The sequence below is a fragment of the Lissotriton vulgaris genome, chromosome 2_1 (assembly GCF_964263255.1).
Source record: "Lissotriton vulgaris chromosome 2_1, aLisVul1.2, whole genome shotgun sequence".
NCBI classification, from domain to species: Eukaryota; Metazoa; Chordata; class Amphibia; order Caudata; family Salamandridae; genus Lissotriton; species Lissotriton vulgaris.
In genome coordinates this window covers 1,026,121,864-1,026,410,221 of record NC_141687.1, presented here as the reverse complement: position 1 = coordinate 1,026,410,221, position 288,358 = coordinate 1,026,121,864, and the positions used below count along the sequence as shown (strand labels likewise).

General features: G+C 46.9%; 1 protein-coding gene across 4 annotated transcripts; it reads left to right on the top strand.

The window, feature by feature from the left end:
• The first annotated feature begins 55,350 nt into the window (after positions 1-55,350).
• On the top strand, positions 55,351-282,608 carry MARCHF7 (membrane associated ring-CH-type finger 7). 4 transcript variants are annotated; one of them, XM_086956641.1, is made up of 13 exons: positions 55,402-55,471; positions 61,453-61,599; positions 89,588-89,755; positions 98,132-98,278; positions 116,607-116,781; positions 153,800-153,961; positions 157,988-159,224; positions 181,097-181,266; positions 226,396-226,505; positions 234,391-234,504; positions 258,936-258,984; positions 280,330-280,378; positions 281,326-282,608. In XM_086956641.1, exons 3-12 carry the CDS (start codon positions 89,597-89,599, stop codon positions 280,332-280,334), a joined length of 2,328 nt encoding a protein of 775 aa, XP_086812767.1. In that variant the 5' UTR covers positions 55,402-55,471; positions 61,453-61,599; positions 89,588-89,596; the 3' UTR covers positions 280,335-280,378; positions 281,326-282,608. The 4 variants fall into 4 exon arrangements, with proteins under 4 accessions (XP_086812766.1, XP_086812767.1, XP_086812765.1 ...); XM_086956640.1 differs by lacking the exon at positions 61,453-61,599 and having other exon boundaries at positions 55,351-55,471; XM_086956639.1 differs by lacking the exon at positions 280,330-280,378.
• Positions 282,609-288,358: the final 5,750 nt, after the last annotated feature.

Genomic DNA, 288,358 nt, shown 5'->3' with positions numbered 1-288,358 from the left:
TAAAAAAAAGACAAAAAAATTTTAAGAAAGGAAAATGAACAAACAAATAATGATGAATTTATAAGAAATGCAAATGAAAAACAAAGAATGATGAAATAAAATATCAAAGAAATTTAATTTATTAGTCCTGAGGTTATTATTGTGTATGAACAAAGTAAATATATGCAAATCATGCTGATTATGAAAAGTATATAGGTCTTGAGGGAATTTCTTCAGTACTCATTACTTTTTCTCTCCTCTCTTCCCTGACATCAAAGTAACGTTAGAGGGGTCCCCTCCTTTATGTGTCTGTAGTCACAGTAAGGACAGTAGCCCATTGGCTACTACCTCGAGACCCCTAAGATGCCCCCTAAACATAGTATTTAGGGGGCAGCTCTGAACCCAAAATTCGGATTCGACTAGACAAGAAAAAGAAGGATCGAAGAGCTGTGCTGCAGAGAAGAGGATGACGACAACTGCTTTGGCCCCAGCCCTACTGGCCTGTCTCCTGCTTTGGAGCTCCTTGTGAGAAGTTGGCCTGATATGCAGTGCTCACTATTCTAGTGATCACTATGTATCAGTCCAAACAACCCTTATTGATGATTGGTTGTAAGTCAACCGATAGACCAGCTATCCTAGTAGCATGGACAAGAGCAGTCTTTAGGCTAAACTCTAGAGGGCGTGTTAAGACAGCTGTTATACCATCACATATACCCCTTGAACACCAAGTGAAAGGACACCACACAAGTTGTTATGAAAATAAAGTATATTTATTTAGAACACAACAGCCCTGGACTCTTTATGAGGACAGGGTGCTAAGCACAATACAAAACTCTTAGGAAAATACTCAAAATCGCACAAGTTACGCAAATGCCCGAGGGGCACGGAAAACCATATACTACAAAAGTGGAATGCGAAATTACTAGCAGGTAAGTACTACTCTAATAGACTTTAGGATCGCTAGGACTGGACTACTGAACCTTCAGATTACTAGCAGGAGGCCTAGGGGGATCGGGTGCAGAGTGTGCACGCTCACGCGGGATGCGGGACAAAGTCTATGGATGCTAGATTTCGTAAAGTTAGTGTTATCGGACGAATCCGACTAGGTAGAGCTGAAACGAAAAAGGATCTGGACCCTTGGATAGTGAGGCTATGCTGGAGCACCGAAATGCTGAGGTTACCTAGCCCAGGGGCTGCGGCTGCATAGGTCTGGAAAGACGTCGGGAATCCTCGTTGCAGTCTATGGAGCCTGAAAGAAGAAGTTGCTGGCAGGCGACCAGTGAAGAGATTCGATGGGATCCAAGCCTGGATCGGTGATGGAGGATACCTGTAAGCAGAGGGGACCAAGTTCTGAATCACTAGCCAGTGATTAGATGGGCACCAGGATGGCACCGGATGGAGTCACCACGACCAGGTGAGTGGGCGACGCTGGGCTCTGCAGTCTCACGGACCAGGAGGCGTTGTCGGCGACCAGGATGGAGGTGCGAGCTGTCCCACAAAGGTATCTGCTGTCGACGTTGCTGGACCCAGGATTGGGGCAACAAGTCTTGGCAAATGCAAGCCCACGCGGTGGACTTAAAATGGCGTCTGTAGTGGACCAGGAGGGTCCGGGGTGCTCCTCTGTTGGAGGGGAGCAAGGGCCAGTCTGGAGCAACCAGACTAGTGGTGTTGTCATCGTGGTGCGTCGTCAAGAGGGCCACAAGCCAGCAGGCAAGTAGCCGGACAACGCGGTGAGCAGCAAGGAGCAGAAGGGCCCCACGCCGATCTGGAGGATGCTGGGGGGCTGGTCTTTGGTGCTGGAGCTGCTCAGGGTTAGGGCTTCTCGAACCCCAAAGCACTCACTCGAAGATCCCTCAGCGGTCGTGCTGGATAAGCATCGTGCAGTTCTGAAGATGGCCGGTCCCTCGAGGTCTCGTCACACCCACGGATCTCAGCTGAGCTGACGATGTGGGTAGAGGTCAGAGGTGCCAGGGAAGCCGGGTCTCGTTGTGCTGGTCGGTCGGATTCCTGAGGAAGGACGTGCAGCAAACCGCAGTGTTCTTAGGTGGTGCCCGCAGATGCAGGGTGACTACTCCTTAGTCACAAGGGAGAAATCTTAGGAAGAAGTCTTGAGTTCCTTTCGTAGAAAGTAGTTTCAGGATTCAAAGATGATCTAATTTGGAAGGGGGCCCGCTCCTGTCTTTATACTAGGAAAAGGGACTGGCATGCGACTAGGTCCTGCCCATGGGTGGGACCAGGAAGGGGGGTGGTTACACCCCTCTCCCATGCCGGACTTTCCCCAGCTCAGGGCCTGGTGTGCCCCTGGAACTGGTTCTAGCCGGCCTATGCATAGTGAGCACCGGGGTGCCACTTGCAGTCACCTTCCTCTAAAGCCCTGCCTACCCAGGATACACAAAACCCTGTCTGGGATGGTGCTAGCACCGCCCCTGACAGGAAACCCTTTGTCCAAGCCTCCCTCGCTGGAAGGACTCCCAGCAGCAGGAGATCAGACTTGTGTCTGTGGTGGCAGCATCCATTCTGTGATGCTGAGGCTTGAGTTAACTTTAACCGGGGTTCACAGTTACATACATGTCGTGTCCCTCTAGAAGGGTGGAATGCTAACCCCGTCGCCAGAATTGGCAAGGGGTTAGTATTCCAATTCGTATGACACCTTACTCGACATGTTTTGATAAAGCGATACCAGAGGTGGCATATAACCGCGAGGATTATAATGCACTTAAGAGTATATGGTATGCGTTATCATGGAACAGCTATTAGGACTTGGTTCCGCAAGCTGCAAACGGGCTCAGCTCATGCCAGAGCACCATCTCACATGATTCCAAGCACTCTGCCTTCAGGATTGTCAAGGCATGCCATAGGAGTGACTGATAGGAATCTATGTGTCCATTTTAGGGTTAGATATAGGTATACTATGTCTAAAGCAAAGGGTGAGTACACCCCCTTGCCCCAGCTGTCATGCAGCCAGTTGTGTCAGATTTAGATGGCCAGCCAGGGGTGGCATAATACACGCTGCAGCCCCTGGTAGGCCCTGGGTACACCTATGCCCTGAGTTACAGGGTCTGATAAGGTGGCCCAGTACCAATTGGTAAATGCACCTAAGGTACACGTGTCAATTTAGTGAGAGAACAGCAAGGCTGTGGGTCTGATTAGCAGGCCCACAGCCAGAGAAGTCGTAAACCAGTGAAGCAAAAAGCAAAAATCTGGGGTGATCATAGGATTGCAGACCCTACTCTCCTACATGACCCCCCCAAACTTTGGGACAATAAACTCACCTTGACCAGGTGAGTCTTCTTGCTCTAAGTGGAAATACCTGGAGAGCCCATCTGCACTGCCATGATCAGTGCCAGGTCTATGCTCCACTGTAAAATCCATCCCCTGTAGGGAAATGGACCACCTAAGCAGTTTGGGGTTTTCACCCTTCATCTGATTTAGCCACAAGAGGGGCTTATGGTCGGTCTGAATCTTGAAATGAGTGCCAAACAAGTATGGCCTCAGTTTCTTCAGGGCCCAAACCACAGCAAAGGCCTCCCTCTCAATAGCTGACCAATTTTTCTCTCTGGGGGTCAGCCTTCTGCTTATAAAAGCAATGGGCTGGTCATGACAATCAAAATTCAGCTGAGATAGAACAGCTCCCACACCCAACTCAGAAGCATCTGTTTGGACAATGAATGGTTTGGAGTAGTCTGGACTCTTTAGGATAGGTGCTGTGCGCATGGCCTGCTTTAGGTCATCAAATGCTTTTTGACAGCCTGCTGTCCACTGAACTTTCTTTGGCATCTTTTTACTTGTCAGTTCATTAAGTGGAGTCACAATTGATCCATAATTTCTGACAAATTTCCTGTAATAACCAGTCAGGCCCAAGAAAGCTCGAACCTGAGTCTGGGTGGTTGGAGGAGCCCAATCTTTGATGGATTGTATCTTGCTCTCCAGTGGCTGAACCTGGCCTCCACCTACAAGGTGGCCCAGGTATACAACCTGTGTCTGCCCTATCAGGCACTTTGTGGCCTTGATAGTGAGACCTGCTGCTTGCAGTGCCTCTAACACTTTCCTCAGGTGGACCAGGTGATCCTCCCAGGTGGAACTAAAGACAGCTATATCATCAAGATATGCTGCACAGAAGTCATCCAGCCCAGTGAGAACTTGATTCACCAGCCTTTGGAAGGTGGCAGGTGCATTTTTCAAACCAAAGGGCATTACCACAAACTGATAATGCCCACCAGGGGTAGAAAATGCTGTCTTGGGCTTGGCATCCTCAGCTAACCTGATTTGCCAATACCCAGCTGTCAGGTCAAATGTACTTAAGTAGTTGGCAGAAGCCAATCCATCTATAAGCTCATCTGCCCTTGGTATTGGGTGGGCATCAGTCTCAGTGACTGCATTGAGGCCTCTGTAGTCTACGCAGAACCTCATCTCTTTCTTACCACCCTGGGTGTGAGGTTTAGGCACTAGAACTACTGGACTAGCCCAAGGGCTATCTGAGGGCTCAATGAATCCCAGCTCCAACATTTTCTGCACTTCTGTCTTAATGCAGTCTCTAACATGATCAGGCTGCCTGTAGATTTTACTCTTAACTGGCAGGCTGTCACCAGTGTCAACCTCATGGGTACACCAATTGGTTTGACTGGGTGTCAGAGAGAACATATGTCTGAAGGATTGAAGAACTTGTTTACAATCCTTCTGTTGATGGTCAGAGAGGCTGCCACAAAAGACAACACCAACTACTGATCCATCATCAGGATTCTGAGTGAGCAGGTCTGGGAGAAGGTCACTCTCTTCCTCCTGTCCCTCATCTGTGGCCATGAGCAAGCTCATGTCCTTCCTGTCAACATATGCTTTGAGCCTGTTCACATGGAGCACCCTGTGGGGGCTCCTGGGAGTTCCAAGGTCCACCAGGTAGGTGACCTCTCCCTTTTGCTCAATGATTGTGTGGGGCCCAGACCATTTGTCTTTGAGTGCTGCTGGGGCCACTGTCTCCAACACCCACACCTTCTGTCCAGGCTAGTACACAGTCAGGACAGCCTTTTGGTCATGCCAAGCTTTTTGGAGTTCTTGGCTTGCCTCAAGGTTTTTAGAAGCCTTTTCCATGTACTCAGCCATCCTGGAGCGGAGACCAAGTACATAGTCCACTATGTTGGTTGCAGGCTTTTTGAGAGGTCTCTCCCATCCTTCCTTCACCAAACACAGGGGTCCTCTTACAGGATGTCCATACAAAAGTTCAAAAGGGCTGTAGCCAACCCCCTTCTGTGGGACATTTCTGCAAGCAAACAAAAGGCAGGGTATCAGGACATCCCATCTACGCCTGAGCTTTTCAGGTAGTCCATGAATCATCCCTTTTAGGGTCCTGTTGAACCTTTCAACAAGCCCATTGCATTGTGGATGATAGGGTGTAGTGAACTTGTAGTTGACACCACATTCCTTCCACATAGCAGTCAAATATCCTGACATGAAGTTTGCACCTCTGTCAGAGACAACCTCCTTAGGGAAGCCCACTCTGGAGAACACTCCAACTAGGGCTCTTGCCACAACAGGTGCTGTAGTGGTCCTAAGGGGAATAGCTTCAGGATACCTGGTGGCATGGTCCACCACCACCAGTATAAACGTGTACTCTGATGCTGTCTGGGGTTCCATTGGACCAACAATGTCAATCCCCACTCTTTCAAAGGGCACCCCCATCACAGGCATTGGTATAAGGGGGGACTTGTTGTGCCACCTGACTTACCACAGGCTTGGCAAGTGACACAGGAGTGACAAAACTCCTTGCTATCTTCATTCATGTGAGGCCAGTGAAAGTGTGAGACAATTCTGTCCCAAGTCTTATTCTGGCCTAAGTGTCCTGCAAGGGGAATCTCATGGGCCAAGGTGAGAAGGAAACCTCTCAGAGACAAGGGGATGACCAGCCTCCTGGTTGCAAAAGGTTTGGGGTCTCTTGACTCAGAGTATAGGAGTCCATCTTCCCAGTATACCCTGTGGGCACCTGTGGCGTTCCCTGCAGCCTCAGCAGCAGCCTGCTGTTTGAGGGGTTCAAGAGAAGGGCAGGCTAACTGTGCCTTCCCCAGGTCTTCTCTGGAGGGTCCCCCTGAACCCAGAAACTCAACCTGATCAGGTTCAAGTTCTTTAGGCTCAGTTTCCCTCAGCTCTTTGAGGTCAGCCTCCTCTGAGACTTGATCCACAACCTGGGGCAAAGGGGAAGGCAATGCCTTAACCCTCCTGCTCTTCTTCTTGGAAGGTGTCTGGTCCATTGTTCCAGGATCCAGCACCTGTTCAGTGGAGCATCTTCTGGTCTGTGACCTAGTCACAGCAAGCACATGTGCTGGCAAGCCTAACATTTCCATGTGAGCCCTCTGCTCCACTTCTGACCATAGGGATGACTCCAAATCATTGCCCAACAAACATTCCACTGGGAGGTCTGAACTAACAACAACCTTCTTTTGGCCACTTACCCCTCCCCAGGAGAAATCAACAATTGCCATACTATGGTGGGTAGTGACATTGCTGGCATTGGTCACTAGGTACTCTGGTCCTAGCATGATCTGTCCAGGGTCCACAAAGTTAGGTGTCACCATTGTGACACTGGCACAAGTGTCCCTGTAGGCCTGAGACATCTTTCCATTGATAAAAGGTGTCTGTCTGTATTTGCCCAAAGTATTGGGACTGGCATCAGGGGATATATCCACATCCCCTGTACAGACAAGGACAGCCTGAGTGATTGTGCCAACTAAGTTGTCACACCCCTCAGAACCCAAGGTTAACCCAACTAATCCCTTGGGAGGAGCACTACCACTGCTGACTGTACTAGGGGGTGCAGGTGCCTTAGGGGCTGCAGTGGCAGGAGTTTGCCCTCCTTTCTTGGTGCACTCACTAAACCAGTGAGTTTTACTTTTACAGTATTGGCACCACCTTTTAGACTGGCCTTCTTGAGTCTTCTTCTTCTGGGAAGCCTGACCCCCACCCTCTTTGGTTTGTTGGGGGCCTGTCGAAGACTTCTGGTCATTTTGTTCACCTTTGGTATTATTACCCTTCTGGTCTGCTTTCTTCTGACCACCCTGGTTCTGGCCCTGGTTCTGCTTAACCCTTGTTCTGACCCATCTGTCTGCCTTCTTTCCCAATTCTTGGGGAGAGGTCAGATCTGAGTCAACAAGGTGCTGATGCAACAACTGGTTCTGACAATTGTTTAAAATCTGTTCCCTCATGATCAGATTGTACAATCCTGTATAATCAGTAACCTTACTGCCCAGCAACCAGCCCTCCAAAGCCTTAGTGGCACAATCCAAAAAATCAGACCAATCCTGAGACTGAGTTTTCTGGGTATCCCTGAACAGCAACCTGTACTGCTCAGTGGTTAAGCCAAACCCATCTATCAGTGTGTTTTTCAGGACTTGGTAATTGTTAGCATCCTCAGCTCTAGTAGTGAGGAGCTTATCTCTACCTTTGCCTTCAAAGGAGAGCCACGAGACAGCTGCCCACTGACTCTGGGGGACGCACTGGACAGTGCAGGCCCTCTCCACAGCAGTTATCCATTTGTGGATATCATCCCCTTGTTTAAAGGGGGACACTATCTTACTCAGGTGTCTAGTGTCTAAACTCCTGTCCTTTTCTCTAGGTAAAATGCTGCCACCAGTGGGATCTAGCCCACTTAACTTTTGCTCTCTAGCAAGGGCAAGTCTTTCTTTGGCCAGGGCAAGTTCTTCCCTTTCAATCCTCAGATTGACTTCCCTCATCTTTGCTTCATGCTCTCTCCTCTGATGGGGATGTCATCCCTCTGTGAGAAGAGGTCTGAGAGCCATTGGTTCGAATGGATCTGTTAGAACCTCTGGATAGAGACCTAACTCGTCCATTCCCAATGTTAAGCCTGCCTGAAAGTGGCCCTGGGGGTCCCCCAAGTCCATTCTCATGCCTGCTTAAGTTGGTCCTGGTTAGTCTACTGACTTCTACCTGACCCTTGTCTGCCTCATCCCCTGACAACTCCTGTTCCTCTTCGTCCAGATCACTTCCTGTTCCATTGAGGTTGAGGTCAGGGTCCCCAAGGGTTCCCTCTAAGGGGGGCATGTTCCCATCTGGATGAGAAGGGTCTGTGTTAGCAGTCCTCCTAGCATCATAAGTCTCTAAGAGACCAATCAGAAAGGGAATGGTAGGGTTAGAACCCTGTTTTAGCTTCCTGGATGTACAGATTTGTCTCATCTCCTGGAAGCTAAGAGCAGCATATCGTGAAGTGACCTGTGGAGGGTCTACTGACACAAGGGGGGGCTTCTGAGTTCCCTCCTTTGTCCGACATGCTTCTAGTGTGGTGTAAGTGATGCACCTACCTACACTATTTGTTTGCCTACTGATTCCTTGCTAAGAGTTGTAGTCAGGGTGTGCTAGGCCCTGTTGAACTACAACAGCTGGTTCAGTAGAACTCAGAGTATTCTAAGCTAAGTTATATGTACCTTAATACTTATGTGATCTTTCACAATGATATTCTTAGGATACGTGTGGTAAAACAACAGCAAGCTCAAATCCCAACCGCTGCTCACCAATGTGAGAAGTTGGCCTGATATGCAGTGCACACTATTCTAGTGATCACTGTGTATCAGTCCAAACAACCCTTATTGATGATTGGTTGTAAGTCAACTGATAGACCAGCTATCCTAGTAGCATGGACAAGAGCAGTCTTTAGGCTAAACTCTAGAGGGCGTGTTAAGCCAGCTGTTATACCATCACATATACCCCTTGAACACCAAGTGAAAGGACACCACACAAGTTGTTATGAAAATAAAGTATATTTATTTAGAACACAACAGCCCTGGACTCTTTATGAGGACAGGGTGCTAAGCACAATACAAAACTCTTAGGAAAATACTCAAAATCGCACAAGTTACGCAAATGCCCGAGGGACACGGAAAACCATATATTACAAAAGTGGAATGCGAAATTACTAGCCGGTAAGTACTACTCTAATAGACTTTAGGATCGCTAGGACTGGACTACTGAACCTTCAGATTACTAGCAGGAGGCCTAGGGGGATCGGGTGCAGAGTGTGCACGCTCACGCGGGATGCGGGACAAAGTCTATGGATGCTAGATTTCGTAAAGTTAGTGTTATCGGACGAATCCGACTAGGTAGAGCTGAAACGAAAAAGGATCTGGACCCTTGGATAGTGAGGCTATGCTGGAGCACCAAAATGCTGAGGTTACCTAGCCCAGGGGCTGCGGCTGCATAGGTCTGGAAAGACGTCGGGAATCCTCGTTGCAGTCTATGGAGCCTGAAAGAAGAAGTTGCTGGCAGGCGACCAGTGAAGAGATTCGATGGGATCCAAGCCTGGATCGGTGATGGAGGATACCTGTAAGCAGAGGGGACCAAGTTCTGAATCACTAGCCAGTGATTAGATGGGCACCAGGATGGCACCGGATGGAGTCACCTCGACCAGGTGAGTGGGCGACGCTGGGCTCTGCAGTCTCACGGACCAGGAGGCGTTGTCGGCGACCAGGATGGAGGTGCAAGCTGTCCCACAAAGGTATCTGCTGTCGACGTCGCTGGACCCAGGATTGGGGCAACAAGTCTTGGCAAATGCAAGCCCATGCGGTGGACTTAAAATGGCGTCTGTAGTGGACCAGGAGGGTCCCGGGTGCTCCTCTGTTGGAGGGGAGCAAGGGCCAGTCTGGAGCAACCAGACTAGCGGTGTTGTCATCGTGGTGCGTCGTCAAGAGGGCCACAAGCCAGCAGGCAAGTAGCCGGACAACGCGGTGAGCAGCAAGGAGCGGAAGGGCCCCACGCCGATCTGGAGGATGCTGGGGGGCTGGTCTTCGGTGCTGGAGCTGCTCAGGGTTAGGGCTTTTTGAACCCCAAAGCACTCACTCGAGGATCCCTCGGCGGTCATGCTGGATAAGCGTCATGCAGTTCTGAAGATGGCCGGTCCCTCGAGGTCTCGTCACACCCACGGATCTCAGCTGAGCTGACGATGTGGGTAGAGGTCAGAGGTGCCAGGGAAGCTGGGTCTCATCATGCTGGTCGGTCAGATTCCTGAGGAAGGACGTGCAGCAAACCGCAGTGTTCTTAGGTGGTGCCCGCAGATGCAGGATGACAACTCCTTAGTCACAAGGGAGAAATCTTAGGAAGAAGTCTTGAGTTCCTTTCGTAGAAAGTAGTTTCAGGATTCAAAGATGATCTAATTTGGAAGGGGGCCCGCTCCTGTCTTTATACTAGGAAAAGGGGCTGGCACGCGACTAGGTCCTGCCCATGGGTGGGACCAGGAAGGGGAGTGGTTACACCCCTCTCCCATGCCGGACTTTCCCCAGCTCAGGGGCTGGTGTGCCCCTGGAACTGGTTCTAGCCGGCCTATGCATAGTGAGCACCGGGGTGCCACTTGCAGTCACCTTCCTCTAAAGGCCTGACTACCCAGGATACACAAAACCCTGTCTGGGATGGTGCTAGCACTGCCCCTGACAGGAAACCCTTTGTCCAAGCCTCCCTCGCTGGAAGGACTCCCAGCAGCAGGAGGTCAGACTTGTGTCTGTGGTGGCAGCATCCATTTTGTGATGCTGAGGCTTGAGTTAACTTTAACCGGGGTTTACAGTTACATACATGTCGTGTCCCTCTAGAAGGGTGGAATGCTAACCCCGTCGCCAGAATTGGCGAGGGGTTAGTATTCCAATTCGTATGACACCTTACTCGACATGTTTTGATAAAGCGATACCAGAGTTGGCATATAACCGCGAGGATTATAATGCATTTAAGAGTATATGGTATGCGTTATCATGGAACAGCTATTAGGACTTGGTTCCGCAAGCTGCAAACGGGCTCAGCTCATGCCAGAGCACCATCTCACATGATTCCAAGCACTCTGCCTTCAGGATTGTCAAGGCCTGCCATAGGAGTGACTGATAGGAATCTATGTGTCCATTTTAGGGTTAGATATAGGTATAATATATCTAAAGCAAAGGGTGAGTACACCACCTTGCCCCAGCTGTCGTGCAGCCAGTTGTGTCAGATTTAGATGGCCAGCCAGGGGTGGCATTATACATGCTGCAGCCCCTGGTAGGCCCTGGGTACACCTATGCCCTGAGTTACAGGGTCTGATAAGGTGGCCCAGTACCAATTGGTAAATGTACCTAAGGTACACGTGTCAATTTAGTGAGAGAACAGCCTACAACCGTTCAAGTCAGAGGCCACCGAAGTCATCTGCGGCGTCCCCCAAGGATCCTCGCTCAGCCCCACCCTCTTCAACGTCTACATGAGCCCCCTTGCGGCCATCGCATGCCAACACAACCTCAACATCATCTCCTACGCCGACGACACCCAGCTGATCCTCTCCCTGACCAACGACCAAGACGCCGCCAGAGCCAACCTACACGAAGGGATGAAAGACGTAGCCGAGTGGATGACGACTAGCCGCCTGAAACTGAACTCAGACAAGACGGAAGTCCTCATCCTGGGCTCCTCGCCCTCCGCCTGGGACGACTCCTGGTGGCCCCCCGCCCTGGGCACCGCACCCAAACCGACTGACCACGAACGCAACCTGGGCTTCATCCTAGACTCCTCCCTCTCCATGACCAGACAAGTCAACGCCGTCACCTCGTCCTGCTTCAATATCCTGCGCATGCTACGTAAGATCTTCCGGTGGATCCCCACCGAGACCAGGAAGACGGTCACCCAGGCCCTCGTCACCAGCCGACTGGACTACGGCAACGCCCTCTACGCCGGAACCACCACCAAGCTCCAGAAAAGACTCCAGCGGATCCAGAACGCCTCAGCCAGACTCATCCTCGACATCCCCCAACGCAGCCACATCTCCGGACATCTGAGAGACCTGCACTGGCTCCCCGTCAACAAGAGAATCACCTTCCGTCTCCTCACCCACGCACACAAAGCCCTACACGATCAAGGCCCGAGTTACCTCAACAGCTGCATCAACTTCTACGCTCCCAAACGCCATCTCCGATTGACCAGTCAAGCCCTCGCCGCCGTCCCCCGCATCCGAAGAGCGACAACAGGAGGAAGGTCCTTCTCCTACCTGGCCGCCAAGACCTGGAACTCCCTCCCGACCGACCTGCGCCTGACCCAAGACCACCTCTCCTTCAGGAAGAAGCTCAAGACCTGGCTGTTCGAGCAGTAGCAGACCCCCCCCCCCGCCCACCTATGCGCCTTGATACCCTCCGGGTGAGTAGTGCGCGGTATAAATGTCTTGATTGATTGATTGTGGGTCTGATTAGCAGGCCCACAGCCAGAGAAGTCATAAACCAGTGAAGCAAAAAGCAAAAATCTGGGGTGATCATAGGATTGCAGACCCTACTCTCCTACACCCCTGCAGGCTGAAACTGGCGAGTCCTGCAGCCAGCAGCTTCCAAAACCCAGGAGACCTGCCCTGCCTTTCAAACAGACTCTGATCTCCTGTGGACACTGGATTTGTCCAACAGCAATCTAAACAAGGACTCCATGATTCAGCTGGCAACACGAGTCATCACCACTCTGCACCCAACACCCATGGCCCGAGTCCGAGTGGCCCACAACCACGGTCAGGTCCCCCTAAGATCCCGACCTAGGATCCAGCATTGGACGACCTCCTCCGGCCTCCTCCTTGATACTTGCAGCCTCATTCTGAAGGGTCTCCCTGACTGCGACCGGAACCGGTGAGCAGAACCCGACATGAAGGGCCCCCCTGCATCCGCAGCCCCGGAGCCATGGAGTGCCCAACCGATGGTATCCTGGTGTCCAGCAACTCTCCAATTTCACACTCGTTGTTTACCTTCCTCCAGTCTTTTGTCCCAGCCTGCAGTCTTTTCCCTCAACCGTCAATCTCCAAAGGCTCCCGACACCACCTAAGCACCCTGCACCTGGACGCCCCTGTGCCGTTGGTGGTGTGGACTTGGTGCTGACCTGAGACCCCCTTTGGCCTCACCTTAACCCCAGGAGCTTGCCTCACCAAAACCATGTGGCCATCAACCGAGGTGCCCCTTAGTCCCATTGGCTAACATTGGCACTCTGCACCAAACCACCCTAGTGCCGCTGGTGGTGCACGTCGAGTGCTGAACTGAACCTTGGGGAACCTTGGTTCTACCGCCCCAAATCTCAGTTACCAAAACTGTTTACTTACCTGTAAACTTGACACTGCTTTTTCCTCCACAGGATTACACTGTGGGCTTTCTCTGAAAATTGTTCTGTTAAACCTGTCTTGTACTGCAACAAAAGTAACTTAACAGACAGACTACTGGATGGCCACCTCCCCGAACTCGCCATCTCCCTCACATATAAAAAAATCATTAACAACTCCCTAGATCTTTTACAAACCCTGAAAACGAAGTGGGAGGCTGATGGGTTGGAAATAGACGAGGAAGAATGGAATAGTGCGCTAGCGTCCCCTAAGGAAGTGGCCATCTCGGCTCAACTCCGCCTGATCCAACTCAAGACTCTCCACCGGGTCTATATTTCAGGGACTAGACTGCAATTGATGGGCCACAATGTGGATGGGCTTTGTCGGAGGGGTTGTGGAGAGGCAGGGACATTCTTCTACATCATATGGGAGTGCCCAGTGCCCCAGGTCTATTGGCAACGGATACACCAGTGCATGCGGGAGGTGTGGGAGGTGGAGCTCTGGGTTAGGGCAAAAAGGTGTCTATTGAATATATGGGAGCCCACGGATCTGTCACCCCGTGGGAGGTTCTGGGCCACACTTGGCTTTGCTATTGCAAAAAGGAATATTGCTAGGCTGTGGGGGGCTGCAGGACCTCCTAAACTTGGTCTCTGGAAGACAGACATGGACTGGTGCATGCTCCAGGAGAAGACAGTTTATATAGCCAGTGGGTGTCCACAGAAATGGGTCGGTATCTGGTCCAATTGGAATGAGTATAGGGGTCACATTTGCGAACCCCCCCTGGTCACCCGGGCTGACGAACCACTTGCACTACTGAATGTACAATGATGAATTGTAAAGTAAAATGTCAAAGGTACCCAACCCCTTATTTCCACTTGATTTCCTAAGGTACGATTGTATGTCTTGCATGGTATGACTGTGATGTACACCACTGTTTCTTGAAAGTTAATAAAAAGATTTTATAAAAAAAAAAAAAAGTAATTTAACAGTCTCCAAATGAGTTAACCGGCTAACTACTCAACTACAATACCCAAAATGTGTGATTAGTTTGTTTGTTCAAAAGTAGAAAAGTAACTGAAAAGTAACAAAAAATGTATCTTAAGTAATTATCAGTATTCTGAAGAGCTTACAACCCATGTTCTTGACTGCAGAGTAATCTGTTTGTTCCTACACAACCAGTACACACTGTATCTTGAAATGTATCATTGTATTTAACGTATCACTTAACTGCTACTGAGTAACTCTTGGTTCTAGTAACTAAAAAAACAAAGTAACAACTTTTTATAGAAACCATTGGTCTGGATTCAGTCTTTAAGTAAGTGACATCATTTTTTGCATGAGTGTGTACAACAAATGCTTACCACTACCCTCTGATAAGCCTGACTGCTCAACCACACTACCACAAAAGAGAGTAAGGTATTATCTACTGTGAGGATGCGCAGTCCTTGGATGCCCAGATAGATCACTTTCCCCCTTATTTTACTCCCTCTTCCCTTCTATGTTTGCAGCCCGTCGCCGAGGACTACTGTACCTTTAAGTCCCTCTGCTTTCCAGATCATTTGACGGAGTCACATGACTTCCAGCGCTTCAAGACGGAAGACACCAGAAGAGGAGTTCGTTCATTCGGACACACCGAGACAGCGAGGCAGGAGGAGACTCTGGTAGAAACCTTCGTCGTGAGGCCCTGGAAGGAATCTGGACATCTTCAGGACGACGAGAAAGACACAGGACGCGGACAAGAACACCCGAATCTGGACGCGACCGAGGGAGGAATAGACAGGCAGCCAGACCCTACCTGGCAACGCGGAGCGTCCCGCCACGGTCCCGGAGGGTCGAGGCTATACAAGGTACGGGGGCGCCTTTTTTTTAACTGGGGGCGAGTAACTGAGGACCAAAAGGGAGGGGGTGTATAGGAAGGAAAACCCTGACATCGTAACTGGTCTCCCTTTCAAAAGACCTCACGTGCAGGAAAAGACACTGGTGACGGTAGTGGTGAGAAGCCTCCCTGCACCCCTTGCTTCCTGCGACGTTCCATAGAAGGCAAAACAACTTCCTTACTGTTTTCCTTTTCTTTTCTACTTTTTTCTCACGTTCCTGTCTGATAACGAGTTGCTGAGAGTCAAGCCAATCCTTGTACTGGATTACACCCGACATCCTGAATCCACCAGTAAAGAAAAACCAAGGACAGGACTACAACTTCCAGAATTCCTTGTGTTGCCTGAACTGTTAAATAAACCCAATTAACTTACACTACCCACTTGTCCTGGTCTGCTTCTCCACCGCGCCACATGTGCAGTCAGAAGTGGGATACATTTGCCTCTCAATTGAAAACTTAATCCAGCAGTTGATAAGAGGGCAGGAGAAGCTGGAATGGGCGGGTGAAAAACAGATGACCTCCGCCCAGGCAGACCGGGAACTTCTGAAGGACAGTTTAGTAAATGAAGCCGACCAAATGTTAAAGGTAGCAGATGATCGTCGGGAACTAACGACACCGCTACAAATACGTGCGGGTACTGGCCCTAACGTCTCCCTCCAAAAGTATGTTACAGGAGAAGATCCCGACGCATTTCTCCTTAATTTTGAAAGAGCAACAAGGGCCTCTGGCTGGCCCGAAGCCAAGTGGCCTTTTTTCTTAGCCCCTCTCCTCACCTGGGAAGCTCAAGCCGCTTACCAGATGGCCAACCCTAACGGCAACACTCCCTACCCCGAGATAAAAGAACTGATCTTAGACCACATGGGTATGGATGCAGAGGCATATAGGGTGAAGGGCACCACATCAGACAATCCTAAGACCCTGTACTTCAAGTTAAAAGCTGCAGCAGACAAGTGGCTAAGAACACAGTCCCACTCAAAAGATGAAATCATGGCGATCTATTTAGAACAGTTCTTGGAGGCTCTTCCATACCCTATTCAGAGGTGGCTTAAACAACATCACCATCTAAGCCCTGAACAAATGGTAGAAATGGCCACTACATTCTATAGGGCACAACCTAGGGCAGTGCTTTCCAAACTGTGCGTCGGGACACAGTAGTGTGTCGCCTTCCATTCTCTCTTGGGCCGAACAAATTCAGTGACGCAGACGCAGTGCAGCTGAGTACCCGGAGGGGGAAGGAGAAGTGAAAAGGAAGCGTGCAGCCTTGTTCATTTTGCGACGCAGTGACTAGGAACTGCCTCTGCACCCTATCCCAGGCGCTCAGTAGGTGAAATTTCCGAAATTGTTAAAACACTGTTGGCATCCCACTCTACTTTTCTACTCTTTTTCTTCACCCGCTCCCTCTCTCCCATCCTCTATTTTTCCCTGTTCTCATTCCGTTGTCTAAACAACTGCGCAAGTTCATGGAGTGATCGCCGCTGGCCCGAGGCAGTCATAACAGGGGCCATTAGGGCAGCGTGTGGTTCAGGAAGGCCCCGAACACCGGGCCTCAGTGGGGGGCAAGATTCAGTGTGTTAAGCCTGATGGGGCATACGGCCATCAAAGGCAGCCCCCCCCCCCCCCTGTGTGCGGCGATAGCTCCACACAGGACAGCAGACCTGACTGTGCTGGGGGTGGGGGGGCATGCCTTGAAAGTCCAGTGGTGTATAAATAACAATAGACGCATTTCAGTTTTAATGCAAAATGCACCCCCAGCCCCCATGGGTATTTAGCTGCTAATTGGCCAATATCATGTGTGGCATCTTCCAGGCAAATCTGGCTTTTTTACCAAGAGCACTTTGCACGCTGGTATTTTCAAGCCCTTGCCACTGCAATGCATTTACTTTGCTTTTGAAAAGCGCTGCAGATCATAGCTTTGCAGCCTCAGAGTGCTAATAGAACGATAGAAACTAGAAATTTTAGAATGCAAAGTCCCATGTTAATAAACTTCAACCCATATTTATGATGGTTTTGCATCGCCCTTGCGTCACACAAGGTAGCACAAGGGCGACACAATACCTAAAATGACATTTACCAAACAACACAAGGCCAACTTGCATGGCCCTGCGTGGCTTTGGAATTGTGGAGTAACCCAAGCAAGTGCAGTTCGCTGCTTTGCATTACCCTACCCTAGGAAGGTATTCCATGGGTGGATGCGTGGGTGTTCCTGCGCATCCACCCATGGATTTTGGCGCATTTCCAGATTTACCTTTAGTGGTAGACCTGGGAATATGTCAAAACGCTACACGTCCCAGGGGAGGTGTAACCAGGAGAAATATGTTTATTTCTCCTTCTTTTTTCCTCTTTCTACATAGAACCGCCTGCCCTGTATGGAAATAGGGAGATGTAGCTGCTGGAGTCCCTTCTGCGACATTAGAGAGTTGACAGCAAGTCTTTCAGGTCGGGTCATGTCTGCTACCCTCATAGGTTGTTCGGGCTCGCGCGCTGCACGCGCTCACGTTACCGTGTCCCTAAAAGAAGATTGCCAAAAAAAGTGTGTCACCAACATGAAAAGTTTGGAAAGCTATGGCCTAGGGCCTTACTGCGGGACACCGACAAAACCCCACAACAGATGGGTGGGATAGTGAAACCAGAGAAGAAACCCATAAAACCTTCCTTAGAGGTAGTGAAACCTAGACAATTCCAACTAGAACCACCTCCGCTTCGTAATCCACAGTGTTTTGAATGTGGCGAGTGGGGGCATAGTGCACGGAACTGTCCCAGGAAAAAGCCCCAAGAAGAGCCCATAGACATCGGATGCATCCCCCGTTCCATTCTATACTCTGCGGAACTGGGTCCCAGCTTCCACGTAAGTGTCCAAATAAAGGGGGTACAGGTGAAAGCACTACTTGACTCAGGGTGCAAACAGTCCGTAGTCCTCCAGTCAATTGTATCCCCACTCCAGGGTAGGACCAAAGAGACCGTGCCTATAAGGTGTGTGCATGGCAACATCAAGGTTTATCCTCTCATACAAATTCCTGTAACTCTACCCCGTGGGCAGACCATAGATGTCAGGCTTGGGGTTTTTCCTGCCCTGCCCGAACAGATGATCATAGGACAGGATAATCCCCCCTTTCTATTTATGCTAAAAGATAGGCTCCATGGGGCCAGCGCCTCATCATCCACACAACCGGCTCTCATAACCCAAGCTCCCTGGTTAATGGGAGCTTGGGTTAGGTTTAGGTATGCTCAGAAAAATGGGTTAGGGTTAGGTTTAGGTATGCTCAGAAAAATGATCCGACTCCCCAGCCAGCCTGGAATCAAGCCCAACAAACACCTCAGCCAACACCCCTTAATTAACCTTCCTTCCAAATAAAAATGACCTATTATATCGCATTGGGAAGCAAGGGGATGACCCCCAATTGTTAGTCACTCGCATTTGTTGGCTGGACATATGGGGGCCCAAAGAAACATCCAGATGCTGCTACAACATTTTTACTGGCCTGGAATTTTTTCGCAGGTCACCCGGTTCTGTCAGGAATGTGAGGTATGCCAGAGAAAAAACCCTTACAAGCCTCCAGCAGTTCCGTTACAGCCTCTCCCGGTTGTGGGTAACCCGTTTGAAAGGGTCGGTATGGACCTCATTGGCCACATCTATGCCTTGGTCGTAGTTGATTATGCCACAAGATATCCGGAAGCCTTCCCTTTGCGGACCCCCACAACCCGAAACATCTTTGAGAAGCTGCTTGAACTGTTCTCCCGGGTTGGTTTTCCTCGTGAGATACTCACTGATCAGGGGACTCCCTTTGTTTCTAAGTTAATGGCGCAAATCTGCAAGTCCCTGGATATCTAACACATTAAAACGTCTGTCTTATATCCCCAGATGGATGGTCTCTGTGAGCGTTACAACGCCACCTTAAAATTAGAATTAAAGTAAGGAGCCAGGTTCAAACCAGCCTAGGGTGTTCCCCGTTCCAACTCCTATATGGAAGAGAACCACAGAGTATTCTAGAAATCACCAAGGAGGTATGGGAACAGGAAAAAGAGGAAGAAACAAAATCTTTTCTTGATTACAAACAGGGGCTTCGCTTCCGATTACACAAGCTGCGGGAATTTGCTGATTCCAATTTAGAGAAAGCCCAAGTAAAGCAACAACTGGTATACAACAAGGGGAAGAAGTGGTGCCATCTCAATGTAGGAGATTGGGTGTCAGTTCTTCTACCTTCCGCCGTAGCAAAACCAAGAACAGGATGGCAGGGACTATGCAAAATCACAGAAAAGGTTGGGCTAACTTCCTATAGAAGTCAGATCAGGCCAAGAAAGACCTAACTCTACCATATAAACCTCCTTAAAAAGTGGTTAGGTCCCCCTCCCCAAGACGTAAATAATGTGGAAGAACTGTCCCAGAACGAGACCACCCTGGAACAACTAGTCATCAACCCAGACTTAGCCAAAGACCAGGGTAGAATACTCCACAATACTCTGATTCCCTTTGCAGATCTCTTTTCGAACATACCAGGGAGAACCACCCTTGCAGAACATGCCATCCAAACACAAGCAGGGAAAATAGCAGGGAAAATAGTGAAGCAAAAACCCCAGCAGCCAGAAGGCAAACAATAGAGCAAGAGGTGAAAAGCATGCTGGACCTTGGCGTCATAAAACCATCCAAAAGCGACTGGTCCTCCCCTATAGTCCTCGTGCCAAATCCGGATGGGTCAGTCCGCTTTTGTATTGACTTCTGCGCCGTTAACTCCATCTCAAAGTGTGACTCTCATCCCATCCCCAGGGTCGATGAGCTAATAGAAAAGCTAGGGGAGGCACAATTCATCACTACCCTTGATCTGACAAAGGGCTATTGGCAGGTGCCCCTCAAACCAGAAGACCAGGAGAAGACCGCCTTTGCTACACCCACGGGCTTATATGAATTCACTGTCTTATCCTTTGGGTTGCATGGGGCACCTGCCACGTTCCAGCAATTCATGAACAAGGTATTGCGACAACATTAGAACTATTCCTCAGCATACCTTGAAGACATAGTCATATTTAGCCCTGATTGGAAAATCTATCTCCAACATTGTACCCAGGTTCTAACATCCCTTCAAGACGCAGGGTTACATGTTAATGCAAAAAAGTCTAGGGCAGGATTTAGAAAAGTAAAATACTTGGTGTACCTTTTGGGCAATGGGGTTATCGAACCCCAATCCAAAAAAGTAAAAGCTATAGTAGAAGCCCCTTTTCCATCCACAAAAAAGGAAGTCAGGGCGTTCTTGGGGCTCCTTGGTTACTATAGAAGGTTTATACCCCAGTATTCGGAACTGGCTGCACCGCTTACTGACTTACTGCAAAAGAATGTTAAAACCAAGGATCTCCAACAACCCTGTCCAAAAGCAAGGAAAGCCTTTATGAATCTAAAAATTGCTATAACTCCTGCCCCTGTTCTACGCTCTCCCGATTTTTCAAAACCCTTCCTGTTACACACAGATGCTTCCGAACATGGGTTAGGGGCGGTGTTGTCTCAAATCTCACCTGAAGGCATAGAACATCCAATCCTTTTCATTAGCTGTAAGCTTTTTCCCCGTGAGCAAAGGTATCCCATAATTGAGAAGGAGTGCCTGGCCATTAAGTGGGCAATAGACAAACTGAGGTACTATTTGGAAGGCACCCACTTCCTCCTTTATACCGACCATGCCCCATTACTTTGGATGAGCCGCAACAAGGGGAATAATCCAGGAATACTACGATGGTTCCTTATCCTCCAACCTTTCTCCTTTGAGGTAATCCATCGGAAAGGTACGAACAATGGGAACGCTGATTTTCTTTCCCGGCTTCCCTTGTTTTCCGAACGTGAACAGACTGGGGTAGGGGTGTGTGAGGATGCGCAGTCCTTGGATGCCGTGATAGAACACTTTCCCCCTTATTCTTCTCCCTCTTTCCTTCTATGTTTGCAGCCCGTCGCCGAGGACTACTCTTCCTTTAAGTCCCTCGGCTTTTCGTCGCCGAGGACTAATGTTCCTTTAAGTCCCTCGGCTTTCCAGATCATGTGACGGAGTCACATGACTTCCAGCGCTTCAAGACGGAGGGCGCCGGAAGAGGAGTTTGTTTATTCGGACCCGATGTCATGAGAGCCGGATGCCGCTTTCCGTACGAGACTCCGTCACTAAAAACAGATCCTGCCTTAGTGTTACCCATGGGAGCTCTCCTGGCCCCCGGAACACTCGCCGCTGAGTGATTGACTCCTTCGTCGGACGATATTTCTGCAACTCGGGCTCTGCATCCTGAGCTTGCCATGATCTGGGTGTGTTTTTATCTTGATTATCATCTTGCACCTGGGAACCTGATTCTCCGTTTGCAATACAAGTCGGTGCCGGTTATATCTGGACAAAGTGAATTTTGCTCTCTCCTATTATTTTCCCAGATTTGTTGTTATGGTCGCTCTTTGATATCTGTGAAGGGAATCCCCATTTGGACTATCTGTAGATGCTGCTGCTGTCCCCCACTCTTCCTTAGTCTGCCCTGATGAAGGTGTGACCTATTTCCAGGCCCGGCACCGAAAAGCGCATCGGCGTTTGAAGTTTGTCCCAGATCCTCCGGATTGTGGTCACATACCAACTATAGACCCAACGGGACCATTGTCATCGTGCCATCAGTTGGCAGTCATACTGTGCTGAGTGAAGTGTGATCGATGATGCTTGATGAATGTCTGCCTGAGCGTGATTGATTGCGTGTATGAAGTGATGTGTGGGACACCTATATGTTTCTGTATATTTATGATGTATGTGCGAATGACTCTGTATATATTTTTTCTAACTGAAATTATGAAAAAATTAATAATAAAAATTAATACTTTTTTCTAAAACTGCTTGTGGTGTTATGACATAACCTATATGCTCTAGTCCGCTTCAGGTAACTAGGGATAATCTTGGGACGCAGGTATAGAGCCTTTATTATTGTGAAATCTAGGCAGTAGCTTTACTTGCTTGGTTGTTTGTATTCTAGTCCCCTGCGTGCCTGCCTAGCATCAGACTCCAGGGGTCCCCCTTTGATTGGTTGCCAGCTTCCTACAATAACCATTTCTTATATCACTCTATTTTTAGGTATCTCTTTGGGGTGACTGACAACTGATTAATCTCTGCCTCGCAGCGCTTCTGTTTGCAGTGTTATTTTGCACTTTGCTGTTCTTTCAAAACTTAGTTGCATCCGCCTGTAGCGTAGTCACTCTGTATGAATGTAGAGTTTTGAGTTGCGTACTATCCCAGTACCTCTTTATGCCGCCTTCCCAGCAGGTTCTCAGCCACCGAAGTGTAGACTTCTCAGTGAAGCTTTCATTAACTTCAAATGGTTTAAACAGAACTGGGGCTCCACTTTGACACCACATACGCTAGACTTCGATTCCACACTTTGACGGAGGCCCACGTTACACGCATGAGCAACTTGTTGGACCACTGCAAATTCTCTGGGAGAGCGATGCCGAACTTCGGGTACTTAACCCTTATCTCGTCAACAGTAGCGCTGTACTTGCCAGCCCGGGTACTCGCCAATGACCGCTCCACACATGGAGCTTAGTGTAACATGTTTTATTCTTTTGCGTGTAACCGCAAATTCAATATTCTAAACTGCATTCAGTTCAATATGCTCTAATGCTTACATCGTAGTTCGTCAGAGTCAATCAGGAACCACAAAGTTTCTGTCATTACAAACTCACACAACACTACACCCCTGACACCAGAACCTCAATTCTGATCTGACTTGCAACAAAGTACACCAGAAGAGACCTGAGTCTACAACAACAGGAGCTGCACAAACCAAAGGTGTGATACTTTGCGCCCGTGGCAACCTCCTGGAACTGCATGACTGCGAATCGTCCTGGACTAAATCTTGTTTCTCCCAGGCATACGGACCCATTTGAGAGCCAAAGTCAACACCAAACTCCAGCGGACTGGTGGCACTAGTCCCCTGCACACAGCAGGTAAAAATACACCAGAACCAAAGAATAGTTGGCCACCTGGGCCTCCGAGGGAGCGCCCAAAAGTAGTCCTGACCTCCACAAAGTTTCAGGTGGCTACCGTGCTCTCCCAGACCTCCAGATATTGACTTTCTGCTGACCTTACAATGCTTGTTAGTCGCTAGTCCGGCAACTAACCCTTTGCTCAACTCTGCACCTCGAGGGAACTCTGCAAAACCTTTACCAAACATATGCTGTAGCTTCATTGCCGACTTTTTGCATCTGGTTCCCCACCAGCACAGTGAAAGCAGTAAAACCAGCTTTCCCGCTGCTCCCGCTTCATTACCAAGGACAGCCAGGACAACAGTGCACCTGGGCTTCTCGAGCCAGGTATAATCAAACTGAGTTTTGTGACTTGGTCCTGGGACTCGCATCACATTTACCCTTCTTGTGTTCCATGCAATACGACCTGCAAGTGACCTATTCTCACTAGTGCTTTTTCCCATTGACCGCAATGATAAGGTTTTGCAGGACGGTATTGCACTGATTTAATATTGCTTCTATATTCTATATCTCAGGTTGCACTTATCTGATTTACTTCGTTTTAGTGTCTAAAATTATATAGGAATCTGCTTTATGTTTTAAAATTTCTCCGAGTTGTGAAAATTACTTTTCGTCCATGTTCGTACTCTGAAATTCTTAACACATGTTCATCTAGTAAAGCCTGACTACTCTAGCAGGTGCTGAGCTAAGGATTTATTACCGTGAATCCAAGGACCAGCTTTGGTATATTGAGCGAGTACTGCATGGTGAAGCCTAACAGCATCACTGCATAATACTCCACCTTCCTACAAGCCGCTTTTGTTTAAATTTGAAGTATTTGTGCGGATTTTTTATGGTGTGAGACTTCACACTGGCGAGGAGGATCTAAAGTACCTCACCATATCTCGACTGCTACCCACTCAGAGTTGTTGGAGCTGAAGATTTTGACACGTCAATGCTTGCAACGAAGTGGTAACTGACATGAAATCTCTAGGACATTTCAAGGTACTATTTACTGTCACCATTTTAATGTTCGCCTGAGGAGAATGGGGTCCCAAGGGGATCGCGGCAAGAGCAGCTGTGCCCTTGGGGAAGTTCGAGCGGTGGAACAGTCCACACAGCGCATGAGGGCTTAGGTAGGCGGGGGGAGGGTCTTAGCGCGAGCAAGGCAGGCGGCAGTGAGGAAACAAGCATTTACAATGCAATGGTTTCGCCTTTGGAAAAGTTAGAGCTATTGGCATTGCTCACACACAGAGCCCCACACACAAATACACACACACACACACACGCAGTCGGACACACACACACAGAGCCAGACATACACACACAGAGCCAGACACACACACACACAGCCAGACACACACACACACAGCCAGACACACACACACACAGCCAGACACACACACACACACAGAGCCAGACACACACACACAGAGCCAGACACACACACAGCCAGACGCCCACACACAGCCAGACGCCCACACAGAGCCAGACGCCCACACAGAGCCAGACGCCCACACAGAGCCAGACGCCCACACAGAGCCAGACGCCCACACAGAGCCAGACGCCCACACAGAGCCAGACTCCCACACACAGAGCCCCAGAGCATAATTCCAAGAGCCGCACGCAGTGAATTCCGGCACCACCCACGCCCCCTATCACCTTTCTGCAGCTCACGGGACGCCGCCCGCACCCGGCCTGCATCCGCCTCTGCCACCATTAACTGGGGCTAGGGCGCGCCGCACTCACTACCTCCGGGACTGGGTACACAGGGGCCCGCCTTCACTGCAGCGGCGGCAGTCACCAGCTCCAGACTCCCCCTGCTGGCAGGACCAGTGCACCTCACGTAGGCCCAGGCTCTTTATATGTTATTTATTCACTGCACAACGAGGCGCTCGTGTGGCCTCCAGAAGCAGTTCCTTAGCCCACTCCACACTTAGACCGCACGCCCGCAGGCTCTCGATCCCAGCTCCGACGGGGGGGGGGGACATGGGGTGAGGGGTTTGGGGGGGGGGTTACTGCTCACCTCAGCTTGTATCTTCACGCAATCTCGTACCCCTGATCCAGGCTAGTACTGGCACACCCTGTTGTGAGAGCGGCCTGCGCACATGCACGCTCGTAAGCCGGCTGCCTCTGTGTGGCCAGAGGTTGGGAAACATTTAAGAAATGCGCCCAGGGGCGAATTTCTTTGAAAAGAATGATTAATCTACCAATAGGCGCAGGCTTCACGGGCGCCAGAGAAAAGTGAAAAACAGCCAAATATTTGTGGCAGAGGCCGGCGGAGGACAAACGGGCGAGAGGTCGGACTCCCAAAGAAAAGATCCGTCTGGGGTTGAGTCAACAGGCATTTCAAGTAGATTTGGTAATAGTGTCCAGTTTTCTCTCTCCTGTAGCGGCAGTTGTGGTATGAAGGCTACCGTTCCCTGCCTATCTCTGGATGGCAGGCACCCCATGGACTGTGAAGGGCAGGGCATGTCGCCCTCGCCTACCCCCATCCGGGCTGTCCTTTGAAGCCACTGCTCTTGACGAAGGCTATGTTCAGCTTGACGCAGAGCAAGTTTCTTAAATTTTACGTCATCGGAGAACCAACGTTGTGCTTTCTTGAGGTCTGAGTGATTCAGAATAACAATGTGAATAGAAAAGAATAGGACACGTCTAGCTCTGATAGCACCTGTCAAGCTGCTATGAGAGAGAACATGCATACTAAAGCTGCACATTTAAGGACAGTGTAGTAACACTACTATACATGAGAGCTTGCAGTCCATCTAAAGAATCGAGTCTCTATTTTTCCTACCTATTACAATCTAGTGATGACATCACTAGTCAGCTGTGATAAGAACATGATGTGTCAGAAATGCTTGAAGCATTTACTGCTGTTCTGCCAAGTCTACATAATCCTGTTCTCTTAAATGTCAAAACTGCTGACTCCATTCCATTCAAAAAGCTGTATTCTATTTTTTACAATCATAAAAGCATATGCAACCAGCAATACATCAGGAATACAGTTTAAAACAGATGGCTGGCATGAATTCGTATAAAACCCAATAAAAAAGAGAAGATTACAGATCAATAAAACCAAAGGTTAAAAAGTTAAAACATTGGATTTATCGACATTATATATGTAAAATATAAAAATAATTAAATCAAATCAAGGACAAAGTGCAATTTGGCACGCCCTCAAGATCCAAGCCCAGTCTAGGACTCTCCCAGTGGCTCCTATTTGTTACTTAGCTTCTTCCATGGTGGATCCCCATACTCAGCCCCCAAGGATCTGGAAACCTCAATAGAAGCACCTACCTCTCACATTATGACCCACCAGTCACCGCTTCCCCTCTGGTACAAATAATGGCGGGTCAACCAGAAAACCAGTTGCCTCTCTTCTAGATTTAATGTAAACCACTATTTCACCCAGTTATATGGGCTTGAAGTGAGAGCCTACTTGAAAATACTTTTATAGAGTTTTCTTTTGCTTCTAAGCTGTTGCAAAAGCCAGTTAAGGAGACAAAGGAGAAAAAGTAAAACAAGTGAAATTGTCAACATTAGCAGCACTATTTAGACACTTTTGCAGAAGATGAACCTAGTTAATGCAATGTTTGTATATCACAATGTGCTACCAGGGTTGCCATATCACTCCTCATAGGCCAAACGCCATGCTTTTAGTCCAGGACTTTCACTTAACACATCACTGCATTCTTTAAGTTATCGGTTTGATTAGCTTCCATTGAACTAATTGTACAAAGACAACTGATTACAACAATTCATGAAAATAAAGTCCAGGCCTGAACACATGATTTGTAGTGGATATGGGGTCATCTGGTAACCTTAAATGTGCCATGTGTTAGTTCTAAAGAGATAAAGATACTGAATTTGTAATCCATCCAACCTTTTTTCTTGTATGTGCATTGTGTTCAGGGTCAGACTGGGACAGAGAAATAGGTCTGGAAACCAAAATAAGTGTCCCCCATTAGTAAATAAGTAACTCAAATAAATGGGCCTCATTCTGCCAATCGGGACACTTTTGAACTTAGAAAGGCCGAGCTGTATGTGTGTTTTCCAAGGTGTGGGAGACTGCAGGCAGTTGTGCTTGCTGCAGGCACTGTTTGTGATAATATCGGGAAATCAACAGTAAAAACCGAGCCACCACGCCATATAAACGGCATACGAACAGCCAACAAAAAACTGCCCCCCACACTGACCTGTCAGTCTAGCGCTTCTAGCACTGCCAGATAGCCCCGGAGTCCAGTCAGTCCTGTCCCGGGTGTGTGTGATGTGCCTCTGTAAATTAAATATAGATGGGCACACGCATGCTTTCTGCCTGTTGGTCTGTGCACTTCAGCACGTTTGAATGACCTGTGTTCGTAGGTGCCTGTGCATCTGCTGGACTGTGGTTCACGAGTGATGGTCTGTGTGTTGGCCCATGTGAATTTGAAAACACATTTCTGTCTGGTGAAGTGCATGTATGATTGCAGGTCTGTGGACAGGGTGTACGGCACAGACCGGCACAGCCCGTGCCTCACCAATCTTTCTAGCCTTCTGTCAGCCCATCTTCTCCCCAGTCCATCGGTCTGTCTGTGTGTGTGCCGGTAAGTGTGTTGTCTGTGACTGTGTGCATGTGTGCTGTTTATGTGAAGCTGTGCCTCTGTGTGTTGTCTGCATACATATCTGCATATATGCATGTTGAACTGTGTTTATGCGTCTGGATATGTGTTGATGTGTGCGCATGTGTGATTGTATGTTTGTCGGTCCATGTGAATGAATGTGTAAGCGTCCATGTCTGCGTCCTGGGTGGCTGTAGGTGTGCGATCTGCATCTAAAAGCACGCATCTTTGTTGTGTCTGTGAGTATAGAAGAATATACCAGGTGGGCCCTGCTGACTTTGTGTGGACGTCTGCGGTGGGGTACATCGGCCCCGGTTCCGCTGAAAGCAGGGAGCAGTTGTGTAAGCATCCTGTGTGTGCTGCTACTGTCTGAAAAGAAGTGTTCCCAGCGGGTGCCATAAGTGCCAGTAGACGGGAACTGCTGAGCAGGCACTTTTCGATGGTTTTGTGCAGACTGCCCTAATGAAAGCCAGAGCTGCGCCACTACAGGGACGCCCCGGGCTCGGAGAGGAGATGGAGCGCGCACGTGACGCACATACATGGAAAGAAGCTACAGACACTTTCATACCAGCCAACGCTGCCACCGTTTGAAGCAGGACCCGGAACTATCTGCTTTTAAAATATTTTTCCATATGGAGAGATCTCCGTGACACCCTTCCACACCCCACCAGTACAGAACTAAAATGTTTGTAAATACAAACTCACTGCACGAAGGCAAAGGCTTCTGGGCGCACCGAGCACCAGGACACACGCACTTATTCCAGCAGAGGCGGGCGTGCAGCTGGCCTCTCTGCGTAATTTAGAACATACAAGCGGCAATTAATAAACGATGTCATTGGTACAGGGTCCCTGTAATCCTAAATCCTTATGTATCGCAACTGGTTCTTTTGTAAAGCGCTCTGACACCTTCGGGTATAGTTCGCGCTATAGAATATCGAATTAAATAAATAAGTAAATAAATAAATAAACAACGTCTTTAGTTGGGCTCGTAATACATAACATCACATTTTATTTATTTATTTTTGCAGCGCTTATTACGGAGGGTCGACTTGTTTCTCTGAATTATCGTGAATGCCTCCCCCTCGTCCTTCGGCTCAGTCTACGGGGCTATAAGCATAAAACCGAACAAAGTGCGTTAAATGCTTACATTTACATTCTCACAGATGGAACCCACAGCCTGCCTTAAAGCAGCCACGGGCGTGAAACACACCCCTCTCTCTTACCTTGGTACGTCGGGAGCGCCTCGAAGACTGGCGTTAACTGCAGCAGGAGCTGCAAGAGGAAGCACAAGGCCGCCTTCCTAACAGTCAGGGTCCCTTGTTTACTAGTGTGCTTACCGCGTGGCTCATGCTGGGCGAGTCGGGCTTCCCTCCTCCGCTCTCGGCTGGCAGCAACTCAAGCATGCACCCCGATCCGCCGCCAATGCTGCTGGAGGAGCCCGGGAGGAGGCGCGGCTTCTCCCCCTCCCATGGAGTCCCGATGGCTGAGCCTGGCCGCCATACTTATTGTGGGCCGCCGTCTTCCTTCTTCCCCCGGGCAGCGGGGGGGGGGGGGGGGGGGGGGGGGGCACTTCCGGCCGGCCGCGCTAGGATTGGCCGGCCGGCCGGCTGAAGAAACCCTCGAGCAGGCCCTGGGTCCTAGTGCCTCCCACAGGGCTCGTGGCTCAAATAATGGTTACCTGTTGTCCTTCATGCGGCCCTGGGTCCTAGTGCCTCCCACAGGGCTCGTGGCTCATGCTGGGCGAGTCGGGCTTCCCTCCTCCGCTCTCGGGGGGAGGGCAGGAGAGGACGAGGGGGGCGGGAAAGGACGCGGACGTCAGGAGGAAGGCGGGAAACGTGGGGACGGCGGGAGGAGGGACACAAGGCAGGACAGCAGCAAGCACTCTCGGGGGGCGGGCGGGAGAGGACGAGGGGGGCGGGAAAGGACACGGACGTCGGGAGGGAGGCGGGAAACGTGGGGACGGCGGGAGGAGGGACACAAGGCAGGACAGCAGCAAGCACGGCCGGCCGGACCAGACTCGGGGGCGTTCCCGGCGTCGCGTGACGTCGCCAAAGCCAAAGAATCTCGGGAACGCCCCCGTGTCTGGTCCGGCATTGATGGACAGGCCCCTCGTCCAATGGCTAGGCTCCATTTATGGAGCTAGCAAATGGGACGGGGGGGCGTGTTCCAGAGTGCTTACTGTACTCAATAGATTTCTCTGGAGGAGGAGCCTAACGGCTCCTTTCTCCAGCGAAACCTAAAAACTGAGGTTGTGGTGAGGAGTTGGGAGGCTGTCGTTTTTGTGACAGAAGCCTTGCTTTTTACCCCTCATTTTCCAGAGATTTTTTGGGGGTTTTCTAGTGAGGAGATTGGGAGGCTGTTCTTTGCTGGTTGAAGCCTTACTTTTAACCCCTTCATTTACTGCTAGTTTTTGGTGGGGGGTTTTATGTGAGGGCTGGTAGGCTGTTGTTTTTTGGCACAAGCTTTGCCTTTAACCCCTCATTTTCTGTTAATTTTTATGGGTTTTCTTTCGGCTTTGCTTTGGAATGGCAGAGTCGGAGGCTGTGAAAGAGGAACTGCGCATTATTTATGATGCAGGTCATGAGGACCTATTGCAGCCTGGTGTTTCTACAGTTTTAGCGGCTGTGGGGAGACGCCCGAAGCGGATGGCAGCCCAAGGAGTTTCAGAAGCGGTGGCAGCTTGTTTACCTGCGAAGAGCCGGTCACAAGGGGCTGTGGGTCGTGCTGAGGTGGAACCATCGACGCTGCAACATAGAGGTCGCGCGGCGCGGCGCAGTGGAGCCAGCGGTATACAACCGTTTCAACGCATCTTTGACAACGCATACGTTTTCAACGCACACCATTACAACGCAGGATCCTTTACAACGAATGCCTTTACAACGCAAGACATTACATAGCAGATGCTATTACAACGCATGCCATTACAACGTAAGTATAGGTAAGCATATCATTTAATTTAAACAAAATAAATTAAATTAATTAATTTAAGTAATTTTATATATATAGTTTTGGGTTATGGGGTACAGGGGTATTATTAGGGTTCAGGGCTGGGTTTGGGTTATGGGGTACAGGGGTATTTCTAGGGTTCAGGGCTAGGTTTGGGTTATGGGGTACAGGGGTATTTTTAGGGTTCATGCGTTGTAAAGGGTTTCGTTGTAAAGGATCCTGCGTTGTAAGAAATGCATTGTAATGGTGTGCGTTGAAAAAGTATGCGTTGTAACGTCATACATCCGAGCCAGCAGGTCACAGGCTGCCAGATGTCACTCGCTTCCTGACAAGTTTTCAGGTCAGTTGAGGGCGGTATCTCCTCTCCGCATAGGTTGTGCTAGGAGGAGAGCACAGGGGAGGGGTGGTACTGCCTCCAGAAGCCTTACTTCAACAAGGGGGGGGGGTGGGGGGGGGGGATGGCTATGACATTGGGGTGAAGGAAAATTTGGTTTTGTCGGCACCTCCGTCGGTTTTTAGGGGAACACACATCAGTGGCAAGGTGCTCACAGACATTGCTAATTTTGACGGAATCTCTTCCATTAATATTGCGCCTCCTATGTCATTTGAGGGACGCTCTGTTGTTTTGGTTGATTATTCCAGTGACAGTGGTGATGACAGTGATGGAGGAAATGTTGGCAGTTGGTCAGCACAATAGCCCGAACAATATTCTTGCTCAGGTGCAGGTTTCTGCAGGGGAGGGAGCCGTTCCTGAGGTGTCTTTGGCTCCGGTGCCTAGGGGTCCGCCCGGGGAGTATGGCAACTCATACTTACAAGACAATATGAACACTTTAGCTGTTGATTTAACAGATTCAGCTTTTGAGGAGGTTCAGGTTTTGGATGGAGTTGCCTCACTGTCTCATAAAATATATCCTACGTCACGCGCTGAACCTCCTGGTTATTTTTCAGGATTGGAAGCTAATTTTCCAGAGTCGCATTCTCCTCCTTGTTTCTCACAGATTTCTTTTGACTCTGCATTAGGGCCAAGTCGAGGGCAATGGGTCTGGGTGGATCATGCCACTCTGTCATCTTCGGCAACGGGCTGTGTCATGCAGGTTCGAGATGGTGGTAAGTTGGTAGCGGCGTCTGGCACGAGCGGCTGGAAGTCTTCATCTCACAAGGCCCCGCAGATGGCGGCGGGCGTTCACAAGTACAAGAAGGCGAAGCAGGTTGCGGCTGTTGGTAAGGGTGTTGTTTCACAGAGCAGATCAAAGGCGGATTTTGCTGTGACCAATTGGGATTGTTATGATGGCGGGGTGGGTGATGGGGAAATGCCGAGTGGGAGTAATACTGATTTCTTCATACCTGATAAATATGCTGGTCAAGGTTTGGTGGATGAAAATATACAGGAAGGTTTTCTACTCGATGATGGGTTTTTTGTTTCAAGTGCTATGGGTCAAAAACATTTCAGAAAAGGGGGTGGTGATGGACAGAGTTTCTGAATTAAGCAGAATACTCCTACCCAGTCAACAGACCAGGGCTTGATCCATCACCGTTTTTTAGCTCACTGCACCATCCCAGCTCAGAACCTGGCTACATGCAAATTAGTCTGTCCCTATCCCAGTGCATCATGGGAACAGGGCAAACCAAACTACCAAGCCAATTCTTTCACTGGGAAGGAAACAAGCTTCCGGGGACCGGTTTCTGGCATTACAGCCGTCATCGGCCCGGCTTGCTTGAATCCTGATGGTGCAATGAGCAAGGGACTCACATCTGAGCATACCCTTCCACGCTTATGGTGGACAAAACGATTCAGAAAAGGGGGTGGTGATGGACAGAGTTTCTGAATTAAGCAGAATACTCCTACCCAGTCAACAGATCAGGGCTTGATCCATCACCGTTTTTTAGCTCACTGCACCATCCCAGCTCAGAACCTGGCTACATGCAAATTAGTCTGTCCCTGTCCCAGTGCATCATGGGAACAGGGCAAACCAAACTACCAAGCCAATTCTTTCACTGGGAAGGAAACAAGCTTCCGGGGACCGGTTTCTGGCATTACAGCCGTCATCGGCCCGGCTTGCTTGAATCCTGATGGTGCAATGAGCAAGGGACTCACATCTGAGCATACCCTTCCACGCTTATGGTGGACAAAACGATTCAGAAAAGGGGGTGGTGATGGACAGAGTTTCTGAATTAAGCAGAATACTAGTACCCAGTCAACAGATCAGGGCTTGATCCATCACCGTTTTTTAGCTCACTGCACCATCCCAGCTCAGAACCTGGCTACATGCAAATTAGTCTGTCCCTGTCCCAGTGCATCATGGGAACAGGGCAAACCAGACTACCAAGCCAATTCTCTCACTGGGAAGGAAACAAGCTTCCGGAGACCGGTTTCTGGCATTACAGCCGTCATCGGCCCGGCTTGCTTGAATCCTGATGGTGCAATGAGCAAGGGACTCACATCTGAGCATACCCTTCCACGCTTATGGTGGACAAAACGATTCAGAAAAGGGGGTGGTGATGGACAGAGTTTCTGAATTAAGCAGAATACTCCTACCCAGTCAACAGATCAGGGCTTGATCCATCGCCGATTTTTAGCTCACTGCACCATCCCAGCTCAGAACCTGGCTACATGCAAATTAGTCTGTCCCTGTCCCAGGGCATCATGGGAACAGGGCAAACCAAACTACCAAGCCAATTCTTTCACTGGGAAGGAAACAAGCTTCCGGGGACCGGTTTCTGGCATTACAGCCGTCATCGGCCCGGCTTGCTTGAATCCTGATGGTGCAATGAGCAAGGGACTCACATCTGAGCATACCCTTCCACGCTTATTGTGGACAAAACGATTCCGAAAAGGGGGTGGTGATGGACAGAGTTTCTGAATTAAGCAGAATACTCCTACCCAGTCAACAGATCAGGGCTTGATCCATCACCGTTTTTTAGCTCACTGCACCATCCCAGCTCAGAACCTGGCTACATGCAAATTAGTCTGTCCCTGTCCCAGTGCATCATGGGAACAGGGCAAACCAAACTACCAAGCCAATTCTTTCACTGGGAAGGAAACAAGCTTCCACCACCTTTTCTGAACCCCCCTTTTCTGTATCGTTTTTGGCCACTATAGGTGTGGCAGGGTATACTCAGACATGAGTCCCTTTCTCACTGCACCATCAGGATTCAAGCAAGCCGGGCCGAAGACGGCTGAAATGCCAGAAACCGGTCCCCGGTAGCTTGTCTCCTTTCTGGTGAAGAATTGGCTTGGTAGTTTAGTCTGCCCTGTTCCCATGATGCACTGGGCCAGGGACAGACTGATTTGCATATAGCCAGGTTCTGAGCTGGGATGGTGCAGTGAGATAAATAACGGTGATGGATCAAGCCCTGATCTTTGGACTGGGTAAGAGTGGTCTGCTTAATTCAGACACTCTGTTCATCACCACCCCCTTTTCTGAATGGGTCAAAAACAAGTGGTGTCAACAAAGGGGTCGGGGTCAACTGTTGTTGCTAGTATTTTTCAGAGGTCACGAGCGGACAAGACAGCGGAGCAGGAACGGCTTCGGGGGCAACAACGGCGAGAGGATCCTAAGGAGTTCGAGAAACGGGCTACTCAATGGACATCAGGTAGGCCTCAGTGGTGGTCTTCGTGGCCACAACCTTTGACAGTCAAACCCAGTGTACGTTCAGTGGGGGTGGGTGATGACTCAGTGAAGGTAGGTTCGCGATTTGGGGAGGGGGAGTCACTTGGTAAATCTGCAGAACAGGTGAGAGTGGGTTCATCAGGTGCTGTGGGATCAAATACGGCGACAAACACTGATAAACAGGTTAGCACGGATAAGCAGGTCTTGGATGGGTCTGAATCCTCATCTGGGCAAGTTTCAGGTACCGTTCGTTCCATACATAAAAAATTACCTTACAAGGGTTTGTCCATGCCCCTGGGTACACATTTGGCTAAGAAAACTAAGAAGAGGAATTGGGACCACACATGTGTTGATGTATTCAAGCTCCTTCATAGGGATATTCAAGCGAAGGAAGGGTCCAAGGAAGAAGAGTGGGAGCTTTCGAGGCGTCCTAGGGTCCCAAAAAATATTGAAAATTGGACTGCAGCATTTTTAATCTATGCAAGCGTCTATTGTGAAAAACATCAGGACAGGGCTGTGGCATTGTTTAAGTATATTGATATCATACGTTAGCCACACTTACAGTCCGGGGGGTTCGCATGGCTCAACTATGACGAGGGGTTTTGAGCTAGAGTAAGTCTTTTCCATGATAAACCTTGGGGGGATGTGGATCAGGAACTGTGGCTTCAGTGGATGTCCTCGTCGCAAACACCCGCGACAACACATACTGCAAGCAGGCTCCCAATTATTTATCGGCCCTTTCTGCCTCGCCCCGCCCAATTTGGGGCGGGTGTTGTGGGTAGAGGACGACTACCAGTTACAGGATCCTGTTGGAACTTTAATCAACGTTCCTGCATCAGGCAATTTTGCAGGTTTAAGCACGATTGTTCACAGTGCGGTGGAAACATGCCATCTTCCAGTCTTTTGCCAACCAAAGGTTTGGGGATCAAGGAAAATCACCAAGTGGTAGGGGAGCTTTTCCGCAGTTTATCTCAAAGGACACATACCCCAATTAAGTTATCGGTCATGACCATGACACAGTGGTTGGAAGGGTATCCTGATGCGAAATCTGCTTCAAAACTCTATTGGAGTTTCAAGGAGGGTTTTAAGATAGGTTACCAGGGTCCCTGTTATAATAGATGGTCTGACAATTTAAAATTGGCTAAGGAGTTGCCTCAAGTGGTGCAGAAGAAATTGGATTTAGAGATACAGGAAGGCAGGATAGCAGGCCCATTTAAGCACTGTCCTTTGAACAATTTGATTATATCTATGTTGGGCTTGGCTCCTAAAAAATTGGCAGGTGAATTTAGACTAATCCATCATTTATCGTGGCCGGAGGGCCAGTCTATTAATGATTTCATTTCCCCGTCAGATTCCAATGTGTCTTATACATCTGTGGACGATGCACTGAGGATGGTACGCATAGCTGGGAGTGGTGCGGAACTTGCTAAATGCGATGTCCAGTCAGCGTTTTGTTTACTGCCCATTCACCCATCGGACTTTGAGCTGTTAGGCATGTTTTTCAATGATTCTTTTTATATAGACAGAGTCCTCCCCATGGGTTGTTCGGTGACATGTGCACTTTTCGAAATGTTCAGTACTTTTCTTCAGTGGTGTTTTTTGGAAAAAAGTAGTCACAAACAGGTATGTGACTATTTAGATCATTTCTTGTTTATTGGCAAGGCCCAGTCACATCAGTGCCACAGATGCTTGAGCATTTTCCAGGAATTAGCTGAGGATTTCGGCGTTCCTTTGGCTCCGGGTAAAACTGAGGGTCCGGGTACCAAACTTACATTCTTAGGTATTGAAATTGTACAGAACTTATGATGGCATGGTTGCCAGCGGATAAGGGGAGTGAGATGAGGTCCTTTTTATTGGAGATCATTGACAAGGAAAAAATTCAGCTTAGGCAGTTCCAACGTCTTTTGGGATATTTGAATTTCGTTTGCCGTGTGGTGGGTGCTGGCAGGACCTTCTGTAGACGGTTGAGGATGGCGATGTCTGGAGCATTTCTTCCTCATCACAGGATTAGGCTCACCAAGCAGATTAAGGAGGATTTACTAATTTGGCTGCATTTTTTGAGGGACTTTAATGGAGTCTCTCTATATTTTGTTGAGGATGATACCATCTGGCATTTTCAAATTTTTTCATACGCCTCTGGAGTACACGGCTTTGGCATCTTTTGTGAGGAACGTTGGTGTGCGGACAAATGGCCTCCACATTGGCTACAACAGGGCCGAAGCATAGCTTTTCTTGATTTTTTCCCTCTAATTGTGGCTGTTTTAGTTTGGGGGGAGGATTTTAAGGACAGAAATGTTCTTTTTCATACTGACAATATGGCTGTTGTAGAGCTAATTAACAGGCAAAAGATGTGCGTGTATTACACCTGTTGCGTGTTTTTATGCTGCAAAGTCTTAAATTAAACATTGTTTTTTGTGCGAGACACATTCCAGTTGTTAATAATACAATTGCAGATGCTCTGTCTCGATTCAATTGGCAAAAATTTCGCAGTTTGGCGCCGGGGGCGGATGGCTGCAAAACTTCGATCCCGAAAGACATCTGGGCGCTAGGTGAATGAGAATCGTTGATCTGGTGGAAAACTCTATAGCCCCTTCTACTAGACACAGTTATCGTCAGGCCTGGTTGGAGTTTTTAAGTTATGTTAAATTACACAACATGGTTTGTTCTGCAGAGGGTATAAGAGAGGTTATGTTACGGTTTGTTTTGCATTTGGTTAATTTGGGGTTATCTCATACGACAATCTCAGGAAAATTGGCCGGCATTTCTTTTTATAGTCAGTTGTGGTGGGGACAGGAGTTTACGGGGGATGTTTTATTAAGGCATATGTTGAAGGGTTTGGGGAGGGAACGTTCTGTTTCTTCAGAGCTGCGTGAGTCAATCACTATTCACCTGTTACAACACATTTTAAGGCAGTAAACAGTGTGCTGTTATGATTTGTGGGATGTTTCTCGTTTTAGACTTTGTATGATTTGGCAGTTTTTTTGAGATTTTAGAGTTTCTGAGTTGTTAGGTTTGCGGGATCAGAAAGGCATGCAGGTAGAAGATATTCAAGTGCAAGGTGGGTCGGTTAGGATTCTCTTGAGGAAGTCAAAAACTGATCAGCTGAGTAAAGGCACTTGTATCCTTTTAAAGGGTAGCAGAGTGCAGGATTGTTGTCCAGTTCAGGAATGGGAGTCATTTTTTGTTTCCTTAGGCCTGCAACGTGGGGACATATTCATTCACAAGATTGAGAGCAAAATGACTACTGGACAACTTTTGGTAGTTTTATGTAAAACATTGGCATTGTTGGGTAAAAATCCTGCACTTTTTGGGACTCACTCTTTTCGGATAGGGGCAGCAACTGAAGCGTACAGATTGGGTTGGGGTTTGGATGACATTAAAAAGATTGGGAGATGGAAAGCGGATTGCTGTACACGTTATGTAAGGAAATGAGATGCTATTTACTATGTGGACTAATTTTGGTTTTTCCCAGCATAGGTCGTGTTCAAATTTCAGTGTCATCAAAGAGGCGGAAATGGATAGTGGGCCTTTTGTTTGTAAAATGGTCAGCCAGCTTCGCTCAACAGCAAATTTATGGCCGAGCTCTGGGTTTGCCTAGCAAGGGACATGAAGTTGTATTGCAGGGGAAAGGGGGGATGAAGTGGGATGATTTATTTCCTATGCTTTCTGAGCTGTCTTCTACTAGAAGTTTCACTGATTTATTAATACTTCATTTGGGGGAAAATGATCTGGTGGCATTGTCCGATTTATCCCTATTGAAGAAAATGAAATTGGACTTGGCGGTACTCAAGAATAATTGGGTAGGTACAACTTTGGTTTGGACTGGATTTATTTATAGGCACCATTGGAGGGGAGCTCGCAACCACACAGCGATGGAAAGAGCTCGCAGGAAACTCAATCGGGAAATGAAAATCTTTTGTTCTGCAATGGGTATAAAGCTTTTGGCTCATGATAACATCACAGATGCGGAATATCATCTTTTCAGGGAAGACGGGGTGCACTTGTCACAAATGGGCCAGGCATACTATTTAATGTAGTTGAAAGTGGTTGCTTGCTGCCGTTTGGACCCACGTTACTCCTACTGTCCTGCTGCTGGGTTGTAAATCACCGCTGCTCCTCGCCTCACCCGCTCCGCGGGTGCCGCTTCGCGGTTGAAGAAGGGAGAGGTGATCTGCGCGCTGCACCTGGGAGGCGCCTGGAAGCCCAATCTCGCCGGCGCTAAGCAGGGACTCAGTAGACCAGGAGTCCCTGCTTCCCCAGACCGGAGAGCGGACGCGCCCACCTTCTGACACGCCCCCGCCTGTTCAGGAGCAAAAGGCGGGCGTGTGCAGTAGCCGCTGGGACCCACCTGAAAGTGGTTGCTTGCTGCCGTTTGGACCCACGTTACTCCTACTGTCCTGCTGCTGGGTTGTAAATCACCGCTGCTCCTCGCCGCACCCGCTCCGCGGGTGCCGCTTCGCGGTTGAAGAAGGGAGAGGTGATCTGCGCGCTGCACCTGGGAGGCGCCTGGAAGCCCAATCTCGCCGGCGCTAAGCAGGGACTCAGTAGACCAGGAGTCCCTGCTTCCCCAGACCGGAGAGCGGACGCGCCCACCTTCTGACACGCCCCCGCCTGTTCAGGAGCAAAAGGCGGGCGTGTGCAGTAGCCGCTGGGACCCACCTGAAAGTGGTTGCTTGCTGCCGTTTGGACCCACGTTACTCCTACTGTCCTGCTGCTGGGTTGTAAATCACCGCTGCTCCTCGCCGCACCCGCTCCGCGGGTGCCGCTTCGCGGTTGAAGAAGGGAGAGGTGATCTGCGCGCTGCACCTGGGAGGCGCCTGGAAGCCCAATCTCGCCGGCGCTAAGCAGGGACTCAGTAGACCAGGAGTCCCTGCTTCCCCAGACCGGAGAGCGGACGCGCCCACCTTCTGACACGCCCCCGCCTGTTCAGGAGCAAAAGGCGGGCGTGTGCAGTAGCCGCTGGGACCCACCTGAAAGTGGTTGCTTGCTGCCGTTTGGACCCACGTTACTCCTACTGTCCTGCTGCTGGGTTGTAAATCGCCGCTTCGCGGTTGAAGAAGGGAGAGGTGATCTGCGCGCTGCACCTGGGAGGCGCCTGGAAGCCCAATCTCGCCGGCGCTAAGCAGGGACTCAGTAGACCAGGAGTCCCTGCTTCCCCAGACCGGAGAGCGGACGCGCCCACCTTCTGACACGCCCCCACCTGCAACGCCCTCTACTTAACAAACTGCCTGACGCTTAGCGGGACGCGAGCGGGACGCCGAGCGAAGCCCGAGCAAAGGGCGGGCAGTCTGTGGCAGTCAGGGGCTGTCCGAGGCTGGGCTGGGCCACCCCCCTTTTTCATCGACCTCCACGTCTTCTATCCCCCCGAGTCTATTTGCAGGCTTCGGATTCACCATGTCCACCAGATCTGGTAAAGCCTTGAGGGGTGGTGGAGCAAGTGCTATAGGGGGTTCCACGATGATTGGAACAATGGACAAATTCATCACCCGGGTGGCTAACGTCATTGAAAAGGAGATCGCAATGACGGAACGCCGCCTCTCACTTGACCTCCTTCCATCTAAGCGCTCCTCTTTGGGAACTGTGGCTCATGCTCTATCGCCGCCTATCCCCTCTGCCATCTTGCCCCAACCTGATGAACATCACATTGCAGTGCTAGAGGCTGGACTAGACAGGATAGAAAGCCTCATATCACTTCCCTCTCCAGGTAGTCGCTGCATCGAGGCTATTGCTTCTGACCCATCCTCACACACAACCAGCCCTCCTGACAACAGGTCTACTGCGGACCCCATTGTTCCCTCACCTCTCACATTACCTCTTCCCCAGACTCCATCTCCGCGGGTCCATAGGAAAAGGAAAAGGGGAATCAACACTCGGAGGGGGAATTATTCCATGCTCCACAAGCGTTCTAGGACAAAGCTCAATAGGGGTACTACACACCAAGGTACTGGGGAGCTGGAACCCCTTAGGATTTCAGGTCCCCCCCAGCATGCAGCCGAGCCCCCGACACCGTCCCTCCTGCCCCCAGCCACACCGGCTCTAGCAAACCAGGTTACTTCTCTCGAGTCTCTCGAGAATTTGTTAAAATCTCTGTTTAATCCGCTACTTGACCAAGTTAGGAGCCTGGGGGTTAGACTCGACAATTTTGAACAGGCCACTAGGGACAACTTTTTCTCTCTGAAAACCCTGCTGAAAGTGCAATCTAGACCTTCTGAATTCATCCCAGATAGGAATGTGGTTAAGGAGGTCCCAGTAGGTCAAACAACTAGAGCCCAGTCGTCATTGCCGGCTAAAACACCGGCCTCGGGGAAAGCCCTTACCCCTGTCCCTCTGGCCGGTGCGAAGCGGCCGACGACTGGTGAACTCACCCACGTAGCTCAGGTGCACGGCACTCCCCCCTCAGTAGCAACGGCACTTGTGCCGAACCCCGCCCAAAAGATCCCACAGAAGAAAGGGACCGGCCCAAGTGCCCACTCGGCAATTGCTGCGCCTGTTAAAACCAACGGAGCAGCACCCACCTCTAGGGCTACCAAACCAACCTCTCCACCCATAAATCCGCCTCTGTCTAAAATCCCCTCCTTGCCAAAAAATCCTCCCCTAGCGGCCCCCGAGCATATTCCGCCACGCAAGTGCCCTCCGGTAAATCTCCCACCAGAATGTCACCCTTATGTTGTTGTCCTCACCAAAGTCCCCCTCCTAAAAGAATCACAACAGGAAACACACCAGGCGCTGAAAAACAAAGTCATCCACTGGATGAAAACTAATAGACCTCTTCCAGTGGGTGTAGACGGCCTGATCCTTGGGGTGCGCAGGGTGAGTTGGATTGGCCACGGGAAAAAACTTTTTGAGGGCGATTGCGTGGTGGTTAATTTTCAAGATATAAGAGCTGCCCACGCAATATGCTCCCAAGGCCGTACGGCTGGAATGGGGGTCGATGCTGTTGACCTATCCTTCTTCTACCCAAGAACGATCCCGACCACTCCTCTATGCCCTGTCGGGCCCCCTACTCTAAACAACGCCCACGGCTTCCCCTCCCCGGGAGTCTTCGCACAGCGGCTCTACCCAGCGCCAGTGATGCAGAACTGGGGCTTCTGGGGCTGCTGACTCCTTGACGTTCCCGGGGATGATCCTGAGGTTCCAAGTCCTGCTGTTGAGCCCATCCCCTCCCCTAAAATCTGTTGCCCCTCGACTGCACTACAAAGCCAGGTTACCGCCAAGTATGTTTCAGAGCAAGGGGAAATCAGGGAACCTCCCGGCTTACTGGTTGGCCTTCCTGTTGTAGGGGCTGTGGAGACGTTGCCCCCCGTCGGGAACCGCAGCATTGCTGCTGTGACGGACCCCTTGTTTAGGGTTTTCAGCTGGAATGTGGCGGGCCTCGAGAGGAAGTTAGCACTCCCAGACTGGAACTCGCTGGTGGAGCAATACTCCATATGCCTGTTCCAGGAAACCTGGAGCGGGGTGCCCCTGCATAAGGCAGGTTACTCCACCCACTTTCTGCCAGCAGCCCCTAGTGCAACCGGCAGGGGCCGCCCTTCGGGTGGCCTCTTAATTTGGGTGGCTTCAGAACTCAACTGCAGGGTGGTGGAGCGGAATACTAAATGCCCGGATCTCCTGAACATAGTGTTAAAAAACTCCCAAGGCCGAGTTATTTTAAATATTTTTAACATTTACGCCCGAGGCACAAAGGGGGGCAGAGAATCTCCGGTAATATCTTGCTTAGAAGCCCAGCTCCGCTTATCACCTCATAGGTCCTGCACCCTGGTGGGGGGCGATCTTAACTGCACCTTCGAGCCCCTGGTCCTTGAAATCTTATCTGATCAAGAGGAACTCGATGCCAGGTGGGGGATCCCGTCCCTTGAACTGAATCCCATCAAAAAGTGGACAGAAGTGGCCCTCCAGATCAACTCGATAGCCATGGAGTTCGGCCTGAGGGCTGCCAATGGCAGGACCAGGTCTGACTGACAAAGCTGGGGCCCACACTTACAATAGGCCAGGGCACACGTCACGGATTGACTATTTCCTCCTTGACATACACCTGTGGAGCATGGTGGAGGCAATGGTGATTATACCATCTGTCGAGAGTGATCACAATCTTCTCTCTCTCACCATGTCTCACAGGTGGATATCCTGCCCTGTGACTAGAACTTCCTGTAACGCCCCCCCCGGACCTGTCAGTAGTCGCCAACTGTGGCCGGCGGCTAAAGTGGGCAAAGCTAGCACTCTCAGAGGAGAAAACCTCTGCCATCAGGCAGCTTCTTGCTTCAGCCCTAACCAACTTTGACCACCAGGTGGACGGGTTGTCGGAGGTGGCCTCGAGGTTCTGCACTATAATCCAGGCTATTAGTGATCTTTTCGTAGTGCCAGCTAACACGAATAGAAGGAAACCTAGCCCACGAGGCAGATTGGGCTGGTTCAATCAGAAGTGCAGGGAGGCGAAGTCACTTCTCATTGAAGCAGTAAAGTCCAAATTACCATCTAGGACTAGGGTGGCCAGGAGGCACTACGCACTCTGCAAAAAAAACGCCAAGATGGAGTGGGAGGATAACTTCTGGCAGGACCTTCTGACCGCCAGTCGAGGGAAAGACGCAAAATGCTTTTGGGATTTGGTGGGCATCAGGAACCGTCCTGACGATACTTCGAGGCCCTGTACCATCAACGCCCAAACTTGGTTCTCCCACTTCCAAAAACTCTACTCTGCCATTGAAGGCTCACTAAATGACCCCTTTGACCCCCCGCCCTCTAGTCTGGCCCAAGACCTGGAATCCTTTTCTGTTTTGGATGTTACAAAACAGATCAAAACCCTGGTCCCACTTAAAGCAGCTGGCCCGGATGGCCTCCCAGGCGATATCCTTCGAGCATACCCGGAAGAGTGGGGGGTAATAATTTCTGCACTCCTTAACGCAATTGTCGCGGGAGGCCCGGTGCCAGATTCCTGGAGAGGTGCTGAGGTGGTCCCCATTTACAAGAAGGGCAGTAGGGACTTACCTGGGAACTATAGGCCTATAAGCCTAATAGATTCGTCCCAGAAATTGGCGGGGAAAGTGATTTTGGGGAGGATCTCGCAATGGGTGGATGAAAACCACATCCTGTCCGACATGCAAGCCGGGTTCCGCTCAGGCACCGGAACCATTGAACAGGTATTTAGGCTCCTGTTACTACACTGGAAGGTGGTGGAGCTAGGCAAAGGCAGTCTCTATTTGGCCTTTATTGACCTAAAGACTGCCTTTGACCTGGTTCCCAGGGAGGAACTCTGGAGGGTGCTACACGATCTAGGGATGCCCCCGTATTTACTAAACCTCCTTATTAAACTGCACAAAAACACCTATGCCCAGGTTAGATGGGGGTTGAACGGGGAAAAGACCGATAAGATCAGGGTCGAGAGGGGAGTAAGGCAGGGCTGTGTTCTGGCCCCCACCCTATTTTCCCTCTATATCAATGGGGTGGTAGACCATCTACTCGGCGAACCAGCAGACGCTCCCACCTTGGGAGGCGTAAAAATTCCAACCTTGCTGTTCGCCGACGACACCCTCCTCATCTCTAAAACCCCCCAAGGTCTCCAGACATTACTAAATCGCTTCCAGGACTTTTGCACCTCCAGGGGCCTTGTCATCAATGTGGAAAAGACCAAGTACTTAGTTTTGCACCCGCCCCGCAAACTTGGCCGCCCCCCTATTTTGAATTCTATACCCTTAGAAAGAGTGGCAGAATTCGACTACTTGGGAATTCGACTCAACGACGCGATGAACTGGTCCGCCCACATCAACAAAATGGTATTGTCCCATAAAAGGGTGGGGGGGGCTCTCCTCAAAGAGTTTAACAACTCAACTAAACACTGTGTTGCCCCTCTACTTGATATATATAAAGCTCGTGCGGTCCCTGGGTCACTATATGGAGCTGAATTGTGGGGTCTGGACAAAGTGGATCTACTGTGCAAGGCGGAAAACAAATTCATTAAAGATCTCCTTGCCATACCATCGAGTAGTCCGACTATCCCAGTGCTCATGGATGCTGGCTGTAAAGCAATAGGGGACCAGGCTCGCCTTCGACCACTCTTGCTCTGGGCCCGTCTGTGGAGGGTACCGGAGCTAAAACCCTACGCTGACGGCCTTGCCGAGGTGATGCACTCCGACGGTTGGCACAGTATCAAATGGTTGAAGAACATCAAACACCTTCTAGGGGACCTAGGCCTGGACTCTTGTTGGCATAGTCACTCCCCCCCCCCGAAGGAGACCCTAAAAAAACTGTTCTGGGAGTGGGTCCGCGTGAAGCGCATCAGCAATCAGCAGCACTGCAAAACCACCGCAGCTTTTCTGCTGATAAAAGATGTCGTTGCCTACGAGCCATACATGGACCTAATAACAATTGCCATGGACCGGTCCCTGTACATCAAATTCCGGCTGGGGTTGTTACCCTTGGCTGACCTCTGTTCCAGGTGGAATAAATCCCAGCCCTCTTCACGATACTGTGCTCTCTGTCCCGATAAACCAGAGACTGTGCCACATTTTCTTTTTGAATGCCCAGATTACGGCCGACCAAGATCACGTTGGCTTGGACCTATCTGCAGAGAATTGGGCACTCGCCAGCACTCTGTCGCCCTTCGGATTCTTTTAACTAATACAGCTCCTCCGATTGTTTGTGCCGTTGCCAAGTTTTTAAAATGGGCCTGGTTGATTAGACTTAGAAGACTGTCCATATCAATTTAATCTTCTTTTAACTAATTTATGACGATCTAATGTGTTTTAATGTTTTCTACTTACTGTACAGTCATACTCTTTTCGACATGCTGTTTTAATCTTTTGTATCGCTTTTATGATATATGCATATCGAAATAAAGCAATCAACCTATTAGCAGACTTTTGGTGTGAGAATGTGTGGTGTTCATTTAATATCCACTAAGGTTTGTGGCAGGAAACAATTTTTGTTTATGGGGGGGGACCAGGAAAACTCTCTGGTTTTCCTGGGTGGCGTTTTTTCTTGGGGGTTGGATGGTCTGGAGTGGGCTTATCCTTCCCTCTGGGGTGGGGGAGGGGGGTTGGAAAGGTTGATTGGGATTGTGCATTTCATGGGGGTATTTTTGATGAGAAGTATTCTGAGGAATATTTGTTTGAATAGCAAAAGTTTCAAGAATAATGACAATGGGTTTTTGTTCCAATAATGTTTTTGTAGCAAGTTTTCTAGTTTATGTTGCCTGGCCTAATAAAGTGACCTTTTATGCTAAGTGCAAATTCTGGTGTAGTTGTGCCTATTGCGAGATGGGGTCCAAAGGGGATCGCGGCAAGAGCCGCTGTCCCCTTGGGGAAGTTTGCGCGGTGGATCAGTCCACACAGCGCATGAGGGCTTAGGTGGGCAGGGGGCGGGGCTTAGCGCGAGCAAGGCAGGCGGCAGTGAGGAAAAAACGGAGGTTGTGGTGAGGAGTTGGGAGGCTGTCATTTTTGTGACCCACCCACCCTCCCTATAAATAAATAAATAAATAATAATTAAAAAAACAAACTTTAGGTCAGGTAGCATTTTCCTGTTTTGCTGATTGTCATTGGGGGCGTTTTTTTTTGGGGGGGGGGGGGTTGGATGGTCTGGAGCGGGCTTATCCTTCCCTCTGGGGTGGGGGAGGGGCGTTGGTAAGGTTGATTGGGATTGTGCATTTCATTGGGGTATTTTTGATGAGAAGTATTGTGGGGAATATTTGGTTGAATAGCAAAAGTTTCAAGAATAATGACAATGGGGTTTTTGTTCCAATAATGTTTTTGTAGCAAGTTTTCTAATTTATGTTGCCTGGCCTAATAAAGTGACCTTTTATGCCAAGTGCAAATTCTGGTGTGGTTGTTCTTATTGCGCGAAGGATAGTTATTTTTTTTTAATTCATATACAACGTGGTAGTGTGATAAGAGGAAACCCGATTAGCCTATGCAGATGATTTTTGTGATAACAGTCACCGTTGGATGGGAAAGACACGGCTCGGAGGGCAAACGAGTTATATTTTTAAGCACAAGACTATCAGACAGTGAAGCCCTGGCTGTATTGTGCTCTGCGAGGTAGTTGGTGGAAAATCCTCGTTTAAATTGACAGGAGTGATGACTGATTACAGTTACACACTTGAATTTATTTGAGAACTCCTTATACAATATTCAGCTTTTTTTTTTTTTCTTAAAACTGCAATCCAGTGGATTTCTACGCATCGAGGAGAGGAACAGTTTAATTATTATTATGTGATTTAAGATTTCGTAGGATTTTCCTTCGTACAATGAAACTTTTAGTTGGATTGTAGGGAACAGGGACATCTAGTGGCTTTGAGCGGTTATATCCTTAATTTCATTCACATGTTCTAAAGAATGTTTACTATATACTGGAGCTACGGTGATTCATACATCATTTGAGAATCGTTCACAGTTTTAGGAAAGTTAAGATACTTTGGTGCCAGGTTTGTCACTTACAGTTGTACTGGTACTTGAAGCGGAGGGAACCGCTTACACTGATTATTCTAATAGTTTTAAGGACAGTGCACACTCCTCTCATCAGGAATCAAATGCATTGTACAGGGGTGGCATTTCTCCACATGATTCCTGATTTAATTGTGATATCACTGTCTCTTATCAAATGGTATTAAGGACAATATTGACACTGCTCTACAGGATTCTGCTACTTTTAATGCGACAGAACCACCGCACTGCTCAGCACTGGCACTTCTCAGCAAGATTCAAAAACGTTTAATAGGACATTACTGGGTACTCTCCGCAGGATTCTTATGCGTTCAGTGAGTCAGTACTAATAATTCTCTGCATATTTCAGTATTGTTTAAAGCAAGTGTGCTGACACAGCTAAGCAATCTTCGAGAACTTTTGAAAGCCTCATCTACAGGATGGCATTGTTTTCATGAGTTAGTGTTGCCATTTTTGCAGCCAAGGTGAAGGGATATCAGCAACTCTATAAAAGTGCAGAGAACGTAATGTGCCCTCTCAAAAAAATGTGGGCCTTAGAAACACAGGCTCCAATCCCACAGGGCTCATCCAGCCATTTCTCCTTCTCAGGCTGACAATATAAGTCCAGTCCAATATATTGCTTCTATCAGTGCTTTTTGGTAGATATATTGACATTTCTTATTGTTGTCTCTAGGGCAGATCTGCTTTCAGGGCTGTCAAAAATGTTGAGTTTTGTTTGCTGACAGCCTATTGCTGACAGTGATCCAGCGGCTCACCAGCAACAGGTACTCCAATACCATATACTCACTAACCTGGGCCCATAAACACACATACACACACACAGCCTGGCAATAACCGCTTGAGTCAAAGTTTATGATTTTCCTACCATTTCAAGATTAGTCCCCTCTTATTCTCAACTAATCTTCCACTGATCAAAAAGTTATTTCCCTGGTCGATGGACCATTAGTTGAACTCGTTGATGGTGAAATGACATAAAATAATCTTCTTACATTTATGAATAGACCACAGACTCTGGAAATATTTTAAAACTTTATCTAAATTAATTTCATGTGAACCACTTATAAAGTACAGTGCAGTCTCCGTCACTAATAGGAAAGAAGTTTCAATTAATCAATTCATCAAACGCATACTTTAATCTTGCAATGACTTATTCTCAGAAAGGAGAGGATAGAGAGAAAAGAACAGCTGCACATTCACGGAAATAATAGTTACCTAGGATGGTCCCCGTGAAAGTTCAGGCGACAAAGGCTTCAGGACAAAAATCAGGACAGGATAGATGACCTCTCTAACACCGATGATTGCATAGCACCCATCTCTGACACTCTCTTCCTCCTCGAGTTTCTCCAACGATCTTCTTCTAAATTAATATTAAGATAGATAGTTCTGCATTCGATTCTTCTTCAGCATTTCTCGTCACTCCGACAGCATCCCGTGCTCTGCAGTATTAAGCAAAACTCCGTCCCACTAACTAAGACTACCTCAATTATACTCTTCGATATTCATGTACCACCCATTAATGTTTCAATATTGGAAAAATACTAACTCTGATTGTACAGGCAGGGGGGAAGATCATCTCACTGTGCTTATTTTTCATCTTAATCTATCAGTCTATTGTTCATACATCCAACCCCTTAATTCTTTATTCAACATTTTTATTTCCAGCCGTATTCACATGTTATTAGAAACAAATGTTACATTTTTCATGCATGTCTATTCATTCATGAGTCTTCAATGCTAGTTCCCAGGGTATGTATCTTTTGTGTCCTTGGATGGTGTTCAAGAGTCTCGTCACTCTTCCGGCTCAATCTCACTAGGCATGCGCAGAGGTCAGGTGGTTAACAGACTCTGGACTCATAGGAAAGGTCCAAATACGTACTAATAAAATAGTCGAAGAGACAAATGTTAATTTAAAAAATGAACGGTTTTGCTGTATACCACCTATCTCTACTCTAACCCCATTCATTTATTAATGCTTTCCCCCATATTGGCATTAGTAAAATAGCTTGTGTTAGTTTCAGCAAAGCAGATTCCAAGCATGTGAGCTTTCAAGCCGCCATCTTAATAGCGTTTGCTCATGCGCAAGAAATCCCCTCCAAGCGACAGCTCGTCATACTACGTAGATGCAGTTGACACATGCGCAATAAAGATATTCCGTTAGCAGCCATTTTAGAATTTCGCTCAAGTTACTTATTAATAAACACGTAGGCAAGCTTCTCTGTCTTTTATGTTCAGTGTGGTGCGTATTAATTTTACACAATACGTAATTAATACACTATTAGAAGTTACATGAGAGGGTTGCTTCTGAGCAAGTCTCTTTTCTATGAGTCCATGCTCCATCAACAGTATATCGGAGAGACATACAGGAGAACCTATCGAAATTGACCGTTAAGAAACAGGATTTCAAAAAGACTGCAGCTTGCACAGGACTGTACGAGTGCAGCCGGGACAAACCAGAGAGTAGGCAGATCTGTAGGTTTAGGAATACACTGCTTTCGGAGGGGGTGTGGAAAAGAAGGGGCCTGTGTTGTTTTTCTTCCGTCACTGCAAGTGATTCTTGGTTCTCTCTGCTCATACCACTTCAGTGTTTTTTTCCTAAACAGTGTGATATTATTTGGATATTTTACTATGTTTACAAGAGGTCAAAATGCACCGAAATGGCACTAAACACAAATAAAACATTACCATTCTATCAGACATCTCTGTCAGGCTTCCAAATGTTGTAATGGCAACATTTGGAAGCCTGAGCCTTTCGCGAACAGACAGCAAACAAGTGACGCACTAATACAGGCCTCAAAACGTGCACTTACTTGCCATGTCATGGCCTAATCAATTCCTACAGTGGTCACACTTCCTTTTGAAAATATTTTAAATCTGTGAAGCATAAATGTAAGTCATGTATCGTTTGTGTGGCACGTTATGCCAATCCTGGCTTTCAGCTAGCAGTCCTTGGCTTTATAGGAGCTGGAAACCAATATACATTTTAGCAAGAGGACAATAACCAATCCCATAAAGTCCTACAAGAATAAAATCTAAACTGTGACTTAAGCTGCATCCCTCACCAGGCTTCAGTGTCCAAAGCCTGCTATCCTAGGTTTTCAAACTGCAAACATTTAGAAGCACTTGGGCATATAAAAAAACATAGACACACACACAGTTCCACAGACATTCATGTCCACCCTCTGACATAGAGACAAACATACACTAATACGAAGTTAGAGGCTGCTAAACATAAAACTTACCTGCTCCTCTACGGCAAAAGCATGCACACCTTTTGTCTCCAGACCAGGTCCACATGTCCCGACTCTTCCGGCTGCTAACTTTGGCTGAACAGCACAGCACAGCCAGACACACAAGCTTCTACCCAATTAGAAGCCGGAAAAGGGATGTAGGTACCAGGGTAGGCCTTTTTCATATTTACATGGTGTGTTGAAGCTATAGAAATGCATTGAAAAGTGAAAGAAAGGTATTGGAGAAAGTGTGTGATCAAATAGTACTACAAATGATGGATAGAGGTTCAGGTAACCCAAAGGAAGTGATGAAGATTGAAAGCCATGATGTAGAAGTGATGTTTGATTCTTGCTCCCACTTGACTATACTTTCACAACAAACATTTAAAGAAATATTTGGTGGAAGAAAAAGATTAAAGAAAATGGACATTCGACCTGGAGATTATGGAGGTCAGATAAAGATGAGAGGGTATTTTCAAAGCGAGGTAGAATTTAAAGCAAGGCTTGCTGTAAGTAACATGTATGTTTCCAGTAAAGGGGGTAACATTCTAGGCTGGCCTGTACAAAAAGATTTGATGTGAGAGTTTGGGGTGTCTCAAAACATATGTTCATAAAACAAAACTGGTAGCAGGAGCCATTCCAGCAGGTTCACAAGTTAGTAAGTTACCTACAACTGTACGTGATGAGGTGGAACAAGAACTAAACAAATTGGGTTTGTTGGACATCGTAGAATTTTTGTTTTTTGTTAGCACGAATTTGACCCGAAGATATCGGAGCGCTTTACATGAGCACCAGTTGCGTTACGGACAGACAAATTAATTTTTTGTAAGGCATGGAAAGATTAAGCTTAAGATAGAAGCTGGTGAAGCCACTGAGTGGCTGCGCCTATTGCAGTTGCTCGTAAGCCAGATGGTAAAGTTAATTTGTGCATCGATTTAAGAGCTTTAAACAAAGCTGTTATTGTGCTAAAGTTTGTTCACCCTAATAAAACAGAAATTATGCCAAAAATAACTGATACAAAAGTTTTTACTACTCTGAATTTAACATCTGCATATATCAAGTGCATCTTCATCCACAGTCGCAACAACTGCTTGCATCACACCCATGAGTGCATAGGGTTTCAAGTGTATGCCTTTGGTTTTGTGTTGGCTGCATCAGTTTTTTAGAGGGTTATGCCATCCGTGCTGGCCCACTTTGCTTGGTTTTTTTTTATTATCCTGATGATGTTCTAATATGTGGGAAAGGTCAGGAACAACATAACGAGAGAGTGAGAATTGTTCTTGAACAATTTCTACATTTCGGCTTAACTGTCAAGTACAGAATTGCAGGATATGTTGCAATGAGATCTATTACCTTGGTCATCGAAGCACACCATGAGGAGTCAATACAAAAAAAGAACTGGTGGACTCCATTTAAAAGTTAAATTCCCAAAGTACTAAGGATGAGTTAAGATCTTTGTTAGGGATGGTAGAGTACTAGAGTAAATGTGTTAACAACATGGCTACTAAAACGTATAATATATGAAGGTTATTGAAGAGTAAAGTGGTTTATGAATGGAATGAGGGTAAAAAAGAGTTGACAAACATCAAAAATTATTTTTAAAATGCACAAAAATTGAAAACTGTTAACCCTGGGCGCAGAGCTATAATAACCACTTATGCTAGTGCTAATTGACTTGGAGCAGTTTTGACTTAGGGTATGACTCAGGTGAACAGATGAATGCGTTAACCTCAAGATCATTATATAGACCTGAATTAAATCATTTGGCCACAGAAAAATAAGCACTAGCAGTTCATTGGACATTAAACACATTCAGAAACTTCATTTGGGGTGCATTTGTTATTGTCATAACTTTAAGTTTCTTTCTGCTTGCAAAGTTTGCTAAAGGAAGATGTGTAACATCTTCCTTTATTTTACCTCACCCTACTCATAGAAAGTTCCATTTAGAATGCTGAGGAGGAGCGAGAGATTTGAGAAGCTTCAACTGCCAGTGGACAGGTTGTCGTATCTCATGGCTGAGATGCTTTATAAATAAACTGCTTCTGTTCAAATTTGAAGTCTCTGCGGGTATCTTTTATGGTGTGAGACTTCAAACCCCCACCCAACATCCCTTCCTGTTTCTTTATAGTGGTTCTACCCATCTCGCACTTGGAGCACGGACAGCTTAAGTTTCTAATAATTGACGGTTGGGCATTTGTTGAGAAGTTAGATAGCAGTGACGGCTGGTGACATTTGAAAGTGGTGGGGCGTAGCGCGCGTGACCGAACAAACCGCCCCACACCCCCACCCGAAAAAATTGAAAATCGAGTGGGCATATGGTGCATTTTCAAGCAATAATAAACAACTTGTTAGGTTGCTGGTGCTAAGAACTGTGAGATGCAGGAGCGAGCTACAAACCTACGGAGTTACTTAAACAAAATGAGAAGTGCTCAAACTTTTAAAAGAACAGGTCAATGCATTGATAAATCGAGCTGGACAGACATTTTTGATATCCTACACAATCCGATCAAGCAAAAATATTTCTTTATAAAATAACTGACTAGTATCACAGAGCCACCCACACAGAGATAAAAAATGACATGAGTTTGACTTGCCGTCCAATTTTATGCATTACGTCTTAACACCTTGGCTGCTTGACTCATTCCCCTCCTGTGCTGGAGGTCAATATAAATGGGTGTGGTCATGACGAGCTCAGCTCGTCATGAGCACACAAGCACCGTGCCTCATGACGAGCTGAGCTCGTCATGAGCATCGAAGGGGTTAACCCTTGCATAAAGTAATTTACATATTTTTTATCCAGGTCATAATAAAACAAATGCACATAAATACATAATTTGCACAACCTTGCATGCCAACCCCTCCCTTCCTAATACTTTCAATTCCTACCACAGCACTGTAACCGGGAAGAAAGTACATATAAAAAACAATTGCATTTATTTCCACCCTATAGTCATTCATGATGTTGTATTCCATGCTTTAAAAGTGTGTTAATTCACTCATAACATACATTCACATAAAATGTGCCGTTCAACCCTTTTATCACTTCACTATTAATAATAATAATCCTGACCAATCAACTCCCACTAGGCTAACACAGAAAATGTAAACTTACCTGACCCCAGGGTCGCGCCTTTCCCGCCTCAGGACCCACCTCAGTTGAAGAAGGTGCCATTCAATAAAAGAAACAAAAGAAACAAACCTGTTCTGCGTGGTGCTCTCCCATGAAACAGAGCGTGCCATATTTTAAAGCTGCTCCGACAGGGCCTATCCAGGAACATAAATAACGTCTGCTCTGTCTTAGTGGTGCCAAAAATACAGCTCTTGAAATACTGGCTTGCTTCCACTTTTGACATTGTCCATGAATACCTTTAGGACTGCCGATTCTTTTTTATAAACATGCTGCAAGCAGACAGCAGCCACATGATGGGCCAGAGATACTCTTCAGATCGCAAACGCTTTTTTTTTTTAAAGGCTTTTTTTTTAAACACTGCACATCTACACTTGTCTTTCCAAGGACGCTCCTCTGGCTGTTTTCAAGTGCCTTTGCAGCGTGCCCGATGCGAACCATAAAGCGCTGTACTGCCTTCACCAGGTCGCCCCAGCCGAACCCAACCTGCTATAAACTGAGTGCTAAATGGCAAAATATTAACAGTATGACCGTCTGTAACATCATTAGCAAATACTATGTGTCAGCAGTAAAGTTAAACATAGAGCTAAACACTCGCAGCCGACATCTGCTGTGTACCCTGTCCTATGTCCCGGACAGTGAGGCCAGTGACTGAAGGTAGTAGCCCCCTACTCCGATCAGCAACAAGGCTGGCTCTCCTGACCACGCAACGAGCAGGCACCCGAGGTCCTGTTTGCGCCCTTCAGTTCCGTTCAGCCACGAGTCCGACGTCACTCTCTCAGCCATACTGATGCAGTGACGTGACACTGCTCCAGCAGCGCCAGGATTGGCTGTGGAGCAGCGTAACTCCCTGCCCCATTCGGAGACCAGGGCTGCGGCATGAGGCAACCCTCGGTCTCCCAAGGGGGAGGCTACTGCGCATGTTCGGGCTGGTCAGAAAAATGACCAGCCCGAAAGCAAACATGCGCGCCAGTAGAACTGCTGAACCAGTTACCCGATCAGATACAGCCCCACCCCCATTTTCCCCTATTGCGGCCGGTAAAGTTTCTGATGGCGGTGCGCATTGGTTCGTGGGGCAACGCCCGAACGCCCCAATGGACGCACCGCCGCTGTTAGATAGAGAGCAGATCAGGGGTCTCCAACCCTTTCTGTAATAAGAGCTACATATGTTCAATGAAAAGCCTAACAAGCTACTAATATTATTAGCGATATAAGTAGTTCACATCAGACAAGATTACATTAGTGACCACAAATTGCAAACATTACCAGCAGAGATCACTTCAGTGCATCAGGCACGATTGCTAGCAGGAAAGTAAAAATAGCCTGTCAATGTGGAATGCCTCTATATGTGTAATACATAACAGCCGTAGGTACAACGCCCCTGGCATCAAGTTAATATTATTAATAAATCTCCCCAACACTTTTTGATGTCTCAATCAAATATCAACTTTAAGTTTATTATGGAAATTCTACCACTCTTCACACATGAGCATAAGAGTTTTGAAAACAGATAATTTTTTGTCTAAAATACATGCTATATTAATTCATCAAGCACAAGCTTCTAATTTAGAAGAAGAGGCTGCACACGAGAGCCGTTTACAGGTAGCTGGACATCTACCAGTAGCTCACGAGTTACTCGTTGGAGAAACCTGGTGTAGAAGTACCAGTAAATATTTCCTCTCCGAACCAGTACTTTAGCAATGAGTCGTCTTTTTCACTTTAAATACAAGTTTTTCATCTCCAAAAATTATTTAAAAAACTAGTTAATAAAGGCAAATTCTAAAAGATTATATATCACTCCTAAAATACATCAAAATGGCTGAATTAAATAGCCTATAAGTGTGTATAAAAAGGTTAAGCAGAGAAGAGAGTGCATAACCTTAAACTTCACATGTCCTGTGGTACAATTACCTTTTCCAGATTCCAGACACACTTTTCATACTAGACTGCGCTACGGAACCAAAAGGATGTAACCGGTTGAAAGCCATCTTGTGTAGGTGAGCTAAACACACTTCTATCGCCGCTGATTGATCTGTTCCTCCACAACTGTTATTTAAACACGTCCTAAATATCTTCTTGTGTTTTCAAACTGTTCTGCGTGTTTACCTGTATGACTGATCAGAAGGCCATGTGCGGAATGGGGTGACAAAAATGTAGGGGAACATTTGACAAATGTTTTCTCAGCGAGCAGCTCCAGTTGCTGTAATTGCAGAAATGGGAAAAAATGCCTCCAAGAAGCATCGGGTTAATTGAAATGCAAAATGTATGTGTCACATTGGAACGTTTTTAATGTTCAATATTTAATTACATTAAACGTAATTATAAATCATGCCCTAATGTGCAGATCAAATTATTCCTAATGTATTTACTTATTTGAAAGAATATAGAATAAAAGTGGTGTTTCTATCAAAACGAGAGAGGCAGAAGCCGGGCTAGGTAAGCAAAAGATTGTGTAGTCCCTTTTCTGTTTTTTGCGTTTCCTGTTATCTATGACGGTTGCCCAGGGAGAGGCTCCGCCTGAGTAAAGTATCCTGCGCGTGGAAGGGTAGGGGCAACCTCACGTGACAATTACGTCTGCTTACCCCTCCCCCTACATAAAAGGCGGACGCCATTGTTTAGATGGTGGTGCGAAGTGATCTGGTGTTGGAAGGTGAGCAAGGTTTGTTTATCACCTGGGTTTGAGTTGGCCGATTTGAGGAGCAGTTCGTCGCTTCCTCTTTGTTGTGTTGAGCTGAGCAGAGCTCCGAACACTCTCCCCCTCAATACAGGTTTTGCGGGTAGCTCCGATCCTACCGCCACTAATTCCAAGGGTGGCAATTATATTTTAAAATAGGAGCTCCTTATAAGTGGATGCTATGTTGCCGGTGGATTTCTGTCTCATGGCGACGGCGGTTTATGTTTGCGATTTTACATGGATATCAGCTGGGGCGCGATACTGCCTCCGTGGCCTCTCAAATCGGTGACACCTCCTCCCTTCCTATTAATTACTCGACTTGTTCCTACTAAAATAAAGTGTCATGAAAAATAGATAAGCCCACTGTTAGGTATCCACTGACGACTTATGCACCGCCCAGTCCGAAGCGTCCTCACATTTGTTTTGTGCGAGATAATGTGACGTGGAAGATGAAACGTCTCCCTTGTGCCCTTTCCTTCGGTTATGTGGACACAACACTGTTGTCGCTTCCTATATTGTCTGCTGCTTTCGAACTGTTTCTCTGCTGTAAGTGTTCTGCGGTTCCTTCTCAGCTGCCGAAAGTTCTCCTACTCGCCAACACATTTGTAAATATTCAGGCAGGCGCACTCACCACATCCCTGCTAGGAAAGTGCAAATGTGTCAACAAGCCCAACACTAACTTCATCGTTGGCGCATTTAAACATTCGACTTTAATGTTTGTGATCAGTCGCCTTTCCTGGGACACAGCCTCGATCTTCTCTAACACGGAAGTGTCAAGACTTTACAATTTGTAGGAAATGGCGGAGTCTGCTGTCTGTCTTAAGTCAATCATTCTGCCAGAATTCTACTTTTTCTCTAGTTTGTTGATGCCAAGAACTTAATTACATCGTATGAGCCGATTAACCAATAAAGTTGCATTGTTTACAAACGTGTCCTTTTGGTTTTATTTCATATTGACACTTATTTCCCGTTTTAATGCGTCTCACCGACTTGTGCCATCTGAGCTGACGAACAGGTTTATTTGTAAATCCTTTGAAGTGGATTTCGTATATTCTGTGAAGTTGTGATATTCTCTAAAAGCAGTTTGTTATGCAGAGCGATTCTTTAGTTGTATGCTTTTGGTATCTTTTTCCACGTAGCTGTCAGGGCAACCGATGTGTTGGGTGTGGAAGATCCTGTGACTTCATATCAGTGCCTACTTTTTGTTTTCTGTGTGTCGGACAGACTTTAAGGGAAAATGTTTTTTAGTTTCTGGATGAACCCTTACCCCTAGTGATTGCGGGTTGCAAATGTTCTACAAGTCCCTTGATAACAATGCTACCCTGTCTATCCCCTAACCCATATAATTTATGTAAAGTCTATAATGTTCATGGAGACATGGATATTCGTGATTATTGGGTGTACCCCACTGATTTTAACTGCATAGGGATCTTCTAGATCGTCACAATAGGAACGGTCTCTGATTATTCTTTCTTATGTGAAGGAATAATCTGAAGGTACCTATCTTCAGAGAGAACTACATCCCAGAACAGTAGTATTCCCTCTTTAATTAGGGTTACGCCTTATAAATACTTTACTACCCCATTTCTCTTTGTTAACACAGAGGTTCTTTGCTTGTGTAGGTTTTTGCATTGTTTTATTCGGAAAACTGTACTTAGAAAGCTGTCATTTTGCTTGTAGCTTACTAACCCTGTGGAGCAACAATTTGTTAGAGGCCATGTGCATTGCACTGTATATTTCTTTGTGTCGACTGGATGTATACAACCAGTTCGAACAAGGGTGTGATCTCTCTTGCAGTTGAAAAATATATTGGAAAGTCTTGTGGATAACGTGGTCTTGGTGGAGCAAGACTTTGTTCAAAATGAGTGTTTCCTTACAAAGATGTCTGGTCACAGGCCTTGATGTTTTGTGAGGGAAATAGGTTTTAGAGGTGACTTTAGTTGTGTTTGAGAGCATCCAAAAATAATGATGTAACCGCGAAGTTGGTGTTGGCCAGAAAATGTATATACATTATTTTTGTAAGGTATCTTGATATTAAGGGAAAATTGGTTTGATGCAAGAGCACATTCCTGCAAAAGGTCAGTCCAGGTTTTGGGATTCAGTTGTGTAAGACCTAAGGCGTTACCAAGAAGATCTGAGTCACTAATCTGCAATCATATGGAAAGAGGTCAGTCCCTGGCATTTAGCAGCCTGAGTTGCGACTACATGTGTACAAGTTCTCTGTTCCATAATAATGAACCCGATTTCCTACAATTTGCAGTAGTTATATTACTTTTGAGAAAAAAGTAAAGCTGTTCTGTGAAACCAGATATAGAATAGGCATATTGAAGGCTGAAATGTGTAGGTGGAGACGTTCTGTAAAATAGAATAAGGCTGTCTGAAATTCGCTGGATAAATACACCTAGGGGGCTTGTTGAATTGTGATAAATAGGTGAAAACATGGCATGAGAGAAAAAGCGGGACACGATTTTCATTGTGTGTGAACAGAGGCAGGAGTACATTTTGGAAAATAGTTCATGTACAGTGATTTAAACACGACCAATCTAAAGAAAGGGGTTGTGTGGTTAACGAGATTATGAAAAAACAAATAAAGGACCTTTTATTAGTCACCCTTTGGGGACAGGTGGTGGATGCTTTTGTCATTTTTTGTTTTTCCTGCATGCTCAGATCTGCCGCTTTTGAGCCCTATACGCCTTTCAAGACAATTGACTTGGATACAATTTAGGACTATGCTCACCAAGACATCCTAACTGTTGAGATCCTGTATGTATTGGTACTTGGGATTAATACCAGATAGTTGAAAGGGCTTTTTGATTATTATTTTTAAAAGGGCACATCAAGTACTGGCTATTGGTTAGGCATATTCCACTGAGTAAAGTAATTAACCAAAATTCAGTTAACAAATCTCCAGAATTGGATATAGTGCTACACAAGGCTTCCTCAACAAGTACCTTGTGAGCTGCTGGAAGTGCCCCAGCTACCTGCAAGTAGCTCTTCTGTGTGCAGCGTCCGCAACTAAATTAGAAGCTTTAATCGGGTCCCAAAAGAGACCCCGCGCCAAGGTTGACAGTGGGCTGCACGGTGTGGGCGTGGCAGGACCTTGGACACAGAGCGGGATTGGAGATGTTGTTTGCCCCTCTATCCCACTCATCAGACACCCAGAACGACTGGTCACTACAGCAGTCTGGGTGGGTCAACGACCCTGGAATCCCCCGCTACAAACAATGGGCCAGGCGTTCCACAATGGGCTGTTTGCCACTGTTGATGAGGCGTTGGGTGAAGATCACACCGGCATGCTGGATAGACTAACTTATTACCATTTTAGAGCAGTGTTGTGCACACTGTATGAATCCTTTCCTGTTGCGCCACAAACATTTCTAGTACCTAGAGGAATTTCTAACGAATCCCTTTCCGCAGAAGCTCATCACTTGATTGTACTCAGAAATGCAGCGTACAGCGCCGATATGCGTCTCCCCTGCACAGCGCTAATGGGAGAGGATCCTGGTGGACCCTTGGAGGAGGATACGTGGCCCTACTGCTGTGCACAGATAAAAGCAATGTCACCTAATTAGAGACTGAGGCTCATCCACTTCAAGTTCATGCACAGACTGTATAGGACCCCTGTATGGCCGCATAGGGCAGGTCTGAGTGAGGATGTGAGGTGTGTGCGTTGCAGAGCCCCAGAGGCCTCTTTTCTGCACCTGGGCTGGGAGTGCCCGGTGGTGACTAAGTACTGGGAACATATATTCGATGTATTGGCCCTGCTAACATACTGTTATTGAATGCTCCCCTTTAGTGGCCGTGCTGTGGTATGTCCGCAGAATAGCCATTGAGCACAGCCATGCTGTTGCTTTTGGTGAAGGGAAGAGTGGCTATTTGCTGGGGCCGCAGGCGCAGTCCAACAGTAGCTTAGGGACGCAGCATTCTGCCATAACCAGCTGTCTGATTATTGTGAGTTCATGCCTGCACAGTCTCAACCTAAAAACATGGGCACCACTTCTGAGCTATCTATATTCCCTATCCCATTACTGTTAGCAATCGTGCCTGATGCACTGATGTGATCTCTGCCGGTAATTTTTGCATTTGGTGGCCACTAATGTAACCTTGTCTGATGTGGTAACTACAACATCTCTAATAGTAGCTTGGTAGGATTTTAACTGAACATAAGTAGCTCTAATTTCAGAAAAGATTGGAGCCCCCTGTGCTACACCATCTCGCATATAACACAATCTGGCTTCAGAAAACACAATTCTACTTTAACTGTTTAATTCTTGATAATATGGCAACAGCACATTTCTAAAATCCTCCCCATTTTACTACCAATGTGCAGGTTTAGAATCTTCACTTAACACACTTGACATGTTTGTAAAGGTTGGACGTGTGAATGTTCTTTAGAAATTCTACAGTCTACTATTATTGTATAATGGAACTTGGGCAAAGTTATGTTAGAAAAGGCAAGTTTTAAAACTCAAATTCCAACTTTTAGAGAAGTTAGACTGTGGTGCTTGTTGGTGGACTTAACCCATACCTCTTTAATATATTAATCTTGGATCTTCATCCAGAATTGAGCAAAGCTAACAGCGTTCATGCTAAAGTTTATTCTGGTTATCTTTCTTCTATGTACTATGCAAACGAAGAGTAGAATATTGCCTCAAATCAAGTTACAGGTCTACATAAAGTTTAAGACTATGCCGTTTGGTTTGAAAGCTAATACAACAGTGCCTGGATGGCAAACCTTTTAAGTACCTGGAGAATAAGAGGAATATGGCCTTAAATTAGTTACGTTTGTCCTGGAATGCTTTGCAGGAAGCAAGAAAGGTCACTGCAAAAACCACTATCCATGATCTAAATTAAACACTTGACTCTGCGTCCTTTTACTGCAGAACAATACTAAATTACCTCTACGTCCCTTGTCATGATACAATGAGGTTCGTCTAATTATTGAAACAGGAAATTCTAGCCCATAACCACACTGACCCTTGGTGTAATCCACTCAAGGGCCAGCATGCCTTCGGCACTTATGTTTGTTTCCTCCCAGGAATTGAACGTTGGATGAGGGTCACCGCTGCTGGTGCCTCCAACACTCTGGTTGGTGGCACTTCTGTAGCGCTAGTAGTTATTGATGTGCGACTCGGAGAGCAGCCTATGCATCGCGTGTACTTTTTGTCTAGGGCACCGAGCTAGGGCTGCTTCCCTCAAGTGTTTTGACTTATCTCTGCAAAAGTGAGATATTTCCGTCTTTGCGGATGGAGCTTTAGGCAAGAGGCCATTATGGCTTGCGTTTAGCTCCCATGCGCAGACCAGGGCTGCTTCCAGTTGTGGTCCTGCTTTAGCATTTTTCAGTCTGTGCTTGTGCGAGCGAGGCGTAGCAATGTGTGAGGCTTCTTTCTTTAAGGGCATGATATTTAAAGGTGTCTTGTGTTGAAGGGCACTAGTTCCTGTTGCGGTGTGGGTGTCTGCTGTTTATCAAGATGGGATAACATGCAGAAAAGAGACATGTTTCTTCTTCCTCTTCTAATGCATCTGGCTCATCTAGAGGATCTAGATCTCGTTCTCTATCCCCATAAAAGTCTAGGAAGAGATATTTGGAAGATGAGGATCATAAAGCTCATTTTGGAGACCTTGACTTCTTTGATAGAAAAAACGGGTGAGTTCAAAGACTTTGGACAAGGGCTTTTATTCTGATGGAGAATGTGGGCTTTGCATTAGAATAAACTCCCAGCTCATCTAAAGACACTTTCGAAACGATTCAATAAACTTTTCTGTGTGTATGTATGTGTGTGCGATTATTTATATATATATATATATATATATATATATATATATATCTATATATATATATATATCTCTCAATTCATGATTACGCCATTAATGTAATATTAAATGAATAGAAGGATCCCAACAAGATTATTTACCAAGGTTTATGGCTAAACTTTATCCTTTTGACAAAATAGAAGATCTCTGATTGACATTGCCTCTGTGGTAACCAGCTTGGTGGGGACTTTTTCTATTTCTGAGAAATATTCGAAAACATCCAGCCGATAAGAATGTTGATGGGACTCGGAAAAAAGTAGATTTTGAAGCTCGTGCGACTTTGAGAGCAGGTATGTATGGTGCATATACCTCCCTATCGTTATTATCTGACTTTATGACAATTTTTAAAGCCATGCAGGAAATTTAGGCTGTGTCCTAATTATTAGACGTAGCAGGGAGACAGGTTGAGCTCTTGTCAAACATTTCTTTTGATTCTGTTAAAGCTTCTGCTTAAGCCTGTGGGGCATCAGTGGCAGCTCGTAATTTGGTTCTAAAAGATTGAACATGGGTGTAGCTCAAAAAGCCACTGCATTAAGAATGCTGTTTGGAGGTAAAAGGTTGTTTAGTTCATCCCTGGAGGAGAAACGATATATACTTTTTAAGGGGGGAAAAAAGCATTCTTATTCTTTTAGAAGACAGCATTCTAAAGTGAGTGGTTCTTCTGGGGCCGTTTTATTTCTCAGGAAGAACTTCCCTTCGTCCACCATCTCGACGGCAGCCATATGATGGAAAGTAGTTGGAACCATTTCAGAAATATGCCAAGAAGCAGAATCAAAGTGGGAATAACAAAGACCAGAAATTCTGACAAGGCTGGGCCCAAGAGATAGTTGAGCCAGATTGGCCAGTTGGAAGAAGGATCCAGCATTTCCTGGATGCCTGGTCTCTGACACTAGCAGATGCATGGATTCTCACTGGTGTAAAGCAAGGGTACCAAATAGGTAATCACTGCACCTGAGGAAACTGGTACAATTCAAGCTCCTGTTCCCAAGTCTCCAGAAAGGAAGATTACCTTGTTGGAAGGGATTCATGCTCTGCAGGAAACCAGGCCCATTACCCCAGCACCACCACCTCCCAGGGATGAAGGGGGCACTCATTTGTTTTCATGGTTCCCAAAGGGTTTTGCCTAGTGATCAATATAACATTTCGGAACAAGTTCACCAGGAAAGACTTGTTCAAAATTGACTTTTCCATTCCCTTGGTGCAAAAAGATTATGTGGTGTCAATAGATGCAACATATGCTTATCTTCATGTGCCCCTGGCAAAAGTTCATCAGAAATATTTCGGGTTTTGTTTCCAGAACAGCCACTGGCAATTCAGGATCCTGCCTTTTTGTCTTTGTTCAGCCCCAAGAGAAATCACTAAGATAGTGACACCATTAGTGGCATTGCTGCTTTTGAAAGGGTTAGCGGTTTATCTGTACCTGGACAACTGGTTGATTCACTCCCAATCTCAAACTTTGGTCATACATGCATTGCAAGAGACCATTCATACCCTAAATTGCCATGTTTTTCTTAAGAATTATCTCAAGTTTCAATTGACTCCAGAAGGAGACCTGATACTCATAGGGGCAAGGTTCCCAACAGACCCAGATAAAGTTAATCTTCCGAAAGACAGGATGCTACGACTCCAGCGTTTGATTACTCTTTCACAGGATGAAGCACCATTAAGATCTAGATGCAGATTCAATGGTATATGGCTTCATGTGTGTTTTCAGTTCCTTGGGCACAATTACATCTCTGCTCTCTGTTATGGCTCCTGAACACATTTCGGCAGAAAGGCTGTCAGAATTTGAAGGCATTATTCCTCCACCTTGGAAGATGGAGAAGTTTCTTCTGTGGAGGTTGCAACTAGAGAATCTAATGTGTGGGCTTCAGATATATCCCTTACAACCAAATATTTCGACTACGGATGCAAGGAAGACAGTGTGGGGAGCAACCATGGAAGAACATTTAGTACATTTGAAATGGAATCAAGGAGAGACCAATTTGGCCACGAATTGGAGGGAGTGGTCAGCTGTTTTAAGCATTTTAAAGTTCAAACCTTTTTTGGAGGATGCAGCATCCTGGTAAGATCAGTCAATAGTTAATGTTGCATATATAAATGACCAGGGGAGCATCTATTCTCTTTCTCTCAACCAGGTGGCAGCAGTCTCACTTATTGGGCACAGAGTGGTAGAGAAAGATGGTCGCTATGCATTCCTTGAGGACCTTCTCAATAACCAACCAGTCGTCCTTGGCAGCATCTATGTGCCCAACATTGAATAGGGAAAATTCTGGGATGCCCTCTCGGTCAAACTTGCGTATTGCTCATCATTGCCATGGATATTGGTGGGGCAGTGGGAATATGTGTGTACTTGACCTTACTCTAGACCGGAAAGTCAGCCGTCCACCTACTCAGCTCTGACTTACTACCTCGGGTGTATATATTGGCGACTTCCGTCTCAGGGCCTTGGCCGGCGTAAAATCCCACGGTGCTTCTGTTGCACGCTCCTCTTAGCACCCATTGGCAAGATCGCCCTGATGGAAATGGTCATTCTGCCTGCCTACTGTATTACTTTGTGAACCTCCTGGACATACTACCTCATTCCTTCATAGAATTGGACACACTCCTCTGAAAAGTCATATGGGGAACTGGACTTCTGAGTTGGTGCCCTCTGTGAGTTGCCCTGGTTAAATTACCACTGCCAGTAGACCTGGGATGTCTTGGAGCCCCATTCTTTGAGGCATTTTTCATGGTGGCGTAACTTCATTGGTTGCCCCACTGGCCGCTGATTCGGCGAAACCAGCATGGATCCTCCGCCCATGCCACTACCAGCGCTGTGACGCTTGCTTCTACCATGGGTGCGAGCCACATCTCCCTGTCCTCTACAGGTATCTGTTTCGAGGATCTGCATGGTCCGGATATATCTCCTCTTCCAGAAGACTCCGGTCTTCATCACCAATCTGCCCCTCGCTGGCCTGCCCCACGGTTTGACTACTACACTGCAGGGGAATTAAGGGTCTGGACTAGTAATTTGCTTCTTGAAGTTGGTGCCCTCTTCTCAGTGGGCCACCTCCTTCCCTTTGATCGACTGGCCGAAGAGAGCATCTTCCTCCGCGTCAGTTTCTCCTTCACAGGCGGCTCACACACTTCCCAAACCCCCTGCGACCTCTCCGAAGGGGAACCCATGACACACCAGGTATTCCAGGCGGTGCCGACCATGGGACCCAGCTGCCACCCCATCAAAGCCATGTGCGAATTGAAGGCCACCCCACTCACCACACTTCGCCAAAAATAGGATGACTTTGGGTGAGCACTTCACGATAAAGAATGGGCTCTTAAAAAAGTCTCCCGCAAACCATAGTTCAAGAACATACAGTTTATCCTACACGGTCATAGTAAATCTACATAGGTCCTACTTAACCAATGCACAACTCCATAGTTACTTCCCAGGGACACAATTTGCTTGCCCTCTCTGCCAGACCTTAGAAGCCACACATATACATGTTGTGATCTTGTCCGGCCCTCCACACCTACTGGCAAACCATTCATGCTACCCAATTGGGAGGTTACAGAACTCCTGGACGTCTACACTTGGAAGGCAAGCTCCCTGGGCTTATTTAAACTCCAGAAACAGAACAAGATATGAATGCGCTTTGCAGCTTTGGTCATGCTCCTCACTAAATGCACAATTACTATTCATTGGCGTGTGCCAACGGGCCCCCTCAGAGGCATGGAAAGGGGCAATAAGCAAATGTGGCGTTGCATAGGAAGATTCTTTCAGATATGAGGGGGTTCATCCGATAAGCAGTTGACCCATATTTCTAAAATGGGCTGCCTTACTTATGTATTTCTGCCAAGCAACCGATAACAACCTGCCCAGCGTAGATGAATTGGCCCCACTGCACCCAGCTAGGTGCACCCTACTAGACTACTACCTTCGATCATTATGCCTGCCACACTCGAACCCCTAATCACTCCCACTCGTACCTAATATGTTTGGGCGTCACTTCATGGTCTGGCATGCCCGGAACTGCCCACACTGCTGCCACCACAGCAGCGAGATACACCCCCCCCCCCCTTTCCCCATATTAAAATCGGGCCCTATGTTCTGGGAAGACATTTGAATACATTTCACTAAAGCTAATCAAATGGGTACGCAAACTAGAGCATAATTGACCTCTAAATAAACACATTCCATAATTGTAACTAAAAAAAACTTCCATTTTGTCCACCAAGTTTAACATTAAACATTCAAATAGCATTGTTCAAACTTTATGGGGGCAAACTTATTTCATATCAAACCCAGTACAGTTCCTCATTTAAAGTGCTTGGTTCCAATGATAACTCAGTTTTACTTATGGGGAGCAGAAGATAAAAGGCTTAAAGTAAGGTCACCCTTTTGTTTAACACTATACATAGGCCTCAAGTGGAGGATTGTATCCAGAAAATAGAATTTGTACAGTACTAATTTTAATGGTTAGTGTCAACATTTGCAAATAAAATAGATTAAAAAAAAATGACTATTATGGTTTGTTCTTTTAAACAATCAATATACGCTAGGATCTCCCCATTTTTATTAGATTTAATCAGATATATTTGTGTCTTCATGGAAAATAGTGTTCTTGTGCATCTGTGACTTATTTTGTCCGCGATTAGCCTCTTTTGTTCTGTTTGTGGCATTATCTGTTTTTCTGTACTGTGATGGTTTGTGTGGGTCTATGTATGTCTTGTGGTCTGCATGAGCATATGTTCGTCACCTATGAGGTTGATGAGGCACATGTTGGTGTAGGATAAATATTTTAAATGTGCTTTGGAACCACTTTTATCTTAACTTAATCGGAGCAGGTTTCGGGATGAAGTTTATTTTATTGACTTATTCGGAGTATATTTACCAAGGTTTAACTATTTCTTCACTTATGTAGACTTTTGGAATGTTGGGGCAAGTGCTTAGGTGTAGGAAAGTGTTTTCAGGTGGGAGGATGAACGCTGCCCAATGAGTGGACGTGAAGTTTTAAACATTTGGGGTGAACACCAGGTGTGGTAGCCACTTCATTGACCCTGAAAACGGCTTTGATGTGGTAGCCCCCGGGTCCTTTTATCCGGAGAGGTCCCAGGTGACAAACTTTTTCAACCCACGGCTCCCTTAACCTATTGGCAACAGATCAGAAAGCGCTGACTGCATGGAGTCATTCTCCATCATATGGGTGTTGCAAATGCTCCATTACGTTGATAACGGGTAGGTTCTATTGTTTTGATCTAATAACATTGAATATTAAAAGTTAATTATAGAGTACTTTACACCTATATCTGGCGGAAGCAAACCTGTGGCTTCAATGATGTCTGCGCAGCCTATTCGGTTCTAAACATATTTTACGTTGAAGGGAAATTACTGACAGTTGAACATGCATTAACATTTTTCGCCCTTTGAATTTAGTCACTGTCTCCTATTATAGATTGCTTTATAGATTAGCAAGTTTTCAGATCAATGTAATCTGTGGAACCAAGAGGGAGGCCCGTCCCCATTTCAGCAGACGCTGCCATAGAGTTAAATGATAATGCTGGTCTCGTTTTCTTTTGTGAACTGAAAAGACTGGTGCGATTTGATGGGCCTCAGTGCTCATAAATGATCAAATATGGAGAAATGCTAAATTTTTATGTATTGGCTTTTGTGGGTGGATGTCTGGTGGTGTTGCATATGGTCATGGATGTCTCTCTATTCAAACACCAAACAAAAGCAACTCATTTGACTTTGTCTAAGCGAATTATAAGTTGGTTTGGTGGCGGTAGAGGAATTTTGGGCGTATCTGGGAATATTCAGCGCTGACTTCATCAGAAAGGTCTAAGGCATTGAAAAAATTGTAAATGGTTGTCGTGTCTTCATTTTTTTTTTTTTTTTTACAGAATTGCACAATAGTCTTCTTTGTATCACATGCATGCCAGTGTCTTTGTGTACCACCATTCCAAGTTGTGGTTGTAATATGCAGAAAAAAATATTGGAGTTTTGCAATTTTGAAAATCCCTATCCTTGTAACTTTATCTACGAATGAAGTTGTTTTCAAATATGGTTCTTGTTGAAAAGAGATCTGCCCAGTAGTTTGTTTCCCATGGTGATTTCTCATTGCTTGTTTACGAAGTGCAATGATTTATGTATTCTATTTTGGGATGGATATGTTTACGTTTATCTTAAGCATACACACTCAACGTCATAAACATAGATTAACATTGGACATCAGTCCGAAACCTGAAATTTACCCCAATTACCATTCCTTTGTAGCTGTTCTGTTCATTAGATACTGTACGTTGACAGGCATTCAAAGGCAAGCATTGCTTTCTCTGTTCGTATAGAGGGGTTAATATTCCCCCTCAGTCCTGATCCTACATCTTGGCTGCCTAATCAAGTTCCTGAAAGGGAAGTTCGACAGTCCTACTACAGTAACAAGTGCCTAATTGTCTGCGTGGCTTAATGTAATGTCTGGTGGTAGGTCCAGCTCAGAAAAGGAGCAGGGCAGGAGACCAACCCTAGTTAATTGGAATGCATCACCTCAAAGACATCTAGATCAGTTTTCGGCAAGTTGTTACAGTACACTTTTCTTGAAGATTAACTTTGAAATAGGTGTTCTCACATTCCAAAGCTGTATGTGGGCCATCTGTTATCCATTCCTGGCAATATCCCTCAAACGGGTATAAGGATCTATGGGTTTTGCAGTGTGAATCTTTCTGAATTCACTATGCTGTGCATATTCTGCTATCTGGTGGTTGGGTCCGGAATCGTAGTCTGTGTTTTTTTTTTTTTTTTGTTCGTAGCCCAGGTGGGCGTCGCGTCCCACCATTTGGTGTACCTTCGGTGACGTCTGCATGCTTCCGGCGGAAGCTCCCACCCTTGGGTGCCATCTTCAGATTCTTTTTTCTGCCGTTGGTTCTGGATCGTCGCGTGAAGCTCCAGAGGTTTTGGAGGAGGAAAGGAGAAAATACAGCAACCTTTCAACAGAAAAGACCTGAGAAGATTGGGAGAAGACCAGAGAGGAGACGACGAAGAAGGGGAAGAACGTCGAGATCTTAGTCCTTCGCAGAATGCACACACAGGGGGCCCCCTGAGCTCATGGATGTACAAGACACCCTTTAAATTCTGCAGAAACAGCCACCACAAGTTCGCGCAGAAGGACCAGCACTAGTCTGCAACCTCTGCCTTCCAATCGACCATGAGAGCAAAGACTGCAACGCCTGCTCAGTCTTCAAACCGAAGACACTCCGGGTTCGAGAGAAGCAGAGGATAGCTCACTACACGATGTAGGGTAAAGGCCAGGCCCGATGCTTTACGAACTGGGCCTCTCCACCGACACATCGCCGAAGCTCCAGATAACTTCACGGTCGCAGAGACCGATAAAAAAACGTCTGACAAGGTAGGAGAGTCTACGACCCCGAAAAACCTCGACAGGGCCTCAAGCCTGAGACAGACTCTCGGAAATCAGAGTCCAGAGCCTCGAAGGGGGCACTGAAAACTTAGACGACCGAAGCTGCATCCCCCGATAAAGGGCCCAGCGGATCCTTCGAGAAGGACTCCCGGGCGCAGAAGACCGGCGAAAAGCAAAGGTCGTCGAAGCAAGCCCCTGAAAAAGGGACTTCGACTTCGAAAGAGAAGGAGCCGAAAAAAGCTTCGACGTTGATGACGCCGTCGAAGAGCAGCCGAAACGCTCGACGACTAGCAGGCCGCACAGTTCGAGAGAAAGAAAAGAAGGCTCGAGGCCGAGACGGAGAACATCCTTCAGAGGAAGAAGGACTTCGATGAAAAGTTTGAGGATCCCCTCGAGGCCAGCGACTGCCGTCGCTGAGGTGCAGGAGCACGAGAAATTCGACGTCGAAGAGCCGCCGAAAACTCTGGAGCCCTCGGAACACGAAGAGGAAGAGGACCTCTATTACACAGAGGGTGAATATGGGGAGCAGCAGTCCAGCTATGGCTCAGGATCCTCGACGGCCCAAGACCTGGAATGGCAGGACATTGAGGCCGAAAACCCAGAGGAGCCTGTGGAGACATAACCCTCGAGGCCTTCGCCGCCGGATGACATTGGGGCATACAATGAGGTCGTCAGGAAGGCAGCAGCAGCTTATGGGGTTAAGCTGGAAGAGAAGCCTAAAGCAGACTTCCTGCTGGAAACATTGTTCCCCACGCAGACAAGAAGTCAGTTCTTGCCCATGCTGAAAAGTATCACGGACCAGGGCAAGGAAGCGTTCAAGGACCCGGCTACATGCAGATCAGTCACGCCGAGGACCGAGAAGAAATACAAATTCTCCTCCCAGGACCCTGCTTACATCAAGGGGTCCCTCACAGCAGATTCAATAATATCTGCAACAGCCAGAAGGGCCAACGTCCCAACAATATCTGGGCCACCACCTGACAAGGAAAGCAGGTGGATGGACCTGACTGGCAGAAAAATTGAGAGGAACGCCGCAATGCACTGGCGGATGGCTAACTCCGACCTCCTGAACAGTCACCAATGCCAGCATTGGGATGAGATCGGCCAATTGCTCAAGCACCTCCCAGAGCAATACCTTCAGAGGGCAACACACCTTGTGGAAGAAGGAAAAGCATTGCTAACTCGTGCCTGAAGACCGCCTTGGATGGGGCTGAAACATCCAGTAGACTGATGGCTATAGGCATCACGGAGAGAAGGCAAGCCTGGCTCAGGATCTCAGGCTTCAAAACTGAGGTTCAGAACCACATCATGAACACACCTTTCAATGGAGAAACACTGTTCGGAGCCCCAGTTGATGAGAAACTCACACAACTGAAGAGACAACAATGTCCATGGGGGCCCTGCAATTAAGGGGGATGAGAAGAGGCACTCCTACGCGGAGGCCGAACGGAAGGGGTGGAAACCAGCAAGGACAATCACACCAGGGTCAACAGAGTGACAACCAAGGTCACCAGGGCCAGCAGAAGCAAAACCTGAACTATCAGAACAGGGGCCAGTCCTTTTGAGGAAAAAGAAACTGACGGGGCCATAGGAGAGGCGGTGAACAACCCCCCCCTCTAAGTGACTTCACACGGAAAAAGGTGCTCACCCACTCAAACCCTCCGGGGGAGGAGCACGGGTAACAAAGAGGAGAGGGCTACATGGACAAGACACAAAAGAACATGTAACACCAGTAGGAGGCAGGCTGAGATTTTGTCTCCAGGATTGGAGAAAAATAACCAGATACTCCACATCATACAGTTGGGATACTGCATAGAGTTGGGAAAGAGACCACCAAACAAAGCCAAAGAAAAGAGCACTCTGGAAGAGAGCTGCAATTGCTCCAAGAGGAAGCTCAAGAACTCCTCCTCAAAGAGGCCATCAAACCGGTCCCATTCAAAGAACGGAACAGGGGAGTGTACTCAAACTACTTCCTGGTGCCGAAAGTGGACGAAAGCATAAGACCCATCCTGGATCTACGGTTCCTAAACAAGTATGTAAAGACTCAAAAATTCAAGATGACGTCCCTACAAGAGGTCATCCCACAGATAAAGGCCGGGGACTTATTGTCCACCGTAGACCTCAAAGATGCGTACCTGCACATCACCATGAACAGGCAGTACAAGCACATGTTAAGATTCACAGTAAACAAGGATCACTACCAATTCACAACCCTGGCATTCGGTTTAAGGTCCGCACCAAGAGTATTCACCAAATGTCTCGCAGCAGTGGCCGCACATCTGCGAAGAGAGGGGATACACCTGTAGCCCTACCTCGACGACTGGCTCATAAAGGCAAGCTCTTACAGGACATGCAAGGATCATGCAGAGCAGGTCACAAGAACGCTAACAAGCCTGGAATTCTCCTTACACTGGGGAAAATGCTAGATGGAACCAGAGCAAGCGAAGATCTTCCTGGGAGCTCAAATCAACACCGTCCAATGCAGGGTGTTACCCAGCGAAAAGAGGACACTCAGCCTACTGAGGGAGAAACGTCACTGCCAGAAGGGGCAAGCTCCGACTGTGAGGACAGTGAGCAAGATCTTGGGAATGATGGCGTCATACATACACATGATCCCAAGAGTGGCTGCAACAGCAATGGTCACAAGCTACATGAAGTTGGGAGGATCTAGTGGTTGTAACGCACAAGGTGCAGGAAGAAATGAAGTGGTAGACCAAAGAGAGAATAACAATAGGGAAGCCTCTAACGCCACCAGACCCAACCGTGACCATCACCACAGACTCATCTCAGAAGGGATGTTAAAGGTTTGGTAAATGTTTAATTTATTGTACAGTTAATAAAAACTCACAATATTAAAACTTACAAATATTAAGTTAATGACTTCTTTTAAAACCTAGGGATCCGTGGCTCCAGTGTTTAAGAGCTTAAAAGTCTCAGCTTGGGTTGCGTAAGGACAGTAGGGTTTACGTGGCCATGATTCTTCCAGGTTTCGAAGCGAGGATAACCAGGGGTGTTTACTTTGTTATTGTTTGGCTAATGTTTTCACTACACCCTCTGGATTTTTCATTTAGTCTTGTGGCCACTATGTCGAAGTATTTTGTTGTTCTGCAATTTAGCGGAGTTTCTTTGGGGTTAAAACAAAGCATCACGGCTTGCCTGCAACTCCTTATGCCCTTCTGGTTCCATAGGGTCCGAAGCAGAGAACACCTTATGTCCCGGAGGTTTGTGCAAATGCAGATAATGTGTATGAGGTCCTCCTTCCCAGAAAGGCAAAGGCGGCATTGATTTGCAGGGTTTTCCCTTTTTTCCATGGTGCAAGCTGCCGAGCTATAGGAATTTTGCCTAGGCGCATGTTAAGGAACTTGTTTTTTGTCTTGTGTGTGAGGCCCGTTGTTAAGTACTCTTGTGGTTTTAGTGCGCTGTAGCCTTTCAACACGACCCATCCGTGCGCTCTCTTGGCTAAGGTAGCTTTGTCCTCAATTGATGAAATCATCTTGGAGACTTTCAACACCACTTTTTTGAAGGTGCCAAGGTCAGTTGCCGACTCCCATAGGGCTGTTAGTCCTAAAGTCTTCAATGATTCCATTAAGTAGGTCCTTGCAGGCGAGTTATCTCTGCCGATCAGTTCTGTCTAGAGGTGGGCATTTAGGGATCCGTTATCTGCATCTCTGATTTTCTGCCAGTTTTTTATATATGCGCCTCTTCTATCCACCGCTTGTTTCTGCAGGCCGAATTCGAGGAGGATTTGTGCGGACGATGAGTTGGTGGGGAGATGGAATATTGCCCTGTATGCTCGGCTGATGGTTTTGTCTAGTGTTATTGCGTCTTTGCCTCGCATAGGCTCGCTGCCGTAGGAGAGCATGGGCTGTAAGCGAGCTTTTAGTACCTGTAGCAGAGGGCCCAGTGACCGGTCTGGGAGTGCTTTCTGCAAAGGCTTTATCGATAGGTGGAATGTCGTGCCCTTTCGACCTATGGCCTCTAGTTGATGTTTAAAGGAGCCATTACCGTCTATTATGAGGCCTAGATATTTGTAAGAGGCTACGTGAAGTAGTGTGGCTCACTGGTTAGAGGCGGCAGACCCGAGAGCAGAGGACGGCCCGGGACCAGGGTTCGATTCCCAGCGCGGCAGGTTTCTGGACCAGGGTCAGCGGACTCGATAATTCTCTCGCCTCGGTGCCCACTCTGATCAGCGATCACACTCGGCAACTCTGGGCATTAGCTTGCCTCATCTTCACTAATGGCCCCACCAGACCGCCGGGGATGCCTGGTCTCACCCTGGAGATACCCATTAAGGGACCATCTCTCAGGGAAGCCAGGAAGGGTTTTGCAGCGGTCGAAGCGCCTTGGGACCCTACGGGTAAGTAGTGCGCTATATAAATGCCAATACATACATACATACGTGGTCTAGCCTCTGTCCGTCCAGGAACCATGCGGGTTTCCGTTTTTTATGGTAATTCATTGTCATAACTTGTTTTGTTTAAATTAATTGTTAATGAATTAGTTTTTGAGAAATCATTGGTTTTATCGAGAAGGTGTTGAAGACCGACGGGAGACCGGCTAATGAGGACTAGGTCGTCTGCATAGAGGAGGTTTGAGAGCATGATATTGCCTAGTCTAGGAGCATGGGATTTTACTGTCTCCAGTTCGTCAGGAAGGTCTGCAAGAAAGAGATTGAACAACATGGGGTCTAGGATGCAGCCTTGTTTCAGACCTTTGCTGGTCTTGATTTGTCTCGAGAGGTGTGTTCCGGGTCCTAGTTTAATCCTGACCCAAGTGTCAGTATGTAGCATTATCAGCTGCTGTAAGAGTGGGCCTGGAATTCCCCATCTGTCCAACTTCCGCAAAAATTGTGCCGAACTATATGGTCGAACGCAGCGCTGTAGTCAATAAAGCAAATAAAGAGGGAACTCTTGGAAGCTTTTGCTGCGTCGGACAGAAGGGTTAGCGCCATGAAGTTTGTCAAGGTGCCCTGGCCGCTGCGGAATCCGTTTTGGGTCGCTGGGATGATGTTGTTTGCTGTTGCCCAAGATGTTAAATCCTCCAAGATGAGGCCCGCGTAGTGTTTTTCCTCTATCAATTAAGGCTATAAGACAGTAACTACTTGGGTCCTTCCTGGCACCCTTTTTGTAGATCGAGCTTATTATCAAGCCACTCCAGGATGTTGGTGTTTTTGCTGTTTCCCTTATTGCGTGAAATACTGGTGTCAGGATGTTGCTCCAGAAGGCTGGGTCTTGCTTATATAGTATTGGCGGGATCCTGTTAGGACCGGGGGCCCCCTCGAGTTTGCCCTTTAAGATTAGTTTTCTTAAGCTGTCTGGAATTTCCAGGAATTAATTTTCTTCTCCAATTACGGGTGGGTCGAATGTTGGTGATAGACCTTTAACTTCAATTGACGTTTGGTCCTGTGGGCTTGGTTCTCTTTGTGATTGTCAGAGCTCTGGCGCGCTCCATCTGACCTGTCTCCCCCTGTTGTTTTTATCGTTGCTGGGTCAGTTGTATTGAAGTGAGCTGATAAATATGTAGCCCAGTCGGATTCGGATATGTTGGAGTTGCTGCCTTTGTGACCTGGCTGTTGGAGGCTATGAATGATCTTCCAAAAAACGAAGCTATTCTATTTGGAGTTGTGAAGGATTTTTATCCAGAGATCCTCATTCAGTTGCCTTTTCCTTTCCCAGATCTTTTTTAGCAGTGCTTTTAGTATGTTTAGTTTCTTTTGAATGTCCTCGATGTTGAGGTATTTTCGGAGTCTTTTTATTTCTCGCTTTATATTTTTTTTTCTACAGTTGTTAATTTGCCATGTGTGAGCCTGGTGATGGTGTTACCTTTTTGAGTTTTTATCTCTGTAGCGTGTTTGGCTCCTAATTCCGTTACAAAGTCTACCCAGGCATCAAGTGGGTTATTGTTGAGCTGAATGTCTGGTGTATGATTGTTTTTGCACTGGTTGATAGTTTCTCAGGCTCAGTGGGCTTGCATCTTATTCTTCTGTAGTTGATTGTATGTTCTGTGACTATGTATCATCTTTCAAATGCATAGTTCACGCAGGTGAGTCCAAAGTTGGCTTCTAGTGGCAAATGATCGCTTTGGGCACTTTCTCCTATCTTGAACGAGTTTATTTTCTCGTACAGTGGAAGTGACACAAGCATGTAGTCTAGGTATGAAGAAGTGCTTGATGAGAAATATGTTGGTGCTGGAGGGATATCCTCTATGAAACGTCCGTTGAGCACTCTTAGGTTTAGTTAAAGTTCTTTTACTAACTGGGTTGAGGTTTTAGTGTGTTTGTTTCGGGAGGGGATGGATTGGCTTGGGATTTTCCAGATGGTGTCCATTTCCTTTGTTATATCGTCCTTAGTTTTTTCTCCAAAAAGGCTAAGGTTAAAGTCTCCTGCCACAAGCATGTTCTCCATATCCCCATCAACCATGAGCTTTGTCAATTCTTTGACAAGTTCCCTTGACCCAGATATCTTGGTCTTCGGATGTAAGTATATGTTTATGACTTTTAGCTGTTGAGTGACCTGGTTGTTTTTAACTGTGAGTGATATGGACTGTATTTCGTTTGGTGGGGTAATTTTTTACACTATTTGCTACCGTTGTGCCAATGGATGATATTGAGGCAAGTATTGCCAGTCCTCCCGAGCTTCGACCATATTGAGAGCCTCTGGTTGCCGGGTGGGCAAGGTTGTGTAACCTTGCAAAGGAATATCTTTTAATTCCCAAGTTTCTTGGAGGAGGATCAGGTCAAAACATTTTAAGTAGTTTAATGTGTCAGGGTCATCCAGTTTGTCTGAAAGGCCGTTGATATTCCAGCTGCATATTTTGATTTTAGTGAGGGGGGGGGGGGGCGCAGAGTCGGGGATTAAGGCTGGCGCTCTTTGTCATTTGGTATCGCCTCCAGGTATGGTGCGTGTTATTGTTAAGCTGCATGATGATGGTTGCTCAGAGATGGGGTTATGAGAAACCAATGAATATTTTTCCAATCCTAGAGAGAGCTAAGTGCTCCTTTCAGTATTGATTTTGCCAGTTTGGGGCGTTCTTGTTTGCTTTCTTCAAGGAGCATAGTGGGATAAGCTGGCCTTTTTCCTACTTCGAGCTTGATTCCCCACTGTGAAAATCTGGGAGATTCGTTCATGATTGAGTTTGCTACCTCACTTGTTGTCCATGTGGTCTTTGTTTCGTTTCCTTGTGGGTGGGGGGCTGGTTGGAATTCAAGTGTTAGTAGATCAGAAGTTTTTATGTTTTTTAATTTGTCTATTGAATTGATTAACTTTAAGATGTTGCCCCTGTTTAAAGTGTCCACTCTCCCTCTGGATATAAATTCTGGGATGAATAAGATTATATCCGAGTCTTTTTTCCCCGAGGGGTGTTGTTTGCTGGTGCGTTTGTTGATCAGTGTGGGTGTTCCCATGTGGCTGATGGATTTGGAAAGCTATTGATCTGCAATTGGAAATCAACCCCTCCGATTTCTCCTTCGTCTGACTGCTTTCTGTGTAGCCAACACTTGTTTTTCGGGGGATCTTTGTTGTTTCGCTAATAGTGGTCTCCGTTTTATCGCAGGTGCAGTTTTTTGAATTTTATTTTGATGTGACTTCTGTTTGGATTGGTTTGGGCTCTTCTGGCTTCCAGGATTGGTTGCGTTGTTACTGCTTGGCAGAGCCGTTGCTCTTTTTGCTCCAGTTCTGGTGGGTTTCTGGTTGCTGGGTTGTTTGTTTGACCGGCGGAGTTCTGCTCTGAGTAGAGGCTAGGGGCCTCTTTTAAGGGTATAAGGGTTCCTCCTTCCTACTGCTGTTGGCGTCTTTGTGCAGCGTAGGTTTATAGGTGATGGTGTGAAATTTGTGAGTTCCTTTTGGTGCTCACGGTCGCCTGGCAGCTCCTTGTTCCTCGGTGTGGTAAGAAGGCTGTTCTCTTCTCTGCTGTCCACTTATGCTTTTTTCTTATTCCGGCCCTTTTTTTTTTTGCTTTCGTCGGGCCCGGGCATTAGGTGGGCTCTCCAGTGGCTCGATTCGTCCTCTTGTGAGGGTGTTCTGGGGAGGTTCTTCAGGTAGAGTTGTGGTGGTTGTGGGCTGGCACCACTGCGTGATGGTTTTTTGTGGGTCTTTGCTGTTTCCTGTTACCCTTTTGTAGGGGAGGGCTATCGGACCTGGCCTCTGTTGATGGAAGTTTTGTTGTAATTGATTCTACACCCAGAGCCTCAGCCTGGCTCCTGAGGACTTAGAGTTCGCGCATCTAAAACTACCAGAGAGCACCCTGTGGGTGCTGCGAGAGGCAAGAAGGCCCAGCACACGCAAGTGCTATGGGGAGAAATGGAATTGATTCAATCGATGGTGCTGCAAGAAAAAACTCCATAGAAAGCTGACCAGGGAATCAACGGTGCTAAGATACCTCACGCACCTAATAAAAGCTCACCCTCGCTGAGGGTACACCTGGCAGCGATTGTGGCATACACAAGAGGAGAAACAGGGAGAAGCTTCTTTACATCTCAAATAGTAAAAAGATTCCTGAAGGGGCTTAGAGAATAGCGCCACCAAAAAGGATGCCGCTGCCGGCTTGGAACCTGAATGTGGTACTGACAGAGCTCATGAAAGCACCTTTCGAACCCATCCACAAGGCATCACGGCAATTGCTGACAATGAAAGCGGCCTGTCTGGTAGCAATCACTTCGCTACGCAGCGTGAGCGAACTACAGGCACTAACACTGCAGGAACCCTACATCCAGATACAGTGACAGGGTCGTGATGAGAACAGACCCGCACTTCATGCCAAAGGTGGTGTCAAGGTTCCACATGAATCGGAGTATTCAAATTCCTAGCTTCTTCCAGAACCCCACAACAAGCGCTGAGAGGGTGCTCCACACTCTAGACGCAAGAAGGGCAGTGATGCACTACATTGAAAGGACGAAGGAACACATGAAGACAAAACAGTTCTTCGTATCCTTGGGGCTTCAGGGCACACGTGCACTACGCACTATTGCGTGGATGTACAGATGAACAAGGAAGCAGAAGTAGGACAAAGAGTGCTTCAACATATATTCAACAACCAACGCTCCTCTTCCACCCAGCTGTCACCAAAGTAATGAAACCGCTACAAAATCTATGCACAGCATAGTGAATCCAGAAAGATTCACGCTGCAAAATGAATAGTTTCTTACCTGTCGGTGTAGTTTTGCAGCTTGAAGAGCTTTCTGGATTCACTAGCGAACCCACCCGCCTCTGCCAGAAAGATGAGGCTGGAGAAGAAGGTGGAAACACATGGAATAGAAAGCAAGTTGAAGCTTACAAGATACGTGATAAGAATTACATTGGAGAAAGGATTAACAAACATAGCCTTGGATTCACTACAAGGACACAAAAGAGAAAAAAAATAATCCGAAGATGGCGCCCAAGGGTGGGAGCATGCCAACGTCACCAAAGGTACACCAAATGGTGTGACGTAGACGCCCACCTGGGCTACGAAAAAAAAACCTACGATTCCGGACCCAACCACCAGATAGCTGAATATGCACAGCATAGTGAATCCAGAAAGATCTTCAAGCTGCAAAACTACACCGACAGGTAAAACTATTTGTTACTCTGGTTGTTTGGATAATATTGGGATTCTAATGTTAGATGATGCAGATGCGAGTATGCTTGGTTTAGAAGCGTTTCCAGTGTTTGTGGGTCTGTTTGCATTTCTGGATTGTGTGCCACAGATGTTTTGAATGTTGATTAGTGCAGCTTCTGTAAGAGGGGCTTTGACTTTTTAAATCTTTGGTGGCAGGCTCAAGCTTTTATATTCAGAAAGGGCTGCAGCATAAGGTCTTCAATAGCAAGCTAGCTCTCTTTTTTTGCAGGTTATGACTGGACTGCAGTCTACTTTTTGGTCCAGAGCGATAACTTTGTGAACTGCTTGTCACAATTTAAGTACAGAATAGGGCATAATCACATTAAATTCTGTCTTTTTGCAATATTGATAGTGTAGATCAACATGAATAAACATCATTCTGGAAAAGTCATAATATATAATTGTAGTCACTTTAAATCAGTGCTTTGTATATGGAAAAAAGGCAGATATTGCAGTCATCGAAGATTTTATGTGGTGCAATAAATATGATTAGCAAATAAAAGCATGGATCCAACACTATAACAATATAGCTGCAAATGACTGCTGAGTCCTAAAGGTAAATGGCCTTGTGCATTTACCAAACCCAATTAAACATTTTTACTTGTGATCTGATCAGGTCATTAACAGTAGGTGAGATAAATGAAGAATACTTAACCTTCACAAGAGTTATCAGGAATCTGGTAAGGAAGAGTTAGCCGACGACATATAGCTCATCCTTCTACACAGACTCAACCAGCAGTGCCAAAGCAAACTTTACTAACTGCATAAGCAACGTCGCTTCTTGTATGAAAAGCAGCTGTCTCTACTCAGACAAAATCAAAGTCCTAATCTTTGGCAACAACCACTCACCCTGGGACTCCTCTTTGTGGCCCTCCGAACCTTGCACCCCTCCCTCCCATGCAGACCTTGCCAAAAACCTCTGGACCATCCTAGAATCCAACCTCTCCATGATCAGACAGATCAATGCCATCTCCTCAGTATGCTTCCAGATCCTGCGAAGGGTATGAAGAATTTCAAGTGGATCCCACTTTACACCAGGTGAACAGTCACCCAGGCTCTTATCACCGGTAGATTTGATTAAAGAAACGCCCAGTACAACGGAATCACAGGCCATGTCCTACACAGACTACAAACTACCCAGAACGCTGCTGCCAGACTCATCCTTAATATCCTGCGAAATAATCCCATATCAACAATCTCCACTGGTACCCATTCCAGGAAGGAGGCAAGTTCAGGCTGCTCATCCATGCCTACTAAGTTATCGACCACTCTGGACCAGCTTACCTCATCCACTGACTCAACTTCTACCAACCCACCATACACCTTCGATCTGCATCCCAGGCAGGAGCACACCTCCCTCGCATCGAGAAGAACAGAAGAGGATGCTCCTTCTCATACCTCAGTCAAGACCTGTAACGACCATTTAAAACACCTCAGAACCTCCCTCTCGGACTTCTGAAGGAACCTCAAGACGAGGCTCTTCTTGCAAAAAAAGCATGATCTCCTCCTCCCTCCTCAGGCCAGCCCTACTCTGCTCCTGAATACCCTCACAGGTTATTAGCCGCACTCTACACGTTCACATAGGAGCTTCCAATCCATGACCAAGGATGTCTGCCAGACCCAACTAGTTGGTCTGCTGCATTTGAAACACTCATTTAGTACTCTTTAATTGCCGGTATAGCCCTGCTATGAAGGGCTATAAGGCTATTGGAACATTCTGCCACTAGAGGGAAGAATGTTCTAACAAATTAAACAAAGGGTTCTCGAAGCTCGAGGGGATATAAATCCCATCGAGCTTCGAGAAGCCTTTGTAGAACATTGGAATGTTGCTCTGCGGGCCTTTACCGGCCCGTAGAAGCCCAGATCAATCCATTGTCTGCAATGGAGCTCCCAACATTCCAATGTTCTAATATGTGAATAAGCTGGATAGTATTCCACTCTGCCTTTGACACACCTACCCAGGTCAGTATTCCATTTGTCTCATTTGAAAATGGGTTAATTCGTATTGTTCAGCAGGGCCCTCCTACAACCAAAAGAGATGTCTTCCCTGTCCCGTTTATCCTTAGATGATAAATAATTTGTGGGGGCTGCTCAGCATCAGCAATATTCCAAATGTTTTTATACTCCCTGGCTATTGTACCGAAGAAATTGCTCCCCCATGTAACCCAAGATTGTTCGTAATAGAGTGAAATTGAAGAAACTGACCCTTCTCAAACAGATCACCTTCTGTAAACACACGTTCTTAATCCCAATACACGAGGTGAACACTGTTGAAATATCTCTGGAACGTGGGAAGATCCTTTAAAGGGGCAGAAGAGACATATTGGACTTGCTTTCTGTTCTTGCTTTTAACCGCTTTCCATCAGAGGAACTCCATCTGTAGATCGAACTAGCAGGTAAACCGTTATCATACAGCTTATTAAATAATTTGCCATCCTGTATTGCTTCATGTAGTTAACCAGTCTGGTATTTTACGTGCAGCTAGTCATCGTGGCAACTAATGAATCTGGAATGTCAGATAATTCAAAATCTGGAGTTCCCATACTACCTCCATCAGCAGGGTGCTTTCATTTGGTCATTGCAACACGTCTCCTGCCTTGTACCCTTATCAACTCTCCAAAATGCTGTTTCATTCTCCAGCGATGACTGAAGGCAATGGCACATTCACAACATTGTAGAGCAGTGTGGTTAGCATCTCCACTTTGCAGTGGCCACACGGCCTATTGGGCCAACCGTAATTTCTTCCAGAAAGCAACTTTCAGTCTTTAAAGGCAGTTGTAGACTTAATATTCCATTGAAATACTTTATTCGAAACAAAATTTCATAAAAGTACATATACAGTATCCATAATAAATCCATAATAGACTGTACATAAAACAAATCATAAAACAATTCAGACAGTAGGTACGAGTTTTGACCTAATGAGCCAAGCATTCGCCACATATTTAGCCACCCCACAGACCATATACATTGAAGAAACATCCGTTAAAAAAATACGCATAGCTAATCTATGGTCCTTCACCCCTAGGTTCCTACAGACAGGTTTCAACCACCTTCCTCTAGGTTTTTTATATGCTACACATGCAAATAGGAAGTGGCCCAAGGATTCTTTTGGGCAGGAACAACCTGGGCATTTGTCCTCTGTTCCTCTATGTCCCTTCCAACATGCCTTGAATGAGTTAAGGGGTAGAATACCATATCGGAGTTTCAGAAACAATGTTCTATCACGAGGGACCTGGATAAAATCCAAAAAGGGCTCTAACTTCCTAAGGGGCTTGTGATCAAGGAAGGTACTAGTTAAATGACCCCAGTTTGGATTCCTGTGTTCTTTGGCAACAACCCAATCCCAATAAAGTTTTTTGACAATTGCTTTTGGGGATGGCAGTTGCGAGATCCAACTCTCCTCCAGACCTATTGATTTTACAAGTCTCTTTAAATTGTTGAGCCATTTAATTTTGTTTGCTACATTTAAACTAATAAGCTCATCCAGAACCTTAGCATAATTATAAAGTTCTGGGGTCCTTCTAAGACGAACCCAGAATAACAAGGGGCGAATGTGCACTAGATCCACAACCGATTTTTTACCCATGTCCAAAAAAAGAGGTTTCAAAGGGGACGATAAGGGTAGCGAGACCATATCTCTAATAAACTTATTCTCGGCCACCGCTAAAACTTTTGTATTTTCCGCCCCACAAAGTTCTGAGCCATAAACTGCCGCTGCCAAAGCTTTCCCTTCATAAATTGCCAGGGTGGGGGCTATGGGACGACTGAAAGATCGACGCTGGTTCTTAAGAATTACTCCTGCAACCCTTTTGAGATTTAAAACCATTTTGGCGATATGGGCTGACCAGCTCAGGTTATTGCAAAGTCTCACCCCGAGGTAATCAAATTCCTCTACCACCTCCAACGGGGTGTCATTCAGCCTGAGGTTTACCTTCCTAAGTTTCTTTTTATTAGATAACACCATCAGCTTTGTTTTTGAAGTGTTTATTGACAACCCCCTATCTATACAAAAACTGCAAAAACGATCGAGTAGTTTTTGCAAACCCATGGGGGATTTTGACACGAGCAAGGTATCGTCGGCAAAGAGGAGAGTGGGTGTTTTCTCTCCAGCAAGGACGGGGGCATCAGCCGGATCCTCCCTCAAATGGGCAACAACCCCATTAATAAAGAGGGAGAACAAGGTTGGGGCCATCACACATCCTTGCCTCACTCCCCTATTCACCGGGATCTTCTCTGTCAGTTGACCCTGGGATCCCCATCGAATCCTGGCATAATTCCCCTCATGGAGTTTAATAATAAATTGTAGGAGGTAACTGGGAAAACCCATATCGGATAAGACCGACCAGAGCTTATTCCGTGGAATTACATCAAATGCTGTCTTCAAGTCTATGAAAGCCAGGTATAGACTTCCCTTAGTAATTAACACTGACTTCCAACAGACTGCACAGAATCTAAATACCTGGTCTATTGCACCTATATTGCTTCTAAACCCGGCCTGGAAATGGGACAAAATACTCTTATCCACAAGCCATACTTCTGTACGGTTTATGATTACCCTTCCAACCACCTTCTGAATAGTATCTATCAGACTTATCGGCCTGTAATTGGAAGGGTCGTCCCTGTCGCCCTTTTTATAAATGGTTATTACCTCGGCACCTTTCCAGGAATCGGGAACAGGATGACCAGCATGTATCAAATTCATCAGATTGGATATGTATTTAGCCCACACATTCGATTCGTACTTTAACAAGTCCCCTGGAAGACCATCTTGGCCTGGGGCCTTCCCGGGCAATAATTTAGAGATAGCATCTAGTACTTCTCTCTGAGTAAATGGATCTATGTTATAATTAAAATTACCATGAGGCGTGCTTTCGGGGATATTAGCTGATAATAATGTCACGCTATCCACAATCTCCTCACAATATAGTTTAAAACTTAATATTGCTCACCTTAATGTCCTTATCCTTATGAAATACTCAGATTCTCAAATATCTGAAAGTTTGATACTCCCAAATTATGTGCATATGTGTAACTCTGTGAATGACTTGATGTGGCTAGGCACCCTCCACAGTAGTGTACTAACAGGAGTTGGACTAATTACTTTTAGTCCTGCCAATAGCTTCGTGTTATGTAGTATCTCAAAAATGGACTACAGCCCCCCCCCCCCCCCCCCTTCCTTGCATCCCTATGAGCAAGTCATCTACATGTAAGGAGACCGAATGCATCCCATCATTTAATGTATATTCCAGATTACATCTACCAGTTTTAAGACCTCCGCTCACTGCTCTGTAGCTTTTGCAAGTAGACTTAGCAATACACAAGGCTGGTAAACAAGGTCAGGGCCACACAGCTGTCCAAATCCCTGCAGCGGACTGTCCTTCCATAACTGAGCTTGGAGAAGGAAAACACATTTTTAGGTCTGGGGTAGACGGCAAATGCATGGTCTCGAAGAGGCGTGTAGTGTCCTTTATGTGGGCTTCAGCCCGCCCATAGACTTTCACTTTGCTTGTTCCATTTGATATATATTCTTAAATCCTTTGTCTATAGATGGGTCATGCCTTTCCTGTGTTTGCCCCTCCTCCCCACCATGGAGCAAGTACTTATAAACATCCACCAATCCCATTTTGGGAACTACTTTTTTTGGGGGGGCTTTGAGTACTCCATACAGCACTAGTGTTTTCAGATCACTCGCTGTCCTCCGTCTTTTTTTAAAATTGTATTTATTTTGTATGCAGTTTTATATAGCACGAATACCATGTAGTGTTAGAGCGCTTCACGTGAGTGCCAATTACTTTACATAAGGGCACGTTCGTTTTTGTAGGAACTGGTTGAATTCGTGATTTGGCCAAGATCCTAGGATGTTGAGCCAACGCCAGAAACTCGAACTCCGTTTCCCAGCTACATAGTCGGCAGCTCTGCCGTAACACCAGAAAGAAGGTGCCAAGCGGTCAGAGGCTGGGGTCGGGCTGCACGGGGCAGAGTGCGCTTGTGAGTTATTCTTGCCATTTGCTTGTGTTTTACCTTTGTTACAGGCTGGAATGTGTTTTTTTGGTTTAGGTTTAGTGCGTCGACCCTATCCACCAGGTATCCGCGCCTTTTAACGGACAGTTTATCCCGTCGTTTTGCCTTGTATCATCACACACTACTGTTTATAGTAGTTCTGTCCAGAATCTCTAATTGAAGACGTTTTAATTTGTTTCTTATTGTGTTGCAACCTCATATTCCCTCTTTCGACACGTGTTCTTTTGGTTTCTCCTGTACCACTGTGACTTTCAAATGACTTTCAATTGGCTGTCGGTAATATGTGGCTACCATGATTGGACTGAATTCGTTTTCAGGATGCACTCGGTTGCACGCTTGTTTGAAACTACGGCTGTTTAATCTGACGTTTGTGTTTTTAAAAAAAAAATACATATAATTGTTTACTTATTTCTGGTCAGACCAAACTTGATCGAAATTGCAGCTTCAACCTTTTTCTTGTATGTCTGTGGCCCACTAAACCACACAAATTAACCCAGTCTTTATATTGCTTTGGTTTTATTTAATTGTTTTTGTATGGCGTGTGCTGGGTATTTGGTCCCCCATGCCGCAAAATTCTAGGAGCACAGCTATGGAAAACCTCTGTAGAGGTTTGAGGCTAGTCTTTATGATGATATAAGTCATATTTTACAGGGAACTATGAAATATTGCCTTGTTTCACTGTTCACTTGGGAATACAGGGTTTTAGATCACTGCGTTTTGTAAAAGGAACATGCAATTTATTTTGTATGTGGGGTCCAGGGATCATTATTGTAATATTATAGATCACAGGTCTCGCACTGCTAAGAAACATGTGTGTCAGCACACTTACAAATTCTGTTTAGATACTACATACGTTTCTGCGTTTTACCTGGGGTTTCAAGACCCAGTAAGGCAAGAAGACCCCGTCGTTGGTTCACTTTTGGCATGTTCCCCACTAGTCTTGCTGCATGCTGTTGAAGCTGACAAAGCCACCATGAACTCCCTCTTCCGGGGTCACGCAGGCTGCATTAACCAGCCCTGGTTTACCCCTTCCAGGGCACTGTTACTAGGACACAGCTTTTCTTTCCGAAACAATGTTTTCAGTAAGGGTGGGTGGAATTTGCGTATTCGCGTTACGCAAAATCTCCGAAACGGTAAATCTCCGAACACGCAGAAATTCTGTGAACACACGGAATTGCTTGTTCGCTTTGCTTTTTTTACTGTTTGCAATCGCGGCTTGTGTGCTCGGGGAGAAATATCTCGAACATGCATTTGAGAACGCGAACAAGCATAACATTTTGCGATGTCGTGTAACGCAGAATTTTGGGCAATTTCGCGTTCTCCGCTAAACGCGAAATTGCCCAAATTCTGCGAACTGAGTTTACCTCCAAGGCCTAGTTTTCAGGCAGGTCTGTACCAGCGGTTCACTTTAACCTATGTGGACTAAAACTCCCAAAATCCTGTTGTAAAGTGAAAGTCAAGTATTTGTATCAGTGCCCCGGTGGCATTGGGCTATCCATCCCCCTCTTCCCAGTAGAGAGTGCAATTTGTTCAAAAGAATCTGAGTCCTACACTACACCCCCCTTCGGATTCTCATGTTCCAATGTAGTGCCTTGACTCATTTACAGTAACATAAGAAAGGCTAACCCAATAAACCCTTGGAGACTTGGGTAACAATGATATAGACCAATATAAAGTGCCAGCAAGGGATTTGATTTGAAAATCTTCACAATAATCTCTATAAAGCCAGTTGAATGGTTCTTACGAACAATCGGATAAATGAAAGTAACGTAAGGAGTTCATACATATGTAACTGTTATATTAGGAAAAAATCAGAACACTGTAATATCTTGTCAAAATGTATAAATGTATAAAATAGGGTCTAGACATACAATTGTCATTGAAATAAATGCAGGATAAAAAACAGGAGCAAGATAAAAATCAATCAAGCCTATATCTCATGAATCAATAACCAGTTCCTCATAAATCAAAGATTGACATATGTCACATTTAAACAAATAGTCAAAGCTTTCAAACAATTTTGAATCAAACTGGTATTCAAGTCGACGTTTCGGTCTTTTTTCAAGTTATTCTGGCAGACCATCTTCATGACAATATGTTACTGCTTTAGGAATGTAACCCTTTCTAAGGAAAGGTCAACAAGGCATCATTCCAAAAGTTGTATGTTGTAAACGATAATCAAAGATGTATTTTAATTACAGCTTTATGATCTTTACTGAGAACTTCAAATGTCCTCAATGGTGCGTAGGTAATCACACTTTTTGATGTTGTAAATGCAAACAATATTTGTTCAGTGATATCGGCAACACAGTCATGATCCACGTTGGCTTCGGTAGTGTCACTATTTGTTTAAATGTGACATATGTCAATCTTTGATTTGAGGAACTGGTTATTGACTCATTTACAGCGTTCCTGCTAGCCAATACATCCCACTTTTTAACACAGCCTTATTTTTGTAAGTACACGGGATTTTTCTCCCGACTAGCCTTTCTCTCGTTTTAATGAGCTTTTGCAGTTCTCAAGACCAGTCTTTGATGCACTGTATTGTTTACGTCTGATTTAGTCTTACTGCAGTGGAATTTATCGGTACCTAATTAGCTTTGTATCCATGTAAAAATGGTGAATACATGCAGTGAAATAAACAGTGCTACGCAAACAAATGATGGACGGAATGCTGAATGAATAATACATTCACCCCCAGTCAAGAGATCTGGGTTAAATCCATTGTTCTTCTGCTCACCATGCCACCCCAGTTTAGACCCAGCCTTATGCAAATCCGTCTTGACCCTGCACCTCATGGGAACATTCAAGACAGAACTGCCAAGCCAGGTCCTCCCTGGACCGGAAACAAGCATCCTGGGACTGGTTTTAGGGTATGTCACCCTTCAGCCAGGCTAGCTTGAATCCAGTGGCAGTGAGCAAGGGACCCACGACTAGGCGTACCCATCCAGGGCGAAAAGTGCTACGCAAACCAATGATGGACGGAATGCTGAATGGATCATACATTCACTACCCAGTCAAGAGATCTGGGTTAAATACATAATTCTTTCGCTCACTGATTTGCATATGGCTGGGTCCAAACTGGAATGGCATGGTGAGCAAAAAAAACGATGTATTAGGCCCAGATCTCTACTGGGGTGAATGTATGACCTTGTTCTGCTTTCTGTCCATTAATTGTTCTTTTTGCATTTGTCACCCCGAGTGGGACTGGTATGCCTACACGTGGGTCCCGTGCTCTCCATGCCAATGCAGTCAAGATATCCTGGCTGATAAGGGCTTAAAGCCTGAAACCGGTCCTAGGAGGCTTGTTTCCAGTCCAGGGAGGACCTGGCCTGGCAGTTCGGTCTGGACCCATTGGGCGCAGGGTCAAGACTGATTTGCATATGGCTGGGTCCAAACTGGAATGGCCTGGTGAGAAAAAAACCGATTGCTTTAGGTCAAGATTTCTGTACTGGGGTGAATGTATGACATTGTTCTGCATTCTGTCCAATGGTTCTTTGTAAAATGAACAAGCATTGGCAAAGCTAGCGTGTCTGGCTTGCACTTTACGAACAACTCTTCATAGCGGCGTTACGCAGGGAGCCCCCTTCAATAGGAGGGGAATGGATTTTGACAGCTAGCGGGCTATGCTAGTCTGCAGTGTAAAGCCCCTGTCAGAAATAAAGAAGGCACTTCTGCTGACAGATCTGTGCAGGCTGTGTATGCAGCATAGAGCTAATTTGACACACTACCAAAGACATAATATTAAGTCAATGGCACAGTGTAACCACCTACAAAATGAAGGGGCCCAGACTTGATCACAATATCACTTGCAACAGACTGATGATGCTAAAATGGTAATTATTCAGTGAGCCAGCAGAATGCTGAAGAATTGTCACTGGCAACATTTCCCGAGTGCTTACATGCAGGTTTTTCTCCTTGTCCTAATTAATCCTGATTTCCTCTCCCCTATTACTCTTCAGATGAAAGTGCTCCATTATTGCTTAATGCTCTTCTTTCTGCTTAGTTTTTACATCACGTATACTGGACAAATGCCTGTGAATTACCATCTTACCATGCCGTTATTTGCCCATATGTATGCCTTAGCTTGTGTTACTACACATTTCTGTATGTGAACGTGTCCTGTACAGAACACTTAAGTGAAAACAAAGGTGAATTTCGCAGTCTGTGATGAGTAATTTACTTTCCATATTTTTGAGGTAAATCGTTAATCACAGCCTATTTATTCTTGTCTCGATGCCACCTCCTGTTTACTTAGAGCAGCCTTGCAGGAGATGGCCGCGCTCCTTGCTATTCAGATTCTGTAACCACACTGAAATATTTATTGTGCTTTCCACTTGGGTATCAACCAAACCTTGCTACAATCCCTCGTCCGTGTGACAAGTCAAGTCAAACTATGCCACATGTATTATTGTTATGCAAATTCTATGAATTTTATACAAGATTATTCCAAATAAAAAAAATACAGTAATATCAGACAGTGTAGAGCTACGGATTCTCGTGTTATTCTTCTGTCTGACCATGAAACATGCCTTCATGTAGGTTCTTTCTTAAAGTATGCAGTTAGGGCACGTAGCACTTTACTACTTTGATAAATGCTTAACTATGTACATCTTGCGATGTAATTATTAGGAAATCTAAACCTGTCGATCCTGTAGCCTTCATGTGAAGGCACATGCACTTTTTCTTATTTTAATTGCTGTTACTTGCAATTGTAACTTTTTGATAACATCTAGTGTCTTAAACTGAATGTTGATTGTAATGTGTTACTTTTATGAAAGGAAAACCTTACGAATAAAGAGAATTGAATTTGGTAGTTTAACACCAGCACAAGTTTCCATTAGTGGAGGATCTGTGCTTTGTTTTCAGTTAAACATTCTATGGTGTGAAGTTTAATTTCCTCAAAACTTGTTAAACCCTTGTTTTTAGGTCCTACCCAATCACAATTTAAATCAAGTACTTCTATATGTTGAGTTAGTGTGCTTCGCAGCTGAAATTAGAATATTTGTGGGCACTACGTAAACTATTGCAGTGATAAGTTTAGGAACCATTTAACATTTTTCAGTGTGGCGTCCCCTTAACAGGCCATTTAACACAATCAATCACGTATCTTCTCACCGGAACCTTTGCTCCCCACACCACTGAAAATGACTGGTGCTTTTCTCTTTACTTATGAAGTAGGCAGTATTTGCATCTTTAATGGTTTTACTGATTATCTTTGTAAAGATTTGCATTAAACAGCTTAATGTGGAATTTTCTTTTATAGACCGCTAAGATGAAGTCCAGCCCTTCAAGGATCCCACGAAGGAGATCCGTTCAGCCTTCCAGCTCTTTGCCTTTAAATGGTAGCTCGTTGTATGGAGGTGCAGTAACTGGTTTGAGTGATGCATATCCCATGGGAGACGATTCAGCAAAGCTGGAATCGGAGTTTCAGGTAGCCTCATTTACAAAATAAATGTCAGTCTATTGAGTTGTTCACCTTTAGCCTGCAAATAACTTGGCATTTTAAAGATGGTTTGAATTCTTCAGCAGGTCACCGTTGGCAAGTTATTTAACTTTTTTGTTCTACGTTTTTTCATTTATTGAAATGTTTGCAATGAAGTGGAGAAAGGAACATGCTGGGTGGAGGCCAATTTAGGGGCGAACAATTGACTAATACCAGGGTTTCATTCTACATAAACACCGTGAAAATGTTCATATGAAACATCCGAAAATCTACAGGAAGCAGTAACATGCACTCCAAATATTGCTACAGACTAGTATCTTCCTGTAAAATACATCCTCAGTAAAATGCATGCAGTGTGACTTTGGGACAAATGAAGGCTGTAGACATTAACCCAGTGGAGTTGTTGATCCATCCCAGAAGGTACAAATTTGCGTGCTCCGTTGTGGGTGGTTTACCGAACCAACCCTTGTCTGTATTCCATGACTATGTAAGGTGACCGATTGGTAGAGTGGCTTTTGACAGGGAACCGGTGGATGTAGAGGATGATAATGGTGGAAGGGGTAGGGTTGCAGCAGGTGACTTGTCATTTTGGAACCTTTTTTAGTAAAGAGTTCCAGTGGCTAATGCCCCAATGAAGTGCACTATGTAGGGAGGGAGGAAACCATAATCTCTGTTCTGAAGGGGCGATGGTGGGGAAGGTTGAGGGGGGGTTAGAGTAGTGGGTTCTTAAATGACTCTGGCCTAATATGCTGAAGATGCTGATATGCACATATGTTCATTGAAACACCATTCGATACCATGCATGCCTTTAACATGCAGGCGTTTACAATGTGTAGACCTTCGCAGTGCGTTGTAATGCCTTGCACAGCTTTACCACAATTAGTAATTAACTGACTGCAACATATACTGGAAAAACCCAATTTTAAACTGGTATTTACATGCCCTGTATGATTAGAAGATCTTACTTTCCATGAATGTTTTTTTTACAGAAAGAAGCAAAGGTTAAAGTGGAAATGTTATATGTGAGCAAGCTAGTAAGATTTTAACTTTTGTTAAAAAAAACACTACTGGTTAAAAACCAGGAAAATTCAAACCTGCACCTCCATAGATTTCAGATGTCGGTATGTGACTTCCTCAGCGGTGCGTTACATTTATGTATTTTTTGTATTATTGTAAGGATGAACTGTCGATGTAGGTTTTTTTTTTTAGTGAATTTCTAGTATATTTTTAACGCATGCTAAAATCTTAGTACCATACTCTGCTTTAACTTTAACCTTTTTTTTCCCTCCGATATTTCTTTATCATATTTACCAACCTCCCTCACTGAGCACAGCCTTTGACAGTGCGCAGTAGGGGGATTAATGCAGGGCCTGACTTTGTGGCCAACTCCCCACAGTTGCACATCTCCCCAAGGACAGCCAACCCACGTTTTCTTTTATGCAGTACACTGGTACATCAAGGTACCGCAGGACAGTTCAAGATTTACTCTTAACATCTACATATACTGCAACACACCCAGGGGACCTCACGAGCTGTGCTGAGTCCCGCTATATCCTTGTCCTCCCTAGAGGCCTAGCTGGGTACCGTATGACACAACATAAAACTTTTGTTTTGTCCGGCCTCAAGGGGCAGGGGTTAGGAGGGGGACAATTCAAGAGGCAGAAGGGCCAGGAGATCAAGATATCACTTCCATGCCGCCTTTAACCTTGTTTTCTAAATCTGGACACAGGGATTGAGTACCCTATTCCTCAAATGGCAGCTGACACATTTCTGTTGATGCGGCCAGCAAATCAGATTGCTCTTTACTACAGGACGGTATCAGTACAGAAGGGACTGATTAAGGGGAGGAGAGTCTGCCCTCTTGACTGATCAGAATGCTCCAATTTGAGAAAACTTGCGATACCACTGAAGTAACAGTCGCAATATCCCTGTCATTTGAAACTTCAATCCCCCAACCTCTGAACAAACTTGTACCAAATTACAAAAAGCCTGATGTTCCAGTAAAGACCTAGCGTTTCCTCAAATTTGGTCTAATTCTGTTCAGCCATGTTTTTTATGTGTATCTTCCAAGAATTCCCATGGGAAAAACTTGTCTTACCACTCTTCTTTTTCTCTGTCCCTGCTTGATGGACTGCCCTGATCAGTAAGGAGCTGAGGTGGAGGAATTTTCGTTTGCTGTTGGTGGTGGTTTTGTAAAGATTTGAGTTATTAGTAAGAAACCATCCTGCATGTAGACTTTGATCTAACTACACAGCAACGACCGTGCTGGGGCAAAATGGGTTTTGGGCATGTACGGCATGAGGGTTGGGCTCAAGGCCTACCCGTAGGCCAAACCCTGCATCCAACTGCACGGAGATCAAAATGTTTCTGCTAATTAACCTTGCTAATTACCTCTCGTATCGCATCACTCATGACATGTTCTATGACTTCATTGATCCCATCACTGCAACATCTGAAATGACCTAGTGGATTACAACACTGTGCACCCCATAACAAACCCTTAAAGCGTGTACCCCTCCCATAACCCTTAAATTCCCCTCTATTAAATGGCATTGACATTTAAAAAAATAACATGCGCAGTAAAGTACCAAAAAAAGCCTATGTGGTAATGTCCTGTGGGATCAACAAAGCATTAACCCCTTCGCCGCGGAGCTAATTCCCCCGCAGCGCAGGGGAGGAGGGCCGCGCACGGCACCGCGGTGCTGATGACTAGCCCAGGCTCGTTATGGAATAAACACAACTGCCAGTACTGGACTAAAACTTGCAGAGTTTTCTGTTAACACATGTATGAATCAAACATACCGGTCCGTTTTTTATATAACGTCACTAGTTTATTAGTAAATTTATTTCACTAGTCTATCATTTTTCTTTTTTCTTTCTCAAGAACACTTTTTGTGCATATAGAAAATGAACAATAAAATGCAATTACAATGACATATATTCTCTATACATATTTACAATTAAATTCAACTCGTACACACCGTACTTTGAGTAGTCCATTCATCATACAGTCACACACACTCATGCATACTACAAAAACAGTAAAGTATGGCCCTTAGCCAAAAAAACAATTCTAAATTCAATTTGTGTTTTAATACACGCTGCTAAGTACCTATATTATATGGAATTGTACTGTAAGAACTTAATCCCTTAATGTCCTAACTCAGTCCTTATAATTTTATTATTGGCAGAGGGCCAACATAGGGTCGACGCGTTTCAAACCCCCTGATTGCGGGGTTCTCCTCAGGACCGTACAGTTCTACAAAAACAAAACTGAAAACAAATGCGCCAGATTAAGTCTCCTAATTCAAAAAAATGCCTTTTAGAATAACCATGTGGCCACCAGCCCACTAGTATCCCCCTACCTTATTTCAAAGGAACACAATGTCTTAATGTAATCATGTAGTGTAGTCACAAAATTCTAGACAGACAATTGTACAGACACGTATGTTATACATATACTAAATATGTATTTGACAATAAATCCGCTTGTCTCAAATGGGTCGAAAAAGTTGGGCCATTAACACTCACCCAATTCACGGTGTGGAAAACGGTAGCACTACATGGAAAAAGAACTAAGCATTAATGTAGGCCAAAGCAGCAACTGGAAATTGAAATATTGCTGAAACTGGCACTAACCTCAAAGGTGTAGACGAGGGGCTCGTGGTGCCTAAAATGAGAAAAAACAGACGTATGCCGAAAATAACTCCTTCAGTTCCACTTTAGTCAATCGTGGTACATGGCGATCATGATTGTGCCGGGTGAAATGACTTATCCGGCCTCTAACACGGCGCTTCCACGCCGGGTGGGACAGTCAATGGCGGTGCTTGTTTAGAAAGCGATTCTGTTAACAAAAACAAGCAAAGGCTTAGTAAAATGATTTTAAACGTTTGCGAAAGCAAACTGGGGCGAGCAGCAAGAATAGTTATTTCTGGGCTTACATATAAGGTCGGGTAACTCTCCGTACTGAAGTTCTGACTGTTTGCTAGGTGACGCCGGCCTCTGCGTGTAATACGTTCGGTATCAGTCACGTGACCTACTTTTCTTAAAGAAACAGCGTTTCGAAGATTTAGACTAACTTTATTGCATTACGAAAGACATGAACAACACGCTGTTGAGCATGAAGTGCATAAATCATTCAAGACCATCTCTTTCGCAATATTAGTCATGCAGCACGGTGCTCCCCGCGTGTGAGCGTTCCTTGGCTCATGACGAGCCCAGGCTCGTCACCAGCACCCGAGCACTGTGCTGCATGACGAGCCTGGGCTCGTCATCCGCACAGAAGGGGTTAATTGCGGCTACTTGTTACTTGTGGGATCTTCTGGTTTGGATAGCACTTGTGCCTGCGAAACAATGTGAACATGATGAGCTCAGGGTGGTTCTCTTCTATGTTTCCACATTATCATTCTGTGATTGGGGCTGTCTGAGAAATAAGCACTGGTAAAGCCAACTTTGCCAATGTGTTTTCAATGTGTATCCATGTTAATCAACGTGGCTGCTGTTCAGCATGGTTTAAAGTTAGCGTTGTGAAGTATGCATGGTGCGGTATTGCACTGCCATTAGACACCGCATTATCAATGGAAATTACTTTTGTATGTCTGTGCGAGTATAGTTTTACTGATCAAATGTATACAGAGCACAAATGATGCGTGGAAATCTGCATCACCTAGTGTATTGATTTGTTCCGATTGTATTAAAATGTTTTCACCTCACTTCAGAATTACAAAAATGTGCTCAATTTGTGCTTTTCTAATTCTTAAATATTTGTACAGTTCTTTTACTGGCATTTAAATTGTATGCTAGAAAAAATAGCATTTGGCAGCTGCTCCCAGTAATATTGTCCGTCCTATAAATCTTCCCGCTTTACAGTCAGAAAAAGAAAGGTAAACACCAATCTGAGAAGACGTAGCCTAGCATTTGACCTCTGCCTTAGCACAGCAAATGTGACCAGATAAAAACAAACTTTAAAGGCTTGTTTTATTGCTCATTCGCTTTTGAACTAGAGCACATTTACTTTGAATGGGCTTCAGCACCCCGCTCACCCCAATTCCATTTCCTTTGGCATGGGCGTGAAATTGAGGAAAATAATGCTAGCAGTAAAAAACGCCGACAAACCTAAACAAGCTTGTAGGCAGAACATTGCTCTTCACAGCACACTAGGTTAGTCGCAAAAAGAAGTACATCCGTCAAGCAGAAAGATAGGTGGCAGAAAATTTCTTCCATGGAATACCACACGAAAAAGGGTTCCCAGAAAGCGAGCATTCGTGGAGGCATTCAAGCAGCCAGTCTCAGAGGTAGTAAACAGACTACGCTCCACAGGAGGGACAAAACTGCTGGATCGTTTTAAAACCAATATTGCAAGAAAATGTGACTTAACAAGCTCAAAGCCAATGGTAAGCAGTGTGTGCAGTGCATTCCTAGGGAAGGTTTCCTCATGTCCTCATATGTCTCTGCAACCAGGCAGCAGCGCTGTCTGGTAGGCTTTGAACTAAAAATCACATGGAATGCAGTTTCTAGTTGCACATGCTTGCCTATGCAGTCGAAGATCAGGTGGCCACATCATAGCAGAAGCTAACTATTATCATAAGCCCAACAATTGAAATCTTAGATATTCTTAAATCAATCACTCATTCCCAGCACTTATTAGAAATAAGATGAAAAAGGTTAATGTAAAGGTGTCGCTCATCAAGTACATATCCTTCAGAGTATTGTCTCGCTAATGCATCTGGGCCTTGTCAAAATCTAAACACCTGGTTAACCATTATACTGGTTTTTAGACTCTAGTGACTTTAGGCTTCTGTTCTCAATCCAACTCCTGGGTCCCCATTGAATTTTACCACTGGAACAATGGGGGGCTTTATTGACTTTACCGGTTGTGATCCTAGTTATTTGGGTAGGGGGATTTTGGTTTGAAGTTGAGGAGTGGCAACTTTTTATAGTGGCTTTCGTTAGGATCCATTGCCCCCGCATATGCATCCCCTGCCAGGTCCCGAAGTATATGGGGGCTAAGGTTGAAGGGCAGAGCTCTCCTAGGGACCCAAGAGCTGATCTGACCTAAGCCCATTGACCTCTGTCACCTAGCCTTGCTCTTGGTGAGTAACCTGATCATTGCCTCTTACTGGTTAGTGTAGCTTCTTTTTCCTCCAAGTCGAAATGCAGCAGACCTGCTTTTTTTCAGAAACTAGGTGGGTCCTATCCTGAAGGTGTAATCTGCTGCCAGCAAGTCCTAGCCTTGGAAAATGTCAACTCTGGGTAGAGGTCTTGTCTGGACTAAATACAAATTGTTGGTGTGATAAGGCTATTATTTCCCATACTTTATTTGGCTCTGGCTTGCCTCCAATGTCAATTGAAGATGATGGCCGTGCACTGCGGACTTTATTTCTGTGATTTAGGGCGTATTTCGTGCTCCTTAGGAATACTCCCCGCTCAGGAGTATGAACAAGGTATGAGGACAGCACTAGATGTGCAAGTGTCTCCTAGGGCACTGGTGAGTTGGTGCTGGAATAACCAGCAAACGTGTGATCAATAAAGTTTTCAACAAAGTTTTGCTCTTTGACTCTTCATAAGTATTTTATTCATACTCGTAGAGATTGTTCAATATAAATGCATGATCATATTTATAAATTGTTCAAAATGGATCATGTCCAACTTATTTTTCAACAAACATTCCTTTCATCCGACTTATTTTTCAAAAAGCATTCCAATGCATTTCGGCCGTGGGGCCTTCATTGGGGAAATCTGTGAAACAAAGTATGTATCTATCACTCTTATGCATTTCACAAATGTATGTCAAAGTAACCAATACATTTTTGCGATGTACAAATATGTATCAATGAAGTATCAGTGGATGTTAACATTTTAACTTAACTGAAAATTAAATGAACGAATTGCTTCTCCATCAGATGGGAAACTGTTGGGTTTGATAGCTCTCCCTGTCTAATATTAACTGTTAGATCGTACCTTTAAAAAAACGCCCTAACGCGTGAATAGTTATGCTCAGTCTATGTGGGTTTGTAACATCGGGGTAATTATGGTCTAAATCCACATATTCTATTCACGCGTTAGGGCGTTTTTTTAAAGGTACGATCTAACAGTTAATATTAGACAGGGAGAGCTATCCAACCCAACAGTTTCCTATCTGATGGAGAAGCAATTCGTTCATTTAATTTTCAGTTTAGTTAAAATGTTAACATCCACTGATACTTCATTGATACATATTTGTACATCGCAAAAGTGTATTGGTTACTTTATTGACATACATTTGTGAAATGCATAAGAGTGATAGATACATACTTTGTTTCACAGATTTACCCGATGAAGGCCCCACGGCCGAAATGAATTGGAATGCTTTTTGAAAAATAAGTCGAATGGAAGGAATGTTTGTTGAAAAATAAGTTGGACATGATCCATTTTGAACAATTTATAAATATGATCATGCATTTATATTGAACAATCTCTACGAGTATGAATAAAATACTTGTGAAGAGTCAAAGAGCAAAACTTTGTTGAAAACTTTATTGATCACACGTTTGCTGGTTATTCCAGCACCAACTCACCAGTGCCCTAGGAGACACTTGCACATCTATTGCTAGTGCTGTCCTCATACCTTGCCTCCAATGTCCCCAGAAGTATGAACTTTATTTAAAATCCAAATGAGCCTCCATTCAGGGTGAATTGGACTTACCAGGCATTTCCAAATCCAAGGTGGCAGTTGGGATAAGAGCTGGTTCTCGCCTGTCAAGGTGTATTCTGTCTGCTGCTAGCACCAGTTACAGTGAACTTTCCTGAATTTGTAGGGTAGTGTAGAGTCTGGTAATTCGTTGCCTGGTCAGGGGTTAGTGTTACTGCACCTATGATAAGCTGTTACTGCTTATCTCGAGACTTTCCTCTCCTTACTAAAGGTGTGTATTCGTATTGGTAGCACCCATAACATGTAGAGCCCAGACCATACAGTGTACGCACACTAAGGCTCACCTCGTGGACGTAGGTCAATGAATGTACTGGAAGGTATGTAATGCAGGTAGTTTTAAAGTCAGACACTGCAGATTGGCAGATGGCAGCCATGCTAGAACTACCTGAAAGGGCTATTGTCTGATTGTGTCCATTTTCTGCATTTTTAAAGCGTACTTTAACTTTTCCCAGGATATTTGATGGTATATATTTCAAAATTGTTTAACAGCTTATCTAAAGTGATTGTCTAAGTTTGGCATGCATTGGTGCGTCAATATTTTCATGAATTAATTCACTCTTGTTGTGAATGACATGCAAGCAATGTTTATATGCAATACATATGATTTTGTTAACATGCATATGCTTCTATCTAACTTCTAGATATTTTTTTTTTAAACTAACACCATATTTTAGAGTTCCACTTCTTCTGGTGCTCCTCGTAGAGACTGGGTGTATGGTGAAATGGACATTTCTGATTCGCCCTGGAAGCGCGCTACACTTCCTGAGCATTCTGGATCCCTTCAACGTCCGTGGTCTGGAAACCTGATAGGAAATAGATTGGTAAGGTATTTTCCCTTGGCTTTATAGTTGTCCTAATGCTTTGCATGACACAAAGCGGTATTAAAAAATAAAGTATTCTTTGCATCTTTCAAGTATTTACATGCTTTAATTATTTTCCATAGCCAGGCTGAGTGTCTCGGTAACATGGATTCATTTTAATGGCACTTCCTGTTTAGTAGTACATTTCCCTTCTGTCAAATGACCTCATATCAGCCAATGAAGAGAATAACCTAGTCATCACAGTTTATCTTAATTATCCTTTGACCTTGATATCCTTGTCAGTCATTACATGCGGGGTGGATCCAACCTCATGACTGGGGCAAAAACCAGGAAGTTTAAGTAAATCAGCTATGAGTCCACCCACACTAGGGGGGAGGGCATAAAGCGTAGCATAACAATAATCCTCCCATAATTTACAACACTAAAAAGAGCGGTTCTAGGAAGAAAGGGCAGACGTTAATGACTGTGACGAGCACGTTAAGGTTTAAGGATGAAGATTACTGATAAGTAACAAGGACATTATGCTTACTTTCTTAACCCAATCGTTATGTCTGAGGTATAGCCAAGCTTTGCTGGCTAAAAATAATAAAGAAAACAAAATTATCAGTTATTGTACTGACTCCATAATCCTTTAAAACCCCAGAAGTCTGTGTGTTGCAGCTAAGTGACCTTTATCATTTCGAGAATGGCTCTTCCAGGGTCAGTCCGCTTTGGCTTGCTCGGACCATCAGGGTCTTTCAGGCACGTGAGATGCCTTTTCTTGAGTCTGTTGTGCCTCGTGCGCTTCTCACTTTAACCAGTCACTGCCCGAAACTTCCTGGCTGCGCTGCTTTATTGGGGGGAGGGGCCTTTCCGGCACACGAGATGCCTTTTCTTGATTCTGTTGGGCATCTCTCCCTCCACGAGGGCTCGTGCGCTTCTCAATTTAACAGGTCACCCTAGAAAACTTCTTGGCAGCATTGATTTGTGGAGGGAGGTGGTGTTGGTAAGGAGGCCCAGTCTCACCAAGCAGCTCCTCGGACCTGCGTTACACAAGCTGGGCTACTCCAAGCTGCTACTGCTTGTGCTCGAGTTTCCCCAGAGTCCTGCCCGCCTTTTAGTCCAGCAACTGCGTCTCAGCCTGCTGGTTTGTTCGCGCACCAGTGGCTGCTTCCTCCATCCGCTATACTCTTCATCCTCTCCTTCATTGTCTGGTTTTGGGAATGTGGTGGGCCCTATGCTGTTCACCTGTAGTGCTGCTAGCGTGTACATAATCAAAATGCCAGCCATGCTTGGCCCACTTGGCTCCCCCTAGAAAGTCCACATTTACCACTGTCAGTTCTTCAAAGACCGCCTTGGGAATATCCTACGTCTTCGCGTGTTCTCTACGTATATTCCACCTGATTGGTTCTAAGGTGAGTGATAACAGCTAGGAAGGAGTGGAGCACACAGACACATATGTAACCCATTCCCCTATTGCCTACTGTCTCTTATTGTTCGGTATCGGTTTTGAGGTAGGTAATCTGTCTTTGGGTTTAATGTTCTGGGGTTAGAACAAGGGTTCCCGCAGGGTCAGTGATGCTCTCTTGTCACACCCTCAGCAGCACTGGGGCGGCTGGGTGCAGAGCGAGGCCCAATGTTATCCAATTAGGGATAGGGGGCCTCCGGTTGGTGGCTGCTGGCAAGTAGGCCACTGGGTTGTAGGAGCAAGGCTCCTGGACTTTAGCTTATGGGAAAGCAAATTAGCACCAAAGATGCACAGCGGCACTAGGGCGGCCGGGTGCAGGGTGTTTTTTCGAGGTCCGATGCCATGTTTTCAATGGAGAACCTCCGGTTTGCTAAGCCACTGCAGGCAGGGAGACTTAGGACTTCTGAGTGCGACCACCACTTCGAGAGGTAAGTTGGGAAGTTAGGGATTGGTTAGGCACCGTTGGTTTGGGCACACAAGGCTGTGAGGTGTCTGGTTCAGGGGTGCCTTTTGGGATCAGATCTTACCAGCTCCGGGACGCGGTTAGGGGGCGTTTCTGGATTTAGACTGCATGCGTCTGCTGGCGGGTAAGGGGTTGCTGGATCAAGGTTCAGGATCACAGGGGGTGACCTCCTCGTGGTGTTTGCCTGCTTGGGCAGGTGCACAGTGGGGTGGATTTGCGGTTCCGGCTGCTGCCAGAGGTTGCAATAGAACAAATCCGGTGTTCACAGGAGAAGCAATCTTTGGAAGTGAAGGCAAGCAGGTCCTCTGGGGTTTTTGAGGTTGCTGGCTGCAGGACACACCGGGATTTCGCAGGAGCAGGTTCGAGGGAGAGACCGGCCGGTAGGGCTGTGGCCAAGTCAGTGGATGTCTTCCTCTTGTTAGCTGCTGCACGGCTGTTCGGTTCTTCTTGTTTCTTGTCTGGATCTGAAGAAGCAAGGTTCAGGTAAATACTAGATTTAGGGGCGTTACAGGTAGGTAAAAGGCAGGGAACAATGAGTCTCCTCCCTGGGGTGGGTACATCCCCCTATTATGTCACCCTCCAGTGGGAGGGGCATGTGTCTGTCTTTGGTTGGATGAGTCCCCCACCTCATCTTCAAGATGACATGGACTGAGAGTTGTGCTTCACCCTGCCTCCCCACCTGAGGGCATCTGACATCGAAACCACACCCTGCACCAGCCGCCCTAGTGCTGCTCAGGGTGTACCCTTGGTGCTAATTTGTTTCCCCATTTTCCCTGAGCTAAAGTCCAGGAGCTTTGCCAGCAGCCACAAACCGGAGGCCCCCATCCCCAAATGGATATATTGGACCTCAGCACTCTGCACCCGGCCACCCTAGTGCCGCTGAGGGTGTAACAAGAGTGCATCCTTGACCATGGGGGAACCCTTGTTCTAACCCCAGAACATCAACTCCAAAGACCGATTACTTACCTAAAAATCGACAACCATATTTTCCTCCATAGTAGAATGTTCGCTGTTTTTCTGTGGAAAAGTTTGTAAGTGTGCAGTTTTGAAACGTAAAGAAATTCTTTAAAATTTAACAAACACGGTTTTACTCACTTTTTTACAGGAGATGTCCCTGTGCTGCAGACAGCACTAAATAAAAGTAATCCAAAAGGAACACCTGCTATTTTTACTGAAAGTCCCATTCAAGTCTATGTACTGTATTTATAAGTGATTGCATTTCTCTGAAACAATACTGTAAGTCCAACCATAGTACATTTGCAATTGAACTGTTTTACAACCAGTATTTACTACTGTAAAGTATTTATTGCTTGCCTGTGCCAGGCTTGCTTGGTACTAGAAATAAAGTAACTGAAAGAAGATTTTTCAACAAAAACAATTGGTCTGAAGTTCAGTCTTTGACTGTGTGAATTCATTTGCTGACTGAGTGTATACAACAAATGCCTAACACGGTCCTCTGATACTGCCTTACTACTCAACCACACTACCACAAATAGAGAGTAATGTTCTATCTAACTTTACTTCTGCCCACCTTTGGGGTTCCACTGGACTCTGTGCACACTATACCGCACTTTGGTATAATATATACAGAGCCAGCGTCCTACACGTATAAAATGCCGAAATTTGGTTTAGAAATTCTGAGAAACAGTTTTTGGATTTGTGGGGAACTGCTGGCCACAACAGTCCTATCACCTAGTATTCGCACACTCCTGCTGATTTAAAATCAGTACCTCACTTGTAGGTCGACGTATCGCAACGGACAGGTAGGGCATTGTGAAATAATTTTTTTTCATTTTCAATCTTTATTTCGATCTATTTAGATCATAAAAGAGATGCAGACAATTTTAAAATCAATTTAGAATACCAAGTAAAACAGGATTTAAGAAGCATTACAATTAGCCTGTTAAAATCAATTACAGTACATTACATTTAAAAGTCATCAGTACATTTCATTTATCGCAAGTCTATACCTGACTTTATGTAGCGGGTACGGGCGTGCCACATCGCTGTTAAAAAATGTTGCCACCGCAAACACAATCTGGGGTGATAGTTCTGTCTTTAATATTCTGTAAGCTGGGAGGTAGTGCCTGAAACCTAGGTTTTTAAGAAGTGGAACAAGCCAATACTTCCTAGATCTTTGATAAGCATTACAGAAGAATGATATGCAAATCATTTTCCTGGTGGTGTGGGCATACCGGGCACTGTTCTGTAAGCGAAGGCTGGGCCCAACGGTTGGTGAAAGCCCTAAGAGGGAGTGTACCGTATCGCCACTGCATAAATAATTTTCTGGTCAGAATGGGACTAATGCCATCGAGGACCTGCTCTAGATGGTATGAATCTTTAGATTTAATGAACAGATTTGTAAGAGACCCCTCCCGTGTGCTCCCTATTGAGGCAAGTAGCTTTTGCTCATAAAAATCCCTCGAGAGGAGTTTGCGTGGGATCCTACAACATGCATTTCCCGGATCTATTCATAATTGTGGTCTTCCTAGGCTCTCGCATGTTTGTTTTATGTATCTCAGCCATGGGATATGTGTTGCATTTGGTAGGCGTAGGATCTCTTGGAACTCAGTCCTGTAATTCATAAGTTCTGGCATGCTCCAGATTCGGCGCCAAAAGGTTATTGGTTTTAGTCCCAGCTCTTCTGTAATTGGTCTGAGATCCAGGTCTAGTCTCAACGGGAGGAGCGGGGTACTTGGGGGTAAGGCTGCCAGCTGCCTAATGAATTTGTTTTCAGTGGTCAACAGGTCATGGGCAGGTGTATGACCCCACAGTTCCCCTCCATATGTAACTGCCCCTCTTGCCCGCATTTTATGGATTTGGAGAACAGAACCAAAAGGTTTGTAGGTCGACCTACTTGTCATCCTACAAATGCCACCCGTTAACTGGACCAATTTCATGTTGGCCTTGGTCAGATGCGTGTCCCAGGTCATGTTTTGGTTGATAGTTACCCCCAGGTATTCGAAAGTGAAAACCCTCTCTAGTCTCGGTGTGCCTATGGTAGGATTGGAAATATGGATGGTTGTGAAGTGCACTCCTTTTTAATCCGTTTTTATGATCGATAAGTTTTAATTCTGTGTTTAAGCAGTGGAGTGCTGGGAGGGAATGAGCGGCCAGTCTCCACGTTGATTAGATAGATGATGTACTAGTGACAGACGTCATTAGACCCTTTCCGCACTACCTTTGGCAGAGATCCGTCCGCCTGTTATAATCCTGGATAGAAATAATTAATCAAAAATTCCAAGTGGCTTTGATTCAGTTGATGATTTTCTTTTATTTATTCTTTTTTTCAAAGTTCATGCTTTTACATGTTTCAATGGAGAAGTTTTTTTACATGTCGTTTTCTCACAGATTATTCATTCTCTGATTTGATAAACGTACATGAATTACGCAGCAAAATAAAGGGTTGTCGTATCCCAATGCATTTCAGGATTGAATCCCTTCGTCAGGGGTACTGAAAAAATTAATAAAAATTACATGATTATACTATACATGTGATCAACACACAAGAGGTTTAGACAATTGATTCATAATGTATCTGTTGTACTGTCCCATATCTAATGAAGCATTGGTTTTTTGACATTGTGTTACAGAAGTTTTTTGCTTCAATTTACGTCGTGGTGTTTTGTAACCATCGGATATATAAGATTTGTACAGGAGAAAAAACAGAATTAATGTAATACTATGATTGGTGATGCTGACTCAATTTCAAAACTCACCATATAAAATGTGCTGCTTTGTAAAGTTTAGCGTGCTGATTCTGTAGGTGACAGAAAATTCAAAAAACCTTTGGACAATAAAAAATAATGCTTGGATTATAAATCAATCTTAAACTGGCACGTGTTTAAATGAACAATGCTATATCTTCATACCTTGTGAGAAACCCGCTTTGTTATCACTGTGTGTGATGAAAGAGGTAGAAGCATTTTCTGTTCGGGGTGATGCTTCTAAAAACGAAAAAATAGTGATGTGTATGATCGTCTACGCAGGACTGGAATGGTTACTCTGGTGGATTAAGTCAGTTTTTTACCTTAAAGTTCTCTATCAAGATTCGTAGGAATAAGGGGTGGTATTCTTCGTGAGCCCAGACTGTCGATTTACTAAATGCGTGAAAAAAAGATGCACACAAATGCGTTTTAGACAATGGTGCGTTAACTATGTGAACCCTACTATGGTGGTTTCTCTTGATCAATATGCTATTACCTATGCATTCATAGTGGTAAAAACCGGAATAATGGTGCACCGTCGTACTGGAGATGTATGCTAGAGGAGTTCAGAGAGGGTGTCACTGCAAAAATAACACAATTGTAACTATTCTGTTAGTGCTAATAACCAAAGATAAATTGAGAACACAAGTTTAAATTTACCGTTAAAGCATGGTACTGAATTCTGTGCTTTAAACTGGTCTTCGTGTTTAGAATCAGGAATGCCTCTGCTGAGACGGATTTAATGTCTGTTTGAAAACCGGAAATGCTCCGTTGAGGTTAATAATTCTAAAAAACGAACTATACAAAACTGAGAATGCTAGTGAATAAATACCTTGGGTGAGGGATTACCGGGTGCTCTGTGCGACATAGAATTCTGTAGAGATTCGGAATGGAGATTCTATACCTAAGATGACAATAGAAATGATATGTTCAATGAATAGTTACGAGAAACTGGAGATGGTCGGTTAGGCGCAATGACTGGATTACCTGAATAGCGGCGATTCTAGTCTGTACCGTCGGCGTCTAGGTGGTGATAACACGGAGCGAAATGCTTCGCTGTGTTTCCTACGTTAGTGGGAGTGGAGGTTGAAGTCGGACTGCGGAAATGGCTTAACGCTTAGCAAGGATGAACATAAAAGAGTTACTATTCGGACGAATACAGTGCAAACCGCTGAATAATGCGAAGAGTGGAATTTCTAATGCTGTGAAATTATTCAATGCCTGATTTAAATGAAAAAATTTAAAATGGTAAAACCGGGCTCTAGCGGAAAGCTAAGATAAATAAATCATGAGCAGTGAAGAAATACTGCGGTGTTTGATGGAAATACCTCTATGGAAGATAAGAATGGGTAGAATAGCCTGATAAGGCCGACTGACTAGAAGTGCCTGCTAATAAAATAATGCTTATGAAAAACGTAAATCCAGTGTGGATTAAAAATGCAAATTCCTTACATAGGGATCTGAAGATAAAAACATATCTCATGATGATGAGTTGTCTGGTTAGCTAGACTAGTTGAGGATTTAAGTTCAAGGACTTATACAACATCTATGGAGTTATGTATTGTGTATGTATAGTTGTCGCTTAGTGAGTGACTAATTCATGAATTAACAATTCAATAGTGATTTGTAGATTGGCAGGTTTTCTTTGGACATAATGAGTCTCTATATATACAAGATTTTGATAGTATGCTATTTACAAGAAACAAGACATGTCTATTTTGTCATTTAGACCGTTTGGTGTATGAGTTTGTAGAAAGTCTATCCACAAAATTTCTCTTTGCGAGAGCCAAGTTTCGTTGTTTCGGTCTGGTTTGATTTCTATTTGTTCCAGGACTTGAAATTTTAGTTGTTGAATAGTGTTTCATTTCCGTCCAATGGGTTACTAAACTGTATGTCAGACTCTTGTTCCGTATTCTGCTCTTGTGTTCTGTGATCCTGACTTTTATTTTTCTCTCAGTTTACCCTATATACAATTTTCCACAAGGGCATTTTATACAGTAAATCACATACATTGAGTTACAGTTTGCTAGTTGCCTGAGAGTAATTCTTTTACCAGTTTGAGGATGTTGTATGTATGGTCCTTCCATTACATTGTTACAATGAGTACAGTTATAACATTTCTTCATTCCTTTAGTTGTGCTTGTAGTACCTGTGTCCTTCCTAGTACGCGTCACTATATCATGTAGGTTGTGATGTCTAGTGTGAGCAAACAAAGGTTTGTTGGCAAAAATGCCATGAAAATCTTCCTCTTTTTGTAATAGTTCCCATCTTGAGTTAATAATTCTTTTAATCAAGTTGGTTTGTGTTGAATATTTGGTTGCAAATACTTGTCAATCCATTTTGGGTTTGGTTTTGGTTCGTAGCAATTGTTCTCTTTGGATTTCTGTGATTTTGTTTTCTGCTCCTTGTATCACTTCGTTGGGATATCCTTTAACTTCAAATCTCTTCCTTTGGTTGGTGATTTCCATTTCCAAAGTTTGTGCGGTGGATGCGATTCTTTTGCAACGTAAAAGTTGCGAATATGGTAAGTTCCGCAAAAGATTCCTTGGATGGAAACTGTTGTAGGACAAAGTGTTGTTTCTGTCTGTAGGTTTGTGATATACCAAAGTTTCTATTGTGGTGTTTTGCACTTGAACCAATACATCTAGGTATGGTATTTCATGTTTGTTGATTGTGAAAGTGAATTGTATTCTTGGGTTTCTTTGATTGAGCTCTGATTTTTTTCGATCCGTAAGGTTTCTGGTCCTTTCCATAGTAAGAAGATGTCATCTATAAACCGTTTATAGAAAATAGTATGAGTTTTCCAGATATTTTCAGTTAAGATGAAATCGTACTCCAATTTGGCCATGAAGGTATTGGCAAAGGACGGGGCTCCTGAAAAACCCATTGAGGTACCACTGATTTGTAAGTAGTACTCATTATTCCATCTGAAGTAAGAATGTTGTAGGCAAAATTGAAGAAGTTCAAGAATGAATACTTTGTTGGCTTTCAAGTTGGATAATTGTAACCGTGCCCATTCGCAAGCTTCCAGACCTTCGGCTAGAGGGATTGAGGTGTACAAAGATGTTACATCGATAGTACATAGTAGGATCTTGTTGCCTTCTATTGTCTCATTCAATAATTGGAGAAAATGACTTGTGTCTTTTATGTAAGATTTCCATCCTTGTACAAAGATCTGAAGAAATTCATCAATGTATACTCCCAAGGGTTCAAACAGTGACCCACAGCCACTGACTATGGGTCTCATTGGTGGATCCGTGGCATTTTTATGAATCTTAGGGAGCATATAAAGTTCAGGACAGCGAGGGTGTTAAACAGTCAGATATTTTTTGGTGTTATCGGTAATCCATTCCATTCCATTGCCAGTGCTCTGTTTAGGATTCCTTCCAATGTTCTGATGATTTCTTGCGTGGGATTCTGTGGGAGTTTTAGATAAGTTGTTTCGTCTTGAATATGGGTTTCTACTTTGGCATTGTAGAATGAAGTATCCGTAATGATTAAGGCTCCTCCTTTATCTGCTCTCTTGAATGTGATTGAGGGATCCTCAGCCAACTTTTTGAGTGTCAATTTCATGTTTGTTCAAATTTGTTCTCTGATGATGGTGCCAATTGATTTGTTATAGGTCCTGTTCAACTAAGATTTCAAACATGTCCAGAACTTTGTGTGAGATAGGTGCCATATATGTACTGGGTTCTTTGAATTCTTTGTATTCAGTTTTCACTCTTGGTTGGGTGAATTCTGGCATAGTTGGTACTATATTCTCAAAGAAGTGTCTTTATCTAAGTACTCTCATAAATTTGAAGAAAGCTATTTCTGTTTCTAATTTGGTGCTGTGGTAAGTTGGTACAAATCCTGTGCCTTTTTCTAAAACATTGAGTTGTTGTTTGTTGAGTTTTTTTGATAATATATTAATTGCTAGACTTTCGGGTTTTTGCTTCTCAAGTTCTGGCTGATTGTGTCCTTTTCCACGCCGGGTCTTGCGTTTCCTGATGCTTCCGGTGGTTTCCCTGTTAGAGGGCCCTTGTCTAAAAAAACTCTGCTGTTTAGATGTTGTGCTTGTTGAAGCTAGTTCAGTTTGAGTTATGTTTCCAGGGGTTGTTGTGACAAGTGGTTGACGGGTTGTAGACAAATCCTTATCTGAAACTACACTCTCCTGAGAGGATGATACGAATTTTGGTGGTGGTTTTCTCCTAGCATACATTTCTGCCCAAGTGTAAACTTCGATGAGTTTGTAATCTATCGTATCCCTTTTGTATTTGTCTAGTTTGTCATTCAGATCTTTTAAAGTGGCTGCTAGCTCATCCTGTTCCATTTGTTTTGAGATTTCTTGCTTTAGAACATCAATCTCTTCCTCTAACTCCTTAATAGTTTTTGATAATTCTTCTACCAAAAGTAATATTAGGTCCAGAGAGCATTTATTTAATATAGAGTACCATTTGTCCATAAAGTGTTTGTTGTATTGGAACTTATAGAGCATGGGTTTGATTGAAAGCCTTAATCCACGGGGAATCCTCTGTACTTTGTGATATTGTATTAAAGTTGATGCATGGAGTTTTTGGTTGAGTACTCTCCTTGAAGTAAATTCCAATAGTCTCAATGTTTGGGTTACTGATCCTCTTCGTGTGCTGAAAGATCGGATGTCTGTAATTAATGAATATATATCAGAAGCTTGTGCTGATGTATATGTTTTGGTTTCTGCCTTGTTATCCGTTATGTTTGAAATTGAATCAAAAGACATTTTTTCTTTGTTGTGGGTGCTGCTTCACCGTTGGCTTGTGGGTGATTACAAATATGGATGGTTGTGAAGTGCACTCCTTTTTAATCCGTTTTTATGATCGATAAGTTTTAATTCTGTGTTTAAGCAGTGGAGTGCTGGGAGGGAAGGAGCGGCCTGTCTCCACGTTGATTAGATAGATGATGTACTAGTGACAGACGTCATTAGACCCTTTCCGCACTACCTTTGGCAGAGATCCGTCAGCCTGTTATAATCCTGGATAGAAATAATTAATCAAAAATTCCAAGTGGCTTTGATTCAGTTGATGATTTTCTTTTATTCTTTTTTTCGAAGTTCATGCTTTTACATGTTTCAATGGAGAAGTTTTTTTACATGTTGTTTTTCTCACAGATTATTCATTCTCTGATTTGATAAACGTACATGAATTACGCAGCAAAATAAAGGGTTGTCGTATCCCAATGCATTTCGGGATTGAATCCCTTCGTCAGGGGTACTGAGAAAATTAATAAAAATTACTTGATTATACTATACATGTGATCAACAACACACGAGAGGTTTAGACAATTGATTCATAATGTATCTGTTGTACTGTCCCATATCTATTTTTTATTGTCAAAAGGTTTTTTGAATTTTCTGTCAACTACAGAATCAGCACGCTGAACTTTACAAAACAGCACATTTTATATGGTGAGTTTTGAAATTCAGTCCGCATCACCAATCATAGTACTAAATTAATTCAGTTTTTTCTCCTGTACAAATCTTATATATCCGATTGTTACAAAACAACACGACGTAAATTGAAGCAAAAAACTTTTTTATGTAACACAATGTCAAAAAACCAATGCTTCATTAGATATGGGACAGTACAACAGATACATTATGAATCAATTGTCTAAAACTCTCGTGTGTTGTTGATCACATGTATAGTATAGTCATGTAATTTTTATTAATTTTTTCAGTACCCCTGACGAAGGGATTCAATCCCGAAATGCATTGAGATACGACAACCCTTTATTTTGCTGTGTAATTCATGTACGTTTATCAAATCAGAGAATGAATAATCTGTGAGAAACATGTAAAAAAACGTCTCCATTGAAACATGTAAAAGCATGAACTTTGAAAAAAAGAATAAAGAAAATCATCAACTGAATCGAAGCCACTTGGAATTTTTGATTAATTATTTCTATCCAGGATTATAACAGGCGGACGGATCTCTGCCAAAGGTAGTGCGGAAAGGGTCTAATGACGTCTGTCACTAGCACATCATCTATGGTAGGATTGGGGCATGTTGAGGAGGGGGTGTTGAGAATCATATATTTAGTTTTCAAGGCGTTGATCTCAAGCCCCCGCTCCACACAAAGTTGAAAACCCATCCAGGACCCGTTGTATTCCCATGGGGGACTTGGACAACAGGGTGTCGTCCGCAAACATAATAGCGGGCCCCCTGCTGCCATTGAGCTTGGGAGCATCTGTCGCCCATCCTGGTCAAGGGGGCGATTACCCCGTTGACAACGAGGCAGAACAGGGTCGGAGCAAGCACACAACCCTGTTTTCCCCCTGTCAAAGGGGAGTCTTCCAGAAAGTGCCCCATTTTTACCGCACCTGACACGAGCAAAATTCCCCTGGTGTAATCTTATCAGAATGGTCAAGATGTCGGCCGGGATACCCATTCAGAAAAAGGGGTTGATGATGGACAGAGCATCTGAATTAAACAGAATACTCGTACCCAGTCAACAGATCAGGGCTTGATCCATCACCGTTATTTAGCTCACTGCACCATCCCAGCTCAGAACCTGGCTACATGCAAATTAGTCTGTCCCTGGCCCAGTGCATCATGGGAACAGGGCAGACCAAACTACCAAGCCAATTCTTTCACTGGAAAGGAAACCAGCTTCCGGGGACTGGTTTCTGGCATTACAGCCGTCTTCGGCCCGGCCTGCATGAATCCTGATGGTGCAGTGAGCAAGGGACTCATGTCTGAGCATACCCTTCCACGCTTAGGGTGGACAAAACGATTCAGAAAAAGGGGTTGGTGATGGACAGAGCATCTGAATTAAACAGAATACTCGTACCCAGTCAACAGATAAGGGCTTGATCCATCACCGTTTTTTAGCTCACTGCACCATCCCAGCTCAGAACCTGGCTACATGCAAATTAGTCTGTCCCTGGCCCAGTGCATCATGGGAACAGGGCAGACCAAACTACCAAGCCAATTCTCTCACTGGAAAGGAAACCAGCTTCCGGGGACTGGTTTCTGGCATTACAGCAGTCTTCGGCTCGGCTTGCTTGAATCCTGATGGTGCAGTGAGCAAGGGACTCATGTCTGAGCATACTCTTCCACGCTTAGAGTGGACAAAAGGATTCACCACCCCCTTTTCTGAATCGTTTTGTCCACCACATGCTCACTGCACCATCAGGATTCAAGCAAGCTGGGCCGAAGACGGCTGTAATGCCAGAAACCGGTCCCCGGAAGCTTGTTTCCTTTCCAGTAAAAGAATTGGCTTGGTAGTTTGGTCTGCCCTGTTCCCATGATGCACTGGGCCAGGGACAGACTAATTTGCATGTAGCCAGGTTCTGAGCTGGGATGGTGCAGTGAGCTAAAAACGGTGATGGATTAAGCCCTGAGCTGCTGACTGGGTAGTAGTATTCTGTTTAATTCAGATACTCTGTCCATCACCACCCCCTTTTCTGAATCGGCCGGGATACCCAGCTCCGCCAACACTGTCCATAATCTGGCTCTTGATACTAAATCGAAGGCGGCTCGAAAGTCCACAAATACCGTGTACCAACTGCCGCCCTCTATTACCGCGGTCTTCCAGAACAGAAGGTTCAGACGGCAGATCTGGTCCGTAGTTGAGACCCCCCTTCTGAATCCTGCCTGGTAGGGACTCAAAATAGCGAATTCGTCTATCCAATTTTGGAGGCGATCAAGTATCAACCTACCAAATATTTTCTGGGGTACATCGATGAGGCTGATGGGCCTGTAGTTGGCTGGGAGCAGAGGTGATCCCTTCTTAAATATGGGAACAATCTCTGCGCCCAGCCAAGGACAGGGAACCTCCATACCCCTCAGGACAGCGTTCAATATCATCACCAAGTAACGGGCCCATACATCAGGCTCCTGTTTAAATAAATCGCCTGGTAAACCGTCCAATCAGGCGCTTTGCCTGATGTCAGCCCTGCAATGGCTGCTCGTACCTCCATCTCTGTGAATGGGTCCCCTTCTGGTAGTACACTTATGGTAGGTAGGGATTTGATAGGGGCCCCGTCATCCACCCTGTAAAGGGACTGGAAATGATCTTGCCAGGCCTTGGCTGAGATATTCGGTTCGATAGCCGAGGCTAGCTCCTCGGACCCCGTATTGACAATACGCCAGAATTTACGAGAATCCCTAGAGGCTAGTGAAATAGTGAGGTTTTCCCATTTCTCCTGTTCCCATTCGCTCTTGGCGCGAGTAATCAAGCGCTTGTAGTCCCTTCTCCTGGCCTGTATCACAGATCTGTCTGTACCTTCCTTAATCGAGGTCAGCAGGTCTGATTTAGCCTTGCGGCATGCAACGTTATAACAAGTGGGGCGGTTGTAGCGACCACCCCCATTCTTCCCTGTCGAGAAAAGGACTTCAGCCACAGACTTGATAAGGTTGGCGCATGAGGACCTCAATTGCTTATGTGTGCCCTGAATGCTGGGATTCTCCATTATTGCATGCACCCTTTCTAATGTTGGGATGACCCGGGCATAAAGCCCTGAAACCTCCTCTGAGTTCGAGGCTAGCTTCTCCCACCTCCCTCTCAGTCTATTATTCGTCAGCACTAGCCCTGGGGCGGGGGCATTTGCCGCCGCCGCCCCACTATCGTCTAGGCCGGGAAGGGCGTATTCCAGTTCGAGCCCATTGTGGTCGCTGTCTAACCTAGGTGTCACCCGGAAGTCAATGTCAGTTGGACCAGAATATAATCCAGTCTGGACTCCCTGCCCACTCTGTTGTATGTGCATTTAGGGGGGATGTTGGAATTTATACATCCGTTACAGGCACGCACCGCGTGTTTCAGGGTTATAGCAGTAATTTGGACAGCTAGAGGAGTCCAAGCTCTAGGCGAGGGGGCTACCGTATGGGGTACAGACCACGCTGCATCCTCCTCCTGAGATAGTCCATCCAATAAACCTGAGAGGGGCTCAAAGTGGCAATTCAGATCCCCTCCTACCAGGAAGGGTGTGCCCTGGGGGATATCACTGAGGAAGACTGAGTTCCTCAATGGTGCGTGACTCTTGTGTAATGCTTACTGGCCTAGAGTAGACGTTTACCACAACGAGTCTACTCCAGTTCGTCCACTCCAACAAAACACCGAGAATATCCTCTGAAGCTGTGGGGAGTGATATGGCCTCACAACCCAGGTCGACAGCCACCCAGGTTGCGAGACCTCCTGAAGGACGCCCCTTGCCCCCCCACTTCGCAGGAAGGGAGAATGCCGCGAAACCTGAGCGGGAGACATCCTCTCGCCCAGGTTTCTTGGAACAAGCATATGTCTTTGCCCTCAATAAATGAACTCAAGTCCGGGCAATTCAATTTATTCCCCAGGCCAGCCACGTTCCAGGATAATATCTTTAGAGAGGGTGGTCTGAGATTCGGGATAGGAGGAGGGGGAGTGCCCGTGTCACATAGACTCATCGATGGTGTAACAGTATCAGCTCGGTCCCCTTGTACGACTATGGGTTCCCTCGGACTGGGTAAGGGCCCTGTAGTTGTTGAGGGAGCCTCCTCAATATTATCTTGCTCCTCACAGTGGACCTTCCCCAGGGTATTTGCAAAGCATTGAGTAGGGGGGGTAGTTTTTTCTTCCTTAGGGCCCCAAAATCGACCACTGGCCTCCCCCCTCCTGATCCAGCTGTGTCAATCCACCATGTCCAAGCTGCTATGCCTATTAAATGTTGGAAAATAGATGGGCTGCTGGAGTCTGGGACGATGGAAATCTCCTCTCTCTCCACCACCCCAGCCACCCCCCCTCCTAGGAATTGTTTCCCATCCCTCCTCCTCACGTGCATAGGTCAGTGGTGGGTAGAAGGATAGGGGTAGGGGCTGGATAGATGTCCCCTGGTCGGGGTGCGACCATCTGCATATGTGGGTAACGGTCCTGGGATCCCTGAAGTTAATTAGGACACAATCTCCGTTAATTGATTTCCTTGTGTTACCTAGCCATGGGACTCTCCTTACCATAAGGACCTCACTCGATATTCCATGGGGAAGAGGTCTATTTAAGGTAAGCCAGTTAACCACCTTATTTTTCAGAGCAGCGACAGGTTCTTTAAAAAACCGATTTTAGCTCTGGTACACCAGCTAGGATGACTGTATATGGGCTCTCCGGCGGCAAGTTCACAGGCCTAGGTTTTTTGGTATTGACATGTGGTCCCTGTGTGACTATAGCTTTCTTCTCGGGGTGACTAGAAATTGGATCGCAATCAGTCAGCTGAGGAGTTGCAGTATATGGTGTGGGCGGCTGCATTTGCGATGTATTGGGGGCTAAACTAGCTGCTTCCTTCACTAGGGGCGCTGGTGTTACCTTCTTATTCCTAAGCTCCCCCCCACCTCTAACTACATTGTTGTCTCTTTTGAAAGTGTCAGCTGGTTGCACCGTTGCTTTTTCTATAGTCACTAGCCTGGCTTCAATCTTTAATAGGCGTGCTTCTAGATGGCTTAATAATGTCCTCAGAAGGGTGCCAATGTTAGAAAGATTGAGATCGTCGTCGCCTATGGTTACACTGGGACAAGAAATTATCTGGTCTGATGCCTGTGGAGGTGGATTCACAGTAGGTAATACCGTGGTTTTACCCGGTGGTGTGCATCCCTTTTTGCCTAATCCTTGTCTGTTACCCTCCACTATGGGGTTGTGCTTTGCAACTTTAGCCTTACGCCCCAGAGGATTTTGTGCCCCTCTTTTCCTTTTTGGTATGGCTCCTTCCCTTTCCCCCTGTGTTGAACGGCTAGTTCTATCGTTGGTGTCTTCCATATTAGCCATAGTGACAATAGGTAGGTAGGTAGGGGGCTGTGCTTGAGTCCGGGGTAGGGTTAATAGACTTGGCTCTTAAGGGGCGCTAGTATCGTTATCATTATTGTATGAGGTAGAATTGGTTAAGTCAGACCAGACTAGCGTCCCACTGGCCCCATTTTCCCCATTATCAGACACTATGCGTTCCAATCTATTTTCCGGAGTCCTTGCGTGCGCTATGGGACCCATGGAGGATCTTTTTACCCATTCTATTTCTTGGGATATACACCTTTCAAGTATCGTGATTTCATCAATCAAAAGAGACCCTGCTTTAGCAAAATAAGCGTCCAAAGTACCTTTTGCCGGTCCTGCGGCCAACGTGCTCTTGCTCCTTGTCTCTCTAGTGGCCATAGTTTAAGGATTTAGACGAAAGTTTGAGATGAAAGCAAGAAGCAAGGGGGGTGGTCCGGTCCCGGTCGCGACCATTCTCGAACGGCCTCAAACGGCCCGGCCCGTGCTCCGTCCCGTGCTCCGTCCCGTGCCCCGTCCCGTGGGAAGAGGGCGTGCTGAAATAGGGGAAGCAGGGGGCGCGAAGAGACACCAGCTGCGCGGAGTTGTTGAATGCGCAATGCTCGCTGGGTCTCGTAGTTCCGACCCCTGCAAGCGGTGTGGTTCTGCCCCGCAAATCGGCGTTTGTCACTTTCCCCAGTGTCTGTGGCAAAGAGAATGTTGCTCTGTGTTCAGGGTCCCAATTGAAGGTCACATGCTGCAGGAAACGGCTTGCGAGTGGCACTGTGAAATCGATGCAATGTCAGTATGGTCTCCACTTGCTCAGTGTTCAGGCTATAGCTATCCTATGCAATCGGCACACCCACACTAGAGTGGTGCTTAGTTTTAAGGTTTCTTAATTTGAGAAATGCAACAATATATTAAGAAAATGTATGTATAAGACTTTTTCATTGTTTCCAGGGTGCAATGATACATTGTGGCAATTGCACCAATATATAGCCCTAAATGTGTTGGAAAAAATATTGGACGCATGCCCGAAAAGACAGTTCTGTTTGAACTATCGCTTTTTCATTTCATGAGGGATATTGGCTTTTGAGATTCCTACCTAAACACTGCTCCTTTGGATTCGCCATCGTAGCAATTGTAGTTTTGCTAAAATCTTCTGGTTGAGACTAACAAGTCTCCTCCCACCACGTCTTGTCCATTGCATGTGAGCACCCTTATAAAAAATCACTTCGAATCCTTGCGAGGCTATATTACCAATCATAATTGACATCTCAGTTGAATCCCTGTCGGAAACGCCTGCCATTTGGTGGTTTGCAGCGAAGGCGAGTGTCTCGGTATGGACCTTTTCATAGGGACTGTAAAGGCCCCAGTAATACTAAGCACATTTACTGCTTGTAATCCTATATGTGGGTGAAATTATGCTCTTGATTTCGTGTCTCCAGCGTTGCACGAAATCTAATTAATACTTTGGAGGATCATTTCAGATGCTGTTTATGAATGAGGGTTAAGGTGGAATCAATTCTTTATGGCCAATAAGAATGCCCCTTGATGTGTAGGTTACAGAATGCTCTTGTCTTTTTATACTGCTAACCACATAATTCCTGGTTTCCCCTTCACATCTATTAAAAGATACAAGTTATTGTACTTCATCTCCCCACCCAAGCTGTTGATCTCAATTATTTTTTTTCCACAACTATCCTTCCAACCTTGTCCATTGGATGCTGTGCAACTGGTAAGTGCTACTTCAAAATCGTGCTCCTGCTAGTGGGTGAAAAGATTCCTTCATTTTATTTTTAATTTTGTCTCCTTTCTGAAGCAGAAATTAATGGTTGTATTGCAGCACCAACGATTTCTTACTGGTTAGAAGTAATTGTGTACCTGCGTTGACTATTTGCATATTTTACTTAAGGTATAATTTTTGGCAACATATGTTTACTAAGTCCATCATTGGTGGTTCTGTGTATGCGTACTTCTTGTTTTTAGGTACCTGCTCCTGAACCATATCAACCTGCTGAATTGGAGAGAACTCATGAAGTGCATTCCAGGATACCTACCCAACAACAAGATAGGGATTCAAAGAGGCCGAAGCTGTCGTATTCCGGATACTCTTCATTATCTGGAATGCAAAGGAATAGCAGTGGATTGAATGCAATTTCAGGTACTCCTATGTTGACACTTCATAAACGTATTCTTAAAGTCTTATACTTGCAGTGTATCATTCATGATGGGGCCGGAGAATTGATGGCAATTTATGAAATATTTAGCAACGTTGTAAGCTGGTCTGGTAAGTTCATGTTAAATCAATTGTGGTAGACTGTTTAAGACCAGAAAGAGGGCAGGCCTTGTCTGTGGGGTGCAAACAGTCTGCTTTGTTTTCAATGGTCAGGTTTTGGTGGGGGGAGGTGAAAAGGTGGGGGGGTGTTAATGGCCCTTCTGCTGCACCTGGGATAGGCGCAAGCAGGAGAAGCGCTGGGTCTGCCGTGACTTTGGTGATTTCCCCGAATCCCTCAGCGTAAAATATGCTGTGGGGTGCCCCGGAAGGCTACTGGGACAGCCTAGAATGATAAATTCTGGCTCCTCTGGTCTTAAAGTGGGACTGCCTGCAGGGAGCTAGTAGTTATGGGCGCAGTGGGGCTCCCCTGCTGCCCCAAAGTAAAAGATGAGGTGTTCTGCCCTGGGAGGGCATGGGACACCCCAGAAAACTTTTCCTTTTTAAAATGCCAGCTCCTGGACAGCCCAGTGAAATGGGTCAGCTTGCAGGGAGCTGCAAGAGCCTCAATGGCCCTGTTGTTAACCTGTCACTCTAAGCCCTCCCCCGCATTCCCCAACAAAATACAAACCTCAGTTTGGGACTGGGACACCATAAAAAACTAAACCAAATGGAAAAAGAGAATGAGTGTTAAGAGCCGACCATTTATTTTTCATTGCTCTTCAAAGGAGCGTACCATAATGCATTAAGGCATTTTAAAAGAATATATTTTCCCACTTGGGGTGCCCTTATAGGAAGCAAGCGCACCACATTTAATAGAAAGAACAAGCATTGGCATAGCCAATACGTCTCTAGTGTGGGACCTTATAAGTATTTAGTTATGCAGCACAATATCCTTGGTACATCAACTGTTGCATAGCTAAACACTTACAAGGTCCCAAAGGCGTGCCCTATTGGATATGCCAATGATTGTTTTTCCTGGCAACCAACCAAAACCTAAGGAGGGGGAAACTAGACAGATGTAAGTATCAACCCGAACCTACAATTGAACCTTTCTAGTACTGGCCCAACCTCAAAAGGAGAGCAGGGGGAGGGGTGAAGAATCTGCAGAAGATAGATTATACACCATAAAAAGAGTAATCTGACACAGGGGATACTTCTTCCCTAGACACCTAATCTTAAGAAATTGTCTCAAAGCAGTACCCAACAGGTGGCACTAAAGTGCCAATCAGACAAGAATATCATGCAAAACTGGCCAGGCAAATGAGTTACTGCTCCTCTCCTGAGAAGCCTGACAGTTGTCCTTGGCAAATACATGCCCCGTAGTTCCCGAGTCAGCCTTGACGTGGTTAGCTGTTCGAATTGTCGTCTTTTTACCGAGCGAGCAGAACATCAAGACCGGTCAAGGGGCATCGCAGGAAGAGCTTTGAGACTGTGGCAAGTTTGTAAGGAATTAGGGTCGGTGTCCCGGGTGATTAGCTCCATTTGGGAACAAGTTGTCTACACGATTAACAGCAGGCTGCCAGAAAAGTATGAGAAAAGCATATGGAATCTGCATCCACACGGCTCTGAAGCTAAATGGAGCTAAAAATTACACACATTGATTAAAAAGCGCGTGTTGAAAATACATGCTTTGATCAGAAACATTAACATTTAATTTCCATTAGGAGAAAAGACTTTTCAATATTAGAAATTGTGATTTCTAGGGATATAGATTTAAATTAAACTTTTTATTGCCATTAAAGGAAAAATATTTTTAATCTGACTTTCTGGATGTTAAAGTTACGATCTTCTTAACACCTTAAATAAGAATCATATTTTTCTTGCATCTTTCAAATGGCACGTGATAGGGAAGAAAAGGCAAGAGTTTCGGGGTGGGTGGAGGAAACAGATAAACAGAGAGACTAGTGTGTGTGCTTTAGACATAAAATGCCACAGAGCAAAAAAAACTGGGAGAGGATACAGAGATGGAGAGAGAAAGGGCGAGATAAAGAGATGAGAACATGGAGAGAGGGGAAAACAAGAGGCGGAATGCGCGCAAGAGCGTAATCTCAGGGTGATGAGTTAAATTTCCGGAGTTTACAATTCTTCACCACACAGAGTAGATGTATCCTCCTTGCTGCACTGTTTCAAGTCTGTCATTTTACCCAGTGGTTGAAGTGGGGGGGGGGAAAAGTAGGGGAACTGTGGACGGAGAATCCGAGGGCGGGGAATAACCCACGGTTTGAATCAGTGGGCGGAGTCGGAGGTGTGGCTAGAATGTGCCAAACATCCCAACTTTTAATATTTGTTTGGCATTTCACCGACCAGTTACAGCTTATTGTGTAATGTAATTCAACCAATGGATACACTTGATTATTTAAGGTTTAATAGGAGTTATTGGCATTTAAATACATTCACAAAGTGGAATATATTTCCAATCACACAATTTCCCAAATACGCTTAAGTGGAATCACAAGCCATTTGTCTCCAAGCCATGCAGTTTCTCTCATTAACACTTCTCCTCCCTTCTTCCACAAGAGCTGTTCAAACATGAATAGCAAAAATATCCTAGTATGCAAATGTGTTCTATATAATTATGGCTCTGCCATATTTGTCACATAATACATCATCCACTGCATAATCTTGCAGTTTTAACTAATCATTTTTGAAGCTCAAACGGATAAAAAGTTAGTAAACGTGACTTGTGTTGCTGCAAAGTGGATGGCCCTTTGCAAAGGTTGACTGATGACCTTTCTCACTGCTGCATTTGTATATAATACTGATACTAATGAGGCAGATTCTTTGTAGAGACTTAACATTTATTTATTTATTCAAAGTTTTATATAGCGCGAACAAGATCTTAACAGATATCAGAGCGCTTCACGGGGGAGGGGGGGGAGTGGGCAAACAGGAGGGAGAGTAGACATAATAATTGGGTACAGTATAGTGAATGGTAGCATAATAGGATAACAGTCATGTGCTAATAAGATACAGGTAAACACTCAGACAGTAAAATAAGGCGGTGCAGAGTCTTTGATCTAACTAAAATAGAGATCATGAAATAGCAGAGAACACTCAAATAGACAAAAATATAAGACGGTGCTGAGTCTGAGCTAGCTACAATACAGTTCTAGAGATAACAATAAACATTCAAATAGACATTATGATAGGGCGGTGCAAAGACTCTGATCCAGCTGCCATAGAGATCAGTGGATACCAGTAAACCCTCAAAAGACAATACTATAGAACGGTGCATAGTCTTTGATCCAACTGCAAAAGAGGTCAGTAGGTCATGAACATAAAGTTATTGGAACATTAAGTATCCAACGTTACAAAATCGGTGCAAAGTCTCTGAGCAGCAACAGTAAGGATCAGGTGAACTTGGCCATAAGGATGGCTTTCACTTCTTTCTTGAAGAGTACAGTGGAGGAGATAATCCTCGTTTCAGGAGGGAGTGCATTCCAGATCCTGGGTGCCATTCCTGAGAAGGAGCGTTTGTAGGTTTTTTCCTTACGGAATCTGCGAGGTTTCAGGAGCAGACTTTTTGTACTTCTATTGGATCTCGAACCTCCTGATATAGTCCACTTTTGAGTGAGGTAGGTGGGAGCCTTGTGGTGTATGGCTGAGTGTCATAACTGCAATTTTCAATTGTATTCTGGCTTCGAGGGGAAGCCATTTCAGGGATTTCAGGTCAGGGGTTATGAGAGTGTTTCCTTGAGCCCGTAATGAGTCGTGCTGCAGCATTTAGGGAGGCTCTTAGGGGTGCTGTTGTTGCTTGAGGGAGACCGCTGAGGGCCACAATTCCATAGTCTATGCGGGGGATGACTAGTGCTTGTACAGCAGTTTGGAAGTCCTTGGCTGGGAGGAAGGGTTTGAGTTTCCTCAAAGTGTTTATTTGAAAGTTAGCTCCTTTCATTGCTTTGCTAATGTGCTGTTGCATATTGAGCTTTGCGTCAAGTGTGATGCCTAAGGATTTCGCAGAGTCCACGACGGTGGGTTGGACATTGAATGCTGTTAGGTGATTGAGCCATATTTGGGTGGTGGTAATTTTAGCAGGGGGTGATATCAGGAGGAACTCAGTTTTCAACGCATTTAGTTTGAGGTGATTGTCGGCCAACCAAGATTGGGTGTTCCTAAGTGTGCAGTTCAGAAGTTTGATATCTTCTGGGGATTGTACCTTTAGGTAAAGTTGAGTGTCATCGGCATACATGTGGAAGTGTACATTGGATGCCTGGAGCATGGTAGCGAGTGGTTCCATGATGAGATTGAACAGCGTGGGTGAGAGGGAAGATCCTTGTGGGACGCCTAAATCTACTGGCACTGGAGAGGACCGCACGTTGTTGATCTTGAACTTCTGGGATCGGTTGTGTAGGAAGGAAGTGAACCATTTGAGTACAGTCCCGGATAAGCCCATTCTGGTATTCAGGAGCTCTAATAGGTTCTCATGTTTGACCGTGTCGAATGCTGAGGAGAGGTCCAGGAGAATGAGGAGGCATGAGTCGTTGCGATCCAGGATTTGTAGGGCGTCATCAATTATGTGTGTCATGGCCGTTTCCGTGCTGTGTTTCGCTCGGAAGCCTGATTGAGGGTCAAGGAGTTCGAACTGGTCAATGTGTTTTGTTAGTTGGAGTTGCACACATTTTTCCAACATCTTGGCCAGAGTGGGGATATTGGTGATAGGGCGGTAGTTGTTTAAGTCAGCCGGATCAGCTGTAGGTTTCTTGAGTATGGGCGTGACTTGCCCCACTTTGAGGGAGTCTAGAATGAGACCTTGCTGAAGGGAGCTGTTAATGATTTTAGTCTAGAGTGGGAGAAGAACGGGGATGAAGTCTCTAACAGCATTGGCAGGTAGTAGGTCTGTGAGGTGATTAGAAGGCTTCATGGTGCCGAGCAGTTTGTGTATTGCTTCTTCAGAGTAGGTGTCGAAAGACGACCAGGAAGCGTTATTTTTAGGTTGGGTGTCGGGCATTTTGGTGATGCTCGGGTATCGACTTACATCATTATGGAGGTCACTCCTTATGTTGTCGGTCTTTAGCTTAAAGAAAGCAGAAAAGTCTTCACAGTGTGGGATGTTTGTTGTGACGTTTGATAGTAGGGGTTGCGTCTTGGTTTGAGTTTTGACTAGTTCGAACAGCTTTCTTGGTCCAGCTGAAGGCTGAAGAAATCAGATTTAGCGCGCTTTATTTTCCTAAAGTAGGCATTTCTCTTGCTCTTAAGTATTTTGCGATGCCGTGATGAGGGGACAGATCTCCATGTGCGTTCTGCCATACGCATAGCACGCCTGTCTTCGTTGAGTCTGCCATCATAACAAGGGTTCGAGATCTTGGTGGAAACTCTCTTTAGTTGCAGTTGGGCGGCTTCATTGATTATTGAATTCATAGAGTCGAGGTAGTGGTCAGTCAGTGATTGAACATCAAAGGTGCCCGGAGGGGGAAGGAGGCTATTGGTGAGGTGGGGAGGCAGGGAGTTGGGGTTAAGGTTCTTCATGTCCCTTTTCCAGATCTTAGATTTGGTGGGTTGAGCCGAGACAGGTTTAACCTTTTCATTGATGAAGGTGATAATGTGGTGGTCTGACCAATCACAAGGTTGGATTGCCCCCAATTGGGTGGAGTCTTCGTTGGCGATGATGAGATCAAGTATGGAGCCTTTGTCCTGTGTTGGGCTGTTGCATATTTGGGTGAGGTTAGACGCGCCAAGGAAAGATTTGAGACTATTCACCACTGCGTCTTTCTGATCGTTCCAGTGGAGATTGAAGTCACCCAGGTAGATTTGCGGGATCTGCCGGCCAGCGTTGGATGAGATCGTGTCCATGAGTTGTTGGGTGAAGATGAGGTTGTCCTTAGGCGGGTGATAGATGAGATGTAGAGCACATACTGGTTTGCCCTCGCTGGAGATATCAAGACAGATGAGTTCACAAGACGTGAGGGAGGGGGAAGTTAATTTAGCAACGGAGAGGTTGCTCCTGAAAATGCATGTGATGCCCCCGCCCGTCTTGCCGGTCCTGTCAAGTCTAATGATGTGGTAATTGGGGGGGACTAATATGTCCATGATAGGTGTGGAGGCTTCAGTTAACCAGGTTTCAGTCAAAATGGCTAGGTCAAGATCCATTGATGTGACGAGATCTGCAATGTTGGAGGAGTGCCTCTGGGCCGATCTGCAGTTGAGTAGGATGCATTTGAGTCTGGGGGTGAGAGGGGTGGTCGAGTGTTCTAGCGCGAGGGGTATTTTTCTGAGATTGTTGGGGATGGAGCATCTGCTGCTTAGATTTGGGTGCCTAATGGGATTTGAGAGAATTGTGGGTATGGGGAGTTGTGAGGGCGATGTGCGCTTTACCGGGCCAGGGCCAAATGAGCGGAGGAGGGTGTCTAAGTCATGAACCGTCAGGGAGTTATGAGCGCGACGGGGGCGGTGTATGTTGTTGGGGATAGTGGGCCAACGCGGAGAGTGTGAGCCCACCCGTTTCACCCCTGGAGCGGGCTGAGAGCGAGGGCCTGTGCGGAGGGTCTGGCCTTTGTTGGATACGGAGGTGTTGGTTGTAGGTCGGTGTTGTCTGGGGTGTGTGTGGAGAAGTTCTTTGATGGTGTGGAGCTCGTCTTTGACTTGTAGTAGCGTTGTTAAGATCAGGTCGAGCTGTGAGTTGGGGCTAGCGTTGGAGATGAGGGCCGTAGGCGGGTTGTTGAATAGGGAGCTGGAATGCGAGCTGGGGACAGGGGGGTGGGGTGTGCAAGTGTCAGTGGAGTGTTCTTCGGTAATAGGGAGTGGGGTGTTATTCGATGGGTGAGAGAGAGTGTGGGCGAGGGGTGTGGGAGAGGGAGGGGTCGGCTGGGACGTTAGAGCGGGGACGTCGTTGGGGGGGCGACGCCGGAGAGTTGTGGGATGAGTGAGGACTGAAGACAATAGAGGTGTCAGGAAGGTAGTGGGGGCTGAGTATGGGGAGGGAAAGAGGGGGGGATGTTGAGGAGCGAGGGGTGGTGAGCTCTGTGTCTGGTTGGGGGGGTGGGGAAGTGAGTAGTGAGAATGGGGGGCGGGGGATAGGGTGAGAGAGACAACTGCCACGTAGGAGGGGAGATATGCTCTGGTCCGTTGTGGGTACTGCGAGGCTCGTGGGAGGTGTGGAGCGGGTGGGTGGAAGGGAGGTTGGGGTATGTGTGATGTGGGAAGGGGGACGATCTTCGTCAATGAGTGCTGAGTGGAGTGGAGTGTGTGATGAGGGAAGGGGGACGATTATCGTCAGTGGGTGAGGGGTGTGGAGGTGTTACCTTGGGTGTTTGACTAACTATAGCACTGGGGGGATGGGTGGGGTGTGTCATTCCGCTGGAGGGATGGGCAGGGTGTGCTATATAGGAAGTGGGTAGGGGGTGTGTCCTTCCGCCGGTGAGATGGGCAGGGTGGGTTATGTTGGGGCATGGAGTTGGGGGGTGTGGTGCATCTTGGTGTGTGCGAGGTGGGGGACCGCATTTTGGTAATGTGATCTAGGAAAGTAGGGAAAAGGTGGTTGAGTCGGTCGAGATTTCTATCTGTGGCTTGGAATAGAATGATCCCATTGTTGTAGATGGTAATGGTGGCTCTGCCGGCGAAAACTTGGGATGGCGTGATAGAGAGCGTCAGGCTGTGAGCGGTTTTTCTGGTGGTGGAGCTAGTGAGAATGGAGAGAAGCGCTTTCCTCCACTGTGCTCTACGCAGAGTGTGGAAGATGATATCAGTGCTCGTGGCTCCATTGATCTGTGAGAAGTAGGTGTCCACACATGGTGTTTCAGGGTGAGCCTTCAGGAAGTTGTGTTTGTAACGTTTGGCGGTTTTTTTTTTTGGAGAGCCCTGGTGGGTAGTTAATTTTGTAAGTGTGCTCACCTGTGCGTTCCATGGTGGAGGAGGCGTAGGCCGACGAAAGAAAAGGGGGGTGGGTACGTGAGAGTTTGTGGGGTTTGTGAGGTTGAGGGACAATAGCCTAAGTGGTCTTAGGTATGGGCGGTGGGTGTGGATGACTAGTCTTAAGATGGCTGCCCCAGTGGAGGATTAGTCCAAGATGGCCACCGGGGATAGCATAATGGGTAGTAGTCCTTTCTCTGTTGTTGGTGATGTGCCTTAGAGGTACAGCTTCACTTTGTGCACTGGTAATGCTGATGAAATGCAGGCAAAAGATTTAGGTGTTAACATCAGGTTAATGCGCCAGAAATATGAGGTAGCGATCGTTGTAAAGTGAGTTTGGTGCCCATTAAGAAATGACCAGGTTACAGGAGGGAGTACAGTACTACAATAAGGACACTCGATCACCTGAGTTGTAAATACATGGATGTATAAAGTGCGCTGCCTATAAGAGATTAGTCTAAAGGAGACCAGTTCTTAGGGTAGGGTCACTTTAATGAGAAACTGCTCCCGTTTTATGCCCCCAGCCAATTTTGAACAGGGTAGATTTAACATATGTGATCTGGGATGAATTAACATATGTGATGTGGGGTGATAAAAAATACCTCTTTGAAGTTTCTGGGCTGGTCAAGATGTCTGCCACAAGAGAGTAGATAAGTCAGGGTTTTTTAGTCCTTTGTCTGTTGTTGTCTTTTTAGGTCTCGCCTGTCGATGCGCATGCGCATCGAGCTTGCGAGACTATGGGGGCTTAAACAGTCTTTAACTAACTTGCAAGGAATCGTGGCGATTCCTTGCAGTGCCCGTGAAATTCAAGCTCCATGCGCATTGAGCTTGAAAGCGCGTGCACATGCCCCCAGCCGCCTGCCTTGCATGTATTTTCGGCGCACTCCTCCCACACCCCCGCTCCGCCCCCTCCCCTGCCTGCCGTGTCGCATTTCGTCACTTCCCTCAGCCGCACTCCAGGCCCCTGCTGCTTTCACACCCTCTCCGCCCCCTCCCCTGCCCGCTGTGTCGCATTTCTCCTCCCCCCCACCCCTCCCCTTCTCTGCCTTCCCTCCGTCTTGTCTCTTTTGGCCCCCCTCCTCCTCCTACTCTCCTCCCCCCTACTCCTCCTACTCTCCTCCCCACTCTCTCTCTCCCAGCACAACCTTGCCGCTCAGGTTTGTGCCCCCAGACCGTTTACTTTTTAAAGTAAGTCGCAGATTAGAGCGTTACTTGTTTTTAAAGGAATTTGACGACTGGCTGGCCCTGTGGTGGAATGCTGGCAAGGAGAGATGTGCAATTCTTACCACCCATTCTGTTTTTTTGGCTGGTGGGACAATGAATGCTTCAACAAAGAGAAGTGTTTCTTCAATAATTTCATGTCTCTGCTTTCCTCTTCTCGTCTATCATGGAGTTTGCCCTGAAAATCGCCCCTGAGAAATTTTTTTCTGATCTTACCCGCCGTAAGTGTTGCTTTTACTGCCCCGTAATGTCGTGGATGAGAAAATCCTTTTGTTTAATAACGCAAACTCCTTTGGGCAATATTGCTTAATCCCGGGCTCAGCTTGCTTAGCAAGGCATCGCTGATCTAGCGGTCGGGGTCTGTCTCTTGAGAGCGTCCCCGCCGCTCCCCTAATGACATTACTTCTAGTAGGGTTTGTTTAAAGAAACCACGGAGCGGGCCCGATCTGCCGCCTAATCCCCTCTGAAAGATTCCACTCCGATGCCAACCTCGCATTGTTTAAACTGCTAATTGTTTCCCGCTCTGAAATTTTCAATACACAGCTGCCGCTCCCGACTGGGGCGCATTAACGCGCGCGATAACACAAGAAGTTAAGTTGCTTATCTGTATTTCGTGATAAGCTACTTAAATTTTACTGTAGTATATTCAAGGCTTCAACGGACGTTAATGACTGAGGGCTGTTCACTTTATCCGTCACGTAAATTGCATCTCACTTCATTTATTACTACAAGCTGCACGCGCAGGCACTGGGGAGGGGGGTGGTGGGGTGGTTCCCTGACAGTCAGCAGGAAGTAGTGGTATTTTATAAAAGCTTTCAATCCTGGCCTGCTCTGGCAAACTACTGCGCCTTCCTCGCTGTGCGCCTGCGACTTGCTACGTCATTGCAGGCTTTACTGTGGGTTTGGGGGTGGGGCAGAAGCCGGCGCGGTTCCACCACCACTGCATCCACCACCACCACCACCCCATCCACCACCACCACCGCATCCACCACCACATCCACCATCACCACATCCACCGCATCCACCACCACCACATCCACCATCAACACCACATCCACCACCACATCCACCAACACATCCACCATCACCTCCACATCCACCATGACATCCACCACCACCACATCCACCACCACCGCATCCACCACCACCACCACACCCACCACCACCACACCCACCACCACCACACCCACCACCACCACACCCACCACCACTACATCCACCACCACATCCACTACAACCACCACCCCATCCACCACCCCATCCACCACCCCATCCACCACCCCATCCACCACCCCATCCACCACCCCATCCACCACCCCATCCACCACCCCATCCACTACAACCACCACCCCATCCACTACAACCACCACCCCATCCACCACAACCACCACCACATCCACCATCACCACCGCATCCACCACCGCATCCACCACCGCATCCACCACCGCATCCACCACCGCATCCACCACCGCATCCACCACCGCATCCACCACCGCATCCACCACCGCATCCACCACCGCATCCACCACCGCATCCACCACCGCATCCACCACCGCATCCACCACCGCATCCACCACCGCATCCACCACCGCATCCACCACCGCATCCACCACCACCGCATCCACCACCACCGCATCCACCACCACCGCATCCACCACCACCGCATCCACCACCACCGCATCCACCACCACCGCATCCACCACCACCGCATCCACCACCACCGCATCCACCACCACCGCATCCACCACCACCGCATCCACCACCACCGCATCCACCACCACCGCATCCACCACCACCGCATCCACCACCACCGCACCCACCACCACCGCACCCACCACCACCGCACCCACCACCACATCCACCCCCACCACATCCACCCCCACCCCCACCCCACCCCCACCACATCCACCCCCACCACCACATCCACCCCCACCCCCACCACATCCACCCCCACCCCCACCACCACATCCACCCCCACCACCACCACCACATCCACCCCCACATCCACATCCACCCCCACCACATCCACATCCACATCCACCCACATCCACATCCACATCCACCCCCACCACATCCACATCCACATCCACCCCCACCACATCCACATCCACATCCACCCCCACCACATCCACATCCACATCCACCCCCACCACATCCACATCCACCCCCACCACATCCACATCCACATCCACCCCCACCACATCCACATCCACATCCACCCCCACCACATCCACATCCACCCCCACCACATCCACCCCCACCACATCCACCACATCATCCACCCCCACCACATCCACATCCACCCCCACCACATCCACATCCACCCCCACCACCACCACATCCACCACCACCACATCCACCACCACCACATCCACCCCCACCACATCCACCCCCACCACATCCACCACATCATCCACCACCACCACATCCACCCCCACCACATCCACCACATCATCCACCACCACCGCACCCACCACCGCACCCACCACCGCACCCACCACCGCACCCACCACCGCACCCACCACCACATCCACCACCACCACCACCACCCCCACCACCACCACATCCACCACCACATCCACATCCACCCCCACCACATCCACATCCACCCCCACCACATCCACATCCACCCCCACCACATCCACATCCACCCCCACCACATCCACATCCACCCCCACCACATCCACATCCACCCCCACCACATCCACATCCACCCCCACCACATCCACCACATCCACATCCACCCCCACCGCATCCACCCCCACCACATCCACCCCCACCACATCCACCCCCACCACATCCACCACATCATCCACCACCACCGCACCCACCACCGCACCCACCACCGCACCCACCACCGCACCCACCACCGCACCCACCACCACATCCACCACCACCACCACCACCCCCACCACCACCACATCCACCACCACATCCACATCCACCCCCACCACATCCACATCCACCCCCACCACATCCACATCCACCCCCACCACATCCACATCCACCCCCACCACATCCACATCCACCCCCACCACATCCACATCCACATCCACCCCCACCACATCCACATCCACATCCACCCCCACCACATCCACATCCACCCCCACCACATCCACCCCCACCACATCCACCACCACCGCATCCACCACCACCGCATCCACCACCACCGCATCCACCACCACCGCATCCACCACCACCGCATCCACCACCGCATCCACCACCACCGCATCCACCACCACCGCATCCACCACCACCGCATCCACCACCACCGCATCCACCACCACCGCATCCACCACCACCGCATCCACCACCACCGCATCCACCACCACCGCATCCACCACCACCGCATCCACCACCACCGCATCCACCACCACCGCATCCACCACCACCGCATCCACCACCACCGCATCCACCACCACCGCACCCACCACCACCGCACCCACCACCACCGCACCCACCACCACATCCACCCCCACCACATCCACCCCCACCCCCACCCCACCCCCACCACATCCACCCCCACCACCACATCCACCCCCACCCCCACCACATCCACCCCCACCCCCACCACCACATCCACCCCCACCACCACCACCACATCCACCCCCACATCCACATCCACCCCCACCACATCCACATCCACATCCACCCACATCCACATCCACATCCACCCCCACCACATCCACATCCACATCCACCCCCACCACATCCACATCCACATCCACCCCCACCACATCCACATCCACATCCACCCCCACCACATCCACATCCACCCCCACCACATCCACATCCACATCCACCCCCACCACATCCACATCCACATCCACCCCCACCACATCCACATCCACCCCCACCACATCCACCCCCACCACATCCACCACATCATCCACCCCCACCACATCCACATCCACCCCCACCACATCCACATCCACCCCCACCACCACCACATCCACCACCACCACATCCACCACCACCACATCCACCCCCACCACATCCACCCCCACCACATCCACCACATCATCCACCACCACCACATCCACCCCCACCACATCCACCACATCATCCACCACCACCGCACCCACCACCGCACCCACCACCGCACCCACCACCGCACCCACCACCGCACCCACCACCACATCCACCACCACCACCACCACCCCCACCACCACCACATCCACCACCACATCCACATCCACCCCCACCACATCCACATCCACCCCCACCACATCCACATCCACCCCCACCACATCCACATCCACCCCCACCACATCCACATCCACCCCCACCACATCCACATCCACCCCCACCACATCCACATCCACCCCCACCACATCCACCACATCCACATCCACCCCCACCGCATCCACCCCCACCACATCCACCCCCACCACATCCACCCCCACCACATCCACCACATCATCCACCACCACCGCACCCACCACCGCATCCACCCCCACCACCACCACCACCACATCCACCACATCCACCACATCCACCACCACCACATCCACCCCCACCCCCACCACCACCACATCTACCACCACATCCACCACCACCACCACATCCACCACCACCACCCCCACCACATCCACCCCCACCACATCCACCCCCACCGCATCCACCCCCACCGCATCCACCACCACCGCATCCACCACCACCGCATCCACCACCACCGCATCCACCACCACCGCATCCACCACCACCGCATCCACCACTACCGCATCCACCACCACCGCACCCACCACCACCGCACCCACCACCACCGCACCCACCACCACCGCACCCACCACCACATCCCCCCCACCCCCCCCACCCCCACCACATCCACCCCCACCCCCACCACATCCACCCCCACCCCCACCCCCACCACATCCACCCCCACCACCACATCCACCCCCACCACCACATCCACCACATCCACCCCCACCACCACATCCACCACATCCACCCCCACCACCACATCCACCCCCACCACATCCACATCCACCCCCACCACATCCACATCCACCCCCACCACATCCACATCCACCCCCACCACATCCACATCCACCCCCACCACATCCACATCCACCCCCACCACATCCACATCCACCCCCACCACATCCACATCCACCCCCACCACCACCACATCCACCCCCACCACATCCACCCCACCACATCCACCACATCATCCACCCCCACCACCACCACATCCACCCCCACCACATCCACCCCCACCACATCCACCCCCACCACATCCACCACATCATCCACCACCACCGCATCCACCACCACCGCATCCACCACCACCGCATCCACCACCACCGCATCCACCACCACCGCACCCACCACCACATCCACCCCCACCACCACATCCACCCCCACCCACCACATCCACCCCCACCCCACCACCACCACATCCACCCCCACCCCACCACCACCACATCCACCCCCACCCACCACATCCACCCCCACCCACCACATCCACCCCCACCCCACCACATCCACCCCCACCCCCACCACCACCACATCCACCACCACCACCACATCCACCCCCACACCACATCCACCCCACCACCACCACATCCACCCCACCACCACCACATCCACCCCACCACCACCACATCCACCCCCACCACCACCACATCCACCCCCACCACCACATCCACCCCCACCACCACCACATCCACCCCCACCACATCCACCACATCATCCACCACCACCGCATCCACCGCACCCACCACCACATCCACCACCTCACCCACCACCACATCCACCACCTCACCCATCACCACCACATCCACCCCCACCCCCACCACCACCACCACCACCACATCCACCACCACCACCACCACATCCACCCCCACCACCACCACATCCACCCCCACCACCACCACATCCACCCCCACCACCACCACATCCACCCCCACCACCACCACATCCAACCCCACCTCCACCACATCCACCACCACCACATCCACCACCACCACATCCACCACATCATCCACCACCACCGCATCCACCACCTCAACCACCGCACCCACCACCACATCCACCACCTCACCCATCACCACCACATCCACCCCCACCCCCACCACCACCACCACATCCACCCCCACCACCACCACCACCACCCCCACCACCACCACATCCACCCCCACCACCACCACATCCACCCCCACCACCACCACATCCAACCCCACCTCCACCACATCCACCCCCACCACATCCACCACCACCACATCCACCACCACCAGATCCACCACCACCACCATATCCCCCAGATCCACCACCACCACATCTAGATGTGTGTGGCTCTGTCTGTGTAGGTGCAAATGCAATGTTCTTGGATTGTCGTCACAATAAAATACACTGAACATAATCTTCACAAAAGTTATTTACAAACGTTTAAGCTATTGCCATTATAAATTACAATAACTTTTATTTAAGTAGTAATTATTTACAAAATTAAAAGCCATTGTTATTTGTAATATAAATACATCTAAGTCACGTAAATACAACACACATTGCATTACAATGCTATAGGTGTCACATTGGCAAAAGTTAAAAGTATTGACATTGTAACTGACAAAGCTATTAATTTTGATACTTTCAAAACCAACACATAAATAAAAAGTGTCATTTACAATACCAATATCTCAAACTTTCCTAATGCGAGACCTATTGCATTTCCAATGCTTGTTTTGGAGAGATCAGCTTCCTTTTCTGTTTAGGGCAGGACGGGTTAGTCCAGCTTCTATGTTGGTGCTTCCTGGTTGCTGCTTGGTAGGGAGGAGAGAGACTTATCTCCGTTTGTGCGACCCTTGATCTAGTTGGAATGCAGCTTTGCAGACATCTGGGGTGGTGGTGAATTTATTGCTCCTGCTATGGCCCCTGCCATTTTAGGCAGTGGAGACCATGTCGATAATGTCTGGCCGGTGAAAAATAGAAGTATTTGGGCAGCAGTAGTTCTTTAGACGCTTTGTACATATTCCTTGTGAGGAATCAGGCGGCCGTTCGTAACACTCCTGGAAAAGGCTGCAACTCTGCTCTTGTTAGATCCCGGTGGCAGCAGGGGGGCGTGGGGGTGACTAGTAGCACTGCTGTTCTCTCCTGAGACTCCGCGTCTTACAGCCTTCGCAAGCATGAACTCCATAATGGTATCCCAACGCTTTATCACCACATACTTTACATTCAATGCTTAATGCTCCACTGGGCGTTTCATCTAAGCTACCTGGAGCTGCCGGGAAGGTAATGGAGGAAGGACTTGATGTGGGTGAAATGGTGTCTGTAAAGTCTAATTGCAGATCCATTGGACCCCGGGCCATTTCCCAAACATTGGGATTCTGAAACACTGAATGCCCCAGAGCTGTCATCTTCTATTGATTGAGAAAGGTCTCCCAGATCCTGTAGGATCTCACCAGATAGAGGACTACCAAGATCATCCTCCTCCAAAGTATTTACGGGACAGAAGAGTCCGTCTGCATCTGCCATCTTGGCGGTGAGGGCTTGATACGGTCATTTGACTTAATTAACGCGTGCTGGACATTGAGAAGTCAGTACAGACTCACTTTCGAATCCCCTTGCTACAGACCTCAAGGCAGGCCTTCTTACAGGTCAGTGGCAATCTTGACCAAAAGTTCCTTCTCAGAGCGGGGTCGGGGCTGTCAGGCGTGCCCCGGCGGGGCTCCCATTGGGTCTGCAGGGGGCTCTCAGCTAGCTAAAGGGCGGCCGACCCGCGCGCCCTTGTTTGTCTCCGCTTCGTGTATAAGAAAATATAATGCATTATGTGCAGGCTTTTTTTTTTTAGTTGCATAATTTAGTCAACACTGCGACATCGTTTTGTCCCGCATTGCTGCATAATTCCAGTGGCTCCAGAGCAGGTAGCACATGTTAAAAGTGCTTGTGCATGACGCAGAGAGTGTGAAGTTTGCAAACTTAGTTTGGGGTGTGTGCAAATCCTGCATTGCCAATCCTTGGTGAGTTGCAGCTACTACTGCTGAAACAAGGCCAATGTAGGTACCAATGGGTGAGGCAGACTGGCCTCTTTGGCAGGGCCGGCTGTAGTGCTGGTGGCGCCCTGTGCAACAATGTTTGTTGGTGCCCCCAAAGGTAACCTACGCCCCGGACACCACACAGAGATGATCATTTATACGTGTGTAAATCATTGTATAGGAAATGTTACATAAGACAAAGGACTAAAAGGTGTAGAAGCCACATGACAACCATACTAGTAGGCAGTATAGTTTAATAGCTCACTGTTCGATGTTGGGATTTTAACTTCTAAACTGCAAGTAACAAAAGGATCTCTCTGACCCAAGCAGTAACCTACTAAGCTAGTTAACATTATGTGCACTTTGTGAACTGCATGGTACATGTTCTTAGCAGCAGGCACATTAACCCTCTGTGCCACCTTTCCAGGAGTCAACCCTTCCACTAGACAAAACTCCGATCTCTCTCTAGGAAGAACATTAATCACTGAAGTTACCATGACATTTTTATTGTTGCTGGAGGCCAATAAGGAGGCAGCAAGTTTATTTAAAACCATGATATACTTGCAAACACTACGCACCCACCCGAAATAGGTACCCAGTGCAGTCACACTGTTCGCACCGCCCTAACCTGCTCAAGGCTCATGTGACCTCAGTGACATTCACAGTGACTGGATCACTGTTGCTCTAGGGTGTGCTGCTTCGTAGGCCTGCCCGCAAGACTGGAGGTGAACTTCAGTATGGATTGTGGGGGACAGGCCTTCATGGTTAACCCATACATGCCACTGCAAAGGTCCACCTGCTGGTGCTAAGACACATGAGGTCTAGTGGGGCTTTTTAAGGTCTAGCATGGGAATGTGCTCCCTCAGGAGAGTGGTCTGGGGGACTGGTCATGAAGGCTGAACCCGGCTGCCTGGTTCCAAATTCGACATCTCTGGCCAGTGCCACATCCTCTCACCACTGAACACCATACTGCCCCACTGGGAAACTCACACTGCCTTCAGCTAAAACCCAATTGTGCCCCACTATAAACACCAGGATGCGACTTAATTCAAATGACGCATTTGATAAGAGTAATATACGGCCTGGAAAAAAAAAGTAAAGACTCATAAGAGTGCAAGATTAAGTAAGGGATCTGAAATCTAAGCAGAAACATGGTTACCTTAACTATCTCTCACTCACTATTTAGAAATCAGCGAGTGGTTTTACCTGAAAAGTTAAGGACATGACTACAGGGCCCTAAAGGGAACAGTTTAAATGTCAATTGCTTATATCCTTAATAAACGTAAACAGTATGGTTTAAAAAGACCACATCCATAAACAGAGGTACACATTTTGTTTTTCATTCCACCCTTCAACTAGGTATTGCAATGCATCCATGAATGGTGCACTTCCCCATGCCTGTTCAAAGAAAGACGAGAAAAGAAAAGTGGCGATTTACTGCAAAGTCTGTAAAGTGAGGCTGATGTGTTTGGTTGTGAATACAACCAATCTGGCCACTTTGCAACTCCTGTCTTGCTTGATTTAGTTATGTATTTATTTTTCATATTTATAACCTTTTATTTCTCTCCATCCCGAGGCTGCACTTTGGAATTGAACAATGTCAGAAAAGGGCATTTCCCACAAGTATTTTTCCTTTTTTTGGATCCATTTCACAGGGAAGCATCTAAATAAGAAGGAAAGAGGTTGTGAACTGCTTCTTCAAGTCACGGTTTTCAGTAAGTGAGGAGCAAGACCGAAAGAGAGGGAATAATAGGAAGGTGGGGGGTCAGCTGCCAGCACAGAAAAGAGGACATTCTGTGCCTTCTCTGGGCAGTAAGGAAGAGACAGTCCTTTTACTTCTCTACCCGTACACGATTGTCCACAAAAGCAACCATGCTCACAAATGTTGCCCCCCCCACCCCCCCTCAGAGGTATTCTCGAGCCTCATTGCGTTACAGAAAAGAGGAAAAAGGAGAGGCATAGCGAGCAGTGGAGAGAGGCGCTTGTGCGCGTAACAGGAAGCTCTAGGCCGCCACAAACAAAAGCGTGTGGTAGCATTTTCTGGAGCCACATGCTAAATGTCTCGCAGAGCAGCGCATGCGCTGGCTCAGCGAGACTTAAAAAAGGAACTCTGGTAGGTCATTAAATCCCTGACTCTAGAAGAAAATACTTTACTTTTTTTTTTAATAAATCCCTCCTAGCTGAAAATACATGGTGTTCAGCTGGAGTGAAGACACACCTTATGGTGGGTTTTATGGCTGCATTTTTGTAGGCTGGAAAAAAGTTAAAGAAACTCAGATTCTTTTTTTCTTTTCAACAATGAAACTTGATTCAATATTTTTAAATGACTATTGAACATCACACTGTGAAATTATTAAATACATTGACTTTTTTAATTATTGGTCATTTTCGACTCCAGATAATACATGTGATTTATATATGTGGATATCCTGATCCCTTCTTAAAGCCTTTCAGCCGACTTTTTATGTCTTGGTGTTCTGACCCTTTGACAGTCAGTAGGTGTGCCTTATTTAAAAGGACAGCCAGCCCTGTATCTGCTGCACACTGCCAAAGGCAGTGGACAACCTGGGGTTGGCTGTGTAAGGGGTGCAGACCCTGTGGCCAGAACCGAACTACTCACGGCCAAAGGCCAAACGGTGTTAAGTATGGTATTAAAACGATTATTTTGTAAAAAAAAAAAAAAAGAAATGTCACTGAAAGAAACCAAAGGTTAAAGTGATCAAGTAGGTTATGGTAATATTTTACTTTGCATTTGGAAAAAAAAAAATACCCTTGGAAATCTATTGGCAGAAAAGGTTAAAAGGACATTATAGCTGCGTAAAAATAGGTAAAAGTGTCAGTTAAAATGACTGAAATTTACCAGTTAATATAACTCTAGCTGTAAGGTAGCTATAACTTACGCCCTCACCTTGCATTGCTAATTACACCAAATATTACATCACTCATGACATGTTCTAAGACGTCTGCAACATTTGCAGTGAAATCATTGATGAGAGAACTGTGCATGCCGGGGGTGCGAGTTATACTTACCTCAGGGCACACGTTTTAATTACTTGAGAACCAACTGTTGGGTTTCAGTGGTTTTGTTTATTTAAAACTAGTTTTTAACTGACATTTTCACCTAACTATAACCACATTTTAACCTTTTTTTTTCCTGTGTGTATATATGTGAATATATGTGTATGTGTGTGTATATGTATATATATATATATATCTATCTATCAATGCTCCAAAGTGTGCCCACGCACAAGAACGCACTCTGGCAGCAATTAACTCCAAGTCTATATTTTCAAACCGCATATACATTGCAATGTCAAAGCCGTGTTCTGATGTATGTAATCGCCGACTCGTTTCGGGCATGGCGCCCTTCTTAGGCTGTACTCAACCTCGCAGCCTGCGAGCGCATTTGCATCCAATTATACGCCCTCCAATGGGCCACTCAAATGAGTGAGTCCCTTAAGCATCCTGGGACGTGTAGTGCACTTCACATTAATAGTTCCTGAATTTTAGAGTCTATGTACTACTTAGATTTTCTCTTGCCAGTAACTGTAAGAGCTAAATAGAGCAAGTCTAATATATAGGAAAGTCCCAGTTTTGCATGGTTCACCCCACTATTTTGCCAGATGTTGATGCTCTTTGTCTAAATGCGCCCTTGGCTCCTGCTAACCAGGTGCCCACGGCCTATGTTCTTCCCCTAAAGCTGTACTGTTGCATCACCAATTGGGCACCTCTCTGCCCACATGTATGTCCCTTGAAAAAGGTGCCATGGGCACTAACCAAGGAAGTCCTTTAAGGACTGCAGCACATATTGTGCCACCCTTAGAGGCCCTGTAAACTAGCTAACTAGGAGGCTCTCGTTTTGTTGTAGGGGATCTCTGTGTATAGTTATAATCATGTGAATAGTCCTGCCCATTTGCGTGGACCCCAGAGCTATCAAAATAGTCTCTTAAGTTGTCCTCTTCTACAATCCTGCATAAACACTTAAGAGAAAATCAAAGACAAATAATGCAGCCTGAAATTAACAAATGTACTCTGGCCAGTACTTCACCCTGAAGTGAAAAGGATAGCCAGTAACTCCGAAATTTAAGCATTTTGCTAAGTTTCACACATAGAGAAACTCCCCTTCACAAAAATCCTTTGTTGATGGACAGGAAGTTTTGGACAGACAAGCCCCATAGCCTGCCATCATGTGTCTGTAAATGGATACCGTGCCTTTAAGGAACCCTCCAGAGACCCTTGGTATCTCATGATGCACAGCCAAAGGCTAGTTACTTTCAGTTCTTTCTTCCGGCTCCTGCTAGCAGGACCCTGGAGCATTGAGCTCTACCTTTAGTGGTATATCTTCAATTTTTTTAGCTTTACCTTCCTTTTGCTGTCTATTTGGGGCAGTTTAGCCACTCTTTTCTTGTCAAAATGCCATCTTTATTTGACCAGTGCCTAGAATGTGTCAGGAGGCCAAATCGGACTCTCACAGGGTTTGTATACTCGGTCTTCCTTCAACTCATGTTCCTCACTCCTCACTCCTCTGTCATCTGCAAGTTATTCTCCAGAAGTAACCTGCGTGACTGGGAGAAGATTAGTCTTCAAGGCCTGGAGCAGAGAAGACAACAGGCTGCAGGTGGGCCATCTGAGCGTGGAGAGAGCCTTTCCTCTTCCACAGATCATGCGTCTGCCTCTGGGGGGGTTCCCCCAGTCGGAAGAAGGCTCAGAAACGACACAGGTCCCGGTCGACGTCTAAGGCGACTTAGTCGAGGCCAGGTATGACTACCATATGCTCCCCGTCGACCCAGGGCTCTGGGTCTAAATGATGTCTAAGATCAATGTCGAGGGGATGGACCTCGATACCTCAGACGACGTCGGACTTCAAGAAAGTCTGCATCCAGAAGAAAGTCTGCATCCAGAAGAAAGTCTGCGTCCAGAAGAAAGTCTACGTCGAGATCATCGGAGCTAGTTGTCGAGAGGCCTGTCACCCTCTGTGGTCAGGATCTCAACATCTGAGAGTTCAATGTCAAGTCTGCGTCGACTTTCACCGTCTAAGGGCACTGCTTCAAGAGCTTACTCCTTGAGGCCTGCCCGCAAGCGTAGGAGGGTGATTCATACTTCGGGCTTGGAGTACTCCAGGACCTATTCTCCAACAAGGTCACCGGAATCTGCTCCGCCTGTGGCTCATCGGTCGCCTCGACCTAGGATGCCAATTCCTCTTCCTCTTCCTCTTCCTCCACGCCGCCTCCACACCTGCCGACTGCTCCGGCTCCATCTCCACCACCACCGCCTCCGCCGCTTCCTCCGCCGCCGGTGGCTTCACCTGTGCCAGTGGTCCCGGTGTTGCCAAGAAGGCCAAGATCTTGATCCCGGATGAGACCTCTCTCGCAGCCGGAACTGGTCTTTTACCAGATCACGCCGTAGTCATCGTCCCGAGAGGTCACGTTCCAGATATACTAGGGACACTGAGTTCTCTAGTGCAGGAAGATATTTGCCGACTGTCTACCCCCCTCCGAGGGTGTCACCGGTTGATGACATTACCACGTTTCAGGAGGTTTTGGTAAGGGGAGCTGCGAAACTGGACATTGCACCGTCTGTGCCTGCCCCTTCCAAGTCTGTGATCTTTGAGACACAACAGAAGCAAATCTCTTGTTCTCTGCTTCCTCTGGTACCCGGTTTGGGGGAACCGGCGATTGAGTTGTTCCTGACGCCTGCTTCAGTGAAGTCGGCGCCCTCGAGACTTCATAAGAAATACAAGCCCCCTGACTCGAACCCTGCATTCCTCTGGGTGGACCATCACCCCCCCCCCCACCGGACTCAGTCATAGTGGTGGTGGCGAAGGAGCACGCTACGGCCCCTTCGACCACTGTTCCACCGGACAAGGAAAGCCGTAGACTTGATTCTGCGGGGAGAAAAGTCTGTAGCGCTGCAGCTACTTCAATGAAGGCAGCGTGCTCGACTGCTCTCTTGCGACGGTATGACCGCTCCTTGTGGAAGTCTAGAGACGAACGTGCAGATTTACAGGAGGTTCTCATTGAGGGTCTGATCGTCTCTAATCAGATCATCAGTGCGATTGCGGACACCTCTCTCCTGGCAGCCCATGGATATTGTCATGGTGAGACTCTGCGGCACCATTCATGGTTGCGCCTCACCTCCCTGAAACCGGAGGCCCAGCAACGGATCGCTAACCTGCCGTTCTCCGGTTCCTCCCTCTTTGGTTCCCATGCGGACAAAAATGTTTCGCATGAATGCGGAGGTTGAGACCCTCAATGCTGTGTGCATGGAGAAGCCTAAGGAACAGCGTAAGTTGCCACCCTTACCAACGGCGATACTCTTTCCAACGCGGACAAGGACATCAGGCTGGACAACAGCAGAAGCAGTTTCAGCGGCAGCCTTGTCGGAGAGGCAGGGGGAATCAGCAGTCCACATCGGGGAGCAAGGGCCCTGCTGTTTCAAAGCCCTTAGGGATTAGTTCCTCCTCTTCTGTTACCCACTCCTGTGGGGTGAATCATTCAAAATTACCTGGCAGAGTGGAAAAAAATAACTCTGGACGATTGGGTACTGAATATTGTTCGCAATGGATATTGTCTACGTTTCACCAGTCCTCCTCCATCGATTCCACCAGTTCGTTTACAGTACCTGTTGCGCGAACTTCAAGTGGAGGCCGATACCCTGTTAAGAAAAAGGGCGGTAGAACTAGTTCCTCCTCAAAGGGGAAAAGGTCTATACTCCACATTCTTTCTGGTGCGCAAAAAGGACACAAACTAATTCCGACCCATTCTCGATTTGAGGCAAGTGAACAGATTCGCTGAGAAAAGTTCCAGATGCTGTCCCTGCACCAGACTTACCCTCGGCTGCATCAAGGGGACTGGCTATGCGCCATAGATCTGCAAGACGTGTACTTTCATGTACCCATTGCAAGGAAGAATCGGAAGTTCCTGCAGTTCCTAGTTGGCACCAATCACTACCAATATATACAGTGCTTCCATTCGGCCTGAAGTCTGTGCCCAGGACTTTTTCAAAGTGCATGGCGGTGGTTGCAGCGCTCCGGAGGAAGAACAAGGTGTTTATCTATCCGTACCTGGATGACTGGCTGATTAAAGCCTCCACGTTTCAAGAAGCGCAGCTACATTTCAAAAGGATGGCCGTTCTGATGAACCAATTAGGCCTTCACATCAACGTGTCGAAGTCTGTACCGACTCCTGTTCAGTGTCTGCAGTACCAGATAGCCTTTATCGATACACTCCAGGCAAGCGCGTGTCCTTCAGGGTAGTGACGCTTATTGAGCCTTCGGAAGGCTCAGACTCTCATGTCCTTTCCTTCTGCGACGGTGAGGACCGGTGTTCTCTCTGCTGGGTTTGATGGCCTCTTGCATCTTTCTCACTCCACATGCGGCCTCTGCAGGAAGGTCTAGAGGATCCGTGGGACCAGAAACTAGGGAGCTGGGAGGACAGGATCCAGCTATCGCAACATGCTTCCCAGTCCCTGAAGTGGTGGTGTTCACAATCTCCTCTGAGGGATTCCGTTCCACAAAGAGATACCGACTCAAACCATTGTGACGGATGCGTCTCTCCACGACTGGGGAGCGCATTCCGAACACCTTCAAATACAAGGGACTATCACTTCAACTTTCTGGAACTCAGAGCAGTTCACTTGGTGCTGAAAGCCTTCCAACCCTCGTTCCACTCCAGTTCCCTGCTTGTGCAGACTGACAGCACAACAACACTGTATTACCTCCACATTCGGGGGGGGCTGAAGATCGCGCATACTGTTTTGGGAAGCGCAGACTATCTGGAACCGGCTGCTGGCCAGGGCCTGACTATCACAGCAACTCATCTGCCGGGTGTGCAGAATGCTCAGGCAGACGCGCTCAGCAGGCTCGTTCAAGAAAATCACGAATGGGTCTTAAACGACGAGTTGTTAAGAGGCATCTGCGCAAGGCGGGGCACTCCAGACATTGATCTGTTTGCCACCGCAGAAAACAGCAATTGCTGAGACTTCGTTTCCAGGTTTTACCAACCGGGGACACTGGGGAATGCACTGTGAATTTACTGGTCGAACAGCTTTCTCTACGCTTTTCCACCCATTCCCCTGATCCCGGCAGTGTTGATCAAACTGTCACAGTCCAGGGCCAGGATGATCCTCATTGCTCCGGAATGGCCTCGGCAGTGGTGGTTCACCGACCTCCACCGGTCTCTCCTGCCGCATCTTCGACTTCCGGTCGGCCGGACCTTCTCATGAAGTTCGGAGGGCAGATGGTGCATCCCAACCTCTCGTCGTTTAGTTTGGCAGCATGTCTCAGTATGGACATTTAAGTCTGCCTTAGAACTGCATGGAGATACTAAAGGAGGCAAAAAGACCATCTAGGACGACTTGCTATGCATACAAATATAAGAGATTCTGCATTTGGTGCACGTCGAAGGGTGCAGACCATACATCCTGCAAGGAGGTCATCCTCCCGTACTTACTGCATTTGGCTCAATCTGGTCTTAACTTTAATTTGATTAACATAATTCGGTTCACATAGCAGCTTTAACTGCGTATAGGAAATGACCTTCACAAACTTCCTTTTTCCAAATCTGTCATCAAAGATTTTCTGGAAGGTTTGAAGGTGTTTCCTCCCATTAGGCGTCCTTTGCCTCCGTGGGAGCTTAATGTGGTGCTGTCTAGACTAATGAAGGAGCCTTTTGAGCCTATTCATAAGGCTTCTCTACAGCATCTATCCTGGAAGGCTGCCTGCCTTGTTGCTATAACATCGGCTCACAGGGTGAGGGAGATCCAAGCTCTCTGTTGCAATGAGCCCTATACTGTTTTTCATGCATCCAAAGTTGTCATGAGAACTCACACAAAGTTTCTTCCTAAGGTGGTGTCTGATTTCCATGTGAATCAAACGATCACGTTGCCCACGTTTTTTCAACATCCTTCTCCGGCGGAGAGGTCCCTTCATTCCCTTGATGTGAGAAGGGTGTTGAAATTCTATGTAGCTAAAACTAAGGAGACTTGTCGATCGGACCAATTATTTGTTAATTATGGATGAGTCTGGACTGGTCTTGCCACCTCTAAACAGTCCATCTTTAGGTGGATTGTGTCCTGTATTCAACTGTGTTACCAGAAAGCTAACAAGACTCTAGGGGTAAGCCTAAGGCTCACACTACCAGAGGTGAAGCCGCTACAGTGGCTTTGCTGCATAATGTCCCCATTGCAGACATCTGTAGGGCTGCCACTTGGAAGTTGGTCCATACCTTTGCTAAACACTACTGCCTGGACTCTGAAGCCAGGGCAGATGCTCAGGTAGGGCAGGCTTCGCTGAGAAGTTTATTTGCACACTAGTGGTTCTGTCTGTTTCTTCCACCGCTGGGTTCGGTTGTTAGGATGGGCCTGCCATTCTATTCACATGATTATGACTGTACAAAGAGATCCCCTACTACAGAAAGGGTAGTTTCTTACCTGTGACTCTAGTTCTGTAGTAGTTCTGTTATAGTCATAAGCAACCGCCATCCTCCCTGGTGTATGAAACAATAATATTCTGAATGCTACAGGCCTGGCTTTATACATCTTCAAAATGAACTGAAAGTAACTAGCCTTTGGCTGTGCATCATGGGATAAGGAGGGTCTCTGGAGGGTTCCTTAAAGGCACGGTATCCATTTACAGACACATAATGGCAGCCTATGGGTCTTGTCTGTCCAACCCTTCCTCTCTATCATGACAAAGGATTTTTGTGAAGGAGAGTTTCTCTGTGTGAAACTTAGCAAAATATTTACATTTCAGTGTTATCTGGCTATCCTTTTCACTTTAGGATGAAGTACTGGCCAGAGTAGCCTTGTTAATTTCAGGCTGCATTATTTGTCTTTGATTTTCTCTTAAGTGTCTATGCAGGATTGCAGAAGAGGACAACTTAAGAGAATATTTCGAATGCTCCGGGGTCCACGCACATGGGCGTGACTAGTCGCATGATTATGACTATAACAGATACCCTTACTACAGAACTACAGAACTGGAGTTACAGGTAAGAAACTACTCCATCTAGGGGTCCAGAAACCTGCCCGCCAGGACACTAGTTGGGTATTTTTTCAGGGGGCATCTCTAAGATGCCCTCAGAGTGCATTTGCTTTTAAATCCCACACTTGCATACGTGTGGGTTTAATGTGCTGAAAAGTTTGATATCAAACTTCCCAGATTTCAGTAAAGCCATTCTGGTGCTGTGTAGTTCAGAATGACAGACTCCCAGACAATATACTCTTTATGGCTTTCCTGCACTTACAATGTCTAAGAATTGACTTGGTCACTGTAGGGGTACAGGGCTCATGCATCTGTACCCTCACCAGTGGTATAGTGCACCTACCTAGATGGGTGGCTTACCTATGCCTTCTGCAGTGGATTGTAGGCATGGCACACAGGGATGTGTGCCATTTTGACTTCACTTGCTCTGCACCAAAACATGCAGCCTGCCATGTCAGTGTGTTAAGGCACGGGCCTCTAAGGGTGGCACAATTAGTACTGCAGCCTTGTGAGGCCTTCCCTAGTCACAGTCCCCTTGGTACCTGTTAGACCTGGCACCATTGGCGTGGGTATCCCTTCCATTTTTTATGTTGCCTCATGTGTTTTTGCTGGTGTTAGATGCTTTGGGCACTGTGCCACTGCTGTCCAGTGCCTCAGTGCGGGTGCTCCCTATTGTAAATGAATGTATTAATTAGTGATCCCCTGATTAACTGTTTGGTTTACCTGTCGGACCCTAGTACAGTGCTTTAGTAAAGTGGGTTTTAACATTCCCTGTTTGCAAATACCACTTTTAGAAAGTAGGTATTTGCTTGCCTAACCTTTCAAGCCTGCCTCTGTAAGGTTGTGTATTCCTTTGTCTGGGATTTGTCAGTGACAGGGCTGGGGGATTCCAGGAGACAGGCTGGGGCAGCCCAGTGGTAAATGGAGATCTGCATCTAAATGGGAGGGAGGAGTTGCAACTGGGACCTGAATAGGGCTGGGCCTTCCCTCTACAATGACGGCCCCACTCCCTGTTGTGCGTCTGATGTCTCTGCCCTGCACACTGAAAGAAGAGAAGGAAGACTGTCAAAGTGCTCCCGGGCTTGCCTTCCACAATGCTGGCTCCACCTCCTGTGGGGCGTCTGATGTGCCTGCGCTGTGAAATGAAAGAAGTCTGGTAATCTGAGTTCTTCAGAACTGGTTTGGACTGGGCACAGGCCCCTTTCCCCTCAGAACAAAGGATTTTGGGGTATAAATAATGGGACCCTGATCCCAAGAAATTAGATCACTTCTGGACTTACAAGAGAACACCTCTGCTGAGGAGAGGAAACTGAGGAGAGACTATTCCCAAGCTGAAGTGCTGCTTGTGGGATTGGCCTGCAGTGTTTGCTTGACTGCCAAAGAGAGGAGAAAGAACTTTGTGTACTTTACTTTCAACTTGTGAAAAGTTCTCTAAGGGCTTGTAAGAGATCTTGCCCCCTGACCGAAGTCTCAGGACCAGTAGACTTCACCAGCCTTTGTGAATTGCTGCTGGAAACACTGTTCCAGTGGCTACAGAGGCAGGGAGCTGTGACCGACTCACGTCCGGCCTGGTGTTCTGTAGGCACCGCATCTACCAACGTCCGCCTCGAACAACGCAAGCTCGGAGCTCACCGGCTCCGTCTGGACGCTGTCACCGAGCCATTGCCTGCACCGTGACTGGTGGACACCGTGACGTGCAACGCCTTGCTACACCGACTCGTACTGGTCTGACCGACGCGGTCACTGCTGCTGAATTAGAGTCCTGGGAATGCACCGGAGTTGGGCACCGCCTCGCATGCTTTGCGACGCACCGACCGACTCACCTGTGTCCGGACAGATCACCAGCTCCTGAACTCTGGCTCTGTCGCCAAGCTGCAAGCACCGCATCGAAGCATAGTCTCTCCCTGCAACGCATGCCTTGGATCCACCGACTGTCAACGGGCCGCTGCCTGCACCGCATCGAGGGACAACGCGTTTTGCAACGCTTTCTTTTCTGCACCGCGACAAACACCGGAACCGGCTTGCACATCCGTGCTGGCCACCTAAAGTAAAATGTACAGTGACTGAGTCTGTCGACATTTGAGTGGGCCCGTACCGATGCGGTCCGCTGGATTTGTTAAGACTGTTATTTCAACAACGCTGTAGCCGGACTGTGCTACCCACTCGCATAGAACCTTGATTTAAGCCTTTTCAGCCAGAACTCTTGAATTCTAATAGTACTGTGGATTATTTTTGTCGTTATTGGTCTTGTGGTAACTCTATATAAAATATACTTATTTTTGGTATACAACCTTGGGTGTGTCCATTAGTAGTGTTGTCACTGGGTTACTGTATATGGTCACAAATGCTTAACTTGCAACGCCTCTGGGATAAAGCCTTGCTGATCGTGCCAAGCTACCAAGGGGGTGAGCAGGGGTCATTTTAGGAGTGTAATCCCCGTATCCTGACTGGAGGACAGGGTCCCTATTTGTCACAAGTACCTACCTGGGCCAACTAGAGACCCCCAATTCTAACATTACCCATGGTACCTTTTACAAGGGACATACATTTGACCAGAGTTGCCTATTAGAGTTGCAACAGTACAGTTGGGTACCTGGTTGGCAGGGACCCAGGCACACTTAGTCAAAGAGTATCAACCTCAGGCAAAAAGTGGGGGGCAACCATGCAAAAAGGGGCACTTTCCTACACCCCCACCCCCAAATGAAAGCAGATGAGACTATCATTTCCCTAGAGTCTTCTCTGGTCTATGTTCCACTGTAAAGTTCATTCCCTGTACGGAGATGGACCACCATACAGTTTTGGGGATTTTTACCTTTCATTTGCATTAGCCATTAGACAGGTCTGTGGTCAGTTTGAACTGTGAAATGAGTACCAAACTAGTATGGTCTCAACGTTTTCAGGGACCAAAGCACAGTAAAGGCCCCCCCCCCTTCAATGGCACTCCGAACGCTGCTCTCCGGGAGTCCTGCTTATAAAAGCTACAGGGTGGTCTTGGCTATCATCATTGGTCCGGGAAAGGACCGTTCCTGTCCCTAGATCAGGCATCAGTCTGCACAATGAACTGCTTGGAGTAGTCTGGAGCTTTGAGAATTGGTGCATTGCCTCTTTCAGGGAGACAAAAGCCTTTTGACAGCTAACTGTCCAGTTTCTTTTTGGGCATTTTCTTGGAGGCGAGTTTTGTGCGGGGTGTCACAATTGGCCATACCCTTTCACAAACAACCTGTAGTACCCATTCACAGCTGCTTGAGCATTTGTCTGGAGGGATGGGACCCCATAGCAATGTTTTTTTATGTGTGCTTAGAGACCGTAGCTCCCTAAATTGTTGATGGAGGTAAGGAGTGATGTCGAGCTCCTCAACCATATTCTGTCATTTGGCATGTTTTCATTAATAGTTGGGTTCTTGTTAAGAACTATGGTGCATTTTTATTTTTCAAAAACATTTTAAAGGGACTTAACCAAGGCCCTATGAAGATTTTTCTGAATATGAAATTATCAATTCAAAAATAGTTAATTCTAAAGACAATTTAGGAGTTCTGTCATGTGATCGGGGGTTGACCAAGTCAGTCCAACAAATGCGAAGTTGTAGACCCCACTACTGATCTACTAATGTAGGAAGCTGTCTCAGTTTATACTATAACAAAGTAAGGTATATTGTGCACAGTCCAGTGGATCCCTAAAGGCTTGGTAAACATAGATAATACCTTACTCTCTATTTGTGGTATACCTTACTCTATTTGTGGTAGTGTGGGTGAGCAGTAAGGCTTAATGAGAGGGTCATGCTAAGCATTGATTGTACACACTTGGGCAAGAAATTATTTCACACACTCAGACTGAACTCTGACCAATTGTTATGTATAAAAATATTTCTTTGTATTTTATATATTGAACCAGGCAGGATTTGGTGCAGGTAAGTAAAATAGTACTTTTCAATAATACAGTTTAACTCCTTGGACACTCATGACGAGCTCAGCTCGTCATGGTGTACACCACCATACACTCATGACGAGCTGAGCTCGTCATGAACAATGGTAATCCTGAGAAGCCAGCACAGCAGGAAAATAACGCTACCATCGATGTGGTTAATGCAGTTGGCTTGGTTATAGGTAAGTCAAATGTTCAGAAGTGGTTACTCTGCGGTGTACTCTTTCTGCTCAGTGTGCTATGCCTATGTATTACACTGGGACGTTTCCTAGATAAAAGGCAAGTAAAATAGTTTCTCAAAACACATTTCCGTTAAAAACACCCTCCAAACTTTGAGGTTTTTCATAGAGAAACAGTCAATGCAATCCTGAGGAGGAAAATAGGGTTATCGTTTTGCAAGTAAACTGTCTTGAGGGATGAGTTTCTGGGGTTAGAATAAGGATTCCCCCAGGGTCAAGAATGCACTCAAACAGCACCATCAGTGGCTCTAGGGCAGCTGAGTGCTGAGGCACAATGTTCTCCGATGGGGGATAAGGGGCCGCTGGTTGGTGGCTGCTCACAGACACGTCTCTTGGATGTGGGAGCAAACCTCCTAGGGTTTAGCTCTGGGCAAAAAAGGGGGGGGGGGGATTCAGAGTTAGCACACAAGGTGCACCCACAGCGGGGACCGGGTGCAGAGTGCTGATGTGTCGTCTGGTGCCCTGTTTTCAATGGGAGTTGCTGGTTTTGTATTTTGGCAGCCGGATCGGTCCAGGAAGACCTCTGGGAAGAACCAACAGCTGGGCAGGTAAGTTCAAGGGCTCTGGTACGTAGGTGCACCTCAGTTTGTTGTCTCCATGGAGCAGGGCGGGCAGATGCAGGGTTGCATTTTGAGGTTGGATTTCACCTTACTGGGTCACTCGCAATTGGGGGCTGGGGGGTGGATTGTCATTGCCGAGGCTGCAGGCGACACAACGTGGATTCCTGGAGGGGTCAACCCACAGTGGAGTCTGACTCTCTGGCACCAGTAGGCCACTCTAACTCGGGCTGTAGGCGTCTGGTGCTGTGGTGGTTCCAGGTGTCTGGTTTCTTTGTCCTCAGCAGGCTTGGAGGCTTTCTTTGATTCCTTTGAACAGAGCTGCTGTTCACAGGAGATCCGGTCTTTGTTGAAGGCAGTAAGTTCTTCAAGGGGTTCTGGCGGTCGTTGGCTCTAGGACAAGGAAACTTTTGGCGCAGGATCTCTGGAAACTGCAGACGTGCAGATAGGGCTGGGGCCAAGTCAGTTCTCTGCAGTTTCCTCTGCTAGGCGTCTTTTAGTCCTTCTTCGTAGGTTGCAATAATCTGCCTGCTTGGTTCAGGGCTGCCCCCTAAATACTGTATTTAGTGGGCGTTTTAGGGGTCTCATTCAGTAGCCAATGGGCTGATGACCAAAGGGTGACTACACCCTTGATGTGCCCACCCCATGTGGGGTAGTGGGCATAATCTCTAATCCTGATTGGAGAGTGCCTGCCATATGCAAGATGGTGGGCACTGAAGAGCGGGCTTCACCTCGCCTCCCCACCTGAGGGGTGGAGTTGGCAGAGGTAGGCACATCTTCTGGGCTGCTCTATTTTTATTTTATTTTTTTCCCGCCTTTCTTACAGCCAAAAAGGGGGAGAGACTGGAAGGGGGCCTGCTCATGGAAGGGTGGGAGGGTGGGGTGGGGCCATGTTACAAAGGCAGCAAGACCTTTGAAGCTCTCTGCCACAGTTGGATATTCCTGACCTGGGGAAAGTGTGAACACCTCATCCCAGGAAAGGCTGTGTTTCTGGGCAGGGTCCAGAAACATGTCGTATGGTGGCAGGCTGGTGTTTACCAGTGGGGAACACACCAGAGGCTGGGTGTTTTTCAGGGGGCATCTCTAAGATGCCCTCTGAGTGCATTTTATAATGCATCCCACACTGGCATCTTTGTGGGTTTATTATGCTGAGAAGTTAGCTACCAAACTTCCTAGAATTCAGTAAAGCCATTATGGTGCCGTGGAGTTCGTAGTGACACACTCGGACCATATACTCCTTTGAGGCTTTACTGCACTTACAATGTCTAAAAAAGGACTGGACACTAAAGGGGTAGAGCGATTCTCCAACTGTAACCTCACCAGTGGGTTGTAGGCCATGTTGACTCTTCATTTTTCTCTGCACCAAAACATGCAGCCAGCAATGGCAGTATGTAAGTTAAGGTGCAGTACGTCTAAGGGTGACCCAATATGTGCTGCAGCCCTTAGCGGCCTCCCCTGGTCACTGTGCCCTTGGTACCTTTCACAAGGGACTTGCATGTGGCCAGAGGTGCCAATTGGGGGTGCCAAGGTACAGTTTTGGTAAAGAACACAGGCCCTGGGAATCTGACCTGATGTGCCCTGGGTCCCTGCCAATCAAAGTGCATTAGAAGTCTGGCAAAAAGTAGGGATGGGGCTACTGCAACAGAAACGGTTGATACAGATCTGGTATCCTTGGATGAGGTGTTCCTTAATGAGGGACTTCCTAAGCAACTTATCAGTGATAATGGTGTGCAATTTGTCGGGCAAGGCAAAAGAGTACTTTGCTAAGGTGGGCATCGAACCTCAAACTAAATCATTATATAGTCCTTGCGGTAATCGAATGATGGAGCGTTTTAATAGCGTGATTAAAATGCTGTGCAATTATCTGTAAAGAATAAGGAAGATTGGGAAGTACAAGTAAGACTGTGTGGGCTTATAGGACAACCATGCATGATGATTTTGGAGCCTCACCTTTTGAAGTTATGCGAGGTAGGACAGCCAGAACTAAAGCAAACCCTGACTGGGTTTCCTGTTTTGTAAAAACTGATGTTGATTTGGATGACAGGAAGAAGGTAGAGAATGCTCACTGGAAATATAAGGAACAATCGGATGCAAGGATTAGCAGTAAATACATTAGAGTGGATGTTGGCATGATGGTTAAGGTGAGGAAGCTGGAAGGTAAGGAAGAGGGAAAGTCAATTTACTGAACCTTTGAAGGTGATAAAGGTTTTGTGTAATGCCCTAATGTTGAGTGATAGCAAGGTTTGGAATTTGAAGAGTTGTAGTAATGAACAGTGAAATGGTGAGGTGTGAGAAACCTGACAAACCTGCGACATGTGATGACTGGAATGTATGTAGAAGGGAAGAGAAAGCAGATGTGGAAGGAAAGGGTAGTGAGGAGTGCATTGGGGGAAGGTAGTTCAAATGTGCAAGGTACTGAAAAAGGAAAGGTGTTGAGTGAAATGCTAGATTTGGATGCAAGGGAAGGCAGTAGTGGTAAAAGGGATATGCAGAATGAGGGGACCACTGATGTTGGTGATAGATCGCTTTCACCAGTGAACCCCTTTGCTGTCAATCAAGCTCAGAAGAACCTGTTTACTCCTCTAGTGACACCATTTCTAGGTGATATCACACCAAAGTTTTACCAGCGAACCCGTTGCAATCTAATTATTCATACAGAAAAGTCTCTAAAGTGCTTCCAGTTTTACCTAACCATGCACTTACTCAGACAAGTGACCTCACTACAGAGTGGCTTCCATTTACCACCTGCTTATTCTGCCCCCGGGGATTCCAAACAAAACATACACATGTACGAACAAATTTGATTAATACATAAAATCAATATAATCCATAATCCATCAGTAATTATTACATAACTAACTACCTATCTTAACTAAATCCTAACCTTCCTCTGCTACCAAAAGAACTGATAGAGTGCAGGCTTACCTGTCCGTTTTACCATACTCACCTGGGCCCATAAATCATTATACACACTTTGGACAGATAAAGTCTACGCTTAATTAATATCTGTGTTTAACCATTCAGGACCTATACCATTTGACTTACCAAACCTAGTCTCCGGTACCTAGAATCCTAAAGGATCAAGGAGTTAGAATAATAGGTAGAAATATAACATTTGCACTGGTATAAAAACTACAGACTCGGGAAAGATTTACATTCTTTATCTATGAAAATTCTTAAATGTCAGTCTATATTAAATTGATTGAAACTTGGTCAATTAGCAAGAAATATTAAAGTAAGATGACATGAGAATTTTATGAAACTTTCAACAAGCATTGAAACATTGGAAGGGTAGAAAAGGGAAAAAGTACAGACCCACACAGATTTTATAGTTACCTAGAATGGTGTGAATACCAACCCTGGCCACGAGCTGAGATAAAGGACAGAATCCCAAAGTGCAGGTGCCAGCAGGAAAGAACGGGTGCAGACCAGAATCAGAACAGCTATGACCCAAATTGGATCAGGACTGGACCACCTCAGGCTGGCACCCACAGCTAAGGCACAACGCATGCGTCGCACCCTCACTGCGGCTAACAGTTGGACCCCGATTTGGTTAGCGGAAATCTTCTCCCTTAGACCCCCGATTGGGTTATCGAATCTTCTGACAGAGTGCTCCGCCAGCACCTCTGCTCTCGATCACCTATTGAGTGCATTGGGTCAGTGACAGGTCAGCTACTCGGACAAGTTAGACAAATTAACTAGCTAAGCCTACTCTAGTTATACCAATTTTCTGGGCAGTGTACCACCCCCCAATGTTGCAAGTGCAAGAATCCCCAATTTTGATTGGGCAGAAAGATGAGGTCATCACACCATACCAAAATAAAAAGTTTCTTTAGAATATTGAAATTAGCGTTCCCGCCCATTAATTTTATTTTCCGATGCACGTTTATTCCACCCAACAATGAATGTTCCAATAGTGAATACATTGTTATAATATTTTAACAATATCGTTCTCTTGGAAGTTCAGCAGGTCATCTTCCCAGGCGCATCTTCTGGTGAGCTAAGACTTGGCTTCCATTCAATGTCATGAGTCCAGAGTTCTTGTATTTTGTGCGCATGTGCAGTGTGGGTTTCACAATAGTTAGATACATCTCAGGCCCAAACACGAGCTAGTAGCAAAGTAGAAAAACTGTTTTAGAACAAAGAATAAATGAATGTTCTGTATACCACTTATTTCTACTCTATTCCCATTATTTTATTTTACTTCAGCGTTATTGCTTAAGCAAAACAAACATCTTAGCAAAAAAGCAGTGAAGCAAACTTCTTGTACGTTATGACACAGAGCAGTCATCTTAGTTCTAATGCGCAAAAGCAAAAGTTTCCCACCAAAAGCAGAGTATGTCATTTCACGTGAGTGTGACAGACGCATGCGCAATGGAAAATCCCGCGTAGCAGCGTCCATTTTAATGCAAACAAATTAGTTAATAAAAGCACATAGTCAAGATTCCCCTAGATGCTAGATATGTTGTGTGATGCAATATTAGACAAAACATGTTAGTACGTTATAAGTTATTTGAGAGGGTTGAGTACAAGCAAGTCTCTTTACGTGCACAAACCTTGCTCCATCATTGGCGAGGGTAAGCGGTTGAGAAGTAAACCTAAATGATTGTCTGATTATGATTGTGAAGATGTAAGTGATTACATTTTTTTTTTCTCTTTCATTCTTTTGTCATTTGTTAAAGGGAGGAAGATGTTATGTTTCGAATTCGTATTATTGTTGTGCCATGCTTAGTTATTGCAGTGCCTTATATACTTGTTGTCTTTTGAAGTGTTGTGCTTGCGCTTGCTTCCTAGTTACAGAGGGATTCTATTCTATTACGGTTGCTTGGAAGCAGGCTTAGCAAGAGGCAGTAGGAGGTTATTGGTGTTCCAGCAGAGATTAAACTATCCTGAAGTACCACTTTTTGGAGTTACATTTATTACACTAGTGATCACGATCTATGACTTCAAGAAGACTGGCCAAGTTGATTGTAATTGCAGCCTTAGATTTAAGCCAATCCAGATAAAGGATTGTTTAGACTGTGAAGCACTAGTTACTGGGGTGTCAGCAGTTCTCTTTATGATGTCATAAACATTTTACAGTTTCAGCATCTGGCATGAATATATGAGAAGCTATGAAGTGTGGTTTGTCTCATCAAGCCCTATTGACATTGAATAAGTATCCTTTTAGTTTATGTAGAATAATCATTGATGTTTAGTATGGGCTTAATGTTTTGTCTTCAGATTCCTCATGGAGGTACAGCCAAGTTCCCAGATCATCCTCAATACTTAATTCACCTGATTCTGAGCTAATGGGACTAAGGAGAGCACATGAAAGACCGACTCAACCTACCAGTGCGTTTGTGGATTATAGTTCAAGAAATGGTGACTTGACATCTTCAGCATGTATGTATATTGTTCACAATAACACTATCATGTGGTCTGTTGAATAATGTTTATTCCTACTTGGCGACAACTTGTAAACACCAAGTAATATTACTCCAATGCTGAGATATGTATAATGTAATTCTATGTTGCATGGCTATGGTTTACTGTGGGTGCCTGCTCTGGTGTGCCGGAATTGCCCTAGCAACCATTGTTACATAGTAGCCACTTTAAGGTTTTCTTCTAAATACCTCACACTCTCAGTGCTTTAGTTTTGCTCTACCATGTAGTGTTCTTCTTTAACTTTCAGGGTAGTTTATAGTTCATACCTTAGTCTTTGCTACATTTAAGATTTGAGACTGAATTACTCTTTAGAGCTGGTGTTGCATTTACCATACTGTAAAGTACAGAAGGCATTCTCTTTATGCAGATAGTTTTTCTGGCAAGACCTGTAACAAATTCCATGTGAATTCTACCTACTGCAGTTAAAATTGGGATTTTTCTTTAAAAATGTTCTAGAACTAGTTATTGGCGCTATTATTAAAAAAAAAAAAGCTCTACACAGGTGCCTCTCAAAACATTGATAAGTCTTTCAGTACTGAGCTGTCCACCATGCAGATGCAAATTAGCATATACCATGGTGTCAAGACTTTGTTCATATGTTCTTTTTCTTTTCTTTTACAGTTATAAGGGTTAAAGGCAAAGTACATTTGTGAGCAAAAAAAGTTGAAGTAACTGAGTATCAGTCTGAATGGACACAGGCTTTCAAAGTAGAACCTAACTTTTTAGTATGGCTTTCAGCTGATCTCTTCCTGTACCCAGTAATGCAGCCCAAAGTTTATTCTCTGCTCCAGAGAACAATGAGGTAATTGCTAATGTCAGCATGGAGACTAATCCATTATGAAGTTTGAGTGAAGTGGGTTAGGCAGTAAAGGTGAATGAACTACTGAGAGGTGTCCTTTACAATTCCTCTCTTGGAAGGTTGCTTTTCTTATCGCAATCCCTTCCTTAAGAAGATTTGGTGAACTCCAGGCACTAACTATACAAGGACCCTTCTTTCAGCTTCATAAAGACAAAGTAGTTCTTCAAACCAATCCCAAATTTCTACCTAAAGTGGCTTCTGCTTTTCACATCAATCAAGCAGTTGACTTACCTGTGTTATTTCCTCAACCTGATCCTGTAGTAGAACGAGCTCTAAACACGTTGGATGTTAGAAGAGCTCTTCTATATTATGTGGAAAGAATAAAAGATTTTCTTAAGACAAAAACAGCTCGTTTTTGCTTTTTTGCCACCACACAAAGCAATCGCATCTCTAAATCGGGCATTGCAAATGGATTGTCAAATGTATTCAAAAATGTTATGTAAAAGCGAAAAGAATCTTGACCGTACCCCTTAGGACGCATGCCACCTGCAAAATAGGCGCAACTATGGCCGTCTTAGGGAATATTCCCTTAGCTGATCTCTGTAAGGCAGCAACATGGTCTACACTGCACGCATTCACCAAACATTCTTGTGTAGAGGTTAGTGAGGCTGCAAGCTAATGTAGGCCAGGCAGTACTTTAAACACTTTTTCAAACAACTGCAACCGCAACAGGTTAGATACCGCTTTTGGGAGTTACTGCTGTATAGTCTATGTAAAGCATGTGATCTACAGCTCACATGCCTCGAACGGATAATGTTACTTACCCAGTAAGCAGCTGATATTTGCATGTAGAGTTGTAATTTCAAATGGACCCACCCACCTTCCCTGGCACCTATACCTGTTGCTTTTGTTCTTACTTGCATACATACACATGGACATCTCTGTTCTACCTTTACTAACTCTATTCTCACCCTCTGCGGGAAAACAATCTAACAATGGAGTCAATGCCCATGTGCACTATCAGCGAAAGGAGGAGTCGCCTACCTTGTGACTAGAAAGTCTTCTTCGAAGAAAAAACACTTGCAAACATCCGGACCCAACACTAGATGGCAGGAGTATGCAAAGCATGTGAATCTACAGCTCTACATGCCAAGAACAGATGCTTACTAGGCAAGTAACATTATCTTTCTACTTATATGCGGCATTCTGTAGCACACATAGGAGGAATATGCCTCTAAGAATTGTTTGTGTGCAGGAAGCTGCTCCTTCATGCACAAAAACAATCCTGCCTGTTACACGGACACCCTTGCCCCTTGGCGCAAGGGTGCCTGTGTTTGCACAAGGCTGCACATAGTGTGCCAGCGCTAGGGAACAGCAGAAATGCACCATATCTTTGTGAATATGGCGAATTTTTGCTCTCTGCATTTCACACAATGCAGTGCAGTAAGTTGCCTTACTGAGTTGTGTGAAATGCAAGTAAATCTGCCCCATAACCTAGTGCAGTAACCAGCTAAGCAGGCTATAATCATAAATACCATAAATGGGGCATGCAGAGCGATTTAAAGCTGCCAGTGACTGAAAACCCAAAAACGATATGTTCGAGGCATGTGGGCTGCTGAATTCATATCTTCGCATAGATCGCCGCCTAGTGTTGGGTCCAGATGTTTGCAACTTGTTGTCTTGGAAGTCTTCGAAGTATCACATGATAGGTGACTCCTCCTCCCCTGGACTACAGTGCGCATGGGCATCTTCTCCATCTTCAGTTTTTCGCCATTGTGGCAAAGATGGAGTATAGGAAAGTAAGAGATGACGATGTAAATGTATGTAAAGGATAACGCTGCAGCTGTGACAGGCACTGGGGAGGAGGGTGGGCGATATGAATGTCAGCAGCCCTACATGCCAAGAACAGAAGCATACTGGTAAGTAGCATTTTCCTTTGTGCGTCTGCTCACACCTACACCACACTGCTACATGCTGCAACCCATAACATGATAACCGCACCTTGGTGGTCATCACGCACAACATGAAAACACTTCCTACATTGGATCACAAAACAAAGAACACACCCACACCACCCTATATGGTGTAGCTTGCTGCCAATGTAGTTAAGCACTTCATTGCCACACATAGATGTAATGCTTTCTATACAAATGGCCACACAATATTAATCCCTTTAATCGCCAAGATTTGTTTTGATCCTGCCAAAATCTGTTTCCATATGTTGAAATGTGTACAGTTAATTTACAAGAATGGTATGTTTTTTGTTAAAATTAGAAAGAAAGTGACCTCCTACTGTATTTCGTTCTGCACTACTTGTACATAATGCCACTGGAATCCTATTACTCTGCTGTCATGGAACCATGTGATCCTGCTGCTTCTGCATTTTCATAATTAGGACTTTATCGCATTTGCCACAATCCCTCGTCTGCTGCATAGTTTGCAGATTAAAAAAACTAATTTTGTTTCTAGCTGAAACGGATCAAAATGTACTAAATGTTGCAACATGTGCCGCAATGCAAAGGAAGGTCTTTTTCAAAGGTTAAATAGCCACCTTTTGGTTATGCAGAGCTGGATTTGGATGTGGAACCGGTACTAATCTAGTGAAGCCTTTGCCCAGACCGTGCTAAAGTGTAAAGAATGACAAAATAAGGAAGTGATACTATGTAAAATGTGGCGCATTAAGGCGCAACACTTGTGCTTTCTTGCCTAAAAAATTTGTCAAAACTGCCACAGAATTTATGCTTCAGCTGCTGCCTAATTCCGGTGGTTCTTCCACTCCACCCCCTCCCCCACCCAGCACTGCTGCTGCATGTGCTTTAACTTTACTGTGCTGCTATCATGCTGGCTCTGGACTATATGAGAAATTGAACTTCCACTTCTAGGTGTGCTGTTATGTCATGTGTATGGAAGCTTGAAGCTCGGCTGTCTATTTTGTCCTGTTGCTGAGGCACTCTAGTACTGCTGCCTGTACCACAACACTTTTGTGTAATGAAGCTTCTCTGTTGCTGCATATGCTGGACCTTCAATGTGCAGATTTCACTGCGGAATGTTATGAATTACTTATTAGTCAAAACTATTGATTTTATCCATGCTTGTTGTTTGCAGTGATTTAGTATTTTGTAATAAAGCCTCTAAGATGTTGCGTTTAAAATGATTGCTGTTTTTTCTTTCCAAATTGTTTTAAGATCTTCAAGAGCCAGTTGCCAGCTCTCATCCCCAGGGTGCAAGACCAAAACAAAGTGTGTTGGGCCCTGTGCAGCTAAATTCATCCACAAACCACCAGTTGCCTTCTGAACACCCATCATCTTTGTTTACAAGAGACTCAAATCGAAGTTTTCGTAGGCAGTCTGCTCCAAGAGAAGGTATCTCTCCCCAGGGGAGTGCACATTCTAGCTTTACTCCTGTTATGAATAGTGATGGATTTCCTTCAAGCAGCACACCTTTCCCTTTAAGCTCTACTGGAAGGTTATCCCCTTCTCGGCAAACAAGATCTGTTGCTGATGCTCCTACAGACACAGATGGAAGACGTACCACAAGGCACATATTATCACGTTTAGCTTCTAGTATGTCTTCCACCCTTTTTTCACGAAGATCCAGCCAGGATTCCTTAAATGCAAGAGCACTTGACTCTGGGTATTCATATGTAGAGCCAGTAGTTCAAGGTTCTGTACCATCCAGTGCAACTCAATCTAGAGTGTCCAACCCTACTTCTACTTCTTCAGATGTTGGCTCTTCTGAATCATCTCAGGGATTTGGATTCCTTCGACGAAGAAGATGGTGCTTGCCTACTGGATCTCAAAACCAGAGTGCCAATTTAGATACTGATCGATACAGAGGAGAAGAGCCTGAAGCCAGGACCACAAGTTCTTGGCTATCCTCTTCTTTTAGAAACCGCTGCACACCTTTGTTTTGCAGGCGCAGGAGAGAAGGTAGAGCTGAAACTCCAAGAATGTCTACCTCTGAAACGTCAAGATTACATCCCCTTTTTGGGAGATCATCATCAAGAGAAGTTACTCCAGGAGAAGCAGCAGCACAGTGCCTCAACAGAGCTGCTTCTACTGGATCTCCAGATTTGCATACACTTTTTAGAAGGGAAGCTAGAGCAGCTGGACCTTCTGGAGAACCTACACGCCACTTAAATGGAGCTACTTCAGTTTTATCACCAGTACCTGAAATGCCTAGTACAAGCACTGCCACTTCCTTAGCCAGTGTTTCACAAAGGAGGAATGTTGGTCTCTCAGACATTTATCCTGATTCCTTATTCAGTTTTGCAGTTCCCCCTGGACTTAGTAGTTCCTCTCCAAATAATGTCATGATAACAGTGGATGTTTTCACCTCTGGGAGGACTCCAGGAGATGGTCACGACAATGGCAAATCCCAATCATCAAGGGATCCTGAGAAATTGAAGAAGATTAAGGAGAGGTAAAAGATGTTGTTTGTGAAAATGTTTCATATTTAAATTCAGTAGATGTGAAAACTAGCTAAAACAAACATTGCTTAACATGTTAATGTTACCGGATTTCTAGAGCGCATAGCTGCCCGTGAGCGTCCCAGCGCTGAACAAGTACTGATGGAAAGAGAGGGAGAGAAGCTCACGGGAACAGCCATGTCTTCAAGGATTTTCGGAATGTCAGAAGGTTAGGTTGGGCACGGAGGTCAGGAGGGAGGTAATTCCACATCTTGGACGCATTGTAAGAGAAGCGTCGGCCTCCTGATCGTGCCCTAAAGATCTTGGGTAGTTTAGTAAGGTTGGCATTAGATGATCGGAGGGGTCTGGAGGTGGTATAGGGAGTAACCAGATCTGAGTATGGGGGGGGGCTTTCCCATTCAGAATTTTGTGTGTGAGGCAGAGTGACTTGAACTGCTCTTTCCATGACTGGTAGCCAGTGCAGTGCTCGCATGGCTGGTTTGGCTGAGCAGCGGTTCCTGATGTTGGTCAGAATCCTGGCGGCGGCATTTTGGACTACCTGAAGTTTGGTAGTGACTTTTAGTGGTGCCCCCAGGTACAGTGCATTGCCGTAGTCCAACCTTGATTAGATGAGACCCTGTATCAAAAGTTTCCTTGACTGGAAAGGGAGTAGTGGTAGGATTTTTCGGGTGGATCGCAGGAGGCCAAGCAGACTCCGGCAGTTTTTCTTGCTTGCTTGGGTTCGATCCAAGAGGAGAACTTTGTCTGCTCTGATAGGGTCTAATTCGTGGATTGGTTTACGGAGTTCTAAGGCTTGTTTCAATTTGTCGATGTCTAGTTTGGCCCAGGGCCGCGTGGGTGCGACAGAGGGTTTGTTGGGGGGAGAGATGTTGGGTACATCCCATCTAAAAGGGATGAGTAGGTGGTCTGACCATGGCAGAGGGATCGGAGCGTTTGTTTTAAGATCATCGATGTTGCATATGATAGGGTCAAGTAAATGTCCGAGCCTATGCGTAGGTTGGTTGTTCTGGAGTTGTAGCTGAAGAGTCGCTAAATCTGCCAGTAGTTCTGTTGCAGTGTCGTCATCGTCCTTATCAAAATGAATGTTAAGGTCCCCTAGGATTATCATGTTCGACGAAGTGCTCGAAAGAGCAGTTGAAAATTCTAGTAGGGAGCTACAAAATTCGCCTAAGGGCCCTGGTGGGTGGTAAATGAGGACTCCTGAAAGGGAGTTGCAAGGGGACAGTTGGATGTTGAAATGTACATTTGCAGCCAGAATTAAAGACTGTTAATAAGTCACTGCTGATAAAGTAAGTTTAACCTATAAAGACAGCTTACCAACACTTTATTTTGTGAGTTCTAGGCACAAAATATTTTGCAGTGTCTTAAGCACTTTTCTATTATTACTTTCCCTTTAGCTATCTGTTTTCACTTCTTACAAAACCAGAAGTAGCATATTACATGACAATTTCCCAAAACAGAACTGCTTCTCCAAGATAGTTTGTTGCTGAACTAATCTAGACTTAATACATGCAAATTCTAAAACCCATTAATTTGTTTTTTTTGGTGTTTTTTTTAATGGCAAAGTACATTTTCAAGAAATGTACGAGGTATCTATTGATGGACGCAATAGGGAGGCTCAAAGTGGATGAGGTGCCGGGACAGGACAGATTTACAGCAGCCTTTTACTTGCAGTTTGCTTTACTGCTGTCCCTAGTGCTTGCCCAGTTGCATAACCCATTTAGCTAGACAGGAAAACTTCCGGAATCAGTGCGCACTGCGATAACTGCATTGCCAAAACCCGGGAAAGACCCTCAAAACTGTGCGTCCTACCGTCTCATCTCTTTGTTGAAATGTTGATGCAAAGATATTCACAGGGATTCTAGCATGCAGTTTGGGTAGTTTAATACCTGGGCTGATAGAGCCCGACCAGTCAGGCTTTATTCTGGGTCGCACATGTGGGGATCACACTAAATGGCTTTTCCACCTACTGGACAAAACACAGCGCTCACAAAAGCCAACCTTGTTCCTGTTGACTGATGCCGAAAAGGCATTTGATCTCGTCCATTGGCCGTTTGTGCGCACTGTGCTAGAGGCAGTGGGCCTAGGTCTGAGGTTCCAGTGGTGGATCTAGGCTGTTATGCAGAGCCAAAAACAATGGTCATGGTGAACACTCAATCATCGATTTTTTTTTTTTTTTTTTTTTTTTTTTTTCCCCCCATTTCTAGGGGAACCAGTCACAAATCCACTTCAGTCGCTGCCCCTGCTACTGAAAGAACCTGCAGCATTTGGTGAGGTCTAGGGTTTTAAGGTGGTGAGCTATCTGCGTTCAAGATAACCGTGTTGCCAAAAATGTTCTACCTCATGCAGGTGATGCCGTTGGTGCCCCAGTGCCCATTCTTAAAGTTACAAGATGCTCTTGAATCCTTCATCTGGGGTGGTAAATGGGCCAGGATGGTGAGATAGCGGACTTATCTTCCCATAGCCAAAGGGGGTTTGGGGGTGGGGTGGTAGGCATACCGAACCTAGCAAGATACTATCAGGCCGCGCAGTTGCGCTATATGATAGAATGGTACCGTCCATTGACTGATAAGCACTGGTGCTTCCTAAACCAGAAGGTGTCTGGTATCCACATTTGGAAAATTCCATGGCTCCCGCGCAAACACCGCCCACCAAATGTTTACATTTCGCCTGTTGTCAGGGCTACTATGGGGGTTTCGGATAAGGTATGCTCTTTTTAAACAACTCTCCACACAGATTTCCCCACTCACACCAATCATAGGAAATCCAGATTTCCCACAGGCCACGCAGGAGAAAGCCTTTAAACACTGGCAGGAGGCCAATTGTAAGTGAACCGGAGACTTGTACAATGTGAGGGGTCTGTTAAACTTTAAAGCAGTCCAGCAAGACTTTGGGCTCCCGGATTCAGAGTATTGGCGCTATGTGGCAGTTCGCCACTGGGTGACTCTTCCCGAAATCAGGCAGCATGCCAGTAGGAAGCTGACTGTGTTCGAGCGCTGGCTTTTGTCCAGAAAAGACTCCCGCCCCCCCCCCCCCCCCCCCCCCCCCCCATATTTCAATCCGACATGTAAACATTTTACGCTGCGCACGTACATCTGCCACCAGCGCATCGGGCAAGGAGCTTCTTTTGAAACTCACCCACTGCTGGTATTACACCCCAGCGCGACTGGCATAAAGGCAAAAAGGAGAGGCAACACATGCTGGCTGCATTGCGCCTAATCTGGTAGACTCACCCACCTGTTAAGGCATTGCCCAAAACTACACAAATATTGGAAGGAAGACCTGGCGGACATCGATCAGATGTTCGACACTGAAATACCTTGTTTTGCCAGTAATGTACTGCTAGGGCTGCCCAATACACAAACCTACCCATCACACTCTAACAAAGGAAAGGCTACCACCTTGGCACTGTGCGCGGCAAAACAAGTCTTGTTATCAAAATGGGGCTCTGATGTTCTCCCAAGTTCGATAAAAGATGGGGAACATGTATAAAACACCTCTCCGGAGTGTATCAGGAACTTAAGTTCCCAATGTTATTGCAGATCACGCCCGCTAGTTCTGTAGCCGATTCTGGAAAGGAGGAAAAGTGACCACCTATTGACGAGAAATGAGCGTTTACTGTTCTTCTTAGTTATTGTTTGTTGATGATGCTTCTCACAACTCCCCTCCACTGTACCTTTACCCCCACTTAATTTTTCCCTCCTAAATACTGCTACCTCGCCTACCAATGGATGTAGGAGATGGGAATTTTACACACCAAAAAAGCCAATAAAAAGTTTTAATCTGAAAAAATTATCAAAGGCAGAAGCCAAGGAAGATCCTTGTGAATTTTCTCTCATACTCTGTTAAGAATGTGATACTTACTGCCAACCTTAGAAATGGCCCGTTCTAGGTAATTACGCATTCTCTATCAGGTCGGATGTCTGCCGGGTAACAGATCGGAAGCAGTGGGAATTGGGGTAAAGAATGGAGGAGCTGCACAGGCTTGGGGCAAAAGCACAACTTATATTTCTGCAATGTCCTGCGTTATGTGGAATAACCACATATGTAACTACCTGTAGGAAAGTGCCACTTTTTGCATGGTTGACACCCCCCACCCCCTCCCACGCACACTTTTTGCCTCATGTTGATGTTCTTTGACGGAGTGTCCTGGGCTCCTGTAAACCAGGTACCCAGGGCCTATGTTCTTTCCCTAAAAGACCTAGCTGATTCTGCTTCCCTTAATGAAGAAAAAACCCTAGAGAAAGTAGAGATCCATAATCAACGTGGTCGCCTAAACACATTTCTTGGTGGGTTAGATTAGAACCATCAAAATGATGGTCTCCCCTTGGTTTTCTTGTTAACCGCATGCGCGCTAGCGGGTTTTCCCGCTGTGCACTGAAATTTGAAAATCGCGGGTAACGTGACCAAGCCAGCTCATCATCCGCGTAGCGCAGGTAACGCCCATGACAAGCTGGCTTTGTCATCCGCGTCGAAGGGGCTAGGTATGATACCCACTCGTCTCATCCCAGATTTCTTCCTTAAATTAGATAAAGCTGTTTCATACTTCCTCTGGGAAAACAAAAAAAAAACAGAATTGGCAAACGAAAGTCGTTGGTTGCAGTTTCCCCAATTGGATCTCCTGTCAAACAGTCTACCAGGGCTCACAGTGGCTTGAATTAATATGCTGAATTAACCTATTTGGCTAGACGTGGAGTCTTCCATCTGCCACCCCTTTCCACTCCTATCGACTCTGACTAGGTCATAGTTTTCCTATTCCCAGCCTCATACAATTTTTAGGTTTAAGTGTTTTTATTATTTTTATCCACACAACAGAGAGACAGAACATACATAGCAATCATGACATCAGATCGTTGCATACACAGCAATAAGTGTCCAAAAGGTATTTGACTGTAAAACCCTTCTTCAGCCATCCCTAAGGGATATGGTGTCATCGGATACAAACCGTCCCTCTCTCCAAACACCCCCCCAACATCTCCCCCCCCCCCCCTCCTCAAACCCCTCCCAAGTGCGTAGGCCTGCCCATCATCCTCCACCCTGGTCTCCTTCCTGCGAGAAAGAGTTAGTTCAACAGGCAATCAAGAGGTTGGTTCTTCAGGTGTCGTAAGCCTCAAAAGGCGGAGGTATCTGGGGCATGTGATCTCCCTGAATTCGGTGAGCAGCAGAGACCGGAATGGTTGCCAGAGGTCATCAAATTGCTCTATGTCCCCGCCACTGTAAGCAACAGTTTCTCCATCCCCAACACATGCCACATTCTGTGGAGCCAGCCCGTGATGATAGGAAGAGTGGTGGTGCGCCAGTGTAGTAAGATGTTTTGCACCGCTGACCCTAGTGCAATCTCCATTTGTCTGCCCCTACGAGACTTAAGGGGATATCTCAACCCATTTGGGAGGCCCAGCAAGATATAAGCTGGGAAGCGAGGCATTTCTGTATCAAAATGGGAGTCAACCGCCTCTATCACCTCTTTCCAATAAGACTCTAGGAGTGGACAGTCCCATAATGTGTCAGTGTGCCCAACTGTCCGCATCCTCTTCAGCAAGCGCTATCCCCATTCCGGTCCATCTCATGCATACGTTGTGGGGTGTAGTACCAATAGGTGGAGACTTTAGTCAATGTGTCGGTGAGCCCCATATGGTATGCGGAGTGCCGTGCTCTGTATGAGATCTGCTCCCACTCTTTGTGACTCAATTGTCTGCCCAATTCCCGCTCCCAGCGGTCTCTCCCCGGATGATATAGGTGTGAAGACGGTGGTTGCAGAAGTTTGTAAAGGTCCGTGATCAGTTTTGCATCCGACGGGCGAGTCAGAAGCCACTTCTCAAAAGGAAGGAGCCGTCTATCCGCCGTATCTCGCACCTGTGGGTGCAGCGTCCAGTGGCGTACTTGCATATAGCGAAGCCTCTCGGTCTCTTGAAAGGAATATTCCTGTCGGAAGCGTGGGAAGGGAATGACACCCTCTGAGTCGTATATATGACACAGGGCCCGGCATCCAGCCGTTCTATAATGAGTGAAGGCCTCTCTCAGTGCCCGGGGTGAAATCTGGATTATCTACTATCGGTGTAAGTGGCGAAGGAAACGTAGTGAGATTGTGAGTGGCGTTGTCGCATCCCACACCCGCAGGGGCACTCTGGTGACTGATGATGCATAAAGATTCGCGGGCCGGTGAGCCCGGCGTAAAAACGGCACCTCCTGCAAAGGCCAGCCTGCTACTGCTTGGTCTTGGAAGAGCCAGTGCTTATCTGACTCCCACCTGCTCCATTCTACCAGATAGCGCAACTGTGTTGCCTGAAAGTACTTGCGGAGGTCCGGAATCCCAAGTCCTCCCGCTTCAGGGGCTAGCATTGAAATTGATCTCTTCATTCTGGGTTTCCTGCCTTGCCAGATAAAACGCGCAATGTCCGCCTGTGTCGGCTGAATCCACCCAACGGGCGGTTGAAGCGGTAGCGAGCGGAAGAGATACAGTATTTGGGGTAGGACCGTCATTTTCACCGCAGCTATTCTTCCCAACCAGGAGATGGTGCTGCAATTCCATCGACCGAGCTCCTCACGGATCTTTCTGCCCAGGAAGGCGTAGTTTGCCGTCACCATGGCCGGCAGAGTAGGGGCCAACTCGATCCCCGGGTAAGGTAGCAGCTCCGAAGACCAGAGCATAGGGAACCTATTCTGTAGACACGTCCTTGTCAGGTGCCAGGGAAACATCCAGTGCCACAGATTTCCCCATGTTCATTTTAAAGCCTGCGACAGCAGCAAAGGCGTCTAATTCCTTGATGCTGGCCGGGAGGGCGGTCCGGGGTGTATCCAGTTGGGAGTTTATAGCAGTTAAGGACTAGGGAGCGAAATTTCTCTCCAATGCCCGCCTTCAGTAGGACCTGTTCTAAATACGGCCAGGGCACCCGGTCAAACGCCTTCTCGGCGTCCACAGCCTCATCATTCTTTCTCCGGGTATCCGGGATGCTTTCTCAATGAGGTGGACAATCCTTTTGGTGTTGTCCACCGTTTGCCTCCCAGGAACGAAGCCCGCCTGATCCGGGTCTATAAGTCCCGGGAAGTGTGGGGCCAGTCGGGCCGCGAGGATCCCAGTGTACAATTTAATGTTGACATTCAGGAGGGATATTGGCCGATAAGAACCGCATAGTGTTCTGTCTTTCCCTGGTTTGGGGATGACTGTAGGAGGCCCGCAGGAGATCGGGTGGGATGGCCCCTGGGGCCGCGAACAAATATAATAGGCGCGCGAGGAACAGGGGCTATCTGCGTACAGAATGTCCTATAGAATAGGGACGTATAACCGTCCGGACCCGGGGCCTTGCCATGCTTGAGTCTGGCGATAGGGATATTCATATAGAGGAGGTGATCTCTGCTATCTAAATGTGCCGCTTGCGAGGGGGCTAAGGACGAGAGGGCGACTGAGTCCAGATATGCCGCCATTGCAGGTTCATTCGGTGGATCTCCCGCATAGAGTAGCGTAAAACCTTCGAAAGGTTTCGGCTATTTGGGCATCCTCTGTGACCATCGACCTGGTGGGGTCTGAGACCTCCTTTATCATGTGTCGCTGACGTTGTACCCGCAGTCTGTTTGCCAGTAGGCGGCCACAACGATCTCCCCCTGTGTAGTAGGCATGGCGCAGACGTAATGCAGCGTTCGAGGCATGTGGGCTGCTGAATTCATATCTGTGCATAGATCGCCGCCTAGTGTTGGGTCCGGATGATTGCACATTGTTGTCCTGGAAGAGTCTTCGAAGTATCACGAGATAGGTGGCTCCTCCCCTGGACTACAGTGCGCATGGGCATCGCCTCCATCCCCAGATTGTTTTTTTCCGCCATTGGGTTCGGATGTGTGTCGGTTCCCTCTGTCGGAACCGATAGTTGTTAACTCTCTTAACTCGAGACCAAAAGGTCTTTAGGCTTGGCGCCGGTATCGTTTTCGTTCGGGTCTTACTGTTTATTCAGCTCCGAACTCTTGCTGCCCTTCCGCGTGCTCTCGGCGCGGACGGGCCTCCACGACGCTCCAGACATGGAACGGACTCCGTTTAAACGGTGCCCGGTGTGCAACTCGAAGTACTTGCACCTCGACGTGCACCCAGTGTGCAACACTTGTCTGTCGCCGGACCATGACGAGGCCAGGTGTATGGCCTGCTCCAAGTTCCGGTGTAAGAAGACCCTCAAGATTCGTCGCGCTGCGAGACTCCAGGCCCAGATGTCTGCGCCCCCGCCGGACGACATCTTTGAAGAAGGCGTTGGAGACGAAGATGTCCAACAGGTTTCGGACTCTAGCCCTGCGTCCGAGGAGTTTGACGAAGCCGGCGACGAGGTAGGGGACGACGATGGTGCCATTGCCACCGTGGGGGATAGCTCGGAGGAAGAGCATCCCCGGACTGACTCAGGGGTCGACCCCCTTCCTGCGGCCCAGGTCGAGGGATCGCCTTCGGGCCTTACCCAAGACCTCGTTCTTAGTCCAGCAGCCCCGCCTCCGGGCCCGGCCACGGACATTTTGGAGGTGCCATTCACGTTTCCAAAAACGAAAGTGAAGCCTTCGGGATCTGCAACTCCGGTTTCAAAAGTGAAAGCTGTACAGAAGGCTCTGGAGGCGTCAAAGTCTAAGAAATCCAAAATGGCCGATGTGGAGAGTCGCGCCAAGATGGCCGACCCGAGGGCTTCGGGGTCGATGCCGAAGGCGAAGTCGACCGACGCGGCTGCGTCGGCGCCGGAGATGGTCGTGGTCGATGACCCGAAGAAGAGTCAGGGCGATCCCAAGGCTCTGGCTTCGCCGGCTCTGGCCGTCGGGGCCAAGGACGGTGCAGCGTCGGCTCCGAAGAAGGGGCCTCTCGCCGACGCCACTCCCAAGACGGGGAAATAGCTCGAGCCGGTCAATCCCTCTCCAGCCCTATCGAAGAAGGTCGAGGAGTCCCTGCAACGGATTCGGAAGGTCGCTGTGCTTCCCGAACCGGAAGAGGGGGTGTCTAAGCCCGCACAGAAGCCGTCGAAGGCGCACACGCCTATCCGCTTCACCCTGCCGCCGAAGTCTACGCCGAAGGCTTTTGCTTCGAAGCATGGGGCAGGCGTGCCCTCGAAGGAGGTGTTGACGCCCAAAGTGTCTCCAGTGGTGTCTAAGCCTCGGCTCCAGCCGCTTGCGGAGGAAGAGCGTCGTGAGGTCATCGACGCCAATACCGGGAAACTGTCCCTCCTCAAGAGGAAAATCACCACGGAGCCGGTGTTGGAACATTTTCACATTCCTCTCAAAAACAAGAAGGACTCCGAGGGTACTTCAGCACCTATGGAGCCGGCGTCTCCAAGAGTCCTGCCGCGTTCACCAACTCCTTCTACCGCGGGTGATGGTGACGAGGAGGAGGTCGAGTACAACTATCCAGCGTACTCGGATCCGGAGGAAGAACATGAACCTTGGACTGCCGGAGGCGACCCTGAGGACCCGCAGTCTGGTCAAGAACCGCAGCTCTTTGCGGCGAAAACATCGCCGACGGAGGACTCTGCAGCCTTTAACGCTTTGATCGAGAGAGCTGCAGCTAACCATGATGTCGAGCTGCACTCCGATCCTGTGGATGTGGACTTTTTATTTGACACTTTCTCAGTGGCTGAAAAGTCAATCAAGACTCTGCCAATGCTCAAAGGAGTGCTCAAGCACGCGCAGGAGGTCTTCAAGGAGCCCACGCGGGCGCGTGTCATCAATCCACGCATTGATAAGAAATATAAGGCAGCGCCCTCGGATCCAACATATATCAAAGGACACTTGCCACTGGACTCTTTGGTGGTATCCAACGCTCGCAAGAGGGCGAACTCACAGACAACTGGTGACGCTCCTCCCCCAGACAAAGAGTCGAAAATATTTGAGGCCTCAGGGAAACGGATTGCTGCACAAGCAGCTAAAATTTGGCGCATCTCAAACACGCAGGCCCTACTTGCACGCTACGATAGGGCTCATTACGACACCCTAGAAGCACTGCTCCAGCACTTGCCTGACCAATACAAGGAGGCAGGGGAAATGTTAATTCAAGAGGGAAAGCTCATTACAAACGCTTCCATCAAATGTGCGCTAGATGTGGCTGATACGGCCTCCAGGGCAATCAACACCAGTGTATTGCTCAGAAGACATGCATGGCTTAGGATCTCAGTGTTTAAACCTGATATACAAACAACCATCCTGAACCAAACGGTTAATCCTGACCATTTGTTTGGACCCGAGGTTGATGCGACGCTTGAAAAGATGAAAAAAGATAGACACTGCTAAGTCTATGGGTGCCCTACAGTCTCAGCAGTTTCGGGGTGGTTCCTTTCGCCGCTCCAATACCAGAGGCACCTCAAGGGGTCAGGCATCGCAATCCACCCAGTACTAAAAAAGCAATACCCAATCCTCATACACCAACAAGGGTAGAGGTGGCTACAGAGGCAACAATGTCAAGGGCAGGGGACGTGGAAACAACAGCTCCAGGTCCACCGCCGCCAACAAGCAGTGACGTCTTGTCACTGCCCCCCGACCACACAACACTGGTTGGGGGGAGACTCCAGCAGTTCCTGCCCGTGTGGAGATCCATCACCACGGACAGGTGGGTCTAATCTCTAGTCCAGTACGGTTACTGTCTGGAACTTACTTCCACTCCACCAAACATTCCTCCAAGAAGCCGTCCTATGTCCGGCGAGCACTTGCACTTGTTGCAGCAGGAAGTTCAGGTCATGCTGCAAAAAGGAGCAATAGAGCTCGTCCCACTACAAGAAAGGGGAACAGGGGTTTACTCTCTGTACTTTCTAATCCCCAAAAAGGACGGATCCCTACGGCCCATCCTGGACCTCAGGCCCCTCAACTGGTACATTCTCTCGGAGCATTTCCATATGCTCACGTTGCAGCAGGTACTCCCTCTGCTTCAACAGGGGGACTTCCTGGCTACGTTGGATCTAAAAGATGCATACTTTCATATCCCCTTGCATCCTTCCCACAGGAAGTATCTCAGATTCACGATTCAAGACCAGCACTACCAGTTCAGGGTTCTGCCGTTCGGGGTCACCACAGCGCCAAGGGTCTTTACGAAGTGCCTGGCGACTGTGGCGGCGCATCTACTACGCCAGAACGTCCATGTCTACCCTTACCTGGACGACTGGCTCATTCAGGCAGAAACAGAGCAACAGTGCGCCGACCACGTGTCCCGCACCATTCATCTCCTGCACGATCTGGGATTTTCTCTGAACTACCCGAAATCCCATCTCCAGCCCGCCCATGTACGACAGTATCTGGGCGCGACAATAAACACTCTGGCAGCCACTGCGCAGCCAAATTCAGTGAGAATCGCCAGTATCCAAACGCTGATCCAACGATTCAGACCTCAGCACTCGCTTCCAGCGAAGGTGTTCATGCAGTTGATGGGTATGATGGCCTCCTGCATCTCCATCGTCCCGCACGCGAGACTACATATGCGTCCGCTTCAGGAGTGCCTAGCACGTCAGTGGACTCAGGCTCATGGGCAACTGACAGACCTAGTGTTGGTGAGCGGTCGGGCATACAACTCTCTGCATTGGTGGAACCCACAAAACCTTTGCAAGGGCAGACCATTCCAAGAGCCTGTGCCACAGATTATCCTGACGACGGACGCTTCTCTCCAGGGATGGGGAGCGCATGTACTCCACTACACGGTGCAGGGACTATGGACACTACAGCAAAGGAAGATGCACATCAATGTGTTGGAACTGATGGCAATCTTCATGGCCTTGAAGGCGTTCAAAGTACATCTGTGCAACAAAGTCGTGTTGATCCGGACGGACAACATGACAGCCATGTACTACATTCAGAAGCAGGGAGGCACACACTCTCCGCAGCTGTCTCATCTGGCTCAGAGCATGTGGAAGTGGGCCATTCAGAGGAACATCTTCCTCATGGCAGAGCATCTCCCGGGCAAGGACAACCAGATGGCGGACCTGCTCAGCAGGCACAGCCATCAGATGCACGAGTGGGAGATACATCCATCGGTACTCCAACCGTACTTCCAAAGGTGGGGTCATCCAGAGATAGACCTGTTCGCCACAAAGGAGAACGCAAAATGCCAAAGCTTCGCCGCCAGGTTCCCACACCCGCAATCACAGGGCAATGCGATGTGGATGAACTGGTGAGGCAGATTTGCGTACGCTTTTCCCCCAGCACCTCTGATACCGCTGGTGGCACGCAAGCTCAGGCAGCACTCGATGACTCTCATCCTGGTTGCTCCAACGTGGGCTCGCCAACCGTGGTACACCACGTTTCTGGAACTCTCCGTGGTACCGCATCAAAGGCTTCATCTCACTCCCAGCCTTCTGACGCAGAGCCATGGCGACATTCAGCACCCAGATCCGCAGCAGCTCAACCTGGCGATCTGGCTCCTGAAGTCCTAGAGTTTGGCTACCTCAATCTTCCTCCCGATTGCATGAACATCATTCGGGAGGCGAGAAAGCTCACTACTAGAGCTTGTTATGCGGCTAAATGGAAGAGGTTTGTCTTTTACTGTGTTAACCACGATATTGACCCGCTAGATGCTTCCATTCAAAACATCATTTGTTACCTGTTCCACCTGTATCAATGCAATTTGGCGTACTCTTCCATCCGCATTCATCTGTCTGCTATGGCAGCATACCTCCAGAATAGGCAACACCTGTCACTTTTTAAGGTCCCTGCTTTTTAAGGTCCCTGCTTCTGGAAGGACTCAAGAGAGTCATTCCGCCAAGGACCCCACCAGCTCCAGAATGGAACCTCAATGTGGTTCTTACAAGACGGATGGGTCCTCCCTTTGAGCCACTGCACTCTTGTGAGCTTCAGTTTCTGACTTGGAAGGTTGCTTTCTTAGTAGCAATTACATCGCTACGGAGGGGTTAGCGAGTTGCAGGCGCTCACCATCCAAGAACCTTTCTTCCAAGTACATGCTAACAGGGTTGTGCTCCGCACTAACCCTAAATTCTTACCCAAGGTTGTATCTCAATTCCATATGAACCAGACAATTGAGTTGCTGGTGTTTTTCCAAAACCCAGAGACGCTTGCGGAGCGGATGCTCCACACCCTTGACGTTAAGAGAGCCTTGATGTACAACGTGGACAGGACAAAAGATTTTCGCAAAACCAAGCAGCTTTTCGTTGCTTTTGCCACACACCACAAGGGAAACGCTATCTCCAAAGCTGGGATCGCTAGGTGGATCGTGAAATGCATTCAAATCTGTTACGCTAAAGCTAAACGCACTCTCACTATCCCACCAAGAGCCCACTCCACCAGGAAGTTGGAGGCCTCTATGGCTTTCCTAGGTAACATTGCCTTAGAAGATATTTGTAGAGCAGCCACATGGTCTACCACACATACTTTCACTAAACGTTACTGTGTAGACGTGCACTCCAAACAGCAGGCAGCTGTTGGTCAGGCTGTTCTCAAAACACTTTTTCAGACTGCTGCAGCTGGCACGGGCGGCCGCCGCTAATGGAGGGACTGCTATATATTCTATGCACAGATATGAATTCAGCAGCCCACATGCCTCGAACTGCAAATGCTACTTACCAGTATGCATCTGTTCTTGGCATGTAGGGCTGCTGACATTCATATCGCCCACCCTCCTCCCCGGCGCCTGTAGCAGCTGCAGTATTCATATATTTATATGCTCATAGCATGGTCATCACTCACATACTTCACTCCATCTCTGCCAATGGCTAAAAACAATCTGGGGATGGAGGCGATGCCCATGCGCACTGTAGTCCAGGGGAGGAGCCACCTATCTCGTGATACTTCGAAGACTCTTCCAGGACAACAATGTGCAATCATCCGGACCCAACACTAGGTGGCGATCTATGCACAGATATGAATGTCAGCAGCCCTACATGCCAAGAACAGATGCATACTGGTAAGTAGCATTTGCAGTATTCCGCGCGGTCCATATCTAGAGCCGTCAAGAGTTTCCGTGCTACCTTGAGCTGCCTCCACACCCGGGGGGCTCCGGTCCGGTGGTGTATGTGCTCGAGTTCGCGGACCCGTTGGGTGAGTTCTTCCGCCTTTCCCTATTTTCAGCCGATGCAATGGCTATGAACTCCCCTCTTAGCACTGCCTTCAGGGCAGACCACCGTGTCGCTAATGAGGTGTCGGGGTTGTCATAGTGGGCCAGATACTCCTGAATGGCCCCCGTTATGCTTTTGACCACCTCTTTTCTATGCAGTAATGTGTCCCTAAGGCGCCATACCCTGGGAGGGCAAATCAACGGCGGCAGGGCTAGAGTAGCGAGTACCGGGGCGTGGTCCGATATGGAGATTACTCCCATCTCGGCCGCCAACGCCCTCACCTGGGTCGTAACCAGAAGGTGGTGCAATCTTGACCATATTAAAATCTCCTCCGATGACGATCTGCCTGTCCAGTGAGGCAGTGATATCCACCAACGCTGACCACAAGAAGTGCTCCTGCTGGTCATTAGGGCTATACAGGGATCCGACTGTGAATGGTAGTCCCCCAATCTTAAATCTGTAAGCAAGCAGTCTGCCTTTGTGTTCTGCATGTTTGTGAAGAACCTCCCCCCTGAAATGTCTTGCTACTAGGATTGCCACTCCTGCGGTCTTGGTATTGTTGGAGTAGAAAAATTGTGTCGGGAACTTTGGAGAGCGAAGCCTATGGGAATCACTCGATAGTTAGTGGGTCTCCTGAAGGAGACAGATATCTGCTTGCGTATTCTCTAACAAAGATAGTACTGCTCTCCGTTTAACTGGGTTGTTGAGGCCCCGGACATTTAGGGTCACTATCTTAAGAGATGTGGGAGGCATGTGACATGTCAAAAGGTAGAGCATATAACTCCTGCCGGAGCAGGATAGAATGTACATGTGCAGTAACACAGCTAAGGCCTGCATAGTGCACTGGACTGACCCCCCCCCCCCCCCCCCCCCACCCCCCTTCCCCAACTTCCCTAACCTCAACCAGCCCCCCTCTCCCCACCCCTCTCCTCCCCGTGACCATCAACAAGTCCCAGAACATCAGCAACATTCCCCCACCTCCCTCCCCCCACTCCCCCACAACAGATTCCAAAGAATCATAGTCCCAATCCGGTCCCTCAAGGACTAGACTATGGCTGGATACTGAAGTGGACGTCCGGCCACTGCACTCCCGTCCGCCCCCCCCCCCGAACCCCCAAACCTGCGTTATAGAAAGGCTGCAACGATCTCCCTCCGGAGTCGTTCTAAGCAGTCAGTGCGACTTCATTTCATTTAATCTGTCTACCCCCAGTCGTCCCACGACCAATTTTACTGCCCGGAACTGGAAGAGAGCCAATTTGACGGAACTTCATTCCATACTGGCATCCACTGTCCCTTCGCCCTCCGCTTCGGTGACTCGCCAGGCTTCCCTTCTCGAACAATGGCTGTTGTCTGCATGTAATACTGTTGCCCCGCTGAAAACCATAAAAACTATGTGCCCCCATGACGCCCAGCGGTGGTTTACAGATCAACTTAAACTCAACAAATGAGTTCTTCGCCAGGCTGAGCGCCGCTGGCGACGTAACTATGATCTAACAACTTAAAATTGAATTTGTGGACAGTCTAAAAGCCTACAAAAAATCCATCCTTTTGGCCAAGACAACCTATTTATCCCATAAAATCATGGAGTATGCCTCCAAGGCAAAGGACATCTTCACCATAGTGAATGAGCTCTCTCCCAGACCGTGTTACCCCCCAACCCCAGCCTACACAGGCCCTGTGCGACTCGCTCAATATCTATTTTATTGACAAAATTATCACTATCAAAAAGAATATTCCCTTGCCCTCATCCCCCTCTCCTCTTCCTTCACCCCCAGAAATCCCCACTACCTGAACGTCTTTCCCCCAATTTCCCTCACTGAGTTTCATTGTTATTGCACAAAGTTAGTTACGGCTCCCCCAATGACTGCTGGCCCCCCTCCCCCCCTCCAAATTCTTAAAGAAATCTTTCTGGCCTGTCCTGACCCTCCACTGGCACTACTCAATAACTCGTTGGCCACTGGAGTGGTCCCGGACTCCTTTAAACAGGCAGTTGTGATACCGATCCTAAAAAAACAAACAATGCCGACCCTTTGGTTCTGAGTAACTATAGGCCCATCTCCCTTCTCCCCTATCTAGGAAAGATTTTGGAGACATACGTCACTCGCTGTCTGAGTGCCTTCATTGAGAGCTCGTCTTTTCTGGATGCCCAACAAGCCGGCTTCCACCCACTCCACTCTACTGAGGCGGTCATTGTGGCTGTTATGGACACCCTGAGAAAGGGCGCCAACAAGATCTCATAAGCACTTGTCCTATTGGACTTGTCGGCGGCCTTTGACACGGTCGACCATGCAATATTGATCGACCGTGTCAACAATGCCGGCATCCAGGGCGTAGCTCTCGATTGGGTCAGATCCTTCCTGGACAAGCGATCCCAGGCCGTACACTTGTCTACCTTCTCTGCTTCCTATTCCACCCTCTCCTGCGGAGTCCCACAGGGCTATCCCCTTTGTTATTTAACTTGTACATGCAGCCCCTAATAGCTTCCCTCCGCAAATCCACTGCCCAAATGTTTAACTACGCAGACGACTTGCAGTTAATCTTTCCCATTGATACTTCCCTATCCTCCCGTACCAGCTTCCAAACCACCATGCTGGACATATCGGAATGGATGTATCACAGCCAGCTCAAATTAAATCCCACTAAGACTGAGCTTGTGCTGGTGGGCGAGTCAGCCAACCCATGGAATGACAGCTTCTGTCTTGCCTTCACCACTAAGGCTTCCTCCTCGCCCCGTCAATTCCGTGAAAAGTCTTGGCGTAGTCATCTCGGGTGATCTATCCATGAGGCCCCAGATTAGTGCTGTGACATCATCCTGCTTCTTCCAGCTGCGTAGGATACGTAAAATTAGTAGATTCCTCACCAGAGACGCACTTATCCTTGTCATCATGGCTCTTATTATATCTAGAATTGACTACGCCGAATTCCTGCATACCATCTCCAAAGGTTGCAGCTGGTGCAAAATCAGGCAGCTCGCCTAGTATACCACCAGCACGTATCGCCGCTGTTGCGGAGCCTGCATTGGCTCCCGGTGGCTAAACGTTACACCTTCAAACTTGGCTGCACGATATTCAAAGCTCTCTCTGACCAAGCGCCTGTCTTCATCTCCTCTAGTCTGAAGCGATACGTACCCACGAGAGACCTCCGCTCCACTTCACACAACCTTTTACTTACTCCGAAAATCAAACTTCAACACAGTGGTCTTTGTTTTTCTTTTCTGGCCCCTAAATTCTGGAACTCCCTCCTGCCCTCTTTCCGACACTGCCCTACCTACGATTGCTTCCGTAGGACGCTAATGACGTTCCTCTTTCAGTCAGCATTCGAGTAACCCCTGTCCTTGCCCTCCGCATTTGTTATGAGCGCCATGAAACCGTCCGGTGACAGAGCGCGGTATAAATAATTTTAACATAACCTAATCTTCCCCCGGAGTCGTTCTAAGCAGTCAGTGCGACTTCATTTGTGGTTGAGTCTCTAGCTGCCTCTTGCATTGCTCTGTCCATTCCAGTTCGGATAGTAGTTGAATCTGGCCGGGCAGAAGCAGAAGACCTGTGATCCGCTGCAAGCCGTCCCTGGTGTTGCGTCTGCGATGCAGTGTGTGTGGCTCTTCGTCAGACGCGGTGATACCCAGTACCTCACACGTGTCTTGGAGAGATCGAAGTTGATGCAAGGTGCCGTTCCATTGGAAGATAAGTCTGAAAGGGTGCCCCCATGAGTACTGCGTCCCATGGCTTCGCCGAAAGTCAGTCGCTATTTTGAAAGACTTGCGTTCTTGCATTTTTGGAGCGTTATTGCAGATAAGTCCTGGAAGAGTGCGACTTGGTGTCCTCGAAAGTGCAACGACTGCTGTTTCCTAGCTTCACTGAGGATTCGCTCCTTAAGTGGGTAGTCCGGCAGGAAGGCCAGGATATCAGGTGGCGGTGCAGAAGTCCTTCGCGCAGGCCTACTCTATGCGCCCTGTCAATCCTGATGGGAAAGTCCCCCAGTATTTCCCTGAACATGCTTTGGAGATATAAGGCAGTGTCCTCTCCTTCTTCCTTGGATGGCACTCCCCGGACTCGGATATTGTTCCGGCGGGACCGGTTTTCGAGATCCTCATTGTGTGCCTGAAGGTCCAGTTGCTGTTCCCGCAAGCGGAGGGCTTCCTGCTGCAGTTGTATGATCTCATTATCTCTGGAGTGTCCGGCTTCTTCCACGGTAGCCACTCTCTTGCCCAGGCTGTCTACATCTCTCCATACTTCCCTGACTTCTCTGGCTACCTCCTGTTTCAATGTCTGGAAGTCATCACGTAGGGAACTGAAGAGAGATTCCAAAAGGGATCTGGTGACCGGTGGCTCCCTTCCCTCTGCTTCCAGCGAGCCTCTTGAGGGGCCTGTTGAATGTTGCCCTTTGTCAGTTTTCGGAGGCCCCCTGTTCATCATTTCGGGTAGAGTCCGTTCCCCTTTCCTGTTCCCTCTGTTGCCAGCCATTGCCAAGGTTGGCGGAGCGTGGGGAGTACCTAGAGTGTCCAGGCCGCAGCAGGGAGCGACGGCGTGCAAGCTAATGTCCAACCGGGGGGAACCACCTCCTCGGACTCTGTTATGCAGCCTTCCCTTCCTGGCCGACGTTGCAGACCGACCTTTCCTGCGGTAGTTCACCAGACCTCCCCAGGGGCAGTTTGTCGTTCCGGGAGACTGTGGTGGGGCAATCAGGACTTCGGAGTCTCCCGCATGCGTAGTCTGAGACCTCTGGTCGGCACACCGCTAGGTCTTTGCATATTGTGCTACCCTTAGAAGTCCTGCACCTTAACACACCCAAACCCACACCTTTGCAGCCCACTGCCTATGGTATAGGTAAGACACCCAAGTGGTACTGTTGCATGTGTACTGTACCCCTACAGTGTCTAAGTCCTTTCTTAGCCATTGTAAGTGCAGTAAAGCCATAAAGAGTAAATCGTCTGGGAGTTTGTCATTATGAACTCCACAGCACCATAATGGCTTAACTAAATTCTGAGAAGTTTGGTAGCAAACTTTTCAGCATAATAAACTCATGCTGATGCCTGTTTGGGATTTATTATACCATGCCGAATAAAGTACTTTCTGATTCTATTATACCATGCACTCTGAGGGCATCTTAGAGATGCCCCCTGAAAAACGACGGGCCTCTAGTGGGATCCCGGACTAGTAAAACACCAACCTGACACCACAAGATGTTTCTGGACCCCTGGGGTGGGAGCCTTGGCACCCTGGGCCCAGAAACAAAGCCTTTCTTGGGCGGCGATGGTCACACCTCCCCCAGGTCCGGAAGAGACTTCTGTGACAGGGGAGCTTTAAAGGCCTTGTCGCCTTCGTAACACGACCCCCAGCCTCTCCTGCTATCAGGAGCAGGCCCCCTTCTGGTCTCACCCCCTTTTTGGTGGGAGGACACGCAGGAAAAATTAGAACAGCTCAGGTGTGCCCACCTATGCCAACCCCCACCCGTCCACTCGGTGAGGCGAGGTGAAGCCCACTCTTCAGTGCCCAACATCTTGCAGGTGGCAGGCACTCTCCAATCCGTGTTGGGCATTGTGCCCAATCCCCCACGGGGGGTGAGCACACCAAGGGTGTAGTCACCCTAAGGTAAGTAGCCCATTGGCTACTGACCTAGAAACCCCTAAAACACCCCCGATATCTAGTATTTAGGGGGCAACCCTGAACCAAGACGGCAGATTCCCACAACCTACGAAGACTAAGGACAAAAGAAGTCTCCCAGCAGAGGAGACTGCAGAGAACTGACATTGCACAGGGGTCAGTAGGGCTGGAACAGTTTCCAGAGATCCTGTACGGAGTCAACTTATAGTGCAGCTAGCGACCTCCAGACCCCTGGGAAGACTGATTGCCTTCAACAAAGAACGGATCTCCTGTGAACAGCAGCCCTGTTCAAAAGAATCTCCAAAGAAAGACTGAGCCTTCCGAAGACAAAGCAACCAGACGCCTACGGCCCACCGGTCCCAGGTAGTTCCCCCAGCACTCAAGAGTCAGAGTCCACCGTGGGTTGACCCCTCCAGGACTCGTTACATCGCCTGCAGCCTCTGCATGGAGACCCCCAATAGCGAGTGACCTGAGAAGGTGAAATCCGATCTCAAAAGGCACCTATGCATCCAGCTGCCCTGTGCCTTGGAGAAGAGGACCTGAGGTGCACCTACGTCTCGAGCCCTCCAACTTCCCTGCCCAGCTGTTGGTTCCTCCCGGAATACTTCCTTGACCAAGCCTGCAGCCAAAATCGGCAACTCCCATTGAAAACCGGGCACCCAACACCGAATCAGCATTCTGCCGCTGTGGGTGCCCTTTGTGTGCTAACTTGGAGACCCCTTTGCCCTGAGCTAAACCCCAAGAGCTTTGCTCCCACATCAGTGATGTGCCTGTGAGCAGCCACCAACCGGATGCCCCCTGTCTCCCATTGGATCACATTGGGCCTCCTCCATCTGCACCCAGCATCCCTAGTGCCTCAGTGTTTTGTGAGTGCGTTCTTGACCCTGGGGGGACCATGGTTCTAACCCCAGAAACCCAACTCCCACAACCAAGTATTTACCTTTAAACCGATTACTTAATTTCCTCCCATATGATTGCATTGACTGCTTTTTGCTGAAGTGTGGAGTGGAAATTGTACTTCAGAACTTAAATTGTAGGTTTACAAAAACTGACTTTCCTACCTTTTTTATTTAGGAAATTTCCCAGTGAGATCTAGGCATATCACACTGAGCAGAAAAAGCAATCTGAAAAGTAATCACAGAGTAATTGCGAAGTATCTGAAAGTAATTTAAACTGTTTCTGAACATTTGACCTCCTTGTATCTATATTCAACTGCATTAAACTGTATTATCAGAAAAGTACTATTTTTACTTACCTGCAACAAGTCTGGCTAGGTTCTAAAAATAGAATACTACAAAAATATTTTTATACTAAAGAATCGGTCGGAGTTGTCTTTTGAGTGTGAGATTGTTTCTTGCCAGTGTGTACAATAAAAGCTTAACCCTACCCGCTGATAAAGGCTTACTGCTTGCCCACACTACCACAAATAGAGAGTAAGGTATTATCTACTTTTATCTCTGTAAGCCTTTGGGGATCCCCTGGACTCTGTGCACACTATCGTACTTTGGTATAGTACATACAGAGCCAGCTTAGTTTCCCTTTCCCCCCCTAGGAACTTAATTGGCAGATTCCCCATTTGACCTCCTGGACACAGATATTTCTCTCCTTGACCTTTCACTTACCATTGGTATTCAGTTAATGTTGATCAATTGTAAATCTAGTAACCATGTATCTTACCACACCTGGAGGGCCTGGGTGACCTAGCTAGGGAGCACACATTTAACCCAATGTAATAATAAAGATTACCTGGCAACCTCTCTGCACATCTGGAAAACGCTGGATCGCTTTATTCGCAACACTCTGCCCTAGAAGGACATTTGCCAACCCGTCAATAGGTACATTATAGTCTAAAATCTCCAAGCACTATATAAGCTTTCTACACCTCTAATGAAGTATCACATGTCCCCGCCCCCCCCCCTCCCCCCCCCACCCAATACAGGATGTTAGACACTCATAGAATGTGTATTTCTTGCATACAGACTTGTTTACATACACCAAGACTCCAATCTCTCCCACAACTCAAGATGACAAAGCTACTATAATCTATGGATAACAGGTTTTGATGTATTCTACTAATAATGATTATAGGTGCAACAACATTGATGTACAGAATATGCAAATTGTAAATGTTTTAATTTAATCTTTTCTTCTCCCTCGTTGCTTTCTGTACCATTTTCTCTTAATTAAAAATAAAAACAATCTTTTGGAACATGAGGCTGTTTTGTTGGAATTGTAACTATTGTAGCTTTAATGCTTTGCTTACAGCCTTCTTATGGAAGACTCTGAAGAGGAGGAAGGTGATATCTGTAGAATTTGTCAAATGGGAGCTTCAACATCAAGTAACCCTTTAATAGAGCCATGCAAATGTGCTGGAAGCCTCCAGTATGTACATCAGGATTGCATGAAGAAATGGTTGCAAGCAAAAATAAATTCTGGTAAAGATTTCTTAAACATTTTAACTATTTAATCCGATGTGTGAAATGTATGTGAAGTGATATCAATATTTGTGAACACTGCAATATCTCCACCTTGGTGCAGGTTCCATGAACACTCTTTATATAGAGATCATATTCCAAATGTCAAGTAACAGCCAGATTAGATCGAAGTGTTTTTGTCTTCACTCTTCTAAAAATATATATATATATTTTAAAACTGTATGACTTGGTAAAATAAACTAGGATCTAACTCCTAAAGGCATTTTGCAGCTGGAGGGTCATATATTGCCTGCAGTGACTGTTGCTAAGTTAGTAGAGCTGCTCTTTAATGCGAGAAGGCTTTACTGCAGGACCATTTCTAAAATAGTTTAGGTTAAAACTGCACACGTTTGTTTGAAATTAAGTCTGAATTAACTATTTTCAATTGGGTTTGTTCCACAAATGTTCAGGAATTTTGAGTGCATCATGAACAGAAGTGATTGCTGGACCTAATGCAGAATATGCTTTAATGACATATTCCACTAGTTCCAATTACATCCAGATTTTCAATAGGGATGTGTTTTCTGCTTGATATTTGTACCTGCAAATTCCTCATCACATAAATCTTTCAAGCACTAGACGGGAACTGGAAAACTTAGCATTAGCTCTCTTGCACCAACAATTGATGCTTCAAGTCCACTCAAACACCTCTCCGGATGTGAATTCACGGAGGCTTATATGGTGCCACCTGGTATTATGCTAGTTCTTTTTTCCGCCTCTTTTTTTCGGTCCTCTGTGCTGGGTTATACATTTTTCTTCCATTCTAATGTTTTGTGAGTCACTGTGCATCCTATTTCTGGCAGTTTAGGCTCCTTTCAGTTTTCTACCATTCAGCTGAGTGAGCTTGAGTTCTGAGCCATTCTTAACCTGGTTTGGTTTGGGCCTGTGTCTCTTCAGGCTCTGATGAATGGAGTTGTACCCCTTAAATGGACAATGCAGACCAGTGAAGGTAGTTGCATTAAGCTCTCATGGTAATATCAAGTGAACTTTTCCTAGTCTTGGTCACCATCTTGTGACCTCTTCACATCTGTTTCGTTTAGAGGTGTTCCTCCTACAAGACATTGCTCTCGACCTCCAGACAGGCAATGTGTTCAAGTTTACCCAACCACTCCAAACTAATCCTCTCCTTTGGGCTTTGCTCCTGCCTAGCAGGGCAGAGGTCCATTTTCCAGCTTTGTTGTCATGATGATCCTTGTATTGCTTGATTTGCTCCCAGCTTTTTCCACATTAGATGCTTACACCGCTTAATTGGTGGTGTTTATCCAGGCTTTGTTGGTTAGTGTCTGGCTCCCTCAACTCCTTCTGGTGTGACTTCGGACCCTGAGGAGTTACCAGGCTTGTTCAATGCCCTTCTGTTTGCAATTTGTATCCTGGCCTGCTTTGAACAGGTGTTCCCCTTTGTTTACTTTGCCCCGAATGCCTTGTCCATTTTTTTACAGTGCTGGCGCAGGGCCCGCAACCAGTATTCCAGGTGTCTGGTGTCAGTTAAAGAAGTGACCTTTAGAGCTGATCCTGGTGCTGTCTCCTTGGGTCTTGTGATTTCCGTTGTTTTCTGATGCCGTAGATATGGCATCGAGGAAGGTGTGTGAAGATGTAGATACCATTAGGAAAGTTATTTGTGCCTTCTCTTCTTTGGTGTCTGAGAGGCTCTATTGTGCCTTTTGCATTTATAATGCCTAGAATTAAAGTCCGTCAGACTATGTTGACTGCGCCCTAATTTTCTTTTGGAACACATTTCCTATTTTAATGAGACCGTGCAAAGCTGTGGAGGTGTTGGTGTTGCCACTATGCAGGTTAGAATTTAAATCGGTTTTATTTACAAAAATCCTTCAGTCTGGCCCTGACTCTTCGAAGTTTTTGCTGCCTTTTAATGAGGCACTGATGAAACCAGTCAGCATACTTGGATTAGACAAATCTCTGCTTTAGTGGCCATTATCTCCAGTTTACCGGATTGTCTTTAATCTAATCCAGTGTCCTAGACATTAGTGAAGCACGCCTGCTTCAATCACAAGGTTGACTCCCCTCCACCTATGTCTTCACCTGGTTTCATCGGACGTGGATTAGATGTGGGGGGGTGGGGGCAGGGGGGGGCGCAAAATTTTCTTGTTAAATAGTAATGCTGTCTATTGATCTGCTACTACCATGCTCTTCAAATTATGGCGGTCCTGCTCTTTCTAGGTAATGTGAACCGTTTAGGTGGATCATCATTGATTTGGAGTTGCTTAACAGCTTCTTGAGTCTAGCTGACTTGTTGGAGTTGTCTTTTGATGGCTCCCCTATTTTCAAAGCAGGAGCTGAGCAGGTCCTGAAAAAGTGCAGCTATGCGCACGTTCCTTCCAAATCTAGTTTCCTGGCTTAATTTGTGAGGAAATTATGTGGGCTGATTGGTCAACAGCTAGGCCATATAAGGTGACACACTTTTGTGGAACATGTACTAAGACTTCACTCTGGGTGCTAAAGTGGTGTTTTGTCTTTGGAATCTTTAAAACCACTTTAGGGGCTGTTTTGATTATTTTTTCCCTTTCTGCAATAATGTGCATGGTGTGTATTTTGAATAGAAAGGGTATCCATGGCGGTGATTTTGCTGACTTTCTTTCTCATGCATATATACACTGTGTACTAGTTTTGCTGAGCTTCTGCCTTAGTTCAGTTCTGCTTGGGTTGGCATAAGGTTCCATGGATCAGCTGGTTCCCATTCCAGGCTATTGCTGTCTTGTTAATATTCTTGTGAGTATTTTGGATGTTGCTAATAAATTGATCTCCTTGGTGTCCCGTTTGAGGGGCTTATGTTCTTTTTCTCTGGGTTGTTGTTCATTACTGATGCCGATCACCGTCCCACGATTCCTGTTAAGAATAATCAGGTACAATAAGCAGGAAGGTTGAAGATGTCTGTAGTAGATAGTCATTACTGAGCGTCTGGTGGCGGGTCAACCACAGACTGTTTATCTTTAGCGGGATGTGTCTGAAGATATGTGCAGTGCAGGCCTTAAAACTCCAGAGATCTAGAAGGGACAGATAGAAATTCTGTATACAGCATAAATTGTTCGTAACAGTAAATTAAATCCGCAATCCTGGTCTTAAAGTTGGGTGACCGTCCACGACCCCAACAACAGACAACCCTCCTTTTAGCAAATAGTGCCAGTGCCACATATCGCCTGTGTAAGGCATGTGCATCTTCAACATTATCGAGAAGGGCAATTAGTGGAAACAGCAGCAGGGTCTCCTCCACCATGAGGGAAAGTGCAGCCTGCACTTCTAGCCATTGAGCCATCACCAGACTACAATCCCATGCTAAATTTATAAAATCAGCGCCAGGCAGTCTGTCCGCACCTGGCACAGTGGTTGTCATAGTGAAGGTCAAACCTGTGTAGCCTGAAATAAGTGTAATATGCCTTCTGAAGGAACTTGCAATAGATAATTCTTAGTCTACTACTTGATATCTGGCCTGTCTGTGCCATTGTTCATCAGAGGCGATTCAGAAAAGGGGGTGGTGATGAACAGAGTGTCTGAATTAAGCAGACCACTCTTACCCAGTCCAGTGCATATAGCCAGGTTCTGAGCTGGGATGGTGCAGTGAGCTAAAAAACGGTGTTGGATCTAGCCCTGATCTCTTGACTGGGTGAGAGTATTCTGCTTAATTCAGAAACTCTGTCCATCACCACCCCTTGTTGTTAAATATTTTGTCCACCCTAAGCGTGGAAGGGTATACTCAGATGTGAGTCCCTTGCTCATTGCACCATCAGGATTCAAGCAAGCCGGGCCGACGACGGCTGAAATGCCAGAAACCGGTCCCCGGAAGCTTGTTTCCTTCCCAGTGTAAGAATTGGCTTGGTAGTTTGGTTTGCCCTGTTCCCATCATGCACTGGGACAGGAACAAACTAATTTGCATATAGCCAGGTTCTGAGCAGGGATGGTGCAGTGAGCTAAAAAACGGTGTTGGATCTAGCCCTGATCTCTTGACTGGGTGAGAGTATTCTGCTTAATTCAGAAACTCTGTCCATCACCACCCCTTGTTGTTAAATATTGTTCATCAGAGGTCGTTTCCCACGCCTAACCCAATCGACTAGCCCGCCTCGTTGGGGTGGGTGGTACAGGTGTTTAGTACTGGTGGCCTGAAGCATGTTGTGTAGTGTAACAAAGCTAGTTGGGTCAGCAGGGAAGTCTACAACAGCTGCTTTGGGATTGCATTGCAACCGAAGACATGTAAAGTTACGGAAGTAAGGCAGGAATACTGCCTGTGAAACCGGTTTGTGTGAGAAACTGCCCATCTCTTTATAAGTTACCCCAATGTGAGTAGCCCTCTCTGATTTTGAGATTCTGCCTTCCCAGACTCATGCGTAACAGACAACAGGGTGGTATTCAAGAGGCAGAGGGGAGTATATAAGGAATTTTTCCTCATTATGGCAAAGTCTCTGCCATGCCGTTGTGGTACAAGTGTCTGTAGAAGTGGCCATAGATGGGCCAGCTGAATGTTTGATGTTTGATGTTTGGGGGTTTTTATATAGCGCTCGCACACTCCAGGGAGCATCTTGGCGCTGTGACTTAATTGCTAATAGATTGTCAGGTGCTTTTGACTGAGCTTTAGGTGTCATTTAGACAAGGGTTTTGCACTTTGATTCGGACAATCCATAGATCCAAGTTTTTAGTAATTTTTTAAAGGTTTTTTCTGATGAGGTTACTCTGAGGTGAGCCGGAAGTATGTTCCAGGCTTTAGCGCCTAGGACTGCTTGTGTTTTTCCGCCTTTGGTGGCCCGTCTGAACTTAGGGATGGACATTAAGTTGGCCGTAGCTGACCTGAGTTCTCTGTTCGGATGGTATCTGTGAAATGTATTAGACCGATATTTTGGGCCACGCTTATGAAAGCCTCTGAATGTAATCAGGAGGATCTTGAATAGTATACGTTTCTGGATGGGGAGCCAGTGCAACATGTCCAAGGCGGCTGATGCTGATGACTTTCTGGGCCATCTCAACACCAGCCGGGCCGCCGCATTTTGAACCATCTGTAGTTTATGCAGGGTAGATTTCGCCACCCCTGCATACAGACTATTACAGTAGTAATTTCTCGATGTAATAAGAGCAATTGCTAATGTGCGACGGGCGGGCAAAGGCAGGTAATCAAAGAATTTGCGAAGGCTTTTGATGTTAAAACAAACGGCAGCAACTTCCTTAGTTTGTTGTTTGAAGGATAGCATGTCGTCGAATTTTATTCCTAGGTTTCGTGTTGCACTGATGGTGTTTGGGGGGGCTTCCGCATCCAAAGGCCAACAGGTGTGTGGGGAGAAGATATTGTTTTTTCCGAATGGAAGGATCTCTGTTTTGGCAGAGTTGCATTTCAAATGGTTATCATGCATCCATTTGAAAGTCGCAGTCCGACACTCTTTCAGGACCTGTTCGGCCCTATCTGTATCATCATCCAGAACTAGGACCAGTTGGGTGTCGTCTGCGTATGCAACTGTGCTTACATTATGGGAGGCAATTAGATTGATCAGGGGTGCCATATACAGATTGAATAGGGTAGGGCTCAGGCTAGAGCCCTGAGGCACCCCTGAACTGATCTCCTTCTCCTCTGAGTGGAATTGGCCCAATCTGATTATCTGTTTTCTGTGTAACAGAGTTTTTAAACCAGTTCAACACGGTGCCCCCTATGCCAGCTTCAACCAAGCGATGTAATAAGATGGCATGGGACACCGTGTCGAATGCTGCAGATAGAGGAGAATTAGGACTGCCTCCTTCCCCATATCTAGTGCATCTCTTATGGTTTCTGTTGACAAGTGCTGATTCAGTAGAGTGGTTAGCTCTAAAACCTGCCTGATTTGGATGTAGGATGTTATTTTCCTCTAAGAATGTTGAGAGTTGCTTGTTGACCAAGGTTTCAGCACATTTACATAGGGCGGGGAGTCTCAGATTGGTTAGGACAGAAGGATCATTTAGGGTCTTTTTTTGTAATGGTTTTACAATCGCCGTCCATGTGCTGGGGATTTCACCCGATTGGAGTGATGCATTAACAATGGCATTAATCATGGGATTCACCTTATCTTTAATTGCATGGACCAGTGCGGGGGGACAGGGGTCAAGTGGCGAGCCGGATTTCATTTTTGATATAGTTTGTGATGTCAGCCAGATCAATTGTGGTAAAAGTGTTCCATCTAGTTATCTCGGAATTATTTTCTAGGGCTATATTTTCATTATTTAAATGGATGACTGGAAAATTCCTCGTAATGTTGACAATTTTTTGTTCAAAATAGTCTGCAATCTCATTGCAGAAAGTCTGTGATGGAGTTATTTCCTGAGACAAAAACTTTGGATCTCGAAAGCTCTTAACCACCCGAAATATCTCCTTGTGACTGTTCTGAGATGCTTCTATCTTATTTGTAAAGTAATTTATTTTGGTGCGTTTGATTTGTGCATGATAGTTTCGTCTTGCTGTTTTAAAGCTGTCCTGGTCATCCTTATTGTAGTGCTTACGCCATTTGCGTTCTAGTTTGCGTACTGTACGTAATGAGTCTTTTAATTCATTGGTGTACCAAGGTGCTGAACTTTTTCCCTTGTTTAGGTTTAGATTTGTTGGCCCCTCCAGAGGTCATTTTCTCCCCTATCGATCTCATCCATTTTTCGTAACTAAGGTTGTCACTAGTCACATTGCCAGTTGTCAGTGGTTTGTTCTCTTTAGCCCACTTTGATAAGTCCGGGTGCTCAATGATTGTAGTCCAACAAGGAGTTGGTTTCTCATTTCTGGGTCCGTTAGATTTTGTATTGTTGGTTTCTTCCGTTGTGAGATGAAATGCTATAAAGTTATGGTCGGTCCAGGTCTGGGGCATCGGAGTGGATACTTTGATGGTATTAAGATTGGAACAGACACAATCTAATATGTGGCCCGCTATGTGTGGGGTCATTCGTAAGAATTGTAAGCCCTAGCACCTGCATAATGTCTTTAAAGCATAGTACATTTGGGTCAGTCATGTTGTCAAGATTTACATCTTCCAGTAATGTGAAGTTTGCTGCTTTGAGCGTCAGTGTGGTAATAACTTCCCCCATACTGTCCAGGAAATGTTTCATTTGGCCTGGTGGGCGATAAATTAATGCTTAATTAAAAGAATACAAACTAAGGAAGCAGAAGGGATGGGTGCCTTTATATCCTTATTCGACCGCTAGATGGGGGAGAAAAGGGGTGGCGCGATACTAGTGATTAGCATGATGATCTTTAGCACACAATAAATAGAGCTGCTTGTCGGACACCTCAAAGCTACCCTCCTGAAAGAGCTTCGTAAGAGTTTCCCACTTAACTCTTGGCTGCTTTCCCACCCCACCAGCCGTATCATCTGAGGTTTCAACATTTTAACCCCTTCCCTGCTCATGACGAGCTCAGCTCGTCATGAGGCACAGTTGAGCTGTGCTGATGAGCTGAGCTCGTCATGTATATAGGAGAATAGGAATTTCCAGCACAGGAGGGGAATTGCCTTAGCAGCCAAGGTGTTAAAAAGATTTGAAAGTGAGATGGGAATATTTATAAAGAGGTGTAGGAATTTGGGGAGGGACAACATTTTCTTCAAATCAATGCTCCCTGCACGGGACAGTGGGAGGTATATCTACTGTGTGATCTGTTCAGTTAGTGTAATTGCTGCCTTGTAATTGGTGCGCATCTTTCTTCCCGTCTCGAAATATCCCTATGCCCAAATATTTGAATTCCTCTGTGCACTGGAAAATCTTCGGTAAAGGGAATTGTGGCTTGCGTGAGAGGGAAGAGATGTGACTTCTCCCAATTAATGTGGATTCCTAATGGTCCTCCAAAGTGGACAGATTGTCTCAGTATGCCATTTAGGCTCAAATGGGGGTCTCCCAGATAAATCATAAAATCGTCTGCATATAGAGATGAAGAGATGGCGACTAGGCTATTGCAGCACATACGCATGGTGGTGCTGCCTCAGTTTGGATGCCCGGGCTTCAGCTGCCAGGGCAAGGAGGAGGGTTGAGGGCTGGTAGCCATGTTTAGTATATCTCGATCACAAAGGGGTCGGTGATCACTCATTGATGCACACCTTACTTTTAGGATTGTATTAGAGTAACTTGATCGAGAACACAAATGTGCTGGGCAAGCCTATCCTACCAGAGATAAACTGCAAGTAGTTCCGTTCGAGGGAATCTAAGGCCTTAGTAGCATACAAAAATATAGCCCTTGCAACTAATTCTGGACCAATAGCTTGCAGAACCGCAAATGGCATGCAAAAGATATGCGTGGTGAAGCGCCTGGGTATGAATCCCTACTGATCAGTCGGACTGAGTAAGGAGTCAATGGGCATTAGCCTGTTTGCAAATAGTTAGCCAGAAGTTTGATTTCAGTTGATCAAAGATGGGCTTGTATCTTTACTTGGGCTTACTAGTCTATAATAGTGCTATAATTAAAGCCTTGTGCATGGTCTCTAGAGCTGCCCCATCTGCCGTGCCTCATTGAAGACCGTGAGTAAAATTGGGGTCTGACTCTCTGCATGTGTGTTATGGAATTCAGCAGGGAGCCAGTCTGGTCCAGGGGCTTTACTTTTTTTTTTTTTTGTATCGCCTCTCTGATTTAATCAGTGGTGAAGTCCTGTTCCAGAAATGTCGGATGAACATTGTCCAGCCAGCCCTAGGTGAACTCCTACAGGTTCAGGGCCATTTCCACTAGATCTCGTTGCTGTCTGATGTAAAGCAAGCGGTAGAAGTCTGCAAAGGTTCTTAATATACAGGCAGTATCAACTTGCGTCTGGCAATGTTGATCCTGAAAACTGAGTATATCTTTAGCCGCCCATGGTAGTTTTATCACTGTAGCAAGGGCATTCCACGCCCTTTCGCCTTCTCTGTAGGCACGTGCAATGGCATATATGCCCCAATATCTACTTTCCCTAAGGGCTACTTCATGATATTCTGTCTGTGTAGACCTAATCTGTTGTGCTATGATAGGGTCAGAGCTTGCAGACTTCTGTGTTTCCAGCCGTTTGAGTGTCCTCTCTAACCTATCTAAACTATCATAAAAGGAGCGTTTGACACCCCTCTCCACTTACCAGATTATACTGTTCTGCTGCACGAATCCTAGATTTATCTAAAAAAGCTCATTGATTTCCGTCGGAAGATGTTCTTCAAATGGGGCATGCAACAGGATAAGTAAAAGCAGTGATAGCCCTTTGGGTAGGGCATAGGCACAATAAGGGTAAGCATTACGATGGAATGAGCTGAATAAGTTCAGGCGAGGTGCAGAACTTGTCTTTCATAAGTGATCAGGTGACGTGTGCCCTTCCCTCTTTCTCGTTCAAGTGAGTGGGGGTCTGAAAACTCCATTTCTCTTCCTTTTTTTGGATTTAGTTTTAGGTAGATTTTCTGTTGGCATCGCCCACTTCTATATACCTGAGCAGTTGATTCTGCACTATTGGGTACTAATGTGTAGGCATTTTGCTCTTTCTCCTAAGCTTGTCTCTGTTATGGTAGTGAGCATTCTTATACCAGTTAAAGAATCCTGTCCCCTTGAGCGGGATTGCACATTTCTGTATAACATGGAGTGGTATCTTGTATGCCGGGGCCCAAGGTTGGATGATCAGTCAAAAACCTCAAAGGACAGATTTGATTTTCTTTACAGACCTAACTCCATGGGGCTCAGAATGGGTATAGATTTGTGTGGTGAAGATTCCAGATAGAAGAAAGTTATTTGTCTTAGTTAATTCCTTCTGATGGATACTTTGTCTACCTACAGATTACTCACCGACCTGCCCACTTCCCAACTCAAAGTTGTTACTGTGCTGTCAGTGAGGTGCTGCTTTGGTTTTGTGCTTTGCTTTCCTTTAAATTTCACTTGTTTCTGCCTCTAAAGGCATAATGGTTCAAAAAGGAAGACCACTAATGTCTAAGCATTGGGTGGTGCCATATATGCATGCCTCTGTGATATCACATCAGGGGTGGTGTCTTTGAGATGTTTTGGTGCCAGTGCATCACCTGCCAGCATGGGAGAGCATTGCAAAGTTTTCTGGATTTAGCTGGTGCGTTTAGGAGATTCATGAGGTGAATGATCAGCCGGTAGACAGATTATCCACCAGAAAGATCATTACGTTCGAGGCATGTGGGCTGCTGAATTCATATCTGTGCATAGATCGCCGCCTAGTGTTGGGTCCGGATGATTGCACATTGTTCTCCTGGAAGAGTCTTCGACGTATCACGAGATAGGTGGCTCCTCCCCTGGACTACAGTGCGCATGGGCATCCCCTCCATCCTCAGATTGTTTTTTTCCGCCATTGGGTTCGGATGTTACTATCTTAGCTCAAGTTAGGAAAACTTTCTACAAAGCCAAAAGGCTTTCGACAGCGTCAGTATCGTTTCGTTCGGTATCGGTACCTTTGTTTCGAGAGGACATCGAGGAATCAGACGGTTTTCTTTCCACACTCGACCCGATCTTCGATCTCAAATGGAAAGAAGCCCATTCAAGCGGTGTCCACTTTGCAATGCAAAATACCCGCACATCGATGTCCACCCGGTGTGCAACAAGTGCCTGTCCCCGGATCACAACAAAGCCACCTGTATGGCCTGTGCCCGGTTCAGGTCGAAGAAAACTCTTCGGATTCGACGCACGGCTCGATTGGAGTTGAAGTCGGCGCCTGTTCCCGAAAACATCTTCGGGACCAAAGACTAAGAGTTCGTTGATCTGGAGGACCAGGAATACCGCTCAGATCCGGCTTCGGGCGGTACAAAAAGGGGGGTGGTGATGGACGGAGCATCTGAATTAATCAAACACACCCAGTCAAAAGATCTGGGTTTAATCCATCACCGTTCTTTAGCCCACTCTGCCACCCCAGTTCAGACATGGCTATATGCAAATCAGTCTGACCCTGTGCCTCATGGGAACAGTCCAGCCCGAACTGCCAAGCTATTCTTTAGCCCACTCTGCCACCCCAGTTCAGACATGGCTATATGCAAATCAGTCTGACCCTGTGCCTCATGGGAACAGTCCAGCCCGAACTGCCAAGCCATGTCTTCCTTGGACCGGAAACAAGCTTCCGAGGACCATTTCTGGCATTCCAGCCGTCTTCAGCCCGGCTTGCTTGAATCCAGTGGCAAAGTGAGCAAGGAACTCACGTCTGAGCATACCCTGCCACACTTATGGTGGCCAAAAGCGGTACAAAAAGGGGGGTGGTGATGGACGGCTTCGGGCCATGACTCAGAGCCGAAGACGAAGAGGTGCAAGACTAAGACGAAAATGTTGTCTGAGGTAGGAGATAACGTGGAGGCCTTTGTGGTCGTAGAAGATAGCTCAGGCGAGGAGCTAGGCCCAACCGGCTATACAGGGGCCGACTATGACGCACTCAATAAGGCTCAGGTCGAGGGATCGCCACTAGGACTTACCCAAAATCTACAGTCTCGTTCTACAGCCCCGCATAAAGGCCTGGCTTCGAACATTACTAAAGAGCCATCGGTTTCTAAACCGCCATCGGTCGATCCAAAGAAATCGAAACCGAAAGCATCATTGCCGAAACCGAAAGTGCAACTAACGCTGGTCGGCTCCAAGGCCTCAAACCCCTCGTAGACGAAGAAAAAGAAAATGGCCGTCTATGCCGGAAAGCTCAAGAAGGTCATCGAACCGACGGTTGGGGCACCGAAGACCAAGGTCAAGGCTGTTGAACCACCGAGCCAGACGCCGAAGGGAGTCGACTCACACAAGAGGCTCGAACCGAAAGACTGGATCGATCCTCGGTCGAGGCCTGCGGACAAGACAGAGTGGCTCCAAGGACCCTGTCGAGTCGACGCACCCCAGTCCATTCATAGCCAAGGAAGTGTCGGAGTCACTCCAACGCATCAAGGATAAGGCTACAGCGGTCGGGCCAAAGAAGGCCCCAACACCAAAGCTGGTCGGACACGTTCAGACCGCGTCAACACCAAACAAATTTGGGTTGCCACCCTCAGTGCGTCCGAAGATGTTCGAGCCGAAACAAGTTATCAGCACCGTTAAACAAGTATCGACGGAAATGGAGGATACAGAGGAGCCTGAATACCAGTTGCCGTGTCGATGAATTGCCTCCTGGTCGACTGTCCATATATAAAAGGAAAATACCAGAAACACCATGGAGTCATATAAGATTCCCTTGAAGAAGTGGGTTTCGACAACGTCACCAGCTCTTGTGGAACCCCTCCATCCCGAAGGACAGGAACCTCTCAATTTTTCCCCAACATACTCTGATGTGGATGCAAGGGATGATGAACATGAAGATGACCTTTATCATGTGGACACTGATCCCGATGATCAAACCCAACCATGGGCGGACCCAGCTGACTCAAGGGATCCGCAGACTGTCCCTGACACTCGTGTACAGTGTGAAAACTTCTCCTACTGAGGACACAACTGCCTTTAACACTCTTATTGAAAGGGCGGCCAGTAATCATGACTTCGAGCTACATGCTGACCCTGTGGAGGAAGACTTTCTGGTCGACACCTTTTCCACTTCAGAAAGGGCAGTCAAAACCCTGCCCATGCTAAAAGGGGTCCTTAAGCATGCTGGTGACATTTTTAAGGACACCACTAGAGCCAGGGTGTTAAACCAAAGGATTGAAAAGAAATATAGACCGGCACCTGCGGACCCTACTTATATAAGGGGACAGTTACCATTGGACTCATAAGTTTTTTCTAATGCACGTAAGAGAGCAAACTCCCAGACTACAGGTGATGCTCCTCCTCCTGACAAAGAGTCAAAAGTTATGGAAACTTCAGGAAAAAGGGTGGCTGCGCAAGTGGCTAACATCAGGCGCATTGCCAACACTCAGGCACTCTTAGCCAGATATGACCGGTCCCATTATGATACCCTTGAGACACTGTTGCAACACCTACCAGATCAGTACAAGGAGGGTGCAGAACTACTCATCCAGGAAGGGAAACTTATAACCAATGCTTCCATCAAGTACACGCTAGACGCACTAGCGTTATGCTAAGGAGACACGCCTGGTTGAGAATCTCTGGATTCAAACCTGAAATTCAAACCTCTATGCTCAATCAGCCAGTCAACCCGGACTTCTTATTTGGACCCGAGGTTGACTCCACCCTTGAAAAAATTAAAAAAGACATGGAGACTGCAAAGTCTATGGGGGCTCTGCAGTCACAGCAGTTTCGGGGTGGCTCCTTTCGTCGCTCCAATAATCAAGAGGCCAGTCCACACAACAGACACAATACAATAAGGGAAGTACACAATCCACCTACAATAAGAACAACCGGGGTGGATATCGTGGAAACAACATCAAGGGCAGAGGCAGAGGAAACAACGGTTCCAGATCCTCTGCCAATAACACAGTGACGCCCTGTCACTGCCCCCTGACCATATAACACCTGTCGGGGGGGAGACAACAACAGTTCCTGCCAGTCTGGAAGTCCATCACACAGACAGGTGGGTGAGAGACATTGTCCAGTACGGGTATTGTCTGGAATTAACATCCACTCCACCCTACATCCCACCAAAACACCATCCTATATCCGCAGAGCACTTACACTTATTGCAGCAGGAGGTCGTCAGCATGCTGCAAAAAGGGACCTGTAGAAGACCAAGGCTCAGGGGTGTACTCTCTGTACTTTTTAATACCCAAAAAGGACGTGTCTCTCAGACCTATACTGGACCTCCGGCTTCTAAACAGTTACATTCTGTCAGAGCATTTTCATATGCTCACCTTACAGCAGGTTCTGCCGTTACTCAGTCAGGGAGACTTCCTCGCAACACTAGATCTGAAAGATGCGTATTACCATATACCCATACACCCATCACACAGTATCTCAGGTTCACTATTCAAAATCAACATTATCAGTTCAAAGTCCTCCCTTTCGGAGTAACGACGGCGCCCAGGGTGTTCACAAAGTGCCTGGCGACAGTGACAGCACACCTAAGGAGACAGCACATACATGTTTACCCTTATCTGGACGACTGGCTTATTCAAGCAAAGACGGCCCAGCAGTGTGCCAGCCACATGTCCCACACCATTCATCTTCTTCACAGTCTGGGATTCTTGCTGAATTATCCGAAGTCACATCTTCAGCCTGCCCACGTGCGACAGTACCTGGGTGCGACAAACACTCTGGCAGCCAAAGCTCAGCCAAATTCAGCGAGAATAAACAGCATGCAATTGCTGATACAAAAATTCAGACCTCAACACTCGCTTCCGGCAAAAGTGTTCATGCAGTTGATAGGCATGATGGCCTCCTGCATCTTCATAGACCCGCACGCGAGACTACACATGCGTCCGCTTCAGGAGTGCTTAGCACGTCAGTGGAATCAGGCTCAAGGACAGTTAAAAGACCTAGTGTTGGTGAGCGGTCGGGCATTCAACTCTCTGCATTGGTGGAACCCACAAAACCTTTGCAAGGGCCGACTGTTCCAAGAGACTGTGCCACAGATTATACTGACAGCGGACGCGTCTCTCCAGGGATGGGGAGCGCATGTACTCCACTACACAGTGCAGGGACTATGGACAGCACAGCAGCAGAAGATGCACATCAACCTTCTGGAACTGATGGCAATCTTCATGGCGATGAAAGCTTTCAAGGTACACTTGTGCAACAAGGTCGTGTTCCGGACGGACAACATGACTGCCATGTACTACATTCAGAAGCAGGGGGGGAACACTCTCCACAGTGGTCTCATCTGGCTCAGAGCATGTGGAAGTGGGCCATTTAGAGGAAAATCTTCCTCATGGCGGAACACCTCCCGGGCAAGGACAACCAGATGTCGGATCTGCTCAGCAGACACAGCCACCAAATGCACGAGTGGGAGATACATCCATCAGTACTCTAACCGTACTTCCAGCAGTGGGGTCATCCACAGATAGACCTGTTCGCCACAAGGGAAAACGCAAAATGTCAAAGCTTCGCCAGCAGGTTCCCACAACCACAGTCGCAGGGCAATGCGATATGGATGAACTGGTCAGGCAAATTTGCGTACGCTTTTCCCCCAGCACCTTTAATACCGCTGGTGGCACGCAAACTGAGGCAACACTCGATGACACTCATCCTGGTTGCTCCAATGTGGGCACGCCAACCATGGTACACCACGTTTCTAGAACTATCTGTGGTACCGCATCAAAGGCTACACCTCACACCCAGGCTTTTGACACAGAGCCATGGCGACATTCAGCATCCAGATCCGCGACAGCTCAACCTGGCGATCTGGCTCCTGAAGTCCTAGAAATTGGCTACCTCAACTTGCCGCCAGAATGTATGAATATCATCAAGGAGGCAAGACTGCCCACAACCAGAGCATGCTATGCGGCTAAATGGAAGAGGTTTGTCATATATTGTAACAACAATGACATTAACCCACTGGATGCATCTATTCAAAACATTATCTGTTATTTGTTGCATTTATACAGATGTAATCTAGCGTACAGTTCCATTCGTATAAATTTATCCGCCATAGCAGCTTATCTTCAGAACAGGCAGCACCTCTCACTATTCAGAGTGCCTGCCATTAAAGCTTTTCTGGAGGGACTTAAGAGTGATCCCTCCCAGACACCCACCTTCACCAGTCTGGAACCTGAATGTGGTCCTCACCAGATTGATGGGACCACCTTTTGAACCTCTACACTCTTGTGAGATTCAATTTCTGACCTGGAAAGTTGCTTTCCTAGTAGCCATTACCTCACTGAGGAGAGTTAGTGAACTCCAGGCACTAACCATTCAAGAGCCATTCATACAGGTCCACGCAAATAGAGTTGTACTACGCACCAACCCTACATTTATGCCTAAGGTGATTTCGCAGTTCCACATGAACCAGACCATAGAACTGCCAGTTTTCTTTCCTAATCCAGAAAATGTTGCGGAGAGATCCCTACACACGTTAGATGTCAAAAGGGCTCTAATGTACTATATAGACAGAACAAAGGATTTCATAAAAACAAAACCGCTTTTTGTTGCTTTTTCTCAAACACAAAGGCAACCCCATTTCCAAAGCAGGAATAGCCAGGTGGATCGTTAAGTGTATACAGATTTGCTATGCTAAGGCTAAACGCACACTAACCATTCTACCAAGAGCACACTCCCCATGCAATTTAGGAGCGTCCATGGCTTTCCTAGGGAATATTCCTTTAGAAGATATATGTAAGGCAGCCACATGGTCCACCACACATACATTTACGAAACACTACTGCGTAGATGTGCATTCTAAACAGCAGGCAGCTGTAGGACAGGCTGTTCTCAAAACATTTTTTCAGACTGCTGCAGCTGGCACGGGCAGCCGCCGCTAACAGGAGGGACTGCTATGTAATCTATGCACAGATATGAATTCAGCAGCTCACATACCTCGAACCGAATATGCTGCTTACCAGTATGCATCTGTTCTTGGCATGTAGGGCTGCTGACATTCATATCGCCCACCCTCCTCCCCGGCGCCTGTAGCAGCTGTAGCATTCAGAATTACTATGTAGCATGGACATCACTCACTGTATTACACTCCATCTCTGCCACAATGGCGAAAAACAATCTGAGGATGGAGGGGATGCCCATGCGCACTGTAGTCCAGGGGAAGAGCCACCTATCTTGTGATACTTGGACTCTTCCAGGACAACAATGTGCAATCATCCGGACCCAACACTAGGCGGCGATCTATGCACAGATATGAATGTCAGCAGCCCTACATGCCAAGAACAGATGCATACTGGGAAGTAGCATATTCGTAATATAATGCAAAGCCTGGTTTCTGTTGAGGGCACTGGGGAAGCATAATGTTTTTCTTTTTAATTTTGACAACTACAAATACAAATGATACAGCCCTGTAGACCATTTCTCAAAACCCTAAGGAAATATCTTAAAGGCAGTTAAAACACTCCATTAAAGTCCAACCATCACCTGCCACATGATTTTTCCTGGGATCTACTGGCAGTGCAGCACCAAAATCAGCACTGGTAGCTGGTTGCGCTTGAGGTTGACAGGGGTGCCAGTCTCCTTTTCTCAAACTATTTAGAGAAGTGCATTTTCTTGTTTTTGAAGTGGTAATAAATGATCTAGCAGCTCTAATCGCCAAAGGTCTTGATAAGCCAATATTCATCGTTTTAGGCACAAGACCCATATTGCTGACAAACTCCCTTCGGTTTACAGCTGTCCTCCATATCACTCCTTTCGATACTTTTGTCTTTTCCTCTGAAATCTTGTAGGGTAGCCTTGTTTGATTGTTGTAATGTAAAACTGTTATGTGAATACCTCATGGTCGTTAGCATTCAGCATGGAGACAATATTTTCGCAGGTTGAGAGAACCGTGCAATTGCTACCCCTCCTAATCTTCAGAGGAACTTGCTCTTGCTCCTCTGTACCACTAGAGACTGTTCTTGAGCACCTTGAAATGCACGTCTACTGCTGCTTTTTACCTTGATAGGCGAATAAGGTGTTAAGCATCTACTTTACCATTACCTGGGATCAACCTGTTGCTAAAAGCAACCAGACAAATGCTCCCCGGGCCGCTCTGCCATAGTTGTCCTAAAATTCGTGAGGTGGAAGGCTTTAATTATCAATTGAAAGAGCAGAATAGGAGTTTCCGAAATTCTGCAGCCCTAAATAATGCTCAAAGAAGCTTTCCTGACCATAAAGCCTTACACCGATGGCACAGCCTCGTTGGGGTCCATGTTAATCAGAAGGTAAATAAGCCTTTTCACTGCCATGACATGGCACAATTAGCATTGCTCAGAACGCAAATGGTCCTGTCGGCCAATGTACTAATGATTCGGTGTCCATTTGTACTCCTGAATCTTTGGCCAACTTAATCTTTTCGCAGATGTTCACTAATAGGCTTTGCACATGTTAAAGATAATCCTATTTGCCCTCTGAGACACCCGTTTTTAGGGACTTAGTCTAAATTTACTGTCGGAATAGGGACCTATTCAGATGAGCAAACATGCCCCATGTTACTCGAAAGTTAACTTCCAGACCCACAGTAAAAGCATCCTCTTTCCTATCTGCATGCTCGATACACTGGCATGAAAACAACTATGATTTTGCCAGCTATATAAAATCAGTCTAAATACCACCAAACTCTTATGCATATAGAACAAGCATTTACAATGCAATAGGTCTTGCAATTGCGAGATTTTTAGCTATTGGCATTGTAAATGACAATGCCTTTTATTTATGTTTAAAAAACCTGCAATAAGAAAAGGCATTGCCATTTACAATACCAGTAGGTCAAAGTTTCCAAAATGCGAGACCTATTGCATTGCAAATGCTTGTTTTATATTGTTGTTGCAGTATTATATAGCGCAAAATCAATCCAAAACTATTGGAGCGCTTTGCATGAGCACCAGTTACATTACAAAAGGACGCTTTCATTTTTTTAGGAAAGGGGAGATTAAGGGATTTCTCAGTCGCAGGATGTTGAGCCGACGCTGAGAATAAAACCTGGTTTCCCATTTTAAAGTAGCCCGCTCCGGCCCGAAGCCACATCCTCTCCCCGAAGGTTGATATTGTTTGTATAGAAGTTATTACTACTGATTGCTTATTTTGTCTATGGTCTCTTTATACATTTTTTTTTCCATAATTTTCTTTTCACTTATTCATAACTCTTTTTATGTACGTCTTTGTATCGCCACTAATTTTTTAAACGTCCTTATTTAATAACTTTGCACTTTATCGAAAAACTCTATTATATTTTTGTGTTGGTATATTTAAATTATACCAACACATAAAAATATAATACTAGTTTTATTTGTCTTTTAGTTATTGCAGGCCACATTCCGTCGATGGTGCCCTATGTGCTTACCATGACTCAACACATTCAAGTGAGACATTACCCAAAGACGACATCAAAAAATTGACAGTCACGCTATAACTAGTACATAGCATTGCTGAATCCCTAAAACTGAATACAGACATATTTTTATACTTTGTACTCCTGTATATCAAATAGAAGATTTGAAGTGCGCAGATTTGTTTGACCAATATCTTTAAACTATACCAAGTAGAATTGTAACTTTTTTTTTTTTTTTTAACGGGCAAGATTTTGAAGCAAACTGGAAAAAATCCACGTAGGCACTGTGACAACAAAATACGTTTTACTGTAGATTATTTTAATTGATTTCAAGGAGAAGAGAAGTTTTTACTGTGGAAATTTCCCAGCGTTGCAGCCCATCTGGGATCCGCAGTGCATGCGAGCTCAGCCCTGCAAGCCTCTCATAGCTTGACTCCATAGTAATGTCACAGGATCAGAAATAGCAACGCTGCTTCCTCGGAGCAGTGCTGGTCTTGTTTCTCTTTCTTAGCACAACTTACTCATTCCTGAAGTCCTGATTGTGCCTTCGCTTCCTTGCCCTCTGTTTTTTGTTAATAAGACGCTTTATTTGCATTTGTGGTTTACTATGGTTGCGTGTTAAACCTGTACGTTTTAGTGAAACACCTCCTCGAACCTTGGCGGAAAATCTAGGTTGACTAGGTGGAGCGGTTCCCTTTGTGGGAGTCTCTGGGAGGCGAGCTCCCTGCGGTGAAGGTCCGGGGCAGGTCATTTGTAAAACATGCCAAAGCCTGGAGTCAAAGCTTCACACCAATTAGCGCCGTGCGTGGAATGCACCACACTCCGAGGCACAGCATAGTTCAGAGATTAATCTTCAGGGTGGCAACATCCCTTAACTTGTAAACAAGTGTGTCTCTATCTCCACCTCTCACGTTGTGCTCTCATCAGAGGTAGAGAGCAGACTGTATTATTGCCGACGAGTGTTATTGCCTGACAAGGTGTCTGAACAGAGAGATCGTAAAATGATTGATATTCAGCAAACCAAGCCTAGGGAGCAGTGTCAACCCTGAGATGCGGCGTCTCCTACAAATCCTTGTACTGCTTTGACATTTATAGGCTCAAACAAGAAGTAGTTACATAACCAGAAATACAAGCCCGCTAGTGATCTGTTTTCAATTATCGTGCCAGTGTCTGGGCACAATAATTGAAAACCGATGTGGCCTGTGCGGGTAACCGACCCAAATAGGCCGTGGGTGGAGCAAAGGCAGGACATGCACCCACATTTGCCCAATTGCGTGCTGTCTTTATTTGAAAGTCTATTAGCATGTAAGAAAAAACAAAACACACGCACGAGTGTGTAGTGAGCTTGGGCAGCTTTTTGAAGCCCCTTACTAAAAGTCCAGCAAGCAGGCTGGACCTAAAAATGACCCTGAAGCTTAGTGTATAAAGATACTAATATCTGCCATCGGCAGTCAAGCAGGAGATTTAGCAATGATTCATAGGATGTTAATGCTATTGTTAGGACAACGTTCATGTGATTGTCATGTGTTGTAGTTCTGGCTTTTTTTCTTGGGTCTGAAAAATATAGGCTTTTGGTTTGTTTGTGTATGCCTCAAGTAAAGGAGATGAAGGTTAATGCTTTCTTCTGATTGTTCCACCAGCAAATCCCACTGGGACTTTTTTCCAGTATCTCAGTTCATCACTTAATATGGATTATCTTGACAATGGCATACAGTTTTGTTTTTCCTTTACTGGTTCTTGTCAAGTCAAAGAATTTATATAGCGCACTACATACCCAGAGGGTCTCAAGGCGCTTAGGAAGGGGAGGAGGATTATTTATCAAATATCCACGTTTTAAGTTGCTTTCTGAATGCTAGGTGGTTCTGGGTAAGGCGAAGGTAAGTAGGGAGTGAGTTCCATGTTTTAGCAGCCAGGTATGAGAAGGATCTGCCTCCCATGGTGGTCTTGTTGATGCGAGGTACAGTGGCGAGGGCTTGGCTGGAAGAACGTAGTTGGCGGGAGGGGGTGTAGGACAGTCGTGAGTTGAGGCATTCTGGTCCGATGTCGTAGAGTGATTTGTGTGCGTGGGTTAGCAGTCGGAAAGTGATTCTCTTATTGACGGGTAGCCAGTGGAGGTCTTTCAGGTGACCAGAGATGTGTTCGTTGCGCGGGATGTCTAATATGATTCTGGCTGAGGCGTTTTGGATTTGTTGGAGTTTCTTCTGGAGTTTAGCGGTAGTACCTGCGTAGAGGGTGTTTCCGTAGTCCAGTCGGCTCGTTACCAGAGCATGGGTGACTGTTTTCCTGGTTTCGGTGGGGATCCAGCGAAATGTTTTTTTGAGCATGCGAAGAATGTTGAAGCATGATGAGGATACGGCGCTGACTTGTCTGTTCATTGAGAGTGAAGAATCCAGGATGACGCCTAGGTTCCGTGCGTGGTCTGTCGGGATGGGTGCTTTTCCAAGGGCTTCCGGCCACCAAGAGTCGTCCCATGCAGAGGGGGATGTACCTAATATGAGGACTTCTGTTTTATCTGAGTTCAGTTTCAGACGGCTGTGTTTCATCCATTCGGCAACTTCTTTCATTCCTTCGTGTAGGTTAGTTTTGGCGGTGCTGGGGTCATTGGTGAGAGAAAGGATTAGTTGAGTGTCATCCGCGTAAGAGATGATGTTGAGGTTGTGTTGGCGGGCGATGGTCGCGAGGGGGCTCATGTATACGTTGAAGAGGGTGGGGCTGAGTGAGGATCCTTGTGGTACGCCACAGATGACTTCAGTGGCCTCAGACTTGAATGGTGGAAGGCGGACTCTCTGGGTTCTTCCGGTGAGGAACGAGGTGATCCATTCAAGTGCTTTTCCTTGTATTCCGATGTTACTGAGGCGTTGTAAAAGGGTGCTGTGGCAGACTGTGTCGAAGGCTGCAGAGAGGTCGAGGAGGATGAGGGCGACTGTGTCTCCATTGTCCAGTAGAGTTCGAATGTCGTCTGTTGCTGCGATGAGGGCGGTCTCAGTGCTGTGTTTAGCTCGGAAGCCAGATTGTGAGGAGTCGAGGGATTTGTTGGCTTCGAGGAAAGCGGCGAGCTAGTTGTTGACCGCTTTCTCAATTTACTTTGGCCGGGAATGGAAGGAGCGAGATGGGGCGGTAATTTTTGAGTTCGGTGGGGTCCGCTGTGGGTTTTTTCAGAAGGGCGGATTGTAATGTGCACTCTGGGTGTTTGCAGATTTAAAATTGAAGGAGCGCTAGAGTGCATAGAAATAGGTTTCTTTAGTACCTGATTGATATTTATCTGCCACTGGCTATCTTTGATTCATGTGTAAATTGTGCTCTATGCTGCAAATTATGGAAACATCTGCTACTTCAGAGATTTCCCTCTTAAAGAACATGGGAAATAGTTTGAAGATATCTGTGTAATCCCACCTGTTTGCGCACAACTTTCTCGGGTCTGTTTTGATCAAGCAGTTTATCATGGGGTCTTCACACTAATAAGCACTCAGTGCACGTATTCCTAGGTGCAGAACACTTGACAGATATTTCTCTTAAAAGATATGTTCGAGGCATATGAGCTGCAGATCCTACATTTAGCATAAGATCTCCACCTGGTGTTGGGCTCGGATGATTGCAGGTTGTGGTCTTCTTGGAAGAAGTCTTTGTAGTCACGAGATAGGTGACTCCTCCCTTGGACAATACTGCGCATGGTCATCGACTCCATCTTCAGATAGTTTTTTTCCGCCGCTGGGTTCGGATGAAAATTTTCCGCTCCAGCTAGAAAAGACTTTTTTTCTGCATTTTCGAAGCGACAAACTTTTTTCGACATAGAATAGACTTTTCGACATCACCAGCTACATTCCGGTGCGTCGACATGGGCTGTTTGGCCCATCGGCGCCGTGCGGCCTACGCCTCATGGACAGAACTCGATTCAAGAGATGCCCGGTATGTCAAGCAAAATTCCCTCATAGCGACCATCACGAGGTTTGCAACCTCTCTTGCCAGAACACGACGAGTAGACCTGCACAGCCTGTGCCTCCTTCCGATCGAAGACCATCCGGGATCGGAGGGTCCGTCGACACGAGATGAGGAGGAAATCGGCACCAGCACCGGAGGCCTTCTTTGAGGAGGAGATCGTCGAAGAAGACTTCTCAGAGGACGAATATCCAATCGAAGATATCTCGGAGGACGAGGCTCCACTCGGCGCAGAGGACTCGTTTGATCTCCAGATTATATCGGGGGCAGAGGATTCGGACTATTCGATTCCATCTCGACAACCCGTCTGCCCCTGCACGACACACTACCCAAACAAAAGGCAACAGTCAGCACTCCGCCCACGGGGCCCAGTCGAGACCGAAATTTACCCTCTAACGCCCCACCTTCGGGCCCGGCTCCGAGGAAGGAGAATACGCCTTCGGTGCCTCGGCACCGAAAAAACACCATGTGCCAATTACACCTCCTCCGGCACCTAAACATCCTTCGACACCGAAGGACTCGTCGTTACCGAAAACAAAACACCTTTCGGGCCCAAAGACAAGGACACTTAGGCACCCGTACCTTCAGTGCCAAAGCCAAGACCTGTACCAGACCTGAAAGCTTCGACTCTGAAGCCTTCCGTTTCCAAAAACAAAGAGGGGAAGCCAGTTTCCGGTGCCACAGGCCCAGCAAAACCCGTCTCCACCCCAAAACCTCTATCGGTACCAAAGACCCCAGATAAGACTAAACAATCTTCGGCACCGAAAACCTTGCCAAGGGACTCCGTTACTCCTCCTAAGGCGAAGAACACTAGACCACCTCCATCGGCTCCGAAAAAATCGACGCCGAAGAAGATTATAGAAGAGAAAACTGTTTAGACCAGATCCTAGACAGAAAAAGGTCCCTATTAATCCAAAAACTGGACATGTGGAAGCAATTCCTTATAAAAAAAAGACAAGCAGACACACCACTTACACCTGTGGTTCCTGCCAAAAAGGACTGTGCAACTTCTCCAATGCACCCTTCAGCTCCTTCACCTTCTTCCTCTCCTATTACTCCATATGTGGAACCTATAACTTATCCAGTATTAGGGGTGTCTTTCATAGATTCACATGCCTGAATCATTCCCCGTCGTCGAGACGGGAGCCTCCGGTAAATAAAAAAGTAATGTCCATAGACATACATAGAGAGAAAGGGTCCAAGGGTCTCCCCTTAGTAGCCTTTCCTTGTCCTTATGTAAAAAGGACCAAACTGTCATAGTCAGCCAATCAGCTCCGACCTCCCTCTAGATCCTTCCTGGGAGGAGCCTCAGTCCCTCAGATTTTCTACTGCACGTTGTGCTAGGGAGTCTCCAGCCTGAGCTCTCCTCAGGATTACTCTAAAATCATCAAACTTTCTTTGAAAGTGCTCTCTGAAACCTAAAAACTCTTCAAGGACTTCTTCACCACACTATTCCTGAAGTAAGTGTGTATTTCTACTGCTTCTTCCATGTCTGACTCGAAGAAGAAAGCCCTGTTCAGGGCCTGCTCTTCCTGCAGCAAGAAAAGAATACATGTGGATGATCAGCACGACCTGTGCTTGTATTGCCTTTACCCGGACCATAATTCGGACAAATGCAAAATCTGTAGGTCTTTTCCAAAAAAGACCGTGAGAGACAGGGAAGGTCGCCTTCTGATTTGGTTGGACAGGCTTAAGAACAGAGACAATCTGGACTCCTCTGTGAGCAGCGTTTCCAGGACCTCTGCTGTCTCTAACAAGAGGCCAAGGGAAGCTTCCCCGGGCCCCTCAGACACTCCTCCTACGAAGACCCATAAAAAGTCTTCAGAGGCGAGATCTGCGTCATCTTCAGTGTCTGCTAAGGAGGATAAAACCTTTAAAAGGCCTGCTCCGTCCTCTAGACAAAGCCAGAGGACTACTTCAGTCACAACCACGGTGTCTACCACATCAGCGTCGTCACCCTCAGCGTCGACGACGGCGACTACGTCCTCCTCATCTTCAGGTAGACCTGTTTCTTCAATAATTCTCCTAAAATCGTCGTCGACGACAAAGACCATGTCGACAACGAAGACTACACCGTCGACGACGCCGTCACAAGTATCTGAAAGAAACACGTTAGTGTTAGATTCCTTACCTTAGAATATCCCCAGGCGTCAGTCTGGATCCGGAAACTTTTGCGTAGCAGTACCCCTGCGCGTCGGTAGGCGTCGTCTGCAGGCGTCCCCTGCGGCTCCGCGTCCGTCGTCGGCGTCGTGCGCCGTGATGACGTCGCTGGAGTACATAGACGCCGCCTCCGCGCGCTGACGTCAGTTCTTCTTTTTTCCGCGCCAGTGGACGCAGATCTGAAGAGCAGTACTCCGGTCTTTGACCAAGTTTTTCGATTGTTTTTTTCTCTATTGTGCCTGATAGGATGCCTGGATTTAAGAATTGCGATGACTGTGAGCGCACGATGTCGGTCACAGACCATCACCGCCTCTGTCTCCGGTGTCTGGGCCCCGACCACGACGTGGACTCCTGCGTCGACTGCCGGGCCCTTACCAACAAGGCTAGGCGGGAGCGGTCCCGCAAGCTACTGGAGCTCCGGGTGTCGGCCCCACGTCGGGACCGGGAGCGGTCCCGGTCCGGCCGGAGGTCGAGAGAGCGTTCGAGGGAGCGGTCGCGGAGCCGCGCCGGGCGCTCCGGAAGTCGACACCACTCGTCAGGCTCGTCAGGTAGGAAGCACAAGAAGTCGGGGCGTCGTCATCGTACCCCCGACTCCCGCGCGATGTGGCCGGGGGCTCGGGTGACCCCAACCCCGCGGCTCCGCGAGAGTCGCCGGCGCGGCCTGCCTCATACCCTCCGGTCCCTGGGCATGGTGCGACGCCTGAGGAGATCGAGGCGTTCCTCATGGCCATGAGGGCGCTCGCTTCTCCGACGGGGCCTACGGCGCCTTCGGGCCCAGTGCTACCGTCTGGGGGCCCTGGCGGTTCGGGTGTCCCTGCCTCGGCGCCGTCGGGTGCTCCGGCCCCGGCGCCGCCGACGGCTCCGACCCCGGCGCCGCAGGGGCCTTCGGGATCGGCGCCGGCTGGTCTTCCGGCCTCCCCGGCGCCGTTGCCATCGGGGTTACCCCCGACGCCGCCCTCGCGCGGCGCCGGTTCTCCGCTGCCGGTTCCGGCCGGCGGTGGGGTTCCGACGCCGGCTCCGGGCGGCGCCGTCACCTTACCTTCTCCGACGCCGGACGCGGCGCCGGACGGGCGTCGCTCGACGCCGGTCCCGGCGCCGATGGGGCCCATGAACCCCGAGGAGCCGGTCTTCATCATTGACTCCGAATACGGAGAGGATGAGGAGTACGGTGAAGGTTGGGAGGGGTCCGAGGACCCTCTGGCTCGCGAGTGCCAGTATGACCCGGACTGGACAGGTGACTTGGGGGATGCCAGTGGTTTGGACGACTCTCCTAACCCTGGTTTGATCTCTCCTCCTTCCGTGGCATCGGTGGAGGGAGCTGCCTATTCTGTGGTGCTGATGAGGGCTGCCAAGGCCTTAAACCTTGAGCTCCCCGTCGCGGCCGTGAGGCCTAACATCCTCACCGAGGTCTTCAAACCGCAGTCATGCCCACTGGAGCCACTGCTGCCGTTTAATGAAGCCTTGTCTGACGTTCTGTTGGGCACGTGGTCCAGGCCCGCTTCAGGTGCGCCTGTTGATCGGAACGTGGCCAGGCGCCACCGTCCTTGTCCGGACGACCCCAAGTACCTGTCTACCCACCCCACTCCTGAGAGTCTGGTGATCCAGGCCTCGACCTCCCAGTCCGCATTCCCGTCGGCCCCGCCCGACCGGGAATCCAAGAGGTATGACCAGTTTGGCAAAAAGGTCTTCTCGTCCATTAGTTTGGGCCTGCGGTCTTGCAACACCGCCTGCCTCTTGGGCCGCTACACCCACTCTGTGTGGGATACGGTCGCGGAGCTGCTGCCAGAATGCCCCATGGAGGTGCGGGCAAAGCTCGGTCAGGCTGTGGCTGAGGGCCGAGATGCAGCGAAATATTCAATTCGGTGTGGTCTTGATACGACCGACTCGCTGGGCAGAGCTATGTCTACGACGGTGGCGATTCGTCGCCACGCCTGGCTGAGATCCGCCAATTTTTCGGCTGATGTCCAGAATACCCTGATGGACATGCCGTTTGATGGCTGTCACCTGTTCGGTGACAAAGCGGACCACGCGCTGGAACGCTTCAAGGACTCCAGGGTCACGGCCAAGTCCTTGGGTCTCTCGACCCAGCGTCAGCAACCGGGTTCGTTTCGTCCCTTTCGTGGCCAAGGAAGGGGCGCCCCCACACGTGCTGCCAGCCACGCGCCGCAACAATCCTTCCAACGCGGTGGCGGCCGTGGAAACCGCCGTGGTGGCGGTCGGGGACAACGGCGGGGTCAGACCACACCTTCCCCCGCAGCATCTACCCCAAAATCCTCCTAGTCCGTGCTTTCGGCCCCATGTGACGCCAGTGGGTGGCAGGGTTCGCCATCACCACGCTCACTGGCGCACGATCACTTCGGACAGGTGGGTGCTGCAAATTGTCCGAAGGGGCTACTCCCTCCCCTTCGAGACCTCTCCTCCAGCCATGCCACCGCAGAACCACCGTGTGTCGGGGGACCACTTGACACTTCTGCAGGAGGAAGTTACGGCCCTCTTGGCCAAGGGGGCCATCGAGCGCGTTCCTGGGCCAGAAGTAGGGCGTGGTTGTTATTCCCACTACTTTCTGGTGCCCAAGAAGGACAAGGGGGGCCTACGTCCTATCTTGGATCTAAGGAACGTCAACGGCTTCCTCCGGAAGGAGAAGTTCAAGATGTTGACGTTAGCTCAGGTCTTGGCTGCTCTAGACCCGCAAGACTGGATGGTAGCGTTGGACTTGCAGGACGCCTATTTTCACATCCCCGTCCTGCCGGCCCACCGGCGTTACCTGCGGTTCACGGTAGGCCAGGAGCACTTTCAGTTTATCGTGCTCCCCTTCGGCCTTACCAGCGCCCCACGGGTGTTCACAAAGGTGATGGCGGTGGTCGCAGCCCATCTGCGCAGGTTAGGGGTTTCAGTCTTCCCCTACCTAGACGACTGGTTGTTGAAGGCGGGCTCGCCCCAGACAGTTGTCCGCCACCTTCAGATGACGGCAGACCTCTTGCACGACCTGGGGTTCTCCATCAACGTGCCGAAATCACACCTGTGTCCCTCTCAAAAGCTCCTTTTCATCGGAGCGGTTCTGGACTCGGCGCAGTTTCGGGTTTATCCTCGAACGGCGGGTTCGGGATATTCAGGCTTTGATTCCCATCTTTCAGCCGCTATCCCGAGTCTCGGTCAGGTTGACGCTGCGGCTGCTGGGACTGATGGCTTCCTGCATCCTTCTGGTGCATCACGCCAGGTGGCGGATGCGGGCTCTGCAGTGGGACCTGAAGTTTCAGTGGGCCCAGCATCAGGGCAACTTGTCCGACCACGTCTTGATCTCGGAGGGCACTGCGAGACAACTGCAGTGGTGGCTTACGGACCGCGATTGGGTCAGGGGCAAGTCCCTCTCCCTTCCCCAACCGGAGCACGTTGTCGTGACGGACGCGTCCCTCCAGGGCTGGGGTGGCCACTTGGGAGAGGCAGAGATCAGAGGCATCTGGTCTCCGGCGGAGTCCCGGCTCCATATCAATCTGTTGGAGCTGCGGGCGATTCGTCTGGCACTGAAGGCATTCCTCCCCTTTGTCAACGGGAGTGTAGTGCAGGTGTTCACCGACAACACCACCGCCATGTGGTACTGCAACAAACAGGGCGGAGTGGGGTCGTGGACCCTTTGCCAGGAGGCTCTGCGCCTCTGGCAATGGCTGGAACGTCAGGGCGTGACTCTGACGGTTCAACACCTGGCAGGTTCTCTGAACGCCAGGGCGGACGAACTCAGCCGTCGGTGCTCGATGGATCACGAATGGCGTCTGAACTCGGACGTGGCGCAAGGCCTCTTTCTGCAATGGGGAGAGCCTTGGTTAGATCTATTCGCCACAGAAGAGAACGCGCAATGTCATCAGTTCTGCGCGTTGGAGTTTCCAAGACGGCACTCGCACGGCGACGCCTTTCGGCGCGAGTGGAGTTGCGCTCTGTTATACGCCTTTCCGCCTATACCACTTCTGCCCAGAGTGCTGAAGAAGATCAGGCGCGACCGGGCCCAAGTTATCCTTGTGGCTCCGGACTGGGCTCGAAGGTACTGGTATCCCGAGCTACTCAGCATGTCAGTCGGTCCCCCGATCCGCCTGCCCCTTCAGGAGGACCTTCTGTCGCAGCAGCAGGGGACGGTCCTCCACCCGAACCTGTCCAGTCTCCACCTCCATGCTTGGAGATTGAGCGGCGGCAGTTGAGGCCATTTGACTTGCCTCCTGAAGTCTGTGATGTTATTCTGGCAGCCAGGCGTCCCTCCACTAAGTCGGTATACGCCTGTCGGTGGAACAGATTTGTGGCATGGTGCACAGCAAAGGCTGTGGACCCTCTTTCTGCCCCTCTTTCGGAGGTTCTTCTGTTTCTTCTTTCTCTTGCCCAGCAGGGCTCTGCTCTGGGCACTATCAAGGGCTACCTTTCTGCCCTTTCAGCCTTTTTGAGGCTTCCTGATCAGCCTTCTTTGTTCAAATCCCCGATTGTAACTCGATTCTTGAAAGGCATCACTCACATGTTTCCACCTGTTCCGTTTGTGATGCCTCAGTGGGATTTGAACCTGGTTCTAACTTTCCTGATGTGTGCTCCCTTTGAGCCCCTTCATTCTTGCCCTCTCCGTCTCCTGACTTTAAAGACGGCTTTCCTGGTTGCCATCACCTCTGCCAGGAGGGTGAGTGAGCTCCAGGCTCTTTCTGTCCAACCTCCTTTCCTGTCCATTCATCCTGACAAGGTGGTTCTGAGGACTAGACCTTCTTTCCTGCCCAAGGTTGTTTCGGCCTTTCACATCGGGCAGTCCATCACCCTCCCTTCCTTCTTCCCGCCTCCGCATCCTTCAAAGGATGAAGAGCGGCTCCATCGTCTGGACCCAAAACGTGCGCTTTCATTTTACATGGATCGCACACGCCAGTTCCGGGTGGATGACCAACTGTTTGTTGGCTACGTGGGTGCGAAGAAGGGACGGGCGGTTTGTAAACGAACCATCTCTCGATGGGTCGTCCTCTGCATCAAAGCGTGCTACTCTTTGGCTCGGAAGGAGCCTCCTGTTGGGCTGAGGGCCCATTCCACTCGGGCCACGGCGGCTACTACTGCCCTGGGCCGGGGAGTCCCCTTGCAGGACATTTGCCAAGCAGCTACGTGGGCCTCGCTGCACACCTTTGCGAGGCACTACTGCCTGGACAGTCAAGTCCCGAGGGATGGCTTCTTTGGCCGTTCTGTCCTCCAGGACTTTCTGGTGTAGTTTTGTATTGGTTCGCAGACCCACCACCGGGGTTGGTATTGCTGGGGTATGTATTCTAAGGTAAGGAATCTAACACTAACGTGTTTCTTTCAGATGAACAAGTTACTTACCTTCGGTAACGATATATCTGTAAGAAACATTAGTTAGTGTTAGATTCCTTACCGAACCCACCCATCCTCCCCGTTCTGCGAACTGATACCTAGGGTTAAGGTCATCCCTTTCAGGGCCCTAGTTTTTACATGGCACCAGTGTTGGTTCTCTCATGGCTCTGCGTCTCCTGGCGCGGAAAAGCTGTGTGCAAAGAACTGACGTCAGCGCGCGGAGGCGGCGTCTATGTACTCCAGCGACGTCATCACGGCGCACGACGCCGACGACGGACGCGGAGCCGCAGGGGACGCCTGCAGACGACGCCTACCGACGCGCAGGGGTACTGCTACGCAAAAGTTTCCGGATCCAGACTGACGCCTGGGGATATTCTAAGGTAAGGAATCTAACACTAACTAATGTTTCTTACAGATATATCGTTACCGAAGGTAAGTAACTTGTTCGACGAGCCCATCGTCGTCGAAACAGTTGACGACGAGAGTGTCGACGAGAGACTCGTCGACGAGGACATAGTCTACGAAGGCACCGTCGATGAAGACGACGACTTCGCAGTCGTCGACGACCAAGATCCCTTCGTCCACTCCACCGTCGACTAAGACATCGTCGACGACAGGCTCGTCGTCGAAAGCACCGTCGACTAAGACCCCGTCGACGAAGGACTCGTCGTCGACGACCCCGTCGACGAAGACCCCGTCGACGAAGGGCTCGACGACGACACCGAAGGCTCCGTCGGCGACGGACTCGACGACGACACCGTCGACGGACGACTCGTCATAGAAGGAACCATGGAAAAAATCGAAACTGCTGGAGGCACCAACCCTGATGCTGCCACCGTCAACGGTCCCCTCGACGACAAGCTCTGCCATGCAGTCTGGCAAACCATGCAAACCACTAATTACCCCGGAAACGACGTCTCCAAGCAAGGTGGAAAAGCAGCCACCTCAAGAAATTTTCCAAAGCGAAGAATCCGAAGAGGATGACCATCTGGATCCCGCTACGTCGGTCTCAGACCTTCACATAAAATGCCAAAGCACTGATGAGGAACAGGAAGAATTCACCTATCAGGAACACTCCGTCCATACCAGTGTCCGCACTGAAGTCACCCCCATTATATGCTTACCAGCGACCCTGGTTGATGACTTACGACCTTCTTGTGCAAGACTACAAGCAACGCTTCCCGGAGGCGGACAGAGGCGGTCAAGCGTCTAGAAGTCCCGCGCCAGAGGACAAGGGGAATCAGACACCTTCAGTCCAAGTACAGGTGTCCGCACCAAAACAAACTCAGCTTCACCATCAAACCCACCATGAGGTCCAGCCTCAAGTGGTGGTCTCTTCGGACGAAGAGGAGGAGGAGGAAGAACTGGAGGAAGGAGAGGTCCAGGAGGTTCACTCGGACCACTCAGACCAGGATGAAGAGGATGAATATATAGCATCATCCCCGGCTTCACCACAACCACGTCAAGCGGACTCACCCCCAGTGGACATTGCTGGCTTCCACAAGCTGGTGGAGAGAGCAGCGAAGAGATTCCACATGGTGGTGGAATCCACAGAAACTGACTGTTTCCTACACGACTTTAAGGAACAGACTCAGAAATCTGCAAAAGCTGTTCCGATCATAGCATTAACTTCTTTCCTTGTTCCCACAAAAATTCTAACTCCTGCTTCTGTGCCGGCGGTGGTCCCACGCCTAGATAAGAAATACAGAGCACCACTCACTGCGGCGGCTTGCCTTAACGGTCACCCCAAACCGGACTCGGTAGTGACGCAGGCGGCCCAGAAACACTCCCGCAACCCTTCCTCACCACTGTCCGCTCCCCCGGACAAAGAGGGCAGAAAACTTGACACGATTGGTAAATGTTTCACATCCACATCGGCCATGTCCATCAAGGTGGCAAACTCCATTGCCTTGCTGGGGCGTTACAATCGCCAGCTGTGGGAGGACATTGCCCCTTACGTGAAGGAGCTGCCTGACGAAGTCCAGGGTGAGGTGAAAGCTCTCCTAGTGGAAGGTCAATCTTCTGCAGCGGAACTCATAGACTGTGCTATCGACGCAGCCATGACAGGCTTCCGTCAACTTGCGGGAGCTGCTGTACTGAGACGCCAAGGATGGCTAAGAGCGACTTCATTCCGCCAAGAAGTACAGGCAAAGGTTCTGGACATGCCCTTCGACGGCCAGCACCTGTTTGGAGAAAAGATCGACGAGGCTCTACAGGCCATTAAGAAGGACACAGACACAGCAAGGGCACTGGGCTCTCTACAGTCTAGAAACCAGTCCTTTCGGGGCAGTAGGCCCAGAGGTCAGTCCTCCTATCGAGGCTCATATCAAAACAGGTCCTCGTTCTCATACAATCACAAAGGCCAGTACCAAAACAAACAACAACAAAGCCGACCATCTTCATTCGGAAGATCAACCTACAGAGGTAAAAATACCAAGAGGGGCGCTGGCGGCCGCCAGTGACCGACTACTCCAGCCAGTCCAAACACCCTCTCCATCCTTTCAAATTGGAGGAAAGCTGACCCACTTCCTTCACAATTGGCAGTACATCACCACAGACCGGTGGGTTCTTCAAATTATTCGATTCGGCCACTCTCTCGAATTCACCTCCATCCCACCCAATACCCCTCCACGCAGACGGACACACAAACATCCACGCCTGCTTCTGAAGGAGCTTTCGACAATGCTACAAAAAGGAGCAATCGAAAGGGTTCTGGCATCCTCAAAGGGGAAAGGATTTTACTCCCACTTCTTTCTTGTACAACAAAAAGAAAACAAGTGGAGGCCCATCCTGGATCTCCGAGCACTCAACACCTTCCTGCGGAGCCAATCGTTCAGGATGGTGACGATTCAAGAAATCCTGGGCATTCTAGAGAAAGGAGATTTCATGGTGTCACTGGATCTCCAGGATGCATACTACAACATCCCCATCCTCAGAAGTCACCGGAAATTCCTAAGATTCGAGGTGGCGGGCCGTCACTATCAGTTCAAAGTCCTGCCGTTCGGCCTCAAGTCCGCGCCGCGCATTTTCACGAAATGCCTTGCGCCAGTGGCAGCCTTCCTGCGTCAACTGGGCCACCAGGTCTTCCCCTACCTAGACGACTGGCTGGTGAAAGCACTCTCTCCTGGAGACGCAATCACGTCCTCCAACGCCTGCACCAATCTTTCAAAATCTGGGATTGACGCTCAATCTCAAAAAATCATGCATGGTCGCCGCAACAAAGATTACCTTCCTAGGGGCCATGTTGGACACAGGGTGCACAAAAGCCTTCCCATCGAAAGAGAGGACAGACAAGATCTTATCTCTGGCCACGGCTGTGGCAAAGACAACACCTGAAAGTTCGGACTTACACCTCCCTTCTGGGGATGATGTCTTCCTGCATACTCCTCATCCCGCACTGCAGGCTCAGAATGCGGCCCTTGCAGGAGGCACTCGCGAGCCAATAGACTCAAAGCACTGGCTCCTTCGAAGACATCCTTCGGGTCACACCGAAAATTTCCAAAGCTCTACAATGGTGGACACGTCGCCGAAATCTAACTATGGGCTTACCGTTTCTCCTTCCAGCATCACCGCTGGTGATAACAACAGACGCCTCCCTGGAGGGATGGGGCGCGGTGCTCCAGGACCTACAAATCCGCGGCCAATGGGACTCTCCAGAGCAATCACTCCATATAAACCTCTTGGAGCTAAGAGCCGTGTATCTGGCTCTCCAAGCCTTCTTGCCCCGCATCCAGAAAGCCCCAGTGCTCGTCAGGACAGACAACACCACGACGATGCACTATCTAAACAAACAAGGGGGAACGCGTTCGCTCTCGCTCTCACGCGAATCGCAGAGGATCTGGAACTGGCTAGTGCTGCACGAAATCCAACTCAAAGCGGAATATGTCCCGGGAAAGGACAATACCATTGCGGACGCCCTGAGCAGGCAAAAGTCCCTCTCACACGAGTGGGAACTATCAGACAGCGCCCTCACTCACATCTTTTCTCTTTGGGGAGTCCCAAACATCGACCTCTTTGCCACCAAGAGGAACGCAAAATGCCCAAGCTTCGCAAGTTGGCATCCCCAACCAGGATCACTAGGAAATGCATTTTCCATCGGATGGTACAGCGTCTTTGCATACGCCTTTCCTCCATTCCCGATGATCCCACGGCTCCTCAGGAAGATGAAGGTGGAACCATGCACCCTGATCCTGATTGCCCCGTCCTGGCCGAGGCAACACTGGTTCTCGGATCTGCTTCGACTCTCCATCAGATCACCGATTCGCCTGAACCAACACCCGGCCCTTCTGACGATGTCCAACGGGCAGGTGCAGCACCCGAACCTCCAATCGCTCAAATTATCAGCCTGGCTCCTGAGCACAGAGAGTTCGGTAGCCTGAATATCCCACAAGACTGCAGGGATGTACTAGCCAAAGCAAGGGCAGACAGTACGAACAAGACCTACTGTCTCAAATGGAAGAGGTTCTGCATATGGTGTTCAAACCAGGGCCTACGGCCCCTCGCCATCACACCTGAACAGATATTACCATACCTCCTGCATTTGGCCCAGTCGGGACTGGCACATGCGTCCATCAAAGTTCACCTGGCAGCAATCTCGAGGTTCACCAGAACGGTCACAGGACCTTCTTTGTGGTCTAGTCGACTAGTCAAGCAATTCCTCAAAGGGCTATACAGATCCTTTCCGAGGCCTCGGAAAGTACCTCCCACATGGCAGCTTAACCTGGTACTCGACCAGCTCATGCGTCACCCGTTTGAACCCATTCACAGGGCATCTCTTCAACACCTCTCATGGAAAACAGCGCTCTTGCTCGCTCTAACTTCGGCCAGAAGAGTTAGCGAGCTGCAAGCCTTGTCCATTCAGGAACCATATCTTCAATTCAGACATGATAGGGTGATACTGCGACCAAACCCTAAGTTCATTCCAAAAGTACCTTCGGACTTCCATCTCAACGAACCATTGGTCCTTAGGTCCTTCTTTGCCAACCCTTCCACAGCAGCGGAAAGGTCGCTGCATTCTTTGGACCTTATGAGGTGCCTCAAGTTCTACCTGGACAAGACTAAGGCTCTCAGGAAATCCTCACAGCTGTTCGTGGCATACAGCAGACCACGAATGGGTCTGCCCCTCACGAAGCAAAGCATCTCCAGATGGATCTCCTCGGCGATTTCATTCTGCCACGAAAAGGCCGGCCAGCCTTTGAATGACCGTGTTCTGGCTCACTCAACCAGAGCGATGTCTACGTCAGCGGCACTGTTTGCTGGAGTGCCGATCCTGGACATCTGCAGAGCGGCGACCTGGAAGTCACCGCATACTTTCTCCAGACACTACTGCCTGGATATCGAACTCCAGAAGGATGCGGCAGTGGGCCAGGCGGTGCTTCGCCACCTCTTTCAGTAAGGTGAGCCTTCCTACATCCCGCCTTCCAGGTATGCACATTATTGCTCTGATGATATGCTGTCTCTTTATTGTATGATATTATATGCATTATCTACTATGATGGCAGAGCAACTCTGTTTCACAAATGTGCTGCTATAATTGCTAGCTACTCTGATTCAGGCATGTGAATCTATGAAAGACACCCCTAATACTGGATAAGAAATGCGTTACTTACCTGTAACAGCAGTTATCCAGTATTGGTGTCTTTCATAGATTCACATGCAACCCTCCCGCCTCCCCTGGAAGGACTCACTTCCCTCTCGGACTATATTACGCCAAACCTAGCTGTGTGCGTACGAAAATCTGAGGGACTGAGGCTCCTCCCAGGAAGGTTCTAGAGGGAGGTCGGAGCTGATTGGCTGACTATGACAGTTTGGTCCTTTTTACATAAGGACAAGGAAAGGCTACTAAGGGGAGACCCTTGGACCCTTTCTCTTTATGTATGTCTATGGACATTACTTTTTTATTTACCGGAGGCTCCCGTCTCGACGACGGGGAATGATTCAGGCATGTGAATCTATGAAAGACACCAATACTGGATAACTGCTGTTACAGGTAAGTAACGCATTTCTTCTCCTATTCAATCTCCTGCATCATCACACCACACTGACGAGGAGTATGATTTAGGTGGGGGGATGATGTTCCAGAGCCACATACATACCCTTTAGATGAGGAAATCAATACAGAATATCCCAAGGATGATACATATAATTTTGCACCAAACAATGCACCAGACATCCCTGATCCTCAGTACTACCCAACAAAACCTTCACCTACAGAGGATAGTATGGAGTTTAATCATTTATTAAACAGAGCTGCACTTTACCATGGGGTTCCTATGCACTCTGATGCCATTGAGGAGCACTTCTTGTTAGACACTTTTGAACAGTCACAAAGGTCTACCCAAATATTACCAATGATCAAGGGAGTCATTAAACATGCTCCAGAGATTTTTAAATATCCAATACGGTGTAGGTTGCTAAATCCTAGAATAGAGAAAAAGTATAGGCCAGCACCAGCTGATCCAGTATACATTAGGGACATCTGCCATTAGACTCCTTGGTAGTGTCAAATGCACGCAAAAGGGCCAATTCTTAAACTTCCGGGGACACACCCCCGACTGACAAAGAGTCAAAGATTATTGATGCGTCAGGGAAACGAATTGCTGCACAAGCAACAAACATATGGCGCATAGCAAATACACAGGCTTTACTCTCACGCTACAACAAGGCTCATAACGATCAACTAGAAAAGTTAATGGAACATCTACCAGATCAACACAAAGATCTGGCAGCAGAATTTTTGCACGAAGGCAAATTAATATCTAATGCCTCAATTAAATACGCACTAGATGTAGCTGACACAGCATCCAGAGCAGTTAACACTAGTGTTATTCTGGGGCGTCACGCATGGTTACGCATTTCGGGTTATAAACCAGAAGTACAAACTACCATCCTGAACCAGCCCTTTAATCAGAACCAATTGTTCGGGCCGGAAGTAGATAATACATTATAAAAGATGAAGAAAGACACAGACACCGCTAAGTCTATGGGGGCATTACAATCCACCCAAAATAGAGGTTCTTTTCGCCGCTCCTCTTATAGAGGAGGCTCCAAGCAGACCGGCGCAGACACAACATCCTCTTTTAAAACGCACACAAACCTCCTCTAAATAAGGCTATTTTAGAGGAGGATACAGACACAATAGCAAGGGAAGAGGTAATAACAACAACTGCTCCTCTTCCACTCCTAAACAGTGACATCCCTCTGCCTCCCCTACAGCATTCCACTCCTGTTGTGGGCAGACTTTCACAGTTCCTACCTGTCTGGAACTCCATCACAACAGACAGGTGGGTAAGACAAATTATCCAACATGGCTACTGCCTAGAACTCACAGCAACCCCCCCCAAACATACCACCCAGGCAGCGTCCAATGTCTGCAGAACACATAACTCTGCTTCAACAGGAAGTTCTAGCACTTGTACACAAATATGCTATTCAAGTAGTTCCGTTAGAGGAGCAAGGAACAGGGGTTTACTCCCTGTATTTCATAATTCCAAAAAGGACGGGACATTAAGACCAATTCTCGACCTCCGGCCCCTCAACCACTACATACAATCTGATCATTTTCACATGATCACTTTACAACAGGTACTCCCATTACTACAACAGTGAGATTTTCTGTCCACACTAGACCTAGAGGACGCCTACTTTCATATTCCAATACATCCTGCACACAGGAAGTATTAAAGGTTTGTCTTACAAGGACAACTCTATCATTTCAAAGTCCTTCCATTCGGGGTCACAACAGCACCACAAGTGTTTACAAAGTGCCTAGCAATAGTGGCAGCACATCTCAGAAGACCATAAATACATGTCTTCCCCTACCTCGACGACTGGCTCATAAAAGCAAGATCGTTCAACCAGTGTGCACAACACACAAAACAAACAATTCAAACACTGCACAACTTAGGGTTTACGATAAACTACACCAAGTCGCACCTAGAGCCTTCGCATGTTCATCAATATCTAGGAGCTACTACAAAAACACATCGGTAGCTCTAGCGTACCCCAGTCAAGCCAGGATTCATAGTATTCAGAACTTGGCCTCCCCTTTTCACTGCCAGCACTCTCTACAAGCCAGAGTGTGCATGAAACTAATAGGCATGATGGCGTCTTGCATCTTTATAGTTTCTCACGCAAGACTGCAAATGCGCCCACTACAAGAATGTCTAGCACAACAGTGGAATCAGGCTCAAGGTCAGCTCACAGACCTGGTGTTGGTAGACAGCCGTACATATCGCTCTCTGCAATGGTGGAACACCAAAAACTTGACAAAGGGACAGCCGTTCCTAGATCCAGTTCCACAGATAGTGCTCATGACAGATGCATCCCTCACAGGATGGGGAGCACATCTCTTGCATTACATCACACAAGGTCAGTGGAACAATCAACAGAAACAGTTCCACATCAACCATTTAAAAATGCTAGCAGTTTTCCTAGCACTCAAAACTTTTCAAGTACAAATCCAAAACAAAGCTGTCCTAGTCCGGACGGACAATATGACAGCCATGTATTATATACAAAAACAGGGGGGACACACTCTCTGCAACTTTCCCAACTTGCACAGAACATTTGGAGGTGGGACATCCCTCAAAACATACATCTGACAGTAGAACACCTTCCAGGGATTCACAACCAGATAGCAGATCGGTTAAGTCGCCAGCCACAACAGATTCACGAATGGGAGGTGCACCCACAAGTTCAACCATTCTTCCAAATGTGGGGGCATCCACAAATAGACCTGTTTGCCACCCACGAGAACTCAAAATGCCCAACCTTTGCCGCCAGGTTCCCACACCCACGGTCGGAGGGGAATGCAATATGGATGAACTGGTCAGGCAGATTTGCGTACGCTTTTCCGCCTCTCCCACTCATTCCACTAGTAGTACGCAAGCTCTAGAACAGTCTCTCAAACTAATACTAGTGGCCCCCACCTGGGCACGTCAGCCGTGGTTCACCACGCTACTAGATCTCTCACTGGTTCCACATCAGAAATTACGGCTCATGCCATCCCTGTTAACACAGAACCATGGAGAAATAAGGCACCCAGAACCAAGCCAACTGAATTTGGCGATCTGGCTCCTGAAGTCCTAGAGTTTGGTTACTTAAACTTACCACCAGACTGTATGAATAGAATTAAAGAGGCTAGAAGACCCACTACCAGAGCATGCTATGCTGCTAAGTGGAAACGGGTTGCAATATACTGTAACAACAATCACATTGATCCTCTGGATGTTTCCATCCAAAATATCATTTGCCATCTTCTACATTTACAAAGGTCCAATTTGGCTTATTCTTCCATATGCCTGGATCTAGCAGCAATTGCAGCGTATTTACAAAATAGACAACATCTATCTCTATTTAGAGTACCTGCAATAAAAGCATTTATGGAAGGATTAAAGAGAATAATCCCACCTAAGTTACCATCTGCTCCAGTATGGAACCTAAATGTGATTCTTACAAGACTCATGGGACCCCCTTTTGAGCAGTTACATAAATGTGAACTGCAATTCCCAACATGGAAAACTGCTTTCCTTGTTGCCATCACCTCTCTCAGAAGAGTTAGTGAAATTCAAGCATTCACAATAGAACCATTTTTTCAAATACATCCTTACAAAGTGGTTCTTAGACCCAATCCTAAATTCCTACCAAAAGTGATTACTCCTTTTCACCTAAACCAATCAGTAGAGTTACCAGTGTTTTTTCAAAAACCGGACTCTGTTGCAGAAAGAGCTTTACACACCTTAGATGTTAGAAGAGCTTTACTATATTACACAGACGGGGCTAAATCCTTCAGAAAGACAAAGCAACTATTTGCATCTTTCTCTCCACCACACAAAGGCAATCCCATCTCTAAAGGAGGAATTGCTAGATGGATTGTGAAGTGTATTCAAATATGCTATCACAAAGCTAAACGTACACTAACAGTTCCTCCTAGAGCACACTCCACTCGCAAACTAGGAGCCTCTATGGCTTTCTTAGGAAACATACCATTAGAGGACATATGCAAGGCAGCAACATGGTCTACAATACACACCTTTACTAAACACTATTGTGTTGATGTGCAAGCCAAGCAGCAAGCTGAAGTAGGCCAAGCTGTTCTTAAAACACTATTTCAGGATGCTGCAACGGATACAAGCGACCACCGCTAGGGGAGACACTGCTGCACAATCGTTGCTAAATGTAGGATCTGCAGCTCATATGCCTCGAACAGAAAATGCTACTTACCAGTATGCATCTGTTCTTGGCATGTAGAGCTGCAGAGTCCTACATGCCCTCCCGCCTCCCCGCGACTTGTATCCGTTCCAGTACTCATCTTACTTAGATGCACAAGCATGGACATCCTTTCTCTTTACTTATACCAACTCCATAATTTCCCATCATGGCGAAAAACAATCTGAGGATGGAGTCGATGACCATGCGCAGTATTGTCCAAGGTAGGAGTCCCCTATCTCATGACTACAAAAGACTTCTTCCAAGAAGACAAACCTGCAATCATCCGAGCCCAACACCAGGTGCCGATCTATTGCTAAATGTAGGACTCTGCAGCTCTACATGCCGAGAACAGATGCATACTGGTAAGTAGCATTTTCCTTTTTTGTTCGAGGCATATGAGCTGCTGATCGTACCTTCGGGTCTAGCCAGCGCTATATAAAACTCTTTAAGTAAATAGTATATTCCTGCATGTTCTTAATTTCATAGCCAGTGGTTCAATATGAAGATTGAATAACAATGGAGAGGGCGCAACCCTGTCTGGAATCCCTACCAATTTTTAACTGTTTAGAAAGATTCCCATTACCACTACTCTGGCCATTTTGTTTTTATATAGAGCTTTAATTGGTAATACAAGCGTTTGTCCTAAATTAAAACGCTGAATCACCTCTAAGAAAAGGCCAGCTGACCCTATCAAAAGCTTTAGCAGCGTCACATGTCATCACCGTCTAGAGGTTGCCATATTCTGTTGCTAGATCTATTGTGCCCAATAACTTGGTCGCTATGTATCAATGGACCTACCAACCGATCTAACCTTTTAGTGAGAATCTGCATATATAGCTTATAGACGCTATTAAGAAGGGAAATCTGTCTGTACGACTCGCAGACCCTAGGGTTCTTGTTAGGTTTGAGAAGAATTATTATGGTGGCTAGGTCCTGAGTGGGGGGGGGTGAATCCTGATTTAGAATATTAACAGGGTTATAAAGCGTAAGCAAGATGGGCGCCAGCTCTTCTTTCAGTAAAGAGTAGATTTCATTGGGTAGGGCATCCGGCCCTGCGGCCTTACCCTTTTTTAAGCTATGTTATAAATTTCTTCTAATGTGATAGGAGCGTTTAATTCACCTCTAGTTTCTTTATTAGGAGAGGGAAGATCGAAATACCACAAAAATATTTCTATCTGTGCCTTACTCTGATCAATATCTTCTGTATATAGGTCCTGGAAGAATTGTACAAATGAGAGTTAAATTTCCCCATCCTCAGTGATGATATTCCCAGTGGCTTGGCATTTTAATTCTTCTGGCCTGATTAGCTTTGATCTTCCAGGCAAGAAGCTTTCCACAACCTTCTCCATATTCATAATTGGCATGTCTGCTGGCTTTCCAGTTTCGTGTCACCCTGACTTCCACATAATCAGCTAGGTTAGTTTTTGCCTTTATCAGCTCCGCTTCTAAGCGCGATTTAGTTGATATATTTGCAGTATACCCTATGTTGCTTTTTAATGGTTTAATCGATTCTTCTAAGGTTTTAATTTCCTCCCTAACCTTTTTATTTTGTAAATTACTTAGTTATTAAAAAGACTCTAAGATGAGCTTTCTATGTATCCCATACCATATTTAAGGGTGCAGAATCAAGATTAGAGGAAAATAATTCATACGTTTATTTTTTTCAGATTGTCAACTAGGGAAGATTTTGAGAGTAAAGTTCAATTCATAGTCCAGCGTCGCTCAGGTGCCTTGTCTTTGAACAAAGTCTCAAGTGCGACTGCTGAATTGTCGGATAAGTGTTCCGGGATATGAGAGACTCTTAGTGTTATTGCCGATGACGGGCTACCAAAAAAAGTCGATCCTAGATCGGCGATCGTGTTTTTTGTTATGAAAGGTAAATTCATCCCCCCTCATCCCAACCCCCGCCCTCTTTTTTGCGCCCATTAATTTCCATATATCAACCTGGCCTATATCCTGAATTAGGTGTTTGAAGAATTTTCTCATTTTGGGTAAATCTACTGATGCCCTTTTGGAGGTTGTATCCTGAGCTAGATCTATAAAAAAAATCTCCACCAATAATAGGTTCATTTAAGTCAACTAAGTGCAAAAATAAGTTGTATGAAGGTGTTGGGTCATCCCGGTTTGGACCATAATAGGCAACAAAGGCGAGACACACGCCATGAAGTTTTGCCTTAGCAATTGCCCATCTACCTAATGGATCTACATTGGTTTCACCTAAAATAATTTGGGAGGATATTTTAAATAAAATAACCACCATTTTTACTATAAAAGATTGTGTGGTGCATTTACCATGCTCTATCCATTGTTGAATTTTTAAAATATCCGACCATTCTTCTTTTAGAAGATGAAATTCCTGGATGAGAATAACCTCCAACTCACTCAACTTTAAATATTCTAGGATCCTTTTCCTTCCCAAAGCCACCCTGAGCCCATTGACATTCCACGTTCGTATCTTTAAAGGTTTAGTCAAATCTGGCCCAACCATACAGGAAGTTGATATGCCAAGAGAAACCTGGGTAACTCGGCCAATCACGAAAAAAAGCAGCCAATACACAACAAAAATGAAAAGAAAAACTAATATAAACAACGACTTCTTTATGGAATTTTCTCCCACATGCTTCCCCACCCAATGTAATTCTATTTTTTTTGTTTTCTTTTAAGGTTGCTTTTTTGCCAGTGACCTTCCCCCACTCTCCCTGGGGGAAGAACCCTCCCTACTAACTTGAGGTATACTATGAATATCTCGTATGAGCTCTCCTTTAGCATGGCGATCACAATCAGAAAACTATATCGATTGGGCCTTAATCTGCTCAAAGAAACGCCTCCTCTTCACAGAGTCTTTAAAGTTGTACATAATGTTATTTCTCATGGCCCTCAGATGCTGGAAATCTTATGTTTGCAGTGGGGCCCGGATCTTTTAGCTCCTGAATAAATCTGCTGAGCTCCCACTGCCTATCTTGAGTGGTACGGGAGATATCAGACCTTACGCTAAAAGACCAGTTTTTTTTATATGATCCAGCCTTCAATGCTCCAGAGAGGATCCTTTCTTTTAAAGAGTAAGTTTTAAAATTATCTAGAATCCTTCTTGCTGTTTTTCTGCTTGGGCGATTCACAAAAGGATCTCAGTGCACCCTTTGTATATCTTAAAGTATTTAAAATTCACTAGAATCCTTCTTGCTGTTTTTCTACCTTGGTGTGAGTCACTTACAGTCTTCTATGAAATGTTGAATGTCTGGTGACACAACTTTTGGATGTTTCTGGAAACATTTTAGGAAATGTTTTGATTGTGGTATTCAGCAAGACGATTAAACTATTCAACCAAACCTTTTGTTACATACATTATCTTGGTCTAGCACCGTATTGAAGGATTTTGTCACCCTCCTTATGCACTGAAAGCACTTTAGCCAATGTTTTACTGAAGTTCTTTATTTATATTCCTCCCACTTTAGTATTTTACTCTAGCGTCACTTGAACTAGACTTGCCAGCTGCTGACCATGTGTTTAGCGTCTTAAAGTCCAATTTTGGCTTAACCATCAAACTGTTTGGGGTTATTCGATTTCAGTGTACATTTCATATGAACACAACTTCACAAATGCAGGAGCCAAAAGTGAAGCCAGTCCATGTTCCCAAGGGCTGTCTTTTTGGAATGGAGGCCACACACCCTTGAGTATTTCCTCTTTGCCCATGTATGAACGAAAGTGGAAATTAAATAGATATAATAGCAGATTTCGGACCGACCTCTATTGTATTTTGTTGCTTAACTATTTGTTAGCTGCCATACTACAGTCTGTATGGACGTAAGGTTTTTTTTTAGTTTTAATTCATTCCTCAATATATTGATGCTCTTTGTGCTCCATTTCCTCCAACTTTACAATCTTTCTATCCATTATGGCTAAAGGCCATAGACAAATAAGTAGCTACTTTTAACTATCATTTAATTTTGCAAAAGCAAAATGAAGGTATAGTAAACCAAAAGAACAGTTTATAGAAAAGTAGAGCTGCTTCCAGTTGTTTAGTGTAAGAATGTGATCATTTGAATGTAGTTATTTCTGGTACTTCAGTCTTGCAGTTTCACTCTGTTAATATTAACTAGACTTGTATATCGCACAGCTGCCTCAGCAAAGAGGCGTCCCGGCGCTAACAGATTTATTGTAGGCTTAACAGGTGTTAGTGGAGTTGATCACTTGCAGCGGAGGTTTCGTCCTACAAGTTACATTTGCAGCAGTCACATTGTGGCAATGTATAGAACTTCGGTGCTTACAAAACCCTACTATGTAGAGTTCTAATGGCAGTGGCCCTTTTAGGCAGAGATTAACATTCTTGTAGAAATACCTGCTGAGACACTTGCTGGGCAAGAACACATGGCTGGGTGTGCCCCAATCCTGCTTGATGTTTTGTAGGGGAGTTAGGCAATCTGCTAAAAAGAAAAACAAAAAGGATGAGTACCCATTCAGATAAAAAAAACGTCATTTTGGAATAAAGTATATATGACCCTATGTGTTAGCTCACTGTATCTAAATTTTGTCATGTTGGTTTTAGAAGTGTTTACAAATCCACAATGTGTGCAACCTAGGTCTAGCAGCCTCTGTTTGAATGCTTAGTCTTCCATTGAAATTTTTGTGTGTGGTACTGGTAAGCCTAATCCAGTTTAACAGTGATAAAAGCTTGCAGTATGTGCACAAAGTTGTACATTTTAAACTATCCTTTTCCCATGCGTACCGAACAAACTGTTTTTGTATTTTCCAGGATCGAGGTTGGAAGCTGTAACTACTTGTGAGCTTTGTAAAGAGAAGCTTCGTCTTGATTTGGATGACTTTGATGTTCGTGAACTATACAGGGCACACCATAGTGAAAGGGTTAGTATGTTTCTTGAAATAGCTTGTGCAGCAAGTAATCCTGACAGAATATTTGTTTTACCTTTGCTTTCACTTTTAATCAGTTTACATTTTGTTTGGATATTTCGTGGCATTTCAGTTGAGTCCAAGAAAAGAGGAGTTCCATTCAACAATTGTTAAGCAATGGAGATAGAAAACATTATGCAGGATGAGCTTTTTCCAAGAAGTTGATTTGGTAACTCCACCAACCTTCACTCCAGTTACTAATATGAAAATGCCATTGTTTTCTAATATCCGCATCCCACTACCACAGTTCTGTCTTGACAGAAATGCCAATACCCTCAAACACTAAAATTGTGAAATTGCCTAGCCGCTGTCTAACTCTACCAACATAGCAGTTGGCTTCATAGAACTAGTCACTGGTAAATTAAAAATTTCACAGCATAGCCATTTTGCAGCGTGAATCTTTCTGGAGGATTCACTATGCTGTGCAATATTCCGCTATTCCGCGGTCTAGTGGTTGGGTCCGGAATCTTAGTCTTCTTTCTTTTCATTTTTTGATGCCCAGGTGGACGTCGACTTCCCACCTTTTGGTGTACTTCCTGTGACGTCAGCACGCTTCCTGTGGAAGCTCCCATCCTTGGGCACATCTTCAGATTCTTTTTTCCACCGTTGGATCGGAATAGTCACTGAGACTCCAGAGTTTTTTGGAAGAAAGGAGGAAAAAGACGACATTTTTACAGAAAAGTTTGGAGAAGATACCGAAGAACAAGATCACCAAGCTGGGACGACTAAGGAGAACTTCGAGATAAACGTCCAACGGAGAATGCGCGCACAGGGGGCCCCCTGAGCGCAGCAATGAACAAGACCCCGTTTTAATTCTGGCGTAACTGCCACCACAAATACGTGCAGAAGGACCAGCCACTCTGTCCTCAACGTCTGCCTGCCGGTCAACCACAAGAGCAAGGATTGCAATGCCTGCTCCGCCTTCTCCCCGAAAACACTCTGGGTTAGAGAGAGACTGAGGAGAGCCAACTACAACATGCAAGGCAAGGGCCAACATCTGTCACTCCGGGACCTAGGCCTCTCCAGCGACGAAGAGGACAACATCGCTGAGGGACCAGAGGACTACACGTCGTAGAGACCGATAAGAAAACGTCTAAAGAGGTAGGAGACGTCGACCCCTAAACCCTCAACAGTCTCGAAGGCTTGAACCAGACTCAGTAAGTCATCCAAGGGAGCACAGGCTCCGAAAAGTCCGGCGGCCGTAGCTGCATCCAAGGACAAGCAGCCCAGCGGATCCTTCGAAAAGGACTCCCAGGCGGCGAAGGCCCGCAAAAAGCCATGGTCGTCAAAGCACGTACCCGAAAAGGACTGCTCGACTTCGAAAGAGAAGGACTCGTAGATTGCTTCGACGTCGACGACTAAGCCTAAGAGATCGGCCAAAACGCTAGACGGCGAGCTGGAGAGATAGAAGAGAAGGCTCAAGGCCGAAATGGAGAACATCCTGCAAAGAAAGAGTTAGATGAGAAAATGAAAAGATTCACGATTCCGTCGAAGCCGACGATTGTCGTCGAACTAGAGGGGGGGAAGAGGAGTTTAACGCCGGAGAGCAGCCGAAAACACCCGAACCCCAGTAACATCCAGAGGAAGAGGGCCTCTACTACGAGGAAGAGGGCGACGATGAGAAGGGAACGGCATCCTCTATGACGCAGGACCTGGATGCTGAAAACCCGGGAGAGCCCGTGGAGGCGTATCCTTCGAGGCCTTCGCCGCCGGATGACATGGGGGCCTATAACCTGGTCATCAGGAACGTGGCAACAGCGCTTGGAGTCACGCTTGATGAGGAAAAACCAAAGTCTGACTTCCTCTTGGAAGCCCTGCTCTCCACTCAAAAAAGGAGCCAGTTTCTCCCCATGCTTCAGAGTGTCATGGACCAAGGGGGCGAGGCGTTCAAAGACCCTGTGACATGCAGGTCAATCACGCCTAGGACTGAAGTATAAGCCCTCCTCCAAGGACCCTCCCTACATATGGGAATCAGTCACAACGGACTCTATTACAGCAACAGCCAGGAAAAGGGCAAACGTCCCAACATCAGGCCCACCACCAGACCAAGAAAGCAGGAGGATGGACCTAACTGGGAGAAAGATAGAGAGGAACGCAGCGGTACACTGGCGCATGGCGAACTCAAATGCCCTACTGAACAGGCACCAGTACCTACACTGGGACGAGGTCGGACAACTGCTCAAACACCTCCCAGAGCAACGTCAGCGAAGAGCTTCACACCTGGTGGAGGAAGGAAAGAACATTGCAAATTCTTGCCTGAAAACAGCCTTGGATGGGGCTGACGCATCCAGCAGGCTGATGATGATAGGCATCAGAGAGAAGGAATGCCTGGCTCAGGATCTCAGGCTTCAAGCCAGAAGTACACAACATTCTGAGCACTCCCTTCAATGGAGAGACACTGTTTATGGCGCCGGTGGATGAAAAACTCTCCCAGCTCAAGAAAGAAAACGAAACTACAAGGTCCATGGGGGCCTTGCAATTCAGAGGGATGAGAAGGGGTACTCCGACATGGAGACCGAACGGAAGAGGGGAAACCAGTCTAAGGTCACACCAGAAATTCCAGCAAACCAACCAGGGCGACAGTCCAGCCCAGCAGGGACAGCAAAAACAAAATTGGCAGTAACAGCCTCCAGCCAGTCCTTTTGCGGGAGGGCGAATGGACGTGGACAGACGAGAAGAGGGGGCCAACAACCCACCTCATAGTGACTCCGCCAAACGAAGCGTGCCCACCCACGCAACTCCTCCGAGGGTGGGGCACCACAAGACCAAAAAGAGAGGGTTACACAAGCCAAACGTCACCGAACATATAACACCAGTAGGAGGCAGGCTAAAACATTTCTTCCTGGAGTGTTAGTAAATAACTACAGACAAATGGATACAAAACATCATACAGTTTGGATATTCATAGAGTTGGAAAAGAGACCGCCGAACAGAAAACCAAAAAGGGCGCACTCGGGGAAAGAGCGGGCGCTACTCCTAGAAGAAGCACAAGAACTCCTCCAAAAGGAGGCCATCGAACCTGTTCCATTCAGAGAAAGGAATAAGGGAGTGTACTCAAACTATTTCCTGGTACCAAAAGTGGACGAAACACTAAGACCCATCCTGGACCTAAGGTTCCTGAACAAGACTCAAATTCAAAATGACATCCCTTCAGGAGGTCATTCCTCAGATAAGGGACGGAGACTTCATGTCCACCATAGACCTCAAAGATGCCTACCTGCACATGCCCATGAACATTGCAGCACAAGCATCTACTAAGACTTACCATCAACAAAGAACACTACCAGTTCACAGCCCTGGCCTTCGGACTAAAATCCGCACCAAGTGTCTTCACCAAATGCCTCGCAGCCGTGGCGGGCACACCTGCAGATGGCAACTGATTCATGTATACCCTTACCTCGGCGACTGGCTCATAAAAGCTAGCTCCCACAAGACATGCAAAGAGCACGCACAGCGGGTCACAAAAATGCTAACGGATCTAGGATTCTCCATTCACTGGGAAAATCCTCAATGGAACCAGAATAAGTGAATATCTTCCTGGGGGCACAGATCAACACCATACAGAGCAAAGTGTTCCCCAGCGACAAGAGAACACTGGCCCTGCTGAAGGAGACACGTCAGTACCAAAAGGAGCGAGCTCTGACGGTGAGAACAGCAAGGAAGATCATGGGGATAATAGCGTCCTGCATGCACCTAGTCCCCAATATACGGCTACACATGATCATTCCAGGAATGGCTACAACAACAATGGTCACAAGCTACACGGCGTTGGGAAGATCTAGTGGTTGTAACGCACGCAGTGCAGGCGGAGATAACCTGGTGGAACAAGGAGAACATCACAAAAGGGAAGCCTTTAACACATCAACCCCAACGGTGACCATCACCACAGACTCCTCCCAGATGGGATGGGGAGCACATATGAGCAAGCTCAGGGTGAGGTGTCTGGATTCCAGCAGATGCGGTCAGACACATCAACTCCTGGAGCTGAAGACTGTGTTCCTCGCTCTGACGGCCTTCCAGAAAAGACTGTTCAACCAGAGGGTGTTGATACAGACAACACAACAATGTTCTACATCAACCAACAGGGAGGAACACTATCAGCCTCACTATCCAACCTAGCACAGGAGATGTGGAGATGGGCCATCCTGCTCAAAATAGACCTGATAGCCATACACCCACCAGGGAAGGAGAATGTGGAAGCGGACAGGCTCCGCAGACAGACGTCCGCATCCCACGAGTGGGAACTCAACGCACAGGAAACGCTATGGCTATTCAGGAGGTGGGGAACAGACGATAGACCTATTTGCAACACACCAGAATGCAACCTGTCTAAACTTCACATCCAGGCAACCAGGGGTACGATCCCAGGGGAATCCCCTATGGGTAAGCTGGATGAAAACAGCCTACGCTCCCCCTCCCCGATACCCTTGATACCCAGGTTACTCAAGTGCAGGACCAGCAACATGACACTGATCCTGGTGGCACCACAGTGGGCAAGGCAGACCTGGTACTCTCAAATAATGGAAATGGCACAGGGACCACCTCACAAGTTCGGGAAAAGGAAAGACTTGCACTCCATGCAAAACGGAGAGCCTTAACCTAGCGGCATGGCTTCTGAGGACAGAGTTTGCACATCTAAGACTTCCTGAGACCTACCACATGTAAATGCCATGTTGCAAAATGGAAAAGGTTCACATAATGGTGCAGCAAGAAGAAACTACACGATGACAATCAAATCAACAGTGCTAAGATATCTCCTGCACCTGCTTAAAACAAAACTAAGTGGATCCTTGCTATGAGTACACCTAGCATCGATAGTAGCCTACAAAAGAGGATAGACAGGAAAGCGCTTCTTTACAACACAAATAGTAAAGAGATTCCTGGAAGGGGCAAAATGGATCGCATCACCTAAAAAGATGCTGCCACTGGCAGGGAACCTTAATTTAGTCCTAACGGAGCTCATGAAAGCGCCCTTTGAACCCATCCATAAGGCCTCCCTACAAATGCTGACAATGAAGACAGCCTTTCTGGTGGCCATCACCTCGCTGCACAGAGTAAGCGAACTACAAGCGCTAACACTGCAAGAACCCTACATTCAGCTACACAGAGATAGGGTGGTAATGAGAACTGACCCACACTTTATGCCAAAGGTGGTGTCAAGGTTTCACATGAACCAAACAATACAGATACCAAGTTTCTTTCAGAAACCATCCACAAGCGCAGAGAGGGCACTGCACACTCTGGACGCTAGAAAAGCAGTGATGCATTACATGGAAAGAACCAAGGAGCACAGAAAAACAAAGCAGTTCTTTGTGTCCTTTACAAGCAGCTTCCTGGGTAGACCAGTAACGAAGGAAACCATCGCTCAATGGATCGCACAAACTATACAATTCTGCCACAAACAGGCAGGCCAAGAACTAGCAGAAGGGGCACAAGCCCACTCTACTAGGAAGAAGGGAGCAACAATAGCCTTCCTGGCCAACCAAGACATATGCCTGGTGGCAACATGGGCTTCAGTGCGCACGTTCACTAGGCACAACTGTGTGGATATACAAATGAACAAGGAAACACAAGTAGGACAGAAGGTGCTTCAACATATATTCAACAACCAACGCTCCTCTTTCACCCAGCCTCCACAAACTTAACAAACCGCTACAAAGTCTATGCACAGCATAGTGAATCCAGAAAGATTCATGCTGCAAAACGAATAGTTTCTTACCGGTCGGTGTAGTTTTGCAGCTTGAAGATTTTTCTGGATTCACTAGCGAACCCACCCTCTTCTGCCAGAAAGATGAGGCAGGAGAAGAAGGTGGTAATACAAGGACAATAAAGAAAGATACCTTAAGGGACAAAGTGGTAGAATCACTTACTTGAAGAAGAAATGGAAAACATTGCCAGAGGATTCACAAACGGAAAAAAAAAAAGAATCCGAAGATGGCGCCCAAGGGTGGGAGCTTCTGCAGGAAGCGTGCCGACGTCACAGGAAGTACACCAAAAGGTGGACGTCTATGCCCACCTGGGCTACAAAAAAAAGAAAAAAGACTACAATTCCGGACCCAACCACTAGACTGCAGAATAATGCACAGCATAGTGAATCCAGAAAGATCTTCAAGCTGCAAAACTACACCAACAGGTAAACTATTTGTTCCCTAGTTACCAACATAATCTGTAATCGCTCCGTAGTTACTACACCAATTATTCATAATAAAGCACCAGCTAGTAACTACAGCACAATTTAAATCTACTTCCTTCCCGAGTACACATTCTCCTTTCTTGCATTGAGCAGGAGTCAGACCTTTCCGTACCTACTGACATAACTTTTCATTACCTTAATTCAGGGGTACTCCTAGTACGGCCCGCATCAAAGGATGAGGGGCAATAAAAGAAGGAAGTCTAGTAGACTTGCCAATCTGAAAGGTAGTAGAAACGAGACCCAAATGCACAGAATCAGCTTTTCTAGATAGAATATAACATGGTGCCAGAAACTGACAGGGCCACCAACTAGAACCCAAGTAATTGTCACAAGAAAAACAAGCATTTACAATGCAATAGGTCTTGCATTCTCTAAACTTTGACCTATTGGCACTGTAAATGAAAATGCCTTTTAGTTATGTGCACTTTGTACTTCTTGTCATTGCTTGCAGGTTTTCAGAACACACAAATAAAAGGCATTGCCCCTTACAATGCCAATAGCTCAAAATCTCGCAACTGCAAGACCTATTGCATTGCAAATGCTTGTTTGTACTTTTTGGCTCCCTCAAGTGGCCAAGTGGTGCAACAAATATGTAAAAAAAAAAAAAAAAAAAATCAGACACTCTGTTTAAACCGGGTCAGCTGACTTTCATTCGGTAGGGTACTGTCGGGTGCAGTCTGTTTTAACCAATTTCTGGACAGTCTAACTGTACACAAGCAAAAATGCAGTGCTGGTTGTATGTTTGCACTGTAGCAAGATGACACTTGCCCATTACCTAATGCAGAGCGCATTCTTTACAAATTTTGAAACATGCTTTGTAAGTAGTCTCTGCTGTTAGAAATTTGGGCTAACGTGCACGATAGCATGATCTGGTTTGCTCTTTGTAGACCATGCTCTACACTAAGTAGTGGTGGTTTAATCTTTTTCCACTCCATAATGCATTTGCTTGGTTCGAAACCCATTCCATATCATAGTATAGAATACATGATGCTGTACCTTTTACATTGATGGGGTCAATAAATGTTAAGCCTGCTTGAATGCCCTCTCTAGCCAGTGCCTGATTGTGGATTCAAAGCCTTCGCCAAAGCAAACCATGTCTCCTTCACACTTCTTAATAAAACATAAATGTTTCCCATTTCATACATCATTACACTTTGTAGAGTGAGCAGGATTAACAGGGCGGTGCAGTAGGGTGGTACAGTTTTTATTTTTTTTAAATTTTAATCCCGGTGACGTAAATAAATAGGAATGCAATTTATTTGGGGTTTTCTTGCCTCTGTTGCAGGCTTTTAATGAACTCGACATTTCTAAGTTATAGCACTACTTTAGGTGTTTTTTCACTATACCATGTATGATTTTACAGCTAACCTCTAATGTTTGAGGTTTAGTTTTGCAACAGAATGCCGCACATCAGACTAATATTTTACTTAGCCACTGGGTTTCTGTTCTTGCAGTTTTCACATAGTGCTTTTAATCGGCCTTTTGCTCTAGAAGGCACAGGAGCATTTCCCTACTGCTACACTTCAGAAAGATTAAACCAGCAATTATATCCACTAGCAAGCATAAAATACTAGCTATTTGAATATCGTGACGCACAGACTCTTTTTAATACCATTCTTCTAATGAATTTAAATTTATTTTTTTTAGGCGGACTATGAGTTTCTCAGCTCTGGGCTCTACCTGGTTGTCTTATTGCATTTGTGTGAGCAGCGTTTCACTAACCTTTTGGGAACTACAAATGAAGCAAGCACACATGATCGAGTAAGTTGTTGCATGTTTTTGTACCAATGATGAAAACCCATTAAGTTACCTTAAGAGGTATAACGTGTGCCCTATACAAGTTCCTTACACAGTAAATGCTCAGGATTGTAAATCTGGTGCCTTGTTGATGGCGATCTGGTAACAAACATACGGACACAGAGGGTGGCCTTTAGAAATTTATTGGCTCACCCATTGAAGTTTGTAGAGCACTAAAAGTTGCGTCACACAGCTTCAAGATTTGTGTACTAAGTACCTTTGCTCAAATAGTTTTTAGAATCTTAAGGTTTCATCTAATTTAGAAAGCCAAGCCCTCTCGGCCTGGGTGATTAAGCTATTTTGTATGTATTAGTTTTTATAATGCTTTGTACCTCTGAAGAGGCTGAGTGAACCAATGTGCTTCATGTTCCTGATTTTCGAAGAAGAGGTTTCTTAATTGTTGCTAAAATGGTGTATTCAGTAAGATGCAAGAGCATTTTGACATTTTGTGCTTTGGGCATTTTAATTCTGATTCGCCTCCTTTTTCAGTGGATTCTAAGCTTTAGTTGAACAAAGTGGGCGCTGTTTGGATCGCATGATGGGCGATGGAGAGAGCTTTGAATGAGATTATTCTGTCTACAGGAAAGCAGTGCGAAGCCTTGAGTGGGAGTGATGTGGTCTTGTCAGATTAAGTTTAACACATTTGATGTAGCATGGCCGACTTCTCGTAGTAAGCTGATTAGGTGCGTTGAGGCAAATATTAAGGCAACCTATGCATTACTATACTAAAGCTTAAACCTCAGACCTCTGAGAGCTTGAAGTGAAGATAATATTTTGCATTGAGTTAAAATGAAGAATAAATAACATGGTTGATCTGTTTAGGAAAGAGGGTTGACTCCTTAATCATCCATTGATTCTTTACTTGTACAAGGGTATTATGGAATGGGCTGATACTTTGGCCTGGATGGTGGTGCTTGCATATATCTGCGTTATTCCCCGAGCAAGTATCTGTATTACCAGCTTAGCACACACTTAAGCCAATAAGTTTTCTCATTGAGCCGCTATCCTATGACAGTAATTTCTGAAACTTTCACCTTTTGAACCAAGGACAAAGCCTGTTATTTTTCTTAACATTATTAAAAATGTTTTGTGCAGATTGTGAATAAACCACTTGCTGTTTTGGTGCATCATATGTTACTATAGAATGCTTGAAAGAAAGTGGCTCTGTATATACTGGACCAAAGTAAGGTACAGTGTGCAGAGTCCACAGTCCCAGGGGTTTGGCAGAGGCTAAAGTTAGATATAACCTTACTCTCTAAAGTGGTAGCTTGGTCGAGCGGTAAGGCAGTATTGGAGGTCAGTGTAAAGCATTTGTTGTACACACTGTCAGCAAATGGTCTCACACACTCAAGAACTGAACTCTAGGCCAATTGTTTGTATAACAATGTACAGTTCTCATTTGAGATAAAAAAATGTACAGTTTTATTTACGAACCAAAAGTAGGTATCAAAATATGCCTTTTCAGAATGAGATACTTTAGTTAAATACTTTTCAAATAGGCAATAGTCTTTTGAATAAAATTGCTACAGTTGCAACGGCCTGCACAATTTCAAACCCAATCTAACATTAAGCTCAATGGGAATTTCTAGTTAAATGCAATTAGTTACTTTATGGAATACTTTTCTAACCACAGGACTGGATCCTAGATTCAGTCCTGGGACATCTCCTGTAAACAATTGAGTAAAAGCGTTTTGGTTACAGTTGTGATTTTTAAGGAATATTATTGTGTTTTGAAAGTTGACAAACTTTTTCACATAGAATCACCAATGTTCTCCTATGGGAGGAAATTCACTTAGCAGGTAAGTAATGTTATCAGTACTTTTTCTTACTCGGTGTTGGATCCTGGATCCAGCACTGGTGTATCTCCTGTAAACAATTGAAAGAATTAGTTTGTCATACAGGCTATTTTTAAGAAATATTTGTAGTTTTAGGTATTAGACACTTAGAAGTTTTTCTGGTGAAAACCAGACATTGGTTTTCTATGGAGGAAAACTGAGTTAACAGTAAATCACGGTTATAATTACTTTTCAGGTTCAGTGCTGGGCTGAAAGATACAGCACTGGGATCTCTCCTGATAACAGGTGAGTAAATCTGAATTCCTTCGGCTGATATTAGATTAATATTTTAAAGTTTCAAAACTCCACACTTGAAAGAATTTCAAAGTGAAACCAGTCAATGTTACCCTATGGAAGAAGTGTGCTTTTGAGTAAGTACTCGACTGGCAGAGTTAAGGTTCTGGGCATAGACTCGGGTGTTTCCCAGGGTGAAGTAGGTACAGTTGTTACACCCTCAGCGGCACAGGGGCAGCCGGGTGCAGAGAGAGTAGGCCCAATGTTATCCTATGGAAGATAGAGGGCCTTCGGTTGGTGGCTTCTAACAGGCAGGCCACGCGGCTGTGGGAGCTGAGCTCCTGGTCACTTACACAGGGCAAGTGGGGAAGTAGAGTAGGGTTGTTGCTGCACTTCCAGCGGCACTCGGGCGGCTGGGTGCAGAGTGCTTTTGGACCTTCGGGCGCTCAATGGGCGACTTGGAAATCGAACAAAGGCTGCAGGCTCGGGACGGAGATTCTTCAGGTGCTACCCCCCCCACTTAGAGAGGTAAGTTGGGATCTTGGAGGATAGACACCCAGGAACTGGGCACAGGGGGCCATAGGGCGCCGGGTGCAAGGGTGTCTTTGGATGTCAGGAAATCTTACCCTCCGCTGGTCGCGGTTGGAGAGGTCCCTTGTTGTGAGGCTGCAGGTGTCAGGATCGTCGAGGAGCGTCTTTGGGCACTGGATTCCGGGTCAGTCGCCCGGGGGACGTCCTCGGGGTCTTTGTTCACCCAGACACGGGTCGGGCTCAGCGGGTGCAGTGTGCTGGATTTGCGGCCCCTGGCAGGCACCAGGGGTTGTTGCTGTTTGAGCAGAACCACTGCTCATGGGAGTCCCAGTCTGTAGATGAGCCAGGCAGGCAGGTCCTCCGGGGTGTTCGAGGTTGCTTTCCGCAGGAGACGCTGGGGTTGAGCAGGTTCAAGGATCAACAGGCCTGTAGGTTTCTGGGGCCAAGTCAGTTGGTGTCGTCCTCTTGTTAGCAGCTGTACGGCAGCTCTTGTTTTCAAATCTGGATCTGAGGAAGGAAGGTTCTGGGAAATCTAGGGGCGTTGCAGGTAGGGCAAGGGCAGGGACCAATGGGTCCCTCTCCTCTGGTGTCTACACCTCCTAGCCTGCTCCTCTCGTGTGGGAGGGGGCAGGGGCCTAGCTCTGATTGGGCAGGGCTCCCCATCCTCAAGATGGTGATAGCCAGGAGTTGTGCTTCACCTCGCCTCTCCCACTTGAGGGGTGGAGTTGGCACAGGCTGGCACACCCCCTTTCCTCACCTAGGGTTTCCCACCTGTCTTCCTGCCAGAGTGGGGGTCCAAACCAGTGGGGGGCAGTTGCGGAGTACAGCAATTGGTCTGGGGAAGCTCACAAAAGGTAGCATGCCTTTGAAGCTTCCCCAGCCCATCCTGGGGGAGGAGGCTTGGCACCTCGTCCCAGGATGTGCATTGTTTCAGGCCTCCGAGAGTGTCAAACTCTCGACCCAGGGTTCCAGAAACATGTCTGGTGGTGGCAGACTCTGTAGCCACGCAGTCAGGACACTGGGAGTTGGTTAGGTTTCAGGGGGCATCTCTAAGATGCCCTCTAGTGCATTTGGCATTAAATCCCACACTGGCATAAGTGTGGGTTTAATGTGCTGGAAAGTTTGATATCAAACTTCTCAGTCTTCAGTGTAGCCATCATGGTGCTGTGGAGTTCGTAATGACAACCTCCCAGCACCATATACTCTTAATGGCATCACTGCATTTACACTGCCCAGGAATGGCCCTGGGTACTGTAGGGTCACAGGGCGCATGCACCTGTTCCCACACCACTGGCATAGTGCACCAAGCTAAAGGGGTGACTAATGTATGCCAGGGCAGTGTGTTTGTGGGCATGTCGACTCTTTGTTTAGTTCTGCACCAGGACACTCAGCCTGCAAAGGCAGTGTGTGTCAGGGTACAGGGCCCCTAAGGGTGGCACAATAAATGCTGCAGCCCTTAGGGGTCTTCTATGGTCACAATGCCCTGGGTACCTAGGGTACCATTTACTAGGGACTGACATCTGGCCAGAGATGCCAATTGGGTTTTAGTTTCAATACATTTTTAGGGAAGGAACACAGGCACTGGGCACCTGATTGTCAGGAGCCCAAGGCACACTCAATCAAAGCACATCAGCAATTCAGCAAAAAGTGGGGGCATACATTGCAAGAAAGATGGCACTTTCCCACAATGCTAAATCATGTTATGGCATAAAACACTACCATTTAACATTTGTGGCCAACTCCACTGCTATTCACATCACAGATCCTTCCTCCAGTTTACTTTCAACCAGACTTGTGGGTCATCTACGGATTGAATCAGCTTCCAGTATCACACAGACACGTCATTTCGGGCAGGGGGCGCAAGACCATTTTAGATTCCCAGAACAAATTGCTCTCTTCCCCTTTTCCTTGGCATTTTGGCCCAGCTTAGTAGCTGATAATACTTACATTTACAAACAGAACCTTCTGCAATTTTAGCCAAGAGATTGGATCCGATTATTTAAAAAGTTGGCCCATCTAAGAATTCCTTTTTCTTTCATAGGTACTGTAAGGGAGTCTTGTAAGCAGGGTGGTGTGCCAGGTGACTTCTAAATAGGCGCAAAGTGGCTATAGTACGGTATCTGCAATACAACTCTTATTTAATGCCAGATTTTGCATGCCCCCTGGAGAATCTTAAGTCTCACTTTGTTAAAGTACTTAGGGTCACCAAATTTGAAGAGTAAAAAAAACTGGATATATTTGGTGGGCCAAATGTAAGTGCACGAAAAAGTGGTGGGAGGTCAGGAATATCTTTCAAGAGTTGCATGAATATTTTTTGGTGGAAAGCTCTGGTATTGGAGGAGGTCTGGGCTTGCTACACCGCCATTTTCCTTTTCTTCCTAAATTTTTATCCGGCAGTTCTGGGTTTTTATACCCCCATATAAAGCTTGAAACCAATTCTTGTACTTTTTTTATCCACTCCTTCTTGAATTCTAAGGGGATGGTGTTAAATAAGAAGGTGTATTTGGGTAGAATAGACAATTTTAAAAGGTTAGATTTGCCTGATACGGGTAAGGAATCCCAAAGCTGAAGTTGATTCTTTACTTTAGAAGTGACTAGATCGAAGTTAACTTTTGCTAATTCCTCCAAATTGTGGACCGCTTGGATCCCTAAATATCTGATATTTTGTCTAATTTGATTTCCCTGGTAGTTGGTATTACATTGCATGATTTCGTTTTTTTGTTGATTGACCGCATAACCAGATATTATGCTGGAACTCTCTAGCGTTTCCCATATAGCTGATATCGACAGATCAAAGTGGACCGTAAAAATCAAGTCATCGGCATAAAGCCCAATTTTCTTCCCTTATCCTCACTTTCTCACCTCTCCCCACTACCTTTCTCCCTCCTTTCTCTCCTCTCCTAATGTATTGCTGATTGTTTGATGTAATGTGTAACTGTTCTTTTTCTGTTATATTGTTGAACCACATTGTTGCACTTCCTTTCGTCTCTCCTGTAGTCTCCTCCAGCATTCTTCCTCTATCTGTGTCTCCTTCTCTCCCCTCTCAATGTATTGAGACAACTATTTTGTCTGATTCCCGATGGAGCTACCTGGTTTGGCCATAGGGGAGATGGGCCGCGGATTCCCTCCTTGGTTAGCACCTATCCAGGCGGTCTTTAGGCAGACTTCTTTTTCGTCTCTCCTTATGGTCTCTTCCCTTATCCTCCCTTTCTCACCTCCCCTGCCCCCCCACTACTTCTCTCTCCTTTCTCTCCTCTCCTAATTGTATTGCCTATTCTTTTTTTTTTTATGTCTTGTGTAATTGTTGAACTTTTTCTGTTACATTGTTAAGTCTCATGTAAAGCGCTCTGATACCTTCGGGTCTAGCCAGCGCTATATAAAACTCTTTAAATAAACCAAGCTGCCAGTTAATATGGTTCAAAACCTGGTTGCTCTATCCTCTATCAGCAAATGTCGAGCTTCAACTAAGGAAAACAGTATTTTTACCTTGGTCTTGTAGGTTTACTTATACACAGACACTTGTTTTTTTACCCCAATAGATTTTTTTTTTTTCTTTAGCTCGCCAGTATAAACTTGAAATAGTATTCTGCTGTGGAGACTGTCTTCTCCTCCCACTGCAAAGGTACACATCTTCTCCACTTTAATTGTTGCCTTGGTTAAATTGATTCCAATTCCGGAGTGTAGGTAAGTAGCCCTTTTTTGACATGGTCACTCTCACTTCTTGCCTGGTAACTGATGTGAATTGAACTGGAAGAATACAGGGTTCCTGCCAACCAGGTCCCCAGTGCCAGAGTTCTGTACCACAACTGTACAATTGTTACCCCAATTGGCGAAACCTTTAGCACCCTCTGTAAGACTCTAGTAAATGGTACCCCTGGTGTTCGAGGCATGTGGGCTGCTGAATTAATATCTGTGCATAGATCGCCGCCTAGTGTTGGGTCCGGATGATCGCACATTGTTGTCCTGGAAGAGTCTTCGAAGTATCACGAGATAGTGTCTCCTCCCCTGGACTACAGTGCGCATGGGCATCGACTCCATCCTCAGATTGTTTTTTTCCGCCATTGGGTTCGGATGCATATTGGTTCACTCTAGTCGGAATCGATATAAAAGTTTCTTAAGGCCAAAAGGCCTTTAGTTTTTTCGTCAGTATTATCTTGCGATCGGTGCCCAGTTCTGTTCCAGCTCAGTTCCCGAGCCAGATATCCAGGAGAGCTGCGTGCTTTCCGGCGCTTAAGGCCCGGTCGACGCCAGAGGCCTAATCGACGACCCATCATGGAACGGAGCCCGTTCAAGAGATGTCCCGTGTGCAACTCCAAATATCCCCACATCGACGTCCACCCGGTGTGCAAGTGTCTGTCGCCGGATCATGATGAAGCCAGCTGCATGGCTTGTTCCCGTTTTCGATCCAAGACGCTTCTGCATCGGCGCGCTGCACGCAAGGAAGCCCAGCAGACTGCACTGGAGCCAGTGGACATCTTCGATGCCGGGGATGATGAAGGAGCAGACCGGGAGGTTCGAGAGAACCTGTCTAATCCTGCGTCTGAGGTCGACTCCAACTACGACGCTGATGTTGAGATGCTCGAAGTGGAAGACTTTGTCGACTAGGTAGGAGATAACGATGGGGCCTTTGGGGCCATGGAAGATAGCTCGAGCGAGGAGCTATGCCCACAAACTGACACTGGGGCCGAAACGCTTCATAAGGCTCAGGTCGAGGGATCGCCACTAGGCCTTACCCAAGATCTTCCATTAAGTTCTACGGCCCCGCCTCCGTGCTCGGCTTCAGACATGTCTAAGGAGCCGCAAACAGCGAAATCGAAACCGAAAGCTCCGGTATCGACGCAACCAAAAGCACTGGTGCCTACATCGAAACCGAAAGTGCGTATTGCTTTGGTCGGCTCGAAGGCCTCGGACCTGTCTGCACCGACTAAGCAGAAGAGCGTTATCAATCCGCAGAAAACGCTGAAGGGCGTCGAGACGAAGTCTAGCACGCTGAAGACCAAGGTCAAGGCAGTCGACCCAAACAAATCGGCGCCGAAGGCAGTCAACGCCGACAAAGGACTCGGTGATCCAAAGGTTCTCCAGCCTCTGCGTCGGCCGGACAAGGCCAAGAGCGGAACAACCCCCGAGTCAACGACTGGTGGTGCCTCGAAGGATTCCGTCGAGTCGACGCAGCTGTCCGCCTCCTCCTCGAAGCAGGTGGCAGACTCCCTGAAGCGCATCAAAGACAAAGATTCGGGGGTCGGGCCTAAGGATCCTCCACCTTCGAAGCCTGCCGATAAACCTCAGTAGACGTTGGCACCCATCCACTTCACGCTGCCACCGAAAGTGCTGCCGAAGGCTTTCGTCCCTAAAATGGCCGTCGACGTGCCCAAGAAGGTGTCCACGGTGCCGAAGCCCACACCTGTGGTCCCGGCCGCAAAGCATTGACCATCCTCGTTGGAAGAGCAACAGGAACAGTTTATCGATGCCGAGACAGGCAGACTTTCTCTTTATAAGAGAAAAATTCGCCTCGGAACAGCCAATGGAGTCCTACAAAATACCACTAAAAAAGAAGAGGGATTCTACTTCAACACCTGTTCTTGTAGAACCTGTATCTCCACGTGGCCATGATGTCTCACCCACTTATTCAGATGTGGACACTGGGGAAGGTGATAATGACGAATACAGCTATCATGTGGACACTGATCCAGATGATACAAATGAACCCTGGGCAGATGCTGCTGACCCAGGTGATCCACACACTGCCCCAGACACTCGTGTATGCTGTAAAAACGTCGCCTACTGAGGATTCAGCAGCGTTTAATGCCCTCATTGAAAGGGCGGCTAAAAATCATGACGTCCAGCTCCATGCTGACCCCATTGAAGTAGACTTTCTTTTCGACACCTTTTCCACCTCAGAGAGGACTGTCAAGACTCTGCCTATGTTGAAGGGTGTCTTGAAACATGCGGGGGAAATCTTTAAGGAGCCTACAAGAGCCAGGGTGATAAACCCCAGGATTGAAAAAAAGTACAAACCGGCGCAGGAGACCCTACTTACATTAAGGGACAGTTGCAGTTGGACGCTCTTGTTGTTTCTAATGCCCGCAAGAGGGCTAATTCACAAATAACGGGTGATGCTCCTCCCCCAGATAAAGAATCTAAGGTGTTCGAGGCATCAGGGAAAAGGGTGGCAGCTCAAGTGGCCAATATCTGGCGCATTTCAAACACTCAGGCACTCTTAGCCAGGTATGACAGGGCCCATTACGACACACTTGAGACCCTGTTACATCACCTACCAGATGAATATAAAGAGGCAGCGGAGATGCTCATCCAGGAAGGGAAACTCATTTCAAATGCTTCAATCAAATGTGCACTGGACGCAGCAGACACCGCGGCCAGAGCTGTCAACACTAGTGTCATGTTGAGGCGACATGCCTGGCTCAGAATCTCCGGGTTCAAGCCAGAGATACAGACCACCATTCCAAATCAGACGGTAAACCCTGATCATCTATTTGGCCCAGAGGTGGACACCACCTTGGAGAAAATCAAGAAAGACAATGACTGCGAAGTCTATGGGGGCTCTACAGTCGCAGCAGTTCAGGGTTGGTTCTTTTCGTCGCTCAAGCAATAGAGGTGTTTCCAGAGGCCAGCTGTCCCTAGACACACAGTACTATAAAACTGGCGCGCAAACCACATACACCAAACAAGGTAGAGGTGGATATCGTGGAAACAGTGCCAAGGGCAGAGGTCGTGGAAACAACAACTCCAGATCCTCCGCCACTAACAGTGACGCCATGTCACTGCCCCCCGACCACGCAACACCCGTCGGTGTGAGACTTCAACAGTTCTGCCGGTCTGGAAGTCCATCACCACAGACAGGTTGGTCACACAGCTTATCCAGTACGGTTATTGTCTGGAGTTAACATCCACTCCACCCAACATACCCCCAAGACGCCGCCCTATGTCTGCACTTATTGCAGCAGGAGGTACTCGTCATGCTGCAAAAAGGGGCAATCTAGCTCGTGCCTTGGAAGAAAGAGACACAGAAGTTTACTCACTGTACTTCTTGATACCAAAAAAGGACGGGTCCCTCAGACCCATACTGGACCTCAGACCCCTCAATCAGTACATTCTGTCGGAGCACTTTCACATGCTAACATTGCAGCAAGTCCTACCGTTGCTAAGTCAGGGAGATTTTCTCGCAACATTAGATCTGAAGGATGCGTATTTTCATATTCCGCTGCACCCGTCACACAGAAAATACCTCAGGTTCACCATCCAAAATCAACATTACCAGTTCAAGGTTCTGCCTTTCGGAGTCACCATGGCACCCAGGGTGTTTACAAAGTGCCTGGCGACAGTGGCGGCACACCTATGGAGACAGAACATTCACGTCTACCCTTATCTGGACGACTGGCTAATCCAGGCAAAGTCTGCCCAACAGTGTGCCGCCCACATGTCCCACACCATTCACTTCACGATCTGGGATTCTCACTCAATTACCCAAAGTCCCACCTGCAACCCGCCCACATACAGCAGTATCTGGGTGCGACGATAAACACTCTGGCAGCCAAATTCAGTGAGGGTCAGCAGCATTCAATCGCTGATGCAGAAATTCAGACCTCAACACTCTCTTCCAGCACTGGTGTTCATGCAGTTGATAGGCATGATGGCCTCCTGCATCTTCATAGTCCCGCACGCGAGACTACATATGCGTCCGCTTCAGGAGTGCTTAGCACGTCAGTGGAATCAGGCTCACGGACAGTTGAGAGACCTAGTGTTGGTAACCGGTCGTGCATACAACTCTCTGCATTGGTGGAATCCACGAAACCTTTGCAAGGGACGACCGTTCCATGAACCTGTGCCACAGATCATTCTGACGACGGACGCATCTCTCCAGGGTTGGGGAGCTCATGTACTCAACTACACTGTGCAGGGACTATGGACAGCACAGCAGAGGAAGATGCACATCAACGTTCAAGAACTGATGGCCATCTTCATGGCGATGAAAGCGTTAGAAGTACATCTGTGCAACAAGGTCGTGTTGATCCAGACGGACAACATGACGGCCATGTACAATATCCAGAAGCAGGGAGGTACACACTTTCCACATTTGTCTCATCTGGCTCAGAGCATGTGGAAGTAGGCCATTCAAAGGAATATCTTTCTCATGGCGGAACACCTCCCGGGCAAGGACAATCAGATGGCGGGCCTGCTCAGCAGGTACAGCCACCAAATGCAAGAGGGGAGATACATCCATCAGTACTCCACCCGTACTTCCAAAGGTGAGGTCATCCAGTGATAGACCTGTTCGCCACAAAGGAGAACGCCAAATGCCGAAGCTTTGCCGCCAGGTTTCCACACCGACAGTCGCAGGGCAATGCGATATGGATGAACTGGTCAGGCAAATTTGCGTATGCTTTTCCCCCAGCACCTCTAATACCGCTGGTGGCACGCAAGCTGAAGCAACACTCGATGACTCTCATCCTGGTTGCTCCAAAGTGGGCATGCCAACCATGGTACACCACGTTTCTGGAACTATCCGTGGTACCGCATCAAAGGCTGCGCCTCACACCCAAGCTTTTGACGCAGAGCCATGGCGACATTCAGCATCCAGATCCGCAACAGCTCAACCTGGCGATCTGGCTCCTAAGGTCTTAGAATTTGGCTACCTCAACTTACCTCCTGACTGTATGGACATAATCAGGGAGGCAAGGAAGCCCACCACCAGAGCATGCTATGCGGCGAAATGGAAGCGGTTTGTCATTTATTGTGCAGACCACAACATCAACCCGCTAGACGCCTCTATTCAAAACATCATTTATCTCTTACATCTATACAAATGTAATCTCGCCTATGCTTCCATTCGCATACATTTATCTGCAATGGCGTCTTCTCTCCAAAACAGGCAGCACCTCTCTTTTCAGAGCACCTGCCATCAAAGCCTTTCTGGAAGGACTCAAACGAGTCATTCCTCCACGGACCCCACCAGCTCCCGAATGGAACCTAAATGTGGTCCTCACGAGACTAATGGGTCCCCCTTTCGAGCCACTGCATTCCTGCGAGATTCAGTTCTTGACATGGAAAGTGGCTTTCCTAATAGCGATTACGTCGCTACGACGAGTTAGTGAACTCCAGGCACTAACTATCCAAGAGCCATTTATACAGATTCATTCCAACAGAGTGGTGCTTCGCACTAACCCTAAGTTCCTTACTAAGGGGGTTTCTCAGTTCCATGTCAACCAGACTATAGAACTACCTGTGTTCTTCCAAAATCCAGAGTCATTTGCGGAGAGAATGCTCCACACGCTTGACGTCAAAAGCCTTGATGTACTACATTGATAGGACCAAAGATTTTCGGAAGACAAAACAACTGTTTGTTGCCTTTTCGCCACAACACAAAGGCAACCCCATTTCCTAGGCTGGTATAGCCAGGTGGTTCGTTAAGTGTATTCAGATCTTCTATCAAAAAGCCAAGCGCACTCTAATGATTCCCCCGCGGGCCCACTCCACCCGGAAGCTGGGGGCCTCCATGGCTTTCCTTGGAAATATTCCTTCAGAAGACATATGTAGAGCAGCCACATGGTCTACCACACACATTTACAAAACACTACTGTGTGGATGTGCACTCCAAACAGCAGGCAGCTGTAGGGCAGACTGTTCTAAAAAAACTTTTCCAAACTGCTGCAGCTGGCACAGGCGGCCGCCGCTAATGGAGGGACTGCTATGCATTCCTTTGCACAGATATGAATTCTGCAGCCCACATGCCTTGAGCCGAATATGCTACTTACCAGTATGCATCTGTTCTTGGCATGTAGGGCTGCTGACATTCATATCGCCCGCCCTCCTCCCCGGCGCCTGTAGCGGCTGCAGCACTCACAAATACTTCTAGCATGGTCATCATTTACACAGTTTCACTCCATCTTTGCCACAATGGCTAAAAACAATCTGAGGATGGAGTCGATACCCATGCGCACTGTAGTCCAGGGGAGGAGCCACATATCTCGTGATACTTCGAAGACTTCCAGGACAACAATGTGCGATCATCCGGACCCAACACTAGGCGGCGATCTATGCACAGATATGAATGTCAGCAGCCCTACATGCCAAGAACAGATGCATACTGGTAAGTAGCATATTCGACTTACAGACTGAGGTACTCAAAAAGGGTCCCTAAGGGCAGCAGCACACATTGTGCCACCCGTTAGGACCCATCAACAAGCACATGCAAGGCTACTAGGGCAGGCTGTGTCTTGGTTCAGACAAGTGTGCCATGTCCTCTGAGACAGCATGTAATATTTATAAGTTACCCCTACAGCAAGCCTGACATCCCCGAGGCAGGGTGCTTTGTATTACACGTGTGGGCATACCTGCATGAGTAGATATGCCCCAGTGCTGGGCATTACTATTTCTTCCAGTGGAAGTGGACAGGGAAGCCATTTTGAACAACAAAAAGGTGTACAGAGTTCCCCCGGGAGAGCTTAAGAAATTTGGCTCAACCTGTAATTCTCTCTCATAATACCTAGACAAAGGATGAAGAAAGGGTCTCAAGTGTGCAGTGTCGACCCATATTCCAGAATGAAAAGGTACCTCACACAGGCTATCAACAGGACCACAACTGTAGCCCCAGTCGATAGTTGTTCAGCCTCATCATCGGTGCCTTGCTCCTTCGGCGGGCTGGCGGTGCAATGCCCGTCGGGCAGCGATGAAAGCTGCACTTTTAGTGGAGATCTTTAATTCTGGGCCAGCGGGTGTGTGCGTGTGAGGGGCCAGTGGGAGTGTAATAGTGAGCGTGGTGGTGAGTTTAAAAGAAGTCAGGGAAGTCCTGTTGGTGGACAATTTATTGGTCAGGCTTCCTGCTTCAGTAAAATGAAAAAGGGGTACTAGGGGGTGGCAAGTAATGGGACCAACCCGTATTCAACCCTTTGTGTGCAAGTAGTGGTCAACATGTTTCACGCCCTAAGGGCGATTCATCAGGACCTGGGTGCTCATAAATTACTTGGTTCCTTAAAAATTAATTAGGACACCAGTATACGACCTGAATTAGTGTCGTATCGTAATGGTTCCACAGAGGGGACTTTCTGGAACTGAAAAAGAGAAGAGAAACAACAGTATAAACACATGTCATGCCTCCTTGGCAGTCAATTGCTAGTGACTTATTTACTGTGTTTATTTGTGTGCATGCCATTTTGAAACAAGTTCTGGACACTCGCGATAATGAGTTCCCCAGCTACATGAGTGGACTGAAAATGGGGATGTTAGGTATCAAACCTCTCGTATTGGTAAACTCGCACTTACTCCAGTTCTGGATTTACCAATACATGCTCCCAAAGGGCACCATAGAGGTGCATACTGGAAAAACTACTAGCCTCTGGTGTGCTCCTGACTTGTTTCTGCCAGCCTGCCACCCAAGACCCTGTTCTAATCTCCTAGGAGGAGAGCCTTTGTTCTCAGGAAACCAAGAACAAAAGCATGTCTAGGAAGAGGGTCTAACGCCCCCTCCCAAAAGATGACAAGCTGATTAGCCTTCCTAGGCCGGCAAGCTTCAAACAGCTGCTGCCTTTAAAATGCAAATCTGGCTCCCTCTCACAGGAGAGAAAGCGAACCCCCTTGTCCAACTCCCCTTTGGCACCTGGACAGGCGGAAGGCAAAAGAGCTCAGCATACCACTCCATGACATGCCTGCCCAACAGCAAGCTGACTGCAGACAGGCCGTCTGAAAATCACTGCATCTACTGCCTCTTCTTTGGAGCTGTTGGAGAGGAGGTTATCAAGTCCATTGTGGTTTTCTTTCTCGTGGACTCCCCAACTTAGCCTGCAGTCTGTTGGCAGGCCAGTTCATTTAATTAAATTGGGCATCTGACGCTGTTTGGCCCCTGTGCCCCTGGCCGCCCTACAGCTGCAAGTGATGTTTTACTAGTACTGCTTTGGACTTTGCTCACCACGCACCTGAACTCCTGGAGAAGTGTCCCATAAGTCACTAAAGAACCGATTTAACTGCATAGGATTTCTCTCCCTTAGTACAGTTTGGGTTCTGCAACGTTAACCTAAGTGTTAAACTTTTAAACTGAAAAATAATCCTATTTAAATAACGTACTTGCGGAACGATTTTCTTCTGATGCTTAATCATACGTAAAGATACTTGCTATTTTAATAAATTGGCATGGAGCTCTTTTTTGAGCCGTATCGTTTATTGACCATTGCATGTATTTTCAGAGGTCTTGCACGCTTTTGTGTTAAGCCCAACACTACAACCCCCTCCACCCCCCTATTCGAGCACTTTGGGATTGCCATAGCAAGCCCCTATCCACTCATAAGGGAACCCCTGGACTACATGATCCAGCTCATTTTGATTTTGAATAAAGAGCCAGCTTCCTACACGGAATGCTTTGTGTTTAGTATTTGTTACTGATTTGATGCATGCAGTTTGCCTTTCACACTAAGTGATTTGCCATATTCCACATTTCTCCTTCTATAACACACCGCTAAGGAAACCAATCCATTGTCAGAATTTGCAAGGGGCGCTATTATACAAACAATCCTGTTGGTCACGTACAGATCAATTAAAAATTATTCACAGCCTCTTGTATACCTGTCTTGCACTATAGCTATCACAAAGATTTATTAATCTGCTTGTTCACAGATGTAGATGAGTAGTACAAGTAGATGAGTCCATAGAAAAATTGAAAAAAGATACAGAAGTTGCCAAATCTATTGGAGTGCTTAAAACACTTAACACTCAAGTCTCCTTTCGTCGCTCCTCTTAAAGAGCGGGTCCCAAAATCACCTCCACAGATGCCTCCACATCTTTCTAAAGGTCACAAACTCAATATTCTCCCTCTAGGATATTTTAGAGGTAGCTACAGGGGTGACCACTCCAAAGTTTGGGGCAAAGCTACACTGACCCGTAATGCCCCACACGGCAAACTGTGACTCACTTATTCCCACAACCATCCCACACCGGTCGGGGTCGATTGCATCAGTTTCTTGCCACTTAGCAGTCAATAACAGACAAGTGGGTGCTGGACATTATCCCTCTTTGGAGTCACCACTGCGCCCAGAATGTGTACCAAATGCTTAGTAGTGGTAGTAGCACTTTTACACGGACAAAAGATTCATGTCTTCCTGTATTTAGAAGACTGGCTTATAGAAGCCAATACACACTACCCATGTCGTAAACACACTCAAATTACCCATAAATCTTTTACATTAGCTGGGAATCCCCATCAATATTCAAAAATCCCATCTTCAACCTTCACAGCTAGGATATCTAGGGGCTATTAACACTCTGGTCTATCCTATCCAAATAAATCCTGGATTAAAAATTTCCAGACACCGCTACCACAAGTTCAAGCTAATCAATACCCAACTGTCCAAATGTTGTTGCATCTTGTGGGGATGATTGCATCATGCATTGCAATAGTGCCTCATGTAAGACTAAACATGCGTCCTCTACAGGAATGTTAAGCACTAGAGTGGACTCAATCACAGGGCCAATTACACAATCTAGTATTGGTAGACAGCTACACATCACACTCTGGAGTGGTGGACCACTCAAAACCTGTTAAAAGGATGGCCGTACATTGACATGCCAGAGGAATGGAAGTAAATGCCAGTGAGTAAAGTCTTCCAGACCTCTCACAAACTTGTCTTCGGACCTGGAACTGGTCGAAGCATAGCCCTGTTCCAGCCCAAACAGGACTTTCTGGTGCTCAGATTCTGTGACGCCTTATCTCATTGCCATGTTTGAGGTTTTCAGGCATCTCATGGTGCCCTCTGGAGTGCCTTCAGGCTCCATGGGACCTCTGTGGATGACTTTGAATTTCTGCTGACGGGCCCTCCAGTGCCATTAGCTCCCTTTATGATGCTCCAAACGGCACAGTTGGCTCAGTCAGCGGCAACTATGGTGCTGATCCTGTTTCAGATGAGGCCCTTGCTGCCTGATGTGCTGCAGATTCTCATCGCACCCCTGACTCTATGGGTGCTGTTGCCAGCTTTAGAGCTGGCGGAGATGCATAAACACAGAATAGAAGCCCAATGCCTGCTGGAAGGGAGACTGTTCCATTACCACCATACTCTTTGTGAGCTGTTTGGCTCGGAAATCTGATCAGGAAGACCTTTAAGAGCACCTACAAGAATTTCAGGGCCTTGCACAGACCAGTGGCATTGATGCATTTCCTGAGCTGGGGGTCTGCGACCCTTCTGGTCCTCTTCACCCTGTAGCCACATCATACCACTACTTTGCCCACGGCTAAATCTAAGACCAATGTTTTGACTGAATCCCTTCAGCCTTCTGCTCTCTCATCCATCTAACAAGGCTGTCCTAAGCACCATCCTGACTTTGTGTATTGAAGCATCACTCCTGCAGTTACCAGCTAAATCACCAGAATTTATAGACCTTCCCCGGATGATCATGATTATCGGAGCATCCTCCAGTAGAAAGCCTAGTGATTGGGGCCTCTTCTTCCAGGCTTGTGCCTTGAAGTTTTTCTACCACGCCAGCTAACCAGTCACAAAAGATTCAGACTTGGGCCTAAAGTCTTTGCAATGGAAGCCTGCCCTTGAAATTATTTCATGCCAAGTGCCTGCTTGAATGCTATAAGCACTCCATTTAAGACATAGTAACTATGCTGGGTCCTAATCGTCCTCCGGAAACGTTTCCAAGACTCACTTGGGATGGCTAAGCTGCATCTTTACAGGTGATTCAATCTGACCTAGACCGGGTCGGTTGCCAGGACAATGGGGATATCATTCACTGTCAGGAGACTTGTCTAGCTGAGAACCTCTGTTTTCACCAAGCTGTGCCCCTCCCCCCCCCCCCCCCCCCCCCCCCCACCTTGATGGACATTCACTTTGAAGCTGACAAACTGTCCGCCTTCAAAGTGATGTCCCCCACGGCATGCTCTCGGTATGCAACCCCAAAGGATGGGACTCCAGGGGTTTCAGTGGTTTTGTGGGCTTTCGGGGAGGCCTCCACTTCCTCCAACTCCAGGCAAACCTAGCTCAGCAGCAGGCTCAGAACTCTTCTATCCTGTGACAATACAGGAGCCTTGGAACACCACAGATAGTAACTACTCCTTCCCCAGTCTCCTCCACTGTGTCCACATTGCAACAGTTCCCCTGTCTGGCCATTTGAGGCTGGTTGGAGGCCAGGTGTCACTTTTCCTGCAGGCCTGGGAGGCAATAACGTTGCAAGTGGGTCATAGATTGTGGAATAGTGGTTCTAGCAGTCTTCACCCTGAATTCTGCCTCCCCATTCAGATGTTTTGGAGGAGCACTGTGTCCTACTGTTGCAAGAGGTGGCCGCTTTCCTTCAGAAGGGAGATTGACCAAGGATGCTGCTCGCAATACATTCTTGTTCCTAAGAAGGATAGCAGTCAGTCTGATCCTGTCTGATCCTGGACCTCATGGTCTTAAACTTCTTCCTGTGCAAGGAGAAGTTCTAGATGCGTTCTCAGGTTCTTGTGACACAAGTTTGGAGACTGATGGTGACATCAGACTTGTAGGATCCCTATTTTCATACACCCATACTGAAGTTCCATAGGAAGTTCCTGTGTTTTGGGGTGGGCATAACTAACTAATAAATGGTGAATTCTCTGTTTTGGCCTGACATTTGGACCACAAGCCTTCCCAGGTTGATTAGTGTAGACAGGTCATCTCTGGATTTCGAGGAATTCATATTTTTCCCTACCTGAAATAATGACTTAACTGAAGGCAAGTACTCCAATGATGGCAAGGTCACACGCGGGGAAAACTGCATCCTTGCTGCACTACCTAGGTTTTCCTATTCATGTACCCAAGTCTCACCTGGGGCTCTCACCCTGCCAGAAAGAAGTTGCTGCCACCCTTCAGGTTGAGGTCCGCTCCGAGTGTTCAGGAGGTGCATGGCAGTGGTGGCAGCTGCTCTGTGCTGCAAAGGCATCTTTGTGTACCTGTACTTGGACGACTGGCTGTTAAATGGTCTCTCGCCAACATCGTGAGGAGTAATTTCCTGCAATGCCTAGAGCTTTGTCACCGACTGGGCCTCCATGTGTACTTGGAAAAATAAACTCCACAACCTACTCAGAGAATCCATTACCTAGGTAGTCTGGCAAACTCGGAGGTTGGAAAAGTGTTTCCTTCGGAGGAGAGACCGTGTTCCATCATGCAGAAATGCAAGCTTGTTCTGGACAACAGAAGGCTGTTAGTTCGTCGGATTGCCTCCCTGTTGGGGTCGATGGCATCCTGCATCTTCCTGGGTACCAATGCCATTCTACGAATGTGTCCCCTTCAGCAGGATCTGGAGGACAAGTGGGATCAGCAGACAGCTCGCTGGGGTGACAAAATAGGTCTTTCAAACGCGGCAAGAGCTTCCATCTCTTGGTGGATGAGTAAGGAGAATATGCAAGTCGGGATACCTTTTCATCAAGCACCTCCCTCTCAAACGCTGATCAGACTCTTCCCTCCAGGGCTGGGGAGCCCACATGGGATCTCTCGAGACACAAGGTCTATTGTCACCAAAAGAGTGGTCCTATCACAACAACATGCTTGAGCTGAGAGCAGTTCACCTGGCCCTCAAGGCTTTCCTACCCTCGATTCCAGCAAGTTCAATCTTAGGACAGATGGACAATGCCACCACCACCATATACTACCTGAACAAACAGGGGGGGGGGAACTCGCTCACCCACACTGTTACTGGAAGCTCTAACTCTCTGGCATTGGCTCCTGGCACAGAACCTATCAATCACAGCAGTTTACCTGCCGTGAGAACAGAATGCACTGTCGTCACTTCGAAGACCAACAAGACTGGGTTCTCAACGACTAAGTCATCGAAGACCAATTCCAGGCTTGGGGTCATCCCACCATCGACCTCTTCGCGGACGACGAAAATACAAAATGCTGAGACTTCGCCTCAAGGTTCTACCGACCAGGGTTGAAAGGGAATGCCCTTTTGATAGACTGGTCAGGGGCATTTGTGTATGCCTTTCCATCCCTTCCTCTCATCCTGAAGGTGGTGACCAAGCTGCCTCATTCCCACACGAGGATGATACTTACTGCGATGGACTGGCCGAGACAAAGGTGGTACCCAGACCTTCTGCACCTGTCGGAATGCCCTCACAGGAGGCTGCTGTGCACACCAGACCTGCTGTCTAAGATGAACGGGAGGATTCATCACCTCAACCTTTCCTCACTGAACTTGGCAGCATGGCTCCTGAGGTCCTCCAGTATGGCCTTTTAGGACTGCCACAGGACTGCATGTCCATCTTAAAAGAATGAAGGCCGTCCACTAGGCACTCATATGTGTGCAAGTGGAAGCGATTCTATGTGGTGTGTTCAAAACAATTGTAACCCAACCAAAGGACAGGATGAGGTCATCCTTCCATACCTGCTTTGTCTGGCAAAAGCAGGCTTGAAGTTTCCTTCCATTAAGGTGCACTTAGCGGCTATCACTGCATATAGACGATCACCTTCTCAACATTCTTTCAATGACAGTTTGTTAAAGATTTTTTACAGGGTCTGAAGGTCTACCCTCCAGTCCGGCCTCCTTAACCACCCTGGGAGTTCAACCAGGTGCTATCCAAGTTGATGGGTCCGCCTTTCGAACTCATACACAAAGCAACCATACAATACCTTTCTTGGAACGCGGCTTTCTTGGTAGCAATCACGTCCGCTCGCAGAGTGAGCGAAATACAGGCCCTCTGCTCTAAGGATCGATATACAGTATTCATCTTAATAGGGTTGTATTGAGGACTCACCCCTCTTGCCTCCCTAAGGTGGTGTCAGGTTTTCATGTAAATTAGACCATATCTATGCCCACCTTTTTAGGTCTCGCGTGCGCAGTGCATGCACTGCTTCGCTAGCGAGACTCTATTGCTGCCGCTTTCTGTCCCGGTGGGAGACAGGAGGTGGCACGCGCGGACAGGAGATGTGCACTCCGTACATGTGCACATCTCCTGTCCCGTAGGCTGGCGTCGTGTGCTTTCAGTTTCCCTCCCCCCGTCGGCTCCACGGAGCCAGCTTTTTTCCCTTAAGTCTTGTCCTTAACTTTACAGGGGAAACACGGACTATTTATAAATTAATGTAATCCAGGTCAGTTTTTTTTAGTGTCAGTTTATATATCACGTGTTACTTAATCTTTCACTCCCTTAGTATTGGCTATTCCCAGGACTGTGTTTTTGTATTTTCTTAGCCATTACTCTTGAAACTAGTCTCCAGGTGTTTATAATGGCCGACAGCGCGCGTTCTGGTGTTTAGACCCAAGGCAGTGCTAGTTTCGTGCAGTGTCCCTCAGTTTGTCAAATTTCTTTATAGAGTGCAGACATCCATAAAGCACTGTCCAGGCGGGTTTTAGGTGCATGTCAGGTGTGCGGTGTCTGGATGCATTAACGAAGCCTCAGACTTTAAAGTACTGATAGTGGGCCACATTATGCACGTAGCAGTCACCAGACTGCCTGGGATGTGTTCGTGATGGGCCATCAAGCAAATCTTGCCATGCAGATGGACCAGAATCTAAGGCACCAGTAGATTTGAAAGCGAGCGTAGAATGGGATGGATACGCCCACTTTCCAATCATACGAAAGTGCAGAGAAATTAGTAACGCAAACTCAATTTAAATAGTTGAAGAGACCAGTTTGACAGTGCTGTAGCACTGCAGTTTTTAATCTTTTGGTTTCTGTGAATCCCCACCCAGATCACTTTTGGAAGTAAGGTGCCCCTAATCTTGCATTAAAAAAACAAGTAAACAAAAATAATCCAGCCTAGCCGTTCTGGGGTAAGGACAGACACAGAAAGCAACTTCTCGACCTTTTCCGTACACAGCAAGCACCTTACCCAGTTAGTTCCAAGTAACCTGAAAATACCTCCTGTGACATGCCTGGGCGGCCTTAACTCGCATTAGAGGATCAAGCTAGTCACAACTACCTCTTATTCGTTGTGGCCAAACCAGGGATTAATCTCCAGAAATTCATTACATTTTATTTTGTCAGCCCTAGAGTAAAATATTTGGCCTGCGAAATGTAGTCACTCCTATAGGTAATATGGGTGGATTAGAAATGGGTTGGAGGCCACAAAGTTTCATCTGCCGCTGTATTCAATACTTGTTTGAACTGCAGAGTTAGCCCTGGTTACTCTGCAGCTAAATCCGAGGAGCAAAGAAAAATAAAGCTGAGCTTAGTCGAGGCGCTACATTCCCGACACAAGCACGATGCGCCTTTCTCCCGAAAACATTCATAAACTATGAAAAGATCAGTCACCGTAAAAACATTGTTGTAGGAGAAGGGTATCTTTTTCCCTAATCCTGCCACTCCAGCTGAGAGGTCTTAGCACTCCCTGGACCTGAAAAGAGTTTTAAAATTCGATCTGGATAGGTCCAAGTCCACGAGAAAATCTGATCAACTATTTGTTAACTATGGGTCGATCAGAACGGTGTTTCCAGCTGCAAAGCGGTCCATCTCCAGATGGATAGTTTCATGTATCAAGCTAGCTTATCAGTTATCGTAGAGGCCCCTTGGGTATACTCCCAAGGGCATTCTACCAGTGGAAAAGCGGCTAAGACTGCTTTTCTTCATAACATGCCTATATCTGAAATCTGTAAGGCGGCGACTTGGAGGTCTGTTAATACATTTACAAGGCACTATTGTCTTGATTCAGATACCAGAACAGATACCAGAACAGACACCCAAGTAGGCCTGGCCTCCTTGAGGAATCTGTTAAACAGCTGATTGCGTCTGTTATTGTTTGTTGGTTCATTTTACTCATTTGCCGGCTTGCTATTCTATTCAGTGCTTATGACTATTGATGAGGATCCCCTGGAAGAGAAGTTACGTTACCTGTAATCCTAGTTCTCCTCCAGGGGTATCTCATCCAAGTCATAAGCAACCCACCCTCCTCCCCAAGCAAAGGAGATTTTCCTCCTGGTTAAGAAATATCTTTGTGCCCTACTTACCTATATATCACCCCTGAGGTATGATGGGAAGTCAGGGGTCATGGCTGTCTTAAAGACACGGTGCCAGTTTTTGTGTGAAAATGCTTTCATTTTCTATGCTATTGGTTTAAAATACAGCCTGTAGGCTAACAATGTCTTCTTTATTTGCAGTTTTCTTTTCACGAGTTTTACTCATTAAAAACGGAGTTCAAGTGCCTCTTGTGTTTTTTTTATATTTGGAAATACTATTTTTTATGTGTTATTACATTTTTTAGCTTCCCAGATGGGAGCTGCATTAGTATGAGAAAAATGTGTGTGTGTTCGTGTGTGTGTGTTCGTGTGTGTGTTCGCGCAATTTGTGCGCGTGTGTGCATGTGTGTGTGTGTTTCCGTGTGTGTGTATGCACGTGTGTGTGTGTGTGTGTGCATGCGCACGTGTGTGTTGGTGTGTGTTTGTGTTCGCTCCATATGTTTATATTATTTCCAGGGTCCCAACACATGGATGGGAATATTCAGTTCTTATGACTTTCAGGATACCCCTGGAAGAGAACTAGGAGTACAGGTAAGTAATTTATCATTTTCTTCTGTTGGGTGGCCTTTGTTTTTGCCACTTTTTGTTGGCATCTTAATGTGCCAGATCAAGTTGTCCTGCATTGTTGGGTGCTGCTGTTACTGCGTTTTTGTTGTTTTTTCTTATATGCTTTTCTGTGTTAGCTGATGTCCAAAGGTGTGCAGGTATTACCCCCCCCCCCCTTTTTTTAGCTCATGCCTTAATTTAGATATATTATTATTTTGGATGCTACAGATCTGTTGTTGAGTTGCCATTTCTTTCAGGATACGCTTCCAACCTGCCACTTACTAAATTTGGATAGACTAGCATGATTGCCTTGGTGGTGGACCCATTGACCATTCTTCGTCTGAGGCCCTCCTCCATGGGGCACTTCTTGGTGGTTTGATTCATGAAGCGAGTCGTCTGTAGGTAGAAGTATCCATCTGAATGAAGAAAGTTACTCTACTTCTGTAACTACCTTTCTATTGTATGCTCCTCTACCTTCTGATTCCTCACCAAACCTGGCCACCTCCCCACTCCCAGATTTCTGTACTGAAAATACGATATTGAATGGGTGGTGCCATGTGGCGCCATGATGTCCCATCCAGGGAGGCCTCACGAGCCATGGAGCTACCTGCCAGTGTGAGAGGGCTATTGCAGATTTTCCGGATTGAGTCGAGCAGAGATTCTTGAGGCGAGGCATCTACTGGTAGGTAAAGTATCCATCGAAAACAAAGCAAAGTCAATTTATTTTTCTTTTGCTTCCTGAATGCCGTCTATGGATGATGTATGCTGCAGTAGTTGAACCATTTACGGCTACTCTAGGTTTGAAAGATCACTTGAAAAGTGAATCCTTCAAACTGGCCTAAAGATTTGAATGAATGTTGACTTATTGGTCTGGCTTGTGGAGAGGCGTGGTTCCCTTGGGCTTACCTGGTCTACTAAGCACTTGTGTGCTATAAGGAGATCTAGATTATAAATCCACACTTTCCTCTTTAGGAAGAAAAAAGGGCCCAGGTTTCCAATTTGGTACAGTTTTAGCAGTCCCATAGCCACTTCCACTACAGTCCACCCAAATATTTTTTGTACTGTTACACTAGCAGTGGATATTGTGTCCCATTTTCCAGTCAATGCGAATGATTTTGGGAATCCAGTTGTGTACACTAGTGAGCTAAAGGTGAATAACCTAGTGAAAGCTGATGTTCCCAAAGGTTTAAGTATTAGTAAACTATTTGATCACACTTATGGTGTGCCACACTACTTTGTCATTAAGGCATAATGTAGGCAATGCATTGTTTTAATGTTTATTCTGCTAAGGTGTATACTTGGCATTAGTCCGACGTTCCTTTTTTTTTTTCTTTCTAGTTTACTAGCCTTGCAAGAACTCTTCAAGCACACTTGGCAGACCTTGAAAGTAAGTTCCTTTTTGTTTGTCGAAATTTTAGAATTTTGCGCAACTGTCTTAACATTCCAGTGACCATGTCTTCTATTTGTTTTGCTTCAATTAAAAGCACTACAAACTAGAAGGGAGGTTTGAGCCTTGAGCTTCTCATCATGTTGGTCCATTAAAGAGTATGCCTACTAAAATGATTGCAATGCTAAATTAAAATAATTTGCAAGTTTTCTGTTTCCTTGTTTAACTTTCAATACACTACACATGCTGTCTTTGATAATAGGCTGGTAAGTTGGCTGGCCAATTTTTCAGGTTTTCATCTAGATCTCATGGTCACAATGCTTGAATTTGCTTTGCAGCCATGCAATGTTTTTGGCTGTATTAACAGTTCGGAGATGAAAACATATATACAGGTGGTCAGAACTGACATGGTTATATAGGAATGTATGTGGTCGGATATAGATTAGGGTGTGAATGCTAAAGGATTATAACTTTTCAAACCCAATGTGACCAGATATGCATGTCTCCAACACATATCTCGTGAGTTTTCAGCGGCCCACTTTCAGAGAGTTCATTATGGCACTGCTTTTTAAGTTTTGGCTGTAATATTTTGCAGGGCAGTCACCAGAGTATACTAAGTGCATGGGATTAACATGGTGTGCTGTAGTACAGGTAGACTGTAAATCCTTGACATAGAGGTACATATGGCCTTGATTTCTTCAGATTTTAATCTAGTGGCATTTTTCGGTGCCCTTTGAAGATCTGAAGTAAGTTAAATTGTACAATGCTCTCCCCTAGTCCGGATGCTGCCGCATTACGTATTTCATGAACGGTGACCTACTGTATTCTGCACCTCCTACCTGATCTGTAAACCAGCAGGAAGGTTTTCAAGAGTTTAGGCTCTTAGATAAAAGCTGTGACCATGCTAGAAAATATATATTTTTAATCTAGCAAAAGAGGGATAGCAGGTGGTTTGTGAGCGCTGTGTTTTCCTTCCAGATTTCTTAAGCAGTGGTGTTGCATTACCAGTCAAGGACAGGTAATGAGACGGGTCATAGCGAGACCTGTCCCAAAGAAAACACATTAAATGGAAGCAATAACACAAAATTGATCAGGGTCTAAAATATGTACATATCATTGTTGAGTCTGTATTAGTCCCATGTATTTTTTTTAATTCTTCCCTTACATGCTACATATACATTATTCACATTAGCTTGGCCGTATTAAAATAGCTTATTAAGGGAGCACTGCACACCCCTTTGTTTGAGCCTGCAGCTCTGGTTAAATAAACGGGCATAAGCACTACCCCTGGAGGCAGATTTCATATTCGTACTACAAGCATTGCACTTTTGAAGGTTTACCCCTTGAGCTGGTGTTTGCAACCCCTGGTTGTTTATTTTAGAGCTACGATCTTTGTTTGGCCTGAGCAACCCTAACATTCTGAAATTTGTGTATTACGTCGACACCCAGAAGATTTCAGAGATTAGTTTGTATATCTAACAGTCAAAGCAAGGAAGAAGGTGCCTGTTTTTGCCCAATGAAGAAGCTCTTACTTACCCTATTCTATTCGGATAAACAGTTAGCCAGAATTTCTGCTTCTGTGGCATTTGATTTGAAAAACAATCCTTGGAAGTCGTATCCCCTGTCCTCTGATAAAAAAATAATACTGTGGATTTTAGAGAGCATATGGCAAGGTACCCATGAGGTTGCGGTTAGGGACTCTTAATCTCCTAAAAGCTGACCCATGTATTTCTTGTCCACAGTTAAACCCAGCCCTTAATTGCCAGGAGCCACTTTGAAACGCCCCATCATCCAAGATGGGCTATTACTACTAAGGCATCTGTAACCTTGATGACCTCTGCAGTAGTGTAGTTGACAGTCTACCACATAGTGAAGTTTACACCTAAGACACCTGTGGTAATGCTATAAATTCTCTCTGGTGATAAGTGGTCCTCTGGATTGCATAGTCCTCCAAGAATATTACATTAGAGCGGCTGCAGAATATGGACTCTTGAGTTACTTAGATTGATGCCTTTTCAGGGCTTGTCATATGACTGTTTTCTGATCACAATGATACTAGGTACCGCCTGAGACTACTGCTCATGCTGACTAGTTGCCCTGGGCGTCACAGCAACCTAAGCTGCACGTAACCATGGGATCACCAGGTGCAAGTCATTCCTACAGGTTTCCTTTATTTCCTGCAAACGTATGTTGCAAGACTTAGAGGATTGCAGCCATATACCTGGTTGTCATCTGAATATTGTGAAGATGCATCAAGTTCCTTCTGCACTGTTAACCTACAAAGCTTGTGGCTGTGGCAGAGACCATCAGGATTTGTGTATTTTTAACTTTTAACTCCACCACTACAGCCTCTGCCTCATGAAGTATGGGCTGTATATATTCCAGTGTAGTGGATAAGGATCCAGAAGAGGAAGGCAAACCGCTTAATGAGGAAAGAGTGCTGTGATCATGTAGCACTGGACGAAGACTTAACGGAGTCAGATTATGCCTCCCCTTCATACCACAGTACGATCAAACTGTGTTCAGGCTGTACGTAAATGGAGGAACCTGCCTTTAACTCTCTGTAGAAGCCGCCTCTTGCATAATTCTGGCTAGACCTGGTTGGCGCAACATTTGTTGAGGTATAGGCTTCTCATCAAGCAGTTTGAAATAGTTCTCCAGTATTGGGGTATCTTTCATAGATTCGCATGCCTGAATTATTCCAGTCGTTGGAGTGGGAGTCCCACGGTACATAAAAAAGCAATAATTATGCACATAATACCCATAACATAGGTAACCTAGAACCAGGAACTAAAGTAGCCATAAACTACAAGGAAAAAAGGTTCCACATCTATGACTTGTCTAAGTCAATATATACAGTCCAAACTGCAGCCAATCAGGTGACAGCACCCTCCAGAATGTTCTCCTCAGAGGCTGAGTCTCTCAGATTTTCTACCGCACGTCGTGTGAAGGGAGTCTACCTGAGCTCTGCTCAGTACTCTTCTTTTCTTCTGGAATTTCTTCTCTTCAGGATGTCATCTTCAAAGAAATCTCTTTAAACCTTGTGAATCTTGTGGGAAGCTCCGGCTGTTTTCTGAAGATCCCCCACAAGAAATGCATTTATTTGCTTTATTCTGATCACCAGGTGAGAGATTGCAAGATATGCAGGACCTTCCCTCAGAAACCCCTCAGTTAGAGAAGGGTATCTACTTCTGTGGCTACAGAAGATTAAAGTTCAAGAGAACCCCTTATCTGAGGTCGGAAATATTGCCTCTAGCTCATCTATGTCCTCTAGAAGGATGGCTGAGGAGGATCGTTCTTCTCCTGGGGTTAAGGTGACTAGAAACACAACCCTCCTAAGGGTTCTGATTTGCCTGCACCTCAAAAAAGGCTCCACTTTCAAAAAGTAAGTCTCTGCCTACTACACCCCCTAGAAAAACAGTGAAGTCTCTGGCATCAAAACGACTTCCTGAGAAGGATTTACGGCCGAGAAAAATCCAGTCATCGATGACTGCTCCTCCTTCGACAAATCACTGACGCGACTTTGACTGTTACCTTTTCGCCAAACCCAAAAACTATCATGTCTTAAGCTTCATCCCTGTCAACGCTAGTCTGTCTCTGTGAAGCCCATCTCGACAATGAAGGAAATTACATCTACTGATGACACCCCGCCGACGGCGAAGGCTAGAAAGATATCGTCGACGATTGTCTGGTCAACCGTCTCCTCGTCGTCTACGGTCACCTTGTCGTCTACGGTCACCTTGTCGTCTACGGTCGTCTACGGTCGCCTCGTCGTCTACGGTCGCCTCGTCGTCTACGGTCGCCTCGTCGTCTACGGTCGCCTCGTCGTCTAGGCGGACTGCCTCGTCGTCTAGGCGGACTGCCTCGTCGTCTAGGCGGACTGCCTCGTCGTCTAGGCGGACTGCCTCGTCGTCTAGGCGGACTGCCTCGTCGTCTAGGCGGACTGCCTCGTCGTCTAGGCGGACTGCCTCGTCGTCTAGGCGGACTGCCTCGTCGTCTAGGCGGACGGCTGCCCCCTCGTCGTCTAGGCGGACGGCTGCCCCCTCGTCGTCTAGGCGGACGGCTGCCCCCTCGTCGTCTAGGCGGATGGCTGCCCCCTTGTCGTCGTGGACTTACTTGACATCTTGCACAGAGTTGCAGGTTTGATATGCATCTACTGCCACGGCCTCCTCTGCACAGTCTACAACATCTTTTTTACTGCAGAGAGGTGGTTCTTCGTTGGAGGCCCTCTCTCCATTGCATCTCACCCCTACCAAAGTACCTTTTGAGATACCAGAGCAATTACTGGACTCTGGGGATGATGATGAGTCTGTAGAGGATGACAGATTTCACATTGGCAGGAGGCCTTCGGAATTGCTTATTAAATATCATGAAGATGACCAGGATTAAAATCTTTTCCCGGAGTCTGTAGCTCCTGACACGATACCTACAGCACAGATGCCTTTAGCTTTGCTAAACAATCTGCAATACATGTTGGGCGATTATTATCGCAGTTTTCCTCCATCTGAGTCGTCGGAGTCCATCCCATCGACACCTATGCCTCAAGCTTCTGTCTCTTCTTTAAGGTCTTCCAGACCACCTACTCCAGTACAGTCTTATCATTCCCATGATGCTAACGATACTGACGATGATAGAGAAGGAGGAGAAGTGGACAATGGATCTCTTCTTACGGAGTGGGACGACTACCAGATTCAAACATCGTCCCCTTCAACTCCAGCTCCCATTGACTCTCCTCAGTTGATATCGGAGGCTTTCATCTCCTTATGGAAAGAGCAACCCAAAGGTTCCTTCTACTGATGGAAACCAAGACGAATGAGTGCTTCCTCTATGATTTTAAGTATCAGCCAAGGAAACCGATGCAGACCATTCCCATTATTGAATTCATTTGGAAGGGAGGATTGAAGGTCATGACAGCGCCTGCTTCTATTCCTGCGGTCTTACCTCGACTAGACAAAAAATATAAGGCACCAGATAACTCACCTGCATGCATCATAGGCCAGCTGAAAGCTGACTGTTATTGCCCAAGCCGCAAAAAGAAGAGCTAGAAACCCCTCCTCTCCAATCACAGCTCCTCCAGACAGGGACAGCATAGACTGGATGCTGTTGGGAGGAAGGTTTCAACCATGGGGGCGACTACCGTCAGTGCTGCTAATTCACTGGCCATATTAGGGCGATCAGACAGACAGATGTGGTCGGACATCTCTCCCTACATCAACATGTTCCCGGAACCATCAAAGTCTGAGGCCTTCGAGATATTACAAGGAGAACGTATCTCTGCTGAGATAATAGATTGTGACGTGGATGTCGCATCCACAGGATTTAGGCAGCTAGCGGGTGCCACAGTACTGCGAAGGCAAGGCTGGCTGAAATAAACATCTTTTTGCCAGGAGGTTCAGGCAAAGATTATTGACATGTTGTTTGATGGGGATCACTATTTGGCCAGCATGTCGAAGAGGCCTTTCAGGCCATTAATAAAGACGCAGAGACAGCAAGATCTTTTGGTACTCTTCAATTTTGCAAGCCGCCCTTTCGGGGTGCTAAAGGACGTGGATCCTTTTCTAATAGAGGAGGCTACAACCAACCAAGGTCATACCAATCCTTTCAAGGCAATCTACGATATCCGTTCCAAAGACAAGTCATACGGACAGCGAAATACCTCCTATTCTCAAAATAAAAGAATGCCCTCCTACCATGGACGGGATTCGGCTAAAAAGTAATGAGAACCGTCACCACTTCTACCGCCCTCCCCTTTAAAAGTTTGATGAAGAATCTCCCAATTTTACTCTAACTGGTCAGCTATCACATCAGACAAATGGGTCCTGGACATCGTGGTCAGAGGCCATATTCTAGAGTTCATAAATATTACTCCAAACTCTCCTCCCAAGGGCCCACCTCCTGCTCCTCTCAAGGAGCTTTTTTCCCAAATAAATTGAATGATTCGAAAGGGAGCGATCGAAAGGGTCCCTCAATTACAAAGAGGAACAGGATTTTATTCAAGATTTGTCCTGATAAGGAAAAAGGCGGGAGAATTGTGCCCCATCCACTATCTTCGCTCCCTCAACAAATACCTGAAGAAATTATCCTTATGGATATTAACGCTTCTAAAAATCCTTCAGCTCCTCTCGGCGGGGGGGGGATCACATGGCCACCCTGTACCTCCAACACTCCTATTTTCATGTGCCAATCCTACCCAGACACAGAAAATTCTTGCGGTTCAGAGTGGTTGGCAGGGGCTTTCAGTTCAAAGTCCTTCCTTTCGGACTACGTTCAGCACCCTGTGTATTTACCAAGGTTCTGGCTCCAGTGGCCGCACACCTTCGTCTAGAAGGGATTCAAATCTTACCATACCTTGGATGACTGCCTTATCAAGGTGAATTATTTTCCAACCGCAATCGCACACATTCAAAGATGTCTGTCACTTATCCAATCTCTAGGTCTCTCCATCAACCTCGACAAGTCTCATCTTGTTCCATCACAAAGAAAGACCTTCTTGGAAGCCATGTTAGACACTCTGCTTACCCAGGCATTTAATCAAAAAGGTGCTTTTCAGTTCGGCTGTTTAATTCTTTTTTTTTTAGGGATGATCTCTTCTTGCATCCCTTTGATACCGAACTGCCGTCTCAGAATGAGGCTCCTGCAAGAGGAGCTCAACCACCAATGGTTGCAGATTTCGGGGTCGTTCGACATCATTCGCATCACACCTCGGATGCGAGAAGCCTTTCTCTGGTGGGCTGCAAAGAACATGAAAAAAGGGTGTGCATTCCTGGTAGAGGTCCCAAATTTCACCATCACCACAGATGCATCCCTCGAGGGATGGGGTGCACACCTTTAAGGGATGACGGTCAACGGAAAATGGAACGTCCAGCAAAGGACATGGCATATCAACCTTCTAGAATTACGAGGCATCTTTTTAGACCTAAAGTCATTTCGAACCATCATCCCTGGGGTCTTCAGTTCTAATTCGGACAGACATTACAAGTATGCACTACTTGAACAAACAAGGAGGAACAAAGTCTGCCCTACTCTCTCTTCAAGCCCAAGAAATCTGGGACTGGGCGATAAGACACATAATCAGCCTATCGGCGATCCATGTTCCAGGAGTCTCCAATGTCCTAGCGGGTTCCCTCAGCAGATCGACAGTATCCAATCACGAGTAGGAGTTACATCAACCAACGTTAAATCGGGTATTTCAGGAGTGGGGTCGTCAGGACCTAGACCTGTTTGCGACCAATCGGAACCGTAAATGTCCATTCTTTGCAAGTTGGCTTCCCAACAAGGGGTCACGCAAGAATGCGTTTTCGATGAATTGGTCGTAGATATATGCTTACGCCTTTCCTCCGATACCGTTGGTTCCCAGAGTTCTCCGGAAGATGAAGAGATAACCTTGTCGCCTAATTCTCATCGCTCCCAGATGGCCTCGCTAGTTCTGGTTTACCGAACTTCTCCTCTCAGAATGCGATCCCAATCCATTTCGACCAATACCGAACCGCCTATCCATCCAGAACTGACAGATCTCCCACCCGGACCCTGTCTCTGAGATTAGCAGCCTGGCGCCTGAACACCTTGAATTCGCACATCTGAACATTCCTACGAATTGTAAGGAAGTGTTAGCCAACGCTCGACCGCCTGCCACTGGTAAAACGTTCAGGCTTAAATGGAAGATATTTTGCATATGGTGCCAATATTCATCTAATTCATGCAAAACCGGAACAAATTTTGCCGTTCTTTTTACACTTGGCAAGATCAGGCCTGTCCCATTCTACTCTGAAAGTATTTTTGGCAGCTAGTTGAAGGTTTCAGCAAGACTGTTCCAATTCTCTCTACTCAGCTAGGATCATTCAACAGTTCTTCAAAGGATTGTTTCGAATGTTTCCTCCTATCCTGGCATAACGTGGTGCTTGCCCAACTCATGCGGCACCCCTTTGAGCCTAATCATAAAGTGGATTTGAAATTTCTATCGTGAAAAGTGTCTCTGCTATTGGCTTTAACATCAGCTAGGAGAGTCTGTGACATTCAAGCTTTTACTGTTAATCCACCTTTTCTTCAACTCACCTCGACTCAGTAATGCTAAGCACTAACTCCAGTTTTCTGCCTAAAGTACCTTCGGACTTCCATCTCTACGAGCCTATCATCTTAAAAACTTTCTTTCCTAATCCACAATCACATGCAGAAGGAACTTTGCATTCCCTTGACATTAGAAGATGTCTCAAGTTCGATTTACAACGCACTTCTACAATCCGTAAATGTGACCAGTTATTTGTGGCCTGCGGAAGGATGCGACGGGGACATTCAGTATCCAAGCAGACTATAGCTCATTGGATTTCTGCCGCAATTTGCCTCTGCCATCAGCAAGCAGGAAGACCATTGTAAAGCACTCCGAGAGCACCTGCTACAAGAGCAATCTCTTCTTCTACTGCTCTTTGCGGGTGTGCCTCTTCATCAAATTTGCAGAGCTTGCAACTTGGTCCAGCAGACACTTTTACCAAGCACTAGTGTTTGGAAGCTGCCACTGATGCAGATACATCAGTGGGACAAGTGGTTGTCCGTAATCTTTTTAAATAGGGTGAGCCTCTGTTCTTTCCTCCTCCGTACTGTTTTCTCACTCATTTCAGACATGATTATTATATTGTAGCATTGCCCTGTATACATATATACATGTTTTTATGCATAGTATAGCATTCTAGGTATGTTATTGCATAATGCCTTTTGTACATATGTTTGTTACAAATAGCGTCTTACGAGCATTATTGGCGTACTGCTTTCTACTCTGATTCAGGCATGTGAATCTATGAAAGATATCCCAATACTGGAGAACAATAGGTTTGAGGCATAGGAGCTGCAGAATCTACACTTTGCATTAGATCGCCACCTGGTGTTGGGATGATTGAATGTTGTTGTCGTCTGGGAAGAAGTCTTTGTAGTTACGAGATAGGTGACTCCTCCCTTGGACGATAGTGCGCATGGGCATCGGCTCCATCCTTAGATTGTTTTTTTCCGCCACTGGGTTCGGAAGAAACTTTTCCGCTCCGGTTCGAAATTTACTCTTCAAGTACTTTGCGTAGCATTTTATTCAAACTTCACCAAACAACTTTCGATACCAATAAACATAGACTCCTTCATCAGCTCGATTCCGGTCGTCGACGCGGGCCGTTGGGCCTACCCACGCCGTGAGGCCTACACCTCATGGAAAGGATTCCATTAAAAAAATGCCCCAGGTGTGGAGCAAAATTTCCACACGGTGACCATCACGAGGTCTGTAACCTGTGCTTATCCCCAGAACAAGACGAATCCAGCAGGACAGCCTGTGCATCCTTTCGATCGAAAAAGACCATTCGGGATCTGAGGGCCCCTCGACGCGACATGCAGAGATCAATGCCGGAACCAGTGGTTTTTCAGCGTGAATCTTTCTGGATTCACTATGCTGTGCATATTCCGCGGTCTTGTGGTTGGGTCCGGATTCGTAGTCTTTTCTTTGTTTTTTTTTTTTTTTTTTTTTTTTTCGTCGCCCAGGTGGGCGTCAGCGTCACCCCTCCTTGGGTGTATTTCCGGTGACTTCGGCATGCTTCCTGCGGAAGCGCCCACCCTTGGGCGCCATCTTCAGATTCTTTTTTTCCGCGGTTGGGCCTGGATCGTTCCCGTTGGGCTCCAGACATTTTTGGAGAAAGTACTAGGAAAAGATTGAAATTGGAGAAGATATCGAAAGAAGAAGACTACGAAAGACTTCGCCGAACACTGACCAGCGAAAGGAAGGAGAAATCATCGAGGGCTTCGATCGTCGACGTCCGCGCGGCCAGGGTGGCTTAAACACTCGATGATGGACAACACGCCGTTCAAGTTCTGCCCTAACTGCCACCACAAGTTCGCGCAGAAAGACCAACACCCGGTTTGCAACCTTTGCTTACCGGTAGACCACAGAAGCGAGGACTGCAACGCCTGCTCCGCCTTCGCCCCGAAGACCCTTCGTGTGAGGAAGAGCCAGAGGGTAGCGCACGACACCCTCCAAGGAAATGCCCAGACGCCATTGCTGTACGAGCTGGGGATGTCCTCGGAGGAAGAGGACAACACTGCCGCCGAAGACGACAGCTACACGGTCGTAGAGACTGATTACACAAAGACATCTGATAAGGTAGGAGACTCGTTGTTCCCCCAAGAGCACGAGAGACTCCGAGTCTCGAAAGAACGAGGGCAAGACCCTGAAAGCGCCGACGCAGACACCTGGCGTCCGCGGCTACCCACAGGCCCAGCGGATCCTCTGAGGAGTCCATGGCGCCGAGAGCTGCTGAGCAGCAGAAGTCGTCGAAGATCATCCCCGAAAAGGACCGATCGACGTCGAGGGAGAAAGACCCTAAAGCCTCGACGCCGTACAGGGACCCGAAAGCCAGTTCGACGTCCAAGTCCTCGACGCCGAAACTCTCACAGCCGAGCCAGGCGCCGAAGAGAGTGGCCGAACAATCCGGCGCGGACAACGCAGCCGAGATGGAAAAGAAAAAACGGCGACTAGAAGCCGAAATGGAAAACATCTTGCAGAGGAAAAAGGATTTCGACGCCAAGATGAGAGCCTTTGCGATTCCCCACAAGACCTAGCCACCCATGCAAGAACTGGTCGAGGAGAAAGACTAACACGTCGAGGAACATGGGCCTGGCGCCGAAATGGTTGTCGACCAGGAGGAGGACGAGAATCCCTACGAGGCTTACAGCGATGAGGAGGAAGAGCACAGCAGGTTGGACGCAGAGTCGGCCACCTCTGACCCGCAGGAGGAGGATTACCTGGATGTCGACACCGAGAGCCCGGAAGAGGCGGTCGACACATACTCCTCGAGGCCATCGCCGCCGGACGACATCGGGGCTTACAACTAGGTGATGAGGTCTGCGGCAGAGGCTTTCAAGCTCAAGCTCGACGAGGAGAAGCAGAAAGCGGACTTTCTCCTCGAGACATTACTCCCCACGCAAACAAGGAGCCAGTATTCTACCTATGATCGACAGCGTCTTGGCGCAGGGGATGGAGGCATTGAGGGAGCCCGCAACATGCAAGGCAGTCACTCCCAGAATGGAAAAGAAGTACAAACATTCATCAAAGGACCCAGTCTACATTCGAGGCGTGGTCTCAGCTGACTCCATCACGGCCACAGCAAGGAAGAGGGCTAACGTGGCCACTACTTCTGGACCACCTCCTGATAAGGAGAGCAAAAGGATGGACTTAGTGGGCAGAAGGATCGAACGGAATGCCACGACCCAATGGCGCATGGCTAATTCCAATGCCCTCATAAACAGGCACATGTACCAGATCATGGAGGAGCTAGGAAAACTGGTGAAAGACCTACCCCAGGAGGCCAGGCAGAAGGCCGAGAAACTGGTGGAAGACGGGAAGAATGCGGCAAATTGTTGCCTCAAGACGGCCCTGGATGGAGCAGACACCTCCAGCAGGCTCATGATGATGGGTGTCACGGAAAGAAGACTCGCATGGCTCAGAATCTTGGGCTTCATGCCTGAGGTGCAACACAGCATCTTGAACACTCCGTTCAACGGCGAGACGCTGTTCGGGACAACAGTTGACAACAAACTCAGTCAACTAAAGCAAGACAATGCAGTTCAGAGGCAACAAGAGGGGCACCCAGTCACGGAGGCCCGGCGGAAGAGGTGGAAACCAGCCAGGTACTTCACACCAGGCTTTCCAACAGACGCACCAGGCGGACTCGCAGGCGCAACCGAGTCAACAGAAGCAGTCCTGGCAGTACCAGTCAAGGGGCCAGTCCTTTCGAGGGAGAGGAAATGGACGAGGACAGCATAAAAGAGGGGGCCAGAAGCCCGCCTCTAAATGACTTCAGAGACATCCGTGTGCCCGCCCACAGAAAGTATCCCAGGGGGCAGCACGTACAAAAGGGTCAGGACACAATGGGCAACTACCACCACGTAACACCAGTGGGTGGAAGATTAAGATTCTACCTCCAGGAATGGAGAGAGATCACATCAGACAAATGGATACTAAACATCATCCAATTCGGGTACTGCTTAGAATTGGAAGGGAGGCCAACAAGCAGGAGGCCAAGGCGAAAGCCACTAGCAAACTAACAGCTACAGCGGCTTCGGGAAGAAGCAAGAGAGCTCCTACAGAAGGAGGCCATAGAAAGGGTTCCCTTCAAAGAAAGAAACAAGGGAATATACTCAACGTATTTCCTCGTGTCAAAGGTCGACGAGACAATGAGACCCATTCTGGACCTCAGGTTCCTGAACACATTCATAAGAACCCAAAAATTCAAAATGACCTCCCTGCAGGAGGTGCTACCGCAATTGCAGATTGGGGACTTCATGGTCAGGATAGACCTCAAGGACGCCTACCTGCACATACCAATGAACGTAAAGCACAAACATATGCTCAGGTTCACGGTCGGAGAAAGCCACTACCAGTTCACAACACTAGCCTTCGGTCTAAAATCAGCACCGAGGGTCTTCACAAAGTGCCTCGCGGCAGTCGCAGCGCACCTATGAAGGCAGGGAATACACGTAAATCCTTACCTGGACGATTGGTTAGTGAAAGCAAACTCGTACCAGAAATGCAAGAAAAACGCACATACAGTGACGAGCACGCTGATAAACCTGGGGTTCTCCATCCACTGGAAAAAATCGTCAATGGAGCCGTAACAAGTAAAGATCTTCCTGGGGGCACAGATCAACACCTTACAGGGCAGGGTGTTCCCCAGCGACAAGAGAGCAGGGGCCGTGGTGAGGGAAACTCTCCTCTACCGGAAGGGACAAGCTCGGACAGTGAGGACTGCGAGCAAGATCTTGGGGATGATGGCATCATGCATCCACCTGGTACCAAACGTACGACTTCACATGAGACCCATCCAAGAATGGCTCCAGGAACAATGGTCACAAGCTTCAGGAAGTTGGGAGGATCTAGTGGTTGTGACGCACGCAGTGCAGAAGGAAATGGCATGGTGGACCATGGAGAACATAGCAAAGGGAAAACCTCTTACACCCCCAACACCAACAGTGACCATCACCACAGACGCATCCCTGAAGGGATGGGGCGCTCACATGGAAGAGCTCAAAGTGAGGGGTCTGTGGACACCAACAGATGCGACAAAGCACATCAACTATCTGGAATTGAAAACAATCTTCCTTGCACTGAAAGCCTTCCAAACAAGACTGTACAAGCACAGGGTGTTGCTGCAGACAGACAACACCACAGCGATGTTCTACATCAACAAGCAGGGTGGAACACAGTCAACAATGCTTTTGACACTGGCGCAGGAGAGATGGAGATGGGCCATTCCCCTCAGGATAGACCTACTGGCCATACACCTACCGGGGAAGGAGAGCATTCAGGCAGACTGGCTCAGCAGACAGACATCGGCATCCCACGAGTGGGAGCTCAATGCTCAGGAGACGAAGTGGTTGTTCGAAAATGGGGAACGCCATCAGTGGGCCTGTTTGCAACACGCCCAAATGCCAAAGCTTTGCATCCAGACAACCCGAAGAGGGGTCCCTTGGGAATGCCCTATGGATAGATTGGTGCGGGACATTTGCTTATGCTTTTCCCCCCGATACCACTGATACACAGAGTACTGAGCAAGTGCAGAGCGAGCAACATGACCCTGATACTGGTCGCACCACAGTGGGCCAGACAGACCTGGTACTCGCAGATCATGGAGATGGCACAGAGTGCACCCCACAGATTCGGCAGAAGAAAAGACCTGCTCTCCATGCACAACGGAGAGGTACTGCACCCAGAGCCAGAGAACCTGAGCCTAGTGGCGTGGCTCCTGAGGACATAGAATTCGCACACTTGAGGCTGCCAGAGAGCACCCTCAGGGTCCTTCGGGAGGCACGAAGGCCCAGCACACGGAAGTGCTACGTGGCAAAGTGGAAGAGATTCACAATATGGTGCAGGAAGGAAAGACTTCACAATAAAATGAAGGACTCCACAGTGCTAAAATACCTCACACACTTACTGGAGAAAAAAACTCACCTCGTCCTCCTTAAGAGTCCACTTGGCAGAGATAGTCGCCTATACAAGGGGGGAGATGGGCAGGAGTTTCTTCACGTCACAGGTTGTGAAGAGATTCCTGGAAGGAGCGAAGAGGATCGCACCACCCAAGCGGGTGCCGCCACCGGCATGGAACTTGAACATAGTCCTGACGGAACTCATGAAGGAGCCCTTTGAAGCACTCCACAAGGCCTGACTAGAAATGCTGACCATGAAGACCGCTTTCTTGGTTGCAATAACGTCCTTACGCCGAGTGAGCGAGCTTCAAGCGCTAACGCTGCAGGAACCATACATACAAATACACAATAACAGGGTTGTGATGAGGACTGACCCACACTTCTTGCCAAAGGTGGTGTCCAAATTCCACATGAACCAGTCCATACAGATACCGAGTTTTTTCCAAAAACCAACAAATAGCGCAGAGCTAGCTCTACACACCCTAGACGCCAGAAGGGCGGTCATGCACTATATCGAGAGGACAAAAGGACACAGGAAGACAAAGCAGTTCTTCGTGTCATTCGCCAACAGTTTCATGGGAAAGGCTGTAACCAAGAACACTATTGCACGATGGATCGCGCAAACAATCCAACTCTGCCACAAACGGGCAGGGCAAGAACTAGTAGAGGGGCCACGTGCCCACTCCACTAGGAAAAAAGGTGCTACAATAGCCTTCCTGGCTAATACACCCATACAAGACATATGCCTGGCGGCAACATGGGCTTCGGTGCACACATTCACGAAGCACTACTGCGTGGATGTTCAGATGAACAGAGAAGCACAAGTCGGACAAAGGGTGCTCCAGCACATATTCAAAAACCAAAGCTCATCTTCCACCCAGCCGCCACAGAAATGAGAAACCGGTACAAAATCTATGCACAGTATAGTTAATCCCGAAAGATTCACGCTGCAAAACGAATAGTTTCTTACCTGTCGGTTTAGTTTTGCAGCTTGATGATCTTTCTGGATTCACTAGCGAATCCACCCACCTCCGCCAGAAAGATGAGGCTGGAGAGGAAAGAGGTGGTCAAAAAAAAGAAAAAGGACCAGAAATGACTTTATATACAAAGCGGTTAAAAGAAGTTTCAACTACATAGAACATTGCCATCACTTCGGAGACGAAAGAAACACGGAAAAAAAGAATCCGAAGATGGCGCCCAAGGGTGGGAGCTTCCGCAGGAAGCATGCCGACGTCACCGGAAATACACCCAAGGAGGGGTGACGCCGACGCCCACCTGGGCGACGAAAAAAACCCCAAAAAAACAAAGAAAAGACTACGAATCCGGACCCAACCACAAGACCGCGGAATATGCACAGCATAGTGAATCCAGAAAGATCATCCAGCTGCAAAACTACACCGACAGGTAAGAAACTATTCGATATCTTCGAAGGTCCATGTGTCCCGGAGAAAGATTCTGATGATCTCCAGATCGTATCCGAGGCAGATGACTCCGATGACTCCATAACTTCAGGTCAACGCATGAGTACCACTGCCCCTACCCAAACACCAAAATCAAAGGCAAAGGTCAACACTCATTCTGCGGGGCCCGGTCGAGACCAAAAAAACACTTCGAAAGCCCCGCCATCGAGCCCGGCTCCGAAGAAAATAATGAAGCCTTCCGGTAGCTCCATATCTATCAAACCGCATGTGCTGATACCACCTGCTCCCTCCGCACCGAAACAAAAAAAGTCCCGGTTCGTAAAGACACTCCGAAGCTGTCGACTCAGAGACAAAGCGGCTCCGAAAACAACGAAGCCTGTTTCCAATGCCCGGAAAACAGCTTTCACTCCGCGGCCGATACCCTCGATGCCGAAACAAAGCAAGCCTGCTTCCGATCCTTCCAATTCCACAGAACAGGCTTCGGCTCCAAAGACAATATCTCCGGTGCCAAAAGCTACACCAAAGGACTCCACATCGGCTCCTAAGGCTAAAGATGAGCAACAAACTGGGTTGGAACTGAAAACATCGGCGCCAAAGGCTGTGCCTCAAGAAAAGGAGCTTTTTCAACCAGATCCTTTACAAAAAAGGATCTACATTGATGCAGAAACAGGACATGTTTCCACTACACCACACAGGAAGAGTAAGTCAGATACAGCACCTACACCTCCAGTGCCTGTCAAGAAGGACTCTGCCACATCTCCTATGCACCCTTCTTCTCCTGTTCTTCCTTTAAACATTTCACCTCAAAATTCTCCGCCTCATTCTCCACAACATACACCTCATCAGGATGTTGATGAGGAGTATAGCGGGGGGAGGGAGAGACCCAGATTACCCTTTTCCCTACCCAACAGATTCACCAGACTGGGAGTATCCAAACCCACAGGATGTACCAGATATTCCTGACCCACATATCTAAACCTTCTCCTCCAGAAGGCAATATTGGGTTTGGACACTTGATTAATAGGGCTGCCATCTATCACAATGTCACCATGCATTCAGTTGAGGCAGAGGAAGATTTTAACTAGACACTTTTGAACACTCCCAAAAATCTGTGCAAATACTGCCAATGATTAAAGGAGTCATGAAACATGCGCCAGACGCGTTTTAAGATCCTGTAACAGCTAGAATTATAAACCCAAGGATAGAGAAAAAGTACAGAGCAGCTCCTGGAGATCCTGCCTACATTAAAGGACAGCTACCCTTAGACTCCCTAGTAGTTTCAAACGCTAGGAAAAGAGCAAATTCCCAAACATCAGGTGAAGCACCACCTCTTGATAAAGAATTAAAGATCATAGATGCTTCAGGATAAAGAATAGCTGCCCAAGCTAGCAATATATGGCGTATCGCTAACACAGGCCCTCCTCGCAAGATACGACAGGACTCACTATGATCAGCTAGATAAGCTCTTACATCTACCTGACCAATATAAGGCACAAGCAGATGACCTCATACAAGAGGGTAAGCTTTTATCCAATGCCTCTATTAAATGCGCACTAGATGTAGCAGACACTGCATCCAGAGCAATAAACACCAGTGTCCTCCTTAGAAGTCATGCGTGGCTACGCATTTCTGGATTTAAGCAAGAGGTGCAAACTACTATCTTAATTCAACCAACAATAATTGTTTGGTCCAGAGGTTGACACAGCCAAGTCTATGGGAGCTCTGCAGTCCACCCAAGCAAGAAGCTCCTTTCGTCGCTCCTTTTACAGAGGAGGCTCCAAACAAGCTTGAGCAGACAATTCAGCTTCCTTTAAAACAAATACACAAACTTCCTTTAATAAAGGATATTTTAGAGGAGGCTACAGAGGCAACAACAATGGAATAGGTCGAGGAAATGACAATAGTCGAACCTCTCCCAACACAAAACCGCGACTTCCTTCTGCTCCCCCAACAGCATTCCACTCCTGTAGGGGGCAGAGTAACACAGTTCCTACCTGTCTGGAATTCCATCACAATAGACAAGTGGGTAAGACAAATTATCCAGTAGGTTACTGCCTACAGCTTACAGCTACCCTTCCACATATACCACCCAGACAGCGTCCAATGTCCACAGAACATCTAACGCTGCTCAAACAAGAGGTTCTCTCATTGCTGCAAAAAGATGCAGTAGAACTAGTTCCGTTGCAACATCAAGGAACAGGCGTTTACTCACTCTATTTCCTAATACCCAAAAAGGACGGAACACTAAGACCTATCCTAGACCTGAGGCCTCTCAATCTGTATGTACACTCAGATCATTTTCACATGAATCACTTTACAACAAGTGCTCCCATTGTTTTAACACAGCGATTTCCTGACCTCAAGGATGCGTACTTCCACATTCCATACATCCTTCTCACAGGAAGTACCTCAGATTTGTACTACACGGACAAATATCTGTTCAAAGTTCTTCCATTCGGGGTCACAACTGCACCACGAGTGTTTACAAAGTGCCTAGCAGTAGTAGCAGCACATCTCAGACAACATATCCACGTCTTCCCATACTTTGAAGGACTTGGCTTTTATGAGCCAATCGTCTATCAGCGTGTCCAACACACATCTCAAACAGTTCAAACACTGCACAACTTGAGGTTTACAATCCACTACACCAAGTCACATCTCCAGCCCACTCATGTACATCAATACCTAGGGGCTACCATAAACACCAAAACTGCTCTAGCTTATCCCAGTCCAGCCAGGATATAGAGCATTCAAGCCTTAGTTACAAACTTTCAAAACCAACACTCTCTCCAAGCCAGTGTTCATGCAATTATTAGGTATGATGGCATCTTGCATTTTTATTGTACCATATGCAAGACTGCAAATGTGCCCATTGCAGGAATGTCTAGCACATCAGTGGAATTGGGCACAAGGACAATCAACAGACCTGGTGTTGGTGGACAGCCGCACACCTCGCTCTCTGCAGTGGTGGAAAACCAAAAACGTATCCACAGGGCGGCCGTTCCTGAGGCCAGTTCCACAGATAGTACTGACAACGGACGCTTCCCTGACAGGATGGGAAGCACATCTGCTCCACCACACAACTCCGGGAAGATGCACCGCTCAACAAAAGGTGCTTCACATCAATCACCAAGAGTTGCTGGCAATTTTCCTAGCACTAAAGTCCTTTCAAGTGCACATACGGAACAGAGCTGTCCTAATCCGGACGGACAACATGACAGCCATGTACTACATACAAAAACAAAGAGGCACACATTCCCTGAAGCTGTCCCAGCTTGCACAAAACATTTGGGGATGGGCCATTCCACAAAAGATATATCTGCTTGCAGAACACCTTCCTAGGAGTTCACAATCAGATAGCCCATCTGTTAAGTCGAGACACAACAGATTCACGAATGGGAACTACATCTGCAAGTTCTTCAACCATTCTTTCACAAGTGGGGTCATCCAGACATAGACCTGTTAGCCACACACAAATGCAAAATGCCCAACCTTCGCTGCCAGGTTTCCACACCTGTTGTCCAGGGGCAATGCGATATGGATGAACTGGTCAGGCAGATATGCGTATGCTTTTCCGCCAATCCCATTAATACCACTAGTGGTATCCAAGCTCAGACAACAGTCTCTCAAACTGATCCTGGTAGCTCCCGCATGGGCACGTCAACCGTGGTTCACCACACTGCTAGACCTTTCTGTAGTTCCACACCAAAAACTGTCTCTGACACCATCCATGCTAACGCAGAACCATGGAGACATCAGGCATCCAGATCCAAGTCAACTGAATCTGGCAATCTGGCTCCTGAAGTCTTAGTTTGGTTACCTTAACCGGCCACCAGACTGTATGAATATCAATAAAGAAGCCAGAAGACCTACTACTAGAGCTTGATATGCTGCTGAATGGAAAAGATTTGCCATTTACTGCACTAATAATCAAATTGATTCTTTGGATTCTTCCATCGAAAATATTATCTGTTACCTTCTCCATTTACAGAGATGTAACCTGGCATATTCATCTATACGATTACATCTTGCAGCCATTGCGGCATACATCTTGCAGCCATTGCGGCATACCTACAAAACGGACAATATATGTCGTTGTTTAGAGTACCAGCAATAAAAGCTTTTATGGATGGATTACAAATAATTATTACTCTTAGGTTACCACCCTCTCCAGTGTGGAACCTAAACATTGTTCTTACCAGGCTCATGGGACCCCGTTTTGAACCTTAACACAAATGTGAACTGCAATTATTCACATGGAAAACAGCTTTCCTCATTGCTATTACCTCTCCGAGTTAGTGAGATTCAAGCTTTGACTATACAAGAACCATTCTTACAATTACACCGTAACAAAGTGGTTCTAAGGACTAATCCTAAATTCCTTCCTAAAGTAATTACTCCTTTTCATCTAAACCAATCTGTAGTTACCAGTGTTTTTTCAAAACCCAGACTCTGTAGCCGAGAGCTCTACACATACAAGATGTCAAAAGAGCTCTTCTCTATTACATCGATAGGACCAAATCCTTTCGCAAAACAAAGCAACTATTTGTAGCTTTTTCTGCACCACATAAAGGCAACTCCATTTCTAAATCCGGAATTGCAAGGTGGATTGTTAAATGTATACAGTTATGCTATCACAAGGGTAAGCGCATAGTTCCTCCTAGAGCACACTCCACACGCAAACTAGGAGCCTTCTTGGCTTTCATAGGGAATATTCCCCTAGAAGACCTCTGCAAGGCAGCAACATGGTCTACAACACACACCTTCACTAAACACAATTGTGTTGATGTGCAAGCCAAGCAGCAAGCTGCAGTAGGCCAAGCTGTCCTCAAAACTCTTTCAAACTACTGCAACAGATACAGGGGACCACCGCTAGGGGAGACACTGCTGCACAATCGATGCAAAGTGAAGAATCTGCAGCTCATATGCCTCGAACAGAAAATGGAACTTACCAGTATGCATCTGTTCTTGACATGTAGAGCTGCAGACTTCTACAAGCCCTCCCGCCTCCCCGGGACCTGTATCTGTTCCAGTTTTATCTTAATTAGATATACACACACGGACATCCCTTCTTTCTCTCTACTAACTCCATCACTTGCCATCATGGCGAAAAACAATCTAAGGGTGGAGCCGATGCCCATGCGCACTATCGTCCAAGGGAGGAGTCCACTATCTCGTGACTACAAAGACTTCTTCCAAGACTACAACAACATGCAATCATACGAGCTCAACACCAGGTGGTGATCTAATGCAAAGTGTAGAAATCTGCAGCTCTACATGCCAAGAACAGATGCATACTGGTAAGTAGCATTTTCCTTACTTACCTGTAATCTGTGGTTCTCCATTATTGGTACCTTTCATAGATTCACATGCAACCCACCCACCTCCCCTCAGAGGCTGGTTTATGCTCTTATCACTTGGTTCACTCTTGTGTGAGAATCTGAGCCTCAGACCCTGAGGAGAACATTCTGGAGGGTGCTGTCGCCTTATTGGCTGCAGTTTGGACTGTATATAATGACTTGGACAAGTCCTAGATGTGGAAGCTTTTTTCCTTGTAGTTTATGGCTACTTTACTACCTGGTTCTAGGTTACCTATGTTATGGTTATGTGCATAATTATTGCTTTTTTATGTACCGTGGTACTCCCACTCAGACGACGGGGAATGATTCAGGCATGTGAATCTATGAACGGTAAGTAACTATTGTTCCACAATGAGCAGCGAAAGGATGAGTATTGAAGTAGGCAGGGTTACATGAGCAGGTTGATTGTGTGATAGTCCTCTGGTTCCAGTCTTTGAAGATATGTATGCACAATTTGCTACGTTTTTCTGCATTTTTACAAGATGGTACGTGCTACAAAGTCTTTAGACAAAGTATTATGTTTTATTTTTCATGTTGTATGCTGTTACATTTTCTGTGCTATAGTTAGAGAATTATCCTTTTCCCAAATTAATGGTACTCCATTGTATCGATCTCAGGATGAACGTTTCTGTTTGAACTGCTGGCCTTTGAACACTCGACCTGCAGGTGATACAGACTAACAAAACTGTCTATTTAATTTAAGCACTCAAAACAGGTTATTCACTACAGTGAACAATGCTTTGTCAAACTTTAGGTCCCAGTGCTGATGCCCCCTTTATAATTTCATGCAGAAGAATTGCATTTATAATTCTTTCTGAAATGCTTGACCATAGATACAACTGGTATCAAAGTATGTAATTTCCATATATTTATATTACATTACTTTCGGACTGTTAAGATGGTTTTGCAGCTCTGTTAAGATGGCTTCTCAGCTCACTATGCTTAAGGTTAATCAGTTTATTTATTCTAATTTTGTTTTTTAGAAAAGTTTTGTAGTATCTGTTAAACTGCATACAATAAAAATATGCAGAGCGTGAATTCCAGTGACAATATCGAACACAGTTGATCATTGAGGTACAGCAAACATCAGTGTCCGTCAGAGGATTGATATCCCTGGTCGTGGCGAGTAAGTAGCTCTCCCAGAAAGGATAAAGCCATCCACTATAGGCAACAATCCCTAATGTATCCTAGTTTTAAGTGCCCGCTCGTTCATTGGAGTAGTTTCTATAGTTCTGCCCTGGGTTCAGAATAGTTTAGCATTTTCTAGGGTACCCTGAATCCTCGCACACTTTTCTCAGTGTCTATACCAGTCCATATTAGCAAGCGCCCTGCCAAAATTCTGTTTTAGAGCATTGTTTATCATTTTTTTTGAGCCACTACTACAAATCTTCAAGTGTCTTTTATTGAGCTACATAGATTTTGTTTTGAGTACAGCTGGGACTTGTAAGAACTAAACTTAAGTTTGATCGAAAGCGCTGTAGATTGTGAAGCGCCAGTTTCTGTGCTTGAACATTTATTGACTTTAGGTTTTTTAGCTAGTTCTTGATGCGCTTGAAATGGCTTGTCACAATATTTCAAATAATTATATAAAAATATTTATTATTTTTTTCTAGCTTCTGAAGATGATTCTGAAGCAGATGGAGATTGCTGAACATGGAAGACAAAAGAGTTGATAAAGTTAAATTAAATTGAAAAGTAACATATTAAGTTACACCAGTGTTTGTTTTTTTCTTTTCTCTCTATATATATATATATATATACAGGTTTATAAAATGCAAAGTTCGATTATGTGTTTTCTAATCTAATTCACGCACTATAGAATGACTTTTAACGAGATGAGGAATACATTTTTTCTCTTTCTGCTATTGGTCTGGAGTGCATCTTCAGCAAGTTTTGGGAAACGTTCTGAATTATACCTTTTATCATTATGAAGAGTTTCTTATAGAACAGATGTTCAAGTTCAGAACTTCCAACACTAGCTGCTTCCAGTCTCCATACATGGGTGCCTTCTGGCCTCTAATTAGTCATTTGAAGCAGCCCTCCTGCCAGAGACTCGATGCACGAGAATGTGGGGTATCCTTGTTTAATGTTAGAGGGGTAAAGGTGCAGTGGGAGCGGTCACTCGTACCGTTGATGCCACAGACTACTGGAACATCATACGAGAATTGCTGCCCTAGTGTTCAGAATTCAGAGCTTCGCGATCTATAAAGTTCAATCAAACACGTTTAAAGACCCCTTGCTGTGTAAGATGTGAACTTTAAACACATTTTTTTCCACGAGTGAAGTACTTTTTATTTCTGGACAGCCGTATGGCCTTTTAAAATGGTGAGTGGTTTGCCTTGTTTATTAAGCAAATCTGTGTTTCATTACTTTGTTGCTCTAATCATTTATTAGGAAAAATCATTGGCCTTTGCAACAGTTTTTGCTCTTTTACAGGTATTCTAATTACTAGAGTGTGTTAGTTGGTTAAGAAAATATTAATGTTGGCAGAAGCATTTAATTTGTTGGAAAAAAAATCATGCCTTATTGCTTTCAGTGTTGGCAATTATGAATGGGTTTTTTAATGTTACAGTATAATTTAAAATGTTCTGAACATTAGGCAAACTCCTTAAGTAAACAGCAATAAGAACTTTTGAGGGACTTTTCCTTTCATGTACTTTGAATGCATACACTGTATGCTTTGATTTGGAAAGGTGTTGGTGGGTAGTACATTTGTATTGTTTATGAATATCCCATCATCGAGTAGTGCAGTGGGGCGAGGGGGATAGAGCTGCAAATTATAACATTTTACTGGAACCTTTTTAACCCTAAGCATCAAACACTGATTATAAAATGTTTTATAGTTATTGCACTTGTTTATTACAATTAATAAAATGTCATCCATATGTGTCACCCACCCTACGTTGTTTGTGGTTGTTGTGCAATTTCTTTTACTTATAGCATGCGTTTCTTATTTTATAATCACATTTTTACCCTAGTGGTTTAGGTGCTTACTATAATGAACTTTCTTGTAAATAATGCTTTCCAATGTTATTTCTTACTTCACTCCCGTTGATGCATGCAAATAGACTGGTCAAATTAAACAAGTCGTGGTTGGAGCCATGGTAACTATGTTCTGGAATTATTGATAACAAATTGAATATTTGATGGTTAGGGCGTCGGATTGGTTTGTGCATACGTACACTTGGTGTTATTCAATAAAATATAAAATGCCTTATCCTAAACTACAAAGGTTCAGGGCCTCCAACCCCTACTTGGCCCCATATTAGCATGTGATTTCTTCTAGAACTAATGTTTTAGGTGTGATATCTATCTATTCCAAGTAGAGGACTACTTCCTAGTCAGTTAATAGGTTTATAGGGATGAGGTGCAAATACCAAATATGTATGGAAAATGGTCACATGAGTGTACAGGCTTACATTAATAATTCATTGTTACTCATAAACATGCTATTTATAAAATGTTGCACCAGATCGCACAAGATGTCTGTTGCTAGCTATAGACCATAATTCCTCTCTCGATTTCTTACCATACAAGATGCGGTGCTCACATGGTAGATATGCCACACCCTGGTGGTGTTCCTGATGCACTTTTGTAATTCCCTTGAAGAGAAATCTAAAAACAGATGGATCTCTAAAGTTAGCCAACAAAATACTATCTAAAGACTCGTTCTCTTCCAGGGGATCCTTCTCAACAGTCATAAGCACTGAATAGTCCTGCCCATGCGTAGGGACCCTGTAGCACTTCTTAAAAAAAAAATTTTTTTTAAGTGTATATGTGTAACACTAAAGTATCCATACAATTCATGCAAAGACAGCTGATAATAGAAAGCCTTTTCCAAAACCTTTATTTAAAAGGAAAGGGAATAGGAGGAATTGTTAACCAATAGGCTGCATTGAAACAGCAAGCATAGCAAAAACTGGCACTGTGCTTTTAAGAATCTCACAGTACCCCCCCTCTATCCCATCATGCCCTACAGGTGACTGGTCGGTTCATTTTTTCTGCTCCTTCTACTAGGTTTCTGGAGCACTGATCTCTTCTTTCTTTGGTCTACAGTTAGGAAAATCTGACTGATTTTGGTGAGAAGCTTTTAAGTTGGTAGTTGCCAGTACCTGCTGTGCTGACAACCTATTTGCTGACAGAAATGCCTTCACTGTTTGTGAAGTTTCTTGCCTGTGTCAAGAAGGCCCAGGCTGAACCTCATGCAGTCTGTTTGCCTTCCAGAGTCCCACCGTCCTTAGTCCTATCCTCCTTGTCAGTAGCTATCAAGGCGCACTCTGAGGGACAAAGAAAAGATAAGGCTTCATGGACTCATGGAGAGAGGATCATCCATAAGAGGCCTGGGGGTACGTTTTGCTTCCTCCAAAGAGCCTTTCTCTCCTCCTAAAGAACACCAGGAAGTCAAATCCAGAGAAAAATGCCATGGATCAACGTCCTGGTCGACTATGAGAGGTAGGTCGTCAAAAGTACCTGTTTGCTTTTCTTGGAAGACTCCACAGAAAGCAGGAACTGGGCATCGCTCTGTCTGTGCACACTGTCGAAGGCTGCATCACTGGTGCAGCGCCTTCCATCCACGTCGAGGCACTATACATGAGTGTCAGCACCTCACACCACCATGGCCAACGTCATCTAGTTAAGCACACAACGTCTAAGCAGTCTGAGCATTTGGAGCTCCCAGCTTCGACAGTAAGCGCTATATAAATGCAAATACAATACAATTCAAAGATAGTCTGTGTTGCAGTTGAGTTAAACAGCATACCACATCTGAAAACAAGTTGATGTCAACAGAGGAATGTAGCGGGGACATCTCCTGATGTATAGTGTTGGTAGTGACATCACTTCCTCAAACATCTTCAAGGTCCCAATCTCAGTTGCCTGTTCACCTCACTCGAAGTCTAAGGTATATGGAGAACTTGAAGAAATGACCAGTGCCTGCAACATCAGAATATTCAGACATATTCTCCTTCCAGACCTCGTACACCATCTCCAGAGGACACTTTCACCTCCGTTCTCAGAGTACTGCCTCTATACCTCCTACGTCTTCTCCAAAAGTAACAACACGTAAGGGACCAAGATCTTGACGTCCCAGATCAAGGTCTAGGCAAGGTCCTGGAGTTCTTGATCTCGCACCAGACACAGGTGAACAGCATCTTGGTCCACAAAATCAAGATCATCAATGAGACTACTCTGACTCGTTACACACCTCTAGCACGAATTTTACCCGTGGTTGATCTTACTTTAAATGATGTCTTAATCAGAGGTGCCACGAAATTGAATATAGATATCCCAACGCCCACTACCGCATCCTCTGTGATTATTGAAACTCTGCATCACAGGATTGCATCACAATCACTCCTTCCTCTTGTGCCTGGAATGCTAAAACCAGCAATAAAGAGGGTGGGGAAGAGTGTGGCCTACTACAAGAAAGAGTGACACACCAGCACGAGGGACAAATGGGTCTTGAATATTGTGCGGAATGGCTATTGCCTATGCTTCAAGTTCCCTCCTCCAGCTGCTTCCTGCCCAAACTACTAGTTCCAACTACCTCTTCTGCAATCAGAAGTCACCACCTAGATGCAAAAAGAGGCATCAAAGGTAATTGGAAATATTTTCTCACTACTTTCTGGTGTGAAACTAAGACCTGAAGTTCAGCCATCCTAGACCTAGAAGTGCTGAACAAATGCATCCAATATTTATTTTTAGGCTGCTGACTGCACCAAAATAATCCACATCTGCAGCAAGGGAATTGGATGTGTGCGGTTGATCTGCAGGATGCATACTTCCATATCCCAATATCTACCAAGCATTAAAAAATCCTCTGTTACGGTGAGGTCTTGGCACTACCTATAGAAAGTGAGAAAGTTTGTGGCAAAGATTATAGGCCGAATGGTAGCAAAGTGCATGGACATCGTCTCAGCTTTCCTAAGGATACAAGACCTCTTTACTTAACCATACCCCAACAAATGGCTAATAAAAAGCTCCTCTCTGTCCCAAAGGAAGGAGCAGGTCTGTTTTTGTGTGAAGTCTTTCCCAAGCCTAGGTCTTGGCATTAACTTCCAGGAATCAGCAGTTAAGCCAGTCCAAACACTACACTAAAGATCTACACTGAATACTCAGTCTACAAGAGTGTATCCTTCGGAAGAGACCCTATCATCCATCACTCTGAATGGTTACACTTCTGAAATCTCCTCATCCTTCTGCAAGGCAGATAGCATCTCTTCTGTGGTCCTTTACCCCGGACATATTCATAGTTCCCAACATGTGGGCTTGTCCACTAGTGACTTTTCCCTAGCCCCATCCCTGTTCTTTGCCCATGCCTTTATGCATGTAGCATATCTTTCCTTGTAAAGCTCTGATACCCTAACGGGTCATGTTTGCGCTATATAACGTCAAATAAATGAAATGAGGTTGCACATGCAACCTATACAGCAGTATTTGCAGATCAATAAAATAAGTCTTACACTGCTGGGAAGGCAAACAAATGGTCTCACAAGCAACACCGCAATCTCTTCCATGGTGTTCTCAGAGGAACAGTCTCATGGTGGTGGTGTCTTCATCAGGAACTACCCAGTCGCACTGGTTACAGATGCCTCCTTTCAGGGATGGAGAATTCATATGGGTTCCCTTGAGACTCTGGGTGTATGGCTGGACATAGAACAACCCTACCATCTAAACGCAGGAACTCTGAGCAGTCCACCTGGTTTTCAAGTCCTTTCCAGCTCTCACGACCAACTGCATTCTCGTCCAAACGGACAACTATGCATTACCTGAAGAAGCAGTGGGGGAACTCTCGCTCTCCTTCTCTCCCCTTCTCTCCCCTCTTAAGGCACAGTCCATCTGGAAATGCTACTAGCTGAGAATCTCACAATAACAGCCATTCATCTGCCAGGAAATCAAAATGAGCTAGGAGACTACCTCAGTCGCAATTTTCAAGCCTACCACAATTGGACTCTTAATTATTATGCAGTGCGAGAAATATTCCAGGAGTGGGGTACCCTCACTTAGTTGTTCGCAGATGTCGGCCATAAGCTGTGATTAGGTGTCCACATAATCCCAAACATGGTCACAGGGGAATGCCCTTTTGAAAAGTTGGTTGGGGAGATTTCTCTACGCATTTCAACCAAAAACTCTCATTCCCACAGTGATACTTGAGCTCGATTGGTCTCATACCAGGACGATTCTTATAGCCATCGAGTGGGTTCTTCAATAAGTTCAAGTTCAGTAATTTGTATAGTGCACTACGCACCCAGAGGGTCTCAAGGCGCTTGTGGGAGGGGGGGGTCCTTTATTTATCAAATATCCAAGTTTTTAGTTGCTTTCTGAAGGAGAGGTGGTTCTGTGTAAGACGGAGGTGGGTGGGGAGAGAGTTCCAGGTTTTGGCCGCTAAGTAGGAGAAGGATCTCCCCCCCCCCCCCCCCCCCCCCCCCCCCCCCCCCCCCCCCCCCCCATGGTGGATCTATGGAAGCGCGGAATTGCGGCGAGGGCTTGATTGGACGAACGTAGTTGGCAGGTGGGGGTGTAAAGGACAGGCGCGTGTTGAGTCATTCGGGTCCTAGATCGTAGAGGGCTTTGTGTGCGTGGGTGAGGAGACAGAACGTTATTCTCTTGTTGATGGGGAGCCAGTGGAGGCCTTTCAGGAGGTTGGAAATGTGAGCTTGGCGGGGGATGTCTAGTATGAGTCTGGCTGAAGCGTTTTGGATGCGTTGGAGTTTTTTCTGTAGTTTGGCTGTAGTTCCGTAGTCCAGTCTGCTTGCGACTAGTGCTTGGGTGACTGTTTTTCTTGTTTCGGTGGGGATCCAACTGAAGATTTTTTTGAGCATGCGTAGGATGTTGAAGCATGGTAATGAGACGGCGTTGACTTGTCTGGTCATCGACAGGGAGGAGTCAAGGATGAAGCCCAGGTTACGTGCGTGGTCCGTAGGTGTAGGTGTGGGTGCGGTTCCCAGGGCCGGTGGCCACCATGAGTCGTCCCAGGCAGAGGGGGATGATCCTAAGATGAGGACTTCCGTTTTGTCCGAGTTCAGTTTTAAACGGCTATTCTTCATCCACTCGGCTACTTCTTTGATCCCTTCGTGTAGGTTGGTCTTGGCGGTGTTTGGGTCTTTGGTGAGGGAGAGGATCAGCTGGGTGTCGTCTGCGTAGGAGATGATGTTGAGGTTGTGTTGGCGAGCGATGGATGCGAGGGGACTCATGTATACGTTGAAGATGGTGGGACTAAGTGATGATCCTTGTGGTACGCCGCAGATGACTTTGGTGGCCTCTGATCTAAAAGGGGGGAGGTGGACTCTCTGGGTTCTTCCTGCGAGGAACGAGATGATCCAGTCCAGTGCTTTTCCTTGTATTCCGACGTTGCTGAGGCGTTGTATAAGGGTGTTATGACAGACTGTGTCGCAGGCTGCGGAGAGGTCAAGTAGGATGAGGGCAACTTTCTCCGTTGTCCAGTAGTGTTCGAATGTCGTCTGTTGCTGGGATGAGGGCGGTTTCGGTGCTGTTTTTGGCTCGGAAGACGGACTGTGAAGGGTCGAGGGATTTTTTGGATTCGAGGAAGGCGGCGAGTTGACGGCTTTCTCAATGACTTTGGCATGGAATGGGAGGAGGGAGATGGGACGGTAGTTAAGTTTGGTGGGGTCTGCTGTGGGTTTCTTC

Excerpts from the sequence above, each read along its gene's own strand:
- MARCHF7 (XM_086956639.1), top strand. The coding sequence starts at position 89,597 with ATGAAGTCCAGCCCTTCAAGGATCCCACGAAGGAGATCCGTTCAGCCT. Across the intron at positions 159,225-181,096 it reads TTGAAGAAGATTAAGGAGAG|CCTTCTTATGGAAGACTCTG; the intron begins GTAAAAGATGTT and ends CTTTGCTTACAG. Across the intron at positions 226,506-234,390 it reads GGGCACACCATAGTGAAAGG|GCGGACTATGAGTTTCTCAG; the intron begins GTTAGTATGTTT and ends TATTTTTTTTAG.